The sequence below is a fragment of the Stenella coeruleoalba genome (genome assembly GCF_951394435.1).
Source record: "Stenella coeruleoalba genome assembly, chromosome: 19".
In the NCBI taxonomy this organism is placed as follows: domain Eukaryota; kingdom Metazoa; phylum Chordata; class Mammalia; order Artiodactyla; family Delphinidae; genus Stenella; species Stenella coeruleoalba.
The window spans coordinates 41,728,047-41,975,917 of NC_137165.1; the positions used below are offsets into that span (position 1 = coordinate 41,728,047).

At 48.4% G+C, this 247,871-nt stretch overlaps 11 protein-coding genes across 31 annotated transcripts; 3 read left to right on the forward strand and 8 right to left on the reverse strand.

The window, feature by feature from the left end:
- Positions 1 to 1,744: 1,744 nt before the first annotated feature.
- DHX58 (DExH-box helicase 58) lies at positions 1,745 to 11,076 on the reverse strand. 4 transcript variants are annotated; one of them, XM_079904650.1, is made up of 13 exons: positions 10,918 to 11,076; positions 10,504 to 10,672; positions 10,092 to 10,293; positions 9,518 to 9,708; positions 7,840 to 7,953; positions 7,118 to 7,244; positions 6,773 to 6,964; positions 5,834 to 6,096; positions 5,145 to 5,294; positions 4,891 to 5,052; positions 3,983 to 4,173; positions 2,614 to 2,710; positions 1,745 to 2,313 (listed from the first exon to the last, which is right to left on the reverse strand). In XM_079904650.1, exons 2-13 carry the CDS (start codon positions 10,669 to 10,671, stop codon positions 2,128 to 2,130), a joined length of 2,043 nt encoding a protein of 680 aa, XP_079760776.1. In that variant the 5' UTR covers position 10,672; positions 10,918 to 11,076; the 3' UTR covers positions 1,745 to 2,127. The 4 variants fall into 4 exon arrangements, with proteins under 4 accessions (XP_079760776.1, XP_079760775.1, XP_079760777.1 ...); XM_079904649.1 differs by having other exon boundaries at positions 10,845 to 11,076; XM_079904651.1 differs by having other exon boundaries at positions 2,159 to 2,313; positions 2,614 to 2,688; positions 10,845 to 11,076.
- A 317-nt stretch (positions 11,077 to 11,393) lies between these two features.
- KAT2A (lysine acetyltransferase 2A) lies at positions 11,394 to 21,076 on the reverse strand. 2 transcript variants are annotated; one of them, XM_079905100.1, is made up of 18 exons: positions 19,458 to 21,076; positions 19,195 to 19,318; positions 18,714 to 18,859; positions 18,522 to 18,611; positions 18,024 to 18,205; positions 17,742 to 17,933; positions 16,788 to 16,894; positions 16,482 to 16,592; positions 16,253 to 16,389; positions 15,950 to 16,158; positions 15,607 to 15,733; positions 13,625 to 13,735; positions 13,160 to 13,303; positions 12,790 to 12,904; positions 12,662 to 12,698; positions 12,516 to 12,579; positions 12,298 to 12,382; positions 11,394 to 12,199 (listed from the first exon to the last, which is right to left on the reverse strand). In XM_079905100.1, the coding sequence occupies exons 1-18, from the start codon at positions 19,899 to 19,901 to the stop codon at positions 12,006 to 12,008; spliced, it is 2,619 nt and encodes an 872-aa protein (XP_079761226.1). In that variant the 5' UTR covers positions 19,902 to 21,076; the 3' UTR covers positions 11,394 to 12,005. The 2 variants fall into 2 exon arrangements, with proteins under 2 accessions (XP_079761226.1, XP_079761225.1); XM_079905099.1 differs by having other exon boundaries at positions 16,253 to 16,392.
- Positions 21,077 to 21,079: 3 nt separating this feature from the next.
- Positions 21,080 to 22,109, forward strand: HSPB9 (heat shock protein family B (small) member 9). Its single transcript, XM_079903573.1, is given in 2 exon segments — positions 21,080 to 21,228; positions 21,230 to 22,109. Coding segments are annotated over 2 exon segments (462 nt in total). The 5' UTR covers positions 21,080 to 21,142; the 3' UTR covers positions 21,606 to 22,109.
- Positions 22,110 to 22,539: 430 nt separating this feature from the next.
- RAB5C (RAB5C, member RAS oncogene family) lies at positions 22,540 to 45,167 on the reverse strand. Of its 2 annotated transcripts, none has more exons than XM_079904690.1 (6): positions 45,033 to 45,167; positions 26,735 to 26,987; positions 25,137 to 25,288; positions 24,808 to 24,930; positions 23,856 to 23,949; positions 22,540 to 23,346 (listed from the first exon to the last, which is right to left on the reverse strand). In XM_079904690.1, exons 2-6 carry the CDS (start codon positions 26,898 to 26,900, stop codon positions 23,231 to 23,233), a joined length of 651 nt encoding a protein of 216 aa, XP_079760816.1. In that variant the 5' UTR covers positions 26,901 to 26,987; positions 45,033 to 45,167; the 3' UTR covers positions 22,540 to 23,230. The 2 variants fall into 2 exon arrangements, with proteins under 2 accessions (XP_079760816.1, XP_079760817.1); XM_079904691.1 differs by lacking the exon at positions 45,033 to 45,167 and adding an exon at positions 29,709 to 29,807.
- Positions 45,168 to 46,866: 1,699 nt separating this feature from the next.
- KCNH4 (potassium voltage-gated channel subfamily H member 4) lies at positions 46,867 to 64,051 on the reverse strand (the record flags this gene model as incomplete). The annotated part of the gene is made up of 16 exons (XM_079905281.1): positions 46,867 to 48,596; positions 49,837 to 49,910; positions 50,664 to 50,770; positions 51,036 to 51,388; positions 51,568 to 51,606; positions 52,267 to 52,511; positions 53,060 to 53,309; positions 54,893 to 55,092; positions 55,530 to 55,724; positions 56,767 to 56,974; positions 59,657 to 59,814; positions 60,114 to 60,357; positions 61,134 to 61,258; positions 61,385 to 61,531; positions 61,852 to 62,085; positions 63,976 to 64,051. 16 exons carry the CDS (start codon positions 64,049 to 64,051, stop codon positions 48,201 to 48,203), a joined length of 3,051 nt encoding a protein of 1,016 aa, XP_079761407.1. The 3' UTR covers positions 46,867 to 48,200.
- A 2,506-nt stretch (positions 64,052 to 66,557) lies between these two features.
- On the reverse strand, positions 66,558 to 67,885 carry HCRT (hypocretin neuropeptide precursor; the record flags this gene model as incomplete). The annotated part of the gene is made up of 2 exons (XM_079905595.1): positions 67,767 to 67,885; positions 66,558 to 66,932 (listed from the first exon to the last, which is right to left on the reverse strand). The coding sequence occupies exons 1-2, from the start codon at positions 67,785 to 67,787 to the stop codon at positions 66,558 to 66,560; spliced, it is 396 nt and encodes a 131-aa protein (XP_079761721.1). The 5' UTR covers positions 67,788 to 67,885.
- A 1,778-nt stretch (positions 67,886 to 69,663) lies between these two features.
- GHDC (GH3 domain containing) lies at positions 69,664 to 73,998 on the reverse strand. 7 transcript variants are annotated; one of them, XM_079905874.1, is made up of 10 exons: positions 73,887 to 73,998; positions 73,624 to 73,712; positions 73,183 to 73,469; positions 72,761 to 72,882; positions 72,105 to 72,606; positions 71,522 to 71,714; positions 71,331 to 71,402; positions 71,121 to 71,254; positions 70,708 to 70,793; positions 69,664 to 70,441 (listed from the first exon to the last, which is right to left on the reverse strand). In XM_079905874.1, the coding sequence occupies exons 3-10, from the start codon at positions 73,454 to 73,456 to the stop codon at positions 70,223 to 70,225; spliced, it is 1,602 nt and encodes a 533-aa protein (XP_079762000.1). In that variant the 5' UTR covers positions 73,457 to 73,469; positions 73,624 to 73,712; positions 73,887 to 73,998; the 3' UTR covers positions 69,664 to 70,222. The 7 variants fall into 7 exon arrangements, with proteins under 7 accessions (XP_079762000.1, XP_079762001.1, XP_079762002.1 ...); XM_079905875.1 differs by having other exon boundaries at positions 73,961 to 73,991; XM_079905876.1 differs by lacking the exon at positions 73,887 to 73,998 and adding an exon at positions 73,817 to 73,862.
- A 5,565-nt stretch (positions 73,999 to 79,563) lies between these two features.
- On the reverse strand, positions 79,564 to 151,912 carry STAT5B (signal transducer and activator of transcription 5B). 6 transcript variants are annotated; one of them, XM_079903807.1, is made up of 20 exons: positions 151,333 to 151,912; positions 144,137 to 144,223; positions 104,193 to 104,289; positions 100,871 to 101,027; positions 99,592 to 99,681; positions 98,484 to 98,658; positions 95,171 to 95,301; positions 94,808 to 94,959; positions 94,180 to 94,335; positions 93,591 to 93,770; positions 93,149 to 93,236; positions 92,949 to 93,071; positions 92,187 to 92,279; positions 89,856 to 90,062; positions 88,646 to 88,740; positions 88,409 to 88,539; positions 86,811 to 86,981; positions 83,060 to 83,111; positions 82,690 to 82,797; positions 79,564 to 82,165 (listed from the first exon to the last, which is right to left on the reverse strand). In XM_079903807.1, exons 1-20 carry the CDS (start codon positions 151,679 to 151,681, stop codon positions 82,039 to 82,041), a joined length of 2,769 nt encoding a protein of 922 aa, XP_079759933.1. In that variant the 5' UTR covers positions 151,682 to 151,912; the 3' UTR covers positions 79,564 to 82,038. The 6 variants fall into 6 exon arrangements, with proteins under 6 accessions (XP_079759933.1, XP_079759931.1, XP_079759930.1 ...); XM_079903805.1 differs by lacking the exons at positions 144,137 to 144,223; positions 151,333 to 151,912 and adding an exon at positions 141,755 to 142,893 and having other exon boundaries at positions 93,591 to 93,655; positions 93,740 to 93,770; positions 104,152 to 104,289; XM_079903804.1 differs by lacking the exon at positions 144,137 to 144,223 and having other exon boundaries at positions 104,152 to 104,289; positions 151,333 to 151,396.
- On the forward strand, positions 108,982 to 110,826 carry LOC307178138 (3-hydroxyisobutyrate dehydrogenase, mitochondrial-like). The gene is given in 2 exon segments (XM_079905884.1): positions 108,982 to 109,720; positions 109,722 to 110,826. Coding segments are annotated over 2 exon segments (1,011 nt in total). The 5' UTR covers positions 108,982 to 109,360; the 3' UTR covers positions 110,373 to 110,826.
- Positions 151,332 to 171,175, forward strand: LOC307177068 (signal transducer and activator of transcription 5A). Of its 4 annotated transcripts, XM_079903801.1 has the most exons (20): positions 151,332 to 151,462; positions 152,261 to 152,415; positions 152,719 to 152,875; positions 154,065 to 154,154; positions 157,123 to 157,297; positions 161,888 to 162,018; positions 162,230 to 162,381; positions 162,854 to 163,009; positions 163,419 to 163,449; positions 163,534 to 163,598; positions 164,903 to 164,990; positions 165,085 to 165,207; positions 165,539 to 165,631; positions 166,070 to 166,276; positions 166,873 to 166,967; positions 167,053 to 167,183; positions 167,616 to 167,771; positions 168,312 to 168,363; positions 168,637 to 168,744; positions 169,744 to 171,175. In XM_079903801.1, the coding sequence occupies exons 2-20, from the start codon at positions 152,288 to 152,290 to the stop codon at positions 169,904 to 169,906; spliced, it is 2,301 nt and encodes a 766-aa protein (XP_079759927.1). In that variant the 5' UTR covers positions 151,332 to 151,462; positions 152,261 to 152,287; the 3' UTR covers positions 169,907 to 171,175. The 4 variants fall into 4 exon arrangements, with proteins under 4 accessions (XP_079759927.1, XP_079759924.1, XP_079759926.1 ...); XM_079903798.1 differs by having other exon boundaries at positions 163,419 to 163,598; XM_079903800.1 differs by having other exon boundaries at positions 163,419 to 163,598; positions 165,085 to 165,201.
- A 1,318-nt stretch (positions 171,176 to 172,493) lies between these two features.
- STAT3 (signal transducer and activator of transcription 3) lies at positions 172,494 to 236,568 on the reverse strand. 2 transcript variants are annotated; one of them, XM_079905191.1, is made up of 24 exons: positions 236,349 to 236,568; positions 202,158 to 202,307; positions 200,820 to 200,964; positions 200,144 to 200,242; positions 192,235 to 192,330; positions 191,998 to 192,079; positions 191,720 to 191,814; positions 191,395 to 191,546; positions 188,899 to 189,057; positions 188,647 to 188,739; positions 187,707 to 187,766; positions 184,289 to 184,318; positions 184,093 to 184,186; positions 183,940 to 183,987; positions 181,905 to 181,988; positions 181,065 to 181,163; positions 180,809 to 180,944; positions 180,044 to 180,096; positions 179,707 to 179,801; positions 179,445 to 179,584; positions 178,767 to 178,976; positions 175,681 to 175,723; positions 175,286 to 175,398; positions 172,494 to 174,502 (listed from the first exon to the last, which is right to left on the reverse strand). In XM_079905191.1, exons 2-24 carry the CDS (start codon positions 202,283 to 202,285, stop codon positions 174,447 to 174,449), a joined length of 2,310 nt encoding a protein of 769 aa, XP_079761317.1. In that variant the 5' UTR covers positions 202,286 to 202,307; positions 236,349 to 236,568; the 3' UTR covers positions 172,494 to 174,446. The 2 variants fall into 2 exon arrangements, with proteins under 2 accessions (XP_079761317.1, XP_079761316.1); XM_079905190.1 differs by having other exon boundaries at positions 178,764 to 178,976.
- Positions 236,569 to 247,871: the final 11,303 nt, after the last annotated feature.

Below are 247,871 nucleotides of genomic sequence, written 5' to 3' on the forward strand. Positions count from 1 at the left end.
CCTCCTTCAGGCAGCCTTACCCAAGTGCCCAGGAGGCAGTGGCTTCACATGCAGACCCCCTCACACGAAGAAGCAAGCCCGGGAACCCCTCCTCGTCTGCGTTCCCCCTTCCATCTGAGCTCAGGAAAGCTCTCCCAGCCTGGCAAGGTGGGTGCGCGATAGGACACGTCCTCTAAAGTCAGGGCCCCCCCATCCAGGGGTCAGCTGTGTAGGGGCTCAGGCCACCGAGGGGACCATTAGGTGCCCAGGTCGTCTTTATCCTCAGTCCATCTCTCTCCCAGCAACACAGCCACACACACACACACACCACACGCCACCCCCACCCCTGCCCTCAACACCAGCTCAGGTCCCTCAGCTGTCACTGTTCAGCCCTGGAATGACAGGCATCTGGACTCCGCGCATCCAGCCACACTCAAGGCCATTGAGCTTAGCACCCCTGGGCCCCTGCCCCCCTCCCGCTGCCCCCAGTCGCTAATTTTATTGACCTGTAAAAGGCACGTTGCTGGCAGGAGAGATCACAAGTGAAGGTGAAGTGGGGAGCAGAGGGGCAGAAGAAGGGGCCCCGGGAGGCAGAGATGGGACAGGAGGGAGGAGAAGGGTGACTCCTGGAGCCATGGAGAATAGCAGGAAGAGAGGCCCTAGGAAAGAGGGGTACACTCTCTGGGGGAGTGGAGGCCAAAAAGACTGGTACTGAAATGTCAGCCTTCAATCAGAAGATGAAGAAAGATGCTGGGAGAAGGGAGTGCACATTATTTCCCATCTACCCTTAGGCAGGACCAGGGATGTAGCCAGAGGGAAGGAGGTTAGATGGCAGGAAGGACTGCCATCCTGCTCTCAAATCTCTGCCCTAGCCCCCTCCCTTCCTCTTGAAGGTGACTCCTGCCTGCTGGGCTGCTTACTACAGAAATAGCCCTTTCCCTGAAGAATCAACCTAGATCTTGCCTTTCTTTTTCTTCCTTTCTTGTTAAAACGAGAACAGAAAATTTAGGCCTTTACAACTTCTCCCACCCCCCCATGCCTACCTGAGCCCTACCCCTCAAATCCTGGATCTCAGCCTCTCCTCAGCCCAGGGGAGATGACCTGGGGGTTAGGAGAGGATGGAGGGGGGGGCACTGGGGTATGAGCCTATTATGGGGTGGAGGAGGCAGAAAGGCCTCACATTCTCAGTGGCTCTCAAATTTAGACTTTTGATGCTCTCTCCAAATCAAGGTTACATGATATAGCCATGAAGAGGGGTGTTCAAAAAAATTTTTTTTAAAAAGCTTTGAACATTAGAAATACAGCACAGGGACTTCCCTGGTGGTCCACTGGTTAAGAATCTGCCTTCCAATGCAGGGGACGCAGGTTCGATCTCTGGTCGGGGAACTAAGATCCCACGCGTCACGGGCAGTTAAGCCACAACTAGAGAGAAGCCCACGTGCCACAACTAGAAAGAAACCTGCATGCCGTAACCAAGACCTGACACAGCCAAAACATAAATTAATTAATTAAAACAAAACTAACTAAAAAAAAAGAGAGAAATACAGCACAAAGCAGATTGGTGGATGGGGAAGGGGAAGAGGATTACATCGGGAGCAAGGAAGTTTTGAGGGTGATGGTGATGTTCATTATCTTGATTGTGGAAGCGCATACATACGTTAAACTTATCAAATTGCGCACCATAAATAGGGACAGTTATGTCAATTATACCTCAACACATCTGTTTTAAAAATACCACCCACTTTCTACATGAGTTCTACTTCTTTATTTTTAATTTATGGAGAATCTCAAAGCCTACAAGTGGCCTTGGCAGGGAAGGAATGTTGAAGCCAAGGGAAACTGGCGATGCCTAGTACAGTGGGGCCTCTGCCTCAGTTTCCCCCCACCAGCTCCAGCCATTGCATACGAAGGTGTCTGTGTACGTGTAAGGGGGGTCTGGGATGAGCTGTGGCTCTCCAGCTGCTTCCTCAGTGTGGGAGTCCAAGCCAGCCTGGGTGCCCAGGGTTCCTCTGTGGCTGGTCAGCCGGGAGCCTGGAGCTGGTGACTCGGGAGGGAGGGGCTGGACCCAGGCTCTGCCCAGGAGATGGTGGCTGCTGTGGATTCTCCCGCCCCCTGCAGGCTACAGCAGGCACTGCAGGGACAAGATGGTCAGTCGAGGGAGAAGTCTGCCAGGCTCTGGGCACAGTGCTGCACGTAGTCAAAGTCAGGCACGGTGAAGGGCACGCGGGACCACTTCTTGGACTGGACCCGCCCTTGCGGTGTCTCCAGCAGCAAGCTACGGACTTTGAGTACTGGCAGCTTCACTGACTTGTAGTTCATCTGCAGACCCCAGCCCTGTGGGTGGGACAGAGATGACCAGGTCTGCACCTCTGTCCTCAGACTGGGCTTCTCTCCTCAGGTCGGAGTTCATGAATGCTGGGCCTATGTCTCCCACCTCAGCCTGAGAGCCACCTGAGAGCCCCCATCACACTGTGGGTTCCCTAAGACAGGGGTGGAACTCCTCAGATTGGGAGCTCCTGGGGCAGGGCTGCCTCCCCCATCCCAGTGAGGGCACCCTGATGGCAGAGGCTGGGCTTCCTCTCTCAGACCGAGGACTTCTCAAGACGTGCTAAGGGCCACGGCCCCAGCACTTACCTCCCCACAGTTCCTGCAGCTAATGACACCTCCAGGCCTCCAGTCCTTGAAGACTCTGTTGATGACCACAGGCTCCTGGGAGACGTTGTAGTAGATCCTGGAGAAGAATGGGCGTGGCCACAGCCCTCATGGACCACACCCCCAACCCCAGCCCCAGATCTCATGCCCTCCTGCCTGCCGAGCCTGCGCCTGGGCCTTGGGCCTTCCTGCCTGTCGAGAGGCTGCCTTCACGGCACCTTCTTCTGCCACGCTCAGACCTCAGCACTACCCACCTGGATGATTTCAACAGTCCCCCAACAGCTCTCCCTGCCCCATCCTTCCATCCCATTCCATCCTTACTCTCAACCCCACATCATCCTTCCACCAACTGTCAGAGTGACCCTCTACAAATGTACATCTGACCCTGACATTCCCTTGCTCAAAATCCCTCCAAGACTCCTCATTGCCTACAGGACAAAGGCTGAACTTTCAAGCCCGACCTTCAAGGTCCTCCACAGGCCAGTCTGTGTTCCTTCAGAATCTCATCCTTCACCATCTCTTCCACTCAAGTCAACCAGAATTATTCCCGTTGCATCATCCCTGCCTCTCCTCATCTCACATTCCAACCCAGTGCATCCTTCAAGACAAGTCCTAGTTGAAATGCTACCTCCTCAAATGAGAGAACCTGTGTGAAGATCCTTGGCATAGCAGGTACCTAATAAATAATGAAGGGATGGAGGATAGGGAAAGTTTACCCTCTAGAGGGTGGAAGATGAGGGGATGGCTCAGGGACAACTAGCCCCTCTTGATGTCTTCAAAGTAGGTAGGACCACCTGGTTGGGGAACCAAGATCCCACATGCTGCGGGGCAATTAGGCCCAGGTGCCGTAACTACTGAGCCCGTGCGCCTCAACTACAGAGCCCATGTGCTGCAGCTAATGAGCCCACGTGCCACAACTAGAGAGAAGCCCGCGCGCCACAACGAAGAACCCACACACTGCAGCGAAAGATCCTGAGTGCCGCAACTAAGACCCAATGCAGCCAAAAATAAATAAATATTAAAAAACAAAGTAGGTAGGACCAGGGGGCCAGTCTGTGGCCCCTTAGCATTTGGCGTCCTGAATTCCAGCTCTTGCTCAACCACATAGGGGCTGTGGGAGCTTGGGCAAGTCACTTAGCCTGAGCCTCTGTTTCCTCACCTGTAAAGTGGGGTGATGATAAGACCTGTCTACTCAGACTACCGTGAAAATGCATACTTGGTAGTTGTTAAAATGCTCTTTAACCTTCCAAACCCTCAAAGCACTGTCTGGATGGGAGGGGTTCTCCATCTCCCATCATACCCTTCTTCTCTCCCCGCCTCCCATCCCGACAGCCCCTTCTACAGTTCTCACAAGAAGTTGGGGTTCACATTGACGTGGTGGGTACCCTCCACCCTCCGTAGGTCACTCCCATAGCCCACGGGCACCGTGCAGTTGACACAGAGGAGCCGCACGTGCTCTGCCAGGAACTTGTGCTGGTGACTCTCCCGCTGGGCCGCCTGGGCTGCCCGCTTGACCAAGGCTGCCCGCTGCAGAGCCTGGATCTGGGGTGGGAGGGGACATGGGGCACGGTTGGGGCCTGAGAGACCTGACCCCAGGAATGCTCCCAGGGGGGACAAAGGGCTCCCAAAGACCTCAGATTATTAGCACCCAGAAGGGACTTCCTCAACCATCCCTGGACTTTTTAGAAGCAGCTCTGTGGAAAAAAATATGGGGTGGAAAAAAATATGAGGAAGGCAAGTCTTTTTGCTGAACCTTTACTCCCTCTTTGGAGGATTTTGTGCAAAGTGGCTTCTTTTAATCTAACATGGGGCATCATTAATAATTATGCTGGGACAACAGGAGTAAATAGGGACCATCCTGAACAAGGCTGGACGATAGTGACCCTGCCTCAGGGGAACTGACTTAAGCCCTGGTTCTGGGCTTATTTTGTGGATGTGTCTGTTTGTTTCCCTGCTGCCTGGTTCCAGAAGGGCTGTAAGGCGGCTCTCACAGATACACAAAATATTTGGTGATGAGGATAAATTCAAAGCCCTGGATAAGGCCTGTTTCCAAGGCATTTTGGAGAACAGCCATTGCCTTCCCTGGAAGCCCCACCCCCAGCCTCTACCTTTCCCTTCATTCAGATCTTCCCCAGGTGGGCCAGGCTAGCCCCCAGAGGAAGGGGGACCAGGGGAGTGTATGTGTGTGGCAGTCAGGGACCTTCTAGGTAGAGTGTCTTCAGTCCCCTTCCCCGTAGGGTACTCAGGCTGCCCACAAACCTTGTCCTGGTACTTGGCCCGGTCCATCTCCTGCACAGCAGCTACTGCCCGTTCCATCAGAGTCTCTAGCGCCTCATTGGTCAGCTCCCGCTTCAGCTCCCGACTACCTTGGGCCGCCACAAATGAGTATACACTTTGGCTGGCCCGGGCACGGCCCCTTGCCTGGGAAAAGAGAAAACAGAGGGGCCTGAGTGGGGCTGGGGTCCCACACAGCATCCTTTGAGGGCTGATTTGGGGAGGGATGCTCTGGGCACCTGGACCATGGAGATCTCATTGGTCAGGAGCCCATAGCGCACCACCACCCTGCACTGGGGGATGTCCAGCCCCTCCTCTGCCACGCTCGTAGCCACCAGGAGGTTCAGGGTACCAGTCCGGAACTTCTGGATCACTTCTTGCTGGTCCCTCTGGGGGGAAGTGGGGGAGGAGAAAGAGGATGGTAAATGAGGTAGGTTGAGGCCTATCTTCCTGCCAGCCCAACCTCTCCTGGTTTAGCCCTTTTACTCACAATCTTGTCCCCTTTCCCTAGGAACCCTGCGTCCCCACCTCTATCTTCAAGTAGCCCCAGGACCTTGCTCATCTTCCCAGGTACCCATCTAACCCCTGTCTCCCTTAGGAGTCCCTAAAGGTCCCTGCCCCTCTACTCTAGGAGCTCTCATGGACCTATTCTTCTCATGCAAGGGACCCCAGACCCCTGATTCCCTGTCCTGAGGACATCATTCGCCTCTCCCTGCAGATCCCCAAGCCTCTGCCTCTCTTCCCCCAGAGATCTCCAGGTCGGGGGAACCTTCGACACTGGGGATCTCAGTGTCTACCTCTTCCCCCCAGCTCTCTGCCCTCTGCCTGGAGCTAATCAGTCCCCCATTGCTCTGTGCTGAAGATCCTGTCCCTTCCCTTTCCCCACTAGGGAAGCCCCACCCTCAGCGCCTTTCCCCAGAACCCACACCTGGGTCATCGGGATCATCTGAGCGCTCTGGCTGCTGTTCCCAGCCCCAATCAACAGCTGGGGCCTGATGGCCACTGTCTGCAGGCCTGGCTGCTGCTGGAGCCAGAGCAGGAGGGAGTGAGCACTCTGGCGGGTCCGGGTGAAGATGATGCCCTGGGGGCTGTCAGGGCTACTGAACTGCTTCTGCAGGATCTCTTCCAGCACCTCCAGTTTCGGGTTCTCTGGGCCACGAGTTGCCAGGTGGGCCAGCTTATTCTTGTGGTCTGCCAGAAAAGCCCAAAGCAGAAGCGCAGGACTCAGGTCTGGAGGTGGGCAAGGCGTGGGTTGGGCGTGGGGGACTCATGGGGATAAGATTACAGGAGTTTGGGGTCCGGGGGTGCCTGACGACACCTGCTCCTGCCTAATTCCCCTGAACAGCACCAAAAGCACATTTAAGGATACCCTCTGCCTGCCCAGCCTTAGGTCGGGGGCCTACAGTGTAGAATCCTTTGCTCACACACCTCATCCAGTACCCCTCTTCAACCCAGCTACCAGGATGACCCTGGACATTTTCATGCTAATCTTTGCTCCTGGGGTCTGACTCAACTCAGGTCTCTTCAGAAAGATCCCTGCCCTCCAGCCTGTGCTGAGGCCTCCTCTAGCCTTACATTTCATCCTCTGACCACCTCACTTTCCCAGTTTAAAGGTACCACACATCCCAAACCTTCAAGGACCGTCCCAATTAAATGGTTTTTTAAAAATCTCTGTCAAAAACATGAATTCGTTTTTATATCTATGCAAACCTTCACAAATGAGGGCATATTATCTTTTGTCATATCCACGGCCTTGACTTTTGGTTAGAAAATTCGGGCCCCAGTACCCTCGTTGGCACCTTCCCCACCCACGTTGGCACCTGCGTCCTGGCTGGCCTCTGACCTTCAGTTCAGTTGCGAGCCTCACCATCAAACAGCGCCAGCAGCCAGCGCTCGGCACGCAGGATCTGCGTCTTAGTGGTGCGCTCCCTGTCGTAGAAATCCTGCAGAGTGGCCAGGGCATCCACCGCACGGACCGTGTCGTGGATGAGCAGTGCGTCGTTGTAGCGACGCAGGTGAAGCGCGTACACCCGCCGCTCCTGGAGCCCCGCCTCAGCCGCTGAGGGAGGGCAGGGTTCGCAGGGCCTGAGTGGCCACGCCCCTCCAGGGCCCACTTCCGCCTAGACTACGGCCCCCGAAAGGCTCCGCCCAGGCTGGCCCCGCCCCGGCCCGGCCCGGCCGCACACCCCTTCCCTAGAACCGCCCCTCGCACCATCCCGGCTCAGCTCCACCACTTGTTGCTCGTAGGTCTGCGTCCCGAAGTCCCGTCTCAACTCGGGCATCTCCAGATGGTCGTGGATTTGGTCCATGAGCTCCTTCAGCATGTCGCCAAACGGATCCTGGACAAGAAGAGTGAGGGTGTGAGGGGTTTCCCACACACATCGGGGGAATGGGCACCCAGAGGGGACGCTGATCTCCGGGTGAAGCTGCGCCGCTACTGCCGGCACATCGGAGCTGGACAGGAGGGAGCCCCCCAGGGAGGCCGGCTGGGGTGTGAAAGGAGTCCTGGCTGGAGGCAGAGGTCGGGGTCCTGCACCCCCGCCCCCGCTCCTGCTACGTCGGAATCCTTGACTTCTGGCCTGAGCACAGTGATGTCTAGTCCTTGTCCAGCCCTGTCATAGCAGACACCAGACAGTGTCTGCACCGCAGGAGAGAGCTTGGAACAGCCTCAGCACAAAGTGGCCCAGCTTTACGGTTTGCAAAGCGTGCCCAGGGTTTTGAGAGATGCCCACGGTGGCATCTGAGTCCAACGAAACAGCAGGCTGAGGGCATGGGCTGTATCTGCCCCATTTCACAAAAAGGGGAAATGGAGGCTGAGACAAAAGCAAATAACCTGAAACCACAGAGCTAGTGAGGGTGGAGTCAGAGCTCAACCCCAGGTGCTCTAACTTCACACCAGACCCCACCCCTTGCCACGGCCCGCCCCCCACGCACCTGGGTGCGTCTGTGGCAGAGGTCGTACTGTTTGCAGGGCAGGCCGCTGTGCTGCAGCTGGGAGCGGTAGTCCCGGGATGACATGATGCGCCACGTGTCCAGGTTGGCACAGAGCTGGGGCAACAGAGAGGGGTTCACTGGAATGGGGGGTTCTGTGGGGACAATGGGCAGAGCTTTGGGGCAGGATGGGCTGAGGCAGGGCCATTGGGAGTGGAGACTCATGTATTCAACAAATAGCTATTGACCTCCTTCTCTATGCCCAGTGCTGTTCTAGTTACCAGGGATACAGAGCATCTTACATTGGAGTTGGGGAGACAGGTGATAAACAAGAGTAACAGAATGAGGGACTTCCCTGGTGGTCCAGTGGTTAAGAATCCGCCTTCCAGTGCAGGGGACACGGGTTCGATCCCTGGCCCCACAACTAAGATCCCACATGCCGCGGGGCAGTTAAGCCTGCACGCCACAACTACTGAGCCCGCGTGCTCTGGAGCCCGTGCCCCAAAACTAGAGACAAGCCTGCCCATTGCAATGAAAGATCCCGCATGCCGCAGCGAAGATCCCGTGTGCCGCAGCTAAGACCTGACACAGCCAAATAAATAAATTAAAATTTAAGGGCTTCCCTGGTGGCACCGTGGTTGAGAGTCCGCCTGCCGATGCAGGGGACGCGGGTTCGTGCCCCAGTCTGGGAGGATCCCACATGCCACGGAGCAGCTAGGCCCGTGAGCCATGGCTGCTGAGCCTGCGCGTCCAGAGCCTGTGCTCTGCAACAGGAGAGGCCATGACAGTGAGAGACTCGCGTACAGCAAAAAAAATAAATAAATAAATAAATAAAAAAGAGTAATAGAATGAGAGAATTTCACGTAGTGTTAACTAGCTCTGAAAAAATAAAACTGGATGATATGAAAGAGTGCAGTGGGACTTCCCTGGTGGCGTTGTGGTTAAGAATCCGCCTGCCAATGCAGGGGACACAGGTTCGATCCCTGGTCCAGGAAGATCCCACTAGTTGCCGCAGAGCAACTAAGCCTATGCATCACAACTACTGAGCCTGCGTGCCACAACTACTGAAGCCCGTGCGCCTAGAGCCCGTGCTCCGCAACAAGAGAAGCCACTGCAAAGAGAAGCCTGCGCACCGCAACAAAGAGTAGCCCTCGCTCACCGGAACTAGAGAAAGCCCATGTGCACCAATGAAGACCCAACGCAGCCAAAAATAAATAATTAAATAAATAATTTTAAAAAAAAAAGAGTGCAGTGATGATCAGGGAAAACTCTGAAGACGTGACATTTAAGCTGCTCCCTGAATGACAAGAAAGAGCCTGACAAGTAAAGTGCAGGGTAAAGGCATTCAGGGCAGAAGAAATGGCAAGTGCAAAGGTCCTGAGACACGACAAGCCTGCCGTGCTCAAGATACAGAGAGAAGGCCAGAATAGTGGGAGTGAGGGGAAGGGCGCAGGAAATGAGGGTGGGAGGTAGGCAAGGCCTAGGTCACGTGGGACTTTGTAAGCCAGAGTGGACTTGGGAGATAGAATAAGTGCGACAAGAAGTCATTCGAGGCTGGGGCTTAGGTGGGGAAGTGGCTTGAACCCTGCCTGGGGGAGTCTGGAGAGGGCTGATGGGCATGGCGTAAGGCAGGACAGGTTAGGGAGGTTTCTGGTGGGAGGGTCACAGGGGCCAAGCTGACCTGCAGGACGTGGTCAATGGCCCCATTGAGCGTGGAGGCCCCGCCAGTGCCTGGCGAGGCTGTGAGACCCAGCACCTGCGGCAGCGGCTGGGTCCTCCGGAGTTTAAGCTCCAGGTACCGGCTCAGGATGACGTTGTAGACGGTGTCTTTGTGAGTGTGGTGACACTCATCCACCACCAGCAGGGAGAAGGCTGGAGCCACACAAGAGAAGGTTATTACCTAAGTTTGCAAAGCCCTTCCTCCCATAAGCTGTTTCATGTAGTCCCCACAACTCATCTGAGAATTCCTTCCTCCCTTCACGGCTTGCGGCTAGGCCCCAGAGAATGGGCCAGGCAGGGCCGATTTACCTCCATTTTACAGGTTAGTAAACTGAGGCTCAGCTGGGGGAAGGTACTTGCCCAAGACCCTGCACTCTAGCCAGGTCTGTTTCTACTGGGGTGTATGCTGGGGTTTGGTGAATGGGGAACGCCTCATCCCATGAAATGTCCCAACACCTTTACTAGAACAGGAGCCCTGGGGTTGGCAGGCAGGGGGCCTCAGGGGTGCACCCTTTCCCCCTGCCCCCAGCCCTCACCGTTGAGCTCCACATGCTCCCCCTCCTCCAGGCTGGTCAGTGCCTTCTGCAGCAGCTCAGCTGTGCAGATGAGCAGGTCGTGCCTCTGGGCCACGTGGCCAAAGCCAGCTCGTGGCCCCATGTCCCCACTCAGGGCTGTAATGGTCCAGCGTTCGCCCAGCATGCGGCTGAACTCCTCACAATGCTGGGTCACCAGGTGCACCTGGGGGTGGAGAATGAGATGGGGAGAGGAAGCTGGATCAGGGCCTGGGGAATAGGGGGAGTAAGGTGACCCCCAGGACATGGCTGAGTTCTGGAATGGGTGAAAAGACAGGTGAGCTTAGAGACGGTCACAGCCGCTTTGGAGTTCCGGAGGGTCCTGAGAGGCACCCGAGGAGTTGAGACGCCGCTGGGGGGAGGGCAGGACACTCACCCTGTTGACCAACACAACCACCTTGGCTCCGTCTACAGTCTCTAGATGCCTCTTGGCCAAATAAGCAGCTGCCCTGGTCTTCCCGGAGCCCGTGGGCAGCCAAATGATGATATTCTTGCCCTCCAGGGCAGGCATGATCACCTCCCACTGGTAGGGTCGCAGCTCCATTCTGGAAATGGCAGGGAGCTCAGACCACTGTTCCTCCTGGCTCCCTCCCAGGCCCGGCACCCCTCAGAGCCACTCTCCACTCCTGGCCAGCTCAGTCTTGCGTAGGGAACTCCCTGTGCCCCGGACACCATCCAGCTTGAGGGAGAAGGGGGCAGGGCAACGGTGGGACCTACCGGAAACCGATCTGGGCAGGGGAAAGGCTGAGTACCACAGACCACACTTGCCCCGTGCCAGCCCGGGTCTCACCTGCAGCCCTGCCGGCTTAGCCCAGATGCTGCTGGGCTCCGCTGAGCAGGAAATGGAAACTGAAACTGAGGGGAGGAGCCAGCACTGCAGAGATCAACCTAGGAATCTCCCTTCGCTGCCCCACAGAAAAAACTTTGTGCGCTCCAGGGGGCCCGGGTGGGGGGCTATGGTGGGTGAGGGGGGAGTGAGAGGGTGAGGGGTGGAGGGAGGGGGAGAAGTGCTGCTGACAGCAAGGCACCCTCTCTTTCCTCCTGGGTCCTGCTAGCCCCTCCCCCAGGAGTGGAGTCTTCACCTGGACCAGGAGCAGACAGCAGGGAGAAGTGGGGGGCTGCAGCCGGGCAAGCCCCATCGCCCCGGGGGCGCGGGACAGGCATGAGGCTTGCTGAGAAGAACAGCCCCAGCCTGCAGGCAGTATTGGCGGAACAGGGTCAGTCTGCTAAGGCCAGGATTCTACTGAAGAAACAATCACACTGAGAATAAAAACCCCAAAACTTTATTGTTCCCTCCAAGGGATTAATGCCAGGAAATGAATGGTCCCCATGCCCCCCACCCCTGGGGGACAAACAGAACAGTGCAGGGTGAGGCACGGCCCCTCCAGTCCAGGTTGAACTTCCAACCCCTGAAGCCCCCTCACTCAAGCTAAAGTTGGCAATCCTGCCCTTGAGGAAACAGTGACCTGGGCCAGGGCCAGGACTCCAAAACTCCATAGCTTGGGGGAGTGTGTGTGTGTGTGTGTGTGTGTGTGTGTGTGTGTGTTGGGGGTGGGGGTGGGGAGAAGGGGGGATCAGGCAGGACTGGGGGCCACCAGGGCTGGACAGGGTTCATCCTCTGGCCACCAGCCACTCTTAGAGGGGCTGAACCCCAGACCTGAGAGACCCCTTCCCGAGGTCAGACACAATGAAGGGTGGGACAGAGCTGCAGGCTTGGGGGTGTCCCAGGGCCCTGAAACGGCTGCAGGATCAGGGGCTGGAGGGCCCCTGGCTGGAGTGTCTCAAACTGAGGCAGACCCGGGCACAAGGGCACCCCAGGGATTAGATCAGAAGCCGAGGTGGAGGCATTCCAGGTTGAGGCCGAGGTCCAAAGCCAGACTACTTGTCAATGAGCCCGCCCTCCTTGAGCTTGAAGTAAAAGAACTTCTCCAGGGCGCTGGCGCAGCGGCAGTACTCGCTGTCCGGGGGGTTGTACTCGCGGCAGTTAGCGATGACCCGCTGCAGGTCAGCTACAAAGAGCTTCCGGGTCACATAGTAGCGGCTGCGCAGCCTCTCCGTCATGGTCTTCAGGTCTGGGCAGCAGGAGAGAAGGGCACTGTTTTCAGAGGCTGCACGGCCCAGGGAGCCGGAGCAGGTGTGGGAGGAAGGAGTTGGAACGGGGGGTCCTCACCGATGGGGAAGCGGATGACCTCGTAGTAGTCTGGGGCCTCCGACTTCTTCACGGGCTCCATGAAGGGCCAGGCACTGGGGTGGGACTGCAGAGGAGAGCCGGGCTGAGGCCAGGCCCACTGTGCCCCCGCCCAGCTCGAGACAGCCACCCCCCACCCTGGGTCAGAAAGCCGCAGCCATTGGCACAGGGACCCCCAGAAGGGAGCCTGGTCTCCCGACCTTGATCTGGGCCAGCAGGTTTTTGAGGGTCGTGTAGAGCTGGTCTGGGTCCTTCAGCTCCTTCCTGGGGCAAGAGAGGCCGAGTCTGAGGCTCCTGGGCCCTCTGCCTCCCCCTCCTTCCTCCCTTCCCTCCACACAACACTCACCCCTTCTCCTTCCCCAGCGGCTTCCAGCCCGTCTCTCCTGCAAAGTGGGGAGTGGGGAGAACACCCCTAAGAATGCCTGTCTACACCCCAAGCAGTACACCCCCTCCCCAGCCAAGACCCCTGCTCACGAATGCCGGGGACGCTCTCCACAGGGATCTGCCTCACACCCTCCTTGAAGCAACTGAGCCCGGGGTAGACCTTTCGGATCTGTGCCTGTTTGCGCTCAATCAGCTTCTTGATGATCTGAGGGAAGGAAGGGTCTGAGGGGCCAACCCAGCTCCAGCAACCACCCTCCCAGGCCACAGTCAGGCCCCCCTAATTTCCCCTAAGAGGCAGAGCAAGAACCAAGACCCTGGTCCATCCTTCTTCACGTGCGTGCGCACATGCGTGTACACGTGGTACACATCCACACGTGTTCACCCTCAAGTGCACGTTCATGAAAAGCCCCATGGAGACGTGCGCGTGTGTGCGAGTACACGCACACACACGCACACACACCTCCTTCTGCTTCTTGATGATGTGGGACAGCTCCGTGTAGGGAATTCGCGGGTTCAGCTCACACTCCATCAGTGTCGCGCCCTCATAGTCCTTAATGTAGCCCAAGTAGCGGCTCTTGGGCACCTTGATGTCCTTGGAGAAGCCCTAAGGCGTGGAGAGTTACGGCCAATCCATCAGCAAGCCTTTTCCAACCTGAATCTGTCCCTGGCATGTTTCCAGGCTGGCTACCCACCCCCCGACTCACCCCCAGAACCTCCCAGCTCCCCCAGCCTGCCCAACTGCCCTAGAGAACCCTATCCTTCCCTGGAGCAGCAGCAGGAGGGAGGAATACAGGCGTGAAGGACTCCCCCGCAGGTGTGGGACGGAACAGGGGAGACGAAGGACTCCTACTCCATCCACATTGGGGATGAGACAGAATGACCCCTGTCCCCAGGCAGTGGGCAAACGGGGTGAGGTGAGGGTCACCTGCTTTTTGAAGTAGCCAATGGCGTACTCGTCGGCATAGGTGAGGAAGTAGAGAATGTTGTGTTTGATGTGATACTCCTTCAGGTGGTTCATCAGGTGAGTCCCATAGCCCTGCAGGGGAAGGGGGCAGGGCTTTTCAGGGGGCAGGGGGCAGGCCTGTGGCTAGAGAGGTCTCAGGAGGGCAGGGAGGGGAGGGCAGGGACAGGAGGGAGCAGACTGGAAAGGAGGTGGGAATAGCCAGGGGATCCAAGTCAGGTAGGAGGAAAGGCGACTGGCAGAGGAAGGGGAGTTTATGGGGAGAAAAGCGAAGGATGCTGGATTTCTAAGAGCTTACTCTGGAACAGGTGTGGTGCTTGGTTCTTTACAGAGTAATCCTCAAGTTAACCCATGAAACAGCTATCGTTACCTCCATTTTACAGAAAAACACCTGAAACTCAGCTATGTTAGGAAATGTGTCCAAGTCAGGTGGCCAGCTATGGCAGGGAGGGCCTGCACCTAAACCCAGCCAGGAAGCTGTGGTCCTCAGGCAGCTAGTTCCCAGTCCCTGGGCCTCAGAATTGGAGGAAAGGGGAGGGGGAATCACAAGGGCCCCACTCATCACAATATCTGAACCCCAAAGAGACTGTCTTCCACGCACGTCAGGACCAAAGAGGCACCATGCAGATATGGGTTATGTAAAACAGGACAACGGTGGAAGTGTCTGTCAGCCCAGTGGTTAGGACCCCAAACTTTCACTGCAGAGGGCGCGGGTTTGATCCCGGGGAAATAAAATCCTGCAAGCTGCACAGCGAGGCCAAAAATAAATAAAGTGGCTGCATCATTTTACAAAGTAAATAAATAAAAACAAAACAGGACAAGGGACTTGCTCGGTGGTCCAGTGGCTAAGACTCCACGCTCCCAATGCAGGGGGCCCGGGTTTGATCCCTGGTCAGGGAACTAGATCCCACATGCCGCAACTAAGAGTTCACATGCCACAACGAAGATCCTGCGTGCTTCAACTAAGACCCGACACAGCCAAATAAACAATAAATAAATAAACATTTTTTAAAAAGAGTATTAAAAAATAAATAAATAACAAAAAAATTGGGCTTCCCTGATGGTGCAGTGGTTAAGAATCCACCTGCCAATGCAGGGGACATGGGTTCGAGCCCTGGTCTGGGAAGATCCCACATGCCATGGAGCAACTAAGCCCGTGCGCCACAACTACTGAAGCCCGCACGCCTAGAGCCCGTGCTCCGCAATAAGGGAAGCCACGGCAATGAGGACCCCGCGCACCACAATGCAGAGTAGCCGCCACTCGCCGCAACCAGAGAAAGCCCGCGCGCACCAACGAAGACCCAACACAGCCAAAAATAAAATAAGTAAAATAAATTTATAATAAATAAATAAATAAATAAATAAAACAGGACAACCCTGGACCTTACTAGTGGGTCTACTGTAACAATTAAAGGACAGAAACCAGGACTATCACCCAGCACAGGTGCTGTTATAAAAGTTAACTCCCCGACATACGTGAACATTCTTGTGATGAAAGAAATACAGGTCCGTTTAAAAGTGTTACTGTAAATCTGAAGAGTTCTCATTACAAAGAAAAAGCATTTTTTTCCTATTCCTTTAATTTTGTAACTATATGAGATAACGGATGTTCACTAAACTTACTGTGGTCATCATTTCACGACGTATGTAAGTCAAATCATCAGGCTGTACACCTTAAACTTACACAGTCCTACATGTCAGTTATATCTCAATAAAACTAGAAGAAAACAAAATAAAAGTGTTACTGATTCTGGCGTACCATATGTCAACAAGTGTTTCCTTAATCCAGTTATCAAAGTACAACTGCCACCTTGTGGGGGTGTGAAGAACTGTCTGGCCACTAAAAGAAGGGTGGGGGGCAGCTGTGTCACTATTGTGTTGCTCTGACCTCGTCCAGAGCAGAAGCAGGGGGTGGGATGGAGCTGGGACCAGGGGCATGGACTCACCTTGACCTGCTCATTTGAGGTGACAGCGCAGAAAACAATCTCCGTGAAGCCCTGGGTGGGAAACATGCGGAAGCAGATCCCACCAATGACCCGCCCGTCCTTGATCAAGGCCAGAGTCTTGTGCTTCCTGAGGGGAGAGGGGTCAGGTCACAGGCCCTACCTGTCCCCCAAATGCTCCCCAGGAGCCCACAACCACCCCGGAGGCCTGAGCTGTACACGGTGCTGGGAACTAAGGAGCAAGAATCGCCCAGAGTTGGAGGAGGCGGCCTGGGGAGCAGTGGGGAGGCCAAGGAGGAGGTGCCCGGGTGTGGTGGCCTGGGGCTGGGCTCTCCTGGGGACATACGGGTCAAAGACGAGACGGGCGATGTACTCCTTGGGCATGCGTGGCAGCTGGTGGGAGAAGACGTTCTGCAGCCCTACGAGCCACAGCAACACCCGCCGGTTGGCCTTGGGTGTGAGCGAGTTGCCGATGACGTGGAACTCGATGATGCCGCGGCGCTCCTCCAGGCGGGCAGTCTCATCCCGGGCGGCGTTGGCCGACAGCAAGCTCGTCTGGGCACCAGAGCAGGGGTGTTGAGCTGGGGTCTCAGGTGGTGAGCCACCACCCCACCCCCAGCACAACTGGCCCATAAGCTGGGCTGCCCACCTCAGGCCCCAGCATGGCCGCGGGATCCGTGATGGTGAGCATGACCTCATTGACGAGCTCCATGGGGATGTCGCCCATCACACGGAGCCGTTTGGCATCCTCCAGGGTCAGGTTCTCTGGGAGCTTCCTCTTCTCACCTGCTGAGGAAGCTGGCAAAGTCTCCCAGGGACAGCAAGAGGGGCTGGGGGAGGGGTGAATGAGGGGTAGAGGTCAGGGGTCAAGCACCCACCTGGCATGGGCTCAGCCCCTCCGGAATCCAGGCTCAAGGAGCTGTTGCTACCCCCAGCCATAGTGGGACTGAAGATGGGGGCGCTGGGAACAACCGCAGCGCTGACTGTAGCTGAGAGAGAGACGAAAAAATCAGGGGATGGAGGTTGAAGGTGCTGGTGTGTCCCTCTAAGGGATCCAGGCTTTCCCACCCCCAGCTGAGCCCTCCTGTACTTCCCCACTGCTGCCATTCGCAGCCCCTCCTCCACTGCGGGGCTAAGGTCAGCCAGGAGGGCCAAGCAGAAAGCCTACTGTGTGTGGCACATACCCGGCCGGGGCACCAGCTGGGTTCCCTCTGAGGGCGGCATGGTGAAGCCCGACTCCCAGATTGGAGAGTTTGCCCCGTAGATCTCCTCCTCCAGCATAGACAGGAATCTGGGGGGAGGGTAGAGTCTGTCCCACAGCTCTGTCCTCCAACCGAGGGAGCAGCCTGGGCCAGACACGGGAAGGCCTGGAGGCTGCCCTCAGGGAGCTGGGAGACAGAGACAGCCTCTGCCTTCAGACGAGGAAGAGGCACAGCTCCCTGTCTTCTGGGAGCCCCCCGTTGAAGGTAGGAGGACAGGATGATCCAGAACAGAGACTAGAAGCCCAGTATGCCACGGTGAACAGCACAGGGAGACAGGGTCTGAACCAAAGGCATCCTGTGCTGTGTGCCAGGCGGGGCACCCAGTCACCCTGGGCCTCAGTATCAAAATGTGATTCCACCTTCTCCTGCCGCCTCTTACTGCCACCTGGTGGCAAGAGAAGCACATGAGGGCCTGCATTAGTTGGGAAAGGCTTCTTGAACTGGGTGGCTGTAAGCCAGCTTTAAAATGAAGAGATGGTGTGGCAGAACAGAGAAAAATCTTACAGAAAGGGCTAGGACAGGGGTGAAGAGCAGTTTCACCTCAAGTGTAAGCTCTTGAGGAGTGCTGTGGTGAGAAGGATTCTGAGCTGCGTCCACACCCCATGGGAAACAGTTAGTCATGTCTACCAGGGGCATGGGCAGTGTTAGCACTCGGGCCATGTACCTGTCATCCCCAGACTAGTACAGGAAAAGGCAAGGAGCTAGCAAATTATATCTGGGCCTTGGGCAAGTCTCCCAGGTAGAGGCCCAGATCCATCCCAGAAGATTCATAGAGTGAGAGGAAGGACCAATCCAGGAAGTCCTCCTGGAAAACAGGGGACCACAGGGAGGATGTGAACGTGGTGCAAGATCCTGACAGGCCAGAATAAGCCTTACTTGGGGAAGTGGGTGAGGATGAGGGTCCTCTTCTCGGGCACCAGCTTGTCCTTCTCCACCCGGAACTTCTCCAGCAGCTGTCGCCGGGTAACAGTGAAGATGGAGCGGAGAAGGCTCCGCCCAAAGACGTGAGTGGTCTCGTACCGGGGAAGGCTATCGCAGCTCTGGGGCACGTGGCAGTAACAGAGCCATCTGCAGAGCAGATGAGGAGCAGGGAGGTGGTAAATGAAAGCCCAGGCTGGGCCTACAAGCCTCCCCCATGCTGTCCCTGGCTGGACCTACCTGGTATAATTGACCTTGTAGGTAGCCACGTCCTCGGCCTGAGACCTCTGCCGAAATTGGGCAGGCGTCTCAAGCTTCCAGTAGTTAAGGCAGAGCAGGAACATCTTCGAGAGCTCGAACATTGTCTGCCGCTCCCGGGGAGCCAGATGACTAAACTTGTACTGCACAAAGTTCAGCACACCCTGAGAAGGGGAGGTAGGTAGGGGACAAAACGGGAGGAGGTGTGGGCAGCCAGCAGGGCCTTCTTATTCAAAAGTAGGTGCTTCCTGAGGGCAGGGGGCTCTCTGCGGCTTTTGCTCTGGAGCTGTCTGTGAGGAGAAATTATACCCCCTCCCACCTCCATGCCCACCTGAGGTTAGCCCAAAGCATCCTCCTTTCTCTGAACCTCTCCCCTGTTCTCAGCTTGGGCGGCGGGGGCGGGGGGGGGGGGAATGGATAACACAGCCTCCCCACTCCTCCAAGATGCCCCCAATCCTCTTACCACCTGCCTCATCCCACCTGCTCAATATTAGGCTTCTCAAATGGGGGGCTGCCCAGGGACCCCTCCACCACGGGCCGAGTCATCTGCAGGATGCATTTCCGCAGGAGCTGGAAGAAGAGGAGGGAGGAGTAGAGGTCAGCGGAATACAGAGCTGCAGGGCCCCCAGCCTCCCTCCTTCGCCCACGCACACTCACTTGGAAGAAGCTCACCTTGAAGAGGTAGAAATAGACCTGCTTGGTGTCCGTATCCTCCTCCTTGTGAACAGACATGAACAGATTCTCCACGTCCACCACCATCCCCAAGAGTCGGTTAATCTCATCCTCTGACACATTCTCCAGGTGGGACACGTGGTCGGCTGTACGGATAAATGGCAGTTGGGAAAAAGAAACAGAAAAAATCAACAGGGCTTCCTACTCCTTTTTATCGCCAGCCAAGACACACCCTCAGTCCCTCCAATCAGCGTGACCGGCAACGAGACTGACCGCTCCTATCTGGGTGGCCTCTTGTCTCTTCTGGCTGGCAGATTTCCTTTCTCCTCCCCTGGGGCATACACGCTCCCAGACCAATTCCTCTTTAGGAGGCATCTTCGGTCTTTCAGAGATGCAACTATGTGGCATTAAGTCATCCTGTCCAAGTAGGACCCGGCACCTCCACCCCCACCCCCAGCTCCAAGGGCACTACCTGCCTTACCCAAGGGGTGCTCACAGCTGCGGCACAGCTCGCTCAGGTTGGCAGCTGGCTGCTGCAGGTCCATGCGGGGTGCAGTGGGGGGCTTGGGGTTTTTCCAGCCATTACACTTGCAGGTTTCATTGGCCTGGAGGCAGAAGAATCCGTCAATAACCCTGTAACCCGGGGTGAGAAGCCGTTCCCCAGCCAGAACTTTGCCCCCATTCCCACCCAAGTCCTAGGATGCCCCAAACCCCGCCCCCTCTCACCCCAGGCCCCGCCCCCACCTTGCAAGCCGAGAAGACCCCTAGCTTCTCAAGCTTCTTGGCGCGCGGCAGCCCCCGGACTTGCGCCTTCCTCTGGCTGGCGCGCTGCTGCTGGCTCAGGCCAGGTCGAGCCGGATCACCCCCGCTCCCGGTACCCCCACTTCCTACCCCGGGCCCCCCGGTCCCTGTGCTCCCGGCTGGGGCTGTAGCTGGGGCTGGGGCTGATGCCGGAGTGGGAGCCGGAGTCGGGGCCGAAGCCGGGCTGAGGGTAGGAGTCGGAGTTGGGGCGGGGGCTGGGGACTGAAGAGGACGGGGCTGCGCGGCCGGGGCCGGGGTCGAGGCCTGGGAAGGTTCCGTCATGGCCTCCCCGCAGCGGAGCGCGGCGCAGCGCGGCGCGGCGCTCCCAGCCCTAGGGCCGCATGGGCAACAGGCGTTCAGTGCGCAGGCGTCCATGCCCCGGAGCATGATGGGAATTGTAGTCTTTCACGGTCGCTCCCTTTGCCTCCAGCTTCCAGGCTTTTCTGTCCTGTCTGTTGATGTCGGCCAGACAAGTGAGGCCCGAGCGAGCACCCCAGATTGACTCCTCCTCACTTGTAATCTCTACTGAAGGCTTCCGAGATAGTAAAGATTGCTGCTCTTGGGACAAGGAGAAGTACCCCAGAACACAGGCTTCTGTTTGGGGAATCACCTCCCAAGCCCAAGGGTGAAAATGCAGGCCTGGGGCCTGGAGTCGAGTTGGCTTCTTGCGCATCTCCCTCCTGCCCCCACCCTGGCCCTATCCCACACGTCTCGGGACACAGAGTTGCACCCAGCGTGGCGATTTAGCAGCAGTTCTATTTCTTGACCAGTTAAGTGGTTACACGGGTGTGTTCTCTTTGCGCACTTTTCTCTGCGTACATTATACTTCAACAAAAAGGATTTATTTTATAAGCACTGAGCGCCACAGTAATGGCCGTGGTCAGGTAAAAGGCTCCCAAGGTGGAGAGGGAGTAGAGGCAGAGGAGGGCGGAACGGCTCTCCCGCCCACACGGTGGGCACCTCCCACGCAGGGCCCAAGTCTTCATCATTGTGGTCCCAGAGCCCAGCTCTGAGCTGCCACAGTAGGCCCGGGATGGAATGAAGGAAACCAGGAAGGCGCCTCCACCTCCCAGTCCCCATGTGTCGCAGGATTGTGCGTGGTCAGAGAACTGCAGGACGTTCCAAGAATGGATGACCCCACGGTCACACTGATGGCTCTGTTCAGGGGACAGTCCTCCTTCCCCCCAGGCCCGATTCTCAGAAGGGCAAGAGCCCGGCGGCTCAATCTCATCTCCGCTCCGTACTGGTGACAGCTCCAGTGTTGGGCTTGAGCGCCACCAGCCCCGTTTGGCCTATCCGGTTGGGTCTCAGCCCCGGCCGGGCCCTCTGACTAAGGTGGGGAAGGGCCCGAGAAAGCGGCCGGATCCGAGATAAAAGCAGCAACAGGGGACGCCAGGGCGGCTGCCAACCTGACCCATGGAGGTAGGACGTGCACAGTTGACCCCATACTCTGTGGAAGCCAACCTCGCCGGAAGCCAAGGGAGCCCCCTGAGCGGGGAGGCGTCGCGCGAGCAGGAGCGGAGCCACGCGGGGCCACGAGGGCCCCCGCTCCCGGCGTCCGCCCCCCGGCCCAGCGCCGAGGGCTGCATTCGGAGCCTCGCGCCCTTCAACAGCAGTTGCTCACTCGGATGCAGCGGGTCAGTAGCAGTCTCCCCAACGGGAGCCAGTCGGCGTCCCGATGTCCCAGCGTGGCCTTTACTGAACAGAACCAGGTGCACCCTGCCGGTGCGGCAGCTCGCAGAAGATGTGGCAGCTGTACGGGGTGGCTTCCAGATGAAGATGTATGCCCACGGCTTCACCCCTGAGGAGCTGGTGGTTCAAGTGGACGGCGGATGCCTAATGGTGACTGGCCAGCGGCAACTGGAGGGCTGTGACCCGGATGGGAGCGGCTTCCGCGTGGCGCAGAAGGTGCACCAGCAAATGTCATTACCACCGGACCTGGATCCCGCCGCCGTGACCTGCTGCCTGACCCCCTCTGGCCAGCTGTGCGTCCGTGGCCAGTGCCGGGTGCTGCCTTCCCCTGAAGCCCAAACAGGACCCGCCTCGAGACTCAGGAGCCGTGCCTCTAAGAAGGGTTCCAAACTAGCCTGACCCAGTAAACCACCACCGTAGTGAGCAACACAACAGCTTCAGAGTCTGCGGTCGTTTCTTGGGGCTGGGGTCAGAGGGGGAGGTAGAACAAAGGTAGAGGGAGGCCAGGTGGAGGGCCCAGAGGGGCAGGAAAGGCACCTCAAGGTGGTGGTCCACGATAAATCTGGCCCCCGGGAAGCTGGGGGAAGAGTGGGCAGTGTTGCTTTACTCAGCTCAGCTCACTGCTTGGACCAGCAGGGAGCAGCAGAGGGCCAAAAGGGCCCCAGCATCACTTGACTCCAGAACCAGCAGAGGGCCCCCCAGAGACTAGGGAGCAGACGGCTTGGACCCAGTGTGGGGCTGCCGTCTTGGCCTTATGACCAGTCCAAGGTTCCAGAGGTCGTCGGTGTTCCTTCCTCTTCAGAGAAGAGGGTGAGAGGACCCCATCTCTCACGAGCCTAGTACAGACTAATCAGAAAACCCCAAAGAGGTTGTTTCTGGTGTTCAGAGACCCAACTATTTTCAAATACAGACTGCACATACCCCAATATAACCTGGAGGGGCTGGGGGAGAGGCAAATGCAAGGCCCTCAACTTCAACCTTGGTGAGGTTCAGCCCCAGCTCACTCTCACCCCACTCCACCCAGTTAGAGCAGTAACAGCTGGCCTCTTTCTCTTGGTTACCATGACCACCAACATCCCCTCACTTTGGGGGCGGGGGGGAAGAAAGCTTTTGTTTAACAAGATTTAGAGGTTCATTTTAAATTAACTTCAAGTAAGCTAGAGAGGCTACGGTCTGATAAACTCTGCCAGAGAAAGACAAGGAAGACAAGCAGGAGGTCGATCGATCGGCTGACTATATTGACAAGATACTGATTGGTTACATGTTGAAGAAAACATACAATACAAAATACAGAAAAAGTTGGTTCCATCCCCTCCCACTACCCCCCCTTACCCACCCACCCCCAAATACTCATCATTGTGATTTGGTCAGAACAGGGCTCAGAGCCAGAGGTCAGGGTGACCAAGGACGAGGGGGAAGGGGGCTGTGGGCAATGGGTTCGTGGCTGTCACAATAATGCTGTGGTAATGCTGTGGGTTCTCTCCCAGCTGTGAGTCAGGCGGTGGGGAGGGGACGCTGCAGCCTGATGACAGCCAGCTGAGGGAAGAGCTGCCTCCCCCTTCCCTGGCCCCTGGGGCCTGCCCCGTCACCCAGAACGAAGCGCACTCCAAACACAGTTAAGGATACGGATGCTCTTGCTGAGCCCGCTAATCAGCAAGAGGGAAAGAAGGGGAACTGCTCCAACCCCCGCCTCCCCATACACCAGGGTGGGGGGAACAGGGGCACGTGGCTACTACCGGCAAAGGAAGAGTGGGAGAGCAGTAGAAAGGGCAGAAGTGGGAAGAGCAGATCATATATATTAAAAAAGTGACTTAAGACTTAAAATTGAATTAGTATTTGTACAGAAAGGTGCAGGTGGAATAACTCACTCCGGCCTATGATCAAAATGATATGGAGAAACCATGGTGGGCCCCTCCCCCTGCCCCCCAGTGGTGGCCCGAGTCGGTAAGTGCGATTGGTTAGAGTGGATTCCAGTCGGGTCGTTGAGGCGGAGGAGGTGGGGGCAGTGGGCAGGTAAGGGGGGCTCAGTTGCTGCAGCACTGGCTCCGGCTGGCAGGGTTGTTCTCCTGGAGGTCCACTCCTCGGTTCCGGCCCGGAGCACAAGCTGTATTCTGGGGCTCGTTCTTGGGAAGCTTCTTAGCTGTTTGGGAGACGAGGGGGAAGATGGGTGTTTGTGGGGGAACCCTAGTACTCTCCCAAGTCCACTTGGGTGCCGCCCAACATCCTGATGGGTGTGTGTTCTACGTGCCAAGTATATTTTGGGTCTTTCAGGAAACTGAGGCAAAGGGGTTAAATAACTTGCCCAGGACCACAGAGTTAGTAAGTGGCAGAGCAAGGATTCAAACCCACACAGGATGACTCTAGAGCCAAATGACCCCCAAAATCCTAAGTGGGTAGGGGGCCAGTGATGTACAGCTTTAGGTGGGTGGTACGCTGCAGGGTCAGGAAGTGAAGGGTGAGACTTTGCCCAGGCTTTAGAAACCTCTGGAGTGAGCGATCTATATCTGAGAGTCAGATGAAAAAGAAAACAATTTTATCAAAGTATCAAAAATGGTAAAAGATCTGTTGGTGAAGGGACCCCACAGACCTACACAGAGCAGCAGGCAAGTAACACACCCTGGTTGGGGGAGGGGAGCCGAGGCAACTTACCTATTGCCATGAAAATTTCATTCACGTTCATCGCAGTCTTTGCTGATGTCTCCATAAACAGCAAACTGTTGTCCTCTGCATAGGCTTGTGCTTCCTGATTTGGATGGAGGTGAGAAAGTGGGTGGGAGGGAAACACTGACAGTTGGCAGGGGCTGAGGCCCAGGATAAAAATCTTCCCTGATCACAGTGTCTTCCACACAACAGAGACAACACAGGGGTGTTCAGGCCTAAGGCTCCCCTGCTCTGAGCTCCCCCACTTCACATACAGCACCTCTCAGCTCACACACGTCAGCAGAAGTTTGACTCGGGTCTCCATAGGCCCATTCTGCCTTCTTGCTCTTCAAAATCACTAGGCTAGGAAATATTTCTAGAAAGCTATCCTACAAATACACTTGCACATTTGGACAAAAGTATGTGGATGTCGACTACGGCACTGTTTCCAGTCTTTTGCAATTACACACGACCTAGAAGTCCATCGGGTGGGGAGTGGTAAAAAAGTTAAGTATATAGTATGTAAAGAAAGGGATTCATACACTTCCGCATGTTTCCAGAAAGACAAGAAACTGCAAGGAACTTGGGGGAAGGGAGATTGAGTTTCTAGGGTCAGAGACCCAAATTTCATCCTGTATACCTTCTTGTACTGTTTACAATCTCCTATGTGCACATATTACCTGAAAAAGTCTGTCTTTTTCACCATTTCGTTAAAAAGCCAGTTCATAGAAAAAATTAGCCGAAGCTTCTGCTATCCATATGCACACACACCCCACCACCACTGACAGAGAAGGCGGAGTGGTGGACGGCATCCCCTTTAGGCCCATGCTCGAGCCGTGAGGGGACAGCAAACAGAAGCTCCCCTGCTGCCGCCCAACGCAGCCCTTCACAAAGCCCGAGCAGCCTGGGGAAGCCGAGTGGAGCTGGCTCGTCCTCCCCCGGGGCCTGGTCCGTCCCCCACCTGGAACTCCACGGCTCTCTTGCTGGCCAGGTCGGCCTTGTTGCCCGCGAGCGCGATGACGATGTTGGGGCTGGCCTGCCTCTGCAACTCCTTCACCCAGTTCTTGGCCCGTGCAAACGTATCCTGGGGAGACAGGGCCAGAGCGTCAACAGGACGGAGCAGGCATTCTGCCCAGGGCTGTTCACTGGAGAAGCTGGCGCTGGCAGAGCCGAGGTGTCTAAGATGTCATCACCCTGAAGATTCTGGCGAGACACCCCCAAACACCAGAGGAAATGTGCCCACCCCCCCATTCAGGAACAAAGGGTCGAGAAGCAAGGGAAAATCTTTACTGTGTTGGTGATGTCGTAGACCACGATGGCAGCCTGGGCCCCCCGATAGTACATGGGGGCCAGGCTGTGATACCGCTCCTGTCCAGCTGTGTCCCAGATCTCAAACTTGACTGTTGTGTCGTCCAAGCAGACGGTCTGTGTGAGGAAGGCCGCTGGAAGAGGGAGGGCAGTGTTACCAGGCGCAGAGGGGCCGAGGAGACACCCTCACGTATCTGCACTTAGAAACCCGAAAACCCCCAACCCGGCGGCCAGAGAAGCCGAACAAGGCAGGTGGAGCGGGCGCTTCTGTGAGTCGAGGGGGCTGGGGGTTGCACAGGCTTTACAGACCCAGCCAGGCAAGAGTGGGAGGAGAAGGGAAGCCTGCTTGTACTTCAGCCATTTCAGGAGCCCTCTCTGAAGGACAGCGGCGAGGGGCAGGACAGGGAAAGTCTAGGAGAAGCCTGGCTCCAAGCACAAAAGGGTGGGCCCACGCTCCTCCTCCTCTCCCTCCCCTCAGAGAACAGTCCTAGCCCCTCCGTCTGCTCCAGCCCAGGGGCATGGCTGGCCTTCGGTGTCCTGAGGACACTCTCACACACACTCAGCCACGCTGGGGAGACTGAAGTACACGCCGTGCTACTGCCAGGCGGGGGCTGGGTGGCCGGCTTCCCGCTACCCCTGCCACCTCCAGGCACGCTGGCTAGCCGCCACCCTCGGCTTTGCCCTCGACTTTATTCCTGATTGGCTCGACCTTCAGGGAACACAGTGACCCCATCTCTGGCCTGAGGAGGCAGGGGAACACACGGCACTTGTGCACGTGCTTCAAAGGAGTCTCGCAGCTGGGGCTGGCAGGTGGGAGTCGCAGCAGAGGATCCCGACGGCTCTGTGCAGGAAGCCCGCTCTCCTGCCTGGCCCTCCCCCCTCCTCCCTGAGGGGCCTGGGGCACCGCCTCACTTCCCCTCTCCAGCTCCTGACTCCAGTGCTGCAGAGGCACAGAAGACTGCTGACACGGCCTACTTTGTTTCCAGCTGCCTGGAAACCTCCTGCCGACCAAGAGGGTAGAAAAAGGATGACTCAAGCCCAAGGTTGGCCCCAGCCCCTCGGGGTGTGTACTGGCCCCTGAGGCAGGAGGCTGGGTCCAGACCCTCACGTGCTAAATGCTGACCACTGGGAAATCAATGACGGGCTCTGAGCTCAAGAAGGGGTAAAGGTCAGCTTCAGAAACACCAGCCCACTTACGAGGCCATTTCCCCATTCTGGAACGTGGGGGAGGCCGGGGTAGATGCACTGCCTGGTAGCGGTAAGAAGAACCCTCAGAGAGGCAGACGCAGCCTCTCCCTCCCCAGGCCAGTGGAAGGGTGTACCCGGGGCCACAGAAAGAAATCAAGAGACGGAACCAGGAGAGGAAGGCAGTTTTCGAATCTCAGCTAATTCCTACTAGATGCTTGGTGGGACTCTGACATGGAGACCAGCTGCTGGGTTTGATTCCAGGGCCCAGATGAGGCAAGGTGCTGCTGCCCCAGGCATGCTTAGCCTCTGGGCAGTCAGCTTCCCTTCTCCTCCACGCGAAGGCATTTCTTCCACTTCCCTGAGGCCACCCCCTCTCCCTTGGGCCCACTCACCTCCAATTGTGCTCTCCTGGTACTCGTGGAATTGACCCTTGACAAAGCGGAGGACGAGGCTGGATTTGCCCACTGCGGACTCCCCCAGCAGGACCAGCTTAAACTGACAGATCTTGTTCCCAGCAGCTGGTCCGTTGGGTCGTGCTGCACCTCCCCGACCCGCCATGGCCCGTCCCGCTGCAGTGGTGCCGGTGAGCGTGGGGGCGGGGGCCAGTGCTGTGCAAAGAGGCACTTAGTGGGGAGGGGCCTCCAACTGCAAGGGAGAAATCGGAAGTGCTGGGTTAGGCCAAAGACTGCCACCCAGTGAGCCCTCCCTAAACCACAGGTCACTGCCCCGCCCTGATGACCTGGCTGACTGCCTCCCCTCTCCCTAACCCCCTGCCCGGCTTCTCCGCAAGTTAGGACACGAGCCCTAACTAGGCTGTACCACACATCTCCTGGCCCTACAGCCGTCCGACAGTAAAGGGAAAAGTGGTCCCCCAACTCTAGGCTCACAGTTCTGGGCAAACACACTGACCTCCCATCCCCAGATATGAACATTCACATACAAATAAACACCCACAGGAGAGGAATGGGCGTATGCCAGCCTGGTGACAGTTAAGTCAACAGGCAACACAGGGCACCAGAAAATGGCTCAGTGGACACTAGGATCTAGCTCAACAAACAGTTGACCTGCGTGCGGTCTGGTAGCTCAGATCACAGCCTGCCTCTGTGCAAAACCAGAGTGGGTGCTGAGGCCAACCAGGGAACGGGGAGTCCCGGTGGAAAGCTCCTCAGACAAGGTGCTCGGCCAACCTCCCGGGCACTCAGGGACCAGGGCCTGGCCAGGTGCAAGTCGTTATCAAAAGAGCTGTTTTGTCCTGCCATCTCCGGTCTCAGTGTGAGGCTGGAATCAAAGCCTTATTTCACTCCCTCATCCTGAGCCTCTTCCCCCCAGCTCTCTCGTTTTTGATGGGCCAGAAGTCTCACACACATTAAAAAACCAAACACACACCACAGCCAGCGAGCTCTGCCGGCAGTCAGACAGCTGCCAAAGCTCCCTTTTAAATAGAGACCTCAGTTCTATTCTCCACTGGCAGAGGCAGGGCTGAGGGAGGATGAGGGGGAGGTGTGGGAGGGCGGAGACAAACACGGGTACCAAGACCAAGACCTGCACACCCGGCAGCTGGTGTTCCTGCACTGACATCTTTTTTTTTTTTTTTTTGCGGTACGCGGGCCTCTCACTGTTGTGGCCTCTCCCGTTGCGGAGCACAGGCTCCGGACGCGCAGGCTCAGCGGCCACGGCTCACGGGCCCAGCCGCTCCGCGGCACGTGGGATCTTCCCGGACCGGGGCACGAACCCGTGTCCCCTGCATCGGCAGGCGGATTCTCAAACAGTGCACCACCAAGGAAGCCCCTGCACTGACATCTTAGTCACTCAGTCAGTGGTACCCTCGGAGGCGCCAACTTTTTTTTTTTTTTTAAGTTTTGGAACTGCAAAGAAGGATGAGGAGGCTATCTCCAGAAGCCTCTAGAAGACTTATACTAAAAGGTATCAGAACATACACAGAATGTTTGACAAACGAGCACTGTGAGTAGGTACTGTGTCCTAAACACGCTGTGCGGCATTTGAACCTAAGCTGAGAAGAAAAGGTTTGGATGAGAATGCCCTGTGCAGAATAGAGTCTATGCAGGAAGGGTCTTCGGAGCAAGACAGCCCTGACCTGCCCCTGAACGCAGGGAGCGCGTTCCCTGACAGTCAAAGGACGGGGTGTGAATGAAGAGGGGAACGTTTGTGGGAAGCAATGGTCTGTGCTCATGCGAGAAGCAGGCACAGAGGGCTTGCTTTGTGCAACCTCAAATCGTTTCTCCACGTCCAAGTTCTCCCAGCAACTCATTTAAAAAGTGAGCTTCAGGAAGAGTGATTCACTAACCAGGAACAACAGTTTCCTTTCTGGACGGCACTAAAGGAAAAGAGGTTTGAAGCGGGGGCCACCTATTCCCCAAGAGTACAAGGAAGGAAGCATGGGGGGGGGAAATCTCAATTAGTGACAAGAAACGCCAGTTTTGAAATATTTTAGTTTAAGATGCTTTCTCTTTTCACCCCAGTCAGTGATGTTGGCAAGATTCTACACTATGGCCCTTGAGGTGAGGGCCGTGCTTTGGCTTCTTTGCTGCCTTCCTCTCTATGTTCTGGACACACAGGGAATTCAAAGAGCGCTCACCAAATGAAATGATTTTCAGAGACAGCTAACATTTACTGAACGCCTGCACAACGATTATCTCCTTTAAGCTTTAAAACCACCTCCCATTTTTCAGATAAACAGCCTGCGCTCAGGTGTTAAATGCCCTGCTCAAGGCCACCCAGCACATGGTGACGGTGCCTGGACGGTGCCTGGACGCCAGCCATCCTCCCGGCTGTAGGAAGAACGGTGGAGGCAACGCCCACCCTCTGTGTTTGGTTTCGGGCTGCTGGGTGAATGAGAGACTCTTTTAGTGGCAGCAGCTTTGCTGGCCCAGCAAGGGCTGGCTCTGGCTGACAGTCACAGTGATCTTGTAGTCCCTGTGTATTCCTGCCACCAGTGGGAGGAGTCGCCCAGGGCCGGGCCAGGCAACAGCAATGATGGGAAACCACGATGGAATTACAGGTTGGTTATTACCACGAATCCACGTGACACATAATCTTGGCCAGGCGACAGAGTGTGGCTGGGGCACTGGAGAAGGAGGTATGAATGAGTGGGGTGAGGGGAACAGAGGTGAAGACTCTGATGCCAAGAAAACCAAAGCAGCTGGGGCTGAGGGCCACTGGGGTAGGAGGTAACCAGCATCTACAAGTCAAGAAAAACAGAGGTAACATCTAAGTCTCGTCCCTATCAAACCAGTGGGTTTCCAAACCTGCCCAGACAGAATCTGATTTTTTAAACAAGCCAGGAGAGACAAATAACTTTCATGCAGTGGTTCTCAGTTCTCAACCGTGTCTGCACAACAAAATCACCTGTGCAGCCAGCCCCCGGAGATCCGATGAAGGTTTGGAGAAGGGCCTGTGTCTGCATTTCTTAAGCGCTGTTGGGTGCTCCGCCTGGCGCAAACCGCCTGGTGACATGTTCTGCCTGGATGCTGGTCCTGCCCTCCACAGACACCTGAGCAGGCACACACAGCATTTTTTTATGGCCTGTTGCCTCGTGGTTTACCTGGACCCACTTAGTGATCACATGAGCAGAGGTCTTGAACCTTCCCAGACAATAAAGCACAGAGGAAGCGGATTGTGCCATGAAGGGCACATGGAGACATGGAGGCGCCTCAGACAGGCAAAGGCCACACTCTGAGCCCCAGGAAGCCCTATGCCCTCTCCTCCCAAGACTGGGAAGTCAGAGACGGAGCCCCTGGCAGGTGGTAAAGGTGAATTCACTGAGCTTGCCTGCTGTCTGGGGGAGGCAAGCCCACTGTGGGAATCTTCCCTCCTGAACCAGCAGCTAGAGTTACCCACAGGCACAGTCAAATGATGGAATTATAACCCAAAATGGCACAGTAAAAGTCTTCTGGTTTTTAATAATTTTTTTTTTTTTGGCCATACCACGTGGCTTGTAGGGATCTTTGTTCCCCGACCAGGGATCGAACCCGTGCCCCCTGCACTGGGAGCACGGAGCCTTAACCACTGGACCGCCAGGGAAGTCCCCAGTAAAAGCCTTCTTTCAGACCAAAATCCAATTCCCTTTAAGAGCTAAAGCTGTGGTCAAAGTTCCTTATAAGATACAGAATAGGCCAAAAATATATATATATTTTTAAAAACCAGTTTCTCCAGCACCAGGAAAAACACACAAGTGGGATGAATTTCCTCCTGGATATTTTCATGAAGCTGCTGAAATGGGTAGAGCAGCACCTCGAGGGCCCCTCCTTGCCGTGACCCCCTCCGCCACGCTCCAAATCAGAAACCTGGTTTCTTCAGAGGCCACGAGAACAAGCACCACTCCCAACCCCACGTCTTCACAGGAAACGGGAGAGAATTCGAGGACGGGGGCATCCTACACCTTTCCCCACGGGGCACATGAAAGGGCAGAAGGGATCGGAGCTCCTAAACACTCTGGCCCGTGAACAGGCATAATGGGCACACACCCAGCCCATCCTGGGGCCAAGCAGAGAGAGAAAGAGGAAAGAAGAGCGGGACGCTGCTCTTCCTTGCTCTGGACACTGTAGGTCAGTGGGTCTCAAAACTTTTCTTCATCAGAATCACCTGGGGCGTTTAGAAAATAAGCCTGACCAACTGAATCTAGAATCTCTAGAGGTGCAGTCCAGAAATCAATGTTTTTAAAACAAGTTCCCCAGGAATTCCCTGGTGGTCCAGTGGTTAGGACTGGGTGCTTTCACTGCTGGGGGCCCGGGTCCAATCCCTGGTCAGGGAACTAAGATCCCACAAGCCGTGCGGCGTGGCCAAAAAATAAAATAATAAAACAAAATAATCCCCAAGTGATTCTAGGAGGCTGATTTAAGCCCAAGAGCTGCAGTTGACACAGGAAGGAGGGAGGAATGTGAGAAAGGCGCCCCCCAGATGGGTACCGTGGACAATACAGGTGGATCAGGCTGGCGGTGGAGACTGGTTCCTGGCTTTATTCAACACCTGAAGCCTTCTCCAAGATGCGAGATCCTGCTGGAATGTTGCCCCTCCCCCCAGCCTCCACTCGAAATGTTCACCTTTCTCTTCTCTAATCCATGAAGTCACCCACTTCATACTCTTTGTCCTTCTGGTAAAGAGTGAGCAATTCCAGCTGGTGGGTGTCTCTCTCGTGCTTCCTGTTTGCTTCGGAGACTTCCTCTAGCTGAGAGTCCCGGCACAGCTCGGATAGTGAGCAGATTAAGGAAACCAACCAGATTTTGTTTTGGCCAGAGGCTGGTCTGCTCTAGACTGGCTCACTCAAGGTTAGCCTGGGGCCCCCTGGGACCAGGACAGGGAGAGGAGTGGGAAGGGCGTGGTGCGGAGAACCCAGCAAGCCCGCCCAGGGCCCCTGGAGGCGGTTCTGGCCGGTGGCTCTCCAGCTACACTTTACTCTGGATAAAAGCATTCCTGAATATTTAACACCCTGAGAGCTGGGCAAGAGGACATCAGAAGCAACCTGTTAGCTTAAAGAGAATAAATGAAAAAATCAGGGGACACGGGAGAGGTGATTAGGTTCAAAAGCTAAGGTAGAAGACATTAAAACGCTCAGAACAGCAGGGGAGATGATTTACCCGTTGACTCAAGAACACAGCTCATCCTCAACGGGAAAACCACCACTACTGGCACCCAGGACCACAGGGAAGACTCACAGCAGGACTACGCAGGCCTCGAGCTGGTTGCAGAGACAGAGGAAAGAAGAATCGGAAGCAACACAAGCCAAGAGCCCCATGAGGTCCCCACGCTCCTTCCCAGCACAACTAGCAGTCAGGACGTGGGAGGCTGAACTGGGTTTGGTTAAAGCCTGGCTCCACCGTTTATTAGTTAAGTGACCTTGGCCAAGGCAGATGAGTGACCGCTGTCAGCTTCAGTCCCTTATCTATAAAATGGCATTACTTAATACCAGGCACACAGAGTTGTTAAATGAAACAACATATGGTGTGCATGGTACAGTGCCCTCCTGAAGGTGAGGTTCTAACGAACGGCAGGGTTGTTATACTAAGAGCCTAACTAAGTAGCTTTGACTCACTGGTTGTCAAAGCTCAAAACTCCTCTTCATAACTACAGAGAAGGAGATGGAGGTGAGGCAAGGTGACCTGCCCAGGGTCACAGCCAGGTGGTGGCAGAGCCCGAGCCCAGGACTCATAACTCCAGAAAGGCTCCACCATCAGAGACAGAAAACCCAAGAATATTAATAACGTCATCACATCCACTAAGAATAATGGGGCCACCACCTTCTGTCTATGCTTTAATAAAATATGGCTTTTAACCATGGGAAAAGGAGTTTGTATCAAATTTAAAAAACACGCTGCTGGATGGAAAAGTTCTATATCTTGATTTGGGAAGTAGATACATGGACGTCTACAAATGTAAAAATGCACTTAAGATTTGTAAGCTTCGGGACTTCCCTGGTGGCAAAGTGGTTAAGAATCCGCCTGCCAATGCAGGGGACACGGGTTCGAGCCCTGGTCCGGGAAGATCCCACATGCCGCAGGACAACTAAGCCCGTGAGCCACAACTACAGAGGCTGCACTCTAGAGCCTGCGAGCCACAACTACTGAAGCCCGTGCGCGCCTAGAGCCCGTGCCACACAACAAGAGAAGCCACTGCAGTGAGAAGCCCCCACACCGCAAGGAAGAGCAGCCCCTGCTCACCACAACTAGAGAAAGCCTGCGCGCAGCAACAAAGACCCAATGCAGCCAAAAATAAATAAATACATTTATTTATTTAAAAAAAAAAGATTTGTAAGCTTCACTGTATGTAAGTTACATGTCAATAAAAACGTTAAAAATGCTGCTGGTATAGAATTTTGCATACAGCAATGAAAAATTAAAGCTTAGAAATATGATACCAATCTAGCTCCCCTGTACATAAAATATTTTCTGTCTTAGTATAAAACAATTCAGAGTAAAGACTATGAAAAAGGGGCTTCCCTGGTGGCGCAGTGGTCAAGAATCCACCTGCCAATGCAGGAGACACGGGTTCGAGCCCTGGTCCAGGAAGATCCCACATGCCGCGGAGCGACTAAGCCAGTGCACCACAACTACTGAAGCCTGCGCGCTAGAGCCCGCGAGCCACAACTACTGAGCCCGTGTGCCGCAACTACTGAAGCCCGCGCGCCTAGAGCCCGTGCACCGCAACAAAGAGTAGCCCCCGCTCGCCGCAACTAGAGAAAGCCCATGCGCAGCAACGAAGACCCAACGCAGTCATAAATAAATTAAAAAAAAAAAAAAGACTATGAAAAAGATGCTGTCTGAATTAGAAGAGGGCCAAAAGAGAACAAAGATACCCAAACAAATAAGGGGCAAGAGAGCAGGATTCACCATAAACAAATGTGCCTGCTGCATACATATTAAGAATATATTTATTGTTTGTACTTAACTGTGAGCTAAAGAATTTTAAAGTTGTTTAAAGCTTCACGATAGTAAAAAGAGAAGCTGACGCTTGTCTTTTCAGCAGGGAGAAAGAGGTTATGATGGTGTGATGCTCTGCACTCCCCAACCTGTCCAGAGCGTATCTGCAGAGGGAAAAGGGGTTTAGGGGTGGAATCAAAGAGAGGGGTGTCTTCCCTGTGTGACCAGGACTATGGAATTGCCACACAGAGAGCCTGTCTCTCACCTGGAGCGTGTCACAGAAGAAGCTGGGCCCTGGAAGCAGAAGCTTAACGGTGCAGGTTGAGATTCGGGGAGATGCTGACAGGGTGTGTCAGGCCAGGGCTGTAGCCTCTTCCCACCAGTAAGTAGGGGGCTGAGGGGAGATGGCAGCAGGAGAGGAAGGGTATGCTGCCTTTACAGAGCCACAGCAAGACAACTCCCTTTCCAGGGGGAAGGGAGGGAAATCATCCCAGAGGGGGCCTGAGAGCGAGAGGGGGCCCCCTACCGCTGGGGCAGGCCCTTAAATCTGCCCCAGCCCGCCCAACTCCCTTAACTAGGAGCAGTTTCACTTCACTCCCCTTTCAACAGTAAGACTCTACTGGGGCTGAGTGCCTAGACTCCTGCACCACAGTGACGCCTGTGAGCATGGAGTCCATGAACTCCACCAACACCTGCAAAAGGGGCCAGTGTGCAGGGGCACCAAGAGGCTTAAACCCTGGATATGCATGACCGAGTGGCCCTTGCCCGGCGTCCGGGCTGAACCTGGAACTGTGCCAGGAGCAGCCAGCCAGAGCACAGCTGCCGCTGCAGCCCTCTCCCTTGTCGGGAAGACCAGCTGTGTCGCTCAGCATAGATGCCAGGCCGAGTTGGGTGGAAGCCACTCTTGAGGACAGACCCCCAGCCTCCCGCGGCCCTGCCCCAGCAAGAGCACCAAGAAATCCTTCTCCGATCTCCAAGCTGCTTTCTCAGCTCTCAACCACAGACGGGCTCCCTGGAGAGGAGGAGAAGCAGAGTCAGCGCTAACTTTCAGGCCCAGGATGAAAACCTCCAGTCCCTCTCTTCCTGTGCCCATGGGGAGGAAGGCTGCTGGTGGGGGCAGGGGCTTATCTACAGGGATCTGCTGACACAGCCTGGCCGTTGTGGCTGCCCATACCATCTGTGGAAGGGCCCCGGGATTCAGGGGCAGCTCTAGGGTTCTCATTCACCGGCCCTGCTGGCCACAGAGGAGCCAGGCGCTTGGGTGGTGGGGTCATGGGGAAAGCCAGCCAGACAGCGGTCTGCCTACAGCTGCACCAGGCAAGGCTCATGCTGCCTACTGATTCGAAGAGGCACCGGGGGGGCTCTCGGCCCTACGAGTGCTACTCCTAAGAGACTATCTCCCTAAGAGGGCCTGGCCTCCGGCTCAGCGCACCTCAGCCAGCAAGGCTGTGGCAGACTCTCCAGGCCCATGCGGGGCAGCTAAGAAGCCTCAAGCGAAAGCCCAATTTGAAGTCTGGCACTTTCGGTGGCACAAACCCACACACGCATCCAGCTACAGGGTACAGGGTACGGGGTACGGGGTGCGGGGGGAATGGGACCAAGGCTGTGTGGTGGCTCACCTCCCCCCCACCGCCCCAGCTCTTCACCTGCTGGTGCCAGGTAGAACACAAAGATAGCTGGACAAGGCTCAGCTTCTTCCCTGGCCACAACCTATACCTGCCATGGCCCCAGGATGGAGCACAGGTCATGCGGAAGCCAGTCAGGACAGTTGCAGGAGACCAGCTGACCCACAAGCCTCACCATTACTCTGTGTTTGAGCTGTTTATGCTCATGCAGTTACTATTTCCCCAGACGGTGCTAACTAGGATCTCAACAATACAGGGCCCATTGATCCCTCTGTCTTGGGAAGGTCTCTGCAGGGGCCAGGAGTACCTGCCTGAACAGCTGCTGCTTCTGCTGCTGCCCCAGGCCCAGAAAGACTCTAAGAACCTCTGCTGAAAGTCAGGATCATCAGCAACACCTGTTGATCGAGCTACTCATGCCAACAACTGACACCTCTCACAAACCCTTCCCGTCTTTACAAAAAAACAGAAAGTCAGTTTAAGTTACCACCCTCTTTGTTTTGCCCTCAGCTCCTAAACAGAGAGCAGAGGGCAGAGGTCATGCTTCAGAGGCAAGCAGGGGAAAAGAGAGTCAGGTATCAGATCTGGCAAAACCAAATTCCTCCTGCTCAGACACCACACACGCTATGGTCAGAGGCTGCCCAACCAACGAGAAACAAGGTCAAAGTTCCTGCTGTGGGATCTGAGGGATGACGGCTGCTCTCAGGAGCCCTGGTGCCAAAGAACAATATTTTAGGCTGATTTTTTCTTTCTTAAATTTTTTTTTTTTTTTTTTTTTTTGTTACGCGGGCCTCTCACTGTTGTGGCCTCTCCCGTTGCGGAGCACAGGCTCCGGACGCGCAGGCTCAGCGGCCATGGCACACGGGCCCAGCCGCTCCGCGGCACGTGGGATCCTCCCGGACCGGGGCACGAACCCGTGTCCCCTGCATCGGCAGGCGGACTCTCAACCACTGCGCCACCAGGGAAGCCCTCTTTATTTATTTATTTATTTATTTTGCGTTACGCGGGCCTCTCACTGTTGTGGCCTCTCCCGTTGCGGAGCACAGGCTCCGGACGCGCAGGCTCAGCGGCCATGGCACACGGGCCCAGCCGCTCCGCGGCACGTGGGATCCTCCCGGACCGGGGCACGAACCCGTGTCCCCTGCATCGGCAGGCGGACTCTCAACCACTGCGCCACCAGGGAAGCCCTCTTTATTTATTTATTTATTTATTTTGCGTTACGCGGGCCTCTCACTGTTGTGGCCTCTCCCGTTGCGGAGCACAGGCTCCGGACGCGCAGGCTCAGCGGCCATGGCTCACGGGCCCAGGCGCTCCGCGGCACGTGGGATCCTCCCGAACCGGGGCACGAACCCGCGTCCCCCGCATCGGCAGGCGGACTCTCAACCACTGCACCACCCGGGAAGCCCTCTTTATTAAATTTTTGTCGAACAAAACGTAGAAGGGTGAAGTGAAGAAATCAGGCAATGAATGGGTTTCAACAGGTTTCGATGAATGAATCACACTTCTGCTTCATAGCCCCAAATCTTCACGACTGTTGCGGGTGGCAAGAGGTTGGACAACTTGGGGGCTTGAGGGTTGGGAGTGAGAAAGTGAGAGAAGCTAAGGGCATGTTGCAGATGAAACGATCATGCTACAAAATTCGCAAAGGCAGACTATGGGCTTCCCTTTAACAGCACACAACATCAAACCTGACACACAGTGGGTGTTCATAAACGTGGTGAACCGAGCCTGCGATGTAGGTACAGCCCGGTTAGGTCTGGCAAGTGAACGGGGCAGCTGAAGGCTTCAATACACATCCATCTGCCAGACAGTTTGGATCCCCTAACAGAGCCATAGCCCAGCGAAGGGGACACCTCGCCACCCCAGACAGGACCTCTTAGGTTCCTTCTACACAGGGGTGAAGAGCACAAGTGCTGGAGTCAAACTTCAGTTCAAGTCCTGGAGCCACCACTTCCTAGGGTGACTCTGTGTTGTGTCACTAAACCCACCTCCTCCCGTGTAAAATAGAGAGATTAGCATCACCCATCTCCCAGGGCTGCTGGGTAAAGGATGCACCGAAGACTCCCAGCAAAGGGCCTGGCTCCGAGCAAGCGCTCGATAAATAAACGTTCGTGGCGGGGAAGTCCCTGTGAAGTGGATTCCTCGAGTAAACGTTCAAACACTATTTATTCACATATTGCTTTTGCTTCCCGTTTCCCTGAACCCCATTCCTCAGTGCCCCTCATCTGGAGAGAATGCTGAGTAGGACAACAGCTCTAGTCTGAATATTTTTGTCCCTCTCCCAAATGCCTATGTTGAAATCCTAATCCCCACTGTGATGGTATTTGGAGGTGGGACCTTTGAGAGGTGAGGCCATAAGGGCAGAGCTCTCATGACTGGAATTAGTGCCCTTTTAAAAGAGAATCCCAGAGCGCCCTTGCCCCTTTCATCATGTGAGGACACAGCAAGAAGTCAGCAATCTGCAACCCGGAAGAGGGCTTCCACCAGAACCCAACCATGCTGGCCCCCTGAGCCTGGACTTCCAGCCTCCAGAACTGTGAGAAATAAATTTCCTCGTTTATAAGCCACCCAGTCTGTTGTAATTTTGTATAGCAGCCCAAACAGACTGAGACAACAACTTTCACCAGTGCCCTAGAAAAAGGAGCAGCTCACAGCTGATGTCCTATGTCCTGTCAACAACCAGAACCTTCTATTCTCTAGAGACTGGCTTCCAAAGCCACAAGAATGGAGGGGGGGGACGACCACCACCAACCAAAAAAAATCAACAGTGAGTTAAAGCCCCTAACCAGGCAAGTCATGAACTCTTAAAAAAAAACAAAAAACAAAAAAACCCTACAACACAAAACATCTTAAAGCCCAAATGCCGTTCCTTCCATTTCAAAGCCTCTTTCAGGAAAGGGAAGGAGTTCCGTGGTGGAGAGGGGGAGGGGACAGGACTAGGACAGCTGACAAAGACACCAGAGTTCCTTTTAAAAAACAGGCTGCAAATGCTAGAGGTTTGGAAATTGGTGTCATTAATCACCACAGCCTTTGGAGCGGGCTCGGAGAGCAATTTGATGACTAGGAGAGCAGCCAGGGTTAGGGAGGCCACCCACACCCTCCCCCACACCCTCCCCCACGCCTGGGATGCTTCTGACAGAGCCACCTGAAGGGGACACACACGGAGCTATGAATAGAAGGCCAGAGGCTTGTAAACCAACTCCTGTTAAGATCCCAAGTTAGTGTTTCCAGCAGGGCTCAAGTTACACATCTTCATAAGGATGACAGTACAACGGAAGGATTTAAGCTATTCAATGATTCAGGATCACAGCTCAAAGTGACAGCCTGCCCTGAGCCTGCCTGGAGCCACAAACCCTGCACGAACCCTCCCAAAGGGGAGGTCCATTTTTGAATGGCAGCAAAAGAACGCTGGCCCAGACCACATGGACTCGCCTACCAGACCTGGAAGGTTTAGCTGGAGAACTTAGCACCTGAAATACTCAATGATTATGTACCTCACCTTCCCAACTGGATAGTAAACTCCAGAGTAAATAGCAAATCCGACCATTTTTGGATCAGTCAAAAAGCATGAGGCAGGGGTAGCAGAAGTATGGAGAAGCAACCGCCTGCCATTGGGGTCAGCTCCCAGGAGTCTCCAGGGGTGGATTTCCCAGGCGCAGCTCCACCTCACCTACCTCTGGAGGCTTTGGTGACTACAACTAACCATCAAGAGGAGAAATAACATAACTCCGACCACAAAACTCCATATCAACATAACTGAGAGGAAGCATTTGCTAAAAAGGGAGTGGCCTTGGACAGCCAGCTGATTCCAGGACCAGGGCAGGAAATACACAAGGTAAGCCTGGAGCATCTTGTAGTGCCAAAAAGTAAGGAAGTGCTAACAAAAATGAAAACAAAAAACCCCAAGATGATGGGGGTAGGTCAAAGGGAGCTGAAAAAGCTCCCAATGACCAAAGTTGGAACAATTTGAACAATAAAATGAAGTAGTACTGGATTATAAACCAAAGTGTAAAATAAATGCCCACGAGTTCATAGTGATATAAATAATTGAATATATAAATGGGGGAGGATAGACAAATCTTTTGTGTACAAGAACTCCAAGTAATTCACGTAGATACCCTGCCCTGGAGGAGAGGAGCCTAACTCCCCACCCCTCAAGTGTGGGCTACACAGAGGGACTGCCTTCCAAGGAGGACAGCACAAAATGGGGGAGGGGAGACAGTGGAGAAGCCTGACAAACATCGCCTCAGGACTCCCCTGGTGGTCCAGTGGTTAAGAATCCATCTGCCAATGCCAGGGACACGGGTTCGAGCCCTGGTCCGGGAAGATCCCACATACGGCAGGGCAACTAAGCACGTGTGCCACAACTACTGAAGCCCGTGCACCTATAGCCCGTGCTCCCTAACAAGAGAAGCCACCGCATTGAGAAGCCCACGCACCGCAATGAAGACCCAGCGCAGTCAAAAAAAAAAAAAAATCGCCTCAGCCGGGTGACCAACCCTGACGCTGACAGCGCTAAGTCACGTTGGCTGTACACACCCCTGATACGATGTGGTGAGAATGGCTCTGAGGTCTTCCTCCCGCAAACCCATAGCCCCAGTGTAACCGTGAGAAAAACATTAGACAAATCCCAATTGAGAAACACGCTATAAAACATGACTCCTCAATACTCCTCAAAACTCTCAAGGTCATCATCATCAAGGAGAGCCTGAGACACTGTCACAGCCAAGAGGAGCCTAAGGAGACATGACTAAAGGTAAGACTAACTAAAAGGTAACGTGGTGTCCTGGATGGGATCCTGGAACGGAAAAAGGACGCTAGATAGAAACTAAGGAAATGTGAATGAAGTATGGACTTTGGTTAATAATAACGTATCATAACTGGTTCATTAATTGCAACAAATGTACAATATAATGTAAGACGTTAATCACAGTGGAGACCAGGTGTGGCGGTTTGGGAGGAAACTCTACCACCTTTGCAGTTTTTCTGCTGGCATCCCCCTTGTTAGGCCCACCCTTATTCAAGAACGAGCCTTGTGCAGATATGCGAAGGAGCACCCAGGGCCCAGAGCTGAGTTCACTTCCATAGACCCCTGCCCAGCCCTGACCTGGGGTCGGTGCCGCCAAACCACACACAGCTGTGGGGGCACACGGACCAGGCACACGCACGCTGGAAGGGGGCCAGCACACCGTGGGTGGCCAAAGCCATGCTGCCTCTCCTGATGAAACTGTGCCGGACAGAGAGCTGTACCCTCTGGAAATTTAGTTTGTGACCTGTCTCCACCCCCTATATCATCTGTACTGTAGCGTTCATCCTGTTTACCTGTCCGCTCTCTTATCTATGAGCAACTCTGCGGAGGATGGACGAAGAAATGGCTCAGACTTTGGGATCGGAGGGACGTGAGCATGAATCTCAGGTTCACCACATCTGTGCTGTGTATGTTAGAGGAAACGGGCAGGCGTTTGCTTCAAGGGGAGGTTTGAATGTCTGCCCTTTCCTTGGACAACCACAGCCTACTATGCTGGGTGTCACAGTGGGACTGGACACAGAGATAAAACAGGACACCATCGGTGCCCCCACAGGGCTCACACACTAGACAAGGAGGCAGACAAGGAGCAATGAGAGGAAAGTACAGGGAAGAGAAAAGCCCTCAGCCTCCTTCAAGGGAGGGGAGGCTTCACAGAGGAAGTGATGTTCCAACTGCGCTTTGAGAGAAAAGCTGGGAGATGCTGCTCCCAGGCAGGAGGTGGAGAAGGGCCTTCCGTGCAAAGAGAAGAGCATGCAGTTAGCCCAGAGACAGGGTGAGGAGGGATCCGAGCACAGACTTTCTCCCCCGGCTCTGCCACTCACTATGGAGTCCCTACCGTAACCTGGGGACTGAACGCAGTACCTTCGTCCTGGGGCTGTTGCGAGGATCAAAGGAGAGTGCCTGGCACATCGGAAGCAAAACTCAAAAAGTTTAGCTTTTATTTGCATTATTGTTCCTATATACAAGAGATGGGGATGTTTACTCTGAAAACTAATCTTTTATAGAACCAAGCTATTAATGCAGAGAACTCCTTAAGAAATATTCCAATTCTCCCCTGCCAAGGCTCTTGAAAGCACTATTACCTGGGTTGGGGCACATCCTAGTTTACAAATTCTACCTGAAATGGCCCCAACAAAAGTATCCCGACTCAAGTTGGGGGAGAGAAAATGCAAACTTCCAGGAATCTGGGAATCGAACCCAAAGCAGCCTGCTGCAATCAAAATATTGTCCTCAAGTTTCCTGTTTTAGCTTAAATACATGCAAACTTTGCATTCCAATCTGTAATAGATCCAGGATTGTTCTGGTATAAAAATGTTGAAAACTGAGTAAGACTGAAGTGCCTAGAAGATGCAGAGATGTGTGGCTCTGAGTATCCACTGGGTCTGAGAACCCCAGCGGGAGGCGCACAGTCATGGTCTTAGCATTCTCTTCAGTAAAATGGGAATAGAACCCACAACAATTCTGTTTACCATCTATGGAACAAGACAGTATGGGAACCATCCATCAAACCACCGAGCATCCCAGTGAAAACTGGCAGAAATGTTGAATCAGAATCCTAGGGATGAATTATGATGTACCTTCAAAACTCCATGGACCTCGTGATTATCTATCCTGTGCCAGGCAATGGACTAGCTTTACCCTTTGTTTCTAATTCAGCAAGATATTTTGTATCTCCATTTCACTGGAAGAAAGAGAGGCTCAGAGAGGTCAAGTAACAAGCCCAAGGCCACGCAACTGGTAAATGAGGGAGTCCAGATGACAACTCAGGCCTGGTTGACTCTAAGGCTCTCGTGCCTTCCACCCCACCACACCGCCTCTGTTTACCAGGCAAGGGTTAGAAGAAGAAGGGTCTAAGAAGTACCTGGTTGGTGGGGCTGAATTGAAATTTCTGACCTTGCTCTGTGTTTCCATGTAAATTCTAGTGAAAGGAGCCCCTGATAGACAGCCACATCCTTCCCCCTAGAAGCAGCAGGCAGCACCAGAGGAGAAGTGCGGGGGCTGAGCAGAGGCCAGCTCCACCAGTTCCCTGTGCCCTTCACCCTGCCCAGAGGGACCCCTGAGTCCACTCACTTTGACTTTCATTTTCTAGCCATCCTGACTTTCAGTTTCCCAAGAAATTAATAGCATGCAGATGTGAGCAAACTCTCAGGCCCTGAAGAGTACTGACTCAGGACCCATAACTGCCATGGTCCCCAGAGGCAGAGGAGAAAGAAGACAGGAGGGTGCGGTAGGGCTGGGGAAGAAGACCGGAAGCAGAGGAGGAGTGCCACTGATGAGGATGCTAAAGAATCTGACCTGGGCCACTGCTTGCTCACCCGCATGTCCATTCCCTCCACAAACAGACCAAAGGAGGACCCGCTATCAGGCAAGATGAGGCACATCTAATCCCAAGACCCAGCTCTACCATTTTCTAACTGTGTGATCTAAGACAAACTACTTCCATTCCTTCAGCAGCATCTCTAAAGTGGAGATACAATTCCCACAATCTCCCAGGAACACATGTGAGGAACACATGTGAAAAGAACTTGGCAACTTTAGACTGATTTATAAAAATCAGTTGTTACCACCCTTCTATAGTATAAAGGCAGAAAAAGACCCACTGGTTGTAAGAGGCAAGCAGGAGAGGAAGGGCATCAGAGGGGAGGGGCTTCTGGCCCACACACAGCCGTCCCCCTCTCTGCCAAGCAGTGGCAGATCTCTGCTTGGACTCTATAATCTGTGCATGCCAGAAGTGGCCACCTAACCAGTCAGGGCACTGGCGCCTTCCTGTCTCACTGAAAGGGAGAGCTTCTCCTTCAAAAGCTTGCTTTAGAATTAGAGCTGGGAGATCAAGTCCAGACAAAGAAGGTCCCCTTGGAAGGCTGGCCAGCCTCATCCTGGGACTCCCAAAGAGTTCCAGAAACTACAGCCCACTACTGAGGAGGTAAGTTTGGTCAGAGACCAATGGCCGGTGAGTAGAGGCACAGACTGACCAGATTAGAGAAACCAGGTTGGCCATAGAAGTCTCCAACAACCCTCCAAAGAAGTCCACAGAGAGAGAGCTTGTGATTCTACTGCTGACTCTGACAAGAAACTTTTTTTGTTTTTCCATAAAAAATGAAAGGAGTGCATCCCAGGCCTAGCTCAAAAGTTTGCAGGAGTCAGACACTGGTGATTGTCCAGAAGAGGTCAAAAAGCTCTCAAGACAAAACAACTTTAACACTTATAAGTAGCATCCAAGGGCAGTAAAGATGGCCCAGAACACTGAAGAGATACAGAAATTCCCAAAGATTGCATGGCCTTCCCTCCCTTCCTCCACTGTAGATAGCAAGGGTCAGTCATGGCCTCAGAGTCAGGCTGCTCTCATTAAGGTGCAGTCTCTGGCCTGTACTTTGGCCACATAACAAAGAACCTCCCAGCCTGGTCTGAGACAGCAGCCATTTCACACACCTAAGTCCCAAGCAAGGGACAAGGATCAGATGTCAGTACCGGCTGCCTCTCGGAAAAGGTGGGGAGCATCAGCACTTTGTGGCATGTGTGGGAATTCCTTGGGCTACAAAAATTTGCACATTAAGGACCCAGAGGTGCCACCACAGTGGCATCAAGTTAATCCTCTGCAATCTACAACTTACTTGATCAAGCCCAGAAGGGAATGGAGATAGACCCTAGGACTAAAAGTGGTGTGACCTGTTGATCAGGGAGGTGAGCATGTGTGTTTAGGGTGGGAAAGAGATAGCCCAGGACTCTTCAGTTCCAGACTCCTTATTTTTGGTCTTTTTTCTCTTCTCTAAGGACCAACAGACAGCAGTCCCAAGAGGAGCAGTCCCTCTGAGGCAGCCTGGAACCACTCACGGGCTCTGGGAGGACAGGGCTGAGACTCCAGCAAGGGGGGAGGAAGAGGGGAGAGAGATGATAATGAATGGGCAGATCTATCCTGACCTATGTGATCTGTAGCTAGGATCGAGCAAACCTCAGCTAAATTGTTCAGAGGCAGGAAGAGCCAGAGATACACTCAGAGAACGACACAACACAACCAGAGGACAGGGCTGGGGGCTCAGGGGGCAAGGCACGGAGAAGACAGCTCATTCCTAAAGAGTGACCCAGACTTTAAACTCTGCTGAGATCCTGGGTGGCTCTCTGGCTTGAGGAAAGAGAGGAAGTTAAGGAGTTGTGGGAGCCGTCTCAGCCAGGACCCCCCCACCCCACCCCGCCCCAGCCCCAGGAAATCGAGATAAAATTCCTCTAGGGCTGGAGCGACAACTGTTTTTGTGGGACGGGGCGGGGCGGGGCGGGGTGGGGGGACGGGCTGGGGACAAGAGAGGCGACAGACAACACTCCTGGCTACCTCTAAAAGAGAAGGGGGACAGGCTCTTTCACACCTGACAAAGATTCCTCCAATTCTGGGAGCAGAGGGAGAGGAACTTAGGGTCTCTCCCTCCCACAACCGGACCGGGACAGGCCAGAGGAGAGCCATAGGAGTTTCCCAAGGCTCACGAAGGGCAGGGAAGGGAAGGAAAGAAAAGATCTCCCCCGCTTTGGCTCGACGCCTGGGGAGCCCCTTAAGAGGGGGCTACGGGTCGGGGGAGGGGTCAGTATCCCCCTAAGCCAGGGTTGGGCGGGAGGAAGGGCCGCCCCGGAGAGGCTTCAACACGAACGAGACACTGCGTCCCAGGACAGGCACACTCACGGCGGCTCCGGGGCGGCGGCGTTACTTGGGGCCGGGGCTCGGACAGGCTCCGCTCCTCTCCCCCCAGCGGTGTCCCAGGCTCCGGCCTCCACTTCCGCCTTTCAGCCGCTCCGGATCCGGATCTCCACCTCCAACCCGCCCCTCAATACTCCCAGGCGACTGACAGGGCGGAGAGACCAATGGGAGGCACTCTTGGCCGACTCACAGGCGGTCCCGGCGTGGGGTGCGGGAGAGGCGGGAGAGCGCGCGCGAAGGACGGCGGGACTTGTAGTTCGCAGCGTTGGGAGGAGCCGGTGGCCGCCTGGGATTTAGGCTTAGGGTGGAGCCGGCGGCCGGCTAGGCGGAGCCCGGCCGGGAACTCTTTAAGGCCAGGTCTGCCGACCGCGTCATCACGGATTCCAGGCGCCCCGAGGGGAGGCGTTTGGCGGAGCGTTGCAAGAGTGCAGAAGGCTGTGTGTGCAGAATTGGGAAAGGAAAAACATGGTGTGAATGAATATGCACGTAAGGCCGCGTGGACCAGCCCTAAGCGCTCCCTAACGCGGAGAAACCCCTGTCCAAGCTTGCGGGCCAAGTCAGTTCTGGGAGCCCGACTGTTGGGGACATTCTGAGATGAGAAAGATGATGGAAGCGCTATAGAAAGGGCTCTCTGGAGGCTACTGGGTGGGATCACAGGGAGAGCTCTTGCTACTGCCCAGCCGTAAACCGGAACCCTCCGTCTTTGGCTCAACCCCAACCTCCGCCCCTGCCCCTGCCTCTCTCCATCCACAACCAGAACCGGCCCTGGTCTCTGATGCCGAATACTGAGTCAGACCACTTCTGCCTTGTCGCTCCCCATACATCCATAAATGCAGATTGGAACCACTTCTGTTTGTCCCCACTTTGCCCTTCCTATGGATCAGGACTATTTCTATTTTTTCTGCTCCCCTCAGTATGGATTAAGACCACTTCTGCTTCTGCCCGCCCCCGACCCCCCAACACAGACCAGCATCTCCTCTGCTTCTGCATCCCACCCCCAGGGACACTACTCGGAACCTGTATGGAATCAAAGCTCACCCTATAGACAGCTGTGGGCCTTGTTGCTATGACGCCAGCCAACACCCATCATACTCTGGAGCCTGAGCTGGAGAATCGACCTGCAACCTGTCTGGGACAACCTGCCACAATGCTGCCCACATCTGGTCACCAGGGTACCTCTTTCTAACATCCATAACACCCACCCCTGCAGTGATCATCAGAGAAGTGAAAGCTAAGAAAGAAGAGAGACCTTAGGAGAGCAAAGGGGATGGGGTAGAGCAGGATTCCTAGCAGGTTCTTGGCTGGTGACAAGGGCTTCCTCCAGACCCTGCTGTACCTAGCTTGCAACAGGTAGAGGATCGGTTAATGCAGGATTGGTGGGGAGTCCCATGGGCCACCTTTCCAGGACTGGAGGTGGACCTGAGTCAGGGCCCTTACCACATACCGTGTCTGAATCTGTGGCTTTGACCAGGTTGGGGGGAGGGTGGGTGTAATGGGCCCATAGTGACTCATTAAGGTTTCTGCCTCATCTCTGAGGCCTCTGGTGGCGTGAACATGGTACCAAGTGGATTGGTTGGCACCTTTGCCCTCCTAGAGACAGCAACAGGGCCCTGGGGTACTGTGGGGGAGTGACTATTGTGTAGGTTCCTCCAAAGCCCTGGGGCTATCAGACCAACCTCCAGAAACAGCCAGAGCCAGAAACTACAAAAATAAAGAGTTTATTTCCTATCCAAAAGTGAGCCCAGGGTGTTGGGTGGTAAAGGAGAGCTGGAGACCGGGGTGAATTTTCAAGAAGTCAGAGCCCTGAGTGAGACCATATTGGAAGGGGGAAAACAGGCGTGGCTGAGGTCTGGGGGTGGGGGAGGGGGAGGAGTGCTGCTGGGACTGTTGCAAGTTGCTGGCAGCAGAAGAGACCACTTTCAGTGTCGGCCTGCAGAGAGACAGAAACAAAGATGTTGACAGGCCCAGGCCCAGGGGTAGAAATAGACATTACTGGGCCCAAAAGGCACCCACTGGGGTAAAGGAACCTGGGAGCACACTCTAAGGCAGGGATTGCAAACTGAGATACCCATAGAGACCAGATAAAGAATTCAAATGAGGGAAGCTAGCTGGGTGTCAGGAGATGATCAAGGAATGTGGGGACTGCAAAGAAGTGGAGAGTGCAGGTCTCTTCCAAAGAGGACAGTGGCCACCCAACACCAGCTGATTATTACCAGGTGCGGCGTTGGCCCAGTGTCGCCAGATCTCCCGAATTTGCTTAGAGAAGCTGGAATATCTGGATTTCTATGTGAACTCTCCTGATTTTCAGTGTGACAACTCATTCATATTTTGAAAAAAATGCTGTGAGTCAAAGAATGCATATCTGGGGTCATCGGTTCATTTCCTATGTGAGCTGTGGGGAAGGTGAGCCCCTCCAGCTTGGGCTGATGGTGGGAGGCCTAAGAAGTCTTGGGTTACTCAAATGTCAGCCAGGGGACTTCCCTGGTGGTCCAGTGGTTAGGACTGGGAGCTTTCACTGCTGAGGGCCCGGGGTTCGATCCCTGGTTGGGGAACTAAGGTCCCACAAGCCGCACAGCGCAGCAAAAAAAAAAAAAAAAAAAAAAAAATGCCAGCCAGGATCTCAAACCTACCCCTCTGGAAGCAACATTGCTTTCAAAGTCTCCAGCAGAGACCTGGGGGCTGGGACAAAAGACCTCACGGTATCACTAAGCTACCTCTGCACTGGAATCTGCAATCCATCCCTCTTGCTGTAGACACCAAGATCCTGCCTGCTCTTGCCTCAGTCTTCATTTCCCAGGCTGGATCTGGGGGCTTTTCCCTTCCCCTCTCTGCTCCCCCATCTCTACCTGCCTCCAGGTCCTGGGGAGAAAGCCAGACATCTCATCTGCCCAGCTCAGTGGGCACTGCGGTCCATCTCATGCCTGTTGGGTTCCACGGCCTCAGGTGGCTCCCCTCACAGAGGAGAATAGAGGAGGGTTTGGAAAAGGCAAAGGGTCAGAAGTGACCAGGCTTTGTTAAAAAGGTCAGAGAATCCAGAGCCAACCAGACCATCTGGTGGCTGCTAACCCAAGGCAGGAGGCCAAGGGGCCCAGCCCCTCCCTGGATGGCAGGCGTCAGTGCCCACCCCAAACGGGCCTGGGCCCGTGGCCAGGGTCAGTGGAACGTGTCTGACCTGGACCGGAAGCTGTGCCTCATGAGGCTTGAGTTCGGAGGTAAGGCCTCTGGCACTGGGGAGGGTCTCAGAGGGTCAGGCTCTGAGGGGTAAGGGGACAGCATGGAGGGTCTCAGGTCGGGGGGGGCAGCCCCCATCTCTGCTGTCCCCACACTGGCTGGGCAGTGGACCTCAGCGAGGGTAGTATCCTGGAGGCCAGGCAGTGGTCTGGACAAACAGGGAGAGATGCATGGAGGCCTCTGTGGTGGGCAAGGAGGATCTGGGGTCCAAGCCGAGACTGTTGGGTGGCCTGGGGGACCCAGCCTGGCCTGTAGCAGGTCCATCATGTGTCGAAGCTCCTGGCTAAGCTGAGACACTTCCCGGTTGAGACGGGAGATCTGTTGAAAACACATCACATTGTCTCCCAGGTGCCATACAATCACCGCCCTCCTAGGTGCACTCCCTCCCACAGCTTACAAAGCTCTTTCGTACCCACTCTCTGCTCATGGCCACCCTGAGAAGAAGACAGGACAGGGGTTATTTTTGTCTAGAGGTAAATACCCCAGCCTCTTTCCAGAAAGGATTTGGGACGACAGCTCTTGCTACTCCCCGCCACACACACTTTGACAAGATGTAGAAAAATGTGCTCAAAGAGGCCGCACAGCTGCGAAGTGACAGATGCAGGCTTACTCTCAGGTGATACACCACACGAGCTCAAGTGTCTATTCAGCGTTTTTCAAATTTCAGGGAGTACAGAATGAACTGAAAAGCTTGTCTAAATGCCAATCTCTGGGCCCCACCCCAGACATTCCAGATTGGGTGAAGCCCAGGAGTCTGCATTTTAACAGGTTCTCTGGGTACTGATGGACACCCAAGTTGGGGAACCACTGGTCTAGAAGAACCGCATGCGGAAGCAGGGCTGACCTTGAATCCTGCCAAACCGGAGCTAGCTCCGCCCCCAGCCTCAGGGCCCGCCCCAGCCCAGGTGCGCCCCGTGGGATGCCTGCTCTTTATCAGAACCCAGGGAAGGCCCCGAGCACTCCCGAGGGCTCAAGGGCTTGACCTGGCTGCTTTGTGGACGCAGCTCTGACATCCCTGAGGGGGAGGCGGAGGCACAGCCTGGGCAAACAGGATCAGGGCTCTTTCTGACCAGGATTCAGACCTGAGCGTCCAGGTTCCCTGGGGTTGAAGGCCTGCTCAGCCTCCCAGTCCTCTGCCCCACTCGGGGGGAGAGGGCCGGAAAGGACTGGAGCATGTAACTTAGTGGGGGGAGGGTCCCTGCAGGAGCAGATCCCATGGCGGTGGAGGGAGGAGAGGCCCTCTTTTCTGGCTGGACCACCTGAGCCAGTTGGAGGGATGGAAGTAGCTGTCCCTGAGTACTTACGGTGTGCCAGGGACTGGGCCAGGCATGTATGCGCCCTCATCTCATCCTCACAACAACTCTGGGAAGAACGTATTGATTTCCCCATTTTCAGATGAGGAAGTTGAAGTTCAGAGTGATTGTGGGACTTGCCCAAGGTCTCCCAGCTAGTGTGAATATCCAAATTCAGGACTCTGGCTCCAAACCCTTTGAAATGCTCCTATACTAAGCACATCTCTGATCCCAAGGTTGGAGGGGAGGGGCCAGCCCCAACCCACCTCCTGGTTCAGCCTGCAGACCTTTTCCTTCACCTCCTCGGCCTCAGTGGCCACTTCCCGGCTGGGCATGGTCCCTGCAGACGGAGTGGGGAGAAGGGATGCTGGGTGAGTACAGGGAGCTCAAGTCTACAGCCTGGGCTGAGCCCTTCACTGGGCAGGCAGAGGGCAAGGGGAGAGGACGTTCTGGGGTCAGGATGCTGGGAAACCCAAGCTCTTCAGGATGGTTTCGTGGCCCTATCACTTCCCCAGCCCCTCCCCACTCCACCCCATGGAGAAGCATGGAGCTTCTCTTTGCTATCTGTTTTGTTTTGTTTTGTTTTTTAGGCCGCACCATGTGGCATGCCCCCTGCATTGGGATCTTAGTTCCCTGACCAGGGATCGAACCCGTGCCCCCTGCATTGGGAGCGTGGAGTCTTAACCACTGGACTGCCAGGGAAGTCCCTTCTCTTCGGTATCTGAACACAACTGCTCTTCTGGTCATACCTCTATACCTTTCACCAACCGCCTTGCTCCACCCCTCAAACTCCTGCCCACCCTTTAAGACCCACCTCTAGTGTCCCCTCCTCTAGGAGGCAGGGTTAGAGGCTCCCTCCTCTCCTACCTCAGAGTCCTGTTCTTTGTCTCAGTCACGGCACTTAGCACCCTGTTCTGGAATCGTTTATCTGAGTACACAGGTGTCTCCCCCACTAGACTGGAAGCTCGCTAGGAGTGTGGACCAGGTCTGGGTCATCTACCTGGCAGCTGGTAAGCCCTTACTACATGTGGGATGGATGGATGGACGGCCGATGAATGGGTGACGTGAGTTGAAGTCCACTGCTGGCCCTTACCTGTAGGAGGGGCCTGTGAGTGAGGCCTAGGGTGCTCAGGCCTCCTGCTGAACCGGAACGTAGGGGCCTCTGCTGTGCTGCCAGAGTCCTCAATGCCATCCACTATCCTGGGACGGAGGCAGTGGTCATCAGTCCCACAGGGAGAGCGTAAGGGCCAGAGCACAGCAGGCAGAGGGTGAAAGGGGCTGCGGTGCCAGGGAGCTGGGGAGGAGCAGCCGTCAAAGACGAGTGGGGTTGCAAGCTGCGGTGGATCAGGTAGGGCGGGGTGGGCACATGGGGAGGAGCACTGGTCAGAATGCTGGGGACGGAGCCCAGAGAAGGTTCTGGAAGCCAGCAGGGGTATAGGGAAGGCAGGGGAGGCTGGCGTCTCACCGGGGACTGAGGTCCGGAGGTCCAAAGGTTCCCAGTGGGGGAATGAGAAGCTGGGGGGGCTTCCAGGCAGCAGAGCCCCTGGGGAGGCCATGAGGGGAGGGGCTGTGGCCCCGGCCAGCCAGGGCAGGGGAAGGGGTCGGGGACAAGGAAGGAGAGGAGACAAGGGCTGAGAATGGGGGCAGCTCCTCCCCCAAAAGGCTGACCAGGGAGCCCCGGGGCCGTGCTGGGCTGAGGTTGGGCAGCAGGAGGGCCCGCCGGGGCCTGGGACCACCTCCAGGCTCGGCCCCAGCCTCAGCCTCTGTGACGGATGGCTGGGTCTTGTCTGAGGAGGAGCCCAGGCTTTCCGAGCGGGTCTGTGGGCAGAGGGGGCAGCTGATGTCACAGGGCAGTGACCAACAGGCGCCTTCAGTAAGCAACAGCCTTCACTGGCGGTTGCCGCTCTCCATCCCCTCTCCCTTCACCCTGGAGCACAGCGGCCAAGGAAAGGTGCCCCCCACTCCCGTCTTCTCCCATGCAAGGAAGGGTGCGTTACCTGGGAGAGGCGAGGGGATCTGGAGAAGCGGCAGAGGCCCTGCAGGAACACGGGGGGTGGGGGGGGCGGGGTTCAGGCTGACTCACACCTCCCGGCTCCCCCGGTGCACCACCTCCTAGTCTCACCCATCAGTGTCGTGGGGTTTGAGAATGTGGGGCCTTTTTGTGGAATTGAGTCAGAGATACCCCCAACTCTGACTCAGAGAAATCCTGAGTGGCAACATAAGTCTGAAAAGCAGTAAAAGACCAAGGTCTAAGGTGTAAACTACAGACTTGGCCCAGAGCCTAAACCAAAACGGGCCCAGGAAACATTTGGTGAGTGGAGAAGAGGAAGCCCCAGGGGATGAGGCCCAGTCCAGAGAGGGAGGGAACTGATGGAGGAGAAGCACACGAAGTGGGGGGGTGGGTCCTTTGAGGAGTCTGGAGTGAGGCGGAAGCGGGGCCAACAGGAGATGGGTCAGTAGAGTTGGAAGTACACGTGGTGAGCCATGGTCCATGGGGTTGGATAATGGCCAGTGGAGTAGGGTCAGTGGGTTGGAAGATGTTAAGCATGGAAGGGGCAATGGAAGGGGGTGGCTGGAGTTGAGAGGTGATGTTTTCAGGGTGGAAGGAATTCGTGAGGCTTTCTCTGGGGCTGGGGGGTGGTCTACTTTGAAGGAGGCGACCTCAGAGAGGAGGAGGCCATAGGGAGTCTACATACATTGGTGTCAGAGCCCTGGCGCAGGTTGAAGGTGAGGTCCCGGCGCAGGCCAGCCCTGAAGGCAGCCCCGTACTCAGGATAGAGCCTCAGGACTTCAGCCAGCCCTCGGCTGCTCAGTTGCTGCAGGCCACAGTAGGTCAGTGCCTTCACGTCGGCGCTGGTCTTCAGCACGCAGCTTGGAGCTGTGCCTGACCCAGGCTCCTGCCCTGGCTCAGGGATATCTGCCCCAATCAGGTCTCCTTTTCCTGTGGGTAAGAGATGCGGACAGACAGCTGGGGCAGAGGGACCAAGAGGATACTAGTGGTAATGAGGGATGGTCAATGTGTTTGAAGGATGGCTGAAGCGGGGTCAATCGATGGGATTGGTGGAAATAATGGAGTCGGCAGAAGGTCAGTGGAGAATGACTGGTGAAGTTGGGAGACAGTCAATTGGGGATGTCAGTAAAGCTGGAGAAATGATCGATGGAATTGGATGATCAATAAAGAATGGCCAGAAGGGTCAGTTAAAGGGTAGAAGTCAATGGAGTCAAGGGTCGATGGAAAAGGGTCAGTGGAATTGGAGATGGTGCAATGGGAAAGGATCAGTTGACTTGGGGGACAGTCACTGGGGAAGGGTTGATGGGTTCAGGGATGGCCACTGGGAGTAGGGGAGAGCCCAAGGGGTATGGTCTAAAGGGGATGGTGGTAGGATGCGGGGACCAAGAGAGAGTACCCAGTCCCTAGATTCCTGGCTACTCCCAAGGCCTCTGTGGGAAGGTTTTGGGGTAGGTAGAGGGTGGTGGTGGGATCCTCACCCAGGATGGCCAGCACCATGTTGTCCCGGAGCACCTCCAGTGAGCCGGAGCAGACATAGTAGTGCGCCTGCAGGGCATCCCCGCGGCGCAACAGGTACTCGCCCGGAGCGCAGAACGAGGTCTTGATGTGCAGGGAGAGGGCCCGCAGGCAGCCCCTGCTCGCTGCTCCAAACAGCGGCAGCTGCAGGATGTCCCGATTCAGGTGCATAGCAATGTCAGCTCTCAGCTCGTCTGGGAAGTCACGCAGTAACTGCATAAGGGGCATAAGTCATTCTGGCCATCCCCCTGAAGCTGCTACTTGAGCTCTACAGATATGCTGAGCTGTCTCCAAGGACAGAGCTCAAGTTACCCATTTCTGACCTTTAGGAAGACTTCTGTGTGTCTCACCTCAATTTGACTTGTGTGTGGACCTCCCAACCCAAGTCCTGGGGCAGAGACTAGGTCTTCTCCTGTCTGTCCACTGCTCACAGCTACACACACTGGTCACTCACACATCCTGGTTACTCAACCCCATGTATGCAAGGACCATCCCTGGTGGGTCAGCCTTCAGCTGGAAGTCAGGAGACTAGAAATCAGCTCTGCATAAATCCCTGTGGACTTTGGGCAATCCATTTCCTCTCTCTGGGCCTCAGTATCCCCATCTGTAAAACGCAGGGTTACACTAGACCTTGAATTTTACCAATGACCTCCCAGGAGCCAAACTTAACGTTCATGGTTTGGTTCCATCCTCGTCTTATGGAGCCCCTCGGCCACCCTGGCTTGGTCACCTCTCCCTCTTGTCCCCCTTTCTTCCCCAGGCTCCTCTTCCTCAGCTGTCTTCTCACTGTCCACACTCTCCCTGCATCATGGCAACCAGCCAGGACTTCTACCTCCCCGTGAACCCGGAGCCCTATCTCTGGGTCCAGACCTGTATTTTCAACTACCCACCTCCACCTGGATCCCCCATAGGCACCACACCCTCATCACGGCCCAACCCTGGACTCTCACTTTCACCCCTAAGTCCAATCTTCCTCCTGTAATGCCTCCATCCCACCCTCGGCCAAAACCAGAAACCTGAGAATCACTTTGAGCTCCTTTCCTGCAACCAGCGCATCACCAAGTCCCAAGGCTCCTGCTCTCAGAAATACCTCCTGGATCTGCAGGCCACTCCCCAGCCTAAAAATGTGGCAGGATAAAATCTAAATGCAAGGCCATGCATGAGCTGGGCCTGCCCGCCTCCCCAGCCTGGTCTCTTCACTCCTCTGTCCCTCACCCCTCCACAGCGCGCACACACCCTTTCCTGAAGGCTCGCTGAACTATTTTCAGTTCACCCTGCTCTTTTGCGTCAATCTTTCCAGACCTGTGTTCCTACTGCTCTTACTGCCTGGAATGGCCTTCTGGCCCCAGGCCAATTTTCTTCTTGTCCTTCACGATGTCGCCTCTTCTGTGACACCTCCCCTGCCTCCTCTAGGCCCAGACACAATGAGGGACCCACTGCACCAAGTCCCTCCAGTACAGTCCCATTCACAGCGTAACTATTTGTTTACCCATCTGCCTCCCTCACCAGACGGGTGCCTTCCCGAGGGCAAGGGCTGGGGGTAATCGTTCCGCAACCCCCTGTGTCCAGCACAGAGACTGGCCGGAAGCAGGTGCTCGAAGATGGTGGCTGAAAGGAGCATGGCATTAGCCATGTGTAGAGGAAAAGGGATGTGGATTCCGGTGGGTGCGTGCCCTTGTGAACAGCACCTCGTCTCCCTGCACCCCATTTGCCTCCATCCCAAACGCTGAGAGGCAGCGACCCCTTTCCCACTTTACCTCCGCGCGCTGGGTACCACCGGGAGCCCCGCGCACTACCTCGTTGGCGTCGATGCCGCTGTTGACTGTCCACGTGGTCTGGAAGTACTCGAGCATGCGCTGCTTGAGCGGCCGGGGCAGGCGGTGCACGCGGATGAAGTCCTTGAGGTCCTTCATGCGGCTGTGGTAGAGGGAGCGGCGCGAGTACATGCGCTGGATGATGGCCGTCACGTTCCCGAACACCACTGCGTGCATCAGCGCTGCGGCGCACAGCAGTCAGTCAGGGGCGGCCACCCCTCCGGCCTCCTCCCCCCGCAACTCCCCCTGCCCTGGATGGGTCTCGGGATTCCTGGGGGAGGGGCAGGTGAACCAGTGGGCTCCTGCGTGCCTAGGTGCTGGGTTGGGGCGGGGAACAGAGGGTGGTCCTGAGAGGGGTCAGACTCGATGCTCCTCTCATGCCCGCCCGCCCGCCCCATGAAGTCATGCACTTGGGCTTCCCATTCCTTTTGCAAGAGACCCTCCTGTTTGTGGCATCCCCCCAGGGCCAGCACGTAGCAGGTGCTGAGCAAACACCTATGAATAAATGCACGCGTGTCTGGTCGTGGGTGGACTCCTTGCCTTCCCTGGGCCTCAGTTTCCCCACCCACACGCTGGGCTTAGCAGGGCCACCCCGGGGGCTTGGCAGGCCCGGCCTCACCGCCTATGAGCATCGTGCAGATGGAGAAGATCTTCTCGGCGTCAGTGTTGGCGCACACGTTGCCGAAGCCCACGCTCGTGAGGCTGCTCAGCGTGAAGTAGAGCGCAGCGATGTAGGCGCTGCGCCGCGACGGGCCACCCGCAGAGCCGTTGACGTAGGGCACCTCCAGCCGCTTGCCCAGCTCGTGCAACCAGCCTAGGGGGTGGAGGGATGCAAGGAGCCCCGGCTGCGCGAGCAGGGGAGGGTGGGGTTTCCTTGAACTGCCTTCACTTGACCTTGGTCGAGTATTTACAGAGGCGAGGGGAGGTTTGCACAAGAAATGCGAGGAGCAGCCCGTGCCCCGGCCACCCCACGGTGAAGTGGTTACCGTTGCAGTTCAAGGCTACCAACTCCCTACACGGCTGACTGTTTAGGGGCCCCTTCCAGTGCCTAATAGTTTATTAAGCGCTTCCTGTGTCCCAGGGTGCTGGGACTTGACCCAAACACGCTCCCTGCCCTGGTGGAACTTACAGTCTGGAGGGGAAAGACATGAAATAAATCATCACAGGTGGAAAGCAGCTACTAAAAAGGAAGTACGTCTTCGGGAATCATAATGGGTTAGGGGGAGCCAACCCAGTTTGGTGGGGGTATGGTTCCTGAAGGACTCCCTTAAGATAGAGCATTTTAGTTGAGACCACAAGGGTAGAAAAGTGGCTTAGGAAGAAGGGAGGGAAGACAAAAGAGAGAGGATTCCAGAGAGGAAAACACGTTCAAGGCCCAAAGTGAGAAAGCAGTACATCCTGGGTGCTGGAGGGAGGCCAGGGTGGCAGCAGCAGAGGGGGCCTCGGAGGAAGGGAAGTCAGGTAGGGGTAGGGAGGGCTGCAGGCCCATGTACCGTGTGGACTGAGGGTGGACTTGACTTTGAGGGCAGTGGGGAGCCACCAGATGAGTCCTGTCAGGGGTACTTAGCCTCTGCCCAGAACACCTCCCCACCTTCAGAGTGTTTCCCATACTGTATTTTGATTGCCTGTCACTGGTCTTGCGCCCCTGCTATGCTGTCAGTCCCCCCAAGGCAGAGCCCATGGCTTCAAATCAGTATTCCCAAGCCTGATCCGGCAAGGAGCTCGTGCATGTTTATCGGATGAGTGGAGGAATGTGGAGTAGGGGTGGGGATCCTGGTGGAGGTGTCAGCTTGGGGGCCTGTGTGGACAGGGAAGGTGGATGGGTGGTCAGTGAAAGCCTGGGGTCAATGGCTCACCGATGTCCCAGAGCAGCGGGTCGTTGGCCTCCATCTCCCGGCGCCCGACGACATACCAGACGCAGGCCATCCAGTGGGCAAGGAGCGCAAAGATGGACATGAGCAGCGTGAGAACCACGGCACTGCACTGCGAGTACCGCTCCAGCTTCTGCAGCAGCCGTAGCAGCCGCAGCAGCCGCACTGTCTTCAACAGGTGCACCAGCGACGTCTGCGGGAGCGAGTGCGGTGGGGGAGACTGTCAGCGGGCACCCCACGTCCCTTGCCAGCGCCTTGCCACCAGATGCCCCGGAGCTAGGGGAAGCTGCCCCAGGAAAAGTATCCCTGCTGTGCTGAGAAGGTGACCAGGAAATGCAGGGGGGAGAGGGTAACACTGAAACTAATAATGGCTAACAGTAAGTATTACGTGTGTCAGGCATTGGGCTAAGTATTTGTAATCCTCATTAAAAAAGTATGCCTTCAGTCCAATTATCATCATCATTCCCAGATTGCAGAGGAGTAAACTAAGGCTCAGAGAGGCTACTACTTACTTGCTCAAGGTCACAGATCAAGGAAATGATGGAGCTGAGACTCAAATCTGAGATGACACCAAAGTCCGTTTTGTGCTCTACTGCCTCTTAGCACCTCAGCTGGTGAAAGGGCAAGTCTGGGTCAGAAGCGGGGCAACAGACAGAAAGATCTCTGGCCCGTGCTCAAAGTCCCCAGTGTCCTAGGTACAATCAGCTGTGGACAGGGGAAGGTTTAGGGACCTCGCCCCTTGTGGGTCAGCTGCAGATGAGAGGGTCACACCGAAATGTTGAGGGAAGGAGAGCAGGGATGAGGGTGCTTGGGCTGTGAGGTCTCAGGCCCTGTGGGGTTCACTGAGGGTTGATGGAGCTAGTGGCACCTGGCAAGGGTCCTGTAAACGTTAGCTAACGTTACCACTCTGCTTTCGTTGTGCTTTGATTAGCCTTCCAGTCTTAGATGATGAGCAGGTGGGGGCTTATCTTCTTGCTACTCTGGGTGGGGCAGCTTGGGGGCTAGGGCTGGGGGCTCTGGGGCAGCGTCTGGGGATCTCGGTATGAAGGCCCTTCACTGTCCTTTCAGGGGCCTCCAGGAGCATCCCCCATAGCCCTGGCCCTACACAGCTCCTGAGTCACTGCCTGCCATTTTCTCTAATTTTAGGCAAGGGAGTTGCAGAGGAGGTGGCTTTAATTCCCCCACATGGACCCTCTCCAGGGCTTAATGCCTGCCCCCAGCTTCCAGAGCTCCTGACTCCAACCTTGAGTTCTTCAAGGCTTCCCTTTGTCACCTGCCCCTGGGCCCCGCTCCCTTGGGGCCCTCCTCTCATTCTCCTTGGACCAGAATGTCTCAGGCCTGGCTCCTTCAAGTCCACAACTCTGCCGGTGCCCACTTCTCCTCCGTCTTTGCTCGGCCTCGCTCCAGCCCCACATTGCTCCTCCTCTCCCCTCATGCCAGGCCATCCGCTCAGGTACCCTGGTTTCCCAGGAAGCAGGGTAGCACGCTGGAAAGAATACCAGACCAGGAGTCTAGAGACCTGGTTCCAGTCTCCTGCCTGCCACTGCTAGCTGTGTGACCTTCAACAAGCCACTCAACCTCTCTGAGCCTCTGCATCTGCCTCTGAGAAAGAGAGATACGAGAATCGGCCCTGAAGGGTTACTGTGAGCTTCATATGTGATGATGTGTGGAAGAACTTAGTAAACTGTAAAGTGGTCCTGAAAGTACCAGAGGAGGGGGAACTGCCTGGTGGGCACAAAACCCGGGGGGCCGGGGGTGCACTCAGGGGAGGGGTGGGGAGCCCTGCTTGGAATGGCTGGAGCCTCAGGGCAGACACACCCACATGCACGTGTGTGGGAGCGTGCACACACGTGTACACAGCCAGGAGAAGAGGCCCACAGCCCGTTGGCGGCTGGTTAAATCCGGCTGCGTGTAGGTGGCTTCCCGCTATAGCTGAGGGTGGCAGGGAGAGGAGCACACAGGGAAACTGCTCCCCACCTCCCCACTCAGCAACCAAGGGGGTCTGGGGACACAGGGTGGGACTCCCTCTCCCTGGGCCAGAGAAGACCTAGTATCTGCCAGCTAGGTTCAGAGCTGACCACCTACGGCGCCTCCAGGCAGTCCCCGGGGAGCTGGGAGGATGAAGGTCCTGGGACTCTCCGCCTCCGAATCCACTCCGCAGCCTCTACCTCCCTGTCCTGGCTTACTATGCTCCCCCCAGATGCTCCCTCTTCTTGTCTCCTGCCAGTCAGGTCCTAGTCTGTCTAAGGTCTAGCTCTGCTCTCACCTCCTCCCACAGGAACCCTTCCCAGACCACCCTAGCCTCTGCCCATCTGCCATGCTTTGGCTTCCTAGGCACTGGCCAGATTTCAGATCATTTTTGCGGGAGCCCACGTTCCAGCCTGGAACTCCAAGGTCGGCTAGCTCCGTGCCCAGCCCCCACGCAGCAATACCTTGGTCCCATCTTGCACTCCATTCAGCTCTTCTGTTCCTGCTGTTCCCACCAGCTTAGCTACCGAGAGGCTGAATTCTTACCACTTTTCTCCACAGTGACCATGCCACACACAGTGCTTTGCAGACAGCTAAATGCTCATCCTTTGTTTGTTAAATAGAAATGTGAAAAGTGCCACTCATTTGGCTTCAGACCAATGCCGCCTTGGTAGCCCTACTTAGCTTTTCATTTGTCACAGCTTCCCTCAGAGATTGTGAGCTGAGCTCCCCAAGAGCACAGACCCTCTCGGACCCTTCTCAGCTTCTAGCGCTGGGCTCTGCCCATCACAGATGCCTGACAAATATTCGCAGATGACTGAGTCTGGGACTGAGGTGGGTCCCTTAATGGGAGATGCTGTGCTGAAGTTGGGCAGCTAGGCTGCAAGGTGGGACAGGGAACACTTACCACGGTGATGTTGAAGACGTAAAGCAGGTCAAAAGGCAGAGCGGCAATGAGGTCAACAAAGAACCAGGTGGCCAGATAGTGGAGGCCAATAGAACGAGGAGCAGAGACCACTTGGCCGGACTGGGACACATAGGTGGTGCGGAAGTTCAGGATGATATCTGGGGGTGCAAGAGGCTGTTACTAGGGGGCCTTGGCCAAGGGCAAGAGACTCAGAATGGAGGTGGACGCAGGAATGGGGAAGATGCATTGGGCTTCAGGCTGGTCCTTAGGGAGGAGAGGTCTGAAGGCTGAAGTCTCCAGGGGTCAGGGGTCAGGGCTCACGGACCATGAGGACTAAAAGACCCAGAAATGGGTAGGCTCTGACTGCCTGGGTCCTGCAGGCCCAGGATGGAGCGAGGCTTGGATGAGTGGGTCCCTCCAGCCCACCAGCCAGGGTACGTGGGGCAGAGCATCTAACCGAGGATGAAGAGCATCTCCACGGCGATGTCGCTGACAAGGGTGTGTCGGGAAGTGATGGGGGTGTCATCATCATCCGAGAAGCAGACATTGTAGGGGACAGTGACCGCAACGTAGAAGGTGGCGAGGAGGATGAGGCCGTCCCAGATGGCCTTGGGCACGCTGTAGTGGAGGAGGAGGCAGCGGGACCCCCCCACGGAGGCCACCTTGTATTCGGGCACTGATGGCTTTGGCTCAAACACGTTCTAAGGGGAGAGGGGTGGCGGTTGGGGACACTCGGGGGAAAGAGGAGCCAAGGTTGGGGGGAGGGAGAGGTAAGGAGTGGGGAAGGGGAGAGTGGGCACTGCAGGCGTGACCACGAGAGGAGCTAGAACGTGCAGGAGAGGGGGTCGGGGCTGGCACCTGACACCTCCTTCCTCTGCCAACTTACTGCTCAGGCCCCCTTTTGAATCAATCATGTTTTTTGTGGGGGTAGGTATTTCTAAGGCTTGACCTTCACCTTGCTTGAGAAGGTGATTATGACAAATCAGGCACAAGCCCTGGCTTGAGAGGTCACTAGCTTCTCCTTCAAGTTCCTCTTGGGTTCTAGGGGTGCAGTGGAGGATGAGTATACCCCAGGGATGAGGGGAGGATGGCATGGTGCACCCCACTCGCTGTAGCCATAACACACTGCACAGATGGTTGGAGACCCGTGGCTTCATCAGGGTCCTAGGAGTGGTACACAGGGCTAGATGCCAGGCCCCCAGTGGGGGCTTTCTCCCTGGAACCACAGTTAGTGATTTCGTGCCCCCCTTGTGACATCATCAGAGCAGGGTATTGGCAATCACAAGGAAGCAAGGGAGATGGGGATGGAAGGAGATGTGGGGGAACATGGGATAGAGCAGAGAACCGTACATGAGAAATGGACGGACAGAGGAAAAAGCCTCTGGAGGGAGATCAAACAGACAGAGAAACAGGGACACAGTAACAAGGGTGCCTCAGAAACACGGCTGGAAGATGCTGGGGTGGAGATAGGACTCACATTGGTTTTCATGCCTCCCTGGCCCCGGCGGCCAAAGTGGCCAGTCAGTCGGTGTAGGACAGTATGGCTCTGCCTCCTGGTGGATCGAAGTCTCAAGCTGGCTCCCCTCCTACCAAGGGACTTTTCTGTTGGGAAGAAGGGTACGGAGATAAGTGGGGGCGCATCCCATGAGGCTGAGTAGGGAGAGGTCTTCTGTGACCCTGGGCAAGGACTTCTGATCATTCATGCCTTCTCCCCAGACTTGCAGTTACCATGATTACTGTCTCTGTGGCCTCCTGGGGGGCCAAGTCCTGGGCCTCCACTCTGAGTGATGTCCTTGAAGGAAAAGAGGAAAAGTACAACCTCCCCCATCTCATTCTTGATGGGCATCATGTCCAGGAGGCACCAAAAAGCTGAGCCTGTAGGTGTGGAGAGATGGAGGAAGAGGGTGAGCAGCCCATGGCATCTCTTTCTCTCTCATCCCCCTTGGTTCCTGGGCATAGTCAAAGGGCTTGGCCAAGGTTTAGTGCTGGGAAGAAGCCCAGAGATTATGTCAGCTATCTCCTTCACCTTCCTGATGGGAGAACCACGGCCCAGAGAGGGTCGGGGATGCACTCAGTGTCACACAGTCAGCTTGTGGCAGTGTGGGGACCAGCACCCAGGCTTCCACTGTGCCAAGTGGACTCTGGCTAAGGCCTGTGGTCTGGGCAGGACTGCAGGGCAGGCTAGGCCCCCTCACCATCCTTTCGGTAGAAGCAGATTTCAGCCCGGTGCTCCTGATGGCCCTCCAGGGCCTTGTGCAGCCTCTGCAGGGCTGGCTCACTGGTCTCTGGACCGTAGAGGAAACGGCAGTTGCAGGTTTTCTGCATGACCTCAGTGCGGCCGTAGCCTGTGAGCTCACAGAAGCCGTCGGAGCAGTAGACAATGGGAAAGCCCCGTGGGCCCTGTGTGTTGGCCAGCAGGAAGTTGCCGTCTGTGGGAAGAAGAGGTCAAGGTCAGGTCAAGGCCAGAAGGAGAGCTCAGCTTCCAGGTGGGCCATACCTCCCCCAAGCTGTGGTCAGAGATCCCAGAGCCAGAAACTTCCCAGGCTCCCATGTGATTCCTGGATCCCCTTTGGAATATTCTGAAATGAGAGTAAGAAGAGATAGAGCAAAAGGACAAGGACTTAAGGGTGGGAGGATTGGGAGAGGGGCTACTAGGGGGTTGGAAAAGGAACCCCGAGAAGTCATGAGGTTCATCCTCCTGCCTTCAAGCTGGTGAGCTGTTACCGTAGGAGGCAGCACAGCATGGTAAGGGCATGGGCTCCAGCACCCACCTCTGCCACTTACTGACTGTGTAACCTTGGGCAAGTTAATGAACTCTTCTGTGACTCAGCTTCCTTATGTGAAAAGTGGGGGAAAATATATCTTCCTTGCATGGTTGGTGTGAGAGTTACATGAGTTACCTGGGAAGAACAAGTCCTGGCACATAGTAAGTGTTACACTGAGAAGGTGAACTGATGCCCCACATTCGCCCAGCTTTCAAAGCACATCCATAGCCACTGTCCTATCATCCTATTAGAGAGTGAACAGGGCAGAGATTCTGGTGAGATCGTGCCCACTTTATTGATAGGAGACGCAAAGGCAGAGTTATCCAAACTCACAAACCTCCTTTGTTGGGGGAAAAAGACAGTGATGAGTAGCATCCTTATTCCCTGCCTTTCAGGAAAGGTCCTCTTTTTAGCATCCCTTAGCTAATTTCAGGGGGTCTGTCCCAGTGCTCAAAGTCTGACAGGCTTGAGCAATGAAGGTGTGGCTTCAGCAACCCCAGCAACAGAACCTGAGCTGGCTCCCTCCAGCTCCAATGGGCGGGAGGCCTCAGGGGGGCTCTGTGGGCCATCTAGGGACAGTCTCAGCTGAGGGAAGGGATCTGAGACACAACCAGTCCTGGGGCGCTAGGAGGGCTGAGTGTCTGGGGGTGGAGCGACTGATGGGGATACTGCAGAAGCCTGGGAGGCGCTGGGCCCTGGGCAAGCAGCCTCCTTCTTCCATCCCAGGCCCGTTGCCTGGGTGATGGGCGCTATGGAAACAAGGGAGGTGTGTGTGGGGGCGGGGTGGGGAGGCGGGTAGGGCCCCGGCGGCTCGGTTTCCGCCCTCAGGTACCGCTCCCCCCACCTGCCAGATCCCAGCCAGGGTGTCCCAAAGGGGGCAAGGGGCGATCTCTCAGTACCAAAGTAGGAAAAGGGAACGGCGGGAGAAGAGGCGGGTAAGGAGGATTGTGGCTGTCCAAGGTGCTGAACCTGGAACCCAAGCTGGGATGGGGGTGTAGGCAGTTCCCTGTGTCACACAGACCACCCCCCTCTTCCTGCCTCACCTCCCTCAGACACAGAAGCTCTACGGCTCGGGGGCGCGTGACCTCAATCCAAGCTAGGTCCTGCCGAAGTCTGATCTTTTCTCTCTCTCTTTTTTCCTCTGAGGGAAGTGGATGCTGGAGTCGTCTGGGAGTAGACCCCAGAGCGTCTGCCCGTTTCGTCCCACCTCCGCGTCTTGGATACCCCCTCACACGCCTCCAGCAGCGCTCAGCCCGCGAGTGGGCGGCTCCCAAGGACTCTTCTCCGCTTTGCCGCACAAAGAGCCTTTCCTGCTTCCAGTCACACAACCCCAACCTTGGCCCCCCACACACTCTTGGTCCTCGCCCGCCTCCCCTCCCAGGGCGCCCCCAGCCCTGTTCCTTTACCGCGGCTTGGCTCTGGGAGTTCCTAGACCCTCAACTCCACTCTCTCTCCTCCCCTCGGGTCTCTCTCACCATATCCAGGAGACCTGCAGCGCCGAAGGAGACTTAACCCCTAGCGCGAACCCCCAGCCTCAGCCTCCGGCCCACTCACGCGTGCGGTCGAAGCGGGTGGCGATGGTGTCCAGGAAGGTGTTCTGCGGGGCCAGTAACCCCTTCATGACCGGCATGGCCTCGGGGCGCGGGCTCGAGGCGCGGCGCCGGGGGGCGTTCAGCGCGGCCGGGCCGGAGGGGGCGCGCTGCCGGCGAGGCCGGGGCGCCCCATGCGCCCGCCTGCCTCCTCCCCTCCCTCTCGGCGCCGCCGCCGCCTCTCTGCTCCGAATCCAGCAGCTCTCCGCTCGTCTCGGCGCCGCCTCGGTCCCCCCCACCTCCCGACGGGCCAGGTTCTTTCCCTCGGGCTCGGCCCGCGCCCGCCACGTGGCCCCGCACGGGGAGGGGCCACCAGAGGCACCCTCACCCCTCTCTGCTGCTCTCCTCCCGGTGGGGAGCGGCCCACGCGTGTCTCTCCCTCAGAGAATTCGGGACACGCCCACCCGGAGCCGAGGCTCCAAGAGGTGGGGCAGGGCTTGAATGACAGACACGCCCACCTTCCAGGGTGGCCACGCCCCCACGCGTGTTTCCCTGGCTGCTCCTTGTGTCTCCGCCCCTCGGGCTTCCCCGCGCACCGCCCACCCTGGGAATCTTGTCTGGTTCACAGCGCCACCTGCTGGAGTTGGGGTATTTCAGAGCACCCCCAGCTCCCTGAGCTCCAGTGTGAGACAGCAAGTGTTAAAGAGGCTAGTTTTGCCGGTGGAGGATCGATGGGAAGGCAGGAAACTCAAATTCTAGAATGCACTACTTAACCCTCACCTGTGCCTCAGTCTGCGTAGGGCACCCTGGCGAGCTCTGCCTCTAAGCTCAGCAGTGTGGATGAAAAGAGCTTTGGAGTCCACTGGGTAGAAATCCCAGCTCTGCCACTTACTGTGTGACTTTGCCTCTCACTATCAGCTGTAAAATGCAGCTAATAATTTTTACCTCGTATGGTTGTGAGAATTTAATAGCATAATGCATACCTTTGGCACGCAATGTGTTGGTGAGCAATTGTCTCCCTATTCTCCCTCTTCCTATCATCCTGATTTAACCCTCCTTCTCTCTGCTACCATTTAGGTGGAAGAGAGGCCGGAAGCAAGTTTGGGGCTGAGAAAGATAGTTTCAAGCTGGGCAGTCAGTTTGTAAATCTCCAAAGGTGCGCTGGTGGATTTTGTTCTTCTCCAAAACGAAATAAGTGCAGCAGCAAGAAGGACCCAGGTGAGACCAGACACAGGACTTTTTCACTGTGGAAGCAGAAAATTACTCGGGCAGCTGAGTGTGGTGGCTTGGGGTGGCTGCTTGCCAGAACAAGACAGCCAAAGCCAGTGACAAAGGGAAGATGGGCTGGGGAGAGGGCAGGCCAGTGTTCCTCACCCTCACGCTGAGTCTGAGCTGGGCATTATCTGGGATGATATATTGCTTAAAAGTGCCACATCTCTACTTTTGGGTGTTAGTTTCTTAGGGCTGCTGGAACAAAGTACCATAAGCTGGGTGGCTTAAACAACAGAAATTTTTGGCTCAGTTCTGAAGGCTGGAAGTCCAAGATCAAGATGACTGCAGGGTTGGTTCCTTTTTAAGGCCGTGGGGGAATATTTGCTCCATGCTTGTTTTCTAGCTTCCGGTGGGTTGTTGGCCTTTTTTGGCTTGTAGATGCATCCCTCCACCTCTGCCTTCATGTTCACGTGGGTTCTTCTTGTGTGCATGTGTCCAAATTCCCCCTTTATATAAGGACACATCATGTTGGATTAGAGGCCCACCCTACTCCAGTTATGATCACATTTTAACTAATTACGTCCACAAAGACTCTATTTCCAAATAAGGTTACATTCTGAAGTGCTGGGGGTTAGGACTTCAACATGTAAATGGAGGGTGTGTGTGTGTGCACACAATTCAACCTGTACCAGGTGTGTTCGGTTAATTGCAGGAAGATCTTGCCGCATCTCCACTTAAGAACTTCTCCTGACTCTCAGCTACCTACAGAATAAAGTGAAAAGCCTGACGACTTGTGAGGGTCTTCACAATCTGGGCTGCACAAGCCTAACCGCCTCCCCTTCAACGCCTCACTGCTCCCCCAGACTCTCTACCCCACGCTGCAGCTCTCTGGAAGATTTACGTTGAACCTCAGATTCCCTGCCTTTTCGGCAGGCGCAGCTCCCTCCTTCCCAGCCGGATTCCGCTCCTCTGCTTGCTTTTTCTCTCCTCTGCGTCTCTCCGGAAAGGCCCTGCGATACAGAATGACTGGTAGAGCACCGAGGGACGTGTGTGTCCCCATCCTCCCCTCCAAGCACGCACATATGCAGTTCTCTCCGCACCCCAGGGCCTTGCACAGTTCCTTGCTCTGGGAGCTCCCCGCCCGAGAGTGTTTCGGGTTCAAAGACGCCCAAGCTGAGGTTTCCCCGAGCCTCCAGGTTTTCTGGCTCTTTATAGTTAGAAAGACTCTCACGCCCCCTGGAGGGCGGGACGCGACCGCACCGGGACAGAGAGCAGCCACACTAACAGAGGGAGACTCGTCTTTATTGCCCTTTTAATGCGGGCTGACACCGGGCGGGCTGACAGAGGGGAGAGGGCAGGGCCAGGGTAGGGCCAGGACAGGACCTGAGCAAGGGCTCAGACCCCGGACCGTCCCCCGGGCGCAACAGACGAGGTGGCCTCAGCGGGACACCGGCGCTCGGGGCAGGGGCGCGGCGCTGCCTCTGCGCCTGCGCGGCGGCCCATGGTCAGGATGCCGGCCGCGTGGTTGCCACTGGCCTGCAGGAGGCGCTGCAACCGGCCCTGGAGGCCCGGGGGCCCGGGCCGCCGCTTGCCCAGCGTGAGGATGCCGGCCGCGTGATTGCCCGCGCCGTGCAGTAGCTCGTAGAGGCGGCAGGAGCACGTCTTCTGACGGCAGCAGTCGGGCGGAGGCTGCGCGGCCGCCCCGGGCGACAGCAGTGCAGGCGGCAGCAACAGCAGCAGGAGCAGCAGCGTCACGGTGGCCCAGGAGACCTGGGGAGGCGGAGACCGGGCGCTGAGGGTCGCCCGCATCCAACCCCTACGCCCGGGCCCTGCACAGCTGGCTTCACGCCCCCTCCTGGCCTGTGCTCCTCCCTCGCTGCGGCTTAGCTTGCCTGTCTCTGCGCAGAGCTGTCTGAAGGGCTCTGTTGGAGAAGGGCTCGTGTCTGGCTCCTTTACCTACTCGTCCTTGAAGACCTAGCAGAGGATCTCCTCCAGGAAACCCTTGGAGACCCCCTAGACAGAATGAATCCCTCTCTCCTCTGGGTACCCATTAGAGCGCTGACCACTCCCCCTGAAAACAGACATGTCTGAGTCTGCCCCAGACGTTTGTGGAAACTTAGCTCAGGGAAACAAAGGCCCTATTTAGCCGCTCCTCCCCCCTCACAGTGGGCAAACACGTGCAAATCAAGGACTGGCAGGATCCAAGCTGTTGTCTTGTCGGCCGCTCCCTTGCAGGGGAAACAGCTCAGTCGCTTTGGGCCAGTTTCCTACCCTCTCAGGGAGCACAACATCCTCACCTGTAAACTGGGTATTAAATAATTCCTACTGTGCAGGGCTTCTGGGAGGATGAAATGAGATGACAGGTGCAAACAGCACCTAATACGTAGTGAAGGCTCAATAAACATGAACCCTTAGGAGAACACGGCACAATGCAATGTTAGCCAAGGCAGATACTCGGCCAAGGGTCCACCCCGTCCGCTGCCTCAGAACCCGCATGGGAAAAGGCCAAGAGCTAGACACCTTCAACCTTTCTTCCAGCTCCCTGAGCAGGCCCTCTCATTGCCCCTGGCCTAATGAGTCACCCCTCCGTCCCCGGGTCTTTACCTTTGTAGAAGGAGTATTCATGGTGTCTGGAGCTCAGAGTGGCGTAGCCGGGAAAGGTGTCGTCTGCAGTCGTCCTAATAGCCAGGAGCTTGGAGGCTGTCAACTGCAACCCGCTACCAGGGTCCTGGGGTTTATAGTGCTCTGGGGTGGCGGGGGAGAGATGGGCACTTGCGTCCACTCTGGGGCCAGACAATGGCAAATCTAAGATTAGCCTCCCGCAGGAGGGCCGTCTCCAGGCTGGGCCCAAGGAACGGCACCAAGGCACTCAGAGACTGGAGGTGGATCATTGTGCTCCTGGCCACCTCCCCGCCCCCGTCTGCCCGCCTGCTCCCTGGAGATGGGGCGGTCTCCGGGCACTAATGAGGCCAACTCGCACCTAGGAATCTGGGAGCACAAAAGAGGCCTTGCCTGGGATGCTGGTGTGGGACAGTGTGTCAGGGGAGCTGCTAATTAGGGGCAGGAAAGGAGGCAGTCGTGAGACTCACTCCCCACAGGATGTGTGTGGGGGGAGAGGGCAGCCAGGCAACAGGCCTCTCCCCCCGTCCTCCTGTCACTGCTCCTGGGGCCTTCAGGCTCCAGGGCCTTCTTCCTCCACGGAAAAGCTTTCTTAGCTGGCTCTCCCTCCCCTCTGTCTCTCTTCTTCCCTCTGTCCCTTTCACCAACCTCCAAGATGGAGAAACTTGAAAGCCAACCCTGGGCAGTGGGAGGAAAGCAGCAAAACCTGGTGAGATCCTTCAACATCCCCAGCTTCCTTCCTACCTGGCTGGGCTGCCTGGACAGGAGGGATGGAGTCTCATCCCACCATCAGCAGGGAGAGAGCCACCATGGGGTGAAGGACACATGCCATCTCTAGGCTGATGTCTTATCCAGGGCATTGTCTACTGAGCACCAGTTCCATGCCAGGCCCTGCTCTGGGCACTGGAGTGACAGTGTGCATAGGATATAGCCCAGTTTTCAAGGAGCTCCAAAGTCCAGGTGGGGAGGCGACCCGGCAAAAGGCTAGCTCAGTGGAGAAAGGCCTCTGAAAAAGCCTTGCATGAAAAGTGGGTTTCATCAAGTAAGGTCAGGGGAGAAGGCATTCTGAAGAAGGGACAAAGACCTAGACATGACAGCGTTTTTTCTCGCGGGAAGTAAGGCGTGGTCCACAGATCACTTCTCTTACAAGAGAGAGGTGACTGGACAGGTAAGTGAGGCCAGGGTGGGTCAAAGGGTCTTATTGGCTAAGCTGATTGGTCTTGATCTCACAGGCGCCAAGGCGCTGTGGGAGGATTTGAGCAGGAAGGAGTTGTGGGCTGGTGGGGGAACGGGTGGGAGGGGGCAGGGGCCTGGATGTGGGGCATGGAATCTAGAAGTGGTAACTCAGAGGCAGAACCTGAGGCTTGGCCACGGACTGGGATCAGGTGCCGAGGTACTTAGGAGGAGCTGCGGGGCTTTGGGCAAACCTCACGACCCCACGAAGCCTCAGTTTCCCCACTGGTAAGATGGACGGTTAAGCCCGATGGTCTCTGGAGCCGCTTCCTGCTCTGATTCTTTATGAGTTACAGTACAGGGCCTGCCCATGGAAGTGATTTGCGGGTGTTGGGCCAGGAAGGGGACTCGTGCTAAGCCAGGGCAAGGGGAGTTGGGGAGCAGCCCCTCCGCATTTAAGTAAAGCTTGGAATGGGGAGAGGTAGGACGAGGGGCTCTGTGTCTTCTGGGTTGACTTTGGCTGTGGTAGGGGTCCCCGAGGGCTCTGCGGGCCCACACACTCAGGGCCTGCCCCAGCCCAGAGGGGGAGTGTGGGGAAAGCCCTGGTGTCCAGAGCTGAAGCTGGGAGGGGAGCCCAGGCTGCAGCAGCACCAGAGCGAATGGGACCACTGGTTTCCCCAAAGGCAGACCCCAAGCCAAGATTCTGGGTGCAAGAGGTTTATTTGGGCGGTGATCCAAGAAAGCACATAAGGGAGTAGGGACGGGAGGGAAAGAAGGAGAACCAAGGACTTTGTTAACGAGAGGGTTACCGCTGGGGGCAACTGGTGGTGACCCTCCGAGGGAGACAATGCAGAATACGCTTCAGGTTGTCCCACTGAGGGACGAAGAAGCTGAGGTCTGCGATCACCAGCTCCTGTTCCTTTGCTGACTGAGGGTCACTCCTGAGAGCATTAACTCCCAACACTTCCAGCCTGCCTGGTGCATGGGCTGAGAGACACAGGCACTGTCAGCGTGGACTGGAACCCCAGGGACTTCCACGGTGGGCCGGGGGGCTCCAGATGGGGCACTGCTGGTGTCTGCTCTATCCCTGAAGTCAACTCCTCAGAACTGACAGACTAGGTCGGGCCTCCCTAAGGCCCAGCAGCTCTGATGGGCCACCGTCAGCTGACACTCGAAGACCCTGGCCAAGGGCTCCCCATCCAGAGGGGCCCCAGAGGAAAGAGCGAGGCAGCCCGTGAGGGTGAACAGGGCAGTGGGCAGGCCTCAGCTCAGGATAGCACCCTCCTCTGCAGGTACTGGGCCAGGTACCTGTGCTTGAGGACCCGGGGCATCTCAGGAGGGAAGGGGGCTGAGGGGCAGGCAGCGAGGGCTGCCCGCAGTTCTCTGAAGGCCCCCCACCCCACCAGGTGGACTCGGGCAGGGCCCACGCTGCCCCGGAACCGCAGGGACTTGTAGCGAGCTGAGGCTTCCTGAAGGCAGTGGTCAAGCTGGAAACAGAACGGCCTGCGTGAGGCTGGTGTGGGGCTGGGTGGTGTGTGGTGAGGCACGCACGGCCGTGTCCAGGGAATGCGTGGGTAGCAGTTTCGTGCATATACGTGTGTGTCCGTGGGACTCATCCCTCCCTTCCCAGAGCCCCAGGGAGGTTCTCCCGCCCACACCCCTCCTCCCCATCTCTCCCCTGTGCCCACAGCACCTGGGGGCGTGCAGAGTGAAAGGGACATGCAGTCATACCCTGTCCCTGTCTCTCGTGTACCTTGTCTCGATTTTCCTCCGACAAGTTCCTTAGCCCCTTCAGTGCCACAAACACCTCATAGTGGGGAGCAGAACCCTCAGAGGAATCTGTAGACAAACCCCGCATCGTGGACACGTGCTTTTGTGAACAAGGCAGCATCGAAAGCCGAAGCCTACTGCCCCCACCTGCTCTTCCCCACTCCCAGGTTCACAGCGGGGAGAAAAGGAGTTTCTTGGCAGGGAGTGGGGTGAATGGAGAGAACATGGATAGAGGCAGCAGGAGGGATGGGAGTTAGATATGGGGAAGGACTTCTGTTAGGAGCAGCAAAGCAGGCTAACTCTTTTCTCTTTCCTAGAGATCTCCCAGCAGGATGGGTATGGGTTGGGGGACAGTCGAGCCAAGGACGGGAGGCAGGAGCCAGTGGAGAAGCTTACCCAGAATGCTGCTCTCCACACAGCCATGGTCCAACAGCCTGGCCCCTGGCCACTGCCCCACCGCCCGGCCCAAGGCCTCAGAGAACACGTCCTCACCAGTGTCTTCGCCTCGAACACTCAGGGTCTGGCCCAGCCTGGGGAGGAGGAAGCAGGAGGAAGAGGAACCCAGGGCAAAAGGATGATCTCTCAGCCACCCAGGGGGTCACTTACCTGCAGATGAACCTGACGACTGGACACTGATTGTAGGCACCAACCACCTGGACCACGTCACCCAGGCGGCACCTGATAGAGTAGAAGTGGGGGTGAGGTCAGGCCCAAAGGCCCATTAGCACATGCCCCTGGCTTTCAGCAGGGTTCCAGAGGGCCTGAGGTGGCCTGGGGGTGGGCAGCCAGGTGGTCACCTGGTGAGGCTGGTGTGGTCAGTCAGCACCAGTTCGTACTCCTTGCCCTTCTGGGCTTCGGCCAGTAGGACGGTGGGGGCAGCCTCTTCCCGGGTTCCTTCCTTGAGTGGGAGCAGCTCAATAAAGGGGCCTCCAGGGGGCAGAAGGTACAGGCCATGGGGCTGCTCTGGCCACAGACTCAGGCCCACCGCCCCTGTGGGGAGCAAGTGGCTTCTTCATCTGGTGGTACCGTTGGGCAATAGCCCCTCACCCTGGATCCCAGTCCCCAATCCTCTGAGCATCGATCCCACTGCTGCCCTCCCACTCCACCCTTCCTGGCTCCCCCAGGCTCAGCCCTCTGCCTCTAAGGTCTTAATTGGGAAGGGGCGGTGGTTCTGGAGGTGACGGACCTGTGATTAAATGCTGGTGTGGTGTAAATGTGTGTGTCTCTTAACCTCTATGAGCCTCAGTTTTTTCATCTGTAAAATGGAGCTGCTGGTTGGGCAGGATTAGATGAGATGCTTATATAGGGCTTGCGACTCGGCAGCTAGCTGTGTGACCTCTGCCCCCTGCCCTCACCTCACTACCCTTGAGTCTTGCTGACCTCCAGAGGCAGCATAAGCAGGTGAGAAGAAGGCTAGCCCTTGGCACCACAAGGCCCCCAGGGCAGCCACAGCCTCCGCCTGGCCTCCTGCATCCAGAGTCACCACCACCTGAAGCTTTGGCCAGAGCCGAAGGGCCAGTCCTCGGGGTCCCTGCTCCAGGGCCTCCCGCAGCTCAGCTGCCCGTCTGGGGAGAGATGCTCCTGGGTTCCCAGCAGCTAATGCCTCAGCCAGCTCTTCGCCATCGGCCTCCAGGCCCAAGAAGACGTCTAGGAGCTCGACCGCCGTCCCAGCTTCCAGAGCCCGCAGGCCCGGGGACCTCAGTGCCTCCAGCAGCAGGGCCCTAGGGTCCTTGGCTCCAGCAGGGCCCAACTGGCCCAGGGCATGCCAAGGCCAAGGGAGCGGGTAGGGCCAAGGGGAGGAAGGGGTCACACGGGCCGTGCCTTCTGGGGCCAGCACTTCCGGGCAGGTCTTCTTTAGGGCTGCCAGACCCAGCAAGGTGGCCTGGAGGGAGACAAGAGGCAGTGTCATTGGCCCTGGGCCTGAGCCAGACCCTGAGGCCCCAGGTATTTTGTTTGTTTGTTTCCCATTCTGATGGGAGGGTTTGGCTGCAGTTAGGGGTCTCTGGCGGGGTTGGGCTCCAGCCTTCCCAGTTTACCTGCAGAGAGACCTCCCCACGGTACTGGTTTGAGGTAGGAGGCAAGAGCTGCACTCCACTTTCTTCCTCCTGGAGCTGGCTGGCCTTGGTCAGAGGGAGATGATTCCGGAAGACGCCTATATCTGTAGCCCCAAAGACATCGTAAAATCCTCATGAAGCCACAGAGTTTCCCAAGAGTTTCAGGTAAGACTGGTGAGGCCCCTGAGGAAGGAACCCAGAATAGGCCTGGGGGAAGAGGGGCTGTCAGGGCCCAGGATGGGAAAATTCATCTTGAACAATCTCGGGCCTGGGTAGGGTCTCTGGGTCAGGTCCCTCTGTGTTGGCAGTAGAAGGGGGAAGGGAGGTCTTCAGGTTCCGGAATCTGACTGTCCTGTGGGGTTTCTTTCTCTTTGGGCCACCTCCCCAGACCCTGGGAAACACACCTGTGCTCCCCCTGAGGGGACAGCGGGGACTCTGGGCTCCCTGCAGACACCGCCTCAGGGCCCGCTGCTGGCTCTGGCCCGCGTGCAGCGTGCTCCGCACTAGGCTCTTCCGCTGCCAGGCGGCTGCCCAGCACAGGGCCCCCCATGCCACGCGGTGCTGGAGATGGACCAGCCAGGACAGCCTGGCATCCTGGGACGGCCGCCGCCGCCAGAGCACGGCCAGCGGCAGCAGCACGAGGCACAGCACGAGGCACGGCAGCAGCGGCAGCAGCATCTCCAAGCAGCTCCTGGCAGGAGGAAGGCCCCCAAGTACTGGCACTAGGGGGAGGGGGGAAAACCCATTTCCTCCCCCCCACTCTCCCGCGCACAGGAACACCAAGTGAAACCTGTCAGGCAGGTGATGCGGGGGAGAGAACATCAGGGCTTTGGGGTCACACTGACCTGAGTTTGGATCCTGGCTCTGCCCCTCGTTAGCTGTCTGGCCCTGGGTAACTCAGCCAGCTGCTCTGAGCTCCGTTCCCTTCCCCGATCTGTAAAATGGGAATAATAATACCCCTCAGAAAGTGCAGGAAAGGCATGGCATGGTGCCTGGCACACAGCAGGTACTTAACGGATGGCACGTCTGGCCCACTACCGAGAGGCTCTGCTTTGTCCAGGATCCACCCTGTCCCAGCATCCTGTGCGCCCCCGAAGCCCACATGCACCTGTCACAGCCCACATGTGCCTCTGCCTGGCACCCAGGGCCCCCTCAGCAGGCCCCTCAGCCTCAGTACACAACCTGCCAGAAGGATAGAGCCACAGCTTTAAAGGGCTGGGCCTGAACCAGGAAATCCGGCCACCGGGCCTGAGGGAGGAGCTGGGAAGGGGGGGGGGGGCTCTTAAAGGGGCAGGTTGCCTAAGGGCCGCTGTGCTGGGAGCTGGCCCAAGCTGGCAGGTGGAGGGAAGTTAGGGCCAGAGTATCGTGGTCCTCAGACTCGTATCAGCTTGAGCCGGGAGTGGGGTGCACCCCTTCCTGGAGCAGGTGCAAACTTGAGAACTGTTAAAAAGCAAAAATGTTTTCCAATCCAGAATTGGTCTCCACAAGGTAGTAGAGGAAGGAAATACTTTTGTTATTGAATAAACGTTAAAGCAGAGTGTGCAGCATCACAGGCAATCTGCCGGGACTGCAGAGAGAAAAGAGTCTCACTCCCTTTTAAAGCCAGAGCCAGGCAGACACAACCCATTAACACCTGTTCTCAAGATAACTACCTGGTAATTGAGGTCACCACCTGTGTTAGCTTATTGGCTTTATGGCGAGGAAACACAAACTTCTCCCATCCTTATGCCAGGAGGTAGTTTTGCAACTGGGAATAAGGTGCCCGATGGAGCTCGGCTCCCCCATCCTACTGAAAAGCTTGAGAAGCTGTGCTCAGAATGAGGTTCTTCTGCTGTCCGTGGTTAAGCCCTCTCTTCACCTGTGCCCTTGACCCAGGCTCTCAGACACCGAAACCTTTCCCTACACCCTCACCTGCCTCTCCGTCTTGCCGTCTCTCTTCTTCTCATAGCTGAGCTCTTAAAGTATACAATTCAGTGGTCTCTAGTATCTTCATAGGTATGTGCAACACCAACAGTCAATTTTATAACATTTTCGTCACCACAGAAGCAATCCCAGGCCCTGTAGCTATCACCTCCCAATCCCTTCCCACCTCCCTGCCCCCAGCCCTAAGCAACCACAAATCTACTCTCTCTATATATACATTTCCCTATTCTGGACATTTCATTGTAAATGCAATCATATAACATGTGGTCTTTTTTTTTTTTTTTGCGGTACGCGGGCCTCACTGTTGTGGCCTCTCCCGTTGCGGAGCACAGGCTCCGGACGCGCAGGCTCAGCGGCCATAGGCTCACGAGCCCAGCCGCTCCGCGGCATGTGGGATTTTCCCGGACCAGGGCACGAACCCGTGTCCCCTGCATCGGCAGGCGGACTCTCAACCGCTGCGCCACCAGGGAAGCCCAAGATGTGGTCTTTTGAGTCTGGCTTCTTTCACTTAGCATGTTTTCAAGGTTCTTCCATGTGGTACTGTGTACCGGTAGTTCATTCCTTATTATTGCCAAATAATGTTTCATCGTATGGATGTCTCACATTTGTTTATCCATTCATCGGTTGATGGACACTTGGGTCATTTCCACTCTTTGGCAATTATGTAAAATGCTGTTACGAATGTTTGTACAAGTTTTTCTGTGGACATGTATTTTCTTGCATAAAAATGGAATGCAAGGGATTCACTGCGTTCCATTGAGTGGAATGTCAGGGTCCTGTAGTAATGGTTTAACTGTTTAAGGAACTGCTAAATTGGTTTCCAAAGTGGCGTCACCATTTTACATTCCCACCACCAGTATATGAGGGTCCTAGTTTCTCTACATCCTTGTCAACACTTGTTATTATCTGACCTTTTGATTATAGTCATCTTAGTGGGGTGTGAAGTGATCTGAGTCAGTTTTTGCATTTTCCTGATGACCAATGATGTCGAGCATCTTTTCATGTGTTTACTGGCCATCTGTATACTTTTTCGGAGAAACGTCTTTTCAGCTTCTTTACCCATTTTTTAATTGGACTACTTGTCTTTTTATTATTAAGTTGTAAGAGTTCTTTATATATTTTACATACAAGTCTCCTATCAGATATATATGATTTTCAAATATTTTCTCCCATCTTTTTGTTATTTTTCATTTTCTTGATAGTGTCCTCTGAAGCACAAAATTTTTAGTTCTGATGAAGCCCAACCACCTATTTTTTCTCTTGCTGTTTGTGCTTTTGGTGTTGTATCTAAGAATTCATTGTCAAATCCAAGGTCATGAAGATTTACCCTTATGTTTTCTTCCAATAATTTTATAATCTTAGCTCTTACATTTAGGTCTCTGATCCATTTTTTGGATCCATTTTTTATTGTGGTAAAACATATATGAGTTGCCATTTTAACCATATTTAAGTATCCACTTCAGTGCCATTAGGTACATTCACATTGTTGTGCAACCATCACCATCGTGTCTCTCCAAAATTTTTCATCTTTCCAAACTGAAACTCTGTACTCATTAAACAATAACTCCCCATTCCTTGGCAACCACCATCCTATTTTCTGTCTTTATGAATTTGACTACTCTAGGTGCCTAATATAAGGGGAATCTTACAATATTTGTCCTTTTGTGTCTGTCTTATTTCACCTAGCATAATGTCTTCGTGGTTAAGATTCATCCGCGTTGTAGCATGTGTCAGAATTTCCTTCCTTTTTAAGGAAGGAAATATACGTTGTATGTATACACCACATTTATCCATTCATTCATTCATGGACTTTTCTGTTTTTACCTTTTGGCTATTATGAACAATGCTGCTATGAACACGGGTGTACAAATATCTGTTTGAATCCCTCGTTTTAATTCTTTTGGGTATACTCCCAGACGGGGAAGGGCTAGATCATATGGTAATTCACATGTCTAATTTTTTGAGGAACCACTGTGCTGCACGATTTTACATGCCTGCCTTCAATGTACAAGGGTTCCAATTTTTCCACATCCCCTACCACAGTGGCTGTTTTCTGTTTTGTTTTGTTTTTTAAATCTCTGACATGGCTCAATAAGGCTGCCTTTAAAAAATATATTTATTTTATTTATTTTCTTAATTTTTTTGGCTGTGTCGGGTCTTAGTTGCAGTATGCGAGATCTTTCGTTGCAGCACGTGGGCTTCTCTCTAGTTGCGGCGTGTGGGTTTTCTCTATCTACTTGTGGCCCACGGGCCCCAGGGCACGTGGGCTCTGTAGTTTGCGGCATGTGGGCTCTCTGAGATGCAGGCTTAGTTGCCCCGCAGCATGTGGGACCTTAGTTTCCCGACCAGGAATCAAACCCGCGCCCCTGCACTGGAAGGTGGATTCTTTACCCCTGTACCACCAGGGAAGTCCCTGTTTTTGTTTTTTTATAATAGCCAACCTGATGGGTAAGAAGTGGTATCTCATCGTGGTTTTGATTTGCATTTCCCTTACAACTGAGCATCTTTTCCGGTGCTTTTTGTCCACCTGTATATCTTCTTTGGAAAAATGTCTATTCATGTCATGCTCCCATTTAAAATTTGTTGTTGTTGTTGAGGAGTTCTTTATATATTCTGGCTATTAACCCTCATCAGACATACGATTTGCAAATATTTTCTCCCATTCTGTGGGTTGCCTTTTCACTCTGTTAATAGTGTCTTTTGAAGCATAAAAGTCTTTCTATTTTTTATTTTTTTGGCTGCACTATGGCGCGGCTTGCAGGACCTTAGTTCCCCAGCCAGGGATTGAACCTGGGCCACTGCAATGAAAGCACCGAGTCCTAACCACTGGACCACCAGGGAATTCCCCAAAGTTTATTTTGATGAAGTCCAATTTATCTTCTGCTCCCTGTGCTTCTGGTGTCTTGGCCAAGAAATCATTGCCAAATCCTCCATCATGAAGCTCTGTTTTCTTCTTAGAGTTTTATATAGCTTTAGCTCTTACGTTTAGATGTTTGATCCATTTTTAATTTTTATATATGATGTAAGGTAAGGTTCCAAATTCATTCTTTCACTTGTGGCTATCCAGTAGTCCCAGCACTATTTGTTGAAAAGACTATTCTTTTCCCATTGAATGGTCTTGGCACCCTTGTCAAAAATTTGTTGACCATAGACACATTGGTTTCTTTCTAGACTCTGAATTCTATTCCACTTATCTATAGGTCTATCCTTATGCCAGTACCACACTTTGTTGATTACTGTTTCTTTGTAGTAAGCTTTGAAATTGGTAAGTGTGACTACTTCATTTTTGTTTTTCATTTTGTTATGTAGGACTGTATTGTCTAATTTCCATATATTTGTGAATTTTCCAGGGCTTCTGATAAAGCTGCTCAACACCATTAGTCATCAGAGAAATGCAAATTAAAACTGACTCAAGTCATGTCACACTCCACTAGGATGGCTATAATCAAAAGGTCAGAAAATAACAAGTGTTGGCAACAATGTAGAGAAATCAGAACCCTCATGTAAAATGGTGCAGCCACCTTGGAAACCAGTTTAGCAATTCCTTGTTTCTTGTCCAAGTAAACCAGTTTCCTTGTTTAGTGAGTGGCAGGATTATGTTAGTGAGTCTATCTGCTCCCCACTGCCCACCCACACACACAGTGTGAAGCCTCTGATATTGCTACTTAGGGGGGAGTTATGCCCACAGTCACCCTAGCAGGACAGTGATTTGCACAGATCTCTCCTTGTCTCTTTCCCCGACCACACCCAGCTGTTAAACTACACTAGTTGCTGGCTGATTGCTATATTTTTCAACAACGCCCTGGGGGAATAAATGGCTCCACAAATTGATCCAATCAAATTCAGGCTTCTGGGCTTCCCTGGTGGCGCAGTGGTTGAGAGTCCGCCTGCCGATGCAGGGTACTCGGGTTCGTGCACCGGTCTGGGAAGATCCCACATGCCGCGGAGCGGCTGGGCCCCGTGAGCCATGGCCGCTGAGCCTGCGCGTCCGGAGCCTGTGCTCCGCAGCGGGAGAGGCTGCAACAGTGAGAGGCCCGCCTACCGCAAAAAAAAAAAAAAAAAAAAAAAAAATTCAGGCTTCTTTGAAGGGATAGTTTCAAAGGTCAGTATTTGAGATTTGTTCTGACCCTGAGAGAGTTCCTCCCAGCTGTATCTTTACCCATTTCTTTTCTTTTCTTCCTTCCTTCCTCCCTCCCTCCCTCCTTTCCTCCTCCAGGGAAGTCCCCCTAATTGTTCTTTAAGAGTCAGCTCAGCTGTTCGGTGCCCTTCCTGTCTGTTCTTTTGTATTTGATAATGGCCTTGGGATAGGTTTAAGGCAGCAGGAGCCAATATCCTATCATAATTGGTTGTGTTAGCTGTCTTTCCCATGTTTTTGGTTGCGTTGGGTCTTAGTTGCGGCACACGGGATCTTCGTTGAGGCATGTGGGATCTTCTGTTGCAGCGCGTGGGCTCTTCATTGTGGCGTGTGGGTTTTCTCTCTCTAGTTGTGGCACGGACTCCAGGGTGTGTGGATTCCCAGACTGCAATCCTCTTGAGGGCAGGAATGATTTCTCATCCCATACACAAGCCTGGCTCAGGGCAGGCACTCTAAATATGCTAAATTTTAAGAATGAACTTTCTAACAGGAATAGGAGATAAAAGACTATCATTCTAATTTTCAAAACCTCATGTGAACAGGAAGGTAAGAAATGCCCCCATCTGCCATCAAAGCTGGGGACACACACACTCTGAGGCGGCCAATGCCCAACTAGTTCCTCTTTTCAGAGCCACACTGATGATTTCAAATTTTTCCCTATGAAAGCCACTCTATCTCACCACCTGATGGAAAAAAATAAAAAGAGGACTCAATATTGTCCATTTAGAGGAAGTATTTATTGTAACGTAAAATACACAAATCGTAAACAATACTTTTTTGGTGCTACTATACTAACCTGCATCAACACTAAAATCTGTATCTGAAATAATTTCACAAAGTTTTATAAAGAAAAATTATAAAAAGTATGTTTCCATTTTAAGTTATATTCACTTTTAGTCTCCCTCCCACCCCCTACGAAGCCCCGCACATACCACACATTGAAACATTTTGATGACGTGCCCATGTGTGTCTGGGAGCGAGTGAGAGGCTGAGGTGGCCAGGACTTGCCAGTCACCTCTCCTTGCGGTTTGCAGAACAGGGAGAAGACAGAAGATACATGCAGAGAGCGAGCGCAACTTTCAGTCAAAAATCTCTCCCATCTACAGGCATAGCCTCAGGAGAACGGAGGACAGCTCAGCCACTGGATGTGCGCGGGAACCCCAGGCTCAGGGCAGCCACTTGCTTGGGAACCTGTCCCCCCAACCCCAGTGCTAACTAGGCAGTGAGAGCTCTGCCCTCGGCACGCCTGTGGCTAGGCCCACTCCTCATCTGAAAGTGTGTCAATCCCTGCCCCCAGGGCTGCTGGGACAACCAGGGCCGGCACTCAGGGTGCCCCGGTGTCGGGCATGAGAGGTCTCTTTGAGTCCAGGAGCAGCCAGGCTTCCTTTCTACCTTTCTCCAACACTCCCAACCTCAGGGGGGATTTTCATCAAATCTCGAGGGGACGTAAGGGGCTTCGCAGCACCCTGCGTCGGGGCTGGTATCCAGGGAGGAGTCCGCCTGCTCCTCAGAGGCAGAGACGGTCTACTGCCCAGCACAGAAGAGTAAATCAGTGTATGAAACCAAGCTAGGGCAAAGAGCAGCTTGTAAAAAGTCCTCTTTCAATAAATAATTTACTACAGAGGAATATTTTCCTTTAACATCAAAACACTGATAAATTCAGAAGTTATTTTTGTAAAAAAAATATGTTTATTTACTCACATGTATAAAAATAATGTTTTTAGGGCCATTCTCTCCTGGGTGTGGTCAGGCCCTTCTTTTGGAGGGGGGGCTGGGGGTGACCTTACAGGCCTAACCCCAAAGTTATACCTGCTTCCCCCTCTTCCCACCTGCCTGCCATGGCCCATTCCTTCCTTCGGTATAAAGCTATGGAACAAACTTTGGATAAAGTTACGCCGAGGGTTTTTGGTTTTGCCTTGTTTTTGCAAAGCAAACTTCTCAGCAAACTCGCTGACTGCATTTCCCCAAATTACCAATGCCGACACCCAGCACCCTGCACCAGGGTGGCAACGCACTGGTCCTGGGTTCAGCCCACATTCCTGCCACCCACTCCCCAAGACATTGTGTGCGGACAGTGAAGGGAAATGAGGTGACCTGCGTCCCAGTGGCACAGGACCTGACGCAGGAAGAAAGAATTCTGATGTCAAATTAGGGTGGGAAGGGAAAAACAAGTCCCAATTTGGAAACAAAAACACCATTCAACCTTTGCAAAATGCCGTTATCAATAAGCCTTTGAAAAGCCTCGCTTGTGCCTCTACCAGCACAGAGGAAGGACAGGCAGACAGGACAGCCACTCCCGGGTAACAAGGCAACGTTCTCAGCGCCTGCGAGCCGGGGCTGGGCAGTCCACTCTGGCCACGACACAAAGGACATCAACACTGTAAGCTCTAGTTATGTGACTCTCTTTTCTTTCCTCTACTTCATCAAACGTGCCTGCACATGCGTACACACATAGGAGCTAAGCGGCAACTCCGTGGGGGCTGGGAATCAGCGGGAGAGGCAGAGAACATTCAGATGGGTTACGGGTTATTTAAAAAGCCACTACCCATCGGAAAACCCACATCTTCCCTTGCCCCAGCGATTGCTCTATGTCCCCCCTTCTCCCATCCCTACCGAGGAAAATGGGGATTGGGGGACAGGGAAGGAGGGAGGACTGGTTTTCTTTGTGAAAAGGCAGCTTCTACGTTTCAGAAGAAAAGTGGAAACAATCATGTTCATATATCAATGGCTTGGGAGACACAGTGACAAAAAGATTCACCAGACACGAGGTGCTTTCACCTCCCTCTGTCCTTCTCTCACTTCAACAGCCACATGTCCAAGTTCAGCCACCCTCAAAACACATGGCCAAGTTCCAGGGTTCATGGAACTACCTACCTTTCGGCACAAGGTTAAAACAACCACAGCCTCTGTTTGTGGCCCCACTGCTGCAGCTAAGCTCCGGACAGCAAGGGGGAGAAACAGCCCAACGTGCAATCTCACACACACACACACACACACACACACACACACACACACACACACACCCACACACTCACATTCCCTTCACTGGTGCCACCATGCACAGAAACACTAAAGTCACAACTAGTAGTAACACTTCACATTATGAGTATTGTTTCCAAAGCGAAGCGATTCATGGAATTAAAACATCCACAAAAGTAACTCCTCTGGCGAGGATGAAGAAGCTGGAGGTGGCCACGGGGGGTCACGACTGTGCGTGGGGGATCCACTGACTGTCCATAGGTCGGCCTAAGAGCTCCTCCACGCGCCGTGCCACGTCCATCGTGTCGTCCAGATCAAAGTCCCCATCATTGTCAATGACGGGGTCAGGGCTTGGGAGGGAAAGGGGAGAGGTTACGGGAAGGGAAAGGTTGCCAGAGGCCAATGAGGAGCAGCAGAGTCCACCCCGCACCCCCCCAGGTGAGCGGCTCAAGACCGACCGCCTGCACCCTTGGCCCAGGCCTCGCAGGAAAGCAGCACTCTGACCTGAGCCCTGGGGCAGAGTCCTTTGCTAGCTGGTTGGACAGAGTGACTCGGACTAAAATACCCAGCCTACCTGCCCCTAACACTGGCTGCCCGCACACACCTAAACCCCACCTGGTCCTTATACAAAACCAGAAAAATCTCCACTTTAAGAGAGGGGAGCAGGTGCCATTTGCCCAACCCCACTCTAAACTACCAACACCTACTGGTTGAATGTCTCCCTCCCACCTGGGCATGTGCCAGAGCCCGGCCTGGCCTGGGTGGTCTCAGACCTAGAGGAGCTCTGGGTTCCTTGCCCACCAGCCCTCTGGTGCCCAGCCTGAGGCCAAGTGCCCAGTTCCTCCCCTCGGAGCCCCAGGAGAACACAACCTACTTCTGTGGGTACATGTTATAATGAGCCTGGGGGCACACGGCTGGGGAGGGGGCCTGGTCCATGTAGGTGGCACTGCTCCCGGCAGAGTCCGCAGAGGCGCTCACAAACCTGCGAGAGGAAGCAGAGCACAGCCTCAGCAGGGAGGGGCTCGGGGGCCGCCTTCGTGTCTTTTTCAGGTGCGGAAGGACAGAGTGCCCACTGAGCCGGGGGCCCTGGCTGCAGGAGCGGGGCCCTGGGTACCGACGCCCTGGTGACCAAGCCCAGCTCCCTCCCCAGTAGGGGTGGCGGTGAGGGGTGAGGAGAGCCAGGTGCGGGGGGTGAGAGGAGAAGAGAGGCAGCAGGAGACCAGAGCTGGACCCGGGACACTTACTCAGGGACCACTTGCTTGATCTGTGGCTTCACGTATCCGTCCACTGCTTTAGCTGCCGAGGGGGAAGAGTGATGAAAACCAAAGTTCTCAAATGAAATGAAAATGCAGTCTCCCTTAAGAATCCCATCTTTTCTCAGGATGTGACGCAACTGTCTCATTTTATCTTAGGATCCAGCATAAGCACATCTTTTAATCCGTTAGGAAGACCCAGTAGAGTTGAGAAGCCTCAATACTGACACCGCAAGGTAAGACAGCTTCCAAGCTGGCTTGGATGTGTTAATTAATTCTTCAAACCACAGGAAAGATATGCTTCAATACAAATCTAAATCAAACATTAACTGCATTCTAACTGTAAAAAGAAAACATATCTTAAAAAGTTTAAAGTCGCAGATGCAGAAAGACAGGGGACAAAACGAGGACCAACAGGAGGAGGTTGCAACAGGACAAATTCTCATTCAAATAAGGAAGAACGCTGTCATCACAGGAACTCCCCGAAAGAGTCTCGGGAAGAACTGATTTCTTCATCACTGGAGGTCTTCACGTGGAAGGTGTACCAGCACTCGCTAGGGGTCATGCGGAAAAATCTAAGCATTAGAGGGGAATTAATTTGACTTGAGGATCCCGGGAGTTACTCTAGTTCTGAGCTTCTACCCTTTTAGGAAAGGGAATGTCACTCTGTCAGGTGTCTGCGTGCTCTTTTCGTGGGGTTTCTGCACTCGGGGGTAATAGGATGCTCATGCCTCCCAGCGGGTGCTGTCTGTGCTGTGTGGCTGGTTAAAAAGAATGCTGCCGCTGTGTCTCACTCTTCACAGCGTCCCCACCGGGACGTGGCAGGCTAGGGATAACCTAGCAGATAAGCTAGAGTTACCTTTTCAAAAGGCTGATTATGGAAATCCAGCTAAGTAGGTAGTAGGAATGTGATGGTCTGAAGTCGGTGAATGAAGTCTTGTTTCCTGGGTGTGTAAATATGGAAATAAGTATAAGCTTAACTGTATCAGACAATGAAGATTCCGCTGAGGTCAGAAGGATGACTCAGCCCAAGAGAATGAACTGCTCCGTGGGTCACACATTGCTTGTTATCCTGACCTGCTTCTACTGGGGCTTCGAATGTCAGGAGCTGCCTTTTCATAATATCTCATAGGCTTTTTGTGCTTTACGGTCTACAGAGAATTTTACAGAATGGCAGAACAGATAAAAAAGACAAAGCAATGCTGTAAAAATAGGATTGAAAAATCTAGATTAGTTGTGCTAACAAAAAGAAGCAGTGGTGGGTTTAATCCAAAATACCACATAAGTCTAAAAATATTTTGGCTTATTTCCCCACCTAGAAATATAACCAGGTGGGAAGGCATGATACAAAAAGCAGAATCTATAAAGGAAAAAGGTCAATAGATTGGGCTATATAGAAAATACAAGTCTTTGCACTTCAGCAAAATAACACCTAAATGTTAAAAGAACAATGACACACTGAGGAAAATCTCTGCTACAATAATAAAAGCTGTATTTACTATATAAAAAAACACTTGCATATTCTTAAGAAAAAAAGGAACTCCAAAAGAAAAATGAGCAAGGAATAGGAACGTACTTCACAGAAAAAATACAAATAGCCAACACTGTGGAGGTTAAGAAGTACAGGCTAGACTGAGCTCAAACCCTGGCTTGGCCTCTTCCTAGCTGTGATATCTCTGGTAATTTACTTCACTCCTCTGTGCCTCAGCTCCTCAAATGTAATATGGGGATGGTGACAGTGCCTACTTCACAGACCTGTTTTGAGGATTAAATGAGAAACTATTTGAAGTGTGCTCAGAAAAGTGGCTGGTATGCAAGTAAGCATTCAACAAATGTTAGCTGCTATTGTTATTCTAGTTATTATTGTTATTATTATCTTTATATGAAAAGATGTTTCGACCTTACCTAGAATCAAAGAAATGAAAATAAGAACTAAGATTATCATTTTTATGCCTATCAGACTGGCAAACATGAAACTGCTGAAGAGACACTATCACTGGCAGGAGGAGGATGGAGAAGCAGTACTCAAACAAGACGTCTGTGGGAGTGAAAACGGATTCCACTTTCTGGGGGGCAACTCTGGACAGACGTGTCCAAATGCTTGAAAAGTATATACCCCTTGACACAAATTCTACCTTAGGGATTTGTCCTAAGGAAACAGTAGAACAAGATGCATGTACCAGGTTATCTCAATATTAACCAAAGAAAAAAAACTGTGAATAACTTAAATTTTAAGTATCTTAAATAACCAACATAGGATCACCATACAATGGAATTCTATGCAATTGTTAAAATGATGCTGTAAGTTTATATTTACTAACCTGTAACTCTGCCTGTGATATATTTTTAAGTGAAAGAATAATCAGGTTACAAATGACGACGTATGGTTATAACCCAAACCCGACATGATCTGGTCCCTCCTACTGCTCTGCCCTCATGTCCCACCATTTCTCCCCGGCTCATTCAGCTCCAGCCTCCTGGGTCCTCATGAGTGTTTTTTTTTTTTAAATATATGTACGTATTTATTTATTTTTGGCTGTGCTGGGTCTTCGCTGCTGCGCACGGGCTTCTCTAGTTGCGGCGACCAGGGGCTACTCTTCGTTGGGTGCACGTGCTTCTTTTTTAAAAAATTAATTATTTATTTTTGTCTGAGTTGCATCTTCGTTGCTGCGCGTGGGCATTCTCTAGTTGCGGTGAGGGGGGCTACTCTTTTGTTGCGGTACGCAGGCTTCTCATCGTGGTGGCTTCTCTTGTTGCAGAGCACGGGCTCTAGGCGCACGGGCTTCAGTAGTTGTGGCACACGGGCTCAATAATTGTGGCTTGCGGGTTCTAGAGGGCAAGCTCAGTAGTTGTGGCGTACAGGCTTAGCAGCTCCGTGGCATGTGGGATCTTCCCGGACCAGGGCTCAAACCTGGGTCCCCTGCATTGGCAGGTGGATTCTTAACCACTGCGCCACCAGGGAAGCCCCCTCGTGAGGTTTTCTAAGCATGCCAACCTCACTCCCACCTCAGGGTTTCTGCTCTTGCTCTCTTGGCCTAGAATGTTCTCTCTAGATCTATGCGTGGCTTCCTCACTTCATTCAGGGCTACTCTGATGTCACCTCCTCAGGGGAGCTTTCCCTGACCACTCGAGTGAAGTGCTGTGCCACACACACACCCCCGTCACTTCTCTGTCCCTTCACCTTAGTTGTTTTCACAGTGTCCATCACTAGATACATTTATTTGTTTACCTGTTTATTGTCTTCCTTCTGCTATTAGATTGCAACCCCACACAGGAAGTGCTTAATAAGCCTCTGGCGACTGAGTGACAGAATACATTCACTGAATTGTTTACGTTGATGAGATAAGAAATGTTGTGTGATATCTATTTTCTTGTCTATACTTTTCTGGAAATTTTACAATAAATACATAATACTTTTATTCTCAGAAAACAATAAAACCATCTCTGTTTTGAAAAACAAAATTTTACCTTCCTAATTTTGTTTGATCTAAGCTTGTATTAAAAGCAATTTATTCCCTTCAGTTTGATATTCGGGGTTGGCGGCTGATGTGTTTTTTGTGTAACTGAAGAAAATAGCCCAGGATTTACATCTGCCCTGGACAGAGCTCAAACAGCAACAACTGCGTGTTAACTGCGTAGATTTTCATGCCAGACAGACAGACTGACACACACAGACACACACGTACACCTAAAACAAAACCAAAATCACAATGAAACCAAATCAGAATGCGAACATTGTTACCAGTGGCAGGCTCGCAGGGAACTGGGGTGTAATATTTGGAGTACACTTCATCTTTTGGCCGGTCAGGAAACACGTAGATAAGGTAACTCAGGTCTCCCAAGCGGTCAGCCAGGGACCGGATGGAGAAGTCTCTGGTGGTAAAAGGCATCAGATTCCAAAACATTCTTTCCTCTAGATCAAAAAACAGAATAATCATAGTCTAAATATGATTTCTGAACAGGAAATTTTAAAACCCAAATATACTACAAATAAAGCTCTCCATTAAAATTGTCCCAATAAAAATCTCCATTTAAAAATTACCATAGGGCTTCCCTGTTGGCACAGTGGTTGGGAGTCCGCCTGCTGATGCAGGGGACACGGGTTCATGCCCTGGTCCGGGAAGATCCCACATGCCGTGGAGTGGCTGGGCCCGTGAGCCATGGCCGCTGAGCCTGCGCGTCCGGAGCCTGTGCTCCGCCACGGGAGAGGCCACAACAATGAGAGGCCCGCGTACCGCAAAAAAAAAAAAAAAAAAAATACCATAGGTTGTAGATCAAGTAGTTTTTTAAAAATTTATATATTATTTATTTAGTTTTGGCTGCATTTAGTCTTTGCTGCTGCATGCTGGCTTTCTCTAGTTGCGGCAAGCGGGGTCTATTCTTCGTTGTGGTACGCGGGCTTCTCGTTGCGGTGGCTTCTCTTGTTGCAGAGCATGGGCTCTAGGCGCGCGGGCTTCAGTAGTTGTGGCTCGTGGGCTCTAGAGCACAGGCTCAGTAGTTGTGGCGCATGGGCTTAGTTGCTCTGCGGCATGTGGGATCTTCCCGGACCAGGGCTCGAACCCGTGTCCCCTGCATCGGCAGGTGGATTCTTAACCACTGTGCCACCAGGGAAGCCCGATTAAGCAGTTTTTTAAAGTCATGGGTAGATAAGCAGGTAACACATATACCACTTTCCTAGAGATCTAATGATCTCAGGTAGTTTCCAGTTCAAACAGTATTCTGTCCCTCCCTAGAAGAAACTTCTTGCTGACTCCAGTCCCTGATTCCCTGTACAAAAGTATGAAAAAGAGATAGGAAGTGTGTCCATAGCCAGAGGGTGCATGGGAGTTATTAAAAGCTGTTAAAATCTTTAAGTCACAAAAAACTAGCAAGCTACTCTTGTCTTACCGTGAGAGTCAGAGGAAAAGAACTAACATTCTTGAATGGAAATGATCGATGGCAGTATCCTTATGTTAGGATAAAGGAATAATGAAAATAGCACATTATTTCCACTCTAATGACTCCAAACAACAGAGTAATTCTTTACTGAAATAAGCTCAAGGTTGAGTAATAGGAAGGCAAACATTTCAAAAGGGAAGCAGCTGAGATTTTGGACAGGATACTGCATCACATGTAGCCATACGTCGGGTTGTACATCTGTGTTTCTCAAAAATAGTAATTGTGTTTCCCATAATAAGATTTTACACAAGCTGCAGCTGTGTCATGCTTATACATTTCTGCTTCCCATAATTAGTACTCGTGCCCAGGAATAATAAGTACTCAATAAATTGTTAAAGTAATTTTGCAACAAAAGCACCTAACCAGAGCCAAGGTGTGTCTTAAAAAGGGAGGGGCACTCACGAGAATCAAACTTCCAAGCAATGGTGATGCCACCAATTTCAGAGTCACTGAACCTCAGCAGGAAGGTCCCGTCAGGCTTGTTAATGAGTAGGTCGTGGGCCTGTTGCTTGTTCACGAAACCCAAGATAGCCCTGGATCACAAAGGCCAAATGAGCAGAAGCAGAGTGTGATGTTTTAATGCCAGAAAAAAGACCTTGCTACTACTCTACCGCTGACTTAACAAATGGCAATTCTCACCCATCATTCCAATGAGGCTTGAGATGTTTTTTTAACACTTCCATCACACCGTCAAACCACTGCCAGAAAGTGTAATTCCGTCCTGGTAAATTCTCCTGGTTGGAGATACAACAATGAACACAAGAAGGCAAAAGTAACACTTGGGATATTATTACCTGTATATACTTTAACTGGAAAAATTAAATGGAAAACAACATCTACATTGTCAGAATCATACAAATATACACACCTACCTGAGTTTGACCAAATGGTCCTACAACCCAAAAACAGAATAGAGGGGAAAAGACGGAAGAAGGGGAAAACACCACAGAGCAATTACCAACACCCAGTGGACCCTGGCTACACATACTTTCCCCTGTATCTAGGCTGACTAGTCCTTTGCTGGTTTTGATGTGTGGTCTGTGACCAGCAACAGCAGCATCACCTGGGAGCTTCGGAGAAACCTGTAAATCTGAATGGGATTAGATCACACCGTGAGGCCACAGGGAACACTCCATCATACGGGTGTTACCAACAATTATCAGCAAAATGCAGTGATCTGATTCCGGTGGAAGGCAGGAGCCGTACTGTAATGGCAAAGACAGACCACCTAGGCCTCCTGCTTCCCTATCAAACCTCCTCTGACCACCAGTGAACCTGTTAGCCAGCTGGTTAGCATGCGACCATTTAAAAGAGTTCCACTCAGAGACTGTGAGATCTCTGAAGTAGGGCATGTGCGGTGAGGGTGGGGGGCGTAAGCAAAGACACGAAAGTTCAGTTTATAATCAGAGGTGTGACGGGTGACATCTGAACTACCAGATGCTAGAGGCAAAGTTTCCTTCATCAGCAACCTCTTTTGCAGGCTGAGGGTCCCACGGGAGCCTGACTTTGCATTACACATCAAGGAACACCAGAGAGTCAAGGGGACAGAGCCACGGAGTCTTCATCATCACGAAAGCCTTACTTCTCATGAGCTACGCTGCCGTTTACTTTGCTGTTTCCTTTACAAAGGAAGAAAATGCACTAGCCGCATGCAAGGCCCAATTTGCTGATAGAGTCAAACATAATTTTCTACATAAAAAAGTATGTGGTTGTCCAGCTATTGAGAAGCTTCCTACTACCACGGGCACGTCGTATTAGAGACATGAGGAATGAGGGCCGAGGGCAGGGAGACTCCTGAGGGATCTGGTTTGCAGGGGCCGATCTAACTGCAGCGGGCGGCGTCCCTCACCCTGTTGAACTGGGACCAGGACACGGACATGCCGTTGTAGTCCTCGAGGTGGCTGCTACCGCTGTTGAAGAGCTTCTGCGCCAGGAACACGAGGTTCTCCTTGGTCAGGCCCCGGTTGCTCTGCACTTCGGCCTTGAATTTCATGTTGAGCGCCTCGCACAGCTGCGGCCACAGGACTTTGTCAGGCACTGCAAACGGCACCCTGCCCTGGTGGGGAGAGAAGCCAGAACCTTAGGAGAAAACAGTTGCATGATTTATTCCCTCAACCTGCAAAAGAAAAACACTGATGGCTGGATGGAGTTACGAACACTTGTCTCTGAGCCTGAGGATAAACTCAAGCTTCCCTGGGGTATGCGTTTCTGTGAAATTCGGAAGGTTCCATTCTACCACCTTCACACGTAACTTAGAAGGTAACCTCGGGCTACCTGTGGTGTCCTGTAAATGAGCTGCTGGACGTACAGTGCAATCCTACTTTCTTTTTTTTTTTAATCATTCTCTCCTCATTCCCTTATTTATTTATTTAGAATTTTATTTATTTATTTATACAGCAGGTTCTTAGTTAGTTACCTATTTTATACATATTAGTGTATATATGTCAATCCCAATCTCCCAATTCATCCCGCCCCCACCCCCACCCCCACTTACCCCCCTCGTGGTGTCCATACGTTTGTTCTCTACATCTGTGTCTCTATTTCTGCCCAATCCTACTTTCTAACAGCCACGAAAACAAAACATGACCAAGGTCTGGCTCTGACACTCAAAGGGAGTCAAAATCTACAAGACTGGTTCTCTAGGTACAGAGAATGTGTGCATGTGTCCATAAGTGTGTGCTCACGTGTCAGCGTGTGCACAGGTGTCATCCTTGCCCTTGACCCCTTCTGCCAAGAACTCTAGCTCAAAGTGAAATAACATATATACATATATTCATATATATATATATGAATCACTTTGCTGTACACCAGAAACTAACACAGCATTGTAAATCGACTATACTTCAATAAAAAAAGTAAATAAATAAAGAAACAGCGTAAGATGTACACTAGTCATTAACGTAACTAAAAATGTTAAAAATGCTTACTTATTTAGACAAGATACTTTAGGAATGACATATCACAGGAGGTGCCAGAGTTACATGAGGAGTGAGATCTGTGGATGCACAGGGAGGGAAATGAGAGCAGACACGGCAATCCTATCCAGGAGGCTTATATTTTTTTAATTTTAATTTTTTCCTTGTCTTTTGATTCTCATTCATTCATTCTTTCCTGTATATACACACACACACATTTCTATACGTATATTTATTTATCTGTTTGTTTGTTTAAATGTCTAGTCAGTCAGTGAATCAGTCGTCCTCCTGTTCCAACTGACTGTTCATCCCAAATCCTCTTTTGGATCAAGTCTTCAAGCTCCTTAGGCAGGTATTTTTTAAAAGGAGCCTCAAACGCAGGGTTTGTAGCACAAGCATCGTAGAACTTCTGCTAAGAATCTCACCCCTACGGCAAAAATATTGTTCTCTAAAGAGGCCTGTTGAAAATGCCAAGTTGTACTCTTCACATTAGAGCCACATTAGAGAAGGACATACTTTTACGTCCCAAATAACAAGTATAACCTTTTATCATGCTTTTGTGGCCTAATCTCTACTGGAAATATGCCAACACATGGAACTCTGCCTATGAAATGTTTTGAAAATGATCAAGCAGCACATGAGTGGTAACCAGATAGCATCTGGGTGCATAAATCTGCAGAATCGTATTTATTTCTTTACACAAAGCATCTCATTCTTCACGAGACTTGGGATGAATCACAGAATCTAAAATTTGGAAAGGACATTAAAGCTCACCCTCAGTCATGGGAGGGAAGAGGACAGGAAGCAACTTCGAAGCTAAGTGACTTCCTGAGAGGTACAACCTCTAAAAGAAACCCGGGAGTCCCAAATTCCATTCATGGTTTCACCCACAATTCAAAATACTATTTATAGAGCACTGACTATGTGACAAGCATTCTGGGTTATCCCCTAAATGAATCTTCCAAACACCACTCGGGAGCATTATTCTCCCTGTGTTGCAGACACTTATGGGAAATTTAGACTCAGAGAGGTCAAGTGAATTTCCTGTTGTCACAGAGTGAGGAAGTGGTGGAGCTTGAATTGAAACCCTGGCCTTTCTTCAAGCCCCTGCTCATTCTACTTTCCACATACTCTCCATTCTGCCTCCCACTAAGGAAAACTGCATTTTTCTTCTATGCCTTTTGGTGGGGATAAAGAGACTTGAAAGAGATTCATGACAACAGTATCAAAATCTTGAGACCCACGGGCCCAAAGAATACACTCACAGGCTCTGCAAAAGCGTTGTCCCAGAGAACAGTGGCCGTCGCATTGTTGTCCTGGCTGCCGTGAACAATCACCACCACCGGGAGGGACAGGGTCTGAAAAAGACACAGGAGCAGGGCTGAGCTCCTGCAGCCACACGCTCCGCCCTCCTCCCCTTTTTTTCTATCACAACACGTTTATTCTCTCTACAAGTTTCAGTAAATGTCACCCTTGAATACAGAATAGGAAGGGCTCCAGGAATAATGAGACTTTGCACATTGGCACAGGCTTAGAAATTTTAGATATTTTTAAAAGAGACATTTCTGTGTGACATTTTGGTATTTAGGTATTTCTTAGGTATTTCTGAAGGATGGAGTAAGTTTCTCAAAGCTAGAGACTAAGAGAGAAAAGAGGAGAAAAATGGAGACATTTCCGGGGAAAAAGAGCAAGTAACGAATGTCTAAAATTACTACAACTGTACTCAAATCCATCCTGACTGATGTTTCTCTTGGTTCGCTTCTGCCCACATCTCCAGCTATTTCATTTCGTTATTATTTGTTCATGGCTTAAGAGAATCTAAGAGATAGAGTCCTAAGGATGAGGTCTCCTCACTTCTGTTCACCAGTAATCACAAGAAGATACACCTGAAACTAACACAACATTGAAAATCAACTATACTCCAGTATAAAATAAAAATTAAATTAAAAAATTATCACAAGAAGATACTCTGTGATCAAAACAATTCTTTTGGGATATAAAGTACACACACACACACACACACACACCTTGACTTGAAAAACCAGCTCATTTCCACCAACACTGAACTGTGATTCAAACAGGATTGTAAATTTTTCTTCCGTCACCGACTCCGCTCCACGACGGTCAGACCTCTTAATTCGTTTCAGGGACTGAAAAGGAGAAAAATAGAGGATAAAGCCCTCAAACAGCTAGGGAAAATTCGTTCACCCTCCTTCCCCATCCTCACCATGTTCCTGAAGTGAGCGCTGAGGGTGCACGTGGCCTGGTGATACTCCATCACACAGCAGTTGTTCAAGATCTCTCCGCTGTAATCACTGCAAATCAGACAGACAACTTTAAACCCATACAGGGTCTCAGCACACACAAGGTAGAAAACACATTGGGGGTGGGAGGAAATAAAGAAGGTTGTCAAAAAACTTAAGTCATTTAAGAGGAGATTGGGGTTCGGCTGTATAATCTATCTAAGAAATAAATGTACATAAAACACATAAGAAGTTTCCTATAGACATATCCCTACTAAATCATACTTTCTTCACAGAAGAACCCCCTTACTGCTTCTCTGAGAGCTGGAAGGGGACACAGAGCTAATGGGGCTCCTACAAAGGAACGGCCAGGCCTAGAAACTTCCGAGAAGGTGGGATCACTTTCCTATTTCGAGGGCAACGTACTTGCGGGTGTTCTCGTTCTTCAGCAGCGACTTGGCCTGCTGCTCACTGATGATGGTCGCCTTCACCTGCGGGGGGTTCATGTGCACGTTCAGCTTCCCGCCCACCAGCAGGCGCACGGTGGCTGCGAACTTGGTCTGGGTCTTCAGGACCTGAGGGGGCTGCTTCTCGATGATGAACGTGCTGCGGGGACACAAGTGAACACGTGACGCCTCAGGGGACGGCGCTCCGGTCCCTCCCTCCGCGTGGCGAGGCCGCCTTGCGCGGGGCACAGCAGGCGAAGGAAGGGCTTGTGGCACAGCCCCCGGTCCCGGGGGGGCCACTGCGAGTCGGGGGAGCTGGCAGGAGGGGAGGCAGTGAGATGAACTCAACAGCTGAAATGGGGGGAACAAGCCCATACAGTGTCCACGAGAGAAACTGGGCAAAGTGAACCGCAAGAGGCCACAGCAACAGGCGACAGAGGGGGATGGGATGAGGGTGTGAGGCACAGACGGAAGGGTTCAGGCCAGAGCGCCCCGTCTGTAAAGACCCTGCTGCCCGCAACCCAGGCCAACCGGATGGGGCCTGGGTGAGGCCAAGAGGCAGCAATCACCTGGTCACCAGGGCTGAGATGATGTCTGTGATGGTGGCGTTGACCTCAGCCAGCATCTCCTCCACGGGGCCGGGGATGGGCAGCTGCTGGCAGAGGTGCTCAGCTCTGCGGATCTGCTGCCGGTTCTGCCAGATGATCTCCGCCAACTTCTCACACCTGCACGGGAGCCCCGAGGCCAAAGGGAAGGACAAAGCCTTCACCCCCTTCCTCCAGGTCAGAAGCCAGAAGGCTCCCAGGCTGGGGAGAAGGCCCAGACCCAGCTCCACCCCCAGGAAGGCTCGGCACCTTAGCCGCCCGGCCTGTCCACTGAGCAGAGCACGGCTGCCCTGCCTTCCAGAAACACAAAGAAACTCACAGGAGGAGCGACCCTGACTTGGGTCCAACCAGCCTGAGCGTCGCTCTACACACCTGGCCCCACCCCACTCCCTCACCCAGGGACGCCCCTCCCGGGGAAGGTGGCACAGGACGGGGGCACCAAAGTCTGCATCAGGAACCAGACCACTGGTGAAATGAGACCTGTGCCCCGACAGAGGGAGCCGGCTGCTCACGGAAACACAGGAGCAGGACTGCAGCCGGTGGCGCCACGCTGAGCCCCTGCCGCCCCCGCCTGGCCCCCCACACCCACTACCAGGATTGTAGCACGTCCAGGCTGCCCTCGGGGGGCCCTCCGTTCCCCGCCAGCTGCTGCCGCCGCTTCCACTGGATCAGCTCGTCATCCAGAATGATGGTCTGCTGCTTCCGCAGCAGCTGCAGGGTCTTCTGGTGCTTCTCGGCCAGCTCCTGCGGGGCGGGCGAGGGGAGCGGCCCTTCTGGGCTCTCAGAACACCCTGCAGGGCCTCCCCTCACTCCTTGCTGACCCGCTCTGCCCTGCGTGCCCACACAGGGGGGAAGGCTCTGGCCTCCTGCTCTGCTGGGTCCTGCCGCTCTCCTCCTGGCTCTCTCCCTCCCTCAGGTCCACACCCGGGAGGGGAGGGACGCAGAGCCCACTCACCACGCGGTACTGCTGCAGCGTCTGGGCCTCGCGCTGCAGCCAGGCCTCCAGGGACACCTGCTTCTGCTGGAGGGCCGTCTCCCGGCTCAGACGCTCCTGGGGGTTCAGCTGGGCCAGCTGGGCAAACTGAGCTGGAGGAGGGGACAGGACACCCACGACCATGACCTCCCCGGGTCCAGCTGGGAGCCCGGCAGAACTGCATTCACCTGTTCTGGAGGCAAAACCCTGGAGGGGACACAGCTGACAAGTGGCCAGTCAGGGTTCCACAGCCATGGCGCCCAAAGATGAGTGGGCTCCGTCCCCTGGCCCCCCGACTCTGAGCTCCCCTTGGGGAGTGGGGAGACGGAAGCTTGGGGTACAGCTGAGGAGGAGCCAGCCCATGGCCTCCCTGCCCACGCAGCCCTCCTCTCCCCACGCGGGGTCCGGCTTAGAGCCACCCTGCCTGGTCTGAAGTGTGTCCTTGCCGTTTAAAAGGCGGGTGAACTCGGGCAAATCACCTCACTCTCCCATGCCTCAGCTTCCCCAGGTGTAAAATGGGAGAATCACGGCACCTGCCTCAGTGGCTGCTGTGACGTTAAATAAGCAATGATGCAGAAAATACTCAGGAAGCTGCCTGGCACCATCAGCTCCAGGTGAGAGTCAGTCCTCACGGTCAGTGGGTTACAGGACGGGATTAAAGGCTGATGGAGCAGCTCTCAGGACAAAGCCGCATCGGGAAGGCCCTGCTCCGCGGGGCTGAGCGCAGCAGCCTCTCCTCGGGGAAGCGGGGTGGGGGGGGGTGTTTCTCCAGGTGCTGAAGGGGCCTAACATGTTTGTCCAGGTTGGGTCACTGTGAGCTCAGCAGACCAGCCGGAAGAGGGAGGGAGACAGAGTACAGGGCCACTGGGGACACGAAAGCAGCAAGATTCTCTCAAGAGAGGGAGGCAGCTTCTCTCCACACCAGCTGTCAGGCATCTCATCGATGGCAGGAATAAGGTAACGAGGCCTCACTGACGAGGCCTTTTCAAAAAATCTGTTATATGATACTTAAGACCTAGGCAAGTATTGATAGAAAGGATGATACAAGGAACACCTGTGTATCAAGACGCCAGCTTAAGAAAGTAAACATTTCCACAGTTAAGCACCTGTACACCCTCCCCTGCCGGCATCCCCATCCCTCCCTCCACGGGCAATCACCATCCTAGATGCTGGCATTCCTACCCCCACCAACAGGCTTTTGGAACGTCCCACAGTCCTTACTGGGGCTGAGTCAAGAAGATGAGAGCGTCAGTCAGCAGGTCTTGGTCAAGTTCCTGGCAGGCCTCTGAGGGCCATGTCACACTGACCGAGGCCCTGCCCTATGGACGCACAAAAGCAACTAAGGACACACTAACACAACCCTAGACAGCCAGGAAGGCCCAGAACTAGAAGAGAACTTAGAAACATGGCTCTCACATGACTGCGGGGGACGGAGCAGGTAAGGAACACAGCAGAAGAATCTGGAGAGCCACCTCGGAATCCTGCCGCCCACAGGGAGGTGGTGGGGATCCCAACACCAGGCCCAGCCTCCTTATGCAAGTGACCCACTTAGGTCTCTCCTGGCAAATTAGAGAAGTTTCTGGGAAGGACGCCAGGAGACTTGAGGCAACTGTCTGCTCCACTGGAGGGAGCTGAGACTTCCCTTGCACACACGGACCAGTAGTCTGTGTTTCTGATGGGTGCACTTGATCAATGAGACTGAACTGACATTGCACGATGGGGACAGACCCAAACCAGAATCGAAACCCAACCTCACAAGTAGGAAACAGAAAACCCCAGAACAGGATCATCAATACTGTCAACCAGTCAACGGCCTTGGGTAGAAATAATAGCCTGAAATGTCCTGCTCCCTAATGTAGCAGGAGGGCCTTCCTTTCTTTCGGGTCAGTCTGGGATGGATTCAGATCTGAAGAAGAGCTGCTAGAATTATCCCCCCAACATTTACTCAACAGCTGCTACGATTCGGGCTGTGCTAATCTCAGGGTACAGAGATAAAAGACATAGTTCCTTCTCAACAAATTTATATTCTACTGGGGAGGACAGAGTTAATAAATAGTATTAATACAGTTCTCAAATGGAGCCCACAGGCACGGCAGTAGGGGAGCACCTGCTATGTGTACGCATGTGTATTTTCATGGCTGCTTGGTTGAGCTAAAGCGTCTCTGAGATTTTGAACTGGGCATGCAACCAGGGAGAGGAAACTACAGGTACACCTCATCTTACTGCTGCAATACACTGCACTTCACAGGTACTGCATTTTTACTTTTTTAAATAAATTGAAGGCTTTTAGCGACCCTGTGTCGAGCAAGTCTACTGGCTGCCATCTTCCCAACAGCATTTGCTTGTTTCTTGTCTCTGTGTCACACTTTGGTAATCCTCGCAGTATTTCAAACTTTTCCATTACTGCTATATTTGTGATGGTGATCTCTGATATACTACTACAGCTTGCTGAAGGCTCAGATGGTTAGCATTTTTTAGCAATAAAATATTTTTAAATTAAGGTATGCACATTTTTTTTAGACATAATGCTACTGCACACTCAGACTACAGTCTAGATAAACATAACTTTTATATGCACTGGGAAACCAAAAAATTCATGTGACTTGCTTTATTGCAATATTCACTTTATTTTAGTGGTTTTGGAATCAAACCCTTGGCATCTCCAAAGCATGCCTGTGTTAAAGTCACCCTGCCAAATTCTATAAGGTCAACAGGGGGCGCTCGTGGGGCTCCACACCCTCCAGACTGAATTCTGACTCTGTACCCAAGTGCCAGCAGGATTTACCGCAGGCAGGGGAGCCCTTGTCTGTAAGGGCTAACTGAGATGCACTAGTTGCTCTGCCCCAGGACGGCCTCTCTGAATAACCACACAGAACAACATTAAAAGGCTGTAAAACACAGCCCGCCGTGGCCCTAATACCCTCCCTGCTTAGAAAGGTTAACATTTCAATAAAGCATCACTTACAAAATGTCTGCCACATAAAGTACTGTCTGCTACTGTTTCCTTAGTCCGTGTGCTCCTTCCCACAAGAGGAAATGTCTTCGCTCACAGCCCAGGAGCTCCTTGGATATGGGTAGTCAGAGTGAGACCCCAAGCTCTCCAAGGGCCAGCGCCTGTCTTCCCTTCCAAAGCCTCAGCCTCCTGCACTGCCTTCAATGCAAATGATTCTCTGCTACTCCAGAGAGAGGTAAACGCTTCTCAATGGAGAACTGGTTCTCTTCCAACCCGACCAGCTTCTTTCTAGTCCTCATTCCCGTCCCCCAGACACACGCTGCCCTCCCACACCAGCCTCACCCTGGATCCTCAGGCTCTCTTGATACTGGATGATGAAGTACTCTTGAGTCTGCTGCAGCTTCTTCAGCTCATTCTCTGTGTCTTGCGTGACCAGTCGCAGCTCCTCAAATGTCTGGTTTATCTGAAGGTGTTTCTGGGACATGGCATCAGCGAGACTTCCAGCCGGAGAATTACCCTAGAGACAGATCAGGGAGAAAGTGTGGGCAGCAGTGAGCTGGGCAGGAGGATGGGAGAAAGCCTTAGGCCATAGTCCCAAGGAAAGGGCGATGCTCGCATTATAACTGGGCTGAGATGCCAAAAGCTAAACTTCCAGTCAGAGAATTGCAAGTGTTACTTGTGAGAGTTGGGGTAGAGTGGGAAAAGAGGAGCAACAGAAGACCTGGCAGACCACGGCATCTTCATAAAGTATTGCAGAAAGCTTCTGACCTCCACCAGAGTATCCCACCCAGGGTCCATCTGGGTTCTCTCTGGAGAGACTAGAACTCAACATGTCCCAGGAATTACCTGGGTTTTCCTACTAATGATGATGACCCCTCATTTCACAGTCACTCACTGACCCAATGCCACCTGTGCTAGGTGCTGGGGACACAGTGGGGGACAAGGCTGTGGGAACACACATCATCTGTGTCCTCCCTCAAGACCTTCTTGTGACTGAGGGAAGAGGGTGAACCACTCACAGGTGGCATCCTGGAGACCCCAAGTGAAGTGACAGGGGAGGCATCCACAAGGGCTTTGTGGATCCAGCCACTGAACTGCTCTGGTTGGATCTATTTCTTCAACACCTGGTTGCGGGGTTGGGGGGTGAGCAGAGGCTGTTCTTAAGTAACCTCACCTGAATATAAGCACGCCTCTCCTCAAATATAGTTCAGTTGGGGTAAAATTATTTTGCACTTGTTCACACTGCTTTGTGGTTGCGATCTCATCAAGGTTACAAGTCAGTTAAGATCAGAGACCAGTCTTCTATTTCCTTTGGGCTTCTTAGGACAATGCTCTGTTTATAGTGACACCAACAGATGCACACCGAGTCATCTTGACAAAGCTGGGTCCAGAAAGAGGTGGGCAAGAAAGGACATCCCAATGCCTCTCCCCAAACCCATGGGACACTCACATTGTTGGCTTCTCGGACCAGCCTCTGTTCATTGTACAGAATATGGCGGATGCAGCGGACCAGCTCCATGGGGCAGCGATCGTATGTGTTCTGAAAGAATCCAAGAGCAAACATCACTTTGTTCCACTCCATGCTATGGGGCCGAACTGTACCTCAGAGCAGGGGGCCAGATCATAAGATTACACAATGGCGTAATCATGAGAAAAGCTACTCCTCCAATGCCAACGGGGACAAGAAAAGCACATTGTGGGAAACCCAATTACAGGAAGAAGGTAAAATTATTCTATTTATTGCATCTTAATTTGCTTAAAGTAAGGGCACCATGCTTGGAAACAGAATACGTTTTAAAGAGGCCATATTAGAGGAGAAACTGGACACCACCTTGACTGGGCAATCAAAATTACTACCACCAGTGAGGATAAGATGGACGTTGTACGCCTGTGGATGTGATACCCTGAGAAAGACACAACGCTACTTATTTAGAATTCTGATCAGGGGTGTGTAACCTGAATCTAATCATGAGGAAACTTCATACAAACCCCAAATAAGGTCCATTTTATACTTAAGAAATAGAGGAGCTGAATTATTTTAAAATGTCAATGTAATGAAGGACAAAGAAAGATTGACAAATGGTTCCATATGAAAGGAGATTAAAGAGACATGACAACTAGATGCAATATGTGGTCTTGAACAGAATCCTGGGCTGGAGGGGAAAAAACTGCCCTAAACGACATCAGTAAGCCAGTGGACAAAATGGAAATAAAGGTATAAGATTATCTAAAAGTGTTGTATTGATGTTACATTTGCAGAAGTTGATAACTGTACTATAACTACATAAGAGAAGATGCATATTCTTAGAAAACGCACACTGGAGTACTTAGGGACAAAGGGACGTGATGCATGTAACTTACTCTCAAGGGATGAAAATACGTGCGAGTGTGTGTCTGCATGCGCGTACACGCACATGTTAACGACAGGTGAGTCTGAGTGTAGGTAGGGGTTAGTATCAATCTCATAACTGTCTATACATTTGAAATTATTTTCAAATAAAGAGTTTAAAAAAGGCAGCTACAACCACAAAGCCAAACAATAAGAACTTTATACATGTCACATGTGACTCAACAACCTTGGGTTAAAGAAGAAAAAGAAAATCTCTGAATGCAGGAAGAGCCCTGCAGGGAAGAGAATGAAGTGTGGCCTGGCGCTCACAGCCACCTGGAGCTGCGTGGCCTGGAGCTCACGCCCGCCTGGAGCCTCGAGGCCCCAAGAGCACACCCACCTGGAGCTGCGTGGCGTAGTGCCCCAGCTTGATCTTCAGTAAGAACCCATCTTCCCCCACTTGGTGCTCTGCCTTCTTCTGCAGCTCCTGCACCAGGCCCTCCAGGAGCTGGGTGGCCTTAATGTTCTCCTGTGGATTATCAAGATCTATTGAGTCCCTAGGGGAAAGAAATTACATACATATGTATACATACATGCACACAGCCTGTATAAATGCAGCCTCAACGCATCACACCTTTTCTTTGGCTACAGTAGTTTCTTTATAATGCTCACTGCAAATTTTAGGAAACAGTCCAATCCAAATTGACTAGATACCTACATTAACCTATTCCTAATCCACTAATGACCTAAGTGGGATGTATAGTATATTTTCTTTTCTTTTTTCTTTGCAATGTACTGCTCTTTCTCCTACTGACTTGCTCTGGTGCTTATGCTATTTGCTTCTAGGAATGAAGGGAAGAGGAAAGTGCTTTGTGTACTCTAGAGGAAATAGGGACTCTGATAATTTCCTATTTATAGTTACCCCCTCATGGGTGTAAGGGGGCACAGGGTCAAGAATGCTCTATGTGTTTTTTCCAGCCTCGACTTGTTCTACGTCTTGCTAATTTCACAGAGAGTATTTCTTAAGTAAAGGCAGGTGAGTCAACCTTTATCATTACTTCTAAGAAGCCCTAGAAATGGGATATTAAGACAGAAGATGCCTACAAGTATTTACACAAGTCAAACATTTACATCAATAGTTGCAGATTTGGGACATGTAGGCAACATTAACTCCTCCAATGAACCACAGAAGTCACTAACAGGGCTTCGTATTAATTCAGAGCCACTTAACTGTTGACAGGGGTTGGGTGGTCTCCCTCCCTCCCTTTCTTCCCCCACTCTTCCCCTCATCCCTGACTCTCTTTCTTTTTTTTTTTTTGCGATACACGGGCCTCTCACTGTTGTGGCCTCTCCCGTTGCGGAGCACAGGCTCCGGACGCACAGGCTCAGCGGCCATGGCTCACGGGCCCAGCCGCTCCGCGGCATGTGGGATCTTCCCGGACCGGGGCACGAACCCGCATCCCCTGCATCGGCAGGCGGACTCTCAACCACTGCGCCACCAGGGAAGCCCCTCTCTTTCTTTTTTTAAACAACTTAGGTAACAATTGCTATTGGGCAGTACTAAATTACTTAACTCGGCTCACTGAAGAAAACTAACAGTTGTAAGGTTGAAATAACATTCATTACTGCTGGTGGGTCTGGAGCCAAACAAGAGATCTGGTGATAGCTAAGCAGCTCTGTCATCTCTACACAGCCCTGAAGTCATTAGCAACTAATTTCTAATGGGGGCACAAACAGGTATACCAAAACACTGACACGTTACTTCATCAAATAATATGCTCGAATCTGCACTTCTGAGAAGGCAGTGGAGAAAGTCAAATAATATGTGTGTGCTGTGTACTAAATATGTCTGAATAAACGCCTGGAAGGAATGAAGGCAGCCCTGCACCTCTGTTTCGACTGGCAATAATGCTCCACTCTTAAGAAGCGACAGTCTCTGAGCACAACTCATGGAAATCAAGTACTACTGGTTCTCGTACTTCAAAACTTAACTCTCTGCCATATATATCTATGTATAGATATATATGGATATATATATTGAATACATATAGATATATGAACTTTCTTAGTTTAAATGTGAAGAACTGAAGATGCTTTAATTAAAATCTTTATATTCTTAAAACCAAAACCGAATAAAATTCAGGTTTTCCTTGATATCAACATAAGTCTCTTAACATTCGTTCAGTAAGAAGACTGCATGGGAAATTTATTAAATGAAATTTTAGATCAACAGAAACTTCCTACTAATGTTTTTCTGAACTCTCCAAATCTTTAACAGAAAATGAAAATGAAATGGAAAAGCACTAAACGAGGTACAGCTGACATGCTCATAGTTCGCTCCTTTTTTTCTCAATTACATGAGGCTGAGTTCTGGTTTTTTTTAATTGCCTAGAAAATTGCCCTCCTTTGGTGCCCTCCAGCTTTTGAACAGAAATCTGCTACTAACACACAACTGCAATTATTCAGAGGCAACATTACCGATGGGTTTACAGCTCGCCTCAAATAGCAACATAAAGGCTGGTTTCTCCAGGGCTCTGTCAATGAGGACCCCGGCTCTCCTGGCCATGACGGTGGAGGCCTGAAGTATCTGATGAATACGACAGATCAGATTGAGACTGGTAACGAACCAACACCTGCCCAGGCCCTGAGCAGAACAGCAGACAGCCTGCTGCCTGGTGTGCAATAACGTTGTTGATTAAAAAGCTCTGTTGTCAGTCTACTGCACTGTACTAATTCTGAAAGAATTTAAAAACAATTTTCCCCCTGGGTATATAAACAGTAATTTGGGAAATAAGAAAAATAAACATGGTTGTTAAATCGGCGACTAAGACATAATTATTGTTAACATTTTGGTGTACTGTCTTTTAGTCTTTACCTATATATATATATATATAAACATATACATTTGAAAATATCAAAGTCACAATTGTTAAACTTGTTAACAATACACTTTATTAAACTGTATGCATATGCATACCTTATCTGCCCCATTAAACACTAAATTCTTTGTGGACAAGGGCTTCAACGTTTTCTATGAACTCTACTAACTACAACACTGCTAGGCACTCACGACATATTTGCTAACTGTTCTTTATTAGCAGCAATATTTTAATGCTTTTAGCCAAAATTTACTATTAAAGGAAACAAATCCTATCTTTTAAAATCCCAATAGCCATTCCATCTTCTTAATCTTTAAGATGGAATTAAATACCTTTTCATGGGTCACATAATTTTCTTTATAAATGTACAACTTTTAGAGTATTCACTATGTTGTCTTTCCAATCAAACTTCAATATGGGGCTTCCCCGGTGGCACAGTAGTTAAGAATCCACTTGCCAATGCAGGGGACATGGGTTTGAGCCCTGGTCCGGGAAGATCCCACATGCTGCAGAGCAACTAAGCCTGTGCGCCACAACTACTGAGCCCGAGTGCCACAACTACTGAAGCCCGTGAGCCTAGAGCCCGTGCTCCGCAGCAAGAGAAGCCACTGCAATGAGAAGCCCATGCGCTGCAATGAAGAGTAGCTCCCGCTCCCCGCAAATAGAGAAAGCCCATGCGCAGCAACGAAGACCCAACGCAGCCAAAAATAAATAGATAAAATAAATAAATTTATATATAAAACAAAAACTTCAATATGCTTGTGCTTCACAAAATATGATGGAAAAAACTTTGTTCACTTACCAAGCTTGGCTTTCAATCCACTGGGATAAGTAATGCCGCACCTCAATGGGGAAATGCTGACCATACAATGCTTGCATCTGATGAAGGGCATCTCCTTGGAGCTGCTGGGCTTGTATCCACACAGCCATGGTTTACAATCTGTTAAACAATCAGTGGTTTGGATGAGCTTTTTTTCTTCCCCTTTTAAATCCATCAGAGTAAATACTCGATTATAAAGGCCAGAGATAAATGCATTTAAGCCCTTTTTGATAGACTAAAGATCAGTGTTCTTGAACTGAATTTTAGCTTCAAAATGTTTTCAAAATTCAGTGTGGCCATGGAAAGGTATATAACTGTGTCTATGAAGCTCTGACTATAAAAATGTACTGAAGTCCTATAAGCAAAAGTACAAATCCAGCATTAAGGGAAGAACTGCCTATAGCTTTGATATCACAGACATGTTCTTTCTTTTACATGTGTTCCAAACTTGAAGCCACAGTAAGCAGCATTTCAACAGTAATGATAAATAAGCAGCACGGGGATTTTGTAGAAAATCACTTGTTTCAGATTTGGTATTTTGACTTTTAAGAAATGCAGTAAACGTATCGCCATTTTAAAAAAGGCCCAGTGAAAGAAGAGCGATTATATCTAAAGCACGGATGGAACTCTATGCATTACCACGATTTACCTGAGCAGTAATTGTTTGCACATAAAGGGCAGAGATTTATTTGGAAAAATAACCCCAAGGTTCACCTTCTGATTTACTGCTTAGGAATTTACAAAGCAATGTTCTGTTAAAATTATAGCATTTAAAAATCCTTCAGACATAAAAACAACACATTCCAGCTAAGAGTTAGAAGCAAGAACCATTATATTGCAATGGTGGGTAGGTTTTTAAAACACACTGTTGATTTCACAAAAAGTTTTATAAAAATATAAAACTACCATGATGCCTTCTCAGACTCACCCAATAATTTTTTTTTTTTTTTTTTTTTTTTTTTTTTTTTGCGGTACTCGGGCCTCTCTCACTGTTGTGGCCTCTCCCGTTGCGGAGCACAGGCTCCGGGCACGCAGGCGCAGCGGCCATGGCTCACGGGCCCAGCCACTCCGCGGCATGTGGGATCTTCCCGGACCGCCTGCATTAGCAGGCGGACTCTCAACCACTGCGCCACCAGGGAAGCCGAAGAATTTTTTTTTTTAATTTATTTTTTTATTTTTGGCTGTGTTGGGTCTTCGTTGCTGCGCGCGGGCTTTCTCTCGTTGCAGTGAGCGGGGGCTACGCTTCCTTGCTGTGCAGGGGCTTCTCACCACAGTGGCCTCTCCTGTTGCGGAGCACGGGCTCTAAGTACGCGGGGTTCAGTAGTTGCGGCTCGCGGGCTCTAGAGCACAGGCTCAGTAGCTGTGGCGCACGGGCTTAGTTGCTCCACGGCATGTGGGATCTTCCCGGACCAGGGCTCGTTCGAACCCGTGTCCCCTGCATTGGCAGGCAGATTCTTAACCACTGCACCACCAGGGAAGCCCTCACCTAAGAATTTTTAATTCATTTGGCAGAAACTCTCTGGGATTAACCAGATTGTGACAGCAACAGTACTTTCATGTACACAAAGGGGACTAAAACGGAATCTTGCTCTAACACTGTGGAAGTGGTATAAGGCAGGGATATCTTGAATCCCATCCAAAACTATCTGGCTACTGATCTGCACGATTCTCCTAAGAACTGTGTTATAGTCAGGGTACGGTGAATTAGACCTTGATTTTGTTGAATACCAGAGACCATGCGAGTGTGTTAGGAAACAAAAATCCCTTCTCTGTTAGTTGTAGTTGTCTGATCGCATAACACAGAGCTATTTATGGGACAAGTTAGTTAGCCAACAATGAGGTGTGGGGTGGGTGCCAGCTACCTATTTTAGATTTGTGCAAGGCTGGAGAACACTTGAGCAGTGTACAATTTACGGCTTTTGAGCATTAAGGCTGGGATCACTGTAAGATCACCCAGGACATCAAATTTCATGGCTGAGGGTTTACTAGGAGAAAGACTGGGATAAAAGAGCTCTCTCCAGAAGTAATCCCACATTACAATCAAATATGTGGAAGACATTTAATTGTACAACATAATTTCTAATCAAATGACTCACATCATATCCCAAGATTTTGGAAAATTGGAAGCGATACCAAAGCATGTTTTTTTGCACAAAAGGTAAAGGGATGGATGGGATGGATGAAGGTGCTTTGACAAGAATGATCAAGGAGTGAAGAAAAGAATTCAGGTAGTATTAATCTCTTTTAGTGGTAAGGAATTGGAAAGAAGCAGGACCTCGCCATAGCTCTCGTAAAGAATATGTAAATGATACCAACAGATACGAAAATTATCTTGCATCCTGCATTCATTAACCGAATTGACCCAAGAGACAGAAGGAAGATTGTGGGAAAATGTTTATCTTCAAAGAGACTCCTCAGTCTACCCAAATAAAATAGTATTCTGTTCACTCCCTATCGTCTCGGTCTGCTTTATTTTTCTTGGTATCATTTATCACTTCCTGACATTTATCACATATTTGTTTAATGACTTCCCACTAGGGTGAAATCACCACGAACACAATGACTTTGTTTTGTTTTCTGCTCTTTCTCTTGTCCTAAAACAGTGCCCCGCACATAAGCATTCAGTAAATTTTTTGTTGTTGCATAAATAAATGTATATACACAATTTAGTCAAATCTATCAGCTCTTTTCAAAGTCATCATGGAACAAGATATCAGTATGAAATACCAAGTCAAGAAAATGATACAGATTTTATAATTTGGGTGAGTCAATGGTCTATCTGTCCCTTAATCACATATGGCACAATTTGAAATTTTAAAATAATTAATTAATTTTTGGCTGCATTGGGTCTTTGTTGCTATGTGCGGGCTTTCTTTTTAGTTGCAGCAAGCGGGGGCTACTCTTCATTGCAGTACGCAGGCTTCTCATTGCGGTGGCTTCTCTTGTTGCAGAGCATGGGCTTCAGTAGTTGTGGCACATGGGCTCAGTATTTGTGGCACATAGGCTCAGTAGTTGTGGCTCGCGGGGTCTAGAGAGCAGGCTCAGTAGTCATGGTGCACGGGCTTAGTTGCTCCACAGCATGTGGGATCTTCCCAGACCAGGGCTTGAACCTGTATCCCCTGCACTAGCAGGCGGATTCTTAACCACTGCGCCACCAGGGAAGCCCACAATTTGTAATTTTCCCTTTTAGTTTTTCTTAATTTGTTTTTGTCTGTTTCCCCACTGAATGAGAACAGTAAGTGAGGGAGCATGTTTATTCACCACTGTGTCTCCAGTACCTATTATGGTGGCATGCCATGTAAGTATAACTTTATACTTAAATATTGGCTGAGTGAATAAATGCACACCAAATATTTGGTAAATATTTCATATGTTATGCTGTCTGAGCATAATTCCAGGAGTCTATTATTGTTTTAAGAAAGAAATACTATGGTGATATGCCACATAGGTAGGAGTATTATATAAACGTCACACTGTTTTGTCAAGTTTTATATTAGTTCTTAGTTTTTATAAAAGAGTAGAATGCTAAGCTCTTAGAAGTTTTCAGAATATTTTTTATGGTTCTAAATATGAACATGCCATAATAGTTATTTTCTAAAATGTCATTTGAAGGATAATAGCGGGCAAATATAAGGTGGTAACCGCCTTATTTTGATAAATACAGTATAATTTCACTACAAAAAATGCTTTGATAGAGCTGGAAAGTAGATTTTGCCTACCAATGGTCAAAAATGTAAAATAAAAATACACTGAACAGTACAGAATCATTTTTATTTGACTTTTAAACTAAGAGTTATATACACATGGAATATGAGATGACCTACTGAGATTATCATGCAACGATTTAAAACATGCAGTTTAGAAAAAAACTACTTCCCCCCACTGACTGTATCAATAAAACCTAGAATCTAAGTAGTGCTTTTCTTCATACACGTCAAAACTTCACACGTGTCCTACACACATTATTAGGCAAAGCCTACACCTGGTATCCGCTGACTCCCTGTCCTTTCCCACTAGTACATCCAGCCACCCCACACGTGCAGTGAACGTGTGTCCGTCCTCAGTACACGCTCTCTTGTGCTTATTTACGGGCACCTCCATCTTCAATGCGTGATGTTCTGACAAGGGAAGTGGTTTGTATCTTTGGTAAATCATCACAGGGGCTTCTTTAAAGACTGGGAAATGGATTCACAATCTTATTTTTAGCCAAAGATGAGAACTATTTGAGCTTTGTTAGTTGCATTCTTACTGTTCGTAAGCATTCCAAACAACCCCAAACCACCTTGGACGCAGAATCTTGTACTTTCTGAAAGCATAAGGTAACTACATTGACCTCATATATCTGGATATATCCTAGGAGTCCCAAATAAAGCAGACCCTCAGGCATTTGAAAAAGAGGGTTTCAAAGTCTAATAGCTCATAATGTTACAGGCTTATTGCAAACCGCAGAAATGAGTACCTGTTAAATAAATGATACGAGTGGGTGAGATTTAACGATAATTTTGTCCCAATAATAAATACCTTTTTATTAGATGCTTTCCCTTTTAGAAGTAAAATATAAACCTTTGTTTAAAAAAAAAAAACTCACTCTGAAGACTTCTAGAATGTTGTGGCTACAGTAATGCTATCGTTAACCTGTCAAGGAGGAAATGCAGAGGACAGGACAACACAAGGTTCCCAAAGCATACCTGCCACCTGCAAGAATGAATTCTAGCTTGCGGTGGGAGTAGGAAGTTTCAAATGTGTACAGGGATTTGGTCTGCTGGATTCATGTACATAATTTAGAGCATTTTATAATTCCTATTCTCCATCCCATCACCACTGCCAAAGACGCTAAAATGGGGTTCAAGTTCTGGAGATAATGGCAAACGCTCCTAAACAGAGCTTTACAAAATATTTAACCTCTTAAACCTCTCTGGGTCTCAGTTTCTTTATTTGTAAAATGGGAATAATAATTCTTATGTGTCTCAGGGGGTCGCTATAAGAATGAGTTAACATGGGTAAATGCTTAAAATGGTGCCTGGCTCATAGTAAATGCTCGATCTTATTCTGACTTCTTCAAAAATATATAGTTTTGGCGCATGCGGCCCCACGCCGCAGCCGACCCCGCCCGCCGCACCACGCACCCCAGCAGTCAGTGGGTGAGCTGGGAGCCGTGGAGGTCACCGTGGGGAGGCGGGGCGGGGGCAGCATGGCAGCCTCCTTACGGCTCCGTGGAGCCGCCTCCGGCCTCCGGTACTGGAGCCGCCGGCAGCAACCGGCAGTGGTCAGCCTTGCAGCGCTGTGTTCTAGGTCAATGGCTTCTAAGACTCCAGTTGGATTCACTGGAGTAGGCAACACGGGGAATCCAATGGCAAAAAATCTCATGAAACATGGCTATCCACTCATTATTTATGATGTGTTCCCTGATGCATGCAAGGAGTTTCTAGATGCAGGTGAACAGGTAGTGTCTTCCCCAGCAGATGTAGCTGAAAAAGCTGACAGAATTATTACAATGTTGCCCACCAGCATCAATGCAATAGAAGCTTATTCTGGAGCAAATGGAATTCTAAAAAAAAGTGAAGAAAGGCTCACTATTAATAGGTTCCAGTGCTACTGATCCTATGGTTTCGAAAGAATTGGCCAAAGAAGCTGAGAAAATGGGAGCCGTTTTCACGGATGCCCCTGTTTCTGGTGGTGTGGGAGCTGCTCGGTCTGGGAACCTCACGTTTATGGTGGGAGGAGTCGAAGAAGAATTTGCTGCTGCCCCAGAGCTTCTGGGGTGCATGGGCTCCAATGTGGTGCCTTGTGGAGCCGTCGGGACCGGGCAGGCTGCGAAGATCTGCAACAACTTGCCGTTAGCTCTGAGTATGACCAGAACTGCTGAAGCTATGAATCTGGGAATCAGGTTACGGCTTGACCCAAAACTCCTGGCTAAAATCCTAAATATGAGCTCAGGACGATGCTGGTCAAGTGACACCTATAATCCTGTACCTGGGGTGATGGATGGAGTTCCCTCAGCTAGTAACTATCAGGGTGGATTTGGAACAACACTCATGGCTAAGGATCTGGGATTAGCACAAGACTCTGCTACCAGCACGAAGAGCCCAATCCTTCTGGGCAGTCAGGCCCATCAGATCTACAGGATGATGTGTGCGAAGGGCTACTCCAAAAAAGACTTCTCATCCGTGTTCCAGTTTCTACGAGAGGAGGAGACGTTCTGAGTTTGCCCTTTGGCTGTGGACACTGTTGGGAACCAAACTCTATCTTGGAGCCTCTTATAGCTCACTCCACAAGTAAATGGGCTCAATCAAAGGTCACCTGTCTGCTTTTGTTTGTCTAGTTCACAATAAACCCTGGGATTTTTCACCTTTTTTTTTTTTTGTTACGTGGGTCTCTCACTGTTGTGGCCTCTTCCGTTGTGGAGCACAGGCCCCGGACGCGCAGGCTCAGCGGCCATGGCTCACGGCCCCAGCCGCTCCACGGCATGTGGGATCTTCCCGGACCGGGGCACGAACCCGCGTCCCCTGCATCGGCAGGCAGACTCTCAACCACTGCGCCACCAGGGAAGCCCTTTTCGCCCATTTTTAACTGCTTATTCTTTTCATCTATTTAGCAAGCACATATTATCTGATTTTCTTTTTTTTCCTGCAAGCCACTGATGGTCTCTGCTAGCTAGCTGACTGACCTTTTTCAGAAGTTTGATTCCTGACCATCATTAGCTAAAGCATTGCCTATTTCAATCAGGATACTATTTACTCCACTTTACAAATAAAACCAATTTTTTTTTCCACAGGATAAAACCTCTCCTGGAGGAAAGAAAAGAAATCGGTGTGAGGAAAGGAGTTAGAGAAAGGAGAAGTACAGTGAATGACTCCCTGTGTCCCTCAGAAAGTTTGTCCTGTTAACCCAGTGGTGGTATTCTTGCATTCTGAGGTTACCGGTTTATTTTCCAGAACTTGATAAAGCAAGAGAACTCCTTGCTGCCTGCTGTGTAATTTGGACTCTGTTACATTACCTTGGTGTGCCCCTCTTGTAACAACTCCCAATACTCAACAAACTTATTTTTTATATTTTTGCTTCCTTGTACACTCTTACTACATATTTTTTGACTTCAAAAGAATGACATCTTTAGAACTGTTTCAGAACCTACGATGATATGTGCTTTAGATAATTATTATATTATCCTAAATATAACCATATTATTTTGAATGCAAATAAATTTCTATGCTGATAAAAATATATATATTTTTTTTTTATTTAAAAAATTTTTTTGGCCACACAGTGCAGCTTGTGGGATCTTAGTTCCCCAACCAGGGACTGAACGCCGGGCCCTCAGCAGTTAGAGGGCAGAGTTCTAACCACCGGACCACCAGCGAATTCCCTAACTTACAACCTGAAACTTACAAAGGTGGCTTCCTTCTCCCCACCTCCAATTTTAACTCACTTCAATTAAGTACCTTCCCAAAGTCAATGTTCCACAAAGAGCTCTTGCTATCTTTCTCCTTAACCAATATCCTGCACATAAACTTTACCTTCCCGTTATAAGCTGGTATTCCCATTTCTTAATCAATTTCACTGGCACCAGGACTCCCACAGGTGAGACCTGATGGAGGCTGGTGGAAAGGCACTGGGAAGACTGTTCCCTCACCTCTGAACGAGGGAATTAAGAATTGTGAAGGGTGGTGTAAGGAGAGCAAGGCTGCCATAAGTATTCTAAACTCCAAAAAGAAAACATCCATTCTGATGTGCTCTTCTGGCAGCCAGGAGCTAAGCCTTTTCCTATTCTTTCCAAGGACGCACCTGACTCCAACTAATTAAAGTATGAATTATTAGCAACAAATATTTTGATTCATCTAATAAATTCCAGAAATAAGAATGAAAACTGATTTAAAATAACATTTATTAGTGTTAGTAGCCACCATCCAGATTTATCATTTAATATCATTTACTGAACACTTGCTATATTATTTTATAACAATGAGTACTTTTATGAGTCTACCATTTAACCCTCACAAAAACCCTATGAGGTAGCTATTATTATTCCCACTTTACAGATGAGGAAATTGAGGCTCAGCAAATTAAACAGGATTGTAAAATGGTGTAACAGTTTTGGAAAACCATCTGAAGGTTCTTCAAAAGGTTAAACGTGGAGTTACTATATGACCCAACAGTTCTACGCCTAGGTATATGCTTAAGAGAATTGAAAATATATGTCCACAAAAACCTGTACACAAATGTTCACAGCAGTATTATTCATAATAGCCAAAAGGTAGAAACAACCCAAATGACCATCAATGCATGAATGGATAATATGGACATGAGTGGAAAAATAAAATAGATTAAATGGAATATTATTTTGCCATAAAAAAGGCATGAAGTACCGATACATGCTACAATATGGGTAAACCTTGAAAACATGATGCTAAGTGAAAGAAGCCAGATATAAAAGGCCACATATTGTAAATTCCATTTATAGGAAATGCCCAGAATAGGCATAGGCAAACCCACAGAAACAAAGCAGACAGGTGGCTGCCAAGGGCTAGGGGATGGGCAGTGACTTTTAATGGGTATGGGTTTCTTTGGGGGGTAAAATATCTGTGCCAGGTCCCACACTGCTGAGGGGTACCATCTGGGCTGGATCTGGGCACCCTGGCCCCAGTCTGTACTCTACACTGCACCATGCTGCCTTTGTCTTGAGGACTTGTGGTGGTGGTTTGTCATATTATGTTTTGTACTTTTCTGCATGTTTGTTATATTTCATAACTTAAAGAAAGAAAATGAACACGAAATTAGAATCAGAAACCTAATATTGCGGGGCTCTGATTTGGGCAAAGGCTTGGGCTAGTTGGCAGATGAAAGAGAAGATGTGCAAACAATGCTTCTGATCTGAAAAGAAATCTGATCTGGCAAGGAACCAGGATTCAAAACTGTTCATCATATCAGCACCATTTAACGACTAAAGGACTTTGGATGGAATAAAAGCAGCAAGTTCTCTGGTTGTGTTTTCTGCTTTACTGTCAATACATCTCTTCAGTGGTGGTGATTACCCAGCAGTAGGAACTTGGAGGGACAGAAACATATTAAATAGTAGCAATAAAGGATTCAGATTCTGCTCATATTAAAATTGGCCTAACATCAAGTAAGGTTAGAGTAAAACTATCCCGTCTAGAAGTAGGTCAACACTGGAGCCATCTGCTCTCTAAAAACAAACTTCTAAACACTACGTTATAAGCCATCAGGAAGGCAATTCTCTAATAAAAGCAGATTATTAAACAGATGGGAAGCGAACAGAAAGAATAAAAGTATTTGGCTCACAAAGAAACAAGCAAGGAAAAATCTGCCAGGCGACATAGAGATGGTAATATTCTGGGAAGACAATCCGTCATAAATCTTTACATCACAGCAAAATCATTACATATTACTTCGGGAAAAAGGAAGGGAGAGGGAGAGGGAGAGGGAGGCGGGGAGGGGGAAGGGCTCCCTCATGACACACTGGCCCGCAGCTTGAATGCGTATGCATTACCATTATCTCTGTGTTGAAATCTATTAAGCAACTTGAACGACCCACTTGGGAAGAAGCTACATCAATAACATTTTTCAGAGAAGGAAAAACATTTACTGTAGCCCACAAACAATGGCCATCTGCATTACAGAAAAGTAAGAAATGATCTGAGGCTGCCATGTAGCCCCATGTCAGCCTCAGAATTTCGAATGAAGGGTTTTTATTTTCTACCTTTTGAAATTTTTTTATTTTTTAGGCCGTGCCTCGCGGCATGCAGCATCTTAATTCCTTGACCAGGGGTCGAATCCGAGTTCCCTGCAGTGGACACGTGGAATCTTAACCACTGGACCGACAGGGAAGTCCCTCTAATGAAGGTTTATATCTGTACCCATTTATACTGTTAAGACCAACTCATCTTAGCCTGTGTCTCTCAAAAAGATCGAATCCCACAGTTCAGGAAATAGAAATTCCTCAGCTATTACAATATACTGAGTTTCTGTACCATTTAGATGAAAGATAATCCCTTCCCTTCTGTTCTGAAGTTTTGTTTAAAAGGCAATTTATTAATAAATCTACACACGTTCCTCTTATTTTCCTCATTAGAGTTCACAGCCTCCCTCTTATCACTGAGAATTATAGTATTAAATTTCCACTTAGCAAAATTTGCTTTGAAGAGCACCTAGCACTAGGTCAACTCCTAGGGACAACAGTTAGACAGTATTAAACACAATAATGAGAAACTAGAAATAACCTAAATGTCCAAAATAAGAGACTGGTTAAACTATAACATATTAATCTGATGGAATACTGTGCAATAATTAAATGAAATATAAAGGCTATGTTGAAATATAAGGCCATAGATATTTTCCAAAAGTATAAATAAAGGAATATTAAATGAAAAGTGTACACAGTATGTATGCTAGAGGACACATACCAGAGACAGGTCAGAGAGAACTATAAATAGCTGTTATATTTAGATGGAGGAGTTTTGGTATAATTTTTTGTAAAGCTTTTTGATTTATTAAATTTTGTTTAAAATGTAAAACCTGAAATATAAATTTAATAATCATGGGCAATTGGCACTGCTCACTATTCCACAGGAATAAAGCATAAAGGGACATGCAAAAGACATAGGAAGAAATATTTCCCATCATGACAGCATCCAGCTTATGGCACAAATGAGGTAGTCTTGATTTAAGTAGCGCATGAGATATTTATACATTTCTTAAAAAAGAAATTCAATTCGGGACTTCCCTGGTGGTCCAGTGGGCAAGACTCTGCGCTCCCAGTGCAGAGGGCCCGGGTTTGATCCCTGGTCGGGGAACTAGATCCCACATGCATGCCACAACTAAAGATCCCACATGCCGCAACTGAACACCCGGCAACAAAGATCCTGTGCGCTGCAACTAAGACCCGGTGCAGCCAAAATAAATAAACAAACAAATAAAAGAAACTAAAATGTTTAAAAAAAAAGAAAGAAATGCAATTCTATCACCTTCAAGTACATAAGAACAATGTGTTTTCAAGTAGCGGTTCAAGACTATTAATAGCTAAGCTTAATCTGTAATTTTGACATCTATTTATATTTTATTTAAATCCTTTACAATGTCTTGCACTCAATAACTGTTCATATTATTTTTTTGTTTAATAAACCCTTGTTTTAGAAGTAATATAAAAGTAAGTGGCACAAAAATATATTTTGAAGTATTTTTTTTAAGTCCAGAAGAAACAAAAAGGTGTTTATGTGGAGTACATAAAAAAGGATTAACAAAATTTTGGTAATTTTTGAACTTGAGTGATGAATCTATGGAAATTCATTATACACTATTCTTATTTTGTGAGTGTTTGAAAATGTTCATACCAAAAAGTTCAGAATACCAAAAATTAAAAAAGGGTAAACTAGAACTTAGACTAGGTTGAAGATTAGTGATCTCAGAGGGAGTAGAGTTTGAATCTAGGAGGTTTTCTTGTGATTTCTGAAAAAAACATGGAAAATAGAAAAGACAAAGAAGAATATTTGAGAAAGTCATATTTCCAGGCAAGAAATAATACATACTTATTAGATTCATGTCTGGTTCTTTTTCATCTTTGACATGACTAAGCAACGGTCCCTGCAAATTTGTTCCAATAGCAAATAGAATGAAATACACAGAAAACCACTCCCAGCAGTGCAAGGATTCCTTTTAATTTTTATTTTATTTATTTATTTATTTTTTTTTTTTAAGAATTCCTTTTTAAAAACTGTATTTCCCTTACCCCTAATGACACACCTGGACACAACTGGCCTGGATGAAGGCCCTTGATAGTTCAAGGGTAACAATTCAAGACCTCTAGAAGGATACGGTTACAAAACCAGCTCCCAGAAAGCCTTAGCCATCCGTTCTTAACTTTGCTCCTACTCAAAGGCCAACAGAACTGGGGGGAAATCTTCCTGTTTTGTTGATATCAACTTATTTTGTGCCAGAACCTATACCTAAGGCCAAAGCAAGGTTTGTGCTCTCAGGAAGGTTGAACGAATCAGGCCAGGTTCCAAGAACAGACAAGAAGCGCTACAGGGCCACCTTGCTAAGGGAAGACGTTAGATAATTCTCCCAAGGTTACTCTCTACACATTTTATGTACATCAACGCTAACGCTCACCCAACAATCTTTACTATTAACAGTAAATCTAGGAGAGAGACCAATAATACATTGGAAAAGCATGTCTATAAACTGAACTCAAACTGAATGCAGAAGAATACGGTATTTTGCCCCCTTTTCAGGTAGCTGTGTTCTCTGCATTCACCAATAATCATAATCAACTTCACTTTTGCTTACAGACACTTACTTGAATATAAGTCCTTTTGAAAAACAAAAGAAACCTAAATATGTTTTGGTTAAAATAACGGAAGACTAAGATCTTTTCTTTTAAGAGAGAAATGGCTCATCAGCTAGTTCCTTTGCCTGCTCACTGGAGGATATTCCAATTTGGAAGCCCAACTGTAGCTTTCTGAAGAAAAGCCAATGTGTGCGGTATAATACTCACTCTATCTAAGTAAAACAACTCCTGCAGAAAAGGTGGGGCCAACAATGGGTAGCACGTGTGGTAAGAAGTTAATTCTAATTCTGAGATGAAATGACATTTAAATAAGAGCTCATGTCTTGGAAAACAAAAATGGCCTCTCAGGAAAAAAAGGGGATCTAGTAAAAGAAATAATACTGATATTAGGACATTCAACATTAAGATTAATTAAAATTGCACACAAAGTAATTGCCCATAGCATTAACACTGGGACTTGGCAAGAAAATACAATTCGTTTTGCTAAAACAAACTACTTTTTCTGGAAACAGATACTCTCTCACTATCTATCTACTGGGATATCTACACACAACTTAGCTCCGTGAACTTGAGTCCATGTTCCTACAACACACTGCACTGAAAGACTCCCACCTCTTAACTAACAGCTTATGCCCCAAGACACCAGCCAGGATAACGACAGAACCCTTCTGTGTAGACGTTCTTTCACAGGCTGCACTGTTACAGGAAGAAGCAAAGAGCAGCGATTTCCTTCCAAAAGGTCAGCTGCCACAGACAGACCAAACAGAAAGCAGTTAATTCTTGCCAACTTCCCCTCCTGCTTCTGTAGCTAGAACGCAATAGCATTCGGTTTCCAGTAAAGCTCCAAAGAAAAACAAAGCAAATGTGAGACCCAAAACCTGTGTAATGTGGTGTCTCACTTGACTAAATTAAAGACAATAAGATCACGTGGAGCTACACTCTTTAAACAGCAGTGGAACTCTTAAGAACTACCGGATTTAATGTGGACTTAAACAGGAGGAAAAGTACAGTATTGGAACCATCCTAGCCTTTATGCTACTGCTCCAGAAGTCTCCACCTAAAAATAAAGTGGCATTTTGGCTATAATAAATACGGCAACATATAAGGTCCCTAGTTGACTGATATAAAAATAAATCTTTAGTTTTCTTCTTCTCAAACTAAAGTCAAATCACCTGTCGGACATGCGAAGGCACTGGCCAGGTTCAAGGCTGACAATCAGGAAAAGCACATATACCAGGGATGTATATTTTCTTAGATTAGACATGGTTTAAAGACTCTACAACTTATAACAAAAAGGGCAAGAAGACAGAAAATATGATTTTAAATCTTCTTTAGGTAGTAACCCTGAATAGTTGTGGAACAATATTGAAGACCCCTAACCCCCAAAGAAACAACACCGCATTCTCACGTAGACTTCTTTAAATTAAGTGAGCATCTATGCATTTAATCTTCCCAGAGACAACAAAATTAGATCTTTTGAGTTTAAAAGTGGAGAGGGAAGGAAAAACAAAAACTTTTTGTTTCCTCAACCAGATCGGTTCCTGGCTTAGCTATCTACATGCAACTTACAAGAAAATGTGCGGGCTCCTTCAGAAGGGCTCCTACAAGCATGTCATAGGGCTCTATGTGGTTTCTAACTCGTTAGTTTCAGGTTGTGGTGGCAACAGAGACACAAAGCTTTTTGTGAGACAAAGTCTTGTAAAGATTCTAGGCTTTGATGATGGAGGGTATGTAACCCCACTCTGAGAATACCTCCTTTGAAATGAAGACAGTTTGGGTTTCAAGGAAAAACTTAGTAGTTTGTTATATATGCTAAATTAACTACTGCTACCCACACCAGAAACTGTTTCATGTTGGAAATAAAACAAACTATTAAATTTCTAAGCCTTTCCTACACTTAATCACCAAATGTTAAATGACAGCAAAGGAATTAGCATGGGAAAGGAGAAAAAGGGAGTACTAGCAGCAGTAGTAATAGTTAACAATAGTCACAGTAGTAACAATAAACATTCAAGGAACTCTTACTACGTCATGGACTGTTGCCTGCATGTTATATGTACCCTCATTTAATCCCCATGACAACTCTATGAGGCAGTAGGATTATTATCCCCATTCTATATAAGAGGAAGCAGGCTTAAGAGTTAGAAAACTTGCCCAAAGTCCTGTGGCAAGTAAGTGAAGGAGCTGGGATTAGCACCAGGCTGCCCATTTCCAGCACTCATACTCTCAACCCCCGTGCTTTATTTATTAAAAACCTCACCTAACCAAATGAGTTTTTCCTGACCATGATACCTGTGGTTGTAAGACTGCTTTATAATAAAAGCTACAAAGTAAATGAACAAAGTGCAACTCACTGATACCAAAAATTATTTGACAATTCAAAAATGTTTTAAATGGGACATCCTTCCCTAAAGGTCAGAGCACATCAAGATGACAAACCTTCAAACACAACCAAAGGAAGCCATATTAGGGGTTTGGTGATTCACCTTCACTCTTCTCAAATCAATCAGAAATCAGCTAAAAGCTTTAGATTATAAAAGGGAGTGGGAGGAGAAAAACGAGAATCATTCTGGGGGTCGGTGATTTTCCAGTGAGGCCCAAACCTAGATCCTGACCACTTGTGTTCTGAATTAACACAGTGACACTTCCTATGAGAAGGGAGTGGTTAGTTTGTTATATTTGTTCCCAAATTCCTTATTGGGTTTCCATTAGATACATTATTATCTATCACCAGTATTTATCAGAGATCATTCTAAACTCAGGTTTTCTGCTGGCAGAAAACATTTCTCATTAAAGGGACAATATCACTAATACAAATGTGAAAACAACTTGTGAACTATTCTAGTGGGTAAGATAGGATAGTAAAAGATACTGAAGTCAGTTATCTTGATAACTGTTCACATGATACCAATAACTAACATCAAGTTACCTGATGCTGATGTGATTATAAAGCTAGAGAGATGTAAATGATAACTTCCTGTGATAACTAACACTAATATGACAAATGTAGAAATAACTACGTTACTGTGCACAGTGCCCATTAAATATTGGTTGACTGTTAGGAGATCATTTGGGTTTACCAAGCCATGCCCCTGAGAGGTACTCTGATGGGGAAGACGACGTCTGAATTTAAGTGTTGTCCAATATGTCTTGGGGAAATCTGGGGCAGGGACACCTGGCAATTCCGTGCTCCTATGAAATGTGCCTCATACAATCTTTAAAACATTTAGCTAAAAAAACCACATCAACACAATACCTGTATCCTATGTCTTTTATCATCTTGATCATCCAGTTTTTAAAAAGATGGAATTCTTTACCTCTCTAGAATTAGAATTTATCCTCCATTCTGGGTGTAAGAACCAAAGCATTTCTGATTTAGCTGCTGCTCAACTACTAGACTAGAACTTATACCAGGGAAGGAACCATGTCTCATTCATTTTGATTTCCTTGGCATAGGTACATGGTAGCTAGTCAATAACTGTGTGTTAAATTAAATATAATTTTGGTAGACCTCCATGTTACAAAAAGAACCTAAATTGGGGGAAATGAATGGTAGGTCAGTTATTTCCTTCAAGATGTTATTTTTAACACTGTGGAGATCATTAACTTGAATCCTTATTACAGGAATAATGGTACTGAATCACACTTTATAGAAACTGTGACGGAGGTTTTGACTCATCATTGGTGCTAATCAAGGTAAATACAAATTGCAAGCTGTACCGCTCCGTAAACATCGTGACAAGTTTGTAAAACAGAGCTGACAACCTCCTTGCAGCAATTTCTTTTTTTTTTTTTATCATGTTTATGAGGTATGTTTCCTACTTTTTGGCATTACAGCAGACAACAGTGTCACCAAACTTTCTGAAACCGTGCACCTCAGATTGGGACCTGAACCCACACAGCCGAGACTTGAACCTGGCCAAAACCCACAGTCTTCCAACTGAGATCACACACCTGGTTTCAGGGCTTAATGAAGCTCAGGTTCTTTTTTTTTTTTTTGCAGTAAGCAGGCCTCTCACTGTTGTGGCCTCTCCCGTTGCGGAGCACACGCTCCGGATGTGCAGGCCCAGCGGCCATGGCTCACGGGCTCAGCCGCTCTGCGGCAGGTGGGATCTTCCCGGACCGGGGCACGAACCCATGTCCTCTGCATCAGCAGGCGGGCTCTCAACCGCTGCACCACCAGGGAAGCCCGAAGCTCAGGTTCTTGATGTCTCATTGTAGAAAGAATTCAGTGAGAGACAAAGTGATAAGTAAGAAATGGATTTATTTAGAGAGAAACATACTCCACAGACAGAGTATGGGCCATCTCAGAAGGCGAGAGTGGCCTTGGGAGAAACACACGCCACAGACAGAGTGTGGGCCACCTCAGAAGGTGAGAAAGGGCCTTGCAGCAATTTCAAAGAGGAGAATTACATGACATGTGATGATGCTGATATGAGCTGAAATTCCAAAGAAAGCATCTTTATGCAAACTAAACTGTTTCTTTCCCTTAATTATGTCTCAAGAAAGAAGTTGAGTATAAACCGGAAGCACAACGTCTACCAACAATTCACTCCTTCGGTTACCATGCATACTACCAAATACAATCCAGAGTGATTTACTATTGTGCCAAAACAAGACAATGAGTTTCTACATCCAGAATGTTGATTAACGTTAGAAGGATGACTCAGGACTAATTGCATCGGTCTGACAGACACTGAACCTATGTTTTATCTCCTGAGAGTTCTTCAACTACAGGACCAAATGCCAACTCAGGAAGATATTTCAGCAAATATAACCACCTCTGACTACAGACTATTTTTTAATTCAAGATGTATTTCCATGTAGCAAAGTAAATTTAGCAAATGAAAATATAGCCTTGAATTGCTATGGATGGCCCCTACCCCTGCCAAAAATGACAAGCTGCTCACTCGAAAGCTGTCACTAATTAGCAGCTGCTGCTGTAAAGAAAATCAAAGTAAGTGCCAATGAAAGCATATGGAACTGAAAGAGGACCCTATGGCAAGGAATGGGAAATGCAAGAATCTATTCGTGACTGGTAAGCTTTATAAATACCGGTGATCTAAATCTAGGAGAAGTGGGGCAAGGCAGTAATGGCAATCTACGTCCATTCATATTTAAGCAGGAAGGACTGGAAGATTCTCCTAATGTTCTGAAATTCAGAAATCCCAGGGTCCTGAGGTTACTTGAATTCCATCACAACCATTTCCACCTCTCCAACAGGAGCCAATCTTGGCTTTGGATAATTTTTCATTGTCAGTACTTCTGTCTCAAAAGACAACCCTCAGAATGGGAGAAAATATTTGCAAACGAAGCAACTGACAAAAGATTAATCTCCAAAATATACAAGCAGTTCATGCAGCTCAATATCAAAAAAACACACAACCCAATCCAAAAATGGGCAGAAGAACTAAATAGACATTTCTCCAAAGAAGATATACAGACTGCCAACAAACACATGAAAGGATGCTCAACAACACTAATCATTAGAGAAATGCAAATCAAAACTACAATGAGGTATCACCTCACACCAGTCAGAATGGCATCACCAAAAAAATCTGCAAACAATAAATGCTGGAGAGGGTGTGGAGAAAAGGGAACCCTCCTGCACTGTTGGTGGGAATGTAAATTGATACAGCCACTATGGAGAACAGTATGGAGGTTCCTTAAAAAACTACAAATAGAACTACCATATGACCCAGCAATCCCACTACTGGGCATATACCCTGAGAAAACCATAATTCAGAAAGAGTCATGTACCACAATGTTCATTGCAGCACTATTTACAATAGCCAGGACATGGAAGCAACCTAAGTGTCCATCAACAGATGAATGGATAAAGAAGATGTGGCACATATATACAATGGAATATTACTCAGCCATAAAAAGAAATGAAATTGCGTTATTTGTAGTGAGGTGGATGGACCTAGAGTCTGTCATACAGAATGAAGTAAGTCAGAAAGAGAAAGACAAATACCGTATGCTAACACATGTATATGGAATCTAAAAAAAAAAAAAAGGTTCTGATGAACCTAGGGGCAGGACAGGAATAAAGACACAGACATAGAGAATGGACTTGAGGACACGGGGAGGGGGAAAGGTAAGCTGGGATGAAGTGAGAGAGTAGCACTGACATATGTACACTACCAAATGTAAAATAGATAGCTAGTGGGAAGCAGCCACATAGCACAGGGAGATCAGCTCGGTGCTTTGCGACCACCTAAAAGGGTGGGAGGGATAAGGAGGGTAGGAGGGAGACACAAGAGGGAGGGGATATGGGGATATACGTGTGCATATAGCTGATTCACTTTGTTATACAGCAGAAACTAACACAACATTGTAAAGCAATTATACTCCAATAAAGATGTTAAAAAAAAATTTACAAAAAAACCCCCCCAAACTTCTGTCTCTGGCATACTAACACCTGCATTTGTAGACATCAAAAAAACTGAATTTAAAAAGTACCTTTCGTGGGGCTTCCCTGGTGGCGCAGTGGTTGAGAGTCTGCCTGCCCATGCAGGGGACATGGGTTCGTGCCCCAGTCTGGGAAGATCCCACATGCCGCGAGTGGCTGCGCCTGTGAGCCATGGCCACTGAGCCTGTGCTCCGCAACGGGAGAGGCCACAACAGTGAGAGGCCCGCATATGGCAAAAAAAAAAAAAAGTACCTTTCATGTTCTCATGGCTTTGGCTCAAAGTCTTGTGATTCTGAATCTAATTGTTGACCTTCCATTTTACAGGTTGAGAAATGGAATCAGGGAAGGCAGAAATGATCTGCCCAGTGCAAATCAGCAGGGGATACAGTGGGAGAACCAACCCTATGTTCAATAGTCCTAAAATAGTGAACCAACCCTATGTTCAATAGACCTAAAATAGTCCATGGATTACGATTCTGCTTGAAATTTCAATTGCACAGGTTACTTTTTAAAGCATCCTTCAAGATGCTCCCTCTCTCTTCCTCTTTGCTTCTTTACCAATTAGATCTCCCAGCATATTTCTTTTTCCTCAACAAGTTAGTTTCCAATCTTTAAAAAAAAATATTTAGTTCTCATACTCTCTTTTTCCCCATCCCTCCAAGTAGACTGATAGAGAGCTACAATTATTTTAATTATATTTGGACCCTAGGTTCAGGTTGTCTCTGTAGCAACTACTCAGGAAAATGAGAATGAAAAAGAAAGAAAAAAGAAAGGAAGAAAGAGATGGAAGGAGGGATGACAGACTAGAAGGGAAGGAAAGTGATGGAGAGAGGGAGGGAGGAAGATATAATGAGAATAGAAAAAGAGAAAAGAAATGAGTAGGAGCATGTAATTTCCTAATGAAGCTGCAATCAAAACCTTTCATGTAGCTATTGTCCTTGTGTAGTTTGTCTTCATGCCTGTATAAACAATTACAACAACGTGCCAGTAATTTTCCAGTTCATAATCAGGCTATAAGAAGGAGAACAATTTGCTTTATGAAACATGGAGAAAGACTAATCTCTGATATTATTGTCAGTGCAGGTTTATCAGCAAGACTTGGAGGAGATAAGCCTACAGACATACAGATTAGGAATCACATTTTCAAAGCTTTAATAACCCCCTAGTGGCATGCAACAAGCTGCTGAATTAACTTGTCTTTGGACACTTACTGTGTATGCATCACTTGCTAGATCTAGGTACAAAAGGAAAAACTTAAAAAAATGGGGGAAAGAAAAATTGCCAAGTCTCCAAGCAAAGGGGTCACATTAAAAAAAAAAAAAAAGGGCTTCCCTGGTGGCGCAGCAGTTGAGTGTCCGTCTGCCGCAGAGCAGCCAGCTGGGCCTGTGCGCCACAGCTACTGAGCCTCTGCTCCGGAGACGTGAGCCACAACTCCTGAAGCCTGGGCGCCTACAGTTGCAACAGGAGAGGCCACTGCAATGAGAGACCTGCGACCGCAACGAGGAGTGGTCCCCACTCGCCGCAACTAGAGAAAGCCCGAGCGCAGCAACAAAGACCCAACGCAGCCAAAGATAAATAAATAAAATAAATAATAATAAAATTTTTTAAAAAAGAATAAGCCAGAAACAAAGGGCCAAATATTATATGATTCCACTTATATGAAGTACCTAGAGTAGTCACACTTACATAGAGAGAAAGTAGAATGGTGGTAACCAGAGTCTGGGGGAGAGTGGGGATGGGGGATTACTGTTTAACAGGTACCATTTCAATGTGGGATGACATTAAGTAATGTCACCGAACTGTACACTTTAAAATGGTTAAAATGGTAACACAAACACAATTTTTTTAAATGGGGAAAAAAGGCCAGTTCCTGCCTAGTAAACTCAAATTTCTTCCATCCTTAACTCCAAAATCCAAATGAAATAAAGAGAATTGGTTTTCCCCCCTCTTTTCTTTCTTCCACAGTAAAAGATAGACTTTCAGCCCTACTGAGGGTTGAAGTGGTCTCTGGAGACACCCTCTATGTTGAGATTAAAGGGGAACAGATGGAATTAAGGTACCTTCAACATCAACCAATCTTTACTATCAGAGATGAGGATCTTCCTGCCATAAACAAAAGTAAGTGCATCGACCCACTCATAGAAACTATACGTATTTATTTAACAAATACTTGTTGAGGACCTGTTATATGCCTGGTTCTGTTCTAGCTCCTGAGGATATAGCAGTGAACAAAACAGATGTGCCTTTTATGGAACTTAGATGCTAGTACCTGATATGAAATACTTTAAAGTTTAAGTAAATACAGACTATGCTATACTTCCTATTTTTGCTTTTAATTTTTTTTTCCCTGTTAGGGGAGAAGGACACCATACCTGACTAACATAGAATCTTACAAGTAAACAGCAAAGTCTGTGCATTCAAACCAATATTTGGAAAAAAGTTTTAAAAGCATCTCAACAAAATCAGACTAACAAGGGTGATGACTGGCTTTGTGAAAGGCTTGGCAATGTGAAAGCAATTTCTGATAAAGCCAGGACATCTGTTCATCCCTGATGGACGTCGATCATCTTTATGGAGCTATAGTACGTGCAAAACAATGCGGGTCTAATCAAGGATTCCACCGTTAAGGTCATTTCAGTGCGGTATTAGCCCAGCTTTTTCCCAGGAGACATAGTTTTATAGAGGGGATAACTTTCATGCTTGTCACAATCAAATCAAATCATTTATCTCTCAGAGATGATTTGCAGATTCAATTTCCACAAGGTACTAAAAATATAGAGCACAGAGTTTAAAATTTATAATAGGACTCAGGTTTCTCCCCACCAATGCATAGCAGCACAAGGTGGCAGATGGCTTGCAAATGTTTAGCTTCTTCTTTTTCCCATGGAATAAAATATATGTCAAATTCTACTAAAATAAATACATCACAGTGAAAACCTAGGTATAACAAAAATATTTTGAAATACTTGGCTGTTTCTCAACTCAACACAACAATCTTTTGTTTAATGTAATGAATATAATGAATTTTAAGACAAAAGAGTCAGATTTCCCCTTGGAGCACAACAGTTTTTATATACGCTCTTAAATTTTCACCTTTAAGGAAATATTTTAAATATTCTAAAACAGGCTGTCATATTATATTTGAGAAAAAAGGAACTTTTCCTTTATGGAAATAATTCTCAATTTTATTGAGGAGTAATTTACAATCAGTAAACTATACCAGGATGTGTTAAGTTACAATTAACCTACTTTGGACACCATATTAAAATAAAGGGGCGGGGCTTCCCTGGTGGCGCAGTGGTTGAGAGTCCGCCTTCCGATGTAGGAGACACGGGTTCGTACCCCGGTCCGGGAAGATCCCACATGCTGCGGAGCGGTTGGGCCCGTGAGCCATGGCCGCTGAGCCTGCGCGTCCGGAGCCTGTGCTCCGCAACGGGAGAGGCCACAACAGTGAGAGGCCCACATACCACAAATAAATAAATAAATAAATAAATAAAATAAAATAAAGGGGCTCCTAAAGGCTACCTGGGAGTAAAAGCTACTAAGTGCTTTATTTAACATTAAAAACCCAACTGCATTTAGCTTAGAGTCTGCCAATATTCAAAGCAGCACAGAAGTTCTATCCATTTCTTCAAAGGTTCCTTCTAGAACCAGGGATCTAAAAAGACATTTAAGATAAACTAAGTAGTTTATGGTGGTCCAATGATTAAGACTCCGCGCTCCCAATGCAGGGGGCCCAGGTTCGATCCCTGGTCAGGGAACTAGATCCCCCATGCCGCAACTAAAGATCCCACATGCCACAACTAAAGGAGCCTGCATGCTGCAACTAAAAATATCACGCATGCAGCAACGAAGATCTTGTATGCCGCAACTGAGACCCGGCACAGACAAATAAATAAATTTAAAAAAAAAAAGATAAACTAAGTAGGAAGGCCTGACGATCAGAGGGTTGAGTTGGCCTTCTGAAGCTGTTGGTTCAGTCTTCCACATAAAGGTGGAGTTACCATCGCCCCACGATGATAACTAAATATTACTCCCCTCCGTAAAGTATCTCCTAAGGTTAAACTAACATTAGGGGGGAAATCTCTTTTGAAAGGAAAAATTTCATCTGTAACTAGATCTCAAATTTCAAGCATCAACTTTATGTACAACATGAAAATGAATAGTAGCTAAGACCAAAAGACGAATATGATTCTTTTACAGGCAAACTCAGTTTCAAAAACAACATACACCACCCCCCAAAAAAAAACCCAAAGTAACAAAAAACTCTGCCTAAAAGCGGTTTTGATAGTTCAGGTATACCTAAAACACTATGGGTTGTTTTAGTTCCAGAGGAGTAAGCAAGGTCGTATAGGTGACAAGAGACAATTTAGGCTGATGCATCAAAGTTCAACACTCAGACGCCTGCACCTTCTGTAATAAGGCAACTGCCAACCTCTTCCCCACACCTTCTTCCTGGTCACCTTACAAATGGAATCATAATCCAAAATGCATTTGCATATTTGTTGTTTGGGACACAAAACACTGTCCCACAGAAACAAAGTTATAAAGAGATGAAAAATTCCTACGTAAGCCCCCAAACCCCAGTTGATCTACAATCCTACAAAACCTAATGACCCTTTATAATTTTGTTTCTGAAGGAAAAGAAGTTAGAATGTCTAGTCAGGGATACCATTAGTAACAAAGTAATCCCTCTACTCCTGCCCATCCCAGCTCCTACAAAGCACTAACAGCTCTTCTACTCCCAACGAAAGAAAGGGCCTCCAAGCATGTGGATAATGCTTCAACTGGCCTCAGTGCAGCAGTTTCCAAAAAAAAAGAGAAGTCTGTATACATCTGTGTGCATTTTGGGAGTGGGGTCTGGTGGGAAGCTTTAGGGGTATCATCTTCTTTCAGGTAAGAAAAGCTTCTGATCCCTTGTAGAGCAGTTCCCAGAGGGCAAGAGATCCTACCTGTATTTGAGCTATAGGTAAACTAGATGTTAAAAGTAGGAGACAGCCTGTATTTTATTTTACTTCTTTAGAAGCCCTGTAACTGCACTGTCCAATAGGATAGCTACAAGCCACATGTGCTATTACTGGGCACTTGAAATGTGGCTAGTGTGACTGAGAAACTAAATTTTTATTTCATTTTAATCAACTTAAATGTAAACTTAAAATTGATGCTCAATTTGGTTATTGGAAAACTTTCAAGTATGTTTGGAACAACCTGGGTATGTGAATCTACTTTATCAACTAAAAGTTTTATGAAAACTGAACACTTCATGTATTTCTGGTAAAAATTTTGCATCTAAATTGAGATATGCTGTGTACGTAAAACACACACCAGATTTTGAAGACTCAGCAGTAAAAAAGGAATGTAAAATGTTTCCGAAGTTTATATATTGATTACACGTTGAAATGGTAATACTTTGGATATACTGGGTTAAAGAAAATATATTATTCAAATTGATTTCACCTGTTTCTTTTTACCTTTTTTAAAGGTTACTTCTAGAAAATTACATTTATATTTATACTGGACAAGCTGCTTGTCTATAACATAAATATTTCACATGTTCCTATATAACTCTTACAGTATTCTAGTTCATATGTGTCTTATCTGTAACAATTGTAACTTTCCTTCTATGCTTTGCTTAGAAGAAAAAATATTGAAAGCAATTCTAAGCTTTTAAATTAAAAAACTTAAAATATATAGTTTTACTACACTTACTGAAACGTCAGAATGAAATTACACTGTTTGAGTCGAAAGCATACAGCTTATTGTTTTTAAAAATTACTATTCTGTCACATAATCTCTATAGAAAGGTATGTTTAAGAAGATTAAATCTAGTGATTCTTTAATGTAACTACCCGTGATTATCCACCATCTGTTCAAAGAATGTGAAATTCATTTTGAGTCATATTAAGATCCTATCCCAGTGCGTATTTCAAAGGAAGTCCATGTGAATTCTGACCTCTCTGATTTATTCTCTGAAAAAATTTTAGTGATCCAAATAAACAATGTGGTGTATTCAGAGCCATACTGATCTATGGAAAAGGACAGACAAGAAGCAGATCTGAACATATATGAGGACTTGGTATACATTAAGATGGATTTTCCTATCAATGGGGAAAAGAGGGAGCTGGTGGAAAGTGGTGGATTTTTTCTAGATAACTGGCGAGCCACTTGAAATTGATTTAGGTTGAAACTGTTAATACCTGTGAAACATTTAGCTCAGTGCTGGCACACAGTGAGTGAGTGATCAATAAATAATATTGTTATTTTCAGGAAAACTAATAAAGCTACATTCCCACCTCACTTCTTACACAGTAACAGATTCTAGATGGATTGAGAGACAATGAAAAAAAAATAGAACCATAAAATATTCTAAAAGAAAATACAAATGAAAATTTTATAATCTTTGGTCGGTATGGTTTTTTTAAGTATGTCTTAATAGCCAGATCAGAGAAAAAAAGATTATTAAATTAGATTACCTAAGAATTTAACATTTTTGTACTGCAAAAAAATAGTATACTAAGTTGCAAGTCAAAAAAAAAAACGGAGAAAATTCCTTGTAATATGTTAAGACAGAAAGATCTCTGAGGAAAACTCAAGCATATGTAATTAAAAAAAACAGGCCAATTATATAAAGAGGCAAATCACAAAGAGGAGACAAAATGGCCTGCGAACTTGTGAAGCACTGCTAGAAATCAAAGAAACACAAACAAATATGAGAGACTAGCAAAGAGAGAAAGGTTGTCAACACTCAGTAATGGCAGATGTGGGAAAATGACCATTCCCTTCATGCACTAGTTATTGGTGGGCATGCAGACTGGGATAGGCTTTTTGGAGGGCAGTTTGGCACTATCTATGCAAATGACTCGGCAACTCCACTTCTACAACTTAATATTAAGGAGATGGTCTGGTAAATGTGAAAAAAACCCACTCAGCCTAAGGATCTGTACTACCGTGTTATTTACAGAAGTGAAAAACTGGAAACAACTATCAATTATTAATGGATTAACTAAATTACAGTAGGGTTACACAATGGAATACACACCTTAAGAATGTTGAAGTAAATTGGTATTTATTAGTTCCCTGGGGAAACAAGCCCCTTCTGAGTCCCCAGATAACAAAATAAGAGGTTCGTTTTAACAGTACATTTGGATTATTTGTTATTTCTTCTCCATACTCCCTCATCTCCATTATCTGTGTTAACAGAGAGATGGTTGTTTACAGTAGAGGTTTGTAACCTGAGTCCACGAACCTCTTGAAATGTATGCAGATTTTTATGTGTAGGCATATTTTACTGGGAAGAGAGTCAATGGTTTCATTAGTGCCTCAAAAGGTCTCTTAGTCCACAAATGGTTAAGAACCACTGGTGTATATAATTTAATGGGTCAAGTTGTTGTCTAACTGCCTTAAAAAACGTATTAGCTCACTAGCTAATTAGCTCTCTGCGCATTAGCAGTAAATATTTACTTAGCATTTACTAAGTCTTACCTTGATTGGTAGCCCAATTACCGTAAAATTTTGGAATAAATTTCTTTACTCACTTTGGAAGTATTTTTAAACACACACACACACACACACACACACACACACACACACACACACACGCTCACAATCCCCAAAAGCCCTCTAGCAGCTAAGAAACAAAAAGCGAATTAGAGAGCTTCAAACAAAATTATAATGTTAACTTTTAAGAGAAGTAATCATTCTTTACAGTCATTTGAATCTTACATGCATTTGAGCTCCTTTACTGAGATAATTTTAAGATTTATGGACTTAGAAAAAGACTTACCTTTGTGAGGACAGCCAAGTTCTCAAAAACAAATAAAGGCTAGATAGAACACTATCAAGTAACTAGTTCTAAATGAAGAAAGCAAGAAATCATTTCACATATTAATTTTAAAATATTCTATAATTTACTGATGCCATATTGTGAAATATATAACGCTAAATTTGAGGTCCCAGTTTATATAATTTCTAAAATATCTCATGGTTTGGTGAAGATGATTCAGATACATAAGGGAAGAAGGGGATTATTCTAACTGGTCACAATAGTATCACAGTGATAAAAGAGATTACAGGGAAAATCAGCAACTATAAATGAACTGAAACCAAAGGAAAACATAATTTTGGATTAAATGAGATTATCACATTTTCAGGAGGCAGAGGAGGTAAGAAGTGATAAGCAAGAAAGAATAAAATCAACAGGATTTATTTATGAAGGCATATTGGGCAATATACGTTTATAGTTTTATCTTTAATGCACAAAAATAATTATCTTCAAAAAATAATAATCATCAGACTTCCTTGGTGGTCCAATGGTTAAGACTCTGAGCTTCCACTGCAGGGGGCGTGGGTTCAATCCCTGGTCAGGGAACTAAGATTCCACATGCTGCTCGGCCAAAAAGATAAAATAAAAACTTCTATTTAAAAAATAAATAAATAAAATAATAATAATAATTATTATTATCTTCATGAATTGGAATGAACTACTTACGGATTTAGGATTAAAAAACACCAAAAGGTACTATATGATCTCTTTTATGTTTCAGTATTCCCAAAACTGACTTAAAATAAAATTCTGTTATAGGAAATTCCATTACAATAAATTACAAGGCACAATCGAAGTTAAGGTAGATTTTTGCTGAGTTGAGTTTTACATAAAATATGTAGGTGTTCTGCTGGGCTCAAAAATACATATTTTTTTAAGATTGTCATTTTATTTGTTGCAAAGTAATAAGACCTACAGAGCTATGTACCACAATTCTCCTAAAGCATCAACTTGTAATTTATTTTCATTTTTCTTCCTTAAACTCCTTAAAATGTTAAAGTGCTTTTAAAACTAGATTTAGTTACAAAGAAACTATTTAATTTGAATTTAATTAAGGCAAAACACAGTCTCTTGTATTAGCAATGACATATACCCAAAAGAAAGTGTCTTTCACCAGAGATTTCCTTTACCAGATATTCCCAAATGAATGTCATAATAAACACAGAGAAGTCATTAAGCATGACTAATGGAATTACAAGAAAAAGAAATCTATAAACCTAGCAACCTTTGTAGGTATCATCATGAGCAAGAAAGCAGTATAAAAGCAAATGTGGAGGGACTTCCTTGGTGGCTCAGTGGTTAAGAATCCACTTGCCAATGCAGGGGATACGGGTTTGATCCCTGGTCTGGGAAGATCGCACATGCCGCAGAACAACTAAGCCCATGCGCCACAACTACTGAGTCTGCATGCCACAACTACTGAAGCCTGCGCGCCTAGAGCCCATGCTCTGTAACAGGAGAAGCCACAGCAATGAGAAGCCTGTGCACCACAATGAAGGGGAGCCCCCGCTCGCGGCAACTAGAGGAAGCCCACACGCAGCAACGAAGACCCAACGCAGCCATAAATAAATAAATAAATAAATAAATAAATAAAGCAAATGCAGAAAATATATTGAAATAACAATGTTCAGGGTTGCAAGAAGTTAAATGAGACCATTTTTTTCCCAGAAGTTGAATAAAAACAAACACCTTCAATATGAAATGAATGGTAACCTAGCAGAGCACATACACAAGTAAAATAATATAATTTATTTATTATATTTATAAACAGTATAATTCTCCATCGGCTTATATATAAAAATATGAAACATTCCACCAAATATAGGAAATAACTCAGTCCTCAAGTTATTTTAACTCTGAAAACATTAAATACAATTTAAATGATTTTAATACCGTTCATCAAAAAAAGATGTCATATAATCATACCAAAATAGTATGTCATGCCAAATATTTAACATAAACATCACAAACTACTTGTTTTTCTGCTCCTAAAAAGGAAACACTAACTGAAAACAAAAACAGGTTTCTCATTCTGAGATAAATCAATATACAAAAGCCATTTAAAAAATAACTTTTCCCCCAGCTTTATTGAGATATAGTTGACATTCAACATTGTATAAGTTTAAGATGCAGATGTAATGATTTGATATAAGTATATATTGTGAAATGATTACCTCAATAAGGTTAGTTAACACATCCATCAACTCACACAGTTACAACTGGCATTTGGTGAGAACTTTAAAGATCTATCTCTTAGCAACTTAAAATATACAATATATCAATAGTATTGTTAACTATAGTCACCATGCTGTAAATTACATCCCCCGAACTTATTCATCTTAATAACTGGAAATCTGTACCATTTAACCAGCCTCATCCATTTCCCCACTGTCCTCCCCTGGAAACCACCAATCTGCTCAGTTTTTGGAGTTGGGTTTTTTTTAGATTCCACATGTGAGTGAGGTCATACGGTATTGTCTTTTTCCATCTGACTTATTTCACTTAGCATAAGGCCCTCAAGGTTCATCCACGTTGTCACAATGGATTTCCTTCTTTTTATGGCTGAATAATATTCCATGTGATCTCTCTCACATTTTCTTTACCCATTCATTAAAAATAACTTTTTTCTTGATTACAAAAGTATTTCCTATTCATTATTACCGATTTATTACAGAAACATGGGAATACACTAGGAAGTGTATACATACATCCAAAATCCCACAACCCAGAAGAAGTCTTTTTTTAATGCCTATTCTTAATGCCTATATGTACATATACATTTCTTTTATGAGTTACTTCATAAAAGCTACTGCTTTTATATTTTTCCTGTTCAAATTTACCAATATAATTGGAATGTAATGTTCAGTTCTGTCCCAACTAGACCTCTCACACTTGGATAGTAAAAATTCAAAATCATAAATTTTGACGTCACTTTTCTGGAACAAAATTTCAAATGTGCGCTTAAGGTAATAAGTTATCCTAAGGATCCATTCCTTTAAAATTATGTGTTTTGCTCTGGTATTGCAAAAGAAAAGGATTATGCTTCATGACCAACTCAGCATGTTCACTGCAGCCATACCATTCAGGAAGCCAAATATTTTCTATTTTGTTTTGATACCTTCAATGGTTAAGGAGTAAGGCCAATCTCTATACACATTACAGTGAATTTAGTATTTTTACTTGATATTTAAATTCACTTCAAGAAAAACTCATCTTTAAAATATGCCCACATTCAGGGTCTCCAAATACTGTTACACAATTGAAAAATTAACAACAAAAGAACGAAGAATATTTGCACTGCATCCCTGTGTATTAGACCTTCCATACCTTTTGGAATAAGACTCTACAAAGTCCATTTCTCGCTATCATTCTTTCTTACTTTCTACCAGAAACAGATCACAAATCCTAAAAACATAAATCCACAGGCTGAAGTGACTGTTTCATTTTGTAAAGAGCTATATATTTCTGTAGACACATAGTTTGCTACTTTTTTCAAGCCTAAAAGAGGACCAAAAGATTTTTACAAACATGAAACAAAAGGAAAAATAGAATTAGCATTATTTCTGAGAGAATATTTTACCTAGCTTAAACCATTAATGAATATACTGTAGAATGCTATATTACGAACCTGATAAATCCCAATTTTTAGTACTTTAACAGATTAAGTGCTGAACAGTTTTTCTTTCTTTCTTTCTTCTTCTTTCTTTCTCTACAGTGATATTTTAAAATATAGTTTATTTAAAACATTTCCCCAGGTTTGGATTTTTAAAAATCCCACTCTTTACAAAAACATAGCGATTTACTGCCAGCTATAGGCTCTGAATTTTAGACAATACAAAATATTTTTTCACAAACTTTCTCATTGACTCTCACCTAAAGGCTGGAAACTCCCACTGAAGGCTTTTTAAACTCATCAGACATATATTTAAAAAAAAAAAAAAAAACACCTTTAATTATAGGATCTCAGTGACACAAACATAAGGAAATTCTGAGTTATAGATACTTCACATTAAGCTTTTTCCACTGACATTGTAACTTTTGTCAACATTCAAAGAAAATTCAACCCTGGTCAAAGGTGACAGTTTGACAACCCTGGAAGCTAACATCCTCTGTTTATTTGAGCAAGTTCATACTCTCTGCTCAGGAAATTGAAGGTTTTTTCATCCCTGACTTGATCTCTCAAATTCAAATCACTGCACTTTAGGGTTGTGAATTCTGTCTCCAAGACTTAACGTCACAATCCACCTCTAAGAAAAGTTCTGATAGAAAACAAGCATCAGATATGAAAAGGAATACATTTCTGAGACTAGTTTCTAATGGTCTTTCCACGGCTCTAAACACACAATAAATTCAGTTGCCTTAAAAATTATCCCCCCAAATTAAAATTCTTAAGTCCTTCTAGCTCAAAAATCACAATTACTAGCTTTAAAACAAGAACAGGACCATAAACCCCTTCAAAATAAAGTTGTAAATAAAATGTGCTGGATACCTGCATTCTCAGTCAACAAACATGCAGGTCTCAAACCACACTGGCAAAGAAGATCCTTTTGTTTATAAATAGAAGGCAAAGAGACAGCTTAGAGCCCTTCTCCTGTGATGTACATGGTAACGCTAGTAGGACAACAAAGGACAACTTATAGTTAAAATTAAAACTTTCTCAGGACTTCCCGGGTGGCACAGGGGTTAAGAATCCGCCTGCCAATGCAAGGGACACGGGTTCCAGCCCTGGTCCGGGAAGATCCCACATGCCGCGGAGCAACTAAGCCCATGCGCCACAACTACTGAGCCTGAGCTCTAGAGCCCACGAGCCACAACTACTGAGCCTGCATGCCACAACTACTGAAGCCTGCGCGCCTAGAGCCCATGCTCCGCAACAAGAGAAGCCACCGCAACGAGAAGCCTGCACACCGCAACAGAGTAGCTCTCACTTGCCGCAACTAGAGAAAGCCCGTGCGCAGCAATGAAGACCCAACACAGCCAAAAATAATAAAATAATTAAAAAAAAATTTTTTTAATTAAGACTTTCTCTGTTTTAATATAATTTCTGTCAGGAATATATAAGTTGGAAAAACACCTATCATCACCATCGTAAACTTCAAAAAATTTCCAAATATACATTAAAAAATTTCTATTAAAAAAACACAAGAGCGCATTTTGGAACACAAATAAAGAACTATAAGCCCTAAAGAAATCAAATGTCTCACTGCGAAGTTGCAGTTGCCTGCTCTCCTTCGCAGTGCAGTGGGTAGCAATGCAGCCTCTGGAATCAGCTCCGCCTGGGTCTGGATCCAGCCCTGCCATTAGCAGCAATGTGACCTCGGACAAATTACTTAACTTCTCTTTGGCCACTTCTTCATCTTTCAACTGAGGATAATACCCACCCCTCTGAGGATCATGAGTTAAAACATGGCAAGAGCTTATAACAGTGTCTGCTTGGCACACTGTAAGTGAATGATGTTAGGTATTATTTTCATTCTCTTTCTACTTTTAGGTTTGGGGCATAATTTGAAGTATTTTTAAATTAGTTTTCTGATCACTTTTTTAAAGATGGCATAATAATTATTATATAAATAATTAGTACGCCTTCCCAGATGAGCTTACGGTAAGTACAGCTATAGCCCAGGGTGGTAAATAGTTTTTTATACAAATCATGGATGTGACCGTTACTGGTAGCTTTGGCTTGATTTCCCATATGCAAAAAAAATCCCCTACTAGGAAAAACAAGCAGTATTAGAGAAAACTTGAGTTTGTCCTGTTATCATTGCAGGGTAAAGCCAAAGCCACTTTTACTAGCCTGATGGGCGTTGAAAATATTAGTCACCAAATTAATCCCAACAAATAACAATAATTGATTGGCTCACTGATGTATTTCCCCTTGTCTTCCCCAATCTTTCTCTAACTAGTCAGAAAGGGAAGTTTTCGTATCTTCTGAGAATCTCATTACTGCTCTCAAACCATACTCTATATCTTAGTATAATTAAAAAATGAGTCAGCATAAGCACCTCAAAAAACTAGCAGTGAATAGAATATGGAGATAGTTCTCTTCATAACAGAAATCTGGAAACGAATTTTTTAAAGAGTTAATCAGCGTGCCAAAGGCAATGGAGGAACAAATGGAGAATGACTGTTAGCTTTTACAAGCTAGCTTCCAAAAGATAAATGTTCTTTATCAATCAATATATGTATTTTTCATCTTAATAGTACTACAATACATGAGAAATGGAGGTAATTATTAAAATAAACTCAATGAAGAAAATATCCAGTATATGACATATAACTTCTCCTTTCTTGACTATGGGGTGGGGGGGGGGGAGGGATGGGAGGTCAAGATACTCTACGTATTAACCTCATTTGCAAACTGCGTTACTATGCAACATGCTAATGCAGTATTGCCTTTAGTGATGTGATCCAAAAGAAAATTTACAAGAGAGAAACTGCCCCTACACTGCAAACATGTTTGAATGTCAATTTAATTAGGAGTCTATTTAGTCATTACACTTCTAGAATAAAGTTAGCTGAAGGCTAGGAAAAGGTCACTTGCTTCAATCACTGAAACAATACTATCCGTACTCCTTTCAAGGATATTCTTCTCCGCAAGCCTCCAAATAACTCTCACCCCAACATTTGTATTAAAAGGGACCTACCACGTAAAAATTATCCAGGAGGGTCTAGGAAGAGTTTCATGGCTGAGGGTGATTCCTCCAAAGTTCTACCACCACCATACCCTGAATCTCTCCTTGTGCTTATTTGACTCCTCCATGATATTCTGTGTGCCTTTTAGGTGAGGTCAGAAAAACGGCTATAGTCACTGCTAAATAGATGCTATATCTTATAAACCTATGGCAACCCCTCTTGAAGGCACTGACATTCCAAGCTACACATAACACGTTTTCGCTCTATCTTAGTGCTATGCATTTTTAAAAAAATATTATTTATTTATATTATTTATTTTATTTATTTATTTTTGGCTGTGTTAGGTCTTCGTTGCTGTGTGTGGGCTTTCTCTAGTTGCGGCGAGCAGAGGCTACTCTTCGTTGCAGTGCGTGGGCTTCTCATTGCCATGGCTTCTCTTGTTGCGGAGCACGGGCTCTAGGCGCACGGGCTCTAGGCGCACGGACTTCAGTAGTTATGGCATGAGGGCTCTAGAGTGCAGGCTCAGTAGCTGTGGTGCACGGGCTTAGTTGCTCCACAGCATGTGGGATCTTCCCAGACCAGGGCTCGAAACCGTGTCCCCTGCATTGGCAGGCGGATTCTTAACCACCGCACCACCAGGTAAGTCCCAGTGCTGTGCATTTTCTAGGTACCTGGGAGGAAAACAGAAAGCAGCAGCCCCATTTTTCTGTTAATTGCACCTTTGTCGTGGTAGTTAAGATTCCTTCCAAGGCAGCTAAACCTTGAAGGGAGCTGGGAAGATTTGGGATGTCTTGCCTTTCCAACTGGGTACTCGGTAGAGCTGTCATGGAGCAGTACAATGGGTCAAAGACAAACCACATGGCATCTGATGCTCGTCTTTATATGTTTAAGATAAAAATGTGACACCACGAGAAGGTTAACATGTGGACCTAATTTTGAAAATACAAACAGGAAGCACCCCCACCCCAATATTACCATTTTAAAAAAAAGGAAACCAAACTTCAAAGATACCTTCCAAGGAAGTCACGGGTGTGACCAAACTAACAAAAGCAATAAAACGTCATCTAAAACCCTGAAATCACCAAAAGTGAGGGTCTCCTTCAACTAAAAGTTGAACACGTGTAAATTACTCCCCTCATTGATTAGTAAAAATAGAACCCATTTAGATATGTAAAGTCCTCTCTGAACTGGCTTAGGTTTTTTAATAGTAAAAGGATCATCACTAATAAGAAAACATCCAATGTAAACAGGCTACTTAAAATAAGGACATGACAATTAACAGAAGGCAATTAAAAAATTTAATCACTGTGACGCTCACAATTTAAGTGTACAAGAAACTGTCTAATCAATGGAAACTAGATTGTTAAATTTGACTTTCTTATTCCTAGAAATAAGCATAAAACTGTTGTGTTTCCAACACTGCAGAGGAAAAAAATACTTCTGATTTTAGAACGGTTCTATTAACAAAGCTCAGATTTAAAGAAAAATCTTTTCCTTTAAACACCACACAAAACTGGGGACAGTGATACTTTGGAACAAACTTTTAAACATTATTTTTATTAAGAAGTGCCAGAGTCAAGGTATTTTGACACTTTATCATATGCAGTAAAAGGATATTCTTCTGAAGAGCTCAGTAACCTAGGAATGTCATAACTTTTTAAAAGAATAAGTTTCAAATGCTCAAAACACATTAAGAAAAAACAGAAGGTTTTCTGCTTCCTTTTGTAGGCATAATGTGGTAATCTACACTCTAATAGAAGGGAGGAAATATGTGTCACTGGTAGTCCAGAAATCTGTGAATAGTTCATGAGATACATACATGTTTGTAGGGCACCAGAAGAGTTAAGCTTCCTCTGATTCTACCTTTAACCTGCAATCTAATCTTGAGCATATTATTTACCTATTTATAACACCTTGCTTTTATAATAAGACTACCTGTATTACCTACACAAAAATAAGCCAAATGAACCACCACAAGCACATTTATAAACATACACTTAACACAAATCACAAATGATTTCAATATAATTTGAAATAATTTTAACGTAACAATATAACTTGAAACAAATGGACGTAAGTACCCAAAGAGCAACAAGTGATGCTTTTTACTAGTCCTGATGTGGTTTTTGCATATGTAAATAAAATTTTTTAAAAAATCAATTGAGAGCAAGAAAATGAAGATGAAACGAGAAGTTGGGGCACAATAGGAAGTGCTGACCAAAATATACATGTTGTAACACTCCAAACAAGGATAACACTTTTTCCCCCTTCCATCATATATATCATGAAGTATCCATTTAAGAAACATAGACACCTTAAATTTCTTAACACAATCCATACTAATAGCCTGTGGGCAAAAATGTGAATCCTGACCAGTGAGAAGGGGGGGATAATTTATTTAGTTGGGTATACAGCAAAGATTCTGTGCAGTTTAGCTCCAAGTTATGCAATAACCAAACTGCTTGTGATAGAAATCAACTCTTGTGTTTTTTCCTGATGTTTTGCTTTTTAAAAAAAGATCTCTCCATTCCTTCCCTGTGTCTCAACCAGATGCTTGAAATTTTCATCTTCCAACGGCTACAGAAAACAAGTAATCTACTAGATAACACTTACCTGACCAAAGGTGTGGTGCTGTTTTGGTTAGACCAACAGACATCGCAAACCGTCACATAATAAATTTTCTTAAAATCTGCAGCCCCCTTCTCCCATTTACAATATCAATTCTAACTGTGATCTTCCAAGAGATGGAAATTGGTACCAAAACAAACAAAAAAACCCCAAAGCCTTGAAATAAAGTCAATCAACAGAATTCCACCATTTGATATCATCAGAACTGATCTAATGTTCCTAGTGTTATGAAATTAGAAAAAAATGACTGGCACACTAAATAAAATACATCCTCTTCTAAGAACTACAGCCAATGAATATAAACAATGTAACCAACATAATATAAACAAATAAACAATAACAGAAAAGTGCTGAGGAAAGAGGGAAGGTTCTATTATCTTAATTGGACGATAACAAAATTGAGATAGTATACTCAACAGCTGAAAGCTTATTATGGCCCAGGCGGCTATCCAAGCCCTTTGGAAACCTAAGATACAAGCGGATGATAAACACCATTTGAAGACTGAAAAAAGGACCTAAGCTCAGTTTAATAATTTGGTGACACACTAGCCCTTTCAAGGGGCATTCCCCGAGGACATTCCAGAGACAATTTATGGAACTGTGTTTAGGCAAATGTCTACTGCTTCTCTGTGCTTCGGGAAGAGCACTAACCTGAGAGTCTTCAGACCGACATTTCAGTTTCTGAAGTACTAAACAGCTGCGTGAATGGAGCAGGCCGATCGCTCCACCTATCTGGCCTCAGTTTCCTCATTTGTACAATAAAAGAATGGAGCATTACCGCCGCGGTCCTTTCCAGCTCTAACATTCTACGACCCACTTTGAGCACTATTTATTTGATACGACGGTATCACATACAATGACAGGATCAGAGGGGTCTAGAAGAAAAAGATCTGGCATGGCTCTTTGGGAAAGAGAGGATCGCTATCTCTTTTTGCCCTTAAAATTCTTGTGGTTCTCATTAAGCTCCTCTTCCTGAAAGCTGGCGCTTGTTTTTCTCCCTCGCCTTTTCCATCACTGCTGGCTACAAGTGTCTGCAAACGCCTCTTGCTCCACACAAGTTCTTTCCTCTTTGATCTGCCTGACCATCTTGCCAGATTCCTTTAGCCTCAGACCAGCTTTGGTGACACAACGACTCCCCTTCCGACGCTGCGTATCTACCCCCAACACCAGGAGCACTTTTTAACTCTTTATCCCTGGCTAGAAAAAAAGAACGCACTGCGTCCACAGCCACACGCACAAGCCGGGGCCTGGCGGGTCCCTGATGAGGGATTCTGCACCCCCGAGCCTGATCGAAACGTTCGTATTTGTTGTCTGGACTCCTTATAAGGCGCTGTTCCTTGAAGCCTGGCTAAAACCCCCCACCCCACCGGGCACCACAGGTCTCATCCCACCCCTAGGAGTCGCAGACACCCTTTTCTCCCTTTGAAAAAGGGAGAAAAGCGAGGAGCCGGCGGGCGCTATTCCGAACTGCAACACGAAGGTGTGAGGGGGCCGACGGCAGCCCACCCCGACACACGCGCACGCACGGTCTCTGCCCTCTACCCCTTCCGGCCCGCCGCAGCCTCCGCACGACGCCCCTCGCCCGCCCCCAGCCTTCGCCCCCCGTGGCCCCCCTCACCCAGCGGCGCGGTCCCCGCGCCCGTCCTCCCGGCCCAGGGAGCGATGGCGGCGGCGCAGCGCGGCCCTGCCGGGCGTCTGGGCGGCCGGGGCGCGGGGCCCCGCCCGGGCCGGCTCCCCGGCCTCCCTCCGCGGGCCCCGAGCTCCGGGCTGGCCCCGCAGCTCCTACCTCGCTTGGCCCCTCGGGCGCCAGCGGCTGCCTCCCGTCCGCTCTCTGGCTCGCCCGCCCGCTCGCTCGCTCGCTCCCTCCCTCGGCCGGACCGCCGCGCTTAGTTTCCTGCGCTCGGTCCAGCCCGGGGTGACGGCTCCGGCCGCCGACTCTCCTCTCGCCCGGGCCCACGGGGGCGCGCGCGCCGCTCGCGCGCGGAGGCCCGGCCGCGCGCGTCGTCCGCAGCCTCGAGCGCGCCCCGCGCCAGCGCGCGCCGCTTCCTGGTTCCGCCCGGCGCGCGCTCGCGAGCCCCGTGGTCCCTCGCCCCCCCGCCTCACTCCGCGGCCGCCCTGGAGAGGCCCGGAACCCCCTCAGCGCGCTCTGTGGGGCCGGCGCCGCGCGCAGCCCCTCTTCGCGGAGCGGGGGCGGCTTTGCCGCTTGGCTCCCTGGCCGGGTCCGCGGGCCGCGAGCACATGCTGCTTTGTTTGGGTGGGGTCTGCTGGCCCAACTGTTGTGGTCTTGTTGATTGGCATCCCCCTCTGCGGCCCGCCCACCTCCCTTCGCCCGGGCTGAGGTCCGCGTTTCGGGTCCAGTCCCTCCCAGGCTGAGGTCAGAAGTCCATCGCTGACCCATCAATAATTGCCCCGGGTTTGCTCCCTGGAGGGCGTTTCAGCCTGGGCTTCTGCCGCTTACCACACGGAAGAGCAAGAGGAAAGCCTGAAGGGACACAGCAGGAGTTTACAACTGGCCCTTGCCGAGTAGATCCATCCACTGTTCCAGAGTGAATCTATGGGGGACAGGGGTGTCTGAGACCATTTCCCTCTCTGGGGAATCTTGCTAGCTCCCACCAGTGGAGCTACGGGAGGGACTCTCTCCTCTATCTGGAGAAAGAAGAATAAGCAGGATCAGCTCTGTAGGATCCAGAAGAAAGGGAGTCTCTGAGGGCCTTTTCCATGTAATGGGGAGGGGGTGCAGTGTCTGAGAAGGCAGCCTGAGTCACCCGCTCTCCTCTCGCTACATCTGTGGAGCTGGCCAATGGTTTCCCTGGCAACCCTCCAAGGGCCAGCACCAAAGCAAGACATGTCAGATCTCCAGAAACCCAGTTGCAGGGGCAAAAGAAGAAGGACCCCACAGATGCACACAGAGCGTCCCTTCCCTACAATATGAAAATCTTCCTGTCCAGAGATGATCAAGATCTGCAAGTCCTCTTGTTCTCCCATAATCCACCTTTAGCAGCTCTTCCCAGCAGCCTTCCCTTCACCTCCAAAATAACACCAGCCACAAAGATCTTTGTGTCTGCAGCTGATCACAAACTCTTTCTCCCCCACCCAGGCTACTGCTTTTATCCCACATTCTGAGCCAACACCTGGCACGGTGCTTTGCACAGAGTAGGTACCGGGAGCTTGGAGGCCAGAGCACGAGGACAGGCTGGAGCAGGAAGCTGGACGGAAGCACCAGCCCTGAGCTCTCTGGCAACCCCTCTGACAGTTACTGTCCAGGAGGTTTCAACACTTAGGCACACCACATTTCTCTTTCCTGTAAACTTTCATACCTGCACACATGCCGTTCCTTCTGCCTGGAATGTCCTCCTGCCACTCAGTGTGTGCCCTTAGGTGACGCTTGCTCCAGGCAGTACGAACCTCGCCCTCCCTGTTTCCAACCACACATTTATGCCCCTATTATGGCACCTCTCGTGCTGAAGGACAATTTCTTGTTTACATGTCTCTCTACCCCCACTGGCACACAATATCCCATTCACCTTTAAATGCTCCCACCCCGTGCCCAGCCCGGAGCAGACACTCAATAAATATTTGAAGAACAAACCCTACACTCTAGGAATAGAAATGGAAACCAGGAGGACTGCATAGTAATTAAAAGCACAGAATCTAGAACCAGACTCATGGTCAGCTCCTTGAGCCATGCAACCTGGAGCAAGCTTTTTGCCTTGATTTCCTCATTGCAATATAGTGACATTAATAGGACCTACCTCAGAGCATTGTTGTGAGAATTAAGTGAGTTAGTACATGTAAAGTGCTTCGAATGCTGTAAAGCACTATAGGGCTGTTAACTATTATTTTGTTTTTAGTAACAGCTAAGATTTACACCCCTCTTCCTAGGACTGGTCAGGTCTAGGACTCAATCCAGTTGCCTTCGCTGCTGGTCATCAGTGGCAGCAGGGTGCGAGTCTGAATGCTGGGAGGGCGGGGCAGGTACATCTCATAGCACATCTGTGACTGACCACTAGGCACCCAGCTAGATCTGGCTGGCTGCGTGCATAGACACCAAGGACAGAATGTTCTGGTGACTACCTCCACAGAACAGGAATGTTGTCAACCTGGGAGAGGAAGGCCCATCCAACACCTACCTCTCCCTACTTCCAATTCACGTAAGGTGAGACCCTACCTGGGTCTCCTGGCTCTCCCGGGGCCTCAGGGACATAGTCCCCTAAGTTGAGGGGACAGCAGACTGAGACGTGACACAGAAGGAGTCCTAGAAAGAAAGCAACGGAATGGGAAGGTAGGATCCAGAAAGACTCTACAGAGAGCCCACATGGGAAGCTGCCAGAGACATAGTTGCAAATGCAGAGATGTCCACTGGTCAGAGAGTTGGGGTCATCTCTTAGCCCACCCTGGCCTGACCCATGAGAGAGAGAGGCTTGAGGGAGAGCCTGGAAGTCTGGTGGGCAGCCCTGTCCAGGCGTCCCTTCTACTCTGCACCAGGGGCTGACCCCAGCCTCCTCTCCTTGCTCGCATGCCACAGCACGTGGCTTCCGTAGAGAACAGCCCCCATGCTTCCCATCCTGCCTCAGCCCTGCCCAGCCACAGGGAGATCATGAGGATATTTTCTGGAAACGTAGCTGAAACCACAACCACGATCCCCTCTAGCCAGAGACCGACACTCAAGTGGCTTCTCTCTCCAGAACTCTCTGTACCTCGGGAATCAGATTGGTCCCTACCACACAGCAGCCACAAAAGGACACCTGCGGGAACTTTCCTTCTTCCATAGGTGGGTGCTTCCTCCCTATTAAGTCAATACAGGCCCCTGGAGCCGCCGGCACTCAGCAGACAGGAAGCAGAGACATCTCCAAGGCCCCGGAATAGAGGTTTGTCATAGCCAGTGGTTCATGGGGGCTCTGTCAGTACCAGGGCTTACTTCTGCCAGAGCGCAGGCAGAGAAAAGAGCCGAGTTTTACAGTGAAATCTGGTTCCAAATCCCAGCTCTGCCACTTTAGCTGCTGTGTGACCTCAGTCAAAGTACTACACTTCTCTGAGGGCCTCAGTTTCCCTCATGTGTAACTCATAGAAGGTATAAGTTATGTTTGTAAACGTATAGACTCTTTCTGGGAGTACACACAAGACTGTAGTAACTGTAGTTGCCCTTGTGGAAGGGACCTGAGGAACAGGAAAGGAGAGAGACTATTCACCGTATATCCTTTTAAATCTTCTGAGTTTTATCTCATGTCCTATGCTACCTATTAAAACACTGGGAACATGAACATTTTTTCAAAGTAAAAAGTAGAGAGAGAGCGTTTGTGAAAGCATCGTGCCTGGCTTGTGCAAGGCACTTGATAAATGAGTATTCTCTTTCTTTTCCGCAGCCATCTTGCTGGGCTAGGAGGGAGCTGGCAGCGGGTGTGGTGGTTGGTATGTGGGATGTGGGTGAGGGATGTGAATGTCCTTGCAGACCTGGAGAATCTTTCGCACTCCCTGTCTTGCTCCTGTGTGCCTCACCTGTCTGGGCTCCCTTCCAGCCAGAGTTAAAGGGAGGGCTCTCTGGAAAGCCCGAGGCACCGCCACCCCCAACCCCCGCCTCCTGGGACGGGGTCATCGTGCCCTTTCCATCCAGAGTCCTGGGGCAATGCTGTGGCGTCCAGAGAGGGTGGGGCTGACACATACGAGGGAGCAGAGTGTCACTCCAGCCAGTAATTTCCTGACTTGCCGGGTGGGTTAGGAACTCAAAAGTCAGCCCAGCACCAGGCAAAGATGAGGCTACTGCTGCCATGGGTGGGAAAGCAGGTCAGTAGGACCAGAGCAGGCAGAGGCCAGGGCAGCAGAGGAGAGAGCCTTCTGGGTGCTGTGAGTCAGGATGTGTGAAAGGGAAACAGGGGTCTGCACTAGAGAAAGGGAACCCCTGAGCTGTCAGAGCTTGGGGAAGCCCTGTGCTGTTTTAGGGAGCTTCGTTAATCCAGCAGTATTTATGAAGCCACTATGACAAACCAAGCAGTAAGACACAGCGCTTTAGGCAACTAGTTAGAGCCCTAAGAAGAGGCCTGCAATACAGGATTGAGGAGCTCCAGGAGGGCAGATACTGGCTAAGGTCCCTGAGCAACGACTTACTATGCGCTCGGCTCTGTGAGTGAGTCTTCACAGCAATCCGAGGAGGTGAGTCTTGCTGTCCTTTTACAAAAGAAGCCGCTCAGCTCAGAGAGGCAGACTCATGTGCCTGGAGTCACACAGCAGAGCCAGGTCTGCCTTTCAAAGAAGTAAAGTAGTTTCAGGTCACACAGCCGCTAAGTTGGCAAAGCTGGGATTTGGAACGAGATCTAACTCAGCTCTTTTTGCTGCCCACACTCTGGCAGAATCAAGCCCTCTCTGATCCGCTGGCTGTGACAGAGCCCCCTCTGATCCGCTGGCTGTGACAAACCTCCGTTCTGAGGCCCTTCCTCTCTGTTGAGTGTCTGATGGCCAAAACCTCTGCGTTTTCCCCTCTGCCACACTGACCCTATGAAAGATGAGGAGGATGTTACCAGATGGCTAAGGGAGGAATGGCCGTCCAGGGAGAGGCAACGGAGGCAGCAAAGGCTTGGAGTTGAGAGAGGTCAGTGCGTTGGGGGAACTGCGTGGCTGGAGCACAGAGTGAAGGGAAGGCTGGTGTTTGGGGTCCATCACAGCAGCAAATGAAGACCAGGCCAGTAGCCAATAAGGAGGGGATGGGGCATTGGGCCAGTCATTTTGACTTCATATACCCCACTGGCTTCTGGGGCTGGGGAGCTGATTCTGGAGGCTGGGAGCAGGCAGGGAAGACGTGGGTGGGTTTATGCCTGCAATAAACTGGAACAATGGGAAAGAGGGCTAGAGAGCAAGGAACCTCCTCAGGTCGCAACAAAGAAAAGTGTCAGAGTGATGGGGGATGGGGGGGAAGGAGATGCACAACCCCTCTCTCACATAATGCCCAGAGGGCTTGAGGTCCATACTGGGCAGGCTAAGACACAAAAGATTTCTTGTTGGGCTGGAAGGAGGAGAAACTAGCTCAGCGGGAAGAGGGGCCTGGTAGTTATTGGGAATGAGGATGGGAGCCAGGCCTGATCCAGGGCTGCTCAGGACAGTCACCAGGTCCATCACCTGCCCAGCTCAGTGCTCGTGGCCCGTCTCTCCTCTCTCCCGGGCCTACCCCTGCTGCCAGGAAGGTGGACTCCTCTCTGCCTTCCTTACTAGGGAACGTGTGCTCAGCCCAGACATTTCACCCCCTCCTCTCCCTGTCCTGCAAGCTTCTCTCCCAAGGCAGGTGGACAGGGCAGCTGGGCAAAGGAAGGCCAGCTTTCCCCCTCCCGCTCACTGGGTCAGTCCCGCACCCCTCCCTTCACTCTGTTCCCAGAAACAGAGGACAGTCGCTATGCCGCAGGCTGGAAGGCCTCGTGTTCCCTTGGTGACTTCACTGGAAGTTGACTTCCCTGAAGAGTGGTAGAGGGCAGGGGATGGGGCAGGAAGGGTGGACAGGCTACCCCGGGACCCGAATTCACACCGAATTCCTCACGGCGCACGTACACCCTCCCTAGGTACCACTCTGTCTTCAGGGACAGGAATGGGCGGCATTTCCGTAGGGAGGTACCAGGGTGAGGAGATTCCGGGAGAGGCAGGGACACTGGTCTCGGAGGTGCGGTATGTGCTGAGCACAGGCCTGTGGTCCCCCCTTCCAGGAGCCGTAAGGGTGGGGGCTGGAGAGGAGGTGGAAGGTCCCCACAGAGGCAGGGCGGGGGTGAAGCAGGACGCTTAGGAGCCCACGGGCTTCAGCTTTGGCCGTCCCCGCTCTGCTGGGGTGCAGAGATACTTCCTGGAACACCTCTAGCTTTCCTGGGAAGGCTCTTCACCCCCCACCTCCCCTCTGGCTCCCACACAACAGGAACTCTCCTTGAAGAAGGGACTTGAAGCAGAGGAGACAAAGGCATCTCTGTACCATCTCCCCCCACCCCCAGGGACGGTTAGGTCAAGGTGACCTCAATCCGTTCTCCCCAAGGTAGGGGCATCAGCAGGGCCTCCTTCACAGCTAACCTGGTCTCCAAGGGCCAGAAACAGGACTTGGGATCCTTGTCCCCTTCCTGTATAACTCAAACCCACCTCTGTGTAACACACAGGTCACACTGCCTCACTCAACAGAGCAGGGGCAGGGACCGGCATAGCGATGGAGGTGCCACACAACCACCATGGGCTACAGTGAAGACTACGGTGTGCCCTCGGGCCAGGGAAAATTACAAGAGGTTGGACGCAGATCCTGCCCACAGAGCCGGGCAACTTGGATCCTGGTGCCAGCTGTGCATTTACTGGCCAGACTGCTGTGGACAGGACTCTTTCCTGGACTAATCAAAGGGGGAAATTCTGGTTCTGCCCACCTTCAAGGCTGTTGCAAAGATCAGTTGAGTTGAAGAGTTCAACCACGTTTGTACATGAATATGCCATGATTCAGTTCAAGATATGTGCATAGAGTGTGAACTACACACTAGGCTAGAGATTATTATGATTCCTATTAAAATGCAGCCAGTCTTCTTTGGGGGAATGTCTTCCTGTGAGAACTTTTTTTAATCCTTCTTCATTCCCCATGTAATGCTGTGACTTGGAATTGGGGATGAGAGGCAGTTAGGGGCGGCAGCCTGGGACCCCAGCTCGGTCTAGACGCGAGGAGGTTTCTGATCTTCCTGAACCCCCCACTCTCTATGCCTCAGTTTTCTCCTCTGTAGTCTGGGCCCGTAAAACCACCAGGGCGCTTTGCTTTGTGGTGGGAAATAGCAGAGACCAAACCAGGGGACTGAAAGCAAAAAGAAACCCCAAATTTGACAGTTCCGGGTAGTTGCGTTATCCGGAGCCCTAACCACAGTCACCTCTGCCCCCAGCCTAACGCTGACACCCTTCCCTCCTCCACTCTCTTGGTTGGCCTTTGCCCATCCTGGGAAAGCTCCAAAGCTCCTCCCCTCCCACTGCATCTCAAAAGGAGAACAGAGGCACAAAGAAATGGAGAGCAACCCAGGCAGAATCAAACAGAGACCCAGACAGAGACTTAGAGAGAAAGAATCAAATGGAGAATCAAAAAGCAAGAGGAAGAAACATGCAACAAAGGACACCCGAATTCAGGGCCTCACAGAGAGGCCAAATGGGGAGAGATCCAGAGGTGCAGGGAAACAGCTGTCGCCACTGGACACAAGGGGAAGAGAGGGGCATGTGAGAGCTCTGAAGGCACCGGGGCACACCCTTTTAGGCCAATCCCTCCAGTTTTGTTCACGGGCACCCCAATGCTAGCTTTTTTTTAGGACCCAGGAGGACCCACCCCCCTAGCCAAGCCCAGTCCCATCCAGCCAGATGTTTGGTGCGCAGGGCTGTCAGCTGGAGCAGCAGGCCCCGGCAGGCCCTGGGGAGGAGGCTTGAGAGGCGACTGCCTGGAAGTGGGGAGGCAGCGCCCCCACTCTGAAGCTGGCATCCCCATCCCACCCTTTCCAGATGCCCAGATGCGGTTGCATGGCAAGGGTGGTTCTCTGCCTTCCAGACGTGGCTCAGAGGACTTGGAAACTCAAGGAATCTGCTCCCACTGACTGACTTAGCCACCTGCTCACAGGGAGAGGCTGGAGGGCACAGGTGCCACATCGGGCCCACCCACTGTGTCCTCGTGACACTGACCGGGTCACTTCCCCTCTCCAGCCTGTGTTTCCCCATTTGTAAAATCATCTTTACGTTTTTTTTTCCAGCTCTGACACTCGGCTGTCACTCCAGGTGAGCCCCTAGCTGTGTGTCAGACCCTCCCCTGCCGGATCCGTTGCTCCAGGTGAGCCCCTAGCTGTGTGTCAGACCCTCCCCTGCCGGATCCGTTGCTCCAGGTGAGCCCCTAGCTGTGTGTCAGACCCTCCCCTGCCGGATCCGTTGCACAGAGTAGAGGAAGGAAAGAGGGAGAGGCATTGTGCTTCCTCCTCCCTAGAGCAAGTTTTCCCCAATCCCTTGAACCCCTTTACAGTTTTCAATTCCTTTCCTTGCGATCCTGCCAACTGAGACCGTGACCACACATGGAAGTGTGTCGGGGGTGGGAAGGGGAGACAATGCATCTTCTGCAGCCTTAAACTTCGGGTTTTCTCTGAAGTGAAAGAATGAAAGTGGGGCAGTAGTGAGCGGTAAGAAGATGGGGGGCACATGAAGGGGGGGAAGGAATGGAGAGAAAAGGGCAGGTCCAAGAAGGAATTAGGGCGGGAGGGAGGGAGGGAGAGGAGAATGATTGCCCCCAGTACATGAGGTCTTGGCCCAGCCGGCCCTGAGTGGGCTGCCAGACTGGCCCCTCCCTTGGTGCTGCCAGTACCAGCTGCCAGGCATGGGGGTGGCCCCAGAGGAGAGGGAAGCTGGGTAAAGGGAATGGAAGGCTTCCAGGGCAGCCTTGCCCAACTCCACAGGCCCCGTAGGGGGGCTCTCAGGGAGGGGGCTGGGACCCAGGCAAGGCTCAGGGAAGGTGTTCCCTGCTCTGTCAAGGCATATAGGCAGTCCTAAGCTTGTGACGATTCAAGACACCCCTCCCTGGACTTTCTGAAGACAGGACCAGCCTCAGATGTGACTGGGCTGGGGTGAGTGGAGAGGCAGGATCATGTATGGACCATAGGCTGCGGACTAGGCCCTGTGCCAACTGTGGGACCCTACACAAGCCCCCTCCCCTCTCTGGACCCCATTTCTTATCTGCATAATTTCAGGGGGTTGAAACATTTGCCTGCCAAGGTTCTTTCTTTTTTCTACTGCAGGCGGGGGTGCACAGTGGCGGGAGTGATGGAAGGAGGGGCGGTGGGGGCCCCCTGGGTGAGCTGCCTTCTCTGGAATCCCCAGTCTTTCCCCTCAATACGCTTTGTCTCTGAGATTACAAAGGCTGTGTCCCCAACCCACACAAACACACACGCACACACACGCACATACACGCACACACACGCTAAACTTTTTAAATCTAGAGACTCAAAAGAGGACAAACGCCCGGGCTGGAAGGCTGGTCCAACCCTTCCTTCCTCCCTTTTTACAGATGAGAAAACTGAGGCCCTGCTTTGGGATTTCCGGAGCCCGGGATTTCCCAGCCCTCCCACCCTCATCCTCCAGCCACTCCTGCGCCTCTTGCTCAGCACGGTCCGCGGCAGCTCCGCGGGGCCGCCGGCGAGGGCTGGCTGGGACTCCCGGGTGACCCGGCCATCGGGGCAGCCCCTGTGCTCGGCGCCAGCCCCGCCTCGCTGCCTGGGGCCCGGCCGCGGCCGCCGCCGCTGTGCACTCGCCGGGGAACTAGCCACCAAGGGCGGAGGCAGGGAGGGAGCGACCGAGGCTGGGAGGGGTGTTGGCGAGAGCTCGCGCGCTGTGTATGGTCTATCAGAGGCAGCTGACCTTTGAGGAGGAAATCGCTGCTCTCGGCTCCTTCCTGTAGTAACAGCCGCCGCCACCGCCTCCGCCGCCGCCAGGAGCCCGGGCCGGGAGCGAGCGTCAGCCCCGCAGCCGGACGGCTCTGCGCGACCAGGTGGGTGGCCCGGCCGCGCGTCCCCGGCGGCGCGCGCCCAGAGGGCGCCCCTGGCTGCTGCCCCGGCCCCCTCACCGCGGGACCCGGAGCCCGACGGCCGTAGGGGTGCAGGGGACGGTCCCCGGGACCGAGAGGGAGTTTCGGCGCAGAGCGCAGCGCGGACGAGAGACGAGGGACGCGGGACGCTGATGCAGGGAGGGGGGCGAGGGTGGACGCCATCCTCGCCGGCAGAGGGCAGGGGGCGCTGTGGGACTGGACAGTGGGAGACCTCGGGGCACAGCCTGGGGGACGCAGCCCAAGAGAGGGAGTGTCTGTCTCCTCAGCCCTCTCTCCTTAACCCCAGCCACGTGCTTACGGTGACAGAGCCGTCCGGTGGGAACCGTCGGTGGCGTTGCCCAAACGTTGGGCTGGAATATCCCCCGTTCCCAGAAATGGGGACTCGGGGTTCGAAGCAGGGTGGGGGGATTCTTGCAGCCCTCCCCAGAGGGCCCGTGGGCCTCCGCCATCAAGTTTCTCTTTCAGTTTCTAGCTGTTCCCACCCCGGGGAAGCCCCGGTGGGGCGAGGGGAGAGGAAGAGGGGGAGGGCACCTGCCTTTCGGGAGCCCCTCCCCAAGCCTCAGCGGGTTCCTCGCTGGAGGGAAGGGCGGCCTTCCCCTCCTCACCCTCTCTCTTCCCGCACAGGAAAGCGTGTCTGTGGGAGGGGAGGGGCCGGGCCTGACCGCGGTCCAGGGATGGGTGGGCATGGCAGGGCCAGGGGCAGGCCCAGCCCTCGCCTCTAACAAGGAGGCGCCTCTTCAGCCCTCTGCTCGCGCTAGGTGAACGGACATGGCGGGCTGGATCCAGGCCCAACAGCTGCAGGGAGATGCGCTTCGCCAGATGCAGGTGCTGTATGGGCAGCACTTCCCCATCGAGGTCCGGCATTACTTAGCGCAGTGGATCGAGAGCCAGCCGTGGTAGGTGCCCCTGCCTGCCGCCATCCAGGCCCCTCGGCCTTTAGGTCTCCTCTTTGTGGTTTGGTGAGATTCTGGTCCTGTCTGTCCCGCTCTGTGCAGAAGGGGCTGTGTCCTTGGGAAAGGGGAACAGGGAAATGGGAGTCTGGGATTGGAGAGGGAATGTTTCTAGACTCTGGTGCCTGTGGAGCTGCCAGGAACAAGTCTTGTGGGCACGAGCCTTGGATTTCCACGTCCCTCTTGGTGCCTGACCTCCATGCCCAAGGAGGCGTCATAGTAGGCTTCTCTCTCCTGCCCTACCCCAAGGGATGCCATCGACCTGGACAATCCCCAGGACCGACCCCAGGCCACCCAGCTCCTGGAGGGCCTGGTGCAGGAGCTGCAGAAGAAGGCTGAGCACCAAGTAGGGGAAGATGGGTTCTTACTGAAGATCAAGCTGGGGCATTATGCCACGCAGCTCCAGGTGGGTATGAGCTTGGGGCCACGCAGCTCCAGGTGGGTATGAGCTTGGGGCCACGAAGCTCCAGGTGGGCGTGAGCTCCGGGCCATCTGCAGGGTGCGGTGTCCGCCTTCTCTTTCCAGCACCAGAACCCCTGGTTTTTTTCCTGGTTTGGCCACTGACTCACCGTATGTCCCTGAACTTATCGGCGACCTTTCTGTGCTTCGATTTCCCCCACCCCCTCTTTCTAAATCAGACCTGTCAGATTCCCCTTAGCATATTATAGAGCAAGAGGTGGGGCGTGTTTGTCCCCAAGAGAAGGGGGATGGGTGAAACTGCATTCTGGGCAGATCAAGCAGAAGGGATGGGGTAGAGCAAGTCAAGATTCTGTTGTCAGAGAAAGGAATACTGACAGGTTCTAGAAATGAGGCAACGAGGCAGCCACACATCCCTCTTGCGGCTCTTTTAAAGGCTTTTCAAAGAGCTGCTGAAGTCGCGTGCAAGAGGAACAGAGTTGTCCTGGAGCCTTGAATTAAGGTTTTGGATGTAAGGTGTAGCTTCTCCTTCACCTGAGGATGCGGGGGGAAGGAATATAGGGGAGAGAGGGAGTTTTGGTGGCAGCAGGAAAGGGGTGAGGGTGGTAATCATAGTTGAGCATTTGTTGGAACTCACTTGAATATTTAGAGAGCCCTTCTTAAATACCAGCAGCAGGGTGCCAGAAGAATAAAAAGTCCATCCCAGAAGAGGCAGGAAACACGAGAAACTTGGTGGGAAGAGGGGAGCAAAATAGGAACCCAGGGCCAGGACTATAGTGGAAGTACCTTGACCTTGGCATTAGATGCCCTAATGAGTCATCTGCTCAGTCGTTTGCCTCTGGACCAGTACTTAATCTCTCTGAGCATCAGTTTTCTCATCTGTGAAATGAGGATAACAGTTTCTGCTTATGTCATTGGGTTTCTATGATGTACAAGTCAAAGGCGATGGCAGATTGGAAGTGCTTTGTAAACTGTTTCTAATGCACTGCAAACCAAATATGAAGATCTGCGAGGGGAAATCAAGTCCAGGAGAGACAGAGGTTCTGGTGACAGTTCCTGAGGCTTCCCAGGGGAAGCTGAGGCAGGGGCTGGAGGAGAGGAAGGGGTGGGCGTGGCTCTGCAATGGTCGTGGTGGGAGCAGAGGATGGCCACTGACAGCTGCTCTTGGATTCTTTCAGAACACGTATGACCACTGCCCCATGGAGCTGGTCCGCTGCATCCGCCATATTCTGTACAATGAACAGAGGCTGGTCCGAGAAGCCAACAATGTGAGTGTCCCATGGGTCTGGGGAGAGGTTTTGGGAAGTCCTTCTACCTGCTTTTGTATGTTTTATAAACACTGGCATGAGAAAGCACCAAAGAAATAAAAGACTTGGGCAAGTGTGAGACGCAGTATCCCATGCAGGTGTAGACTGACACCCGACCCCCACTCCCCGGCTTCAGTCCCTGGCTCTGCTACTTACTAGCTGTGTGACTTAAGCAAGTTACTTAACCTCTCTGAGCCGCTGTCTTTTTCTATTATAAATGAGGACAGTCACAGTATCTACCCTGTAGGGTTATTGTGTGATACTATGTGGGCAAAGGATAGACAAACACAAATGAAACAGAAAAGGAAGCCCTAAAAACACACATACACATCAGATACTATGTGGGCAAAGGATAGACAAACACAAATGAAACAGGAAAGGAAGCCCTAAAAACACACATACACGTCAGGAGATGCAATCTATGTCAGTCAGTGATGGCATTACACATCACCAGGAGGAAGATGTGTCATTCAATAAATGGGGCTGGAGACAAAAGAAGAAATATCCTCTGGTGTGGTCTATGAGGGGAAGCAGAGCCGAGGTCTATGTCAGAAGAAGTAACCCGGCAAGCTCAGAGAAGCGAGGCCTAGCGAGGCAGAGCAGGGACTCGTCCCCCATGTTCTGAAATCATAAAGGCATCAGACATTGCTTGGACAATGGTACAAATGGTATATTATCTGTAATAAAGCAAAATGAATTTCATAAAATGATATCCCACAGGTGAAGACCACAGACTAGTGCCTGGAGCGAACTCATATTTATTATTTACTTGTGGTGGAGACTGATTTCAAGAATTTGAGAGTTCATTCAGTAAACATTTATTCAGGTCTTGCTGTGCATCTGACACTGGACTAGGACGGGAAAAACAGATAAAGTCCTGGTCTCCACCTAAAGGGAATTCAGGCGATGATAGATTCTTTAGGTGTCAGCTGAGTGCTAAGCGGGCCTCTTTGGAAAAAGAATCCAACTCAGACTGGAGCAGCCTGGCTGGTGGAGGGGAGGGTGTCCTGAGGAAAAGGATGCCCGAACTACAGTGGGGAAAGAGGGAGGAAGGAGGCAGGATGAGTTTTCTAGTCAAAAATAACAGCAGTATATGTGAGGGCAGGAAGGCGCGAGCCACCTTATGACATTCGAAGAACTGTAAGTGTTCAGTGCTACTGGGGAGAAGGGAGCCAACTGGGCAGAAGCCAGGTCACAGAGGGTCAACTGGTACAACTCTTGACTTGGTGCAATTACAGAGCTATCTGTAAATGTACAAATGAGTTCGGCTGCAATTAAGAAATACATGCCTACGATGCAGGTCATGGTTGGGGGGAAATAAGTGTTCTCCCAGTCATCAAGCTGTTCTTCAACACCTCTGGTGTCCTGGGCTTTGGGGATTTTGTGGTGCACAAGACAGACAAGGTCCTAGGCCTTAAGGAGTTCACATCCTAGTGCAGGGAGGCAGACAAGAAAGAACATGCAGGCTTCCCTGGTGGCGCAGTGGTTAAGAATCCGCCTGCCAATGCAGGGGACACGGGTTCGAGCCCTGGTCCGGGAAGATCCCACCTACCGCGGAACAACTAAGCCCGTGAGCCACAACTACTGAGCCTGCGCTCTAGAGCCCGTGCTCTGCAACAAGAGAAGCCACGACAATGAGAAGCCTGTGCACCGCAAGGAAGAGTAGCCCCCGCTTGCCTCAACTAGAGAAAGCCCATGAGCAGCAACGAAGATCCAACACAGCCAAAAATAAAACAAATTAATAAATAAATTTTAAAAAAGAAAGAAAGGGGCTTCCCTGCTGGCACAGTGGTTGAGAGTCTGCCTGCTGATGCAGGGGACCCGGGTTCGTGTCCCGGTCCAGGAAGATCCCACATGCCGCGGAGCGGCTGGGCCCGTGAGCCATGTCCGCTGAGCCTGCGCGTCCGGAGCCTGTGCTCCGCAACGGGAGAGGCCACAACAGTGAGAGGCCCGCGTACCGCAAAAAAAAAAAAAAGAAAAGAAAAAAGAAAGAACGAACATGCAAGAAAAAGACATCTTTGGTAAGGGAGGTCCTATTTTAAATTGGCTCGTCAGAGAGGGTCACTCTGAAAAGGTGCCAGTGGAAGCGCCCGCAGGAAGGTTTGGTGCCGGAATGTTCCAGGTGATGGAACGACAAATACAAAGGCACTGAGGCAGGAACACGCTTATGTATTCAGGAACAGAAAGTAGCGGGTGTGCTTGGGCAGCAGTGGTGCTGCGGGTAGGGTAGGCAGAGGCCATCGGCTAGGGCCGTGGAGGGTGTGGAAGGAGTTTGGATTTTATTCTGAGAGCAGGTCATTGGAAAGGCCCTAATGACTTGGTTGAAGGAATAGATCCGACCAGGTTAGTTCAATGACTGGATCCACAAAGCCCTTGTGGATGCCTCCCCTGTCCCTTCACTTGGGGTCTCCAGGATGCCACCTGTGAGCGGTTCACCCTCTTCCCTCAGTCACAAGAAGGTCTCGAGTGAGGACACAGATGATGTGTGTTCACACAGCCTTGTCCCCCACTGTGTCCCCAGCACCTAGCACAGGTGGCATCGTGGCATCGGGTCAGCGAATGACTACGAAATGAGGGGTCATCATCATTAGTAGGAAAACCCAGGTAACTCCTGGGACATGTTGAGTTCTAGTCTCTCCAGAGAGAACTCAGATGGACCCTGTGTGGGATACTCTGGTGGAGGTTAGAACTGCAATAGAAGTTTCTTCCATGCTTTATGAAGATGCCGTAGTCTGCCAGGTCACCTGTTTCCCTTCCTCCACCCCCCATCCTGGCAAATGACTCTCCTCTGACTCAAAGTACCCTTCCTTCTTATTCTAGATCTGGCATCTGGTGTCTGTAGTGTTGGCGTTCCCCAGGGCCTGAGGTTTTCTTCCATCCTCACTGCCCAGTTTACTGCTGCCCACACTCTCCCCTGATATGTCTCCAGGGTAGCTCTTCTTCTGGGATCCTGGTTGATGCCATGTCCCAGAAACACCTTCAGATCAACCAGACACTTGAGGAGCTGCGACTGGTCACACAGGACACAGAGAATGAGCTGAAGAAGCTGCAGCAGACTCAAGAGTACTTCATCATCCAGTATCAAGAGAGCCTGAGGATCCAGGGTAAGGCTGCTGTAGGAGGGCAGCGTGTGTCTGGGGGACGGGAGTGAAACCACTTTGTGAACTCCTGCAGGGTTGGGGCTAGATCCACGTCTGTCTCCCCAGAACCTTATCCAAAGCTTGGGAGGAGTAACGTTCCCAGTGATGGAGCCCCTGCTATGGGCCAAGCTCCAGGCTAAAACCTTTGCATGCATTATTCACTATAACCTTTACAACAGCCCTAAAAAATAGGTAGTTGTATTATTCCTGTTTTGCAGATGATAAACTGATGTTCAAAGAGAACACGTAATTTGGCCTGGGTTTCTTTAAATTTATTTTCTTTATTTTTGGCTGCATTGGGTCTTCGTTGCTGCGCGTGGGCTTTTCTCTAGTTGCAGAGAGCGGGGCTACTCTTCGTTGTGGTGCCCAGGCTTCTCATTGCAGTGGCTTCTCTTGTTGTGGAGCACGGGCTCTAGGTGCACAGGCTTCAGTAGTTGTGGCACACGGGCTCAGTAGTTGTGGCTCACGGGCTCTAGAGCGCAGGCTCAGTAGTTGTGGCGCATGGGCTTAGTTGCTTGGGCTTGAACCCATGTCCCCCGCATTGGCAGGCGGATTCTTAACCACGGCGCCACCAGAGAAGCCCTGGCCTGGGTTTCTTGCAAGTTGCAGAACTGGATCTTAACTAGAGATATGTCATAACATCACTATATTTTAACCAATATTCAGTGAATATTTCAATGAATGAATCAATGAAAGAATGAATATGGACAAAGTGTTCCCCAGTCAAAGGGAGGACTTAGGTTGGGAGTCCCCTGGTTGAACCAGGCTGGGGAGAGGTGGAACTCCAGGAATGCCCCTTCTTGAGCCTAATAGGAGGTAAAGATGGGAGGAGGAGGTGACAGTGGAAAACTCTCCTGTCTCCTAGGTCTATAACTTGCTAGTGACTGCCATGATAAGGGTGTAGGGAAAGAAAAATTAACTCAGAAGAAATTCACCCCAGGTACACTTTTAAGAGTCTTGAAATGTGGCTCATCTTCCTTCACTTCAAATTGACCCCAGAGCTGTACCACCCCATTCTAGTGAGAACAAGAAGTATCAAACTGCCTTTTCCTTCGCTCTTCTATTTTCGGTGTCTTAAGGTAGAACCATAGGTCATTGATTTTAGGCCTTTCTTCTTTTCTAATGTATATATTCAGAGCTATCAATTTCCCTCTCATCAGTGCTTTAGCTGCATCTCATCATTTTGGATATGCTGTATGCTCATTATCATTCAATTTGAAATATTATCTAATTTCTCTTCTGATTATTTTACCATATACTATTTAGAAGTATATTGTTTAATTTCCAAATATTTTGTGTTTTTCTAGATGTCATATCATTATTGATTTCATTTTCATTTCATTGTTAAATTCCACTGTTGTCAGAGAACATACTCTATATGATCTCTTCTTGTAAATTTTTTTTTTTTTTTTTTTTTTTTTTTGCGGTACGCGGGCCTGTCACTGTTGTGGCCTCTCCCATTGCAGAGCACAGGCTCTGGACACGCAGGCTCAGCCGCTCTGCGGCATGTGGGATCCTCCCGGACCGGGACATGAACCCATGTCCCCTGCATTGGCAGGTGGACTCTCAACCACTGCGCCACCAGGGAAGCCCTCTTCTTGTAAATTTATTGAGACTTGTTCTATGCCCCAGCATATGCTCTGTGTTGGTGAATGTATTTTGTGGACTTGAATGTATGTTCTGAAGTTGTTTTATTTTAAGATAGCAATAATAAATTCAATAATGTTAACATATATAACATAATATATGATGTTAACATAATAAAGTTAAAAAAACCCACACCAAATTTAGTGAGTAGAGTGGCATTGCTTTACATTTTTGCAAATCTCTTTAATGTTAGGCTTAATAGGAGATAGCTGGAGCTGGCTTTCAATCTGTTGTAACATCACATATCTTGTAACCTCTAGAAAACTCTGCTGTATGCTTATGAGTGAATAAGAGAAAAAAAGGTAAATAAGGTCCTATGACTTTATGAAAATAGTTCTGGCTTGGTGGACCTCCTATAACGGTCTTAGGAACCCTTCAGGGATCCCTGGTTCACACTTTAAGAATCACTGATAAAAAAAAAAAAAAAAAAAAAAGAATCACTGATATATCTTTATTGATTTTTTTGCCTAATTGTTCTATCAGATGCTGAAAGAGAGGTATCAAAATCTCCTATAGTATTGTGTAATTTTCCAATTATTTATGTAAATATTTCTTTTATGTATTTTTGAAGCTTTGTTATTAGATGCATATACATTGAGAATTATGTCATTCTGATTGATTGACACCTTAATACTTATGGAATATCTTTCTTGAGCTCTGGTAACACTCTTTGCCTTGAAGTCTACTTTATCAGATATTAGTATTACTCCTCCAGCCTTCTTATTCTATTTTTAAATAGAAACATATTTTTATCCATGCATTTTAACATTTGAAATGTAGACAGCATATAGTTGAGTCCAGCTTTTTTATTTATTCTGACAATCTTTGCTTTTAATTAAGGTGTTTAGTCCATTAATATTTAATGTAATAGCAGTTGAGGTCCCCATGTTAATATTTATTTTGTTTTGTCCCTTTTCAGTATTTGTTCCTCTGTTCTTCCTTTTAATTGTTTAAATTTTTTAAGATTCTATTTTAATTTAACTACTTAAGCTTTCCTCCTACCTTGCCCTGTCAGTGTTTTCTGTACCCTGAGACTAGCACATTGCCTGAATCATAGCAGCTGTTGAGTAAATGTTGGGGGGATAATTCTAGCAGCTCTTCTTCAGATCTGAATCCATCCCAGACTGACCCGAAAGAAAGGAAGGCCCTCCTGCTACATTAGGGAGCAGGACATTTCAGGCTATTATTTCTACCCAAGGCCGTTGACTGGTTGACAGTATTGATGATCCTGTTCTGGGGTTTTCTGTTTCCTACTTGTGAGGTTGGGTTTCGATTCTGGTTTGGGTCTGTCCCCATCGTGCAATGTCAGTTCAGTCTCATTGATCAAGTGCACCCATCAGAAACACAGACTACTGGTCCGTGTGTGCAAGGGAAGTCTCAGCTCCCTCCAGTGGAGCAGACAGTTGCCTCAAGTCTCCTGGCGTCCTTCCCAGAAACTTCTCTAATTTGCCAGGAGAGACCTAAGTGGGTCACTTGCATAAGGAGGCTGGGCCTGGTGTTGGGATCCCCACCACCTCCCTGTGGGCGGCAGGATTCCGAGGTGGCTCTCCAGATTCTTCTGCTGTGTTCCTTACCTGCTCAGTCCCCCGCAGTCATGTGAGAGCCATGTTTCTAAGTTCTCTTCTAGTTCTGGGCCTTCCTGGCTGTCTAGGGTTGCTTTAGTGTGTCCTTAGTTGCTTTTGTGCGTCCGTAGGGCAGGGCCTCGGTCAGTGTGACATGGCCCTCAGAGGCCTGCCGGGAACTTGACCAAGACCTGCTGACTGACGCTCTCATCTTCTTGACTCAGCCCCAGTAAGGACCGTGGGACGTTCCAAAAGCCTGTTGGTGGGGGTAGGAATGCCAGCATCTAGGATGGTGATTGCCTGTGGAGGGAGGGATGGGGATGCCGGCAGGGGAGGGTGTACAGGTGCTTAACTGTGGAAATGTTTACTTTCTTAAGCTGGCGTCTTGATACACAGGTGTTCCTTGTATCATCCTTTCTATCAATACTTGCCTAGGTCTTAAGTATCATATAACAGATTTTTTGAAAAGGCCTCGTCAGTGAGGCCTCGTTACCTTATTCCTGCCATCGATGAGATGCCTGACAGCTGGTGTGGAGAGAAGCTGCCTCCCTCTCTTGAGAGAATCTTGCTGCTTTCGTGTCCCCAGTGGCCCTGGACACTCTGTCTCCCTCCCTCTTCCGGCTGGTCTGCTGAGCTCACAGAGACCCAACCTGGACAAACATGTTAGGCCCCTTCAGCACCTGGAGAACCCCCCCCCCACACCACCCCGCTTCCCCGAGGAGAGGCTGCTGCGCTCAGCCCCGCGGAGCAGGGCCTTCCCGATGCGGCTTTGTCCTGAGAGCTGCTCCATCAGCCTTTAATCCCGTCCTGTAACCCACTGACCATGAGGACTGACTCTCACCTGGAGCTGATGGTGCCAGGCAGCTTCCTGAGTATTTTCTGTATCATTTTTGCTTATTTAACGTCACAGCAGCCACTGAGGCAGGTGCCGTGATTCTCCCATTTTACACCTGGGGAAGCTGAGGCATGGGAGAGTGAGGTGATTTGCCCGAGTTCACCCGCCTTTTAAACGGCAAGGACACACTTCAGACCAGGCAGGGTGGCTCTAAGCCGGACCCCGCGTGGGGAGAGGAGGGCTGCGCGGGCAGGGAGGCCATGGGCTGGATCCTCCTCAGCTGTACCCCGAGCTTCCGTCTCCCCACTCCCCAAGGGGAGCTCAGAGTCGGGGGGCCAGGGGACGGAGCCCACTCATCTTTGGGCGCCATGGCTGTGGAACCCTGACTGGCCACTTGTCAGCTGTGTCCCCTCCAGGGTTTTGCCTCCAGAACAGGTGAATGCAGTTCTGCCGGGCTCCCAGCTGGACCCGGGGAGGTCATGGTCGTGGGTGTCCTGTCCCCTCCTCCAGCTCAGTTTGCCCAGCTGGCCCAGCTGAACCCCCAGGAGCGTCTGAGCCGGGAGACGGCCCTCCAGCAGAAGCAGGTGTCCCTGGAGGCCTGGCTGCAGCGCGAGGCCCAGACGCTGCAGCAGTACCGCGTGGTGAGTGGGCTCTGCGTCCCTCCCCTCCTGGGTGTGGACCTGAGGGAGGGAGAGAGCCAGGAGGAGAGCGGCAGGACCCAGCAGAGCAGGAGGCCAGAGCCTTCCCCCCTGTGTGGGCACGCAGGGCAGAGCGGGTCAGCAAGGAGTGAGGGGAGGCCCTGCGGGGTGTTCTGAGAGCCCAGAAGGGCCGCTCCCCTCGCCCGCCCCGCAGGAGCTGGCCGAGAAGCACCAGAAGACCCTGCAGCTGCTCCGGAAGCAGCAGACCATCATTCTGGATGACGAGCTGATCCAGTGGAAGCGGCGGCAGCAGCTGGCGGGGAACGGAGGGCCCCCCGAGGGCAGCCTGGACGTGCTACAATCCTGGTAGTGGGTGTGGGGGGCCAGGCGGGGGCGGCAGGGGCTCAGCGTGGCGCCACCGGCTGCAGTCCTGCTCCTGTGTTTCCGTGAGCAGCCGGCTCCCTCTGTCGGGGCACAGGTCTCATTTCACCAGTGGTCTGGTTCCTGATGCAGACTTTGGTGCCCCCGTCCTGTGCCACCTTCCCCGGGAGGGGCGTCCCTGGGTGAGGGAGTGGGGTGGGGCCAGGTGTGCAGAGCGACGCTCAGGCTGATTGGACCCAAGTCAGGGTCGCTCCTCCTGTGAGTTTCTTTGTGTTTCTGGAAGGCAGGGCAGCTGTGCTCTGCTCAGTGGACAGGCCGGGCGGCTAAGGTGCCGAGCCTTCCTGGGGGTGGAGCTGGGTCTGGGCCTTCTCCCCAGCCTGGGAGCCTTCTGGCTTCTGGCCTGGAGGAAGGGGGTGAAGGCTTTGTCCTTCCCTTTGGCCTCGGGGCTCCCGTGCAGGTGTGAGAAGTTGGCGGAGATCATCTGGCAGAACCGGCAGCAGATCCGCAGAGCTGAGCACCTCTGCCAGCAGCTGCCCATCCCCGGCCCCGTGGAGGAGATGCTGGCTGAGGTCAACGCCACCATCACAGACATCATCTCAGCCCTGGTGACCAGGTGATTGCTGCCTCTTGGCCTCGCCCAGGCCCCATCCGGTTGGCCTGGGTCGCGGGCAGCAGGGTCTTTACAGACGGGGCGCTCTGGCCTGAACCCTTCCGTCTGTGCCTCACACCCTCATCCCATCCCCCTCTGTCGCCTGTTGCTGTGGCCTCTTGCGGTTCACCTTGCCCGGTTTCTCTCGTGGACACTGTATGGGCTTGTTCCCCCCATTTCAGCTGTTGAGTTCATCTCACTGCCTCCCCTCCTGCCAGCTCCCCCGACTCGCAGTGGCCCCCCCGGGACCGGGGGCTGTGCCACAAGCCCTTCCTTCGCCTGCTGTGCCCCGCGCAAGGCGGCCTCGCCACGCGGAGGGAGGGACCGGAGCGCCGTCCCCTGAGGCGTCACGTGTTCACTTGTGTCCCCACAGCACGTTCATCATCGAGAAGCAGCCCCCTCAGGTCCTGAAGACCCAGACCAAGTTCGCAGCCACCGTGCGCCTGCTGGTGGGCGGGAAGCTGAACGTGCACATGAACCCCCCGCAGGTGAAGGCGACCATCATCAGTGAGCAGCAGGCCAAGTCGCTGCTCAAGAACGAGAACACCCGCAAGTACGTTGCCCTGCTCCCATCTGCCCCTCCCTCAGCTCAGCCTCTGTTCTACAGCAGGCGTCCTGGGGGATGGGGACAGCATGGCCTCCCCCTCCGAAACCCTTTGTCCTGCATTGCGATGTGGCCCCGTGTCGCTCCAGTTCACTCCGTCTGTCCTGGCGTACACTTCGCACACATAGTAAATCAACAAGGATTTCGCTGCTGGGTGTCCCAGGACCTGTGCTGAGCACTGAGACACAGCTGTGATCCACACAGAGCTTGGTCCTGTCCCTGCCCAACCTCGAGACAGAAAATTAAAATAAAGCAATATCACAGCGCCTGCAGTACATGGGTAGTCAAGGAGGGCCTTTCTGAGGATATATTTGAGTGGAGACCTGAATGAGAAGGTCAAGAGTGTTTGGGGAGGGCTTCCCTGGTGGGGCAGTGCTTGAGAGTCCGCCTGCCGATGCAGGGGACGCGGGTTCGTGCCCCGGTCCGGGAGGATCCCGCGTGCCGCAGAGCGGCTGGGCCTGTGAGCCATGGCCGCTGAGCCTGCGCGTCCGGAGCCTGTGCTCCGCAACGGGAGAGGCCACAACAATGAGAGGCCCGTGTACCGCAAAAAAAAAAAAGAAAAAAAAGAGTGTTTGGGGAGATAGGAAGGGCAAGTACAGAAGTCCCGAGGCAGGCACTGAGCGTACGTGTTCAGCAAACAGACAAGGCAGTGGGCTCGCTTGTCCTGAGTGAGGCCAGGGAGGTGGGCAGGGGTTGATCTCGGGAATCTTTGTAGGCTGTGGTCATGATTTTTATCTCAGGTGCGCTAGAAACTGCCGAAGGCCCCCACATCAATCTTAAATTTATTTATTTGTTTATTCATTCATTTATTTATTTATTGGCTGCGTTGGGTCTTTGTTGCTGCCCGCAGGCTCTCTCTAGTCGCGGCGAGCGGGGGCTGCTCTTCGCTGCGGTGCGCAGGCCTCCCATTGCGGTGGCTTCTCTTTGCTGCGGAGCATGGGCTCTAGGCACGTTGCTTCAGTAGTCGTGGCACGTGGGCTCAGTAGCTGTGGCTCGGGGGCTCAGTAGTCCCCACATCAATCTTGATACCCAAGGAATTTTAGTGATAGAGACACAGGCCCCACCCTTGGAGACTTTGCTCAGGTGCTCTCAGATTGATGAGAAAGTGAGCCCGGGGACACTCGGAGAAATGCTCTTAGGGGAGGGGCAGGGGCTGCTGGCAGGGCTTTCTGGAGAAGTCTGGGCCCAGGGTGCAGACAGGGTGGTGCTCCTGGCCTGGGCCCAGTAGAGATGGGTTCTTCCCTGCTTCGCAGTGAGTGCAGCGGAGAGATCTTGAACAACTGTTGTGTGATGGAGTATCACCAGGCCACAGGCACCCTCAGCGCTCACTTCAGGAACATGGTGAGGACTGGGCCCCGCCCACGGAGGGAGGCCTGCCCAGAGCCGAGTCCTCTAACCGGCGGCTTTCTCCTCGTTCCCCTCTGACCTCCGGCAGTCGCTGAAGAGGATCAAGCGCGCTGACCGGCGAGGCGCGGAGTCTGTGACAGAGGAGAAGTTCACGGTCCTGTTTGAGTCTCAGTTCAGTGTTGGCAGCAATGAGCTTGTGTTTCAGGTGAAGGTGAGACCCGGCTCCCCGTCTCCTTGCGGGCTGCCCGGCTGGCTTGGGAAAGCCAGAGACTTGAATCCTCACACAGGCTCAGTCCAGTTACCCCGTGATGCTCTCAGAAAACCTAATGTCACCCTGCTGGTGTCCATTTGCGAGGTTTTAAGCCCGCACCAGCCCGCAGAGTTTAGGCAATGGGCCAAGAAGAAGTGTGTTGTGTTTTTTGTTTGTTTTTGGTTTAGTTTTGCCGGGAGGGGCTTGAGGAATGAGGGTTGGGGGTCTCCCCCAAGAGGAGGGCAAGACGGTGGTCATATGCCCTCACCCCTCATTCCCTGGATTCCCGTAGACCCTGTCCCTTCCTGTGGTTGTCATTGTTCATGGCAGCCAGGACCACAATGCTACTGCCACCGTGCTATGGGACAATGCCTTTGCTGAGCCGGTGAGTCCCCATGAGACCCTCACCTCGGCCCCTCGGAGCTTCCCAGGGTCAGCCCCAACCCCAGGGCCCCTGCTGAGTGGTCTTCCCCAACCCTAGGGCCAGACCAGAGGTCGGGGGCAGCTGGTGTGAACAGCCTGCCCTCGGCATGTCCTAGGCTCTGTCTGGGCTCTGGGTCAAGGGACTGGGGTCTCCTAGGTCTGTGAGCGTGGTCTTGGGGTTCTGGTCCCTGATCTCTCTCCCCAGGGTCCTGGTCTGGGTCTCCATCCCTGTATGCCCACCCCTCTGCCCCTGCCCCCAGCCTTTCTTTCCCTTGCATTTTTGTCCCCTTTTCTGGACCTTTCTCAGTCCCCTCTATCTCTTGGTATCTGTGTCTGTGTGTGTGTAAATATCTCCTACTCCCTCAATCTGCCTTTTTTTCCTTTCTTCTCTCCCCTTCAGGGCAGGGTGCCGTTTGCAGTGCCTGACAAAGTCCTGTGGCCGCAGCTGTGCGAGGCGCTCAACATGAAATTCAAGGCCGAAGTGCAGAGCAACCGGGGCCTGACCAAGGAGAACCTCGTGTTCCTGGCGCAGAAGCTCTTCAACAGCGGTAGCAGCCACCTCGAGGACTACAACGGCATGTCCGTGTCCTGGTCCCAGTTCAACAGGGTGAGGGACGCCGCCCGCTGCCTGCCTGGGACCACCCTGCCACCCTTCCCCCACCTCACGCACAGGTTACTGCCCCTGGTCAGTGGCCCCCCTCTACCCCCATCCCCCCTCTTCTACAACCAGGAGAGACGGGGGCTAGTACCCCAAGGAACGCAGGCAGCCATGAGAGCCGAAGCAGGACGATGGAAGGAACCCGGAGCTGGGCGTCAGGGTCCCTGGGCTCTAGCCCTCGATGTGTTAACTAACTGGCCAGGCCCCTTCCCTCCTCTGTGCTGCGCTTTGCCCATCTGTAAAGCGAAGGGGCTGGGCAGGAATCACTTTGGAGGTCTCATCCAGCTTGGACAATTCTTTGCACCTCCAGCCCCCACCCCGTGGGGTTGTCCCGGACCCCTGTGTCTGCGAGGCAAGAGGCCAGTGTACTCTCTGGTTCCCTAGGATATGAGCAGGGGCTGTGGCAGTTTGCTGGAGTGTGGGGCAAGTCGGATGAGGAACTGGGAGAAGGTCTGGGTGAGGACAAGAGGGCACTGAGTGTTCCCTGAACCACCCGTGACGACGGGGGCACAAGCCCTGACTGGGGGTTTCCTGGGGACTCTCAGGAGAACTTGCCAGGCTGGAACTACACCTTCTGGCAGTGGTTCGATGGGGTCATGGAGGTGCTGAAGAAACATCACAAGCCCCATTGGAATGACGGGTGAGAGGAATGGGGTCTGGGAGGTCATGGGCTCAGGGGACAGTGGCTGCTGCCAGCAGTGACACTGTATGCTTGATGCACCCAGGGCCATCCTAGGTTTTGTGAATAAGCAACAGGCCCATGACCTGCTCATCAACAAGCCCGACGGCACCTTCTTGTTGCGCTTTAGCGACTCAGAAATAGGGGGCATCACCATTGCCTGGAAGTTTGACTCTCGTGAGTTCCCTACGTGCCCACACTCTAGCCCCAGTGGCCCTGTCTTCCATTTCCTCGTTGCCTATCCTCCATCAGGCCTGCATCCTTAGAAGGTATCCGGTGGGAGACACGGGAACTGAGCTTGGAGGGTGGGAGGAGTGTTGCTCAGAAGCACTTTCCCTCTCTGTTGTTTTCCACTGGGGAGAACCTAAAATCATTGGCCTCCTGGACTCCAGAACTGCCGGGCGAGTCCTTCTCTGCCCTGACCCAGCCTTGTTGGTATCTGCTTGCCCGTGGTCATTTCATTGCCCTATGCCGAGGAGCACAGGGGTGGGGTCGCCGTGCAGGCTAGTAAAAGCCCTGATGTCTCTGCAAGCCTGCCCTGAGGCCCCACAGCTCTGATCCTCCTCCCCAGGGTGGTGGGTTGTGGGAATGAGCTTGGCCTTTTCACAGCTGACCGTAACCTGTGGAATCTGAAGCCGTTCACCACGCGGGATTTCTCCATCCGGTCCCTGGCCGACCGGCTGGGGGACCTGAGCTATCTCATCTACGTGTTTCCTGACCGGCCCAAGGATGAGGTCTTCTCCAAGTACTATACTCCTGTGCTCGGTGCGTACTGCCCAGACACTCCCGGGGCTAGGCAGTGGGGACGCCCCAAGAAGAGCCGAGGGGCCGTTTCCCCTGTGGGTGTTTGTCGGTGGGATGGTGCAAGGCACGTGGAGAGGCTTTCAGGGCTCACAACTGAAGAAAAGGAAAGCAAAACCTCTGACCCAGCTTTCTTCCCTGCAAAGCAAAACACTGAGTGGGACTCACTTCTGTGCCCTTGGAGGAAGAGGCTGCAGGGCTGGGGGAGGAGCCGTAATGCAAACCCACAGATAGTGCACGACTCCCATCTCGATCAGCTGCCCTCACCGCTCTCCACCCTCAAACCTACCCTCAAGTTGAGTGTAGGAAGCAAAATGAGACAAGCCAGGGCCTGGGTGGTGTTTATTGTCAGCGGGTGTTTATTGGGAATCTGTGGGAAATTTCATCCCTGCTGAGGCCGCATGGCAATGTGGGGGGAGGCAGACTGCATAGGTGGGTTTCCACTCCCCTGGGAGCTCCCAGAGACTTCAGTTCTCATCACTGTTCTCCCCCCGCCCTCGGCAGCTAAAGCAGTGGACGGATACGTGAAGCCACAGATCAAGCAAGTGGTCCCTGAGTAAGTGTCCCGGGTCCAGCTCTGGTCTCCTGCTGCCTCTCTTCTCCTCTCACCACCCCCCGCCACCCTGCACCTGGCTCTCCTCACCCCTCACCGCCGCCCCTCCTGGGGAGGGAGCTGGGCTTGGTCACCAGGGCGTCGGTACCCAGGGCCCCGCTCCTGCAGCCAGGGCCCCAGGCTCAGCGGGCACTCTGTCCTTCCGCACCTGAAAAAGACACGAAGGTGGCCCCCGAGCCCCTCGCTGCTGAGGCTGTGCCCTGCTTCCTCTCGCAGGTTTGTGAGCGCCTCTGCGGACTCTGCCGGGAGCAGTGCCACCTACATGGACCAGGCCCCCTCCCCAGCCGTGTGCCCCCAGGCTCATTATAACATGTACCCACAGAAGTAGGTTGTGTTCTCCTGGGGCTCCGTGGGGAGGAACTGGACACTTGGCCTCAGGCTGGGCCCCAGAGGGCTGGTGGGCAAGGAACCCAGAGCTCCTCTAGGTCTGAGACCAGCCAGGCCAGGCCAGGCTCTGGCACATGCCCAGGTGCAGGGTGGGTGAGATCAGCCAATGAAAAGCATAGAGCATTTTGAAACTACACGTAGCAGGGTCCTTGCCCTGGTGCTGACTAGCTGTGTGACCTTGGGGAAATTACTGAGCCTCTCTGATGCTCAGTCTCCTCATCTGTAAAATGGAGTCAAAAAGACCTACCACGTGGGACTGGGGTCAGGATTAAGTGAGAGAGTGCAGGTAGAGTATTTAGCACAGATGAGACTGTTATAAGGGCTTGATACAGGGTAACTACGGATGGGGTAGTTGTTCTTAGGAGCTGTGTGGGAGCAGGGTGTCAATTGCTCCTCTCTGGAGTTCCCAGAGAAGAGAATTAATTCTCTTCCAAGCTGTGGGTGGCCTGCTGCCGTAGGACGACCGCAGGCTTGGGAGTCACAAAGACCGGAATTCCAATCCTGACTCCACCAGCCAACCAGGTGGCCCTGAACAAGTTTCCTAGCATGATTGAGTCTCAGTTTCTTCCTCTATAAGGTGGAGTAAATACCTGCCTTATGGGTGGCTGTGAGGGTTGGTGTAACGTGGTTGGAAGGCCCAGGCCTTCATAGGTGCTCAGTGAATGGTGCCTGGGGTTTCACGGGCAGCTCATTCACCCAACTACCTCATTCCCCTGAGATCGCTCGATGAGGTTGTCAGCGACGAGACTAGAACTGGGGTGTCTCCCGACAAGCCAGTGACTGACTTATTCAACTTGGGGTGTGAGAGTCTAGCCAGAGCGGGTCCTGCTCCCATGAGCCTCTGGTCTGAGTGGGGAGCAGGCTGGACGCTGTCCCCCAGGAGCCTGGGGCTGTGAGGCATGCCAGCTCCCTCTGACGTCCCTCTCTCTCTACCAGCCCTGACCCCGTCCTCGACCAGGATGGAGAATTCGACCTGGATGAGACCATGGATGTGGCCCGGCACGTGGAGGAACTCTTACGACGCCCTATGGACAGTCTGGACCCCCGCCTCTCCCCGCCTACTGGTCTCTTCACCTCTGCCAGAGGCTCGCTCTCGTGAATGTTTGTTTGAACCCTGCACTTCTCTTTGGAAACGTGCAGGGTTCATATTCATTGTGATTTTGTTTCTGTATCGCTGCGCATATTGATGCCTTTGCCGGCAGCACGTGTCCACATGCATATGCGCGCGTTTGTGTACAAGGTGTGCCTGCCTCGCCTTTGCAGTCCTAGGTATGTGGCTGCCTTTTTCTTCAGATGGAGGCGTTCCAAGAGCCCACTGGGTCTGTCTGTTGTGGAAGAGACTGAGCTGCTTCTGTAGTTGCAGGTACGCCGGGCAGGCAAACCTATTCCTGCCAGAGCCTTTGTCTGCTCAGTAGCTATTTGAATGGAATGATTCAAGAAGGGAAAGGAGACAGGTAACGTCTCTAAGCTCAAGTTTTACTTCTGAGTTAGATGCTTTGCCTCCCAAGTGTGTGTGCATATATATATATACGTGCATCTGCTCTCGTACAGAGCAACATACGTGTTGGTCTCTTGGTTCTTCCCCTCAGGATGGAGGTTGGAAGAATCAAGAGACCAGTTCTGAGTGATATTTTATACTTTATCTAATGACTATGGACTCCAGGCTTTCTGTGAACTGAGAGCTAATCTAGGCCATCCGCCGTCATGTCCCTAACACGGCAGAAACGGGTCTTTTGCATCGGGCCTATCAGAGCTGCTGTGAGGATGGAGTTTCTTGGCCTCTTGGTCCCCAGCCAGGGGGCTCCAGCTTCAAGTGTATAATGCTGCTGCCCACATTCCTGCTCTTTCCATCCCATATCCCCTTCCCTCCATCTGGCCCCAGCCTTCTTTCCTCACCTCTCTATCTGCAACCTTGCTTACTTATGGAAGAGGTGGGGGTGGGGAGTGGGGGAGGGACTGGTCGAGGATGTGGTGAACAGGAGGCCCAGGACTTGCAGTGTTGGTCCCCTAACCCCTCCTGGAAAATCCCTGCAGCAAGAGGCAGCACCAGGGGCTTGCAGCTCACCTGTGGAGTTTGGAGGGCGGGGTAAAAGCTGTTCGAGGCCCACTCTGCTGGGAGGTGGAACCTGGAATAGGCCTCAGCACAGTTGCATAACCGGCTGTGGTCTGCGAAGGCCTCGCTCCCAACCTCACACGCTCCTCCCTCTGAAGCTGCCACACGCAGCCAGGGCAGCTGACGGTGGAAGGAGTCCCAGAAGGAGTCCCAGGTTGAACCGTCTCTCCAGGAAGGTGGGGACGGGAAGCATTTGTACAAAGGCTACACATCTGTGTAAACAGTGTTTTTGAATAAAATATTTTTTTTCATAAATTTGCTGGAATGGCTCCTGGGTCGTGGGGACCGCTGGAGTCGTTTTGTTCCTCTCCTCCCGCGCAGCTGGTGCTGTAAGGTGTAGCTTGAAGTTGCCAGTCGGCTCCCATTTCTGTGGTTTTAAGGGTGCCATCCCCACCCCAATACTTTCGGTGCCTCTCAGACTAGAGAACTTGAGGTCTTGGGAAAAGATGGGGCAGGAATTACCGAGGGCAGGGGAGAACTTTGGTCCCTGCCTCTCCTTATCAGCTGCTGCTATAAGCAGTCTCCAAGGTGGCAGCTGGGCGCCAGCGCCCAGACCATTCTCAACCCCTCTGGATGGAAGATGGGGGGGAAGCTGCAGGAGCCTCACAACGGTCCTTCCTCCCCGGCCTCTTCCCAGAGGCCAGCAGGTGGCACCATCCCCCTGTTCCTGCGTTTTCAAACGGTCGGCCTGAGCCTGGGAGGGAGGCTGGGGCGAGAGGACAGTCTCCCCATTTGGCCCCATTGGCATCGGGGATCCAGGGGCTGTCGCCGAGGGCCGGGGCGGGGGCGGGGAACAAGAGCCTATGACAAGGTTTCTTCAGGGCTCAAAGCGAGGGAAGAAGGGCTCGCAGCCCGCCGGGACCGGCGCAGGGGCCCGGCGCGGGGCTGGCGGGGGTGGGCGGGAGGGGAGGCAGCCGCCGAGCCGGGAGCGCGCTAATCTGGAGCTGCATCTCTGCAGGGGGAGGCGGCGCGTATCTCCCGCACCGGCTCGTCTCCATGGTTTTCGGCGCGGGGGGGGGAGGGGAGCCAGGCGAGCGCGCGCCGCGGTCTGAATTATCACCACCCACGGCCCGGGCCCGCAGCCGCGGCCCGTTAAGTGTTGACCCACGGAGCGAACTGAAGAGAAAGTGATAATGGAGCCAACTGCGGAAGGGGAGGCCTGGGGTGGTGGGAGTGTCTGCGCCCCAACCCCCCTTAGGTAGCTTATCTGACCCCAGACAGGACACCGCGGCTTGCAAAGGCCCCGGGAGGGAGGGCGGAGGGAGGCAGGAAGAGGGAGCAGGAAGGCCTCCACTCAAGCTGCCTCCGAGCGGGAGGGGTCGGACCCCTGGCTCCTCCAGGTACCCCTGAGCTGGAGGCTGGCGGCTAATGTTAAGATGGGAGGCGCTCGGTGCCCCAGAGGCGGGCCTGTGTCTACTCGGGCATGAGAGGCTAAGGCCACCAGCCCGGGGCCGCGGTCAACCACCTGCTCTCAAGACCCAGGCTCAGCCTGTAAGACCCCTTCAGAGCTGAAGCAGGGGAAGAGGGACCACCCCGAGCCTCCAGCCAGACAGAGCTGCCGTGCCAGCAGACGGTCGCTATATAACTTTTATTTCTGGAAGGTAAAGTAGATACAGCAATATACAAAAAAAAAAAAGAAAGAAAAAACCCACAATAATATAAATTTTTACACTATTAAGTAAGTATACATTGAAATTTGAATGCAGTGGTCAGGACAGCATCTCACAAACCACCGTGTGGGTAGCTTAGGCGCCCGCGGGAACCCCTCGGCTGGGCAGGGGGCAGGCAGGCAGGTCCTGCAGGACCGCGTTTTTTAAAGGAGGGACCAAAACAAGTCTCAGCTCCTCTCAGGGCTTTTGCTATAATCAGGGTTAAAACCAGAAACACATGCGACCTAAAAGCCACAGGGTTTTAGTTTCTGCTCCAGCGAAGCCGGGAGCCTCACCTGAGGTCCCTCGAGTTAAGCTAATTATGATCTAGAGAGTGTTGCTAAAGGGAGATTGCTCCGTACCACCTATCAAACCCCTGTTTGTCTTGGAGAGAAGGTCTCGTCCTCTTCCTTCAAAAACTGGTAAATTTGGGTGTAACGCATAGCATTCCCTAGAAACTCTGGTCGACTGAGACAAGGTAGTTATGGACCACCCAATCTGGCCGTGCCTCTGGGTCTGAGGAGGCCCCATATCAGAGACCACTTCTCATGCTGCTAAGTGTTCTGAGATGCACAGAAAATGCGAGTCGTTCTGCCTCACCGAGGGGGGCCCCCATGGGGAGGAGACGTCACCAGCGCTGGGGGAAGGCTGGGGTGTACGCTCCCTCATGTGAGGGACAGACCTCGAGCTTATCACTAAGCCTCTGCCCCTGGCTTAACCAAGTGAAGAAGTGATTACAGGTGCCGCAGGAAATCACCAAGAAGCTGGGATAAGAACCATAATCCCTGAGCTCAACTAGACCCTTGACCGGGGCCCCGCAGTCTGACTCATGTTCGACCTGTAGCTCTCTCCCTCTTATTCCAGGAGGTCCTGAGACCAGGATGCCTAAAGCAAACAGGACAAGGGACCTTTAGACATGGGAAGGAGCCATGCCACAAGAGGGGCTCAGGTAAACTGGGGGAGAGGAAGAATCATCCCACCCCTTAGAAGGCACCCACAGAAACCACACAGGCTCGGAAACAGGGGCGAAGTCCGGGGAGGAAAGGCGAGCAGGCTGAAAGTGCCCCTCTGCCCAGCCTCACCTACTAACAGGCCGGTAGGTGAAGGGGGAAAATAAAAATTTTGTTTATCAAAAAAAAGTCTAAAATGTTTAGGGTCTCCTTCAACCTTCCTATATGGAAACCAAAGGCCAAGCCACATCTTCAGATGTCTGTTAAGGGCTGGATCTGAAGCTCATGTCAGGGTTTATAGAAATTATCAGCCTGAAGAAAGCTGAATGCCTAAAGCACCAAGGAGGAAATTAACTGAGTTTTCTTAAATACAGAAAAGGCTATGCTGATACAGTGTTTTTTTGCCCTTTAAAAAACTTTTTTTTTTTAAGTTTAAAAAGAAACCTAGGGGCTTTGAAAGTCCTATCTTCTATTTGAACGTTAGCAAGGTTAAAAGTGCAATGCCAGGAGGATGTAGCTAGAGACAACTGTGGCATTAGCTTACAGAAATAGGCAGAGGGATGCCGCTGGCACCAGAGGCACTTGTCTGACAATGACAACAACAAGCTGCTGAGAAAGGCGGGCAGGGGGGCAAAAAAGACATTTCCTCTTTCTCCCTCTCGCCACCCCTTCCACACCCCCCGATCACAGCCTCAGAGAGCGCATTCTTATTTGCATTTAGATAAAAGCATATCACCCACATTCACTCATTTCTCTATTTTAAAAAGCGCCCAGATTGCTCAAAGATAACCGAACTGAGAGACGACAAAAAAATCTGGAACCACTGAGTTGGGAGCTGAGCTGATCTGGGCTTGGGCTGTTTAAGGGCTGGTGGAACATGGGTCGGTGCCTCTGTCACCTCTCTCTGCAGCTTCCGTCCTCGGCTTCTCACATGGGGGAGGTAGCGCACTCCGAGGTCAGCTCCATGTCGAACGTGAGGGATTCTGGGGGGACACACAGGGAGAGCCAGTTCAGTCGCCTGAGCCCCACAGCTGGCGGGGCCCGCACCCCTAGCCTTTCGGGGCACAGAGGCTCAGGCTGCCACCGCCATCTAGTCTCCTGCCCCTGCCCCTTGGTCATCAAGATGGGGTCAGAGAATCCAGATTCTCTCCCCTCCCTTCTGGAAGGGCTCAGCCTTCTTCCTACCTTAACTCATTCCCAACTCTCCAGGTTTAAAGAAGCTCTAAGGCTGCCCTGTTGAACGCAGCAGGCTGGAGCCACTTGGGATGTGACTAGTCCCAACCGAGGTAGGCTGTGGTTATAAAACGCGGGGCAGGTTTCAAAGACTTAGTACGAAAGAAAACCTCATTCGTTTTTTTCTTTTTTTTTTAGCTGCACCGCACGTGCATCTTGCAGGGATCTTAGTTCCCCAACCAGGGATTGACCCCATGCCCCATGCAGGGCAAGCGTGGAGTCCTAACCACTGGACCGCCAGGGAAATCCCACACTCATTTGTCTCTAACGTGCAGAAATGCCACTATTTTGGATTTACTGGGCTAAAGAAAATACATTTGTAAAATTAACCTCACCTGTTCCTTTTCACTGTTTTTAACATGGCTGCTAGAAAATTTACTCTGGCATGGGGGTGCGCGTGTCTATAGGACAGCGCTGTTCGAGAACAACTCCTACCAATCCAGGTGCCCCTCGCTTGGCTGTGCCCATGGGAGCATCACACCAAGGGGACTGAATTCCCTCACAGGGACAGAGTCCGGCAACCACATACTCACCAAATTGCCCTCCTGCTGAGGGTTCAGCACCTTCACCATTATTTCCAAACTGCATCAATGAATCTAAAGTGCGGGGGGACATCGGCAGGTCAATGGTATTGCTGCAGGTCGTTCTGTAGGAAATGGGGAGCAGCAGGAGGGGAGAGGGCCGGGTTGACAAGACACAATGGAGAAAAAAAAAAAGAACAAAACACACACACACAAGCCATCAAACTCTGGTCTCCAACAGAAAAATAAAAGCTCAAGCTTTTTAAACACACGAGGTCACTTTGAGGACTGAACATAGCTCGGAGGGTTCCAACCCTTCACAAGAGAACTCTCACCCGGTGTCCTGTTCCCAGGGATAACTGAGTACATTAGAAATGGAGGCAAAATTGGGAAGGGAAGCCACTTACGGTGTCACACAGATGAACTTAGTCTTCAGGTATGGGGCAGCACCTGGGTAGAAGAAAACTCGGGCTTACTGATTGTGATTCCACTCTTGGGTACCAGGCAGCAGGAAGCCGGCTGCCTCCCCAGGGCTGACTTGAAACTCACTCCATCTTTGACCAGAGATTGTCTGGAACTTCCGTCTCCCCTCAGGGCTGCCCTCCCTCACTGTATACTCTGATGTTCCAGTGCTTGCAGCTGGAAGCTCGGTTCTTTCCCTCAAACCTTCCTGAGACTTTTCAGCCGACCCTGCTCCCACCCGAGCTCAGATGAGCTCCAGCCTTGTGTTCATTCTTCCCCTCGATCATGTAAAGAGTTTAACTGCCTGGATGTGGACTGAGGATTGCATTCTAGCCTGGTTGTATCTCTTAGATTGAGTCCCCCGCATGCAGGACTGAGCCCACGCAGTCTGGGCACCACGTCCTGCTCAGATACCGAAGTTACCGAGTCTTTAAGAGAGCGTGGAAATGGCTAATATGCAGTTCCAAAGCTGAGGGTGACACCTTCTGTTCCCATCAGCACTTATCTGCCTCTATTACGTTTTTCGGTGAGGGTATTAGTAACCCCCCAGTTGAATAACTACATCACACAGAAGAGCCTCTCGGTGGGGAGGATGGCTCTGGACTGGGTGACAGGAGGCCTTACGTCTTCAACAGCTAAGAGATCCGGCCAAGGGCTTTTCTCTCTCGAGTATAAAATAAGAGGGAGGCAGAAGAGGGAGGGGCCCATCTTGGTCATTTATGATTCTTGCTCTACAGTTAGAAATGTGAAGACTGAAATAAATGAATTTTAAGTGCTAAATGCTTACAGCAAGAGGTCAAAGAGCCCTGGAGACACTGGCATGGAATTTGGGGGATTCAGGTGAACAAACCACTTAGGAGGCATGGAGCGGGGCAGGGTGGGGTGGGCTGAGAGAAGCACAGCTATAAAGCTTGGGGCTTACAGTGAAACTGAGGGATCAGAAAGTACAATGACAGCCTGAGAAAGGGCATTGCCGAGGGGCCCGTAGACTCCCATATGAGTTTATTTTCGGCCAAGAAATAGGTTAACTCAGTACCGAATCCAAAGAAGCTATCAAAGCAGGGTTCTGGTGTCTTATGAATCCATTCTGGCCCAGGCCTGAGGGGAGCTGACACCCCAGACAGAAAAGGGTTTAATTCCCTAACTGATCAACGTTGCTGAGAAAAACACCTTCGGCCTGAGATGCCACAGTAGAAGCAAAGGAGAACTAAGACTAAAAGCTGATTTATGGCTCCGTACAAGGTTGTAAATGTACTTATCTAATTTGTAAGATAAGGAATTTGTCATTTCTACAGAGGAATGTCTCCCTCAAGCCATGAGGAAATACCGGGTGAGCTTCTGAGTAAGAAGGAGGGAAGAGTCCTGGGAAGATAATCTAGGAGATAGATTTATCTCCTAGAGACAATAAAACCCTCAGGATGAGGGACCTCCCTGGTAGCGCAGTGGTTAAGAATCCGCCTGCCAATGAAGGGGACACGGGTTTGAGCCCTAGTCTGGGAAGATCCCACATGCCGTGGAGCAACTAACGAGCTCTCTAAAAATGGGCTCATACTTTACAAAAAAACCAACCTTCAGGATGGGAACGGAGAGGAAATGGTCAGCTGCTCTAGCTGCTCTCCTCTGGAGGACCCCACATGCAGCCCGCCGGCACCCCACACCTGCTGACCCATTTGCCATGCGCACACCCAGCCCCAGGAGGCAGACAAGCACTCAAGTAATTAGTTCCCTTCCTGTGACTGCCAGTCTTGCCCCTGAGGAAACACTGAGGTCTCCAGGCAGGAAAGGGCCTTGCCTCCCAGTCACACAGGAGGCTTGAGGGAGGGCGCAGCCTCAGACTTGAAACTTGGACCTTGAAAGCAAAATTAGTCAAGGGTCCAGCACTTGGACCTAAATGCCTTCTGCAGAAGGAACAGGGTAGTGTGATGCGGGCTGATAAACAGATCTCCCAACCGAAGCACAACGTGGGAGGAGAGATAAGGGGCAGACAGGAAGTGAGAGTTACGCTGGCCTAGAGTGTGGCCAAGACTCAACCCCAGAACAAAGGAAAGTCAATTGCCAATTAGCCCCAACTCCCTCTTCTAAGTCTCGTTCTTCTCACCCCAAGAGATCCCTCACAGGGAACTCCTGTGAAAAAGTGGGAAGGAAGCTGGTGGGTTTGTGTTTGTGTGTGGGAGAGCTCTGTACAAAAACAGTTTTTTCCAAAGCAACTGGGGCAGGGAAGCCAACCTCAAAGGATCCCTTTAAACCACTACTGGCTCTGTGATTAAGAAAACTTAAATAAAAACAAAGAACAGCAAATTATAGTGTTCTCATCAGGATCTGGACAGAGAACCCAGTGTCCGAGCCCCAGACGCCCATGGGAACAGACTCGGGGGCTCTGCCCTCCACGCTGGTGGTGGTGCTAGAGAGCGAGGGTTTAGTGTGGAAAATGTATGTGTAACTTACATAAGCACATGGGCTCTTGCACATTAAAAAACATCTTATTTTCAAGAGCTGCACATTCAAAGGACCAATTCCACGCCCCTCCCACCAGTTGCTGTCTTCCCCTTCAATCACCACTCTTGTGCTCTTAAACCATGTTCCAGCGCTGCTAACACTCATTTCCTCCAGAAAGCCTTTCTTCATCCCTCTTGGCGCTGTTCACATTGTTCCGTGACGGGGGAAAGGAAACACGCTAGACTGAAGTCTGAATCGCAAACCTTCCAGCATATGCTTTGTAAGAAGTGCTGTGCCGGCTGGGCATCCTGTTTCTAGAGAATTCTGCCCTCGCTTTCTCTCCATGGTGTTTCAGGTATGGCTGGGTGTGTGCATGCTGCTTCCCCCTTGAGACTGGTGCTTCTTGGAGGGCAGAGCCTGGTGACTGATTCCTCTCCTCTCCGTAACCCCATCAGCCACCCCCAAAGGCACTCACTACAAAGTTCTTTCCCAGAAAGAGGTTCTTCAGGCATTTACCTTATCTGTCCTCCCAGGATCCTACAATTTCCCACTCTTCCCCAGAACTAAACGGCTGTCGTGGAAAATCAACAACTACCTGGGTCAGCTTCGGGATGCTCCTGGCTCTCTGGCCGACAGTACTTTCCGAACGCCTCCTCCTTTGGAATGTCAGGGTAGAGATAGACCAGCGGAGACACGAGGATATTGGTGGCATCCATGATCTTATAGCCCATGATGATCTCAGCAAATGACATGTTGTTCAGCTGCTGCTTGGTGTATGGTTCCACCGACTGGATCTGGGTCTTACCTGTCAGGGGAAATGGGAAGGGAAGACTCAGGTGATCTCAGAGAAAACTACCTGACTTATTTTCCCTCAAGGGGGAAAGGCTTATGCCAACCCAGCGCTCGATACCCTGAATATCCTGCCCAGTCGCCTGGCGCTGGGGAAATGTTCAGCTGGCTTCGGGAGAGGCTATCCAGCTGGGCCACAGGTAATACACTTGGATAACTATTTGCATAAGATATAGTAACAGGGTAGGAAAGAAAGGAGATGAAGAATGAAATTTAAATAGGCAAATATTAGTCCCTGGAGCCAGCAAAACAAAACTGGCAAACCAGTCCTCCAGCTGGTAGAACTTAGAGAAAAGAAGTCACCCTGATGTGCCTTACAAGCCTGGGGCGGGGGGTGCGAGGCCATCTCTGCCCACGAGGGGGCAGCCTGTGTCTGAAACCAGCAGAGGCCACCACAGGTGGGGTGGGGAAGAGCCAAGCATACCGCTGATGTCCTTCTCCACCCAAGTGAAGGTGACTCCTCCTTCTTTGCTGCTTTCACTGAATCTCAGCAGGAAGGTGCCTGGGGGCTTGGTGCTCAAGATGGCCCGCTCCCTCTCCTTACTGATAAAGCCCATTATGTACCTGGAGGCAAAGAGGAGAAACAGCAAGATTTGGGCTGAGGGCTGCCCTGCTATTGGCCTGCTGGGAGAGCAGGGGACTTGTCACACCTGCGCACCCTGCCAGACACAAGAGTTCCAACCTACCCTTCATTCCAAAGGGCCAGGATGTACTTTTTCACAAGGTCAATGATATTGTCCAGCCAGACCCAGAAGGAGAAGCCCTTGCCGGCCATGTTTTCCTGGAGAAAAGAATAATGGGAAAGCCAAGTCCACCACCGTCCCAGGCTTTTCCTTCCTAGGCGTGAGGTGCCACCAGAATCCTCAGGCCCATCTAGCCTCAGGCAGACGCTACTGGCCGCTGGACCGAGAGCCTAGGGCCTTCGGGCCCAGCGTCCTCCACGACCTCCCAGCAGGTAAGCACCCCTCCCCCTCCCCTCCCCCTCCCGTGAGGCGGCCACACGGAGTTCACACGGTTGCTTACTTTGCAAAATTTAGCCCACGTGATCTGACACCCTGAATAGTTCACACCAGGTCCTGAAGGAAAAAAAATAATAAAGTAGTATAATTTTCAGTTTTGAATCAAGATCTTATTTCTTCAAACAGAACACGTGCACAACTGCCCCACGGCAGGCCCTGAAACCGTTGGTTTTCATGTATTTGAATGTTGCCACTGTTGTGTGCATATGGTGCACCCGTCCGCCCCACACCCGACCCCATCATTTGACACCCCCCCACCCCAGTTGTTGTTTAGCCCAGCTGCCCTTACTAGCCTCGTGTGGTGGTCCGGGGACCAGCAGCACACACTAAGAAGCTGACGGCTTGAGCTACAGGGTCACACTTGGTGGCAGCACAGGACAAAGCACAGGTAGCACGCAAGACATTCTACTAAGGCTTTTTTTCCAGGGAGAAAATTAAAAACAAGCCTACGGTTTCTTGAAGAAACAGACAGGGATACCAAGCCTCTAGCTCTAACACGCACTTAAAGTATCTTCCGATGGTTGGATAAAGTAGTACCCTGGAAGGGTGAGGGAGACAGCCCCCAAGAGAAAAGAAATCTGCCTCCCGCCTCATAAAAACACCCCCCAGGATGCACACCTCCTCTGTAGCCTGACTCCCTGACGTGCGGAAGCACATGTGTTCTGGCCCCGGCACAGCACCTTGCTCAGTAAACTCTTCTGAATGAACAGCCCCATGGGCCAGATTCCTTTTCCGAGGAGGGTGAGGGGAGAAGAGGTAAAGCGCTGACCTAGGAGTTTCTCCGCCAGCGTTGTCAACTGCTCGATGCTCAGCCCGCGCTTGGTGGTGGAGGAGAACTGCCAGCTCAGCACCTCGGCCACTTGATCCCACGTCCCAATTGGGGGCTTGGTGAAAAAGTTCACGTTCTATTGGAAATGACACGTTTACCCCTTTAGCTGAGAGGGCGGTGCCTGATGAGCTGCGCTAGGTACTGTGACAGCCCCGAGGCACCGAGAAGTCTCAGGAAAAATGGGGGCCCGACTCACCTTGGGGTTGTTGGTCAGCATGTTATACCACAGGATGGATGCCCAGGCGTTGGGCATCTGACAGATGTTGGAGATCACCACAACTGGCAAGGAGTGGGTCTGTGGAGGGAGCGGGGAATGAGCTGGGGAGGCAGAAGGCCCTCGTGGCTTCCAAAACCTCTTCACGCGTATCCCGCAGGGTTTGGAATAAAGGACAGGCCGTGGTGGAGCACACCCGCTTCTAGCCCTCAGGGAGGAGCGGGGCTGAGTCAGCTCAACACCCAGAGCAGAAAGAATGCCGAACTCGGCGGCTGTCTGAACATCACCAGGAACTTGTAAAGCTAACTTGCTCACGGTGGACTCACAGTCCACGGATTCCCCATTTAAAACACCTGCAAGGCATCCTCCACGAATCGAAGCTGTACCTGCCCATTAAACAGAGAGGTCCCAGGGATCAAAGACTAGGGTTCCTGCTTTTTCCGGTGTATCTTTAATTTAAAGATCAAGAAAGTTGGGGAAAGAGCATGTAAATGCCATGATTGTCTGTATACTAAAGACATTGGTTGTTGAAAGACTGTTTTGCCCAAACTTTATAAAGTCAGCTATGATCAATGTCTAAATATGAGTTTTTATATCAAGTTTGCTGAAAGCTGAGTAGACATGTATCTTCTAAGCACTCAGGCAAGACTTTACTCTCAGGTGGGATACGAAGGATTTTGGGGAGGAAGAGAAGCAAAAGTAAACACAGTGCTTAGCAAAGAGTCACCATTCCACCTTCTGGAGTAAAAACCTCAACTAGAAGAAGTCTTGTCCTGAATTACCACTGCGTGCGGCCCTACCCAGTTCTGTCACAGAACTCACCTCTAGGTCAATCTTGAGGCCTTGGTGATACACCTCAGTCTCAAAGGTGATCAGGTGCAGCTCTTCAGTCACAATCAGGGAGGCCTACAAGAAGAAGAAGGACGCTATTCCTCAGAGAGGATGGTATTCAGTCCTGACGCCACCACTACACCATCCAGAAGGGCAATCCCCCAGGTGGCCACAGACACAACTGGAGCACGTGGTCTCTTCAACACTATCACCCTCCAGTGCTATGGTCCCCAACCTGACCTCCTACTAGCTTTATTGTGATACTAAGGAGATCCAATAGGTTATGTATAAAATGGGTAAGGCACAAAGACTGACAAAACAGTGAACACCTGTGTACCCACCACCCAGTTTAAGGGAAAGACCATCACTACTGAGGTTCTCTGGGCACCCTTCCCAACCCCATCCATCCCTGTGCCTCCTCCCTCAGAATTAATGGCTCTTTTGTCTTTTGAGTTCATCATTTCCTAGCTCTTCTTTATGGTTTTACCACATTTATACCTCTAAACAATGTATGTGTGGTTTAGTTTGTTTAGTTCCATCTTATACATATGGAATCACACCCTGTGTATTCTTTTGTGACTTGCTTTTCACATCCATGTAGCTGCGTGCACCTGCAATTTCTCCATTTTCACGGCTGTATAGTATTCCATCACCTGACCATACTGCAGATCACTTATCCACTCTAGTGCTGATGGCATTTGGTTTGTATTTAGGGCTTACAATCAGGCCGCTCTGACATTTTGCACATATCTCCTGCTACCTATGTGCAAAGATTCCTCTATTGTTAAATCCTGGGAGTGGCACTGTTGGTTTACAGGGTATGTTCATTTTTATAATGCCCAATTGTTTTCCAAAGTGACTGTAACAATTTATACTCCCACCAGCAATATAGCGACATTATTTTGAATGAGAATTGCCAATGAATTATTAGAAATTCCAATTCATATTTAAAATGCTTTTTCTAATTACAAAAGTAATACACGTTCAGTTTAAATGCAAATATTACAGAGATAGTACAGAGTAGCCTTGGATAAGAACAGCAGCACTGTTTGGTAGATATTCCTCTAGAATTCTGTAATGCAGACATGAATAGACAAAATACAGTGTAAGTTTTTTTAAACAAATATACTAATATACTACTCAAATTATTTTACATCTTTTTTTCCTAAATAAATATGCCACATACATTTTCCTGTATCATTGCATACCTCACTTTTTAACTGCTGTCAAGTATTATAAATTCAATTTTTTTTTGTTTTTTTTTTTTTCAAAAAGCCTGCTACGTTCTAGAGAAGAGGGTAAGAATAGCTCAGGGGACAAATATCAGAAAAAGAATAGGGTGTCACAGTTTTATTTAAAAAATATTTAAAACTAGTTTTTGGTCACATTTACCTTTTTTTTTTTAAGTTTATTCTTTTTTTTTCTTTTTTGGCCATGCCACGTGACTTATGGGATCTTAGTTCCCCAACCAGGGATCAAACCCAGGCCCATGGCAGTGAAAGCCCTGATTCTTAACCACTGGACCGCCAGGGAAGTCCCTTAAGTTTATTCCTAACACTAAGAGTCCAATAATCTGAATAAATGGGAGGCAGAGAAGAAATAAGGGGATTCGTATTGCTTTGTTCTTTTTCTTTTGGTAAAGTGTTTAATTCGGATTTGTTGAAACCTTCCATCCCACCTCAGTGACCAAAACAGGTCACCAAAAGCTGGGCCAAGCCATGTCAGCGCACAGAAGATGGAAGGGGAATTTGGAAAGCCCCAGGCAAGGTGGAAGGCTTCTTTTCCACTACACGGGTGTGGGCAAGGGACTTTCCACTCCTTAATGATGAGCTAACTCCCCGGACAATCAAGGAAGTGCTCCGAGCCAGAGTACTCCAAGGCATGAGTGACTTCTGATGTGTCATGTTGGCCTGTGGTGACTGCAGCTGGTCAGGTGTCTCTACTTCTGGGCAGTAAGAAGGCTCTTTTTCTCTCCTGCTCAAAGAAAACCCTCCTGTAGTTGGCTTTCATCCCCAACAAAACTTACGTCGCAGTTGGCTCGGCCCCCGTTACCACATCTCTGCTCTCTCAGGGTCTGTAAGAAAAGCAAAGAGCATCCCCTGTCACCTGAGGCTCTCCCCTAACCACTCCCCCTGCCAGAGGCCCTGGGAGAAGGTGAGTCCAGGCTTCTCCCGTGTACCAAGTGTTTGAACTCTGCGGAGAGGCTGCCGTTGTTAGACTCTTCCATGTTCATCACTTTCGTGTTTGTGCCCAGGATGTTAAATTTCCGGGATCTGAATCACAGGAGAAAAAAACCAACCACATAGGTGAGCGAGTGGTCAGAGGACAAAGTTAGATTAAACGGGAACACAAGGAAGCCTCCAGGCTGAACTTACCCTCTGAGAGCTGCAACATCCCCGGAGTCTCTGTTAAGAACACAAACCAGTGGTAACGAAAAAGGCCCTGAGTTTCTTCAAAAGACTACTTTGAACACCTATAATTTATTCTGATGGAAAAACTGCTGTTCTCCTGGGGATTTCTGTAAATGACTCAATTACATTTTCTATGTGAAATTAACAACCCTATACATGCTGAAGTAGTAGACACAGCTGGTTGCCTACCCAAACTCTACTCCCCTCTTCCTAACAGAACCTTGACTCTGTCAAGTATCTTTCCCATCCCCACCTCCAGGGGACCCTGATCATTAAGCTCACCAGAATAGAGCATGCCCACAGTGCAGCAGTCCAGGGGTGAGGACAGGACCTTTACTGTCTCAATCAGATTGGGAAGGATTCTCTCTCAGGCTGTACTTACATTCCATAGCTTCAGCTGAACATGAGCAAGGAGGCATGTGGCCTTAACTACCACAAGCAACCATGCAGCAACCCAGAAGGCAAACCTAGAATGCCAGTGACACTTATGGTGGCAGAGAAGAGAGATGGAAGATTCTGAGTCCTTGATGACATCAACTGAGTCACTGATCTCATCGTCAGAAACCTGTTCTAACTTTGCATTTCTAGTTAAACTGGGTTGCAAATTTCCTTATTATTTAAGCCACACTGGGTTTTCTGCAGAGGTTTACTGTTACCTGTAACTCAGAGCATCCCATTGATGTAGCTGGAAATATTCTTCCCAGTGTGTTCCCTGTGTTTTTGAATATTTCGTTTTTTATATAGTCACCATTTCTCAGTGTTTTCTTTTCTTTTTAAAATTATTTTAGTTCTGTTTAAAAAGTCCTTCTCCATTGCTATATACTCACTTATACTTTTAGAAAAACAGCTACTATTTATTAAACAGCACATTCTGTGGGAGTTTACAGATTAAAATGGATCAACTTTTAAACCATTCAAAAGATACCTTTCCATACACCACATGTTATTTTATTTATTTTTATTTATTTATTTTGGCCATGCAGCTGTGGGACCTTACTTCCCTGACCAGAGATTGAACCCAGGCCCTCGGCAGTGAAAGCTCAGAGTCTTAACCACTGGACTGCCAGGGAATTCCCCATATATCACATTTGAGAACTTAAAGTTCTCGTTATCAGAAAATTTTCCCTCATGTCTAGCCTATATTTACTTTTTTTTCCACATTCTTTTTTTTTTGTATACCTTTGATATAATTGACAAATAATAAACTGCATATATAAAATGCACAATTTGATGAGGTTTGATATATGTATACTATACACACCTGGGACATCAGCCCAATCAAGATAATGAACATATCCAGCATCCCCAAGTTTCCCCACGCCCTTATGTGACCCATTCCCCAATCCCACACTCCACCCACCCCCGTCCCCAGGCAACCAATGATCTGCTCTCAGTCATGATAGATTCATTCGCACTTCTAGAATTTTATATAAATGACAACATGAAGTATGTACTGTGTTTTTCTTGGTCTGGCTTCTCTCATTCAGTGTATTAATTTGGAGATTTATCCTTGTGTTGTGGGTATCAATAGTTCATTCCTTTTTGTTGGTGAATAATATTCTGTTGCATGGATATACCACCAACTGTTTATTCACCTGTTGATGGACACTCGTCTATTAATGAAGATTCCTGTACAACCCTTTGTGTGGACACATGCTTTCATTTCTCTTGGGTAAATACCTAGGAGTGGAATGGTTAGGTCATAGGGCAGGTGCATGTTTAACTTTTTAGGAAAGTGCCACGTTGTTTTCCGAAAGTGGTTGCCATTTTTACCACCATTATATTATACATTTGCTGTGCTTTTAAGATATATCTAGAATTTATCGATGGATAGTGAAAAGTTTAACTTCTTACTCAAATCCCCCCAATACCAAGTTTCCCTAAGACGACTTACTGAATAATCCACGCTTCCCTCGCTAATTTAAGATATCAATTAAAACGTATATTAATTCCTTATATAAACCTGAAGTCTATTTTTGGACTTTAGATTTTGCTTCAATGATCAGTTTATTCCTGCCCTGGTAACACACTCATTTAGCAACTGAAACTTTGTGATACATTTTAATATTGGGCAAGGCAGCTTCCCATACCACCCCCCATAATTTTTATTTGTTAAAAAAATTCTTTTGGAAAGTGAATAGCAAAAGAACCACCATTCTGGTGGTTGTCAGGCGCTGGAGGGAGAGGGTAATGGGGATTTGTTCTTCAATGGATATAGAGTTTCAGTTTTATAAGATGAAAAAGTTCTGGAGATCTGTTGCCCAACAATGTCCATATACTCAACACTGCTGAACTGCACCCTTACAAATGGTTGATATCAACTATACATCCATAAAAAAAGAAAAAGAAAAAAAAGAAAACAGAAAAAATATGAGGTAAATTTGAACAGTAACTGGCTATTTGATGATATTAAAGAAGTATTTGGGGCAAGATTTTACATTGCTAAGATGGTAAATTTTATGTTTATCACAATTAAAAATAAACAAATCCTTTTTAAAAACTATCTCTGCTTATTTTTTTCATCTAAGATATAACTTGAAAAGCAAGTCAAGCGTTTTTAAAAATCCTATTCACGTTTTGGTTGGTTCTATATTAACTGGGAAGAATCAACATCTTTATAATAAAATTAAAAGTCTTCAATCCGGAAGTATGACTTATCGCCTCATTTTTAAAAAGTCACTTCCTCACTAATCTTTCACAGTGATCTTCAAGTAGGTCTTAAATATTTCTGTTAAGTTTATCACCATATATTTTTTATTTTTGTTGCTTATTGTGAGATCATTTTTCTATTATAATTTCTAACTGGTTGATGCTAATTTATGGTTAAAGTAATCAATTTTTGCTTATTTATTGACTTATTAAACTTACCACCTTCCTCAAGTCCCTAATTTCATTAGTAACTATTTTCCAATTCATTTTCATGAAATTTCCAGATAAACAATTATATCACCTACATTTTCTCTTTTTTAATCTTTTCAGAGGGTAAGTGCATTTTAATTTTTTAAAGGTACTGTCAAATTCTGAAAAGGATTCCATTATGTGGTAAAGTGTGAAACAGCAACAAAAATCAATTTTCCCATATATTCTCAGTTTTATATAATATGCATACATTACATTTATAAGTAAAAAAAAGAATAAAGAAAAAGAGGAACTCGAGGTCACAACAGCAATCGCAACTCAAATCTGTACCGCCAGCTTCGTGGTTTTGTTCAGGCACATAAATGACAATGCACAGCAAGGCTTTTGAAAACTTTTTAAAGAAACGAAGATCTCTGAACGGAGATAAAGCCTCTAAGTTCACATGCTGTCTGTAAAAGTTCCCATTTCTCTGTCCCTCATTTGAAAAAAAAGAAAAAAAAGAGCTAAGATAAGGAGTACTTACTTGTCAATGCACACTTTAATTTTAAGCTGATAATTTAGCTCAGGAAATTTGACCAGCAATCTATCTCAAAAAAAAAGAGAAAGAAAGAAAGAAAAAAAAAGTTTCAGAGCAAAGAAAAAACATCCAATTAAAAAAAAAAGTCACTAGGCTCCCCCAGCAACTTCTAGTTGAAGTAATATAAAATTCGTTAACTCTTCAATTCTAAAGAGGTAAGTCATAATCCCAAATTCCTCTTCCCACGAGTGCTGGGTTTGACCTTAAGTCAAGCATCAGGCCAAAAGGGACTGAAAGAAAGCCTAAGAACTAAGAACTTAGATAAAGTTGTGAGAGACTCACCAAAGGATAATGAAAGCCATTTCATGAAAAATATTACAGGAATACATGCTCTGCAGGTGGTATTCTTTCTATTAAACCTGAAACCTAACACCATACTACCTTTCTGAGGAGGGAAATTTCACTACAGAAGGGCAAACCCCAGCTTACCTGTTCTGACTTGAATGTGAAAGTAACGCTCCACCTGCAGGCCCCTCACCCATCTGCCCTGTGGCCTCTTAGCTTCTATTATCACTAAGCTTTACTCTTTCCCTTAAAATCCTCAGGGGAAAGTAGGCTCGAAGAACGAAAGATAACTGGCATTATTCTGCCCCTTTTGCGGGAGAGATGGAGATTCTATATGGCTTAAGACTTTAGGCCTGGAATCTTAGGAATACAATGGGCCTGAATCATAGGAATATGCCCAGGTAACCTCAAAAAGATTACCATTCTTTAGCTTTTGACAGGAGAATCAAAGAGCAAGCTGATATCATGCCAACAAGTTCCATACCCATCACAGTACTGCCTGCAACGCGGATACAGAACAACCCTGGCCACCAGCTCTGTTCTGGCCCTGAGAGTGACCCTTGATACAGTATCTGCCAGAAGTGGAGGTTCCGTGGCCCACCTGACTTTAGTTGTAAACTGGACACCGGTCTTGATGACTAATGGCCGGTCGGGATGCATAGGCATGCAGGGCTGCCGCTCTACCACGAAGGCACTGGAAGGGAAAGAGAAGGGCAGTGGTTCACACACAACTCAGTGGGCCAGTCCCTGTCCTGTTCCTCGGAAGTCAGCCAATCTCTTGTTCAATGACATTTTGGGGAGGGGGGGTGGAGGGCGGGGGTGATGGGGGAAAGGGACAGGGACTCTAAGTTACCTTTTCATTAAGTTTCTAAACAGCTCTACGATTCTCTCCTCCAGCATTGGCCGGTGCTGTACAATGGGATCCCCTTTGTAGCTAACTTTCTGCTGCAACTCCTCCAGTTTCTTAATTTGTTGGCGGGTCTGAAGTTGAGATTCTGCCAATGAGGTTATCCTGCCAATAAAATAAGGAAGACACCAGTTACCTAAGTGGGTGTACACAGGTGAGTTGGAGAAGGGGAAGGGAATACAACAGGTATAAACACCTCTACGCAGTCCCCTGACATAAGAAAGGGGCATTTTTTTTCATCGTGGGAAGACATGCATAGCGTAAAATTGACCATTTCTAAATGTACAGTTCAGCAGCATTAGATTAGAAAAGGGAAACTTATTTTTGCCTTTTTTGGGGTTTTTTTTGTACATGCTGTGTGGCTTGCAGGATCTTAGTTCCCTGACCAGGGACTGAACCTGATCCCTGGCACTGAAAGTGCTGAGTTCTAACCACTGGACCGCCAGGAAATTCCCTATTTTGCCTTTTTAATTTTTTCTTTTTTTTTTTTTGTGGTACGCAGGCCTCTCACTGTTGTGGCTTCTCCCGTTGCGGAGCACAGGCTCCAGACGCGCAGGCTCAGTGGCCATGGCTCACGGGCCCAGCCGCTCCGCAGCACATGGGATCTTCCCAGACCGGGGCACGAACCCGTGTCCCCTGCATTGGCAGGCAGACTCTCAACCACTGCGCCACCATGGAAGCCCCCTATTTTGCCTTTTTAAAACAGTGCCTTCCTAAAATTTTACATTTCAAAGAGGAAGGCAGGCATAGAGGAAGAAGTGTCAAAACTTATGCCACTAGGAGGCATTAATCGGGTTACCACTGGAAAGTGACAAACATTAGAACCCAGATATGGAGAACATGAAATAAGGAATTTGGTGCTCACTCTCCTCAGCCTAACTTGTCTTTGTACCCAAATGTGAGGACTGGGGAAGCGCAGGACATCAGACAGCCCAAGAAGATGGGTTTGAGCCAGCTCTGTCCCTCACTATCTGTGCGAACTTGGCCAGGTCCCTTCACTCTCGTGGGCCTTGGTGTCCCCTTGCCTGAGAGATGGGGGGTTGAACTGCATGATCCCCAGGAGCCCTTTCAACCTCACCTACCGTGGATCAAAGGATGTGATATTATGTTTCAAAATATTGATAACATGCATATAGATAAAGTAGACAGGGAGACAAAGGCTGATTAAGTCTGTCCCCAGGAATGGAGAATATTAGTGCCTCTCTTTGATGGCCCCCGACTAGTTTAGTAAAGACCCCAAAGAGAGAAGGTGGAAGGCAAGGGGCGGGGGAGGACGGCACCAGGACTTCTGAGCTCACTGACTCCCTTCTGGCATCTACATTCTCCATTCCCAAAACTTAAGCTTTTTGGTTCCCTGATCAGGAAGCATTTAAAACTGCTCTCAGTAAATCAGCAAAGCTCAGGGTTAGTGAGGATATGAACAAACAGGCATCTCATGTAGAGCTGTCCTAAATTTCCAGTTTCATGCTCTGTGTATCTGGGTTCCCTTTCATGTCAAGTTTCTCCCAGTTTAAGCTGGTGCAGCGTATTCATCTCTGGGCCTTGCACATCAAGGGTGCTCCATCAAGATTTTCCGAATGAATGAAAGTAAAAGAGCGGATTATAGAGGAGCATATAAAGAACGATCCTACTAATGTGAAATGTACAGATTTCTATCTTTATATATACAACAGATATCTAGAGTGACAGTCACCAAAATTTTAACTCTAAGTACCTCTGCATGATTTGATCTTTAAAGTCTTTTCTTCTCTTTATTAATATCCTGTATTTGAACTTTTTCCCCTTATAGAAAGCATGTCATTTGAGAGTATTAAAGTAACTAAAATTTAAAATTTAGTCCACGTGTTAAATACAGTTAAACCAAAAGCTTTATTTCAATTAGTCAAATATATTTAAAATATAGCAATATAGGGACTTCCCTGGTGGCTCAGTGGCTAAGAATCCGCCTACCAATGCAGGGTACATGGGTTCGAGTCCTGGTCCGCGAAGATCCCACATACTGTGGAGCAACTAAGCCCGTGCACCACAACTACTGAGCCTGTGCTCTAAAGCCTGTGAGCCACAACTACTGGAGCCCGCGCATCAGAGCCTGGGCTCCGCAACAAGAGAAGCCACCTCAATGAGAAGCCCAAGCACCGCAACGAAGAGCAGCCCGCGCTCGCTGCAACCAGAGAAAGCCCGCGTGCAGCAACGAAGACCCAATGCAGCCAAAAAGAACCCAAATAAATAATTTATTAAAAAAATAAAATATAGCAATATAAGTACATTTTCATTAAAAAAAATTGTCCAAGTAAAGTAAAAGCTTTAACCCTTAGACTAAGTTTGAGTATGTTAAAGTCCCCACCCCTGAAATGTAGTAGCGACTCTTTAGGCCTGCAGTTCTGACCATAATTTAGCACAGCTTTCTAAAAAGAAAGGAAAAACTTCTCTTTCCTGTTTTACCAGTTTTCTAGCCGATCTAGGCAGATGTTGGGAGGGCCTCCAATGCAAGCAATCTGCTGCCGCCTCTTCCAGTCCGCCAGCTCTTCATCCGTGAGAGTTTTCTGTACGTACTCCATAGCTGACAAAAGCCCTGCCAACTCACTCACGATGCTCTGGTTGGAAACCAAAAACAAAGTCAGAAAACATTTCCTCAGACCGTCTCTCACCACAGTCTTTAGTCAATTCCAGAGAAGGAACTCATTAGAAAACAAGCAAGTTCTTCCCTGAGATGCCCAAGTCCTGCACGTGAGTGAGACAGGGAGGTGGAGGTGTCCACTGCTCTTACTCGCCGCATCTGGTCCAGCGCAGTAAGCATCTGTTCGAGCTGCTGCATCTTCTGCCTGGTCACTGACTGGTTGTTTCCATTCAGGTCTTGCATATCTGAGAAGGAAGGAGAAACTCCTTGAGCTGACGGAATACTCCTATCCTCAGTAACTAGGCTCCCTTAAGCGCCAGCAGCCCCTGAGCACCCACTCCCCTGAGTCTGAACAAGCAAGTCCCGAGACTCAAGTAGCACAAACTCACTTTCTACGGGAGATTTTAACATCTCTAATAGTCACTTGCCTCCTTGACTCTTGAGGGTTTTGTAGTTGAAATCAAAGTCATCCTGGAGATTCTCTACCACTTTCATTTTCTGTTCTAGATCCTGTTTAAAACAAACCAAAACAGAAGTAAAAAGGATTTCCCTGGGGAGAGGGAAAAGGAAGTTTCTGAATAGGATTAAAAACCTCACAGAAGATACAGGCAGGACCCACACGCAACTTCCCCAAGGAAAGTCTTCCTGCCCTAGACCTGCTTCACCTGGACACGCTTCCGGACATCCTGCAGGTGTTGCTCCAGCATCTGCTGCTTCTCCGTCACCACGGCGGCTGTGGGATGGTTGGCCTGGCCCCCTTGCTGCCAAAAAAGGGAGCCGAGGTACATGTGAACGCTGGAGATACGGGGAGAAAAACAGCTCTGTCTAGTCCCCATTCACCCCCACTACCCTTCCTGCTTGGCCTGAGCTGCTGCTGCCATTGTGAGGGGAAAGGTGGTTATACGGCAGCCGGTGCTCTCCAGGTGCTGTCGGTTTGGTGCCAAGAAAGCTCTCACACTTTCACCTGTATCCTTGGCTTTTTACCTCTAGGTCATACTATAATCCCACTCTACGTATTGCACTAGGAGACTACATGTTGAGCTAAGACACAGCCCCTACCTTCAGAAAACTCATTCTAGGTACGTATATATATTAAAAAATTCACAACAATTTATGACAGCAGATGCCAGATGCCTATTTTAATGCATCGGGCGGGACCTACCGTATAGCACGGGGAACTCTACTCAGTATTCTCTAATAACCTATATGGGAAAGATTCTGCAAAAGAATGGATATATGTATGTGTATAACTGAATCACTTTGCTGTACACCTGAAACTAACACAACATTGTAAATCAACTATATCCCAATATAAAATAAAAATTAAATTTAAAAATAATAATAAATAAATGCATTGGGCAGGGGGACTTCCCTGGTGGTCCAGTGGTTAAGAATCCATGCTTCCACTGCAGGGGGCAGGGGTTCGATCCCTGGTCGAGGAACTAAAATTCCGCACGCCAGGAGGTGCGGCCAAAAAAAAAAAAAAAAGCATGGGGGTGTCCAATACATTTCTGTGGGATAATAAAAAAAACGTTCTGTCCCAGGGTGAAATTCCCTATCAAGAGATACTATCTCAGGGGAGAAGGGAAGGCTGGTGCCTTGAAAAGGTCGAATTGCACATGAAACTTACAAATAAGTTTTGTCAAAGTAATAGGACGTCTTCGGACAAAAAAGACCATGTAAAAGCTGCAAGTGACCAAGACAGTGTGCTACTGGCATAGGATGGAGATATCAGCCAATGGAACTGAATTGAGAGTCCAAGAAAGACATTATATACCCAGTTTCCCAAACTAGAAATTCTGGGTTGTCTTTGATTTCACACTGAGCCACCAAACCTTCCTGGTTCTATATTCCATCGTCTCTCCAACTGATCTCTAGCCCCACGGGCTCAGTTCAAGCCCCGACTGCTGACCCCTTTGCGTCTGATCTCGCTCACTTCCAATCTGCTCTCTACACTGCTGCCAGAAGTCTCCAAAATAGATCTAAACATGCCAGCTTTAGAGGGAACCATACTCTCCTTTTCCAGTGGACCCTGTCCAAGCCCACAGGATACAGACTTCCCTTAGAAGTTCTGGGAAGGCGACCTCCACCCTTACTCTCTTCACAGGGGGAGCGACTCATCGGATTAGTGAGGTTGGGAGAAAGACTCTAGCACATGGAGATCTTCGAAGGGCCCAGCACTTAAGCTGGTGCCTCTCTCCTCCCACTCTTGCCTTCCTGGGGCACTCCTGGGGCAGAAGCAAGGGCTCGGTTTCTAGAAGCAGTTCTAGAGGCCTATGTCTCTGTTCAGTGGGCATTAGTGAGTGGCCTTTGAAGTTCCATAAGGATGACTGGGGCAGTGCTGCCCCTGCAAACTCAGTCTGTCACCCCAAGACCTGACCCAGGGGACAGGTATCTAAACAACAAGGACCTACTGTATAGCACAGGGAACACTGCTCAATGTTATGTAACAACCTAAACGGGAAAAGAATTTGGAAAAGAATAGATACATGTACATGTATAACTGAATCACTTTGCTGTACACCTGAAACATTATAAATCAACTATACTACAATCTAAGTAGATAGATAGATAAATAAAGCCCCCATGCTTACCCATCCAAGTCACGTATTTGGTCTTGTTTACCAACAATACAGCTGATATTTTAATCTGTATTCAACTCCCATGTCTATTTCTAAATTGGTACTGCACTTACAGGGAGAAAATAGACGTGATCAGTCATTACCCACAGAAACCTGCTTCTGATACCTTAGTAAAATCTATTGGTTCCCCACTGCTTCCAGGTATAAACGTCTCAGCCCAGCACAGACAGATGTTTCACACAATCCAACAACTGAAACCTTCCCTCCCCGTGCTTGAGTCACTGCAAACTACCCACCCTTCCCCACACATAACGTGTTTCCACACTGACTCCGGGCCCCCTGTCCACTCAGCCTAGCACAGCTGAACTCACTCACCTTCAAACCCGGTGCAAATGTTTGCTCCCCTGTGAAACCTTATTCAACTTCCCGAAGCAAAAGTACTCACATCCTCCTCTACGTCTTTCTCCCTTGAAGTGTTTGTGCACCTATCACCCAATTAGACTGAGAGCCCTGGGAGACAAGGGATCACACTCACCTGTCTTCCTGTCTCCTCGGGCTTTACCCACGAAAGGCAGGTGGGAATATGCGAGAATGATGTAAACAGACAAAACAACAGTGAGGCCTGGGTTGAGGTAGCTCTGTATTACAGGCTGCAAACTTTTTGTCTAAGGGCCAGGTGGAAAGTATTTTTTGGCTTTGTCGCCCATACAGTCTGTATGACTGTATAACCACCCAGCCCTGCCACTGCGGCATGAAAGCAGCCAGAGACAGTGCATACGTGAATGTGTGCGACTGTGTTCCAAAAACACTTCATTTACAAAAACACGCAGCAGGCGGGATTTGGGCCCTGGGTGTTGATTGCCAGCCCCTGATCAATACGATTGGGACCATTCTTGGGACACTTACTGCTTTTCTAACTCTCATGGCAAAGTTGGTGCCTCTATCCAAATGGGCTTCAATTGATTATTTTTATCTTATGGAACAGGATGCAAACATAAAGGTTCTCCACAACAGCAAACTCTAGTGATACACAGACAAGTGCCATTTGGCTAACCTCCCTGATGCCCGAGTCTTGAACAGTGAGTATTATCAGTTACCCCCTCATCCACATCCGAGCCTATCAGCTTTCTGCTTAAAATTCTTTAGTTGGTCCCCATTTCCTACAGATGTGGTGAGGATGAGGATGAGGAGGATGAGGATGAGGATGAGGATGATGATGATGATGATGATGATGACAGCAGCAACAGAAAACAGTTAACATTTATTTCGTATTTATGTGTCAGGTACTGTTCTATGCATCTTACACACAGGAATTAATTTAATTCTATGAAGTCGGTGCCATTATCATTCCCAGTGGAGGAACACAGAGAGTCAACAGTTTGCCTGAGGTTACACAGCAAGAGGCAGATCTATGGCATTCAAACCCAGGAGGTCTGGGCCCAAGGCCCTTGTGGCAAACCGCTCTTCCAAGGCCAAATTGCCAGGCATGAGTAACTAAGAAGATTGTCATGATGTGGCCCTTGACCACCTTATCTTCCTTTACCAAGTCAGATGCTGAACTTTCTACACTTCTCCCAAGAATACATGCAGTCCTGTTTCTGTCTGAACACGATCTTCTTTCTCCCTACACTGTGGTCTCCTTACCATCTGCCTGATGCCCGTACAATAAGCATTGAGTCTCGGCTCAAACAGTACCTCTCCTTTCTGTATGATGCCGTTCCTGACTCTCTCAATTAGACTTAGATGTGCTTTCTTCTTTGTTCCTGCTACATTTTTGTCTTTAAAAAGAAAAAACTGGGGACTTCCCTGGTGGTGCAGGGGTTGGGAATCCGCCTGCCAATGCAGGGGACGCGGGTTCGAGCCCTGGTCCGGGAAGATGCCACATGCCGCGGAGCAACTAAGCCCGTGCCAATGAAGACCCAACGCAGTCAAAAATAAATTTAAATAAATATAAATAAATAAAAGAAAAAATTGTACACCCATGTTCATAGCAGCATTCTTCACAATAGCCAAAAGGTGGAAGCCGCCCAAGTGTCCATCAACAGATGAATGAATAAACAAAATGTGACAGAGCCACACAATGAATAGTATTCAGCCTTTGAAAGGAAGGGAATTCTGACACCTGCTACAACATGGATAAACCTTAAGGACTTTACGCTAAGTGAAATAGGCCAGTCACAAAAAGACACACACTGTATGATTCCATTTATATGAGGTACATAGAGTAGTCAAATTCATAGAGACAGGAAGTTAGAATGGTGGTGCTAGGGTCCAGGGGGAATGGGGAGCTACAGTCTAATAGATATAGAATTTTAGTTTTGCAAGATGAAAAAAGTTCTGGAGATTGGTTCACAACAATGTGATGAACTTAACACTACTGAATGGTACACTTAAAAATGGTTAAGATGCAGGAATTCCCTGGCGCACCAGTGGTTAGGATTCCACGCCTCCACTGCAGGGGGCATGGGTTTGCTCCCTGGTCGGGGAACTAAGATCCCAACCATAAGCTGCACAGCACAGCTAAAAGAAAAAAAGAAGGGATGGTAAATTTCATGTTATGTGTATTCTACCACATTTTTATTAAAAGAAGGGGGGAAAAAAAAGAAAAAAAATTCCCTGATTATACGATATTAAAGAAAACACCTCAGGGAAATTAAATAAGTCTCCTGTAACCAACAACATTAATGCTTCGGTATATATCCTTCTAGACATTTTATCATACATTTCAATAATATATGCATATCATATATATTTGTCTTTCCTGTTATGAAAATCTTTGCTTCCATTACATTGTCATGTAATGGAGGGTTATTGTTGCTATTGTATAAGAGAACTACTGATTCTTAAAACATTTATCTTGAACACAATCGCTTTTCTGAACCCTTGTTAGTTCCAATAATTGTGTTTTGTTTTTTTAAAAGTTTGTCTTTCGCTTTCCAGCATTAACACTCCCTTTTTCTGTCTTATTACAATGGCTGGATCTGTCAGAAAAATATCAATGGCAGGAGGCACCCTCAATCTTGTAACTGTTTTTAATGAGATTAGTGCTTCACCACGGTACATCATGTTCCCTTTGGTTTCTGACAAATATTCTTTTTTTTTGTTAAGAAAGTTCCTTTTTTTTTTTTTTTTTTTGCGGTACGCGGGCCTCTCACTGTTGTGGCCTCTCCCGTTGCAGAGCACAGGCTCTGGACGTGCAGGCCCAGCGGCCATGGCTCACGGGCCCAGCCGCTCCGTGGCATGTGGGATCCTCCCAGACCGGGGCACGAACCCGTGTCCCCTGCATCGGCAGGCGGACTCTCATCCACTGCGCCACCAGGGAAGCCCAAAAGTTCCTTATTTTTAAAATCTAGAATGGACACTAAATTTTGTCATCTAACAAAAATACAATTTTTCTTCTTAACTTACTCATTTAATGAATTACATTAATAGAATCCCTAATGTTAAGCCACCCTTACATTCCTAGAATATAAACCATGCTTTGTATACTAAGCAGGATGCAAAAATCCTAACCTTTTCTTTACTTACACTGTCTTTTTAGGTCTTGATATTAGCATTATTCTAGCCTCATAAAATAAGCTGGAAACATCTCGTTTTTTCCCCTACACTTTGGAAGAGTTTAAATGATAACTGGAACAATTTGTACCACAAAAGTTTGTTAAAACTTTTAAACCATCTGGCCTATTGGCTTTTTTGGTGGGATGGGGAGTGTAATTTTTTTCAAGTCTTTTTCAATATATTTTTATGGTTATTGATCTAATTAAGTTTTTTCATCTCTTTTAGTATATTTTAATAATTTGTATTTTATTGCATTATAAAGTTGTTTGACTTTCTGTTTCTCCCAGACCACAACCTCCTCTAAAGCAGGGGGCCATAACAACCAGCACACAGCAGGATACACATACACATATACACATAATAGATTAGACGATCTAGATAGATACAGATGACTATCATATATCAATATGTGTTCCCCCAATGGGCCTGTTAGCATCACATAATCCCTATTCCCTAAACTAATTGTATCTCTAACTCTAGTGAGATTATTCTCAAACTTAACCACAAAGAGAAATGCATATGAACCTGAATGATTCAATTCCAAACCATCCCCCCAGGTGGCTCCCAAGAATAATACACTGTCATATCCTTCTGGTGCAAATGTGAACTGTTCCAGCCTTTGGGGAAAGCAATCCAGAACTATCTATAAAAAAATTGATGTATATTTTATACACACACACGCACACACCCCTTGACCTAACAAGTCCATGCCTGGAAATCCATAGTAGAGAACTCAAAGCATGAATATATAAAGACATATAGGGAGGCATTGCACTAGTGTTTACAGTGGAGGAAAAAAAAAAACCCAGAAAGAAGTGACTGTCTATCGAAGGGGTAATAACGGAATAAATTATAGCAGATCTATACCACAGAATATTATGCAGCAAATAAAGTGAGTTAGCTTTATACTACTTGACTTAGAAGCATTTACATGACATAATTAAATGAAAAAAGCAAGATGCAGAAAAGTAAACCAATTTAAATATAATGTGTGTGTGTGTATTTTCTATAGTTTATGGGAGCCTGGAGAAAGGTATGAAAGGATATATATCAGACTATTAATGTTGGATTCCTGGGAAGAGACAATGAAGAGAGGAGTGAGTAATCATTAGAGAAATGCAAAACAAAACTACAATGAGGTATCACCTCACACCAGTCAGAATGGCCATCACCAAAAAAATTTGCAAACAATAAATGCTGGAGAGGGTGTGGAGAAAAGGGAACCCTCTTGCACTGTTGGTGGGAATGTAAATTGATACAGCCACTATGGAGAACAGTATGGAGGTTCCTTAAAAAACTAAAAACAGAACTACCATATGACCCAGCAATCCCACTACTGGGCATATACCCTGAGAAAACCATGATTCAAAAAGAGTCATGTATCACAATGTTCACTGCAGCACTATTTACAATAGCCAGGACATGGAAGCAACCTAAGTGTCCATCGACAGATGAATGGATAAAGAAGATGTGGCACATATACATGATGGAATATTACTCAGCCATAAAAAGAAATGAAATTGAGTTATTTGTAGTGAGGTGGATGGACCTAGAGTCTGTCATACAGAGTGAAGTAAGTCAGAAAGAGAAAAACAAATACCGTATGCTAACACATATATATGGAATCTAAAAAAAAAAGAAAAAAGGCTCTGAAGAACCTAGGGTCAGGACAGGAATAAAGACGCAGACATAGAGAATGGACTTGAGGACACGGGGAGGGGGAAGGGTAAGCTGGGAAGAAGTGAGAGAGTGGCGTGGACATATATACACTACCAAATATAAAAGAGACAGCTAGTGGGAAGCAGCCACATGGCACAGGGAGATCAGCTTGGTGCTTTGTGACCACCTAGAGGGGTGGGATAGGGAGGGTGGGAGGGAGACGCAAGAGAGAGGGGATATGGGGATATATGTATACGTATAGCTGATTCACTTCGTTATGCAGCAGAAACTAACACAACATTGTAAAGCAATTATACTCCAATAAAGATGTTAAAAAAAAAAAAAGAGGAATGAGGGACATTTCAGGTCTTTGTTTTTTAACTTTCTTTCTTGTAATTTTCTGTAATGTTTTAAAGTTTTTCTTAAAAAGTAGAATGCATTTTATATGCAAGAAAAAAATGTTATTTTCTTTGTATAAAACAAAACCCAGGGACTTCCCTGGTGGTCCAGTGGTTAAAACTCTGTGCTTCCAACGCAAGGGGCGCAGGTTCAATCCCTGGTCAGGGAACTAAGATCCCACATGCCACATGCGGCATGGCCAAAATAACCAAAAAAACCCCAAACAACAACAAAAACCAAAGAACCCCAAAACCCCGAACACCCACTTCTCCCCATAGGTCAGCGCACATCCTAAAGACCCTGGAAGAGCAAGCACATCTTTGTACACACAAAGGAAGCACATTTCAACAGCACTTTGTTTCTTCCCAGGCCTCACCTGGGCTGCAGTGGCTGCAGTTTGGAGGAGGCGGGACTCTTCCCACAGGCACCGGGCCACAATTCGGGCAATCTCCATTGGCTTCTCAAGGTATCTGCTCTGTACGTAGGAGAGAAAGAGAATGAAAAGTGGCAGTAGACTAAGGAGATGTGGACTGAACTTTGCTAACTTCCTCATAAATTAGGGAAAGTGTGACATTTACTACATGAAACAACACAGCAAGGGCCTCAGAGCCTGGCTGCAAATAGTGGGAGATGAAGGGAAGAAGAGAGGAAGAAAGGCAGTAATGAGGAGCTGTACTTCACTGAGAGGAGGCTTGGTCGTCTGTCTTTGGACAGTGTGTTATCCCAGTCTTACAGGGAGGCAACTGACTTTGTCAAGGAGTATCCATTTATGGTCAAACCTTTAACACTGAAAAGTAAGAGTCATCTTCCTAGTCATCCGCCCTCATCACAGTCATGTTATTAACATACTAACATAACACGATTAACATAGCAATCACATTATTATTTCAGTGAACCAAAAAAGTGAATTTCGCAACGATACTCAAAGGGCTAGTTACTTCTCCTTGGATTTAAAGTACAAGATATGTTCTCATTATTTAGCAAAATGAAAAAAGAAACTTTCAGGAAAGAAAGATAAAACCCTCCTCTGCGGGTTCAGTTTCTCATCACACCTGAAGGAACTGCTTGATTCTTCGCAGGTTGTGCTGATAGAGAACATTGGACTCTTGCAGGAAGCGGCTATACTGCTGGTCAATTTCACCCAAGAGATTATGAAACACCAAAGTTGCATGTGATTCTTTGCTGGCCGCATATGCCCTAGGAAAAGGAAGAGGATAAAGAATGACGATTCTGAAACCTACACACGCACACATACGTACACATGCATGCACGCAGAAATCACCACCGAGGAGGAAAAAACCCAAGGCAAACCTGATGCTACAACCCACTCATCACTTCAGATGCATCTTGCTCAGCAACCATAAGTGTCATCCATTTAAAAATTATCAACCATTATTCCAGATACTATTAGCCACGGTCATAGTTCTATATTTATCAAATACTTGAGTGAACAGGTATGTTGTTTTGCTTTAAATTCTCCGTCAACTCTGTGGTCAGACTTTTAGTAGCAAATAAGCCATCCCAAGCTAGGGTGGCCTACTTCTGACATCTCTGTATCACCTCTCTGGCCCCTTACCAAATTCTGGAAAAACTAGGTCAGGGGCCTGAATTAAACCAAAATTAATAGGTGGACCTGAATACATTCAAGTGAAGGAGGGACTTCCCTGGTGGCCCAGTGGGTAAGACTCCATGCTCCCAAGGCAGGGGGCCCGGGTTCAATCCCTGGTCAGGGAATAGATCCCTCATGCTGCAATTAAAGATCCCGTGTGCCTCAACTAAGACCTGGAGCAGCCAAAATAAATAAATAATAAAATAAATAAATATTAAAAAAAAAAAGGGAAGGAAATAGTTGTTGGGATTCTGTACCATTATCTCCTCTATGAACGAGTCTATTTCTCTGACTCTGTGTTTCTTTCCCTTAATGCAAGGGGAATCAGAAGTACGAACCCAAACTTTTACCCACGACAGAATTCTCATTCAGATAAAAAAAATTCACTTCGCTGTGCGGCAGAAACTAACACAACACTGTAAAGCAATTATACTCCAATTAAAAAAATATATATCTATATATCTATAGCATGTCCCTGAAGTGTCAGAACACACAGAGCATCTCATCAAGCAAATGAGATTAAAGTCAGGCTTCAAAACATCTACCACCAAGCAGGCTGCTTCAATGTGCCAAAAGACAGCTGCCCAGATGCCCTTCTAATGTAGAAAATGTTTTTACAAGACTAAAATGACCTCTCTATCTTCTGTTCTCTTTTGTCCCATCACCTGTACCCATAAGCTTTTCAACGAAATAGTTAGCAAAGAGTTAAGTTAGAGCAGATCATGTCTCTTGTCTCAAACTAAAACCTAACAATTTGGGGAGCTTCTCAGGAAGGACTTACCAATCTTGACTCTCGATCCAAGGGGCTAGAAACTGCCGTAGCTCCATCGGGAAGCTGTCACTGTACAGCTGATGAAGCTGCTCCAGGTACCGTGTGTCCAGCTGCTGTAGCTGATTCCATTGGGCCATTCTGCTGGAATCAGGGGTCACACTGCAAACCAAAGGTGTATATGGTCACTACAAGCCCCAGTAAGGGGAAACAATCTATCCAACACAGGCATCGGGTCTGTGATTAGGGATAAAAGGTGCTTTGGAAAGGATCTTCCATGTTTCTCCCAGTTCAGAACAATACATATACATTCAAATCTCTACCTCTGGAACCACGTCGCAGCTTCTTTCTCCTAAACCAGGATGACAATGTGGGCATGATGTCATGTTCTAGAACCCATTATCTCTCAGAGGTATGTGAAGCTGAGAAATTACTTAACTTCCAGATTTCCATTTCCTCCTCTATCAGAGACCATAATTCCCACCCCTCAGGGTTCCTGAGATAATATTTCTTGAGCACCCAGCTCAGTGTCTAGCACACAACAGATGCTCAACAGATGTGAGCTCCTTTCTTTCCACTCTACACTCCTTTTAGGTGGACTAGGAGGTAGAAACACAGTAAACCTAAGTTTGATCTTTAAGAACAAAATGTGGGATATGGGTGTTCAGGGAGGGCAGAGAGCTAATTCCAAGACTACAGGTTTAAACACATAAGCAAGGACCTGCCTGGGATTCTCCCACTCAAAAAAAAAGAGTAATTTTGTTTCTAAAATTTCTCAGTCTGGGATGAGAAAGAAGAGAAGCTAAAAACCAGGCATTCAGGTTGTCCCCAGGTTCATGAACACCCCAGGGAAATGCTCAAGGAGAAGCCAAGTCAGCTAACCACCTTGAGTCCTCTTTCTGAATAGCTTGGGGTCATGGAAATAGCAATACAGACCAAGTCGTCTTAAGAAGCTGTAAAAAATAACTATGAGTAGGAGCCAAAGACTAAAGTATATATGGATCAAAGTATATTGAGGGCTTCCCTGGTGGCGCAGTGGTTGAGAGTCCGCCTGCCGATGCAGGGGACACGGGTTCGTGCCCCGGTCCGGGAAGATCCTACATGCCGCGGAGCGGCTGGGCCTGTGAGCCATGGCCGCTGAGCCTGCGGGTCCAGAGCCTGTGCTCCGCGATGGGAGAGGCCACAACAGTGAGAGGCCCGCGTACCGCAAAAAAAAAAAAAAAAAAAAAAAGTATATTGAGATGGTTCTCTGGGACAGTGAGAACATTTACTGAAAGGTAGACTACATACAAATACGTACACTTTACTAGAGTGCTTGATTTATTTCTTGGAGAAGGCATGAATAAGCACCTAATTACTGGTCCTTTCATAAAAAGGACTGGGCAAACTGGTGACAAAACCGACAGGTCTTGTGTTCTCAGAGCAGCAAGTTAAATGATCACCAAGCTGTTCAGAATCTGGGGTCCTTACAGAATTCAAAAGGGCTGTGCTGCTGTTCTCCTTCTCTTTCTTGCGGGGACAGAAACAGCATACCCCCTTGCTACTGCAAAGATGGCATCAACTGATCAAGCTTTCAAGCACATATTCAGGAAAGCAGGGTCAGTCCCCTCACGGCAGTCTTTAATTGAACAATTAAAAATCTAAGGCAGGGACCTCCCTGGTGGCGCAGTTGTTAAGAATCTGCCTGCCAATGCAGGGGACACGGGTTCAAGCCCTGGTCTGGGAAGATTCCCACATGCCACGGAGCAACTAGGGCCTGTGCGCCACAACTACTGAGCCTGTGCTCTAGAGCCCGAGAGCCATACTACTGAGCCCACCTGCCACAACTACTGAAGCCCGTGTGCCTAGAACCCGTGCTCCGCAACAAGAGAAGCCACCGCAACGAGAAGCCCGCTCACCACAACGAATAGTAGCCCCTGCTCGCCGCAGCTAGAGAAAGCCCACACGCAGCAACGAAGACCCGATACAGCCAAAAATCAATCAATTAATTAATTAAAAAAAAAACTAAGGCAGCACCATCCAATAGAAATCTAATACAAGCCACATATGTAATCTTAAATTTTCTAGGTGCCATATTTAAAAAGTAAAAAGAAAGAGGTAAAATTAACTTTAATAATACATTTTCTTTAACCTAATATACGAAATGTTATCATCTTAACATGCGATCATACAAAAACTATTAACGAGATACTTTACATTCTTCTTTTTGTACTAAGTTTTCTAAACCAGTGAATGCTTTACACTTATGCCACAGATCTAAAGTATTTCCCTCCTCAAGTACCAAGGGCTTAAGTTCCACTGGTGAAAAAGTTCAGTAAAGCAAAGAGATGAGAATGTCAGGACGAGGTATTTGCCCCAGTCGGGCCAATATGTTTCTATAAATAAACTAAACCTTCCAACAACATTAGAGGGGAATAAGTTAAGTTTCCTAGGTGCTTGGGATTTTTTTTAACAATGTCTTAGGCACCTCCCGAGCATTTTCAGCTACCACTCCTTTGCAGTCGCACCCCCAGCCCCCCATCTCCACCCCCAAGATTAACCTGCCACAGGACCGATGCAATGCTACCTGGGCAGTGGTACATGTATGCTGAACACTGGCTAATGAAAGCAGTAACTGAAGTGCACGCTACACGCTGAAGCATTGTAACCATGTCGAATTTTACTCTCAACAGGAAATCAAAGGCCTACAACCACTATGGAGAACAGTATGGAGGTCCCTTAAGAAACTAAAAATAGAACTACCATATGACCCAGCAATCCCACTCCTGGGCATAGACCTGGAGAAAACCATACTCGAAAAGATACATGCACCCCAGTGTGCACTGCAGCACTGTTTACTATAGCCAAGACATGGAAGCAATCTAAATGTCCATCGACAGAGGAATGGATAAAGAAGATGTGGTCCATATATACAATGGAATTACACAGCCATAAAAAAGAATGAAACAATGTCATTTGCAGCAACATGGAGGGACCTAGAGATTATCATACTAAGTGAAGTCAGACAGAGAAAGACAAATATATGATATCACTCATGTGTAATCTAATTTTTAAAAATGATATAAATGAACTTATTTACAAAATAGAAACACACACACAGACTTTGAAAACAAACTTATGGTTACCAAAAGGGAAACGTGGAGGGGAGGGATAAATTAGGAATTTGGGATTAACATACACGCACTACTATATATAAAATAGATAACCAACAAGGACCTACTGTATAGCACAGGGAACTCTACTCAGTATTCTATAATAACCTATATGGGTAAAGAATCTGAAAAAGAATAAATATATGTATAACTGAATCACTTTGCTATACACCTGAAACTAACACAACATTGTAAGTCAACTCTACTCCAATAAAATAAATTTTAAAAAAAATCAAAGGCCATTAGAACTCTCTTACAATATTCACATTTGGGCCAAGTTAAAAATCTGCCTCAGCCATAAAAAGGAACGAAATTGGGTCATTTGTACAGACGTGGATGGACCTACAGACTGTCATACTGAGTGAAGTAAGTCAGAAAGAGAAAAACAAATATCATATATTAACGCATATTTGTGGAATCTAGAAAAATGGTACAGACGAACCAGTTTGCAAGGCAGAAATAGAGACAAAGATGTAGAGAGCAAACGTATGGACACCAAGGGGGGAAAGGGTGGGTGGGATGAACTGGGAGATTAGGATTAACATATAAACACTAACATGTATAAAACAGGTAACTAATGAGAACCTGCTGTGTAGCCCAGGGAACTCTACTTCACTTCGCTATACAGTAGAAACGAACACAACATTGTAAAACCACCATACCCCAACTAAAAAAAAAAAAAATCTGCCTCCTAGGCTAAATGCATCATGATCTGTCTTGTGTTTCTCAGGACTTGATCTGCACAGACATCTGCGTAATATGCCAATTTATGTAGATTCTACTGCATGTGAATGTAGGGAACTCCAGACCCACATAATTCAATACAGTAGTCAGCAGCCATATGTGGTTACTGAGCACTTGAAATGTGGCTGGTTTCAAACTGAAATACACTAGATTTTGAAGACTTAGTACAAAAAAGAAAGTAAAATGTCTCGCTAATATTGAAATGTTAATATTCTAGATATATTGGATTAAATTTTATATATATATTTTTTACTTATATATGTGTGTGTATATACACATACGTATATATATATAAATATATATATATATATCATATATATATATTTTTTTGGCCACGCCACACAGCTTGCGGGATCTTAGTTCCCTGACCAGGGATGGAACCTGGGCCCCGGCAGTGAAAGCGCCCAGTCCTAACCACTGGACCTCCAGGGAATTCCCCAAATAAAATATATTATTAAGATGAATTTCACCCATCTCTTTTTACTTCTTTTAATGTGGCTATTAGGAACTTTACATATGTGACTTGCCTTCTATTTTTATTGGACACTACTGCTCTAGATTATGTAACCCAAAAGCCATGTTCTAATAAAGGATTTAAAGAAATAGACACCTACTTTTCATAATAAACTCCCGTGTTATAAATCAATTAAAAAATAGACTAATAAAAAAATAGACTAATTATTTAATTGCTGATCTTGGATACAAATGTAGAGCCATCACAGTCTGCTCCCTGAAGTTCCAAATTAAAACTATAAAGCAGCATCACACCATACCTGCTCAATCATGGATTAACAATGTAGTCATGCATGAATATTTGCATTTTCAAACTCATATACCATTAAAAAATTACAAGTTTTTGAAAATTTGCCAATTCATTTCTAGTCCATTACTCAAGAGGGTTTTTGTTGTTTGGGTTTTAGTTAGTTGTAGTAAGTAGTATAATAATGGGGCTATTTCTTAAACCAGAAACCAGCTAACAGTATTTTCCATAAAATTAAGGGACCAAAAATGACTGATGTTATGTTCTACTTCTCAGTCTAATCACTGTAGGTAATACTTAATAGCTACTCTATATTAAAAAAAGAATCATTCTAAATTAAAGCCAAAGGGCAGGCAGTATTTTCAAGGAGAACATGGGCAAACAGTCAGTGATTTCCTTACCAGCTGCTTAGCTGCAAACCATATTTAACTAACAGGAAGCACAGGGCAATCAGACCAATTGCTCTTCATAAGAACTCTAGATCCTCAAGAGATCAAAAGCCAAATTGTCTAGGAAAACCATTGCCCACTGGCTTTGTGGTAATTGTCTTACTGGAAAAAAACTTTTTTTAACAATCTCAATTCCGGTTTTTCAAATTACAAGTTAATCTGAAGGACTCTGCTAAATTCTAACTGAAGTATTTCTTACCTATGGAATAATTCTAAGCCTGACCTAATAACCACTTTCACTGAACTCCAGAACACAGAGAGCGATTTGCACAACAACGTGAGTGCCCAGCACCATTCTGGGTGCAGAGGAGACAAGTCAATTCATTCCATACAGTGGCTGGCTTAGGGCAATACATTCTCTTAATTCTCTCCAGGCGTTTACTCAGTTTAAGGTTCACAGATAGTAAAGGAAAGGTGAGTGTGATCCTGTTTTCTACAACCCAAAAGAAAAGAACAATAAAAATGAAACAGCAAGTCACCAAAGACTTTCTGGACTTTTCAAAACAGGAATTTCTCAACCTCTTGGGGATAACTTACTAAAAAGAAGTCATAAGGCAAATGACTACTGTCTAATGGGGAACTTATTACACAAAAAAGGTCTGTCCAAGTCACAGTTCTCATTTATACACTTCAATCTAAAGAAACCAAGGGATGTGTTGAGAACCACAAGTCAAGACGACTTACAAAAGGCTTCATTACATCATTCCATAAAACATCTTTTTAAATTAACACCTGCTCTTCGCATGCAGGCACCAGTGGATTTACGACAGGGGTGAGTGAGTCAGGGGTGAAAGTGAGAGGGACGAAAACCAGGTGTATACAATAATCCAGAACAGAAAGCAATCTAAAGATAATTTCTGTTCATCCTTGCAATGAGTCCCGAGATTCTTCTTCGGGTGTTAGCCATACTCTATATTAGAAATACCTGCATTTAAAATAGAACATATTTATTCATACTTGTATATTATCTGTTGCCTACACTAAGCTCCTCTTTGCTGTCAGGAAAGGTCCAGTGACTAAGGCAACCAAAGTATAAAATAACATAGAAATGGTACTAATTTCTACTGAAACCAGTCCTTTTAAGAAGGCGTTTTTGGGACTTCCCTGGTGGTGCAGTGGTTAAGAATCCGCCTACCAATGCATGGGACACGGGTTTGAGCCCTGGTCCAGGAAGATCCCACATGCTGTGGAGCAACTAAGCCCGTGCACCACAACTACTGAGCCCGTGTGCCACAACTACTGAAGCCTGCGCGCCTAGAGCCCATGCGCTGTAACAAGAGAAGCCACCACGATGAGAAGCCTGCACACTGCAACAAAGAGTAGTCCCCACTTGCTGCAACTAGAGAAAGCCCGCAAGCTGCAACGAAGAACCAATGTAGCCAAAAATAAAGTAAAATAAAATTAATTAATTAAAAAAAAAAATCTGCACTTCCACTGCAGGGGGCACGGGTTCGATCCCTGGTCGGGGAACTAAGGTCCCACATGCCTCATAGTGTGGCCTAAGGAAAAAAAAAACAGTAATAATGTTCACTGTGGAAGATTTGGAGAAATACAAAAACAAAAAACAAAAGATAAAATCACCCATATCGTATCATCACACTGTCCAGAACTACAATTGACATGTTGGACATGTTGATATAATTCCTCTTAATCTATCTCAGGGTACGTATATATTTTTTTAATTTCTTTCTGGAAGTTAGGATCATAGGATTTTTTACAGCTTTCTATTCTCTTTTAACTCTTATTTTATAGTAAACATGTTCTATACAACGGGATTTCTGTTTAAAGCCCAGAGAACAACTGTTTGGTTTCTATTAGTGTTTTCAATATAATCCTGAAAATTCCATTAAGGGTCACAGAATTTATTTATAATTATAAGCTCCAATTTTTTTGTTCTCGCCATACCACATTCCAAAAATAATATGAGGTAGCTGCAAACTCCTTAAAGTAAATTAGGGAGGAGAAAAAAATGAGGAAACACTAAGAGGCAATTAATACTAGACAAAGACACTCAACCTTCATAACATTTTCACTGTTGGATTAAAGGTGTAACGAATGACAGGGAGTCCACATTTAAATATTATAGCTTAACTATTTCACCACTGATAATTACCCTAGACATTAAGACTTTGGAATTTCAAATTTAAAAAGATAATTCGAAATAAGTACACTTGTATACTAAATATGTAATTTCCTTGCTTACAAATCCAAATAGTTCCTTTGTAAAGTTTAAGACTAGATGTTTGCCTTTAATAAAAAGTCTTTGCAGAGATCTAGTTTTGATTTCCTAAAAAGACAAAATATTAACACTTGAGTGCCCAATCTGAACTAACCTCATTGTAATATTCAAATATATTCAATTACAAATAATAGGATTTGCTTTAAAGTCAGAAACAAACACTTCTTTGCAAAAAATGGACATTGAGATATAAGAGAACTTGAATTATAGTTCCCTACTAAGGTGGCAAAATTGAAAAAAGAAAGAAGTACTGGGCTTCCCTGGTGGCGCAGTGGTTGAGAATCTGTCTGCTAATGCAGGGGACACGGGTTCAAGCCCTGGTCTGGGAAGATCCCACACGTCGCGGAGCAACTAGGCCCGTGAGCCACAACTACTGAGCCTGCGCCGCGTCTGAAGCCTGTGCTCCGCAACAAGAGAGGCCGCGATAGTGAGAGGCCCGCGCACCGCGATGAAGAGTGGCTCCCGCTTGCCACAACTAGAGAAAGCCCTCGCACAGAAACGAAGACCCAACACAGCCAAAAGTAAATAAATAAATAAATAAAATTAAAAAGTGACTGTACCATTTAAAAAAAAAAAAAAAAGAAAGAAGTACTAAATTACTGGGGAGCAGAGCTCGGAGAAGCGAAAGAACAGTTTTAATGATACTCTGGAGCACATTCAACCCCCCAAATTCTACTATCCCTCATTCTTCTTATCTCACTTTAATTCTTGGAAAAGTTCAAGAATCTTGTGCTGAGCACATGATTTTTTCCATTCCAAATTCTGACCAGTGTAAAGTCTTATCACTAGCACTACTTTTGTATAGTTATCTAATTTAAATCCAGAAACACAGAGAATAAAATGTATCAGGTTTACAGTTAAGTGTAAGAGGTGGAGACTACCAGGAATGCTAACAGCAAAAAGGAAGGAAAACCTAGTGCCTTGATCCATGAAGGATAATCAGGATGTTAAAAACAAAACCAAAAGCACCACCCAAAATATAGTGCTCACGCAGCTACCTGTGAGAAAAAGATTCTGAAAACTATGAATTGTCAAGGCCTCTTATTTCAAATCTAATAGTGTTATGGAATTAACAAACAAAAACAAAAACGGACATATTCTCCAAACTTCATTTGGGATAGGCAGCATATTTGATCACAAATATTTCAGATTAAAAGAACAAGAGCATAACAAACATAATTCCCTCTAAACTGAAAGTAACACAACTAGATGCGCTTTGTCAATTACTGAGTGTGAAGTTCATGGTTAAAGTTGCCTGAGAACAGGTCTGAGCTCCAGATAAAGACCACAAAACAAACCAAATCTGAGCATCACGTGGCCCCCCACTTTGTCACACGTCCCCTCCGCCAACCAGACACGCTCCTCTGAAGCGGTGTGGTGTAAAGCCAAGTACCAAGAGACTTGACCTTGGATGGGCCTGGGTGCAAGCCCTCCCTACCATTTATCAGCTGTTTGTTTGGGAGATATTACTTGACTACATAACAGGCTTCTCTAGTAAAATGGGGAAGCAACCCTCTTTTGAAGGATTGTTATATCGGTTTAAAAAAAAATAACAGATGTACAGCATCCTTCCTATATGTGCTGGGTACACCTCATGGCCGTATTGTTCCTTCCCCTCACGGCATCCCTTTCATCAGCATTTCTTATACTAAATCCATTTCCTCAATGCCCTGGGAAACACAGATTAATTAATTGGATTAGTCCTGTTAAATGATAAAGTCAGCTTTCCCTGCTTACATGCATTTTAATGGGTCTTTGTAACATCCTGAGGGAGGAGTTAGTAATGCTGTGATCTGGTGTGAGTGAAGGGGAGAGGGTTGGGTTGGTGCCCTGATCAAATATCTCCACCCATAGTTCACCTAAGGATAGCTCCAGGTCCTAAAAAGACTAAAGGTGAAAACACCAAGTGATATGCAAATGAATGAAAAAGATGAAAAATAAGAATCTTGGTTTAAGAGCAGTCCAAAGAACTAATGGTTATTGCTAATATTTATATAGCACTTACTATGTGCGAGGCACTTTTAAGTACTTGACATATTTATTTATTCATTTCATCTTCACGACAACCCTATGAGATAGACATTATTTTTATACCCATTTTACAGAGGAGGAAAATGAGGCACAGAATTTTAAGTGATTCACCCAAGATCAGACAGGTAGTAAAGGCATGAAGCTGGACTCCTAACCCAAATAAGTCCGTTTTCAGAATTCCTGAACTTAATGCTACAGTGGAAGTTTTCATTGATTTTTAGTAACGCATGAGTCAACCATAATACCAAGCCAGTGTGATCTAATGATATTTTAACAGACATATATAGCATTTGAATGAAGGGATCTATTAGTCCAGCTGTAACTGGCCCACACCTAGTGATATTCTAATTGTATCACAATTTAAATGGTGCATTAATAAAACAAACACATTCAGGGAGGGGCAATCAGGGTGTGAGGAGTCCAAGAACTTGAACGTTTTGCCCAGGAAGAAGACTTGGGGAGCAGGAAGTGAGGTTAGGAGAGAAAAATATAAATTACGAAGAGTGGCTTTTCAAATACTTGGAGATCTGAAAAGGTAAATTACTCCAGAATCAGGATCTGTTTTCCCACAACATCTACTCCTGGATTCTGCCCTCTGTATGCAGAGGTTCCCCACCGTGGCTGCAGATCAGAATTACAAGGGCAGATTTTTTTTTTTTTTTTTTTTTTGCAGTACGCGGGCCTCTCACTGTTGTGGCCTCTCCCGTTGTGGAGCACAGGCTCCGGACGCACAGGCTCAGCGGCCATGGCTCACGGGCCCAGGCGCTCCGCGGCATGTGGGATCTTCCCGGACCGGGGCACGAACCCGTGTCCCCTGCATCGGCAGGCGGACTCTCAATCACTGCGCCACCAGGGAAGCCCAAGGGCAGATATTTTTTAAAAAGTAAAATAGAGATGCCCGGGAACCAAACCAGATGCCAAATGGGAATATTGCTGAGGGTGGGAACCAGGTTTCAATACTTAAAAGCTCCTCAGACAATGCTAAGGTGTGGCCAGACTGAGAACCTTGGAACAAGAGCAGAATCAGGTCTCACCCAGGATGCACATCACAATCACCTGAGGGGCTCTGAGATGCTGGAGGCTGGTCCTTACTCTACATGTACTGAATAATCATCCCCAAGGATGGGGTCCAGGCAGTTGTAATGAAGCAGAGCCCTGTGGAGACTGCATCAGGGAACTATGGCATGAGATGAGGCTGGAGAAGGCTCTGGTGTGAGCCATAAAAAGAAACAGGAACTCTCGCCCAAGGGTAATGGGGAGATCTGTAGAGTTTTAAGCAGACAAGTGACAAGTCTGTAAGCAGATAGCTTGGGGGTCCCTGCAGAAAGTGAACCAGGAATGGCTTTCTCAACATAAGAGAAGCCATTTTGGCCTAAGCCATTTTGTGATCTACGCCTGGCTGCAATGCTTGCCCTTGAACAGGTCTCAGTGATTAATGATCTTAAGAGAACACAGGAGTGCACAACAAAGAAAAGGTAGTCAAAGAACAGCGAAGTAACAAAGAAGAGTCCTAGTTCCTCCTCAAGAGATATACATGACAATATATCTTTGAGTTCTGCAGGAACTAAGGCCCCCATCCAGGTGAAGGCTAGAACAATGATGTTGACCCTCCTGACTTCAATCAACTAAAGCTTGGACTCTGTAGACCTTTGCCCTAATCCTATGCTGAATTCCCCTCTGCCCAAGCCCCTTCATGAATATGCATGTCCCTTAGCTTCCGGGAGACACTGCTTTGGGAAAGATCCTGACGTTCTCCTTACTTGGACCTGAGCACTGTGACTCCGTAACTTGCACTTGTAACCTCTATGCCAGACTGCCTGCCAGCCTGAGGACAGGAAGAGCCTGGGCTTTTGATCACCAGTGTGTCTTCCCTTCACTTCCGCAGCATCCAGCAGGATGCCCAGCTCATAACAGATACTCAAAAAAAAATATGGAATGAATAAACCACTGGTATGAATTACAGCTACATTGACCGCACCAGATTCTCCCAGGCAAGGACACTGCGTCCAGTAAGAAGTATTCTGAGAAGCAGACCAACTCTTTCAGTTTTGCTGTTTGAAAAATTCAAGGATGACCCTTCAGTGACCTTTCAATAAGAGTAAAACCACAGCAACTCTCCCAGTTCAAAAACATACACCAGGGCTTCCCTGGTGGCACAGTAGTTAGGAGTCTGCCTGCCAATGCAGGGGACACAGGTTCGAGCCCTGGTCCAGGAAGATCCCACATGCCATGGAGCAACTAAGCCCCACGCCATGGAGCAACTAAGCCCGTGTGCCACAGCTGCTGAGCCAGCGCTCTACAGCCCACGAGCCACAACTACTGAACCCACATGCCTAGAGCCCATGCTCCACAAGAGAAGCCACTGCAATAAGAAGCCCGCGCACCGCAACAAAGGGTGGCCCCCCACTCACCGCAACTAGAGAAAGCCCACGCATAGCAACAAAGACCCAACACAACCAAAAATAAATAAATAAATAAAATAAAATTTTTAAAATATATAAATAAAAATTAAACAAACAAACAAACATACACCAGCTTCACACTGTCCCACCCAAAATCTTTACCCCCGGCTAAGGCTCCCCAACTCCTCAGCCAACTTTGGCCCCTCCAGCTCCTCTCTCCAGCCTCAAGATGACTTTCAAAATGTCAAGTCAACTCATCTCCCCCTCGCCCTCGCCTCCACCCCCACAGACTTTGCTCCTTCCTCAAAGATGCTCTTGCCTAAAATGTTTTTCCCCTTGGTGGCACTATATGTCCCTTTTTTTTTTTTACATCTTTGTTAGAGTGTAATTGCTTTACAATGGTGTGTTACTTTCTGCTTTATAACAAAGTGAATCAGTATACGTCCCTTTCTTGTCTCCGCTGGAGAGGCATTCCCTAACCCTACCCATAGTCCAACCACTGCTTCAACTCGGAATGCCCACAGTACTTAGGTATGTGGCTCAGGCTTTTTTTTGTTTTGATTCCATCTCCTCCATCTGACCCTCACATATATCATTCTGATACCAAATTTAAGACACCAAATGAGTATTTCCTTTATAGCTTCCTTTACTCACACATATAAACACCACCTCCACTGCCAAAGTTCCTACTGAACACTCGCCGATGGCTACAATACTGAAAAGTACGGCACCAATACGCAACCGCATCTAGGAAAACAAGGTTAGCTCTACCCTGTATGATTGGTTACCTAGAATTTGGAGGTTTTTCTAGAGAGAAGCAAAGCATCCTTCCAACGAGCTTTGAATGCTGAGCAACTCATCCTCACAGGAATCAGAGGCAAGCTACCAACTTTTACAAACAGGAGTTTAGCCTTTGAGAAACAACTGTTAAGTTGAGCAAGCAAACCATCATGTCAAAATTTCCAGGCTTGAAGGCAACAAAGGGAGGAGGAGGGCAAGTTGCCGGGGAAAAAAGCCTGTAGGTACTGGTATCTTTGGTCAAAGCCCAAATAAAAGAGTCAAAAAGCATCCATTGATCTAGAATGCTATGTAAGTTAGAAATAAATTCTTTTAAGACAGACAAATAAAGCAGAGAAAGGGAACTTAAATTTCTAAATCTCAGTGTCACAGACCCACAATATAGTTCAACACTCATTGAAGAGAAGGAAGAAATTTTCTTGAATTTATTCAGGCCACTTTCCCTGGAAGAGATATTAAGGTAATCTGGTCACTTAGCATGGAGCACCGTATAACTGGGGCTGAGAATCCACATCCACGGATCCTGTGTTAGATCCCCTTCCTTCAAAGTCACTATGGTTTGGGGGCAGAACCTCAAATTCAAAGGGCATTTTTGGTGGTTGCCACACACATTAGAATGCCTCCAATTCTCCCCTACTACTCCTGTTGGGAGAAGGGGTCTTTGTTCCCTGTCCTTGAATCTAGCTAAACCCACGACTGCTCCAACCAGCAGAAGTATTGATATGCAACTATAAAGGCCTGATTCTCTCAGAAAGCTCATTTTCCAGAACCCAACCAACATCCTCTGAGAAACCCAAGGCCAGAGAGGTCACACAGAGGCAGCTGGTGTACAGTCCCAGCTGAGATCAGCCTTTGATTCATCCCGGGCCAGGCATCAGATATGTGAGTGAAGCAGCCTCCGATGATAACTGCCCCCAGATGTTCAAGTCTTCCCAGCTGAGGCCTCAGACGTTGTGGAGCAAAGGCAAGCCATCCCTGCCGTGCTACCCAAATCCCTGCCCACAGAATCTGTCAGCACAATAAAATGGTTGCTGCTTTACGCAACTAAATTTCAGTTGCTTTATGACACTTGGTGACCAGAACATTTTTACTAACATAGTGATGGAATACCATCTTGATAGAGTCCAACTTCCGTGAGAAAGGAATTGGAGTTTTAAAGGGAAAGACTTTGCTGTTAAAACTATTTCAGTAGTTAATCTCTTCTTTCCTTTATGTACTCATTTTCTAAATGATTCATCCAGTCTCACTCCTTCAAAATAACATCTGACAATCCCCAAATTTACATCTCCAGCCCTAGCCTTTCCCATGAACTCGAGTCCTCTATCTCACTGCCTACTCAATATCTCCACTTGGGTGTCTAACAAGCATCCCAAATTTAATGTACCCCAAACTAACCCTTTCATTAAAATCCTCTCCCTGGACTTCCCTGGTGGCGCAGTGGTTAAGAATCCACCTGCCAATGCAGGAGACACGGGTTCGATTCCTGGTCCAGGAAGATCCCACATGCCAAGGAGTAACTAAGGCTGTGCGCCACAACTACTGAGCCTGTGCTCTGGAGCCTGCGAGCCACAACTACTGAGCCCGTGAGCCACAACTACTGAATCCTAGAGCCCGTGCTCCACAACAAGAAAAGCCACCACAATGAGAAGCCTGCGCACCACAACAAACAGTAGCCCCCGCTCACCGCAACTAGAGAAAGCCCGCGTGCAGCAAAGAAAACCCAACACAGCCAAAAATAAATAAATAAATATTAAAAAAAAAAAAAACCCTCTCCCAGCCAACTTCCCCTCCAATCTTCCCCATTTTAGCAAATGACACCTCCACTCTTGCATGTGCTCACACTAAAAACCTTTAATATAAGCCGACTCCTCTTCCTCCTTCTCTGTTTCTCTCCCCCCAACATCCAATCCATTAACAAATCCTGTGGACTCTACCTTCAAAACATATCTAGAGGGCTTCCCTGGTGGCGCAGTGGTTGAGAATCTGCCTGCCAATGCAGGGGACATGGGTTCGAGCCCTGGTCTGGGAGGATCCCACATGCCGCGGAGCAACTAGGCCCGTGTGCCACAACTACTGAGCCTGCACGTCTGGAGCCTGTGCTCCGCAACAAGAGAGGCCGCGATAGTGAGAGGCCCGCACACCGCGATGAAGAGTGGTCCCCGCTTGCCGCAACTAGAGAAAGCCCTCACACAGAAACAAAGACCCAACACAGCCAAAAGGTAAATAAATTAATTAATTAAAAAAAACATATCTAGAATGTGAGCAATTCTCACTACCTCCACTGCGACCATCTTAATCCAAGCCGCCATCAGCTCTTACTAAACTCCTAACTGATGCTTGATGCTCTCACTCCTGTCCCTCTACAGTCTATTCTCCACATTATAGATCTTCTCAAAATATAAGCCAGATCATTTCATTCCTCTGCTCAAAACCCACTCAGAAGAAGATCCAAACTCCCACCATGGTCCACCAGATAGTCAGTCCATTCTGCCCTGGATGCCTCTCTGACCTCTCCACTGTTCACTCCTTTGCTCACACCTCTCTCTTTTCTGCTTCTGGAACACACCACACCCATTTCTGCCCTAGGCCTTTTGTACCTTCTTCTCTCTCCCGGAAAGCTCTTCCCCTGGACAGCTACCTGGCTCGCTCCCTCACTTTATTCAGGTCTCTGTGCAAATGTCCCTTGATACCACTATCTAAAACAGCACATCTACCCCTGCGGAATTTTTTTCACATACTCATCACCATCCAATACGCCACAGATTTCTTTTTTGTTTCTCTCCCCCACCACCACCTGCTAGGGATGTGAGCTCCATGAGAACAGACTTTCTTCTGTTCACTGCTACTTCCCCAGTACCTAGAGAATGCTCAAATAATTGTTGAATAAAGGAATGAAAATTAATAAGCTGAAAAAATCTGTAACATACTTTTAGCACAAAGACTGAAATACCTTAAGCAGCTAACTAACTTCACATAATGGCATAAGCTAGTCTTCCTTAAGCATGATCTAATAGGTACAATAATTCATAAAAATTTTCTATAAGTGACAAAGCAAATATGTAGTTTCCCAACAGAAGAATTTATATGAAAATGTAAGCATCACAATTTTTTTTTTTATTATAAGGCTTTTCCTATCAAGCTAAACTGTTACACAGTAGAGTTGTTACTCCTTAAATCGCAAGAATGAGACTTTAGCTCCCTGCCGCCATCTAAAAGGGAACATTACATGACATGAGCCTGTTGGTAGTACTGGAGAACCGAAGAAATTATATAACTAAATACTGACATATAGACACTGAAATGAGGTATCTCATAAAACAAAACCACTCGGATGAGTAAGTTTATTTTGAGATATTCCCAAAGTGAAAGGTCTACGACCCAACCTAGAATCAACAGTAAATCTCTTTACACAGGAAATCTATTGCCTGCTTTTCAATGTTGTACCCTCAAGACACTTGGGCTCCAACTCAATAACGAAAAGCATATAGTTGTTGTTATTGTTGTTTAAGAGCTCTTAAAATATATAAAATCCAACCTCTTCACTTCACAGGCATGGAAATAGATCACTGACATGACCATTGGGAACAACATCCAATAATCAGTCTCCTGACTTAGTCTAGTGTTCTTTCCACCACAAAGTAGGACAAGGAGTAGGTCAAGCCTTCAATTTTACAACTAGAAAAATACGGCTAGAATGGTAGGGAAAAGTCTGATTACAAAGAGAAAATCTTCTATCCAGGCAGAAAGAAAGAGTCACAGTTGCTATTCTTCTGAAGAATATGTTGGGGTCTGAAAAAAAAGTTTATCACATACTGTGACCTCGGTAGACAAAAATGCACAGAAACAAAATATATCATTTTCTCAGAGGTCTTCTTTTATTTTATTTTCTTCCTCAGTTTTATTGAGCTACAATTGACATATAACGTTGTATTAGTTTTAGGTATACAACACAGTGATTTGAAATATGTATATATTGTGAAATGCTTACCATTGTAAGTTTAGTTAACATCCATCACTTCACAAAGTTAGATTTTTTTCTTGTGATGAGAACTTTTAAGATCTACTCTTTCACAACTTTCAAACATACAAGGGAGTTCCCTGGTGGCCTAGTGGTTAGGATTCTGGGCTTTCACTGCCGTGGCCCGGGTTCAATCCTTGGTCGGGGAACTGAGATCTCGCATAGCTGTTCAGTGCAGCCAAAATTAAAAACAAATCAAACAAAAACTGAACAAACTAACAAAAACCATACAATACAGTGTGGTTAAGTATGGTCATCATGCTATACACTACATCTCCATCTCAGAGGCTTTCTAGCCAACTTGTGACATTTAGAAGGCCACATGTAGAGGTGTCACTGGTTTACTGAACATTTGAGTGCCTCTTTCCTAGGTGCTTTGCTAAGCCCCAAGGAACACAGAATTGGAGAATTCACAGTCTCTCTGCCAGAGTGAGAGGAATGCACAAGTTCAGGGTGTACTCCTGGAACATAACTCCAAAATAACAAGGTGAATGGTGTTCCTGGGACTTGTCCAAACTGGTCCCTCCTGTCAAGGAAGATACAGTTTTGAAAGAAAGGCAGACAAATAACAAGGTAATTACATGGAAATGGAGTGGTGCTATACTTTACAAGGTACACTAGCTTTCCAAGGTACAGCAGTTCTGCAGGAGAGCTGGTAATGCTAGAGAGGAAGGGGTAGCCAGTCCAAGCAGAGGGACCAGCGCATGTGCAAACACAGGGGTGCTCAAGAGGACAAGACACAGATCTTCTGGTTAAACATGACCCACAGGCCTTCTAAAGTGACAGTAAAGCAGGGGCAATGGGTACAAACCCACAAGGACAAAGAATGGGAAATGAGATGACAGTGGACAAAAGATGTCAGTAAAATTCTGGAATCCAGAAAGCAGAGTGATGGTAACTGTCTAGCACAGCTGAGAAAACTGAACAGTAAGTGTATGCTGTATAACCCTGAAAAAGCTCAAAGCTGGAGGTGGTAGATATGGTTGAAGGGAGGGATAAGAAGTTTGGCTAAAAATAGGAGAATTGGTTGAAAAATCTGTATAAGAAGCATTTAGATCCTCCAGATAACTACCTTTCTCCGAAACCAGCAGAAGACAGAAAGAATACTTTTGAAGAAAACCTCCAACATGAGAGAGAGAGATGAACAAAAGAAAAAAGGAATTCAGGAATCAGAAAATACTAGGCGTATACAAAAATTTCACAAAACTATAAATAGTATCCTCAAAGAGACAAATTATATATGTCTCAGGAATAGGATAAAAATGAAGATGAAAATGGCAACTGAGAAAGGACTCTTGAAATTGAGAATGTCACCCAGAATTTAAATCTAAATAGATGGGTTGTAAGAGCCAAGGAAACCTCTGGAATATAATCCACAACAAAAAAGATGGAAAATAGAAGCAGAGGGGAAACAAAACACAACTCAGATGATCTGTCCAAAAGATCTAATATCTGACCAAGAGGATTCACAGAGAAAGAGAAGGGGAAAATGGTAAAGTGGGAATTATCAAAGAAATAATAAGAATTTCCCTTTCCAGATTGAAAGGGACCCATCTAGAACCCAATCCAATGAATGAAAATAAACCCGCATGAAGGCACATTCTGTGAAATTTCAGAACAATGGGAATGAAGAAGTCATACAAACTTCCAGAGAAAAGAACCAGGTCTCTTGGAGAGGATCAGAAATCAGAACAGCATCAAACTTTCAACACAGGGACTTCCCTGGTGGCGCAGTGGTTAAGAATCCTCCTACCAATGCAGGGCACTCAGGTTTGAGCCCTGGTCCCGGAAGATCCCACATGCCGTGGAGCAGCCAAGCCCGTGCACCACAACTACTGAGCCTGCGTTCTAGAGCCCGCGAGCCACAACTACTGAGCCCATGTGCCACAACTGAAGCCCGTGCGCCTAGAGCCCATGCTCCACAACAAGAGAAGCCACTGCAGTGAGAAGCTCGCGCACCACAACAAAGAGTAGCCCCCACTCGCCGCAACTAGAGAAAGCCCACGCGCAGCAACGAAGACCCAATACAGCCAAAAAAAAAAAAAAAAAAACTTTCAACACAGACACTGAAAGATTCAAAGCCAACTGAGCCTTCGAAATGATGAACAAATGATTCAGTGCCCACCCAACCCAATCATTCAAGTGTGAAGAAAGAATAAAGAGATTTCAGATGCTCAAAAGAAAATTTATTTCCCAGGCACCTTTTTCCTGATAGCGTGTTACTAGAATTTGTGGTTCAGCAAATGAAGCAATCAAGCCAGAAAGAGGAAGACGCGAGATCTAGGAAAAAGGGAATCTGACATAGGAGAGTAATAAAAGGTGACGCAGGGCTTCCCTGGTGGCGCAGTGGTTGAGAGTCCGCCTGCCGATACAGGGGACACGGGTTCGTGCCCCGGTCCGGAAGATCCCACATGCCGCAGAGCGGCTGCGCCCATGAGCCATGGCCACTGAGCCTGCGCGTCCAGAGCCTGTTGCTCTGCAACGGGAGAGGCCACAACAGTGAGAGGCCCGCGTACTGCAAAAAAAAAAAAAGGAGACCCAGATTGCAGCAGGATGATGGGGTGAGAGGGATGCCAAGAAAATGATGAATAGATTGTCAATGTGCTTAAATATCTGAAGTAAACTGCCAGGCATTTGAGAGAACTGCTGGAACATGTGGGGAAAGTTAGCAATAGGTATAAGAAAACTTAATCAATTTTTAAGATAAAAACATTAACTCCAGAAAAAACAAATATTTGCATGAGAAAGGAAATGTAATCATAGTACACTACTTGGCTTATCAGTGAACAATACTTATTTAGTCAAAATAAAATGCATGATTTAGTGGTTTAACTAAAGTGGTTTAAAGATTATGATGATAAAAAAATTTAAAAAATAAAAATTATGATTTCATTGTGAGGTATGGGAAGGAAGAGCGGTGGTGAAAGAAAACCTTCACCAATGGTAATAGGAAGTTAAAAGGTGTCTAAGACTTGATATTTCAAAAGTAGTAGCGTATCAGGGGATGGGGAGATAAACTGGGAGACTGGGACTGACATATACACACTACTATATACAAAATAAATAACTAAAAAAAACCTGCTTAGAGTACAGGGAACTCTACTCAACACTCTGTAATGGCCTATATGGGAAAAGAATCTAAAAAAAAGTGGATATATGTACATGTACAACTGAGTCACTTTGCTGTACATCTGAAACACAACATTGTAAATCAACTATACTCCAATAAAAATTTTTTAAAAATAGCAGCATAAGCTTATTATCTAGAAGCACAGAAGTAAATACGCCCCCAAAAAAGCTAAATGCTTTCAAAGCAGCTGTCTCTGGGAAGTAATACTTGGAAATGAGAATGGATGGGACAGAAGACTATTGTTTTCAACATGAGTCTTTCAGTACTCTTCAATTTCTAAATTATTTGTATGCATTACTCTGGATAAAAATTTAAACTGCTTTAAAGTGAAATGCTTAGTACCAAAATAAAATAAAATTGACGCAACATCATTTTATCTTCTCTCAGAAGGAGCCTACTTACTCGAATCACTGACCCATTCATTTGTTCATTCATTAAAAAAAAAAATACAAAAATCCTTCAGTAGTATAGAGTGGTGAACAGGACAGACAGGTCTCTTCCCTCCTTGAGATGGAGGAAGACAGACAAGTAAATGAGGACGATAATTACCACTTGTGAAAAGAGCAGTAAAGATGTAGGGTAGTTAGTGACTGGGGTCATACTTCAGATATGGCATCTGGAAGGATGTAAGCTATTTGTTGTGACTCCTAAAGGAAAAGGGACCTTATTATGTTAAGAATCTCAGATTGGAGTTTCCAGGACCAAAGAGAGTGTAAATTCAAATCTTAAAATGGACAGGCCTATGCTTAGGAATTCTTTCAGACTTGGCCGACTCCTTACCAAGAGCAAGACCCTGTCTGCTGCCTAGAGGGGCTGTTAAACTAAAAATCTTTAGTAATGGGGATAGAGAAATGCCCCCCACACCCACACCCATCATAGGCGGACTTCTCCCTTATTTTGGTGCGATTCTGTTTGATCTTTGCCTCTGAAGATTTCCCTAATTTCCTGGAGAGCTCAGTGTATCCAACATTTCTTGGTGTTTTGTAGGGGAGGTTTTCAGGGTATCTAGTCTACCATAGAGCAGGACCAGAAGTCAGGACGAGACAAGTAAAGGAATTTAAGAAAACTTTAGAGGTAGAACCAGCAACAGGACTTGCTGATGATTTGAAGAGAAGCAGAGGTATGAGAGAAAGGGGGAATTAAGGCTATTCCTAGGTTTTTGGTTTGTACCATGGGCTAGGTGGTGATGTCATTTACTTAGATGGGGAAAGCTGAGTGGGGAGAAGGGCACAAGCTTGTGGTCAGAAAGCTTAAGAGTTATGTTTCTTGGGGGGGAGGTTTAAATTAGGAGTATGGGATTAACAGATATACACCACTATATATAAAATAAACAACACGGATTTACTTTATAGCACAGGGAACCATATTCAATATCTTGTAATAACCTATAATAGTAAAGAATCTGAAAAAATTTATACATATATTTAACTGAATCACTTTGCTGTACACCTGAAACTAACACAATACTGTAAATCAACTACTTCAATTTTTTAATTTATTTATTTCTTTGGCTGCACCACGCGGCATGTGGGATCTTAGTTCCCCAACCAGAGATCAAACCTGTGCCCCCTGCATTGGAAGCGTGAAGTCTTAACCACTGGACCGCTAGGGAAGTCCCCAACTACTTCAAAGAGTTATGTTTTGGACAAGATAAATAGGAGATAACTACAACTGCCCAAGGGGAAATGTCAATTAAGCATCAGGACACAGGAATTGGGAGCCTGGAGACACCTGGGTTGGAGATACGCCCTTGGTAGTCAGTCAGTCATCAGGATGGAGATGATAAAGTCAAAGTAATGGATAAGATAACCCAAGGAGAGAATATAGAAAAAGAGGAGAAAAGAGAGCCCCAGACAGAGGCCTGAGGCACTTCAACATTAGTGTTCAGGTAGATGAACCAGGAAAGGCAAGCAGGAAAGACCAGCAAGACTGAAGAAAAACCAGGGAAAATGTCACAGAAGCCAAGAGAAGAAAATGTTTTAAGAAAAAAAAAAAAAAAGATGCTCAGCTGTGTCCAATACCACTAAAAGGGTGAGCAGGATGGTGACAGAGCAGTATCCCTTCAACTTGGTGACCCTCCAACCCACCATTCTTACTCCTTCTTTCAGTTAGGATCTAGCAATATTGCTCCTTGATATTTACCCAAATGAGCCGAAAACTTATGTCTATACAAAAACCTGCACATGAGTACTTACAGCAACTTCATTCTTAATTGCCAAAACTTGGAAACAATCAAGATGTCCTTCGATAGGTGAATGGATAAACAAACTGTGGTACATACAGACAATGGAATATTATTCAGCAATAAAAAGAAATGCACTACCAAGCCTTGAAAAGACATGGGGAATCTGAATGAATGTTGCCAAGTGAAAGAAGGCAGTCTGAAATGGCTACATACTGTATGATTCCAACTGTATGACATTCTGGAAAAGATAAAACTATGCAGATATTAAAAAAGATCAGTGGTTGCCAGGGGTTTGGGGGAGGGATGTATAGGTGGAGTACGGGGGATCTGTAGGGCAGTGAAACTATTTTGTATGATATTGTAATGGTGGATATATGTCATTATACATTTGTCAAAATTCCTAGAATGCAAACAGAGTGAACTCTAATGTTAATAATAATGTGTCGGGCTTCCTTGGTGGCACAGTGGTTTAGAATCTGCCTGCCAATGCGGACACGAGTTCGAGTCCTGGTCTGGGAAGATCCCACATGCCGCGGAGCAACTAAGCCCGTGCACCACAACTACTGAGCCTGCATGCCACAACTACTGAGCCCACGAGCCACAACTACTGAGCCCACGTGCCTACAGCCCATGCTCTGCAACAAGAGAAGCCACCACAATGAGAAGCCAGTGCGCCGCAACGAAGAGTAGCCCCCACTCGCTGCAACTAGAGAAAGCCTAAGTGCAGCAACGAAGACCCAACACAGCCAAAAATAAAACAAATAAAATAAATAAATTTTTTTAAAAAGTTAATGTCTTTGGGCTTCCCTGGTGGCGCAGTTGTTGAGAGTCCGCCTGCCGATGCAGGGGACACAGGTTCGTGCCCTGGTCCGGGAAGATTCCACATGCCGCGGAGCGGCTGGGCCTGTGAGCCATGGCCGCTGAGCCTGTGCGTCCGGAGCCTGTGCTCTGCAACGGGAGAGGCCACCACAGTGAGAGGCCCAGTACCGCCAAAAAAAAAAAGATAAATCTGACCCCATAAAGTTTCAATTATATTTAAGAAGGAAGATAAGCTATCTCCCCAATTAGACAAGCTTTTCTATGAAAGTCTTATCAAAATGAATAATATACTTGGAAAAATAAGTGACCTCATTGTACATTATAATTTTGCACGATGTGAGCGCTCTTCAGAGAACAGCTGATCTTATCCATTAGCATCTACACAAGCAAAGGTTAAGAAAAAGCCTCAATTACTCATGAAATTATAATCTGACAATGTAAGTGAGGTAGTGGACATGGCTTACAAAGAAAAAGAATAAATACTTATAAAGATAATAATTTAGAATTTAGAAACACTATTCCAGTTTAGGCTGGGGTTTTTAAGTCTTATTTCTGCTGTGTGATCTCTGACAAATAAATTTCTCTTTGAATTACTAATACAAGCAACTGCAAGAAGAAAGGAAAATGAGAGCTTTATTTACATTACATGTACTAAACTAAAAGACATGTCTGAAATAGAACACTTCTTATAGAATTTAAAGACAATTCTTTACCAGGATTGTCTTTAGAAGTTAATCCAATCCTTCAGAAACTGTCTTAATATGTTCATGGATAATCTATCAATAAAACCAAACTGAACATTAATCTGGTAAAGTGATGCTTTTGATAGTCATAATCTATTTGATTAATATTCAGTTCCATAAATACTAAGAAGAACAAACAGAATAAAAAGAAATCTCCAAAGTATTTTTACTTAGTAGACCACATATCTACCATTTACCTTCATCCTCAAAACAACAATGATTTCTAAACCCTGTGGATATGACTTCACTAATCTGAAGACTTTTATAGCTTATGATTCATTAGGGCAGCATTTCTCAAACCAAGGACCACCTGTATCAGGGCTGCCTGTTAAAAATGACACTAGATCTACTAAACCAGGCTCTAGAACAGAACCATAGAATCTTGTTTTTTAAACAAGTATCCCAGGGGTTCTTATGCTAAAACCTTTAGACCAAGTCTCAAACTTTTTGTTCTCAGGACCCCTTTATATCCTTAAAAATTGGGGAGCCCTAAGAGTTCTTCTCTATGGAGGTATACCAATGTTTACTGTATTACAAATTAAAACTGAGAAATTTTAAATATATTTATTAATTTATTAAAAAAGCAATAAACCTATTACATAAATAACATCTCTATGAAAAATAACCTATTTTCCAAAACAACAACAGCAACAAAATGGAAACTGGCATTGTTAAAGTTCTGGAAATTTCTTTAATGATTTCTCTAATGCTTGGTTTAACAGAAGACAGCTGGATTCTCACAACTCTGTTTTTCTTTCAGTCTGTTGCAGTATGTTGTTCTGGTTGAAGTGTAGAAGAAATTTTGGCTTCATACTAATTGGAAAAGGAGGAGAGTATCTTAATTATCTTTGCAGATAAGTCTGGATATTCTTTAATATTACACCAAAACTTGACAAGTAGTAGTTTCTTTTTTTTTTTTTTTTTTTTTTTTACAGTATGCGGGCCTCTCACTATTGAGACCTCTCCCGTTGCGGAGCACAGGCTCCAGACGCGCAGGCTCAGCGGCCATGGCTCACGGGCCCAGCCGCTACGCAACATGCGGGATCCTCCCGGACCGGGGCACGAACCCGTGTCCCCTGCATCGGCAGGCGGACTCTCAACCACTGCGCCACCAGGGAAGCCCGACAAGTAGTAGTTTCTTAAAGGTTAGATGCAATGCAGATTCTGAAACCACAGCAATGAACTCTTCACACTCAGTTACATTAAGATCCATTAGTCTATCTTGCATTCTGAGTAGAATGTTTTCCCATGCATGATTTTGTAATGCCATGCATTAATCATTTGGAAAACACTACTTCAGAGACATGCAGACCTTCCAAATGTCAACACATTTCATTATAAACTATCACAAAATCACATTTGTTATTGTCAAAAAATTAATTAATACTGGGAAGCCGTCAAAGTCACAGTAGTGGATACAAGTTTTCTCACACTCTAATTTATCATCGAAAGCTTAAACTTTATCATCGGTAACAAATACTGTCAATTGTTTTCCTTGAAGAGAAAGCTTCCCTTCATTCATTTTTGGGAAAATACCTACCAATATCCCCATCAGTCTGTCAATCATTCTTTCAAGTAAAAATGGTGTTTCATGAAAAAAGCAGCTAGTATGAGATCACAACTCAAACAATACCACAGTGCTTTTCTACTGTACTTCTCTTTGCAGAAGTGGTTTAGGCATCCCTTCCATTTCATTACAGAATATCAAAAAGACATCCTCAAGAGTTGAGAGATAATGAAATTAATATTGTTCACTGTTTGATCACAGACATTCTTAAGGGAAAGCAGATTTTTTTTTTCCTGAGAGTGCACTGAGTACAATGGCTACTAGTATAAGTGCAAATGCCAACTACATAAAAAACACAAATAATGCTATGAAAATAGTTTTGATCTCAAAGACCCACCAAGAAAGGCTCTGAGACCCACCGGGGTCTGCGGACCACACTCTGAGAACTGCTCCTACAGACAACTCAAACAGAAGCATCAATGAGCAAACTATCCATGGGAACAATACAAAAACAACAACAAAAACCCCACGACCACTGGCCAAAGGAGCAGCGGGAGCTTACACAAAACAGTGTGTGGTGATTTAAGGATGGAGCCGTTGACATTAATAGAAGCTGGACCTTGGTATCATAGGTATATGAACAGCAAGCTTTAAAAAATATTGGGGGGGGGTGGGTAGGGTGTGCAACAATTCCTACCTGCCCAAGTAACAGACACTCACTGGGGTTTCATATTTAATGAGGTAGCTAGGGACTTCCCTGGTGGTCCAGCAGGTAAGACTCCATGCTCGCAGTGCAGGAGGCCTGGGTTCGATCCCTGGTCAGGGAACTAGATCCCGCATGCTGCAACCAAAGACACCTCATGCTGCAACTAAAGATCCCGCACACGGCAACAAAGATCCTGCCTGCCGCAACTAAGAGCCGGCGCAGCCAAATAAATAAATATTAAAAAAAAAAAATGAGGTAGCTAGACTTCTCCCCCAGAATTAAATATACGTTTAAGAAGGGAAATGTGCACTCTGTTCATTGAAAAGCTACATTTCTAAGCAGTATGCATATGATGATTAAAACATTAAAAGTATACAGGTACAGATGTATTCATACGTGCCTCAAGACAAACATGATGATACTTACAACACTGCTTTCTGTCTTTAGATTCTGCAGTCTATGCCTATCATTAGGATATTAAATAAATTATGACATCCATAGCCTAGAAGACTACTATGAAGAATTTTTTTTAAAGCAACAATAAACTGAAATTTCCCCTCCAAGTTCTCCTGAGATCACAATACTGAATATTTCATCCCACCCTAAATCCACACCATGCAGATCTTAAAAACATGAGGCGGATATAAACATATTCACATGGAATATTTTCTAAGATAAACAAAGTGACAAAAAGTAAGATACAGAGTTACGCGTATAATTTGCTACTACCTCTGGAAGGAAAAAGAGAGAGAGAATAACACATTTGCTTGTATAACACGCACAATCACTCTAGAAAGATAAGAAATAGGTAACTAGCTGTCCCTGGGAGAGAGAGTTCAGAGGATAAGGTGAAGGGGAGACTTTCCACTTACTGTACTAATTAAAACCCCACCCCCCCAAATAAGAAAACTGAAATCTGGAACTGAAAAACAAAACTGATACATCCTTGCTGCAAATCTGTGGTTAAGACTAGCATTCTTAACCTATCTTTCCTAAGGAAAGAGGAAGCAGGTTCATCTCATTCTCCATTACTTGAGAGATACTCACTGGGTTAAAGCATGGAACTCTCATTGCCAAGCTTAGGGTACCCTGAGGTAGAAGGAAGTCATTGGAATCACACAGCTGTACACCGGGCACTTCTGACCCAGGACACCTCAGATATTTCTGCAGGATTTTTTTTTAATTAATAAGCTTGACTTTTTAGAGCAATTTTAGGTTCAAAGCAAAATTGAGTGGGAAGTACAGAGTTCACCTAACCTCCCTCACCCCCACCCCTACTGACATCCCCTACCACAGCAGTACATTTGAGAAACAGGAATCTTAAATGGCTCCATGAACCTAGGATTCTTCAACGTAGTAATTAGGACCCTCAAGTGTCCCAGCTGCTTCTACTTACAGGCCACTCTTATTTATGTACTCGAATGAAAAGGGACAATAACACGTGGAATTAAGAATAAATATTGAGGGGCTTCCCTGGTGGCTCAGTGGTTGAGAGTCCGCCTGCCGATGTAGGGGACACGGGTTCGTACCCCGGTCCGGGAAGATCCCACATGCTGCGGAGCGGCTGGGCCCGTGAGCCATGGCCGCTGAGCCTGCACGTCCGGAGCCTGTGCTCCACAACGAGAGAGGCCACAACAGTGAGAGGCCCACGTACTGCAAAAAAACAAAAATCCCCAGAAGAATAAATATTGAAATTTGGCTTCAGAATGCTTTGATTATTCCATCTGCCCCTGTGCACAAGAGAGTGACCATCCTAATTACGTTCTATTTTGGTTAATGTTTCAATAAACTTGCTTTCCCTAAACCTACTGATAAAAAGAGGCCCAAAGGCAAAGTCGGTCTGAGATTAAATATTTATTGTGACTAAACCACAAGTAGAAAGAAATTCGAAGGCTGACGATTTTAATGCTAACTCAATGGATGATTGCACTTTGCTTGGTTTAGAGGAGAGGTAACTACACAGCTAACATCTGGGGTTTGAGGTTTTGAGGACTACATTTGGGTGAACTGGGGGGTGGGGGTGAGGAGAGAACAAAAGGAAAGTCTCCTGATTTTAGACTCTGTCAGGAAAAGCGTTTGCTCAAAAGTAAAAACAAAATTAACATTAGAAAAGAAGCGAAAAACATGCATTTTAAGAAGCTTTCACCTAAGCAGGTGCTCAAGGTCACACTCAAATCCTCCAATTCTCATAACAAGAATGCGAGGTCAGGCTGCCACAAACTAATAAAATCAATCAACAAAGCGGGAAAACAGTCAGTTCACAGCAGACCAGGCAGGGTTTTCCTAAATCGGGCTCACCTTCAATAATCTCAATCAGTCTTCAGAAACGGCTTCTACAAAAACTACCCAAACATCCCCCTAATAATTTGCACTCCTCCTCCACAATGGGGAAGCCATTTATTTACCAGAAGGTTTACTTTCTCTTTCAAACTCTGCTGGCTTCCTTCTGCCCCACATTCGGCCAAGAAACAGCCGGGAGGCCTTTTCTCTCCAGCCTTCTCTGACCCCAAACTGGAGAGCTGGTGCAAGAGAACCCGTTTCATGAAGGTGCTGAATGGCTCTTCTTAAACCACAAGGCTGTTTTGAGTATTTGTTTGCAAAGGAAAGTTACAAGACAGGAAAGCAAAGCTAGACTCCTCCAATGAAAACACGCGCGTGCGCGCGCACACACACACACACACACACACACACACAGAAGTGAAGGGACAAATCACTTCCCAGCCTCGTACAGATCACTCTACTTAGGAAGCTGCCTCAACCCCCCAAGCTGCATGCTGTCCCACCGTCCTTGCCTGACTCCCATACCCCTGAAACCTTTCATATTATCTGCACTTTTTGTATCAAGAAGAACTCCAAGGGACTGTTCAAATCCTAAGTGGTCATTAAAATTTAATGTGTTGAATATTACTTCAAATAAATGGGCCACAATCAGAAGACGCAAAGAGACATATGTATGACAAGGGCATCTGTGTAAACAGGAATTTATGGTTTGCCTTGTCTATTCCTTTTACGTGATAGACTTCATTTCCTCCACCACAGTGTAAATCCCCCTCATCCCTATTCATTTAGTTTTTTTCCTATTAGGTTAGAATCTCCTGATTACTCCTTCTTTCCTCTGGGTCATTAAAGGTTACTGTGAATCATAACTGGCCTGACTTTATAGTTAGATAGATATTGCAGGTTTTAATAATAGTAATTATTAAGCACTCCAATTTTAGCTATCTCCCAAGCACTGTGCAAAGTACTTCATATACGTTGCTTCAAATCTTGCTCAATCCTCACGAATCCCTTACAACTGGACCTGGCATTTGCATTTTATGGACAGAGAAACTGAAACCTGGAGAAGTTAAAGCAACTGACCAAGATCTAAGAGGTGCTGGATCTGGGATTAAAGCCCAGGAAGCCTGATCTCATCACCATTCTTTTAACTCTTACTGCAACTGTGGACCATGAAACCCTCAAACTCACTGCCCAAGCATTTCGACACTACAGTAACAGCTACCTTAGGAAAGCTCAAAACATAAGTTCCTTGTTTGATGTAGTTAAAAAGTCAGGGAAAAGTTCAGTGATTAGGGAAGTCATTTATTCATATGGATGAGGGGGGCGTAGCAGAAAGGAAAGCCAGACAATCTAAACCTTGTTTTATTTGGGGGGCAGATCTGCCTTCCTTATTATTCTTTTATTAGGCTGTTAAAAAGGAATTTGTGGGGTTTCCCTGGTGGCGCAGTTGTTAAGAATCCACCTGCCAATACAGGGCACACAGGTTCAAGCCCTGGTCCGGGAAGATCCCACATGCCATGGAGCAACTAAGCCCGCACGCCACAACTACTGAGCCTGCGCTCTAGAGCCCGTGCTCTGCAACAAGAGAAGGCACCGCAGTGAGCAGCCTGTGCACCACAGAGAACACTAGCCCCTGCTCGCCGCAACTAGAGAAAGTCCACGCACAGCAACAAAGACCCAACGCAGCCAAAAATAAATAAATAAATTTATAAAAAATAAAAATAAAAGGAATTTGCAATAAAATAGTCCAAGATAAATTGGTAAGTAGAAAAAGCTGCAAAAAAGCTGGAGAAACATACACCAAATTAATAAGACATATATATAAAATATACATAGTTTATATTTCTACAAATATACATTTATTTACAGTCGCATGCATTACTTTCATAAACAGGACAAAACAACTTAATGACATTTGAACCCAATTATTAACACAAGAGAAGGGCTAAGAGCCGTAGCTTCCTTTCCCCTCAGTTCTCCTAAATTAAGAACTTCTACCTATAGATCCCTGAACACACTATGCTGTTTTAAGCCTCTGCACGCTCATGTTCCCTCAGCCTTGAATGCAACTATTCACCACTCAGCTTTGTTGGGAGAATTCCTACCGATCCTACAAAACCATTTTCAGGTGTTCCCATGTGAATACCCCTCTAAGATAAAGCCTTTCTCTCACCCCTAAAAAGAGTTAATCTCCTGGTAATCTGTACCAGGCATTATGCTAAGTATTTTACCTGCATTATCTCCTGGAGTCTTCAACAGCCCTAGAAGATAAGTACTGTTATCCTATCCTTTTACAGATAAGAAAACTGAGGTTCAGATTCTGACTAGGAAGTGGCAGATCCAAGATCCAATCCCAGATGTGTCTGACTCCAGAGCCTGACCTCTGAACCACTGTGCTATCATCTTCCCAACCCTAAGTCCATACTGACACAGCACATACCCCGGCCCCGACAATAGCACTTCCGGTTCTGTGAAAACAGGGACCATAGTGCATTATCCTTGGATCCTGCCTAGCACAATAGTTAGCTCTCAATATATAATATGCTTGCTGATCTGAACCGAGTTGTGATAATACTGATATAGGAGAACTGACCATAACAGAAATTTTCTTGCATGTGCTATTCCTTTTAAAAACTGGAGACATTTCAAACAACTTACCACCAAAGTACCATCTAGCATTCCTGACAAAAGTGCCCCATAGTAAGCCAAGGTTCCTTGTAACTAATGTGTAACCACAATATTACTTTTTTTCACGATAACCAACAAAGACTGAAGTGTGAAGTAGCCCAGGGGTGTCATCCTGCTGGACCTCACCAAGGCTGCCCCAGGACACCAGGAGTTCTCCAGGATCTGGGGATGCCCTTCAAGTGCTCTTTGGCTGGTTGTTATACATGACCCAAAAGTTATGATAAATTTTTTTAAATATGGAAGACAGAAAATGTGAGTGGACATTTGTAGCCAATTAAAAATCCTCAAAAAGCACTTCTGCACTTAACAACACAAATCCAATAAGTCAGGACCCCTCTTTTTGAGTGCTGGCCCAGTGTATAAGGTCAGCTTCAGTGACAACTCCCCTAGGGCAGAGGCCATATGTACCGACTTACTTTGTACAAGTTAACCAAGGTCAGGCATGGGGCAGGCACTCCATGATTAAACACCAGTATTCAGCCTCAAAAATCTTTCAATTCATTGGTCTTGCATTCAAGACCTCTTATATGCAGGCACTCCTTCTCCCCTACTTACCTTCCTAATCTACCAGGATTTTGTTTGTGTTATATCACCATACCTCCTCACCCCAAATTCTTTATATCTGTCAAATGCCAACCATTATTTGGGCCCCAGATCAAAGCTCTCAGTTAGCAAGAAGACTTCTAGACAACTGCAAGCCTCATAACCAATCCTTCTACTGAAGACCTGTAGCGCTTAGTGAAGCACTGTCCAACAGAACTTTCTACGATAATGGAAATGTTCTATATCTGTGCTATATGTTTTTTAATATATAATAGCTACCTTGTTGGACAGCACAGGCTTAATGTCTCACCACCTCTTTGAGGAAAACATGTTGCACTACATGGATAAAGCATTTATGAAGCTGCCTCAGTAGACCTCAAGTTCTGTAAACAAGGCGTCTTGTTCCTCATAGCAACTTCCACGAAGTTGTAAAAAGTAAATATTTGTTGATTTGTACATCACCTCTGAGAAAGCCATAAGATTAAAAGGTGCCAGACTCGGCATCTGTAATGATGGCCACCACCTCTGCCCCATCTCACCATCTGAAAGTCAAGATGTGCAGAGGCAGGGAGGAGAAAGCAACTTTCTAGAGACACAAATGACCCCTGATCAAGCCACAAGGCACTTTGGTTTATATGACATTTAGGTCATGACTGTCCTTCACCTACAAACTTGCCTAAATAAATATCTCTTTCCATTAGCAAACAGCTAAATTCTGATGGTAAATTATGCACACTATAACGTTAGCTACTTGTGGGGAGGGACAGATTGGGAGTTTGGGACTGACAGGTACACACTGCTATATTTACAACAGATAACCAACAAGGACCTACTGTATAGCACAGGGAATGCTGCTCACTATTCTGTAATAACCTAAATGGGAAAAGAATTTGAAAAACAATAGATACATGTAAAAGTATAACTGAATCACTTTGCTGTACACCTGAAACTAACACAACACTGTTAATCAACTATGCTCCAATATAAAATATTTAAAAAAAAAAAAAGTTACTTCCCAAGTTAGCCATAGCAGTTAGATAGGAAACAAAACAAAACCTAAAAACCTAAGGAAACCCCATTTGTACATCATTTTTCACCTGTTTATTAAATATCTCCCTTGGAGTCTTACAGACTACTGGTGGTATTTCATTGTCTAGGTATATGTCAGAATTTCACTGACATCTTTCCCAGCAGGGCCTACAGTCACACTAAATCAAGATCTAATACTTAAGCATAGATAGTCAAAAGCAAACAAAATATACAGAAGGTACAAATTCCACCACTATGACACTCTGCTGCCCCAGGCAAGTGTTTTGTTCCTTTGATCTCAATTTCCTTATCTACAAAACAGAGTTAAGGTTATATGAACTATCTACCCTTTGTGGGTCAAGTCATAACTGTGGATATTTCTACATGGCTATTCTTCCCAAAAGAACTACATATAAAAGATTTATGAATTTTCTAGTGGTTCTTTGTGGTGGATATGCTAGCAGATATAGAGATTAATAAGATCAAGTCTCTAACATCTACATTTTTTGTCTTGTTTTGTTTTGAAGATTTCTTTCCTCCATCCCACTGTGCAAATGTCACTGCAAAAATTCTACTAGTACCCCAGTCTGGCACATGTAATAAGGAAATAAATGTGTTGACTCAGGGAATAGATATATTTAATATAAAACAGAAAATTGGTTGAATCAAGTCATAACACAGTCTAAATCCACATATAAAAGATTGAGATAATTTACTGTTCTGATTTATTCAAACCAATGCTGTATCAGCCCAGCCAGCCAAAAAATTACAACCCACACACAGAATAAATATACCCTTTAGATGCACACACAATAAAAACCAGCAGGGACACCTTACATACATTTTTAATACGAATAAGTGTGTCAGTACCATACATCCACCTGATATAACACAGAGGGATGTGGACTAAACACGGGAAAAACAACTTGGGTGATGGTTTGAATTTTGCTAACTTAAGTGCAACCACACCCCCAAACACAGGTAAAGTTTGCACACATGACTTTGCCAAGGCCAGCCTGTCTTCGTTTCCCTCTCCTCTGCATTTACCCAAGATGTTGGCTCTGAGACAGAAAACTCCCACTCTGGATTGGTTCATTCTGTCCTATGCAATTAAGCAACACCACAATCCAGTAAACGCAAGGGCTCAATTATTCATCTTCTGGCCAAGTTTACCAGGTGTTTATAAAAGAACAATGTCAAGGAGGAAATAGGTTTATTTCCCTCTAGAGCTGGCTTGATGGGGGTTTTATTCTGTTTTTTTAGAAGGGGGAGGAGGGAATCACGACTTTAACCTAGAAAAAGACGGGAGGGAATTTAGAAAGAGTACAAGACTGTCAATTTCCCTACAGGAAACTTGATTCTTATGCAATAATCCTACCCACAACCAACCAGTCCATGAGGCTGTAGGGGGAAGACACCTATTCCTACCTCCTCCAGGGGGACACAGCTGGCTCCTAAAGGAGCGGGAACAGGGCAAGGCGGAGGAAGTGGCTCAGCCGGGAGCCGCCGGGCCCCGCCGGGGGGCGGGGAGGAGGCGCTTGCCAACCCGCCCCACCAACCTCTGTGGAGATCTCCGCCGGCGTGACAGTCGCTCCTGTGGCCGGAACGTCCCCAGAGCCCCAGGGAGCAGGAAGTTGGGGGGCTGTCCCTCACTCCTGCCCCCCTACCCTAGAGTGCCCTCGCCCCACAGTCCTCCCCCTCCAGCCCATTCTCTCTTCCTCGGCGTCTCCCCTTTCTCCAAAGAACGAAACTTCCTTCCAGCGCACCCTGTCCCTTCAGAGGCCGGCTCCTGTCATCCCGGGGAGCTGTCCCTTCAGAGCTACCCTCCGTTTCTCCTCGTAACCCCTCGACCCACTGAAGTTTCCATCCACTACGCCCCCAAACACCCCAGAGGCTCCCAGCGCTCGCCCCCCGCCCCCGCCCGGGGATGCCCAGGCCTGGAGGCCGTCGGGGGGCAGCCCCACCCTTAATCCCCTTCACCTGCTGCTCGGGCTGAGGCCCGACTGGCCGGGGCTGCGCTTGCGCCGGGGTGCGGGCCGCGGGGTCCCTCAGGCCGCGGAGTCTCGCCTAGCAGATGTGGGGTAAGCGCCGAGCTGGGGTTCTTGTCAAGGATCCGGTTCGGGCTCGCTCCCTCCGCGGCGACGTCAGAACCCCAGCCTCCCCCTACCAGTCTACGCTGCCCCAGCTCCGGAAACCGCTGAATTACAGTCCCTCCAGCCAATCCCCGCCCAACCCCGCCGGGCCCTGACACGCCGGTCATGCATAATTCATGAGACAACCAGTTTTCTCGGCCACCCAGAGGCCCTGGTGAGTGTACTGTACAACCGATGCCCCACCCACTGGCCAATAAGAAGAGCCTCTTGGAGAAAGGGCGGAGCCAATAGAAGGCTGGGAACGCCCCTGTTCTGGCTGTTCCGAGGGCTTAGTGCTCCTCCCTCCGTAACAGCAGGAGAAGAACCAAGGCCTTGGGCAGAGAGGCCCGGGGGGAGGGAGGGAAGATGACCGGAATGTCCTGCTGAAAACTCAGCTGAGTTCCTGGCAGTGCGTGACGTCAAGACACTTTAAATGGCCCTGATGCGGCTCTCTTCTGCCTGCTCTCCCTCTTCCCGGCCCTTGACACCACGTGGGGGCGAGGTCGGGAGCCACTTACCACGTGGGAATCAGCCAGTTAGACAGTCCCCAGGTATCGCCAGATCCTCTAGGGGCCCAACGCCTGAATTGGGTTTCTGGGGACAGCAAAAAGAACATGGGTGACTCCCGCCTGCTTTGAACTTCAGTTTCTGCGTGAGTCGGGACACACACACCCGGAAACATGACGTGGAAATAGAGTAATTACTAGAGTGCGTGGGGAGAGGGTAGTGGATTTAACCCAGTCCTGCGTTCCGTCTTGGCTTCGAGCATCAAAGGCCAACGGCTCGCACACTGGCCGGTTCAAGGGAATGAGGAGACAGTACAGATGAAGAATGACACATATACACATTGTTTTTATGCGTCTGAGTTGAAATACTTGAAATGGTGTGCCTTTTTCTTTTTCGCCTTATCTACTTCGAATGCAAGTTTTACTGCATTAAAACTAGTAGTTTATAGGAAACGTAGACATTTTACCTTACATAATAGAGGATGTACTTTGCATAATAGTGTGATTTTGTGTGTGTGTGTGTTAAGACTATCAGGGTTTTTAAAAAATAACAGCTATTAGTGTTTGTTTGTGTTTGTTGTGTTTGTTTAGTACAAAGAGGTAGTAAGATGAAATCTAAAAAGGGCCTGTTATCTCACCACCCAAATAAACCCTGATGACAGTTTTTTCAATGAAACTCACACGTTTGTGGTTAGAAAATTCAGACAGTTAAGAAAAGTCAAAACTTAAAACTGAAAATCTCCCCCCTTCCCCCACCAATCCTTCTCCCCAAGGATAGCTATTCTTATTAATTTCTGGTGAGAAAACCAATGACGCCTAACCGTTGGGGGATCATAGATACTTCTGAGAGTTTGCTGGTGACTATGGAGTCTAGTCCCAGAAATATTCAGCATGAGCTTTTACTCACAAATTCTCCTGGTTCCCCCGGAAATTTAGACCCTTGGACCACCTTATATGCAAGTGAGAGGTGAGAGCATCTATAGGGCAACTGATAGGGTCACTCATGGTGGGACTGAGAGTTTCCTATTGCCCTCCTGTAGACCCAGCCTGGCGTGGAAATTGCTATATGTGTCCGTAGTGTGTGTGTGTGTGTGTGTGTGTGTGTGTGTGTGTTGGTGGCTGCATTTATCTTAATCTTCACTTCAGGACAGATATCCCCCACCTTCCACTTCACCTAAACTCTGCTTTAGCTGTGCTCTCCCATGCAGTTGACTACCTCCTTAACAATATAGGGTCTGGGACTTCCCTGGTGGTGCAGTGGATTTGAGAGTCCACGTCTCATAACTTTGTTCCATCCACCCAAACCCTGCCCTCCTCCCTGACTCCTCTGCAGCTGGCCTTTGTTTCCCTCACTGCCCTCCGCTCAATTCACATGGAACATCTAGCCCTGAATCTATCTGTTCCACCTACAAAAGCTCCCTCCAGCCCAGCCACTGGCCTTTCTCCATACCGCCAAGGCTGCCCTTGGCTTAAAGTCAGCAGTTTCTCTCACTTGAGCCAATGCTTTGATCTGAACTCCCTTTTCCAGTCTCATCCCCTCCATCCCACACACCCGGAAGTTCCCACACTGAATTTATCACCTTCCTCCAAACATGTGGACACCTTCTGTAACTTCATGCCTTTGCAAATCTCCTTGCTTCCACCTGGAATATCTTCTCTTTCCTCATTCCCTACCTGAGAACTCTTACTCATTCTTCAAAGCCGGGTTCCCACATCACCGCCTCCAGGCTTTCTGAGATTCTTCCTAGCAAAATTGATCTCTTCTGCTGGACTCCTTTAGCAGGTTGTTTCCCCATCCAGTTTGGCATTCTCCACATTGGACTCTAATGAATCCACTTGTTAGCCTACTTCCTGATAAATAAAATTAATGATTAACATTCATAAATCAATCACCACTTTCCAGGAACTGTGCTAAGCTTTTTACATAGATTATCTTGTTTGATCCTCACCAAAACCCTGTGAGGTAGGTACTGTTATAATTCTCATTTTCCACTAGGAAACTATGGCCGAGAAAGTTGAAAGACGAAAGACTGGTCCAGGGTCCCACAGATAGAGACTACAGGCAAACTCAGAATGAGAATCAGGTCTGGCTGCCTCCAAAGCCTGGACTCTTTGCTCACATATGCTTGAAAACATTTCCCCTAAGCTTCTGGTTCCTGGAAGCCGAAACCCTTTCATGCTCGCTTTCGTAATCCCAGCATCTAGCCCAGAACTCACCTAAGCCTGAGTCAATGAAATATTAATAAACTTGTTGAATAATCATATTAGCAACAGCTAACACATGGAGTGTTTACTGTGCACACGTCCCTGCTTCTGAGCATGTATTATGTAACTCATCTATTAACTCATTTAATCCTTAAAATAACTCCATGAGGAGGATACTCTGATTTTACAGTTGAAGAAAATGAGGCTTATCCAAGGTTAAGTGACTCACCCAAGAACAAAGAGCTGGTAAATGACAGTCAGGGTTCAAATCCAAGAGTGTTTTTTTTGTTTTGTTTTGTTTTGTTTTCGCGGTACGCAGGCCTCTCACTGTTGTGGCCTCTCCCGTTGCGGAGCACAGGCTCCAGACGCGCAGGCTCAGCAGCCATGGCTCACGGGCCCAGCCGCTCCGCGGCATGTGGGATCCTCCCGGACCAGGGCACGAGCCCGTGTCCCCTCCATCGGCAGGCGGACTCTCAACCACTGCGCCACCAGGGAAGCCGGTTTTTGGTTTTTTTTTTTTGACTCATTTTTGGCTGTGTTGTGTCTTCGTTGCTGCGTTCAGGCTTCCTCTAGTTGCAGCGAGCGGGGGCTACTCTTCGTTGCGGTGCGCGGGCTTCTCATTGCAGTGGCTTCTCTTGTTGCTGAGCATGGGATCTAGGCGCACAGGCTTCAGTAATTGTGGCGTACAGGCTTAGTTGCTCCGCGGCACGTGGGATCTTCCCGGACCAGGGCTCAAACCCATGTCACCTGCATTGGCAGGTGGATTCTTAACCACTGCACCACCAGGGAAGTCCCCAAGTGTGTTTCATTGGAGAGCCTGAAGAGCTGCTCTTCCTTGACTTCATCTCCAGGCTCAAACTTCCTTTTGGATCCCCAAGGAAGGAAGGGTCTAAAGGAGGGGAAAAGATGATGCCCTCACCCTCTACCCATCAAGTGAATAAAGGCAGAGTGCAGAAGCCCAGCCCATTCAAGCCCGTGGTGGTTTATAAACATGTCTGCAAATCATTTGACACTTCTCCCATCTAAAGGTAGACTCTCATTCCACATCAGGAGTGACTCCCTTCTAATAAATAGAATACAATGGATTTGATACTACATGACTTCTGAGGTTAGCTCATAAAAGGCGATACAGTGTCCACCTGACTCTTTCTCTTGGAACACTCACCCTTGGAACTTAGCCACCATGTTGTAAGGAAGCCCAAGCTATATGTAGCGACCTTGTGAAGGTGTTCTGGCCAAGAGTCCAGCTAAGGCCTAGCTGACAGCAAGCATCCATTGTGAGTCAGCCAGACTCCAGATGATTCCAGCCCCCAGTTTTCAAGCCACCCCGATGGAGGCCAGACAGAGCAGAAATGAGCCATTTTTGCTGAGCCTTACCCAAATTACAAATTCATAAGCAAAATAAATGTTGTCATTGTTTTAAGCCACTAAGTTGTTTGTTTGGTTTTTTCTTTAATTGAGGTAACACTGGTTTATAACAATATATAAGTTTCACGTGTACATTATATTTCTACTTCTATATACCCTATAGCCTACTTACCACAAAAAATTTAGTTTCCGTCCATCATCATACAGTTGATCCCCTTTACCCATTTTGCCCTTCCGCTCTGGTAATCACTACTCTGTTCTCTGTATCTGCCTGTTTGTTCTCATTTGGTTTGTTCATTTATTCTGTTTCTTTCTTTGTTTATTGTATTCCCCATATGAGGGAAATCATTTAGTATTTGTCTTTCTCTGTCTGACTTATTTCACTTAGCATAATACTCTCAAGGTCCACCCGTGTTGTTGCAAATGGCAAGAATTCATCTTTTTATGGCTGAGTAATATTCCATAGAGTGTGTGTGTGAGTGTATGTGTGTGCATGTGTGTGTGTGTATACCACATCTTCTTTATCCATTCATCCTTTGATGGGCACTTAGGTTGTTTCCACATCCTGGCTATTGTACATAATGCCACAGTTAACATAGTGGTGCATATACCTTTTCAAATTAGTCTTTTTGTATTCTTTGGATAAATACCCAGAAGTGGGATTGCTGGATTATATGTTAGTTCTGTTCTTAATTTTTTGAGGAACCTCCGTACTTTTTCCCATAGTGGCTGCACCAATTTACATTCCCACCAACAGTGTATGAGGGTTCCCTTTTCTCCACATCCTTGCCAACACTTGTTATTTTTTGCCTTTTTGATAATAACCATGCTAACAGGCATGAGGTGATATTTCATTGTGGTTTTGATTTGCATTTCCCTAATAATTAGTGATGTTGAACATCTTTTCATGTGCCTATTGGCCATCAACAGGTATGTCTTCTTTGGAAAAATGTCTATTCATCTTCTCTGCCCATTTTTATTTTTTTATATGTATATATATATATATAATTTTATTGAGGTGTAGTTGATTTACAGTGTTCTGTGATTCCATAATTCTTTTTTTTATACACCTTTATTGGAGTATAATTGCTTCACAATGCTGTCCTAATTTCTGTTGTACAACAAGGATGTTTTGAATATTAATCCCTTGGATATATCATTTGCAAATGTCTTCTCCCATTCTGTAGGTTGTCTTTTCATTTTGTTGATGGTTTCCTTTGCTGTGCAGAAGTTTTTAGTTTGATGTAATCTCATTTGTTTTTCTTTTCTTTTCTTTTTTTATTCTTTTTTTGTCCATGCCATGCAGCTTGTGGGATCTTAGTTTGCCAGCCAGGGATCGAACCCAGCCTGGCAGTGAAAGTGCCAAGCCCTAACCACTGCACCGCCAGGGAATTCCCTCATTTGCTAATTTTTGCTTTTGTTTCCCTTGCCTGAGGAGTTATATCTAGAAAGATATTGCCAAGACCAATGTCAAAGAGCATACTGCCTATGTTTTCTTCTAGGAGTTTTACAGTTTCAGGTCTTACATTCAAGTCTTTAATCCATTTTGAGTTGATTTTTGTGTATGGTGTGAGACAGTGGTTTAGTTTCATTCTTTTGCATGTGGCTGTGCAGTTTTCCCAACATCATCTATTGAAGAGCCTGTCCTTTCTCCATTGTATGTCCTTACTCCTTTGTTGAATATTATGTGTCCGTATATGTGTAGATTTATTTCTGGGCTCTCAATTCGATTCCACTGATCTATGTATCTGTTTTACTGCCAGTACCATGCTATTTTTTAAATTAATTATTTATTTAGTTGCAGCACACGGGATCTTCATTTTGGCGTGTAGGATCTTTTAGTTGTGGCATGTGTGATCTTTAGTCGTGGCATGCAAACACTTAGTTGTGGTAGGCGGGATCTAGTTCCCTGACCAGGGATCAAACCTGGACTCCCTGCATTGGGAGCACGGAGTCTTAACCACTGGCCCACCAGGGCAGATTACTATGGCTTTGTAATATAGTTTGAAATCAGGAAGTGTGATACCTCCAGCTTTGTTGTTTTTTTCCTCAGGATTGTTAAGCCACTAAGTTTTAGGATGGTTTATTACACAGCAATAGGTAACTGATAAGTGTCCATTTATCACTTCAGAGAGATTTAGGAACTATAATCTAGATTAGGAACTGAGACTGATGAATTAGCAGTAAAACTCTAATTCAAGAAGGCAGCCTGGGGCTTCCCTGGTGGCGCAGTGGTTAAAAATCCACCTGCCAGGGCTTCCCTGGTGGCGCAGTGGTTGAGAGTCCGCCTGCCGATGCAGGGGACACGGGTTTGTGCCCTGGTCCAGGAAGATCCCACATGCCGCGGAGTGGCTGGGCCCGTGAGCCATGGCCACTGAGCCTGCGCGTCCGGAGCCTGTGATCCGCAACGGGAAAGGCCACAACAGTGACAGGCCTGCGTACGGCAAAAACAAAAACAAACAAACAAAAAATCCACCTGCCAATGCAGGGGACACAGGTTCGAGCCCTGGTCTGGGAAGATCCCACATGCCATGGAGCAACTAAGCCCGTGCGCCACAACTACTGAGCCTGCACTCTAGAGCCTGCAAGCCACATCTACTGAGCTTGCATTCCACAACTACTGAAGCCCACGTGCCTAGAGCCTGTGGTCCGCAACAAGAGAAGCCACCACAATGAGAAGATCGCTCACCGCAACGAAGAGTAGCCCCCACTTGCTGCAACTAGAGAAAGCCTGTGCACAGCAACAAAGACCCAATGTAGCCAAAAATACATAAATTAAATTAAATTAAAACAAAAAAGAAGAAGAAGGCCCGGCAAGGAAGAGAAGGTTTAGAGAAGACTCTCAGGGGTGGCAAAGGGGGCAATGGGCAACTTGTGTGGGTGAGGAGACCCCCATGGGACTCAGCAATAGAAAGGCTCACACAGGGCTGCCCGACTCACCCTCACTAAAATCACAGGGAAGAGCAGGTCTGTGCAACATGAATTCCTTGGACTCCTACTTTCTGTCTGCAAAAACACTTCTCAGGCATCATCATGCAAGCAGCTCTGTTCTCTCTTGTCTAAAGAACAGTCTTCCCTACTCACTATTTTTCAAGGCTAAGCGCTTTTCCTATGCTGCTTAAAACATCATTCTTACCATGTCATTTCCATGGGGCTTACGAAAAAGGAGTTCTCCTTTCTCATCCCTTTCAAGGCCCCGCCTATCCCACCAAACTCCCTCCTGCTTACTAAATTCCAGCCAGTCCATTTCCACCTCAGGGCCTTTGCACATGCCCTTCTTGTTCCTTCTCTAGCTCTGGCATGGCTAGTTCCTTCTCACCCTTCTGGTCTCACCTGCTCGGAGAGACCTTGTCTAACTACCTCCACCTAAGGTTACTCCTAGGAACTTCAGTCTCTATCTCTATGTGCTGTTTCTTGTGGAACTCTTATCATAATTCTCATTTTATTTATCTGTTTACAGTTTCCTTTTTTAAAATTATTTATTTATTTATTTGGTTGCATTGGGTCTTAGTTGTGGCAGGCAGGCTCCTTGGTTGTGGCTCACTGGCTCCTTAGCTGCAACTCGTGAACTCTTAGTTGCAGCATGCATGTGGGATCTAGTTCCTGGACCAGGGATTGAACCTGGGCTGCCTGCATTGAGAGCATGGAAACTTAACCACTGCACCACCAGGGAAGTCCCTGTTAACAGTTTCTTATCTGTCTTCCTCATTATACTGTCAGTTCCAGGAAGATGGACCTTGACTGTTTACTGCTCCCTTATCTCTCCAGTGCAGGGCACATAGTAGGTACTCAATAAACACATGGACTAAATGGAAGTCCTCTTGGTCCCACCCCTCCCCCTCTGAGCTTTATCCGTTCTCCTCTCCCTCCGGACCTTTTCCACTTATTCCCTCTCTCTGTCTCTGAAGATGCTCCTTCTTTCCCATTGGCCCCCATGTCCTCACCCTCACTTGCTGCACCAAGGTGGCTTCTGCCCTCTCCTCTCCATACGACAGGGCTCTTAAAGGCCACTAGGGACCTCCTCCTCACCAAAGCTGATGTCTTCTTCTCGGTCATTCATTTTATCTAACTTTGCTGTAGAATCTGGTATTGCCGATCATCCCCCTTCCTCCCTCCTAGACATTCTTTCCTCCCTCAACCATCACAATGGTTAAAAGAAGCAATTGCATTAACTAGAAAGCTGATGGAAGCTGAAGTGAGACACACAGAGTTTGAATCCTGGCTCTGACACAGAATAGATAGTGCAACCCTGGGCAATCAGCACCCTCATCTTCAAATCGAGAACCTAATTCTGACCTTGGTAAGTGTGCATTAAAGTGTTCTTGATTGGATGATACTCTCAAATTAAGTGTGCAACATGACAAATAAGAGCCAGGTCATGGCAGCATCCACTGCTCAGGCAGCCCACCTACACAGCAGTGTGACCCTGGGCCAGTTGCTTAACCTCTCTGAGCCTCAGTTTCCTCATCGACAGAACAGAGACTATGAGAGCACCTACCTCATAGGTTGTCGTGAAGATTAAAGGAGGTAACCTGCAAAGCGTTCAGTACAGTGTTAGCTATGATTATCTTATGCAAAAAAAAAAAACACTAAAAAAACAAGGGCAGTGTGGGAGAAACTTATTGGAAAGAATCTGAGATCTCTCTCAAATTCCAATAAAGACTTGAACAACCACACCTTATAAAGGACAATTCCAGGAACCTCACCAGAAGGAGTTAGTGGAAGTCCCACTAAACTCTGCCCTTCCCTTGTCCTGACTTGGCTTGAGGCTCCTACTGAAATGTTCAGTCTCTAACTATGGCAACAAATGCCTTTGAAGGTTAAGCAAAGGTTCCAAATGTTTTTAATCACTTGTGTTTTTATGCTACCACTTCAAGCATTCTTTTTCATTTGATTCATCTGACTGAGATTAAATATCCAATTTCCTGGTAAATGTAGGCTCAAAATTCTAAACTGCTGGCAGAGAAGATTACATTGGCCCAGACAGGCATCCTTTACAAAGCAGCTATGGACAGGGGCAGGGGACCTGGTCACCCAGCAGAGACGAAGCCCTGGAGGGAGGGGGCAGGGGTTTTCCAAGCAGAGGGACATCCAATACACATCTGAATTACGTGAGATCATGTTTATGAAAGTGCCCTGCACCCAGTAAGATGTCCTTCTCCCTCTCCAACCATCCCACAGTCTACTTTGCTGTTCCCCCAGCCCCCTCCATCCTCTAAAGGTGGGCGCTCCTGCTTTAATTCTAAAATCCATCTTCAAAAATATTTTAAAAACAAAGATAAATAAATAAAGTAAAATCCATCCTCTTCTCTCCCTAACCCCCTCTCTCCCTTGGCAAACTCATTTATTCCTAACACTTCAAAGACCACCCCTCTTCTGATAACTCTTTTATGCTGAGTCTTATAAGGTACAGATAAACTACTTTCTCAGGTCCACAGCAACTTCCTCTGTAAAACAACTCCTACTTTTTCTTATCTATAAAACAAGACCTTTGGGGAATTCCCTGGCCGTCCAATGGTTAGGGCTCCATGCTTTCACTGCCGAGTGCCTGGGTTCGATCCCTGGTCAGGGAGTTAAGATCCCGCAAGCCACACAGCCAAAAAATAAATTAAAAATAAAACAAAACCATTTTTGGTCTAACATTCCATAATTCTCTTAACCGTTCCTCAATCATGCCTTCAGCGTTCCTGCCTCTTTGCCTTTCCACACACTGTTCCCTTTGCTTGGAGGACTTTCCCTGTCCCACATCACTACTTATATTTAATTAACATGTATTGAGTATCTGCTATGTCAATAGATACTTCTTAGGTCCTGCCTGGCTCACAATAAGTCCTCCTTTCCTGGGAATTGCCCCCTTCGCTCCCCAATCATATGCTGGAATGGGTCCCTTCAGCCATGTCTGTATTCCATGGTCCTGTCCTCCTGGCCATAGATTATTAAATCCGGGGTGAACACATGTTTACTGGTTTAATCAGATTCTCTATGCCAGGAATTTGGAATTTGAAACTGAGAGACACAGAGCCTGGGAGCCCTTAGAGCTGAGTTGCATTAATGTCAGCACTTTCAAGAGGGCCATCCATCAACTCCCTCTCAGAAGTCCCTGGAGATCCCCTGATTCCTACTCTTCCCAGCCTTGGAGTCCATGGGATAACTTGGCAGCCTTCCCATATAAGGTCCTTTTTGCTCTTTTGGCCAATGTTCTTTTCTTATGCTTTCAACCAAATAACATTAACCAGTGCAATCGTATACGAGACACTGTTAGGCTCTGGTGACACAAAAATCAAGTAAAATATGGTCTCTGCCCTTCAGCAACAAGTATTTGAAATCTTACCCTGTGTTAAGGATTGTAACTCAAAAGCCCCCTTTCTCCTTAAGTTTCCCCATGTGCCCCAAGCGGATGAATCTGTCTTCGATGTACTGATGTTGCATTTTGTTTTACCTCTCTTACAATCATCACTTGGAGTTATTTTGAATATCTGCCTCTCCCACTAATTGCAAACTGTTTCAGATCAAGAGCTAGATATGTCGTCTTTGTAGTCTCTCAGCTCCTAGCACAACATCACAAACAGATCATCGGGAAAGAACACCTGTCGCTTTGTTGGCCCCTTGGCCTCTCTCTTTCCTCTGACAGCAACCCAATTTTCCTTTGGGAAATGAGCCTTCCTCCACTCTCAGTTCCACCTTGCAAGTGGGTTCTAGAAATGGTACATGACCTAGATTTGGTCAGGAGGCACAGTGATTTGAATATGTGACCTATCAGGGCCATATCTGAGATTCTGGAAAGATTTGGAAAGAAACCCTCTTAACTGAGGTTGTTGAGCTGTTAAGCCATAAGCCTGCAGCTATGGATGGTCATCTTTGCCAACACATGTGGAAAATCTGACTGTTAATGAAACAACCACAGCAGAGAAGAGGAGGCAGGAAGAGAGAGAAATTCCTAAAGACATTACATCAGAACTTGCAACCAGACACCCCTGGACCTATCACTGGGAACTTTTTCAATTACATTAATTCCCTCTATGCTTGTTTTCCACTTTGGTTTGTTTGTATGTTTGTTTGTTTTGTTTTAACATCTTTATTGGAGTATAACTGCTTTACAATGATGTGTTAGTTTCTGATTCATAACAAAGTGAATCAGCTATACATATACATATATTCCCATATCCCCTCCCTCTTGCGTCTCCCTCCCACCCTCTGTATCCCACCCCTCTAGGTGGTCACAAAGCACCGAGCTGATCTCCCTGTGCTATGTGGCTGCTTCCCACTAGCTATCTATTTTACATTTGGTAGTG

What these genes read in the sequence shown, in the direction of transcription:
- DHX58 (XM_079904650.1), bottom strand. Translation starts at nt 10,671, where the DNA reads ATGGAGCTGCGACCCTACCAGTGGGAGGTGATCATGCCTGCCCTGGAG. An exon ending in GCTGCTGGCGCTGTTTGATG is followed by an intron (nt 6,097 to 6,772) that starts GTGAGGCTCGCA and finishes CTTTTCTGGCAG; the next exon opens with ACCACAAGAATAAGCTGGCC. An exon ending in GGGCCAAGTACCAGGACAAG is followed by an intron (nt 4,174 to 4,890) that starts GTTTGTGGGCAG and finishes CTCCCACCCCAG; the next exon opens with ATCCAGGCTCTGCAGCGGGC.
- KAT2A (XM_079905099.1), bottom strand. Translation starts at nt 19,901, where the DNA reads ATGCTCCGGGGCATGGACGCCTGCGCACTGAACGCCTGTTGCCCATGC. An exon ending in CAGCTGTGAGCACCCCTTGG is followed by an intron (nt 18,860 to 19,194) that starts GTAAGGCAGGTA and finishes TTATCCGTACAG; the next exon opens with CCGACCACGTGTCCCACCTG. An exon ending in TCTATTTCTACCTCTTCAAG is followed by an intron (nt 18,612 to 18,713) that starts GTGAGCTTCTTC and finishes CTCTTCTTCCAG; the next exon opens with CTCCTGCGGAAATGCATCCT.
- RAB5C (XM_079904690.1), bottom strand. Translation starts at nt 26,900, where the DNA reads ATGGCGGGTCGGGGAGGTGCAGCACGACCCAACGGACCAGCTGCTGGG. An exon ending in CCAGGAGAGCACAATTGGAG is followed by an intron (nt 25,289 to 26,734) that starts GTGAGTGGGCCC and finishes TCCCTCTTCCAG; the next exon opens with CGGCCTTCCTCACACAGACC. An exon ending in TGAAATTTTCATGGCAATAG is followed by an intron (nt 23,347 to 23,855) that starts GTAAGTTGCCTC and finishes TCTCCCAAACAG; the next exon opens with CTAAGAAGCTTCCCAAGAAC.
- GHDC (XM_079905870.1), bottom strand. Translation starts at nt 73,600, where the DNA reads ATGTTCTCTCCCCCGCATCACCTGCCTGACAGGTTTCACTTGGTGTTC. An exon ending in GTCGTCAGGTTCATCTGCAG is followed by an intron (nt 71,255 to 71,330) that starts GTAAGTGACCCC and finishes CCTCCTCCCCAG; the next exon opens with GCTGGGCCAGACCCTGAGTG. An exon ending in CGGAGGAAAATCGAGACAAG is followed by an intron (nt 70,442 to 70,707) that starts GTACACGAGAGA and finishes TTCTGTTTCCAG; the next exon opens with CTTGACCACTGCCTTCAGGA.
- STAT5B (XM_079903807.1), bottom strand. Translation starts at nt 151,681, where the DNA reads ATGGCGTCCACCCTCGCCCCCCTCCCTGCATCAGCGTCCCGCGTCCCT. An exon ending in GTCAGCATTTCCCCATTGAG is followed by an intron (nt 101,028 to 104,192) that starts GTGCGGCATTAC and finishes TCTTTCCCCTAG; the next exon opens with GGACTCAATAGATCTTGATA. An exon ending in AGAGAGCCTGAGGATCCAGG is followed by an intron (nt 95,302 to 98,483) that starts GTGAGGCTGGTG and finishes CCCCTCCTCCAG; the next exon opens with CTCAGTTTGCCCAGCTGGCC.
- LOC307177068 (XM_079903798.1), top strand. Translation starts at nt 152,288, where the DNA reads ATGGCGGGCTGGATCCAGGCCCAACAGCTGCAGGGAGATGCGCTTCGC. An exon ending in CCTGGTCCCAGTTCAACAGG is followed by an intron (nt 166,277 to 166,872) that starts GTGAGGGACGCC and finishes GGGGACTCTCAG; the next exon opens with GAGAACTTGCCAGGCTGGAA. An exon ending in TATAACATGTACCCACAGAA is followed by an intron (nt 168,745 to 169,743) that starts GTAGGTTGTGTT and finishes TCTCTCTACCAG; the next exon opens with CCCTGACCCCGTCCTCGACC.
- STAT3 (XM_079905190.1), bottom strand. Translation starts at nt 202,285, where the DNA reads ATGGCCCAATGGAATCAGCTACAGCAGCTGGACACACGGTACCTGGAG. An exon ending in AACCCTCAAGAGTCAAGGAG is followed by an intron (nt 191,815 to 191,997) that starts GCAAGTGACTAT and finishes CTTCCTTCTCAG; the next exon opens with ATATGCAAGACCTGAATGGA. An exon ending in CCGCAGAGTTCAAACACTTG is followed by an intron (nt 183,988 to 184,092) that starts GTACACGGGAGA and finishes CTTTTCTTACAG; the next exon opens with ACCCTGAGAGAGCAGAGATG.